The 277,181-nt window shown below is 42.8% G+C and overlaps 6 protein-coding genes, 1 non-coding gene and 1 pseudogene across 8 annotated transcripts; 5 read left to right on the top strand and 3 right to left on the bottom strand.

Moving 5' to 3' along the window:
• Positions 1–15,039: 15,039 nt before the first annotated feature.
• PGK1 (phosphoglycerate kinase 1) lies at positions 15,040–37,157 on the top strand. Its single transcript, XM_070951705.1, has 11 exons — positions 15,040–15,175; positions 18,798–18,848; positions 20,648–20,803; positions 20,886–21,030; positions 24,607–24,710; positions 25,834–25,953; positions 28,354–28,468; positions 31,737–31,916; positions 32,007–32,184; positions 32,523–32,621; positions 36,697–37,157. Exons 1-11 carry the CDS (start codon positions 15,111–15,113, stop codon positions 36,735–36,737), a joined length of 1,254 nt encoding a protein of 417 aa, XP_070807806.1. The 5' UTR covers positions 15,040–15,110; the 3' UTR covers positions 36,738–37,157.
• Positions 37,158–48,387: 11,230 nt separating this feature from the next.
• On the top strand, positions 48,388–96,051 carry AMOT (angiomotin). The gene is made up of 13 exons (XM_070951701.1): positions 48,388–48,470; positions 62,257–62,392; positions 63,740–64,622; positions 71,046–71,493; positions 72,747–72,891; positions 78,011–78,103; positions 81,484–81,629; positions 88,190–88,339; positions 90,419–90,612; positions 92,071–92,193; positions 93,796–94,028; positions 95,029–95,256; positions 95,870–96,051. The coding sequence occupies exons 3-13, from the start codon at positions 63,796–63,798 to the stop codon at positions 95,968–95,970; spliced, it is 2,688 nt and encodes an 895-aa protein (XP_070807802.1). The 5' UTR covers positions 48,388–48,470; positions 62,257–62,392; positions 63,740–63,795; the 3' UTR covers positions 95,971–96,051.
• A 6,728-nt stretch (positions 96,052–102,779) lies between these two features.
• ATP7A (ATPase copper transporting alpha) lies at positions 102,780–139,268 on the bottom strand. The gene is made up of 23 exons (XM_070952176.1): positions 139,218–139,268; positions 129,465–129,604; positions 126,594–127,083; positions 124,583–125,330; positions 122,992–123,206; positions 122,434–122,597; positions 121,019–121,180; positions 119,694–119,770; positions 119,311–119,536; positions 118,255–118,488; positions 117,157–117,248; positions 116,671–116,798; positions 116,143–116,297; positions 115,669–115,803; positions 114,054–114,248; positions 113,717–113,899; positions 111,085–111,298; positions 108,062–108,208; positions 106,614–106,756; positions 106,175–106,378; positions 105,737–105,854; positions 105,223–105,325; positions 102,780–104,630 (listed from the first exon to the last, which is right to left on the bottom strand). The coding sequence occupies exons 2-23, from the start codon at positions 129,600–129,602 to the stop codon at positions 104,354–104,356; spliced, it is 4,548 nt and encodes a 1,515-aa protein (XP_070808277.1). The 5' UTR covers positions 129,603–129,604; positions 139,218–139,268; the 3' UTR covers positions 102,780–104,353.
• A 7,945-nt stretch (positions 139,269–147,213) lies between these two features.
• Positions 147,214–149,908, bottom strand: COX7B (cytochrome c oxidase subunit 7B). The gene is made up of 3 exons (XM_070951723.1): positions 149,798–149,908; positions 147,626–147,750; positions 147,214–147,423 (listed from the first exon to the last, which is right to left on the bottom strand). Exons 1-3 carry the CDS (start codon positions 149,832–149,834, stop codon positions 147,346–147,348), a joined length of 240 nt encoding a protein of 79 aa, XP_070807824.1. The 5' UTR covers positions 149,835–149,908; the 3' UTR covers positions 147,214–147,345.
• A 268-nt stretch (positions 149,909–150,176) lies between these two features.
• On the top strand, positions 150,177–150,290 carry TRNAL-CAA (transfer RNA leucine (anticodon CAA)). Its single transcript has 2 exons — positions 150,177–150,214; positions 150,245–150,290. It is a non-coding gene; the product is annotated as a tRNA-Leu (tRNA).
• Positions 150,291–154,571: 4,281 nt separating this feature from the next.
• LOC139322830 (enoyl-CoA delta isomerase 1, mitochondrial pseudogene) lies at positions 154,572–155,377 on the bottom strand (annotated as a pseudogene).
• A 1,039-nt stretch (positions 155,378–156,416) lies between these two features.
• Positions 156,417–168,281, top strand: MAGT1 (magnesium transporter 1). Its single transcript, XM_070951675.1, has 10 exons — positions 156,417–156,527; positions 158,622–158,791; positions 160,781–160,898; positions 161,725–161,865; positions 163,122–163,262; positions 163,719–163,808; positions 164,057–164,120; positions 165,242–165,316; positions 166,143–166,233; positions 166,632–168,281. The coding sequence occupies exons 1-10, from the start codon at positions 156,423–156,425 to the stop codon at positions 166,645–166,647; spliced, it is 1,011 nt and encodes a 336-aa protein (XP_070807776.1). The 5' UTR covers positions 156,417–156,422; the 3' UTR covers positions 166,648–168,281.
• A 5,786-nt stretch (positions 168,282–174,067) lies between these two features.
• Positions 174,068–269,671, top strand: ATRX (ATRX chromatin remodeler). Of its 2 annotated transcripts, XM_070951934.1 has the most exons (36): positions 174,068–174,217; positions 183,414–183,526; positions 186,035–186,090; positions 188,786–188,838; positions 189,710–189,834; positions 192,074–192,193; positions 194,164–194,273; positions 199,155–199,222; positions 200,118–202,843; positions 211,953–212,028; positions 218,343–218,473; positions 219,150–219,329; positions 222,018–222,111; positions 225,711–225,816; positions 230,364–230,543; positions 231,435–231,573; positions 231,922–232,031; positions 234,549–234,695; positions 234,862–235,039; positions 237,812–237,949; positions 238,786–238,961; positions 240,015–240,132; positions 241,274–241,404; positions 241,574–241,662; positions 241,781–241,953; positions 245,145–245,295; positions 246,186–246,286; positions 250,068–250,176; positions 256,561–256,738; positions 258,155–258,349; positions 261,502–261,651; positions 263,076–263,201; positions 263,840–263,935; positions 264,730–264,858; positions 266,877–267,211; positions 267,677–269,671. In XM_070951934.1, exons 1-35 carry the CDS (start codon positions 174,198–174,200, stop codon positions 267,183–267,185), a joined length of 7,101 nt encoding a protein of 2,366 aa, XP_070808035.1. In that variant the 5' UTR covers positions 174,068–174,197; the 3' UTR covers positions 267,186–267,211; positions 267,677–269,671. The 2 variants fall into 2 exon arrangements, 1 of the variants encoding a protein (XP_070808035.1); XR_011600871.1 differs by lacking the exons at positions 256,561–256,738; positions 258,155–258,349; positions 261,502–261,651; ... (3 more) ...; positions 266,877–267,211; positions 267,677–269,671 and having other exon boundaries at positions 174,101–174,217; positions 246,191–246,286; positions 250,068–250,153.
• Positions 269,672–277,181: the final 7,510 nt, after the last annotated feature.

Genomic DNA, 277,181 nt, shown 5'->3' with positions numbered 1-277,181 from the left:
TTAAATTTAACCATTGCGTCCAGTTGCTCAAGTAAATATCAACCTCAAATATTTAGGCATTTCTGATAAAGTGCCTAAAGTGGATGAGATGCTGAGGATGGCTTTACATCTTTACATCTTTCTCTGCTTCAATTTCCCGGATTCTTTCTGCAGCGACCTTTTGAGCTTGTTCTCAAAGAATACAAGAGACAGGGAGACCCTACTTCCTAATGCAATTTGTCAGTTGTGTAGTCAAGACTATGGCTTTTCCAGTAGTGATGTGTGGCTGTGAGGATTGGACTGGACCATAAGGAAGGCTGAGCAAGGAAGTATTGATGCTTTCAAATTGTGGTGCTGGAAAAGGCTCTTGAGGGTCCTTTGAACTGCAAGGAGATCCAATCAGCCGATTTTCAAGGGAACCAGCCCTGACTGTCCTTTGGAAGGACAGATGCCAAGGCTGAAACTCAAATACTTTGGCCACCTAATGAGAAGAGAGGATTCATTGGAAAAGACCCTGATGTTGGGGAAAGACTGAAGGCAAAAGGAGAAGGGGACGGCAAAGGATGAGATGGTTAAATAGTGTCATCGACACAATGAACATGAATTTGGCCAAATCTGAAATTCCAAAAAGTCAGACATGACTTAGTGACTGAACAACAATATAAGCAAGATGGTCTTTAATTGAAAGTTTGTTCTAACAGAGCAAATGTTTGGATTCTCTCAATTTGCATGGTTTTCATTTTGGATCAATAATAATATGCCCCGGTTTTAGAGAGAAAATATATAAATCAGCTCCCAAATCAGCTCTGAGGCAGAAGTCCTTTTATCCATCTCCAAGATACTCCTCAGATGCTCTGATTGGGTTTCTTCTAGTAGTGATGCATTTTAACCACCAAACTTCAGTTTGACATGGAATCTTCAGTAAAATTATTCTCTTGGTAAAAAAAGGTCCCAGGAATTTATTTTGCTGACTAACCCAGTGGGACAGTTGACAGTTATAATTCAACAGAAATTAATTTTACAGACCTAAACATGCAAGAGTAAGGCACTACATGGTTTGCACTCTGTACATGTAGCCACTCAGTGAAATCTTGGTGCAAACTTTTTTTTTTAAAAAAATTATTTATTTATTTATTTTATTTTGCTGAGTACATATTAGATACTATGTATAAGTATAAGCATGAATTGAATACATAAGAGCCTTGGTGGCGCAGCAGACTAAAGCACTGTTAAGTAGCATCAGCTGCCTGCAATTACTGCAAGTTCAAATCTCACCAGCTCAAGGTTGACTCAGCCTTCCATCCTTTCGAGGTAGGTAAAATGAGGACCCGGTTTGTGGGGGCAATAAGCTGACTTTGTATAAAGAACAACACCGCTTAGTGGGGGGGGGCGAAAGCCCTACTAAGCAGGTATATACAAAAGTATGAAGGCTATTGCTTAATGCATTGTAAGCCGCCCTGAGTCTCCGGAGAAGGGCGGCATATAAATCAAACCACTAAATAAATAAATAAATAAATAAATAAATAAATAAATAAATAAATAAATAAATAAATAAATAAATAAAATACAATTAAAGGGAACATTAGGACAGGGACGGTAGGCACGCTGGTGCTCTTATGCTTACCCCTTATAGACCTCTTAGGAATGGGGTGAGGTCAACAGTAGACAGTCCAAGGTTAAAGTTTTGGGGATTTGGGGAAGAAACCACAGAGTCTGGCAGTGCATTCCAGGCATTAACAACTCTGTTACTGAAGTCGTATTTTCTGCAATCGAGTTTGGAGCGGTTTACCTTGAATTTGTATCTATTATTTGCTTGTTTATTGTTGTGGTTGAAACTGAGAGGATTGAATTTGATGTGTGTGAAAACATTGCAAAAATCCTGAAAAGAGGGGAGGAAAAAATGCTTTCTGTGGGAATCTTATATTGCTCCCCCTATTGTTGTTGTCTTTCTCTTCCTTCTGATTTTCAACCAATGGAAAGCAAATTTTACAGAGTCTGAAGGAGTGTGTGTGTTCAGCCTAGGTGATGGTAAGTTAAATAGGAAACACACTTCAAACAATGAAGAATAAATGGCAGACAATTGAAAGCTCTTAACCTTCTAATATGCACTCAATATGCAATATCACAAAATGAATACAAAACTCACACACCCCAGAATGAATGGTGGATATAAGCATGGTCATAGCCTGCATTCCCCACAGAAAGAAATTCAACTTTGAAGAGGACAGACATGATTTTAGAACGTCACAATTCTCTTCATTAGCAGTTAATATTGTTAATCTTGATTACAAGAAAAAGTTAAAATACAGTTAAAATTGACTTCTAGATTTCAGGGACAAATTTCATCTGAAAAGTTGTGCCCAGCAATATTTGTAGCCCATTTTTTAAACTTTATTCTTTTTGTCACTCCAAAAACATTTCCAAAACTTCCTACCCTCTTCCTGATGACCATACTGTTGCAATATTTTCAGGATCAGACTCAATAAATAATTTGAGAATTAAGAGTTCAAATATATCTCTCTTTATTTACATAAGGCATTCTATATTCACTGAATATTCACAGATAGAAGCAAGGAAGGGATGTATGCAGCTCCTTATATATACAATGGGTGGAGCTAGATATGGGAGTGGTGAAGTATGAATACATTAAGAAGTGAAGAATAAGTTAACCCCTGATACCCTGTTCATGTACTATTTACATAATGGAGAATAAGGCATTTACTTGTGACAAATCCCCCTCTAAATGCCAATTCGATATACTACACCAATTACATTCAGATTCAGAACAATATAAAACATATAACTTAGAAGTCAAGTATTTATGCTGCTTAGACGGCAAAGGCTTTGTTAATATGTCAGCTATTTGCTCTGATGTTTCGCAATGAACTGCTTTGATAAATCCATCCTGAGATAACTGTCTCACATGTTTAAATTTTATATCTATATGTCTGGACCTTTGTCCAATAGCATCAGATCTAGATATTTCAATAGCAGCTTTGTTATCTTCATGCATGATAAATGGCAAAGTGGGTTTTTTCCAAATGTCAGAAAGTAAATCATTAAACCATACAAGGTTATTTGCTGCTTTAGATAGACAAACATATTCTGCCTCTGTTGTTGAAGTGGCCACTAAATCTTGTTTGCCAGTGTACCAGTAAACTGGACAACCGTTAAGAAGGAATATGTAACCAGATGTACTTTTTCTACATGAAGTATCGCCAGCCCAATCCGCATCGGCGTAACATGTGAGGATGGGCTCCTTTACATTATTAGGTTCCAATAACAAACAAAAGTCTAAACTATTCTTTAAATATCTTAATATCCTTTTGACAGCTTCCCAATGGTATAGTGTTGGTTTGCTGACATGTCTGGATAATAAGTTGAGAGGCAAAGCAATATCAGGTCTAGTCCAATTGGAAATGTAAAGAAGGGAACCTATGATTGACCTATAAAATGTATTATCTTTGAATTCAGGGGATGATTCGTCTGCGTTCTTTAGAAAATCAGTTTGCATGGGAGTGTCACAGGGCTTAGCATCACTTAAATTACATTTATTCAAGAGTTCTATGATCTTATCTCTTTGGGAAAGTTTGAATCCCCTTCTGGTTTTACTGATTTGAACACCAAGATACTTATTTACTTTGCCCAAAGATTTCAGTGAGAAATGTTCATTTAGTTTTGTTACAAATGTTTCTCTCCTCTCTTTATGTTTACCTATGTACAAAATATCGTCCACATAGATCAATACAAATTCTATGGAATCATCATCCTTTTTTACAAAGAAACAGTTATCAGCAGTAGTGGCACTGAAATCCATAGTTTTAAGTACTTTTACTAAACAATCATACCATCGTTTACCAGATTGTTTCAACCCGTATAAACTTTTGTTTAATAACCAAGTCTCATTTTTGTTTGTGTATTGACTGTGAGGTGCTCTTACATATATTTCCTTATCTAATTTTGCGTGTAAATACGCAGTTTGTATGTCATATTGGAACACATCGAGATTGAGTGCTGATGCTATAACTAGAGCTGTTTTGACACTCTCAGTTCTTACTGTGGGAGAGTATGTGTCTGTATAATCCTCAGGATATTTCTGTGCATAACCTTGTGCAACTAATCTAGCTTTGTATAGGGCATTGCCTCCCTCTAAATTTTTAATTTTATATATCCACCTAGTGCCAATAATGGTTTTGTCTTTTGGTGCAATTGCAGGTGTAAATACATTTAGCCCTCGTAAACTATCCATCTCTTTAGTCATTGCTGATTCCCATTTTTCCTTTTCTTTAGGAGGAAGTTTTAACACTTCCTCATATGTATTAGGTGTTGTTGATTCTCCATCCATATGCATTACATAATCCTTGTATTTGTTTGGTATTCGATTTCTGGTACTTCTGATTGTTTTTTCAGGCTTACTATCATTGTCATGTAAGTACCTTGCTTCCTTTTTTGTTAATGAATCTGTCTTTATTTTGTGTTGACTGTTTGTCCATGTTTTGGTTTTGTTTCTATGCATGTTGTTACTGTGTTCTTCTATGGTCTTTCTTCCTTGGAATTTGGTATCTGTGTTGGTGTTTGGGAATATTTCATTAAGATGTATTTTAGACCAGTTGGCCTGTTCATGGAACACAGCCGTTCTGGAAACTATAAATTTGTTATTATTATCTATGAATCTGTATCCTTTTGTACCTGTCTCGTATCCCATAAATCTAAGTCTTCTGGATACGTTTTCTCCTTTTCGCCTCAATTGTTTAGATATGTGTACGTCTGCAGTGACTCCAAATATGTGCATGTGTGCTAATTTTGGTTTCCTATTATACATTACTTCATATGGTGTCTTATTTACAATGCTGGACCAAGTTCTATTTTGTGTGTAATTGGAATATTGTAGGGCCTCTGACCAGAATTGTTTGCCTAAGCCAGCATCCTCTAATGTGCATCTAATCATGGTTTGTAATGTTGAGTTCTTTCTCTCTACCACTCCGTTCTGGAATGCGGAAAATGGGCTAGATGTGTAGTGTAACATTCCTTTGTCCTTTAGCCATTGGGAGAATTCCTTAGACATGAATTCACATCCCCTATCTGTCATGATTTGCTTTATTTTAATATTGTGCTGTGTTTCTATACGTTTGTAAAACTCTTTAAATTTCTGAAATGTTTCATCTTTATGTTTTAATGTGTAAATAAATCCATAACGACTATAATCATCCACAATGGTTAGAAAGTAACGTTTTTTATAAGTAATTGATGGTGTTAGTGGACCAACTAGGTCCATGTGTACCAAATCAAAAATTTTGTTGGTTGACCTTGTTGATTTTCTAGGTCTGGGACTAGTTTTAAGCTTTGTAGACTTACATACTGAGCATTCCAAATAGTTTTCACAATTTTTTATTTTAACACCTTCTGCGTGTTCAGCCATCTTTTGTACTACAGGAAAACTGGCATGTCCTAACTTCCTATGCAAAACATGAGCACACTCATCGTGAATTGGCTTACCTATTTTAGGTTTTTTTTCATTATGTGTATCTTTGTGATTATGAGTTACTTTACATTCATCATTGTCACTGTTACTATTGTTTCCATTATCTATTTCAATGCTATCATCCATATTTGAATCAATGTTGTGTAACCATTTCTCCTTTGTTATTAAATAAGGTAGGCCTCCTTTGATTATTACTGTACCTATATCTATTCCATTTTTCTCTAATGTTGCTTTTCCCTTTGAGAACACAATGTTAATATCAGAATCTCTGCTTAGTTTTATGGCACTAAGTATGTTATGAGGTATTTCAGGTATTAGTAATACCCCCTCTATTTTTCCTAGGCCAGGTAAGGTTACATTCCCTCTACCTATTACTTGGACTTTTTCTTGGTTAGCTACTTTTATCACAAATTTATCCTCTACAAATGAAGACAATATATTTCTATTATTTGTAGTGTGATTAGTTGCTCCAGAATCAATAAGCCAATTATTGTTCTCTGGTTGTTGTATGTTAGTGTTGTCTTGTTTGTTTAGTCCATTCAGTGAACCAGATTTTCTATCCTTTGAATTATCTCTGCCCCCTCTATTTTCTTTATAATTGGGTGGACTCCTATACCTATGTCTATCAATGGAAGACTGTCTGTTGTTGTACTTATTTCTATATTCTGACCTATGTCTTTCTTTTGGAATTTTAGGGCAATCCCTCTTATTATGTTCTTTAGATCCACAATTGTGGCATCTAAATGTTTCATGATATCTTTCTTGAAATGCTACCTTTCTATATAGTTTGTGTTCTATGTGGTTGTTAGAGCGACTCCTCCTTGAATTGTCTTCAGCTATTAACTTATTGGATAGACTTTCTATGGATAAGTATCCTAGATTGATTGTGTCTAAATGTGACATATAATTATCCCATGATGGGTCAAGTGAGTTGATGATAACACTTTTCATCGTTTGATCTGAAATCACCTCCCCCCTTAAATGCAGTTCTGCTCTAATTTTGTTTAAGGATATTAAATGTTCACTTATAGTAACCCCTGGTTTTATCCTAGAAGAGAAGAAATCTTTAGACATTCTTGTGGTGGTAGCTACACTATCACTGTGAAACAAATTGAACATGCATTGAATAATTTCTGAGACAGTCAGATTTTGCTTAATGCTGTGATACATTGCAGGAGATACACTGGAAATTAATAAGAAAAATGCTCTATGGTGTAAGCAATCTAACTTTAGAGTCCAAGGTCTTTTTGGGGGATTAGTGATAAAAAACAGTAAGTTTTCTTTCATAAAGACAACCTGGAGCTGCTGATACCATTCTTGCAAATTAATGCCATCTATTCTCAGCTTTGGGAAGTCACTGGGTAAATTTCCAACATTGTTGGGTCCATTACTTACAACCGGGGGTAGTCCGTGGTCTCGTAAATGCTGGAAGTTACAAAACGGCGTGGGAATGCTCGCAACGAGTCTGCATGATTCTCTCCGCGTCTCATGTCTTCCTGGGCCGTCCGCGTAGTCTTGCGCATGCGCGTTGCTCATTTCGTTCCTGGAGTCGTCGTGAGAGGTTCTCGTCGCTGCGGCTCGTTCGCTTTGTTCTTCTTCCAATGAATCGGTCTCCGGCTCGATCTTGGGAGTCCTGGTGATAGCGGGTGCTCGTTCTCTTCTGTTGAAAGCGCTGGTCCTTGGATCGGTCTGCGGCGTGGGGTGGTATCTGCAGGGCTCTCTGGGTTCAGGTGTCGGTGCTCTCGTCGTCTGGATAGGAGCGGGTAGATTTTGAGGCGTTGGCTTGCTTGCTCGTTTTTTGGTTGATTTTTTGGTAATCTTCAGTTTCGGTCCAAATGCAGCAAAAAGCGTTTTCATTGCTGACTTTATTTGCATGTCTGTTGAATCTTCTTCGTTCTCTGATTCTGATTCTTCTGAGGTATATATTTTTTCTTTTTCATTTTCTTTATCGAGTAATGCCTTTCGCGCCAGAAATTTTGAATCAAGCTTTCTGATTGGCTCTGCTTCGCTCACCTTGGAGGTCTGTTGAAACCAAAATGGCTGCCATTCAAAATTTTGCGCGGGATCGTTGTTTTTCTTCTTCACTGCATTTTTGTCTGTAAGCGTATCACTCACTATTTTTGAATCTTTTGGCTTTTCAGTAGCGATGTGCTTCTCTCTCGCTGCTCCGTTGTTTTTTAGCATATCTTGGAGGTTCGCAATGAGGCTTTCATCGCTCTTTTGGCTTTTTAAAAGTTTTAGGATCTCTGACCTGAGTTCGTTGTTTTCTATTTCTTTTTCTTCTTGGTCATCATTTTCATTTATTATTTCTTCGTCTTCTGTGGTGTATTCTTCAGATTCTCTTGAAATTGCGTTCGTGGACTCATCGATTATTTCTTTATCCATTTCCATTTCTTTGCTGTATGCCCTGGTGTTGGGCCTATCTCTTTTAGACATATTTAAGTTTTTATTGAGTCAATTCAACCATCCTCTGCTACCAGATTGTTGCAATATTTTCAGGATCAGACTCAATAAATAATTTGAGAATTAAGAGTTCAAATATATCTCTCTTTATTTACATAAGGCATTCTATATTCACTGAATATTCACAGATAGAAGCAAGGAAGGGATGTATGCAGCTCCTTATATATACAATGGGTGGAGCTAGATATGGGAGTGGTGAAGTATGAATACATTAAGAAGTTAAGAATAAGTTAACCCCTGATACCCTGTTCATGTACTATTTACATAATGGAGAATAAGGCATTTACTTGTGACACATACTTTCCAAGCTCTGCTGCCTTTTTGCCCTCTGGAAAGCAGCCCTGCCCCACTGGGAATCCAGACTACATTCCCCCACAAACCAGAAGCCCAGGCCTCTTCCGTCAATGACAAGGGAAGAGTGCCAAAGCCCCACACCAATACTGAACAGCAGGTCCATGTTCCCCAATGCAGCCCATCTCCTGCCTGCCAACAAATCTTCTGTTACCAAATTGATGTTCCTCTCTGTCTTCAAGCCTCCTTCCCCTCCTTACCTTACCTGTATCCATCGAATTGGTATAATGTGTCTGCAAAACAACTTAGTTTACGTAGGTAAAACCTGGCTAGAAAGAATATGCACATAAAAGCCTACGAAAAAGAAAAAGACACATTATACCTTTACAGGGGGAATATCTGAGAAGTGGGTGTGGCTCACCGACGAAGCCTTATAAGGCAGAAATAGCTATCTGAGTCTCCCAGAGAGCAACACAGAGTTGCAGTTTGTCAACAGAAAAAAAGCCCTGAAGCTTGTGAATGAGATTTCACACAACCAGAGCTGCAAAACAACTTAGTTTACATAGGTAAAACCTGGCTAGAAAGAATATGTAAAACCTGAGAAAACAAATATATATATATATATATATATATATATATATATATATATATATATATATATATATATATATATGTTTTCTCAGGTTTTCGCGGGTGTTTGTATGTAGGTCTTTGGTTTGCTCCTGGAAGCACAAAGCCGAGAACACCAGCCTGAAGATGACGAATGAGACTTCGTCGAAACGTCGCCAAGACACTTCCAATTTTACGTGGGAGAAGACCCGAATAACCAAAGACCTACATATATATCACCCCTCTCACCTGTCATTGCCAACCTCTATATGGAATACTTTGAAACCCAAGCTCTAGAAAAATCCGATCACAAACCCAAACTCTGGCTCAGATATGTGGACGACACCTTCATAATCTGGCCACATGGGAAAGAAAAACTGGACAACTTCCTCACACACCTCAACAGCCTACACCCCAAAATACAGTTCACCATGGAAACAGAAGTGAACAACCAACTTCCCTTCCTGGATGTCTTAGTCTACAGAAAATCCAATGGCTCCCTAGGACACACTATATACCAGAAGAAAACACACACAAACCGCTATCTGCACGCACTCTCACACCACCACCCTGCCCAGATCAACTCTGTAGCCAAGACACTCATTTCCAGAACAAAACGCTTAGCTGACGAACAACACCTAAAAACCGAACTACACACCCTCACTAACGTACTCACATCCAATGGATTCCAAAGAAATAAGATCACCAACCTAATCCAAAAAGAAACCCCCACTAAAATCCAAGACAGAGAACAAGAAAACGGCAAGGCCCTCCTCCCATACATAAAAGGCACCACAGACAGAATAAGCAAAATCCTCCACAAACATAACATCAAGACAGCATTCTGCACAAACCGAAAAATATCCACCATCCTAAGGAACCCCAAAGACAAAATTGAGTTAGAAAATCAAGGAGTATATGAAATCCCATGCACCGCCTGCCCCACCACATACATCGGACAAACCAACAGACGAATAAGTGCACGCATAGAAGAACACAAGAACTCAGTCAGAAAAGAGGAACCAACTTCTTCCCTGGTCCAACACCTTAAAGCCACAGGACATGATATTGACTTTAAAAAGACCAGAACTATCGCCAAAACTGAACACTTTAACAACAGAATAATCAGAGAAGCCATTGAGATAGAAAAACGCCCACACAGCATGAACAAACGAGACGATACCTCCCGCCTACCAGCCATTTGGAAACCCGCCCTTATTGACAAACGAGTCCCTAACACGACGAATGACACCAGACCCACACTCACGAGTGCCACACCTGATGTCACCACCACACATCCACGCAGAAAGCAGACTCAAACCCACACTGATAATGAGCCACGACCAAGGACCAGAAGCCAGATCGCAGCTGCATCATTAGCCACTTTAAACCCCTCCAATCCATACATGAAGCAGACTGACACCCACCATGAAGAGCTCGCACGGCCACAAACACGAAGCCAAACAACAACAACGCAGCTCACCAGCTCAAATCCCCCTGCAACTCAGACTAAGCTGAGCACAACCAAGCCCCCACCCAAACAGAACACAACCCCAGCCAATCAGAGCACAGCCAAGCCCCTAACCAATCAGAACACACCTCCACCCAATCAGAACACAGCCAAGTTCCCACCCAATCAGCTCACACCTCCACTAGCAGTTAAAAGGAAGAGACAGCTGCGATCTCACATTGCTCCTGGAAGCACGAAGCCGAGAACACCAGCCTGAAGATGACGAATGAGACTTCGTCGAAACGTCGCCAAGACACTTCCAATTTTACGTGGGAGAAGACCCGAATAACCAAAGACCTACATATATATATATATATATATACTATCAGATTTTGCCCGTATTCTCTTTCCAATCCCCCCCAAAATTCCAAGATTTTAATAATCTTTTCTCCAATATCTTCACCAGAAATCTCTGGGATTGCTTTAAGTCTTAAACAAAATTCCTTTTCTCTCAATTCCAAAGAGCCAGATTTTCTAGTTCTTTCCAACTCTGTCTATATTATGCTCTAAAATGTCCAGTTTATTATCGGTTTTACAACTTCAAACACTTGTTTTACACAGCTTATCATCTTCTTTCATCTCCATTTCCACTTTTATGAGTCTCTCCATTCTTTTTTCAAAACCTGTCAATTCAGTTAGAAGTGTTTCTAGCATACTGCCCATTTGCTCAAATAACAGTGAAGAAAATCTGGCATGATTTCTCTTTCTGTGAGTCTTTTCTCCCCTCCATTCTTTTTCTGGTTGCCATTATACAGTCACTAGTATCAAACGTATTCCGGCAATAAACTAACAAGTATATTGAGTTTGTCATCAAATATGTAATCTACTTCACATTTCCAAATAAATACATTGTTTAGGTATGCATTATGATACTCCTTTTATGTAACTAATTTTTCATGTGATGGTTGCTGTAGACATTATTTCCTGACTATTTCCATGTATGGAATCTTTTAAACATTTGATTGTAAGCAGTATGTATATCTACAAATATTACTATCTAAAAATCAAATGACATTCTAGACATTTACATTCTAGAAATGTCAAGATGTGAAAACTGGAAATATCTCAATTTTAATCAATATTTTTCTGGCAACTAGAGTGCAGTGTAAATTTTCTCCAACAGATGAACCAGGAACATTTCTGGTCTACTGTCTGCACCCTACACTCACCTAAAACAGCAATAATCATTGCCACAAATCGAGACTCGTAAGGCTAGTACATGACATCCCATGACAGGGATGGGACTATGTTCCTCTCTTTACAGGTGAATGTTTATTTATTAAATTTATCTGCCGCCCATCTTACTGTCAAGGAAACATAACCAAAGCAGCATCTTAGCAAAGCCCAAACACGTGGCTCCATAAAACAAGCTGATGCAGGACAATCTAGAAACCGCTGCTAATGGAACTCAGGTTGCTAAAAGCAGGGGTCCCCGACCCTCTGGGCTGCAGCCCACTACCAGGCTGTCAACTGTTTGGAACTGGGCTGCAGAAATGGTGGCTGAGCGCACATACACACATCTCCAGTTGTGCGAGCAACATGCACGTGCCTGCTGCTTGCAGAAATGGAGCTGGGCGTGTGGGCACACTTGCCTACCGCTCGCACCGAACCATCCCCTCCGCCCCCGCCCCCAACCGGTCCACAAAGCCAGAAAGATTGGGGAACTCTGGCTTAAAGACTTGGCTGTGCTTATTTTATTATGTGTGAAATTGAAGAGGGTATTTAAAAAGTGTGCTAAGAAATGCAGGCTATTTTAAAGGACGCTATGGCATATTGCTGTGTGAAAAGCTTTATCTATTCACAAAACAGGTTCCATCGATTTATGGGAATGCACAGTTCTTGCAAGTTCCTTTAACCCGTTTTTATGAGTTGCTTGTACTATTTCTTTTTCTCTCACAATCACTTTTGCATTCAAACATCATTTTTTATTTCCCAAAAAGACTTGGGCAGCCTCAAAGTATTCTAAAAATGAAGCTAATGTTAAATGTTGCAATTTTCCTTGCAGAATACCACTTTTATTTAAATTTTACTTAGTAGTAAACAGTAACAATAAATCTTATTTATAAATGCACAGGTTAGGAAGGTCAACTCACCTGGCCACCAAGGAAAATAGTGTTTAGAGAAGGTTGAAATTAGTGATGCTGTTACCTCCAAACTCTGGCACTAGAGTTTGGTGTGGAGCTGGAGCTGATAAGAAAACTGTGAGAAGTTTTATATCAACATATATTTTATTCTTCATACTGTTTACATCTTCAATTAGAACATGAACAGAATCCACAACAATCTGAGAATCAGCATCTCCACTAGATACAGTAAAACCTCCATGGTTGACCACCTAAGTTGACCTAATTTTCGTAGATCAGATGAGGACCCTATGTACACAATAGAAAGCCAACCACTATCTATGTCCCAAAGGTGCTTTTTCAAGAGGAAACTGGACTTTCTGGTTTTTCTTTGAAGATGTTTTATTTCTCATCCAAGAAGCTTCTTCAGCTCTGACTGGCTGGAGGGGAATGGGAGGATTTACTGTATAGTCCTTGCAGACAGATGGTCATCTGCATTCTTTTAGCGGGTTGTTATGGTCTCCTGGAGGTTTGCCTGTGCCCTCGGGGTCACCTGAGTGGTGCAAATGGGTGTGGAGCCTTCTTGGAACTGCTGAAAGGACTGTGTTGAAGATTGGAGATAGATGATGTCGTATTCCCTCCCCCTCTGTTGAGGGAGGGCTGTTCAATTTTGACATAGATGGCCTCTTGGACCCTCTTTCAAACCAGCCATCCTCTCTGTCCAAAATGTGTATCTGCAAGGAGTATAAATCCTTCCATTCCCCACCATCCAGTCAGAGCTGAAGAAGCTTCTTGGCTGAGAAGCGAAATGTCTTCAAAGGAAAACCAGAAAGTTCTGTTGCCTCCTGAAAAAGCACCTTTGGGACAACCATGACTTGGAGAAGCTCCATGGACATTTAACCTCTCTCTCTATTGACCACCTGTGTAAGTTGTATCTTGACCACCTATATCTTGACCCAAGGTATTAATTTACTCTCTATAATTTGACCAGTCGAGTCCAGTCTGCACCAAGGGCAAGAAAAGTGAAATGCAGACTTGGTAGCAATGAATTTGTTTCAAGAAGAATATCAAGGAATGCAATATTTTTGACTTTGATTCAGTAGTTTTAACAACAATTATGGATTCATTTCATAATACAAATTGCACGAAGAGTTAATTTTTTTCCGTTTTCCAGGATGGATAAAAAAGTAGCCAACAGCACAATGAATCAATTACATATGCAACCACAGACTTTTGCGAGCTTTTTTACTCATTTTATCTTGAAAAAAAAAAGAGAGAGAGAGAGAGAGAGAGAGGAAGAAAGAAAGAAAAAGGAGGGAAGAAGGGAGAGAGAGAGAAAGAAGGAAAGAAAGAAAGAGGGAGGGAGGGAGGGAGGAAGGAAGGAAGGAAAAGAAAGGAAGGGAGGGAGCGAGAGGGAGCGAGAGGGGAGGGAGGGGAGAGAGAGAAAGAAAGAAAAAGGAGGGAGGAAGGGAGAGAGAGAGAAAGAAAGAAGGAAAGAAAGAAAGAGAGAGAGGAAGAAAGAAAGAAAGAAGGAAAGAAAGAGAAAGAAAGAAAGAAAGAGGGAGGGAGGGAGGGAGGAAGGAAGGAAAAGAAAGGAAGGAAGGAAGGGAGAGGGAGCAAGGGACCGAGAGGGGAGGGAGAGAGAGAGAGAGAAAGAGGAAGAAAGAAAGAAAAAGGTGGAAGGGAGAGAGAGAGAGAAAAAGAAAGAAAGGAAAAAGCAAGAGGAAGAAAGAAAGAAAAAGGAGAGAGAGAGAGAAAGGGAGGGAATGAGGAAGGAAGGAAGGAAGGAAGGAAGGAAAAGAAAGGAAGGAAGAGAGAGAGGGAGGGAGAGGGGAGGGAGAAAGAAAGAAAAGAAAGAAGGAAGGAAGGAAGGAAAGAAAGAAAGAAAAAGGAGGGAGAGAGAGAGAAAGGGAGGGAATGAGGGAGAAAGGAAGGAAGGAAGGAAGGAAAAAGAGAGAAAAGGAAGGAAGGAAGGAAGGAAAGAGGAAAGAAAGAAAGAAAGAAAGAAAGAAAGAAAGAAAGAAAGAAAGAAAGAAAGAAAGAAAGAAAGAAAGAAAGAAAGAACAGGCAATTTGTGTAGGTGCCAGGAGGAAGGGACCCAGGTTTTACTTTTTGGTCTTTTTCTCTACTCAAGTTGAGTTTTGGGGTCAGCGAGAGTTAAGGATAGGAGGGGGAGTGGGGGGCGGGGAGCTTTACAAGGGAAAAGGGGGGAAAACCTCCATGGATGGATGAAGCCTTTGGCTCCTTTATAAGGCAAAACTGCGCATGCTCTTCAAAGGGACGCCCCCCCTCCCGTCCCCTCCACAACAGACGCAGAACTTTCCCACCGCTGACCTCCGAAAGCAACCCAATTGGACGAGAAAACCGTCCAACCTGAACACACAGCGCCGTGAGCGACGCCGACGGCGACCAATCCGGACTCGGCAAAAAGGAAGGCGCTGGGGGGGTGGGGGTAACGGAGCTTTCCGACCAGGCCAAACGCGACTTTCCGAATCGGCCAAAGCAGCCCCCCCCCACCCCTGCCCGAGATTGACGGCCAGGCTCGGCTAATCGCGCGAAACCCGGGAGGCGGGTCAGCCTATCCAGAGGAGGCGGAGGCGGGGCGTGGCCTCCCCCGACCTTGCCGAAGAGCCCCGCGGCCTCCCGCGCTCTTTCCCTGCCTCGCTCGCTCGCCGGTCAGCCGCAGGTCGCTTGCTTCGCCGGAGCCGCCGAGATGTCGCTCTCCCACAAGCTCACCCTCGATAAAGTCGACGTGAAGGGCAAGCGCGTCGTCATGAGGTGAGGCTCGAGCGGGGGCTGCCCTGCCGAAGGGGAGGGGGGGCTCCGGGGAGGGGGGGGCGCCGAACCTCAAGAGACCCCCCCCCCCGGCGAGGAAAGGGGGGGGAGGGGGAGAAAGGGGCCCTTCGCCAATCCACGCGTGGAAAGAACTCTTTTTAAAAAAAAAAAAAAAGTTTTATTGGTTCCCCCCCCCCCCACATTCACCCATCTATCTTTTTTGAACAGAGCATTGGCCCTATTTTATCTTATACAATTGATCAAATTAATTGGGGGGTTTTATAATTGAGCCAATTATTTAATAATTTTAATTATTTTTAAATTTTGTTTGTCTTTGTGCTTTTAATTAGGCTGTATGTTAGTCCTTCGGGAGAAGGGCGGTATAGAAATAAAATAATAATAATAATTATTATTATTATTATTATTATTACTATTACTATTACTATTACTATTATTATTATATTCAAATACATTTTACTCAATTACAGTTTTTGCCAAAATCTTTCTTCCCCTTTTTTTAAAATCATGTCTCAGTATTTCTAGGCTTGCTTACATAAACAGCATCTTCATTTGCCCTTAAATTCTAATTATTGCTATTTATTCATATTTTTTCTCTCTCATTCTTTAAACAATTCATTCTTTATCTTCATATCTTTATATTTGTTTGGGGTTGCCTTTCTTCCATTTCATCCTGGGAGTCCCTTGGGAGTTGGGCGGCATAGAAATATGATTAATTAAATTAAATTAAATTAAATCTTTTTTATTGTACAGCAGTCTTTCTCCTCAAACCTACCACCTCTCTCTTTTCTTTCCTTCTTACTTTCTCTTCCCCCCCCTCTTCTTCTCCTCCTTATTTCCTCTTCCTTTCTCCTCCTCTCTTCTTCCCTCTCTTACCCTCACTCCTACTCTAATTTCCCTTCTCTCTCTCTCCTTCCTTCTCTCTTCCTTCTCTCTTCTCCTTCCTTCATCCCTTTTTTGTTGCTGTAATTCATTTTCAATTTTATATTTTCGTGGAAAGAACTCTTAAGGCGGGGTCTCCACCTTGGACTCCAACTCCCAGAATTCCTCTGGGAGCAAAGCTGGCTGGGGAATTCTGGGAGTTGAAGTCCACAAGGCTTAACGTGGCCAAGGTTGGAGACCCCTGCGCTAAGGAATAAAATAAAACCATAAACCCGCTTCCTACAATACAGCGGATTAACGGCAAGAGTTTTGTAATCGGCGCCTCCGGAATAAAAGAGGCTGGTATATAGTGTAGCCAGGGTGTAGGTACCTTCCCTCATAAGTAAGCCCGCATAAGGGCGGTCAAAGAAGGAACCAGGCTTTCCATGCGGGGGGGGGGAGGAGTAGGGGCTTGGCTGGCGAGGGAGGCTCCCTTCCTTCCTTCATTCAGGGCTTGATTGACCTGCAAGCGTCTCAGTGCCAGAACTGGGGAGGGAGGGTCTGTGCAAATGGGAAAGGGTCATCCTCTCTTGCCCTAGACTTGATTTAATCGATATATAGATAATGGTATATAGATAATCTAAGAGCTTGGTTTGGACAAAACTCAGCAGCACTTTTTTGTGCAGCTGTTGCTAAAAATAGGACCGCCAATGTCCGATGACAGATATGGCACAAGAAGAAGATAGATAGATAGATAGATAAGGGTCCATCTGCCATTGAAAATTGAGAGTCTCGTTAGCAAAATAATACTGAGACAAAGAACTAACTGCTTAAATCTGTGCCTGAAAAGGAAACCAACAACTACTATGACAACTGTGCAGTTTTGTGTGGAATGGAGATGATGCTTTAAATAGTTTTAAGACTAAGACCTTAAAATAAATGAAACATTTGCTCAAGGTCATCAAGGACTAGCTCGGATTTTGCATTCTACCATTATTCTCTTGAAGCCATTTCCCTATTCAGGATGTTTTTTCTTTTAGGTAAAGAGAGAAAGGCTCTCTGAATTTACATCCACATCAGTATTTTTCCTTGCCTTGAGGGCTGGCTGTTTTTCCTGTTGCTTGCTACATATAAAATGGATATGCTGCCAGATTTTGCAGTATCACTGCCAACATCCCTCAGTATTGAACATGCAAGTGCTGCCTGCTAGGAGCTGCAGTTTAACCACATCCGAGTGACAACCCCTTCTAATGCATTGCTGAAAGTGGGTTGGATGGCGGGAGTTTTGTCATAAAATATGCAAGCTTGATTCTGGAACCCTCAGTACAGATCATAAATTAACCTCCTATGATTCATTTCTTGTCTTTCAAAAACATTTTGTCCCAGGGACAATGTGCATTGGCGTAATTCATTCATTCATTTTTTTCTTTCTCAAAATGATTTGTGCTAATACCCAGTGTTTGGCAACTTGCAATCTGGATCAAAGTCCTTCCACTTTAAAAAAAAAAGGGGGGGTGTACTTCCCCTTCTGTTCTGACAGAGTCTGAGAATCTGATTCACAAAGCTCTGGGTTTCCCATTTCCCATTTCTGATCCTATGGAGTAATGGAGTCTTGATTCAGATGGCAGAGATCAACCTCTTCTCTTTGTTTAGCATCTTCTCCATCTCACACCTACGTTTATAGCCTAAATTGCTGTCCAATTAATATTTAAGTTTATTTGAATTATTGGCTGCTTCTACATATTTAAGTTGTCCCCATCAAATAATTATTTTTGTTTCAGTTATGGTTTCCAATTTTTATTTAACTACTATATTAAATAGTGTTTACATGCTAGAGTTAATTAAGTGAAAAAAGGTGTGATCTGTTGCTTCGCTTGTCTCTTTGAAAATATGGGGATTGTTATTTTGAGATCATACATTCAGAGCCAAGACATCTCCTGAAATTGCTTTTTTCAATTGCTCATGACAAAATTCAACTTTACAACCTGTGTCTTCGAGCTTATACTGTTTAACATAATTTCCCTTTGAGGCAGAAAGCATGGCTTTGTAAAAATGGACTGTGAAGCACCTTCGAGCTGTGTAGAGCAGGGACGATCCTCAGTTCTAGCTGAGACTGGCGTAATTAATGGCCTTTAAAAGCTGGCCAGTAGGTCTGATCCACATATCTACCCCCTGCTTTATGTTTCAAAAGACTGGTGGTGTGGACATTTGGGGGAAGGCACAGCAAATAGAAGTTTAAGCACTTAGCCAAGAAAACTAGAGTTTGCAACAGAAATGCAGATATAATGGTACATTAAACTTTGACCATAACAATTTACCTGAAGTCCAAAACCTGTCTTTTATTTTAAAACGTTTTTACTCTACTGATAGTCCCAAAGGTGCTTTTTCAAGAGGCAACTGGACTTTCTGGTTTCTCTTCTCTGAAGAGCTGAAGAAGCTTCTTGGATGACAAGAGAAACATCTTCAAAGAAAACCCAGAAAGTCCGGTTGCCTCTTGAAAAAGCACCTTTGGGACAACCATGACCTGGAGGACTGAGAATCTCCATAGACATTTACTGATAGTTTTCTTAATTAGCTTATTAGGTATCTAGGAATGGCACTGTTAGCATGATGCAATATCTGGTCATTTTGTACCCAAATATAATCTGATGTAGGCCCTTTTAAAAAATCTTGTAAGATTTTATTATTGTCAATGCAATGCTTTAATCTGCTTATAACAGTAACATTTTATCTTATTCTTTTTAAGGGTTGATTTCAATGTACCAATGAAGGATAACAAAATAACCAACAATCAAAGGTAAGTGGTTATTTTTTTTAACTCCTAAGAGTTCTGGGTAGTTCTGTTTATTCCAGTGGATTGCAAGTCAATATGAGACCATAGAATTTTTTTATTTTAGTTTCAAGAAGAGATTGGACTGCCATCTGTCAACAATGATTTAGACTCTTCTGCTTCAGTGGGGGGTTGGACTAGATGACCTACAAGGTCCTTTCCATCTCTGTTAATCTGTTAAAAACATCAATCAGTATTATCTCCAAATCAGGCTTTTAAATATTTTGCTGGTTCATTTGTTCTGTCAAGGTTTGTCAGACTTGACAACAATTGATCTGGCTTCATATGAGACTTCTCCTTGTTTCTGGCTAACCTTTAAGCATAAAGATGCATTCTGATCCACCGATTGTTAAACTCTTCTTCCAGAAGAAGTCACTTTCCTTTCCTTGTGCGTTTTTCTGTTAGGCTGACAAAAGAAGACGAGGCAAAGTGGCTCTAAATATGTGCACAGAATTTCTCCCGAGAGACCATCTTTCTCTTGGCTTAATGAGCTGAATCCTGCTTGTGCTGCAGGACCGAAATTTAGAGTGGTTGGATGCAAAATAAAGTTTTGCTTTTAAGTGATATGAAATCTTTTATTTATTGAGAGTTATCTTTTTAAGCAATCGTTTGAAAATGTCTTTTTGTAGAGTTAACAGTCATAAGAATTAATATATAGTCAACTTGCCCAAGAGCTCCTCTTGTGCACCAAATAGTTATGATAATGTTTATAGGGTCAAAATGGTTTACGTGTGGCAGGATTACTGAAACTTCTGAATTAGATAGTAGTCATCAAACTCCTTCCAGCAGTTCAAGATGTACAAATTAGTGTGCAGAAGAAGATTCGGTAGGTAGGATTTTGATGGCAAGGGACCATGTGATGGTATAATGTATAGCATAAATTGGTGACCTTAGATGTTTTGATTTATACAGGTAGTCCTCGGCTTACAACCATTCATTTAGTGACCATTCAAAATTACAACGGCACTAAAAAAAAGTGACATGACCGTTTTTCACACTTAGCGACCATTGCATTATTCCTATGGTCACGTGATCAAAAATCTGATGCTTGGCAGCTGGCTCGTATTGGTGACGCTTGCTGTGTCCTGGGGTCACATGATCACCTTTTCTGACCTGATGAGCAAAGTCAGTACGAAAGCCGGATTCACTTAACAACCCTGTTACTAACTTAGCAACTGCAGTGATTCACAATAACAGTGGAAAGAAAGTTGTAAAATTCACTTTACAACTATCTTGCTTAGCAGTGGAAATTTTAGGCTCAATTGTGGTTGTAAATTGAGGGTTGCCTCTAATTTGGTTACTAACAGGTAGGTATGCTGGCTGTTACCTCTGGAACTACAGTCCTAAGTGATTGTAAGCTTCATTGTCCATTCATGACCACAACAATAGCACTTAACTTATATATTGCTTCACAGGGCTTTACGGCCCTCTTTAAGCAGTTTACATAGTCAGCATCTTCTTGCCCTCCAACAATTTGAGTCCTCATTTTACCCACCTCAGAAGGATGGAAGGCTGAGTCAACCTTGAGCCTGGTGAGATTTGAACTGCTAAATTCCAGTCAGCCGGCAGTCAGCAGAAGTAGCCTGCAGTACTGCACTCTAACCACTGCGCCACCACGGCTCACGGCCACAGACTCTTATTGCAGGCAGAGCCCATAGATCATTCTGTATTAAATATTTACCTACACAGCATGAGAGTTTTCCTTCCTAGGTGCTTCTAATGAAGATCGTAAATTAAACTTTCCAGTTTTTCTTCTGATTTCATAGAATCAAGGCAGCAATCCCGAGCATCAAGCATTGTCTGGACAATGGCGCCAAATCTGTAGTATTGATGAGTCATCTGGGCCGGCCTGACGGAGTTGCAATGCCTGATAAATTCTCTCTGGAGCCGGTAGCAGCTGAACTCAAATCACTGCTTGGCAGGTAAGATATCAAGGCTGTAATAGAAATGCTATAAAATATTTTCAGTTTCAAAAACTGAGTCTAAATCTTGGCTCACCTCTAGAGACGTCAAATTCCTGAAGGACTGTGTGGGTTCAGAGGTAGAGTCAACTTGTGCCAATCCTGCAGATGGCTCCGTTATTCTCTTGGAAAACCTCCGATTCCATGTAGAAGAAGAAGGAAAAGGGAAGGATGCTTCAGGCAATAAGGTGAGATTGACAGACGCAAGTGTCATATTGTGTGCCTCTCAAAGAAATTAGGTAATTAAGCCATGTTTGATAATCTGTTAATGATACTTCATGCTTTCTGATGTTAATGTAACAGGAAGAATAACTAATTTCTCTGCAGCACAGTTCTAAGATAGCTTTCTCGTTCAGTTGTGTCCTTAGGACTTTGAGAAGAATGAGGAGAGGGTCGTTGCACTGTTAGATTTCCCCTTATAGACTTGTTTTGTGCAGAATTGTAGGGCCCTATTTCCACATGGCAGTGACGTAAAATACTCACATTCCTGGGTAAGGACCATGGGGTGGGCATGCACTGTGGGACAACCCAATTTGAAAGCATCAATACACTTTCAGGAGAGGGTCCTATCACTGTTTATCTTTTCCAGAAAGGAAGCCATCCATGGCTGCTGTTTGGCATTATAACTTAAGGGGACATAGGGCTCTCCAAGCAATGTGTCCGCACATCCACCAGAGTTTTTAAGTTGGAAATATCAGGGCCAGTATAAAGGGTGTTGGTTCATTCATTTCCTTGTTCCTTTACCATGGGAAAAAACCAAGCAATCCCCCATCTTCTATCCCACTTGAAGCCTGATATGCTGGGAAAAAATTAATGTTAAGATTGCATTGCATAGAGTTAATATTATCTGGCTCGGGGGTCCAGGAGGAGGGCCTTCTCTGCTGTTCCTCCTGCCCTCTGGAACATCTCCTCCTCCTCCTCCTCCCCCCCCCCCACACACACATGAGGTTGACGACAACCTTCTTCCTATCTTTTAATAAGGGTCTAAAGGCCTGGCTCTGCCAGTTGACTTGGAGCCCCAGTGGGGGAACAATGGACGCAGTGGAGGTGTTGGTTGAGTAATAATAGATCCCACCTATCCCCCCACTCCGCCCCTGCCCTCCCCATGTGTCCTTGGTTTTAAAGTTTGATTTTAACATTTTATGTTTTAACCGTATATGTAACTAAGCCGGCCAGAGTTACCCTATGGGTAGCAAATAAATTTTACAAATTAAATAAATAAGTTTATTTGGATGAAAATATATTTTTGGGCCTTTAAAAGAGATGGAATTTGCATTAAAGCAAAGAAAGGAGGAGGAGTCTAAATTCAAAGTAACTGCAAGAAAAGTTTGACAAAATGCTCTATTATCTGATGAAGTTTTCTTATATACTGTGCGAAGAGAAATCTTTGACTGGGATCCACATATTTTTCAGACAGCCATCTGGTGTCCCTGCTATCTTGCACCTCTGACATTTTCTTGAAGGTCATTGAGAGAACTTGGTCCCAGTCAGTTTCTTTTCTTAGCATCTCTGACCCCATTAAGCCTCAGGTTCGCCTCCGTCTTGTACTATTTTGAGTTTACAATACTGTTATACAGTATGATGCCCTTTTGCAGGTTGGTGGAGACTACCCATATAGTGCTGTAAAAACGTGTGCAAATGAACTTCTGAAGGCCACCTTGATTCCCACTTGAACCTCTTCCTATATCCTGTTGCTTGTCGTTTCATAGGAAGTGGTTCTTTCACCTGACATTTGATCCTGTGCTGCGGTCCTTTCTCCTTCAGTTTTGGTTTGAAAGCTCTGTTAGGCATCAGCTTCAGAGGTGATGCTGTCTAACGCACTATGCACATCGAGGAGCCCAAGTAATAACCTTAAAACATATTTTAATTAGTTGATCCTTAGCAACATCTAGGTTGATCCCATTGGAATGTTGAAACCTCCTGCCATGTAAAATGTAAATCTATCCAAATATAAATAAATGAAGTATGGAAGGCTGGAGTAACCTTTAAAGGATTTTTCCCCCTCACCATTCCTCTTCAAGACCCTCTAATGATTTGAGAGCAGATCCTATCAGGAGAATGTTGTTGTTCTACTGCTTATTACAAAGGTGGGAAGAGCCCACATCAGTTTCAGTGCAATTCTCAGTAGAGGCTGCAGTTTATCTCAAAATTCTTTGTCCTTAGTAAGTAGAACGGAATAGAGCTGGAAGGGACCTTGGAGATCTTCTAATCCAGCCCCTGCTCAAGCAGGAGAAACTATATAAGAGACTATCATTCTAGACTCCTCTTAAAAACCTCCAGCCCATGACCTCTGAAGGCAAGTTGCACTGGTTAATTGTCCTCAATGTTAGGAAGTTTCTCCTTCATTCCAGGTTGCTTCTCTCCTTGATAAGTTTCCATCCATCGTTTCTTGTCTTGCCTTCTGCTGCTTTGGAGAATAATTTGACCCCCTCTTCTTTGTGCAGCCCCTCAAATACTGGAAGACTGCTATCATGTCACCCCTAATTCTTCTATTCTTTAGACTAGCCAAACCTAAATCCTGCAGCTGTTTTTCATATGTCTTTGTCTCCAGGCCTTTGATCATCTTAGTTGCTCTTCTCTGAATTTTTTCTAAAGTCTCAACAACTTTTTTGTAACGCGGTGACCAAAATTGGTTGCAGTATTCCAGGTGTAGTCTTACTAGGGTTTTATAAAGCAGCACTAATACTTCATGTGATCTTGATTCTATGCCTCTGTTTATACAGCCAAGGATTTAGGAGAGGGAGCACCTTAAAAGTTTCTTTAATCTGTTGTTTGTTTGTTTTTTTTTACTTACTTACTTCACTTTATAGTCATTGCAACTCGTACAACGAAATTAAATGCCATCTTCAGTGTATATTATAATTCTAAAAATAAAACACAAACACACATCCTTCACATTCTATACAATTGAATTGAAAACCTGATATTGCATTAATATTGCACTATATAGTAGAATGCAATATAGTTACTGCCCTGGGATAGAAGCTGTTTTACAGCCTATTTGTCTTTCTTTTTATTACCATCTGCCAGATGGTAATAGTTCAAAAAAAGGGTGCGATCCAGGATGAGATGGATCTTTAAGAATGTTTTGAACTTTCTTAAGGCAGCGGGAGCTATCAAGCTCTTCCAAAGAGGGGAGGGGGCAACCAATGATCCTCTGGGCAATGACGTTGACCGTCTGGAGTGCTGTCCTATCTGCCACTGTGCAACTGGCAAACCATACACAGGTGCAGTAAGTTAAAATACCCTCTATGGTGCAGTGGTAGAAGGTCACCAGCAGTTTTCCATTCAGTTGTTGTTTCCTGAGAAGTCTCAGGTAGTATCATCTCTGCTGGGCCCTTTTGACCAGTGCTGCAATGTGTGCCCCCCAGGTCAGGTCCTCTTTTATGATAACACCCAGAAACTTAAAACTGGCCACTTGCTCCACTCAGTCTCCATTGATAAGCAAGGGCTGGATATCTGATCTATTCCTTCTACAGTCCACTATAAGCTCCTTGGTCTTACTGGTGTTAAGGATCAGGTTATTGTCTCCACACCACGAAAGCAAAGGGCATGATGGGTGGCTAGGTCAAAAAGCCCAAAGTGAACAGGTAACATACCTGCTATGAACTTTTTACTTCATCATCCTCTTCCTGGTGAAAGTTTCCCTTTTGCCACCGTTTGCATAGCAGTGTTTTATTTAGGGAGCTTTTTTGTAAATCTTGATGGGGGGTGGGCTTGAGGAATGAATGTCAATTGACTTGCACTTTTTTATTTTCTTCCAGATCAAGGCTGATTCTGCAAAAGTGGATGCTTTCAGAGCATCACTTTCTAAATTAGGAGATGTTTACATTAATGATGCCTTTGGAACTGCACATAGAGCTCACAGGTGAGTCTTCGTTGTCACGCTGGTTCCTGAATTAAAGTCCCCTTGTGATATTAACCGTTCTTCTAGGACAGGGGTATCAAACTGGCAGACCGGATGCGTCACGCACAGGCCACGCCCACCCCAGCTCTGCATATATTATATTATAGCTCACTATAATAAACTGTTTTTTATTTTGAATGCTTTACATTTGAGAAAATATATGTCAACTGTCCCACTTGATTCATATAGTAAATAAAGTAAGGACATTACTTTTCTCAACGAGTATAATTTACTAGACCAACATAGTTACAGAAATAGCAAAGCCAATTCTGATATTTTCTCACACAAATAGCATGGTTGACTTTCCCTTTTCCCTTGGCCTTCCCACCGTTATTAATTATTGTCCAATGAGCTGCATTCATTTTGTTTGGAAAACGGACTCTCTGTTTCGCAGACACTCCCAGCAAGTGATCTCAGGAGGCTGCCATTGTCTCAGGCTCCAAGCCTTCGTTTGCCCATCATGACCTCCCTGCCTTCTAACCCATTGCCTCTCACCATTGCTGTTGTCAGGCTGTGAATGGGGATTGCGAAGCCAGCTGAATGGCAGCCATGACAATATCATTTAATCTTTTCAAAACTTTGATTCCCACAAGAGTATGTATTAGGTTGAGTTCTCCTTAACCTATCATTTGTATTAGCGATGAGGTTCAACTCAATAAAAAATGTTGACTGCTGTAAGTGTTGGGTACGTTGCTCTTGATATTAAAAAAGCTACTGGAAGAACCATAGTAAGCAAGTGCCTAACTGTCTACCATACATATTGTAAATGTTCTCTTTGTCAAACGATATTTTTAGTATGAATTTTAGATTTGTGGAGGAAATGGTAAGCAACATTTTTAAAAAATTATTTCACAAAAAAGGTTCTTGAAAATCTATTTTCTTATATTTTAATCCATGCAAAATCTGCAAATCAAAAATATCAGTAAGGCTTTGGGTGGTTCGGCTGATATTTTAACTGAATACTTTCCCACTTGTCGACTTGAATAGATTTGATTTAATTGAACTACCTTTGTAGAATCAAACCAACGGACACAGGTGCTTATCTGTATTGCAAATTACTGAATTTTCCCCCCTTTTGCAACAGCTCCATGGTTGGGGTCAATCTGTCTCACAAAGCTGCTGGCTTTCTAATGAAGAAAGAGCTGGATTATTTTGCGAAAGCTCTAGAGAACCCAGAACATCCCTTTTTGGCAATCCTTGGAGGGTAAGAACGAAATTGTTTGGGTTTTTTAACTGTTTGTTTTTCTTCCCTTAAACTTGTGGGGTGGGGGGGGAACCCCTCTAATTATTAGTTTGTTGAGGTTTATGATGTGGGCAAAATTTTTTAATTAATATTTATGGCCATGTTGTCTTTTGGTGACTTTTCAAAAAAGAAAAACTGCCCCAGGCTTAGTATATGCTATTATGGGTTGGATCAATTAAAATAGTTCTGTATGTGTTTGGCCTTTCAAGCAGAGTTAGCGCATATCCTGCCTGATCAGCAGTTCTCTGTGTAAATTGAAACTTTTGCCATTATGCCAGGATGGTACTATAACTGGACACACAACTCCTACAGCGTTCAAGAGAAACATGTTGGGATTTTTTTTACAAGGGAACGAATCAAATAGCAGATTAATATTTTTAACTCAAAGACATGTATCTAGTGGAAATATGCTGAATTGCAGTATAAATTTAGTTTTATTTGATGTTTCAGTGGACGGGAGAATATCAAACCAATGTTGCTAAGCAGGGCCAGATTTTGAGATTAGTTGCACAAAACTGACGAGAAGGGAATTCAGTGCCAGAACAACCTGCACTACAGCTACAAAGGGGGAGTGTATGCTGGACGGTCCGGTCCCGTCCCCCCTCCTGCACCTGGCCCAGTGTTTTGTTTTCCCCAGCTGACTTCCACAGCAAGGAGCTCTCCTAGGGGACGTCTCCAACACAGTTTTCTACTTCAAAAATGCTCGCTTGGAATCAAAGGGTTTCTGATGTATAACTTCAGCATGAAGTTGAGCTCTAAAGCCCTGCTATCCTCAGAGCCCAGCTTCTCCTGCAGTTCAGTCTAGAAGTTTTTAAAAAAAAAAAAAAAAAAAAACCAAGAGCAGAATCTGGCTCAGCTTGGTTCTCACTTCAGGGTTTGGCTCCAGGAACACCTGAAGTGCAGGAACCATTTGGGTCTCTTCCCAAGGCTGAGAAGATCCATGGCCAAGTGTCTTTTCTGTCTCAGGCATCAGTTGAGCAAGGGACTCCACTGGATGGGCACATGGGGATGGAGGTCAACATGCCCCAGGCTTCTCTAGCAGAAATCACCCGTGCTCTTACTGTCTTGGTCTAACAGCACTGGTGGCAATCTTAGTACCGTCCGGAAAGGGTCTGTGACAACTCGCCACAGGGCAACTCACTGCGGGACGAGAGTTACATTAATATCAAAGAAATGGTGGAATAGAATCATTAAAGAAAGGATGCAAAGGAGGGACAGAATGAAATGTGAATGGCAAAAATTAAAATAATTTTTATTTATTTTAAATGATTAAATAGAATTGTTAAATTGTCCCACAACTAATTGTCTCGCGGTGAGTTGGCCATGGCGAGTTCTCCTGCACCAAGTTGCCCGTAGTGAGTTGGCTGCAGCGAGTTATCTGTGGCAAGTTGTCCCATTCCCCCTGGAAAGATCTTGTGCTGGCATTTTCTAGATAAAAGGCAACCTGAACAATCAGTGTCGGTTTCTGAGCAAGCCACCGTTTTGCAAATAAGAGGAAATAAAAGAACTCACAGTAGTTAGAAATCAATGGTACTATAGTATAGAGTCCTTGGGTTGTGCTTAAACCATTTGCCCACAGAGGTACTAAGAATTGCTGTTAGGAAACAATGTGGCTTTCCTGGTTATATTTTATTTTGGAGAAACACAAATCCATAATTCTGGCTATCTGGAGTAGATTTCCAGAAATGCTTTATTACAGGCAGCTTACTTGTGAGTAACGGGTTGGAGATCTGCTTGGTCCAGATTTGACCCTTGTAGCTGAAGAATCGTGTGCAGCTTCAGCTGCTGGTTACCAGAGTGAGACATTTGGGCAGGAGAGGGCAGCCTAGCACAGCTAACAGCTTTCGGAGAGGAGATGTCGGAGTCTTCCTTTTTATTTTGTTTGTTTTCTTTTTTAAAAGTCCAACCGTTAATGCATTTCTTTATCCAAAGAACCACAGTAATAACCCATTCTGTAAAAGGGATTGGAACAACAGGGTTAGGGTCTACCTGTCTCAATACATTTTGGATAATTATAAATTATTTGTATTGATAATTCATAATTTTTGATTTTTCAAACCAGAGTGGAGAACAGATGCGTCAAATCAATTTAGAGCTTCAATCCTTTTGACTTGAAAGAGAGCCAGATCTATGGATGTGTCCCTCTGTAATGCCTTTCTCTCTATTTTAAGCTTTGCTTATATAAGTCAAAAAAGTAAATGAGTTTATGTGTTTCTCCCATTTAACAATAAAACATGAAATCTTTATTTTCATACTTGTTTCTACAGTCTAATTAGCTGTTTTCTTTGTCAAGCATTTTTATTTCAAATATTCCACAGAAATATTTAACAACTTGGATCTCTTTTTCTCCCTGCTCGTTAGAGCTAAGGTTCAGGATAAGATTCAGCTAATCAATAACATGTTGGATAAGGTCAATGAGATGATTATTGGTGGTGGAATGGCCTTCACCTTCCTCAAAGTACTCAACAACATGGAGGTATTTATTTATTTAATTTCTACAGGTGTCCCATCTCAGACAAGTTGGTCTGTGTGCTACAATGTTGTATTTAGTTGAAAGAAAGTAAATACCGTATTTTTCGGAGTATAAGACGCACCTTAGTTTTTGGGGAGGAAAATAAGAAAAAAGCTGATTGGCAGGTGGATCAGCCTCCCGGAATATCCCCAATCAGCTGTTCCCAGAGGTGAATTTTAGCAACAGGTTCCTTGGTTATGAGCTCTGTGCCTTGCTTTTTTTTTTTCCCCTGCCTCTGAAACTTCTGAAACTCTGCTTCAGAAAAAACTTCTTTTCCTGCCTCTGAAAGCCTCCAAAACAGAGCTTCAGAAAAAAAGCCTCTGAAGCTCTTTGGGGGCTTCTTTTCTGAAGCTTCATTTCTGATGCTTTTTTCAGCCTCTGAAACCTCCATTTGAGAAGCTGGGCGGGGCTACATTCGGTGTATAAGACGCACCCAGATTTTCAACCTCTTTTTGGGGGCCGGGGGAAAGGTGCATCTTATACTCCGAAAAATACGATATATAGGAACAATTCTTTGTATTAATCAGTGTTAAATGTTTAGTAAGTTGTTGGTCATATACAAGGCAATTTTCCCTGATCTACTTTTTCATATAAGTTCATATTTCATTAATATTGCTCCTTTGACTAAGCTACTGTAACACTTCTAATTTAGACCTGAACTTTCAGAAGTCGCACTGCAAATGATTTTCTTCAGCCTCTTGCTTCCCATCTGCCACCAGTCACTTCATAGGAACAAAGAAAATTGATGGCAGAAAATGTATTAAAATGGTTTTTATTTTGAAAAGGCAACTTGACTTATTTTTGAGGAAAAACTAAATGTTTCGCTTCCTATCCTGGAAGCTTCATCAGTTGTATTGGATGTTGGGGAAGATGGAAGGACAGTGACTGACAGTTGAGATTAGTTGGTGGGACAGAATGGGGAGGGGGGAGAAATAGGGGAAAGGTGTTTTTTTTTTTTTTTTTTTTTGCAGTCAGCTGGTCTTAACATTCTCTGAAAGCCATTGTGGTTACTTGGGGTTTTATCTGTGATTCAGGGTCACCTAAATCAGAGGTGTGGAATCTGCTTGGAAGAGCCAAAAGGACTGCATTGTAAATTGGGGTAGGTGGTGTCTTATCCCTCCCCCTCTGTTGAGAGAGGGCTGCTCAGTGTTAACTTAAATGGCCTCTCTTACCCCTCTTTCAAATCAGTGGTCCTCTCTATCCACAATGTGGACTTTGCTATCTTCAAAAGGGTGACCCTTATCTTTCAAATGCAGATAGACTACTGAATCGTGTCCTGGTGGATTAAATTTCTCATGTTGTGCCATGTGCTTCTGGAGTGGTTGTTTTGTTTCACCAATGTACACATCTGCACACGTCTCACTGCATTGTACACGCATCATAAACGTTTTATCCTTCGGGTGGACAAGTTTCTGCCTTATTGCACTCTTGGGCTTAAAATGTACAAGTTTGTAATGTTGGTTGAAAATCCTCCTGAGTTTTTCAGATATTCCAGCAATATGTGGAATGACAATGTTGCTTCGTTTGTTACTCTCTTCCTTGTGTAGAGGAGGTCATGCTCCTCTACACAATTTGATGAAGGCCCAGTTAGGGTAGCAACTCTGAGGGATTCCTTGTTGTGTTCTAATTCTTTTTCTTTTCCCTCTTTACTGGTAGCCAAACTTTTAGCCCGATGGCATAGGGTTCTGATCACTCCCAATTTGTGTTCTAGTGGGTAGTGAGAATTAAAATGCAAATACTGATCAGTGTGCGTTGGTTTTTTTGTAAGATTCAATATTAAGGCTTCCATCTTCCTTAATGTGTACAACACAGTCCAGGAAAGCCAGACAGTTTTCCTTAACATCTTCCCGTTGGTATCCGTCCACAGAGTTGATGTGTTTGGTGAAGGATTCCACTTCCTGTGTTTTAATCTTGATCCAAGTATCATCCACAGACCTCTACCAGTCAGTTGGTGAAATTCCTGGGAATGAGTTTAGGGCTTTGGTTTCTACCTCTTCCATGTACAGATTTGCCACAATGGGGGACACAGGTGAAGCCATGGCGCAACTGTGTTTTCATTTGTAGAAACCCTCATTGTATTTAAAATGGGTAGTGGTCAGACAGAGGCCCAACGTGGCACATATGTGGTCTGGGCTGAGGTTGGTTCTGCTACCTCTTGTAGCAGACATTTCTTCATTACCGTGACAGCTTCAGTTGTTGGAATGCAGGTGAAGAGTGAGGTCACATCATAAGAAACCATAGTTTCATCTGGATCCAATTTTAGTTTCCAAGCGGTGCTGACAAAGTCCTGTGAATTGTTGATGTGATGAATGGTGTTGCCAATCAAAGGAGCTAATAAAATGATTAGATGTTTTGCAGTGCTAGGTGACAAGAGTTGATGCTGCTGACAATTGGTCTGGATTTTCCCCTCTGGATTTGGGGGAGTCATATATGCATGAGTGGCTTCCCCAGGGTAAAAGCGGGAGTATTGTGGCTTGTCAGTTGCATTGTCCTTAAGTAGCTTTTGCAGGAAGTTGATGACCATTTTCTTATAAAATATACGGACTGCCCAAAATCTACAAAAAGGGAATACTTTCCTTTTCCATTTCTCTCCCACCCACCCCAATCCTGTCAGAACCTATTAATCTCAACTGTCAATAACTGTCCTTCCATCTCCCACAGCATCCAACACAACTGATGAAGCTTCTGGGATAGGAAGCAAAATGTCTTGTTTTTCCTCAAAAATCAGTCCAGTTGCCTTTTCAAAAGAAAAACCACTTTTGATCACCAGGATAACTGAGAATCTTCATAGACATTCTATGTCAGAAAAAGACCTAGTGGTCCATCAAATCTGCCTTTTGAGTTTAATTTTATTTTTTTAACTTTTGTTGGACGATGGATATGTGTTTATCCCAAGCATGTTTAAACTCAGTTACTGATGATTGACCCATCAGCTCCATTAGAAGTTTGTTCCAATCTTCCACTACTCTTTCTGTGATGTAATGCTTTCTAGCATTACTTTTGAACTTCTCTCCTGTCAGTTTGAGGTTATGCTCCAGTGTTCTTGATGTTTGCTTATTATTGAAAATACTGCCTTCTAGAACCTTAATTTATTTAAAGGTTTTGATCATAGTCCTCCCTTTTCTTTCTTCTTTAAAGATACATATTTGCAGGTGTCTTTTGTGGCACTCATTGATTTCATTGCAGCTGTCACCACCATTATATGCTACTGAACTGTCTTTGTTTCTTCCAGATTGGCAACTCTTTGTTTGATGAAGAAGGATCAAAAATCGTCAAAGATCTGATGGCCAAAGCTGAGAAGAATGGTGTCCGGATCACTTTGCCTGTCGACTTTATCACTGCAGACAAATTTGATGAGAACGCTAACACTGGGGTAGCTACATTGGCCTCTGGCATCCCTGCAGGCTGGATGGTGAGTGGAAGAAATCATTGCTAGACGTTTTTCTTCTCTGCACTTTCCAGAGAAAGGGCTGAATGGTCTCATTTGCTCCCTTGGCCTTAGGGACTGGATTGTGGCCCTGAAAGCACTAAGCTCTTTGTGGAAGCTGTGGGCAGAGCCAAGCAAATTGTGTGGAACGGTCCGGTCGGTGTCTTTGAGTGGGAGAAGTTTGCCAAAGGAACCAAAGCCGTGATGGATAAAGTAGTGGAAGTTACCAGCAAAGGCTGCATCACCATTATCGGTACAAATCTTTCTGTTCTTCTTCTGGGTGTCAGTTTTTGATTATCACCTTTTTGATCAGTTTGAACAATGTCTTTCACAGAAGGAACAGAGGGCATTGCCTTACATTGGCAAATTCGGTAATATCGATGCCACCTATCTCTGTTGCCCTTATTTTGTATTTGGATTGTACTTTGGATTGTCCAACATATCCAACTGGCAAAGAACTGGTACCTGGAGAGAACCTCTGGCTGGAAGTGGGTTGCTCTGACCCTTCTTTTAAACGGTTTTTAACAACAAACAACACATTTTGGTATCAGCCCAGTTGTGTGTCCTCACACAGTCCAAACTATTTTACAGGTGGAGGAGACACTGCTACCTGCTGTGCAAAGTGGGATACGGAAGATAAAGTTAGCCACGTTAGTACAGGAGGTGGAGCCAGTCTGGAACTTCTAGAAGGTAATGGGTTTCTTTCTTTCTTTTTTTTAAATTACCTGATGAGTTAATAGCTTGCTTTAAGCACTGCTCCTGCCACAGGCTTTTTTGTTGTTCAGTCACTAAGCCGTGTCTGATTCCCGTGACTCTATCAACCCGTCCTCCAATAATCCTGGGAGTTTGCCCAAATTCATGCTCATTGCATCACGATCTAACCCTCTCAGCCTCTGCCGCCCCCTTCTCCTTTTGCCTTTCCCAACATCAGGGTCTTTTCCAACAAGTCCTCCCTTCTCATGGTGGCCAAAGTATTTGAGTTTCAGCTTCGGCATCTGTCCTTCCAAAGGACAGTCAGGGTTGATTTCCTTTAGGGTTGACTGATTTGATCTCTTTGCAGCACAAGGGACTCTCCACCACCACAATTACCACGCTTCCGAAGCATCAATTCTTCAGTGGTCAGCCTTCTTTATGGTCCAGTTCTCACAGCCATACATTACTACTGGGAAAACCATAGCTTTGAGTATACGGACCTTTGTCACCAAGGTGATGCCTCTGCTTTTTAATAGGCTTAGGTTTGCCATAGCTTTCCCCACAAAGAGCAAGCGTCTTTTAATTTCATGGCTGCAGTCACTGTCTGCAGTGATCTTGGAGCGCAAGGAAATAAAATCTCATTGCTAAAGGTTGGCTGGTAGGATTTTGAGCGTGAACTTGCTAGCGTGTGAAATGAGAACAATTGTTTGGTAGTTGGAACATTCTTTGGCATTGCCCTTCTTTGGGATTGGAATGTAAACTGACCTTTTCCAATCCTGTGGCCATTCTTAAGAGTTTTCCAAATTTGCTGGCATGCTGAATCCAGCACTTTAACAGCATTATCTTTTAGGATTTTAAATAACTCAACTGGAATACTGTCACCTCTGCTAGATTTGTTGTTGGTAATACTTCCTAAGGCCCATTTGATTTCACACTCCAGAATGTTTGGCTCAAGGTCAGCGATTACATCATCATGGTTATCAGAGACAGTTTAGTTCTATGGATTCTTGCCACCTCTTCTTAATCGCTTCTGTTAGGTTTCTAAAGATGGGCGCCCATCTTTGCATGAAACATTCCCTTGATAGCTCCAATTTTCTTGAAGTCTTTCTCTAATCTTTCCCATTCTGATGTTTTCCTCTATTTCCCTGCTTTGTTCATTTAAGAGGGCCTTCTTATCTCTCCTTGCTTTTCTCTGGAAATGTACATTCGATTGGGTATATCTTTTCCTTTCTCCCTTGTCTTTTGCTTTCCTTCTTTCCTCAGCCATTTGTAAGGCCTTATCAGCCACTTCACTTTTTGCATTTCTTTTTTTGGGGGATGGTTTTAGTTGCTGCCTCCTATACAATGTTTCAAACCTCCATTCATAGTTCTTCAGGCATGCAGTCTACCAGATCAAATCCCTTAAATCTATTAATCACCTCCTTTGTATATTCATAAGGGATATGATTTAGGTCAGGCTTGAGCAGCCTAGTGGTGTTCCCTAACTTCCTTCAATTTAAGCGTGAATTTTGCAGTAAGAAGCCACAGTCATCTCCAGGTCTTGTTTTTATTGACCGTACAGAGCTTCTCCATCTTTGGCTGCAAAGTGCATAATCTGATTTTGGTACTGATCATCTGGTGATGTCCATGTGTAAAGTCACCTTTTGGGGTGTTGGAAAAGAATGTTTGCTGTGGTCGGCGTATTCTCTTGACCGAATTCTGTTAGCCTTTGCCCTGCTTCATTTTGTACTCCAAACATGCCTGTAATTCCAGTTGCCTCTTGACTTCCTACTTTAGCATTCCAATCCCCTATGATAAAAAGGACATCTTTTTTTGGTATTAGTTCTACAAGATGTTGTAGGTCTTCATAGTATCAGTCAGTGTCAACCTCTTCAGCATTGGTGGTTGGATTACTGCGATGTTGGATTTGAAACTGAGACCATTTTGTCATTTTTGTGATTGTACCCCAGTACTGCTGTCCCTACTCTTTTATTGACAATGAGGACTGTTCCATTTCTTCTAAGGGGTTCTTGCCCACATTAGTAGATACAAGGGCCACCTGAGTTAAATTCACCCATTCCTGTCCACTTTAGTTCACTGATTCCCAAGATGTCAATGTTCAATCTTGCCATGTTTGACCACATCTAGTTTACCTTGATTCGTACATCTTATATTCCAGGTTCCTATGCAATATATTTCTTTACGGCATCAGACTTTCCTTTCCCCACCAGACACATCAACAGCTGAGCATCCTTTTGGCTTTGGCCCAGCCGCTTCACTCTTTCTGATCTACTTGTAATTGCCCCCCACTCTTCCCCAGTAGCATATTGGGCACCTTCTGACCTGAGGGGCACATCTTCTAGCATCCTATCTTTTTGCTTTTGGTACTGTCCATGGGGTTTTCTTGGATACTGGATTCCTTCTCCAGTGGGCCACATTTTGTCAGAACTCTACTATCATCTGTCCGTCTTGGGTGGCCCTACATGGCTTAGCTCATAACTTCTTTGAGCTGTGCAAGCCCCTTCGCCATGACAAGGAAAGCAGTGATCCACGAAGGGACTGAAGGCTGCTAGTGCTCTTGTGGTCTAGACAGTTGATAGGAAGAACATATAGCCGCAACAACTTTGTGCAGAAAATATTAAGCTATTGATTTTCTTATAAGTGCTTAATTTAGGCATATGTGCTTTGCCTGAGCAAGATGATAAAACTGGCTTCTTATAAGCATACAGAACTTTTTTGTGCAGTCACTGGGCCCATTAATACAGCCCAGTTTAAAACACATGAGCCTGGATTACCATTCACTATCACTACTGTGAAAGTCTACCAATTAGTTGTGTATCATCCCAAACTGCATTTTAAAGCGAAAAGAATTTATAACAAAAAATATCCTTGTAGAACCTTAAACGGGAACAGATTTATTATGCAGTGAGTTTTCATTGGTGTAGTGCATTTGCATCTGATTAATTGTATCCATGAAAATTTATGACAGAATTAAATATATGACTTTTAAAGTGCTACGGGATTCCTAGTTTGTTGGCAAAGACTAATGCTGTCACCTCTTGGGGAAAAAAATATAGTTATGTCTTTGTGGGCTGCATTGTTCTGCGAATGATTTGATTTCCTCTAGTAATTAAGCTGTTTCCCAATACATACACATTTTGTCTTTCTGTTGCCTTTACTTACTGTCTGAAAAATAAGCCAAACTAAAGTCTTCTGCAACTATTATTACCAGAAATGCCATGCTGGACAGGCTCTTTGTCTCTGTTGCCTAGGAATTAACAATGAAGGGGAAAGAATGTGCACTTGTAGAGAGAGCCCATGAAAGTGAAATGTCCTCTTTAGTTTAGACTGTTAGCATTCAAAATGTAGGTTTTCCTCAGTGGTTCTAAACATTGGTGGTAAAATTTCCTCAGGATATAATGCATGCTTAGTAAAGCTGTAGCTAAACTCCTTAAAATACATTATTAAAGAATATGAGAATTAGGGTGTGACTTTTTAGAACAGATAAAGATAGATTTCTGTTATTTTAAAGTACATTTGGTGCAGCATGTAATTTGCTCAATTTGGGTTAAAATTTCTGATTTCTTACCTGGTGCCCTTGAACTGCTACTTCAGTGATAGGCGGTCTTTTCCTTGTTGAAAGCCACCTTCTCTGTGCGTTGCTACACCGTACATACTAGACAGTGGGCAACTCAACTCAAACCAAAAATAGATGACCATTGAAATGAATACGTGGGCTGCCTCTGCACTGCTCCACATGCATGAAGAGAACATACTTGCCGATAGTTCTCCATGCAGGCATCGTCAGTTGGAGCGACTAATTCAAATTCTTGAGTTAATGTGTCCTGGGTAATATAACACATATGAATGAAAACCTATCATTGAAATTTACTTTTGATTGTCTTAGTTGTGCAGAAATCCCTGAAATTTTTTGTAATGGCCCCTATTCCTTCAGCATTCTAAACACTCCAGCAGGAGATAGCAAAGACCTCTGGGAGGTGAGGGCTTGAGGGAGGACCTTTGACTCTGAGATGATGAAATGAGCTGTGCTGAAGTTAGTTATTCATGCTTGTGTCTTTTCAACCATGTGCAGGTAAAGTTCTTCCAGGTGTCGATGCTCTGAGCAGCGTGTAATGCGTAGGACGTGGGATAAATGAACACCACTTCTCTGACTGTTCCTCTGCGCCAGCTTTTAAAGTAGATACTGCACCACCTTCATAACTGTTCAAGCAGCAGAGCACAGGGTGTACACTGGAAGCAAGCGGAATCAGGCTCTGTTCTGCAAAGGCGACGGTTTACATAACGCTGATTTGCCTGTTGCTATCTCATCTGAACTACTGTATTGCGAAAACAGCTTCTGTTATTTTCAGTGTACATACCCATATTTTAGCCTTTTAAAATAGGCAGAGTTCCCTGATGTCAGATTTTCAAAACCATCAGTTTGCTTCCGTGGTACTTTAGCTGCTTCATACAATCCACAAGCAAGCGAAGAACATACATTTCAGGATATGAATGTAAGCTTTCAAATAAATGTTAAGTGTGAGTAGAAATATTTCCTTTTGAGTGTATTTTTTTCAAATTTCGCTACATAGTACAAAGTTTATACAATTAGAACATCTCCCAGGAATAGTTTTAAGGACTGACCAAGATACTCTACCCTTAGCATGTCTAGGAAAAACTTTTGAATCATGTCCAATTACTGAGGGACTGTAGTAATATTCAGATTATTCTCTTTGCTTTTCTCTGATGATTGCAATTTTAAGTATTGACACTACAGTTTAAGATGTCGAGAAAGTAGATATGTCTGTACAGAATTTTTTAACTTCTTTTTTTTTGGATGGTGGGACAATCTTTATGGGAAGTATGTGCAACCTATATACAAGTTGTCTCCCAAGTCTACTGATGACTGCCACTGTTATTTTAAATATGAACTACTGTTGCTTTATTTTCTTCACAGCAGATAAATTGTTGTGAAATCTAAAATGTCCAGTCAGAAGCTTTTTTGCAACATTTGGTTTTATTGCTTACACAATGGGTAAAATTGCTTCAGTAGTTCAGTGTTCCCACAAAAGTAAGTTTTTCTGTAAATTGGGAGTGTTGTAACAGCCTTTATTCAATTTCATAACTTATTTGGAGGGTGAATAAAACTCCCAACTATCAATTTCAAAAGTATGGGGAGTAGATTTGCCCTTTTAAATTATGGAACTTAAGTGACTGAAAATAGGTTTCCCATTAAGTATACATTGGCCAAAAGAAAATGATTATCTCTGGAGGAAATAGTTGGGGTGCTGAGACAGTTTGGGACGTTGGCGTATGAAAGCTTTGTGGGAGTATGAAAGGACGTGTATAACAAAGTTGTTAAGTCAAAAATGGCCAAATAGGAGTAGCCACTCCAGGCCTCTCCAGAAATAAAAAGCAAAAACACTCAGAATTTTCAGTTCAGTAGACGAGAAAGATCCCGGTGGCTTCGTTTACATGAAGCATTTTTTACTGCGATATTTTTTACAGCTGGCAAAAATGGTTCCCATCCGCTTTCATTTGACACGGTGCCTTTGTAAAAGAACAGCATTTAAATCTGGCTCTAAAAACCTTTTTGCCTTGGTTCAAACAAGCCCTCAAGCTGAGGAAAAATACCTTGGAATACAGTCAATTAAAAAAAAAATCAGATTAATAGCACTGCTGGAATACTGTTTAAAAAAAAAAAAACCCAAACGAGGCTCCGTCCTAAAAAGAGAAGAGAAAAACGCCTTCAAGCGAGCTGCGGGAGGCAGGAAGGGCCGCAGAGCCGCCGGGGGCTCAAGTTTGCCCAAGCCCCTGGCTGAATCGGCCTACCGCTCGGCCTTGCAAAGGCCTCGGGAGGGGGGGGGGAGAGCGGGAAACTCCATTTCCCGAAGGCCTTTGCGGGCACACCTGGCCTTGGCAAGGCATGCCGGGAAGTCTCATTGAAAGCGGGGCGGAGGAAAGCCAAGACGCCCCTCCGCCTCTTTTCCGGGAGAGCGGCGCCGGAGCCCGGGAGGAGCCGAGCGGGAGGCGCGCGGTAAGAAGGCCCGGAAGGAGCGGGGCTGGGGGGGGGGGGGTTGCAGCTGTGGAAGGCCGCGGAGTGGCTTGCCCCGCGGGAGGGGGAGGGGGAGGGGGAAAGTGGGGGGTGGGGTGGGGGGGCCGCCTAGGCATCTTCGCCGCGAAAAAGGAAAAGGCTCCTAAGGCGGGGGGGGGGGGGCAATCGGGCTCTTTTACAACCTGTGGACTTCAACTCCCAGAATTCCTGAGCCAGCTTTGCTGGCTCAGGAATTCTGGGAGTTGAAGTCCACAGGTTGTAAAAGAGCCCGATTGCGGCCCCCCCCCCCCCCGTCCTAAGGGAATTCGCACCTGGAGGCTGGAAAGACACGCACGCATGCACGCAAGCCTTTCTGCACCTGCCAGGTGAGGCGTGGGCGGGGCAGCGCAGCCAGGACGTCCCTGCCTTCTGGGCAAGGCCAAGCCTGGGCATTGGAGGCTCGAAGGGGCATCCCGAGGTGGTCATGCCGTGCCTGGCAGCGAAGGGCGCCGTTCAGAGCAGAAGGCCGGGGCAGCAACGGCGCAGTTGCCCTCCGCTGGGCCAGGGCTGACTGGGCTGAGGCTTCCAGCTTTTCTGCTCTGGGATTGATTGATTTATTACATATATTTATATGCCACCATTCTCCCGAAGGACTCAGGGCGGCGAACACAAGTTAAGGAACAAACACAATAAAATCATAATTTAATCCAAATAATTAATTAATAGTAACTAATAAAACCCGGGATCAGAGTCAGCCTATTTGTTTGAAAAGCCAAGTCTTCAAGTCCCAACGGAAGGAACGGAGATCAGGAACCGTCCGGAGCCCAGTAGGTAGTTCATTCCAGAGGGTGGGAATGAGAACGCCCTACCCCTGGGCACAGCAAGGTGACATTGGCTCGCCGTCGGAACCCTGAGGAGAGCGGCCCTATGTGAGCGAACAGGACTTGAATGGATGGAGAAGCTTCCCTCCCGCACTAAAAACAGGGCAAGCCTATTTTCTGCGCTTCACCGCACACTTTTCTCTGCCGGCAGTTTGGGTTCTTTCGCTACCTGTCCACTTACTTATTACCTCCCCTTCCTCCTCATGCAACACTCCAGCAACTTATAGCCAGAAGAGATAGAAAGGATCAAACAGAAGGGTAAAAACAATTCAATCACTACCAAGGCCAAATGAAAAATGGACACTAGGAGTGGTGGTGAATGAGATTTAGCGAAATTCTGGGAGAGTGCATGGGAAAATGCTGAAATGATTCTTGCACACGAGAAAGGGCCCCAAGATGACTTAAAGAACTATCGCCCGATAAGCCGCCTCTCCGTCGTCTACAAGGTTTTTACCAAGATAATAGCAAAAAGAATATGGAGAACATTAAATGATGTGCAGCCAAAGGAGCAGGCCGGCTTCAGAAGTGGCTACAGCACGATGGGTCATATCCAGGTGTCCAGCAAGTCACTGAAAGGCACAACAATACCATGCCTCTGTGCGTGGCTTTCATTGACCACGAAAAGGCATTTGACTCCGTATTCCAGCAAGCAGTAATTAAGGCATTGTTCAACCAAGGCATAGACACGGCTTACCTAAATTTACTACAATCAATCTATGAAAAAACAATGGCGATAGTTTGCTTTAATGACCTTAAAGTGGAAATCGACATAGAACGAGGTGTACGACAAGGCGATACAATATCACCTATCCTTTTCTCAGCCTGCCTTGAAGAAGTATTTCACAAACTGGATTGGGCAAAAGATGGAATAAAAATCAATGGAGCCTATTTCAGTCGCTTAAGATTTGCAGATGATGATGTTCTCTTCTCACAAGATCCAGAAGAGCTACAAAGGTGAGCTGCACGAAGCAGGAGAACCATTCAGCTTAAAAATAAACCTGAAAGAGAGCCAGGTTATGTTCAATAAATTCACTAAAGAAAGAAAGAAAATTAATATCCGGAGAAGAACTAGATCAGAGGTCTTCAAACCTGGCAACTTTAAGACTTGTGGACTCCAACTCCCAGAATTCTCCAGCCAGCTATGCTCCAACTCTGGGAGTTGGAGTCCACAAGTCTTAAAGCTGCCAGGTTTGAAGACCTCTGAACTAGATGTAGCAGACCACTACGTAGGCCTTGGCCAATGGATCTCAATGGAAGGCAATACAATAAAGGAAATTGAACAGAATGTGGTTGGCAGGCATTCGGCAAGCTAAGCATAATTTTCAAGGACAACCTCCCCCTATGCCTGAAGAGAAAAGTTTTCGATCCCTGGGTGCTACCTGCTCTAACATCTGCCAGTGGATATGGACACTAACCTCACAATCCATACAAAAGCTACGAGTATCGCAAAGAGCCATGGAAAGAGACATGCTCAAGACGAGAGAGAAAGACCTTTGGAGAAGGTTGACTCAGCCTTCCATCCTTTCTAAGGTAGGTGAAATGAGGACCCAGTTTGTGGGGGCAATAAGCTGACTTTGTATAAATATACAAAAGGATGAAGGCTATTGCTGAGCACATTGTAAGCCGCCCTGAGTCTTCGGAGAAGGGCGGCATATAAATCAAATTAAAAAAAAAAAAAAAAGACCTGCACATGGATTAGAGAACAAACAGAAGTAGACGATGCCATCAAGAGAATCAAAGAATTGAAATGGAAATGGGCAGGTCACAGAGCAAGAAGAACTGAGGGCAGGTGGACCAAGGTGGTCATAGAATGGATCCCACTGGATCAAAAGTGTCCACAAAAGAGACCTAAAACAAGTTGGATGGACGACATCAGCAGGCATCGTGGGCCCAATTGGCAAAAGAAAGCTCAGGACCGTCTGGGTTGGAAGCATGCGGGAGAGGCCTTCATCCTGCATTGGATAGACAATGGGTAGAACGATGATGATGATGATGACTGGGAACATGCAGACAGAATGCACCTCCTTGAGCAAAGTTTTCCCTATCCTAGGGGCCACATGGGAAAAGACCCTCTCCAGGATGCTAAATAGGGAAACTTCAAGCAAATCCAAGGAGTCTCTTCTGAGGTCTGTGAACCTAAGTAATTGGACTGGTTTATAGTTCATAGGAGAATTGATCCCTCAGATGTTTTTCCCAACCTCTCTTCTCTGTCTCTATACTTAAAAAGTAATCACTTCTCTCTGGACTTTCCTATGATAGGGTGAGATCCACAAAAGACAGTACGTCTATGTAGTACTAAAATTCTCTTTCCTCTAACTTTTAAGGGAGTGAAACAGTTGGAGTTCTCTTTGGTTGATGAGGTGAACTCAACGGCCTCCACTCCACTCCCTCCAGGGCCATCTCTCTGGCCCTTGGCACTGGCTTTGTTGGCTTCTTGACAGGCCCTGCAGGTACTTTTTGGGCTGGATGCGCGGCTCGGCAGTCGGCAGCTTGGTACCCTTCCTTCCCACAGTTAAAGCAGCCAGTGGAGCATCTGTGTGGGCTTTGCTAAAGTTACAGACTTTTCCCCTTCATCCCTCCCCCTTGACCAGTCCGTCTTTGACCAATGATGTGCCATCTAGGTGTTTTGGGAGCCGCTTGGATGTTTGGTGCAATTCGTATTCCATTCCCAAGCTTCATTGGCCGTGAAGACTGGTTTCTCACACCTCTGGCTTCTGTCAAACCTGTCATCCCCCCTCCCTATTTCTCAGCTCTACTCCCAATACACGTTTAGTGCCCATTTCCTGTCCTCCCCCCCCTTCCAATAGTTGATGGCAGATTGCAAGCAAGGTCCTAAGCCGAAGATGGCAGATCTGGCAGGATCAAAGCAAATTGGCACCAGCTAAAAGTTGATGGATTTGGGGGATGGGGGTTGATCTTCGGTCTCTTCCAGGGATGTAGGGACTCCAGACTGATAGGTTTAACCCAACCCTCAGGCTGGTCATCTACATGCCCCTGTTCCATGCAGGACCCTAAATTAAAGCATCCCAGACAGAGGGATGTCCTTTTTCTTCTTGAATGGATCTAATGAAACTGTTGAACTATTTTTACTGACGTTCTACTGGTATCTCTTTTCCTGTAACTTCGATCCATTATTTTCCATCTGGAACTTGAGGATAGGTCGTGGCTATGTCCTCTGTAATTTCTCAAGAGGTTTATGGAGCAGGTTCTCATCTTCTCACCATCAGGGTCAAAACAGTGCTTTCATTCTCTGCCGAGCTCTTTTCCCTTATTAGTCTTATTGCTCTTCTTTTCCCATGGATAAGCTCATCTGAATCCTTTGCCATGACTTTAGAGTTCAGATTGTCTTAGGTCGGTCAACTGTCTAGCCTAGACAGTACAAAAGGAAAACCCAACCAATTAATTAGATTGTTTTAGAGAGGTAGAATGTTACGAGTGTGAAGGAGGGTGGACTTGATGATCTTTTAGGTCTCTTCCAATGCTGTGATTCAATGAGAATCTCCTATCTGGATTCAGTTGAAGACCCTTCATCTCAATCATCTGGTCTCCAGCAGTGGCCAGATATTTTAAGGAAGTTCCTGAGCTTGGAATAGTGCAAGATTGGAAAATGGGGAGAGATCAGGCCCATAAATCAAGAATCAGACTTGACTGAAGAATTCTCCCCCGTGGGTTGCTCACTGTTTCCGATCCTAAATGGGTTCCATTTAGGCTTTGTGGCTCTAAAACAGTGTTTCTCAACCTTGGTAGCTTGAAGTTGGGTGGACTTCAACTCCCAGAATACCCCAGCCAGCGCTGCTGGCTGGGGGATTCTGGGAGTTAGTTAGTTAGATAGATAGTTAGTTAGTTAGTTAGTTAGTTAGTTAGTTAGTTAGTTAGTTAGTTAGTTTGATTTGTATACCGCCCTACTCCCGAAGGACTCAGGGCGGTGAACAGCCAAAAAATAAAATACATAGATACAAAAAATTTAAAAAACCAGATAAAATCAAATTAAATCATTTTGGCCCAGACAGATTAAAACACCCCAATAATTTAAAAACAGATTAAAATTTACATATTTAAAAAAGGGAAGAGATTAGGCCAAGCCCGCCTGATGGGATAAAAAGGTCTTCACAGCGCGGCGGAAGGTGCGCAGATCCGGGATCCTCCGTATCTCTGGGGGGAGCTCATTCCAGACGGTAGGTGCCCCCACAGAGAAGGCTCTCCCCCTAGGGGCCGCCAGTCGACACTGTTTGGCTGACGGCACCCGGAGGAGTCCCTCTATGAGAGCGTACTGGCCGGTGGGAGGCTATTGGTGGTAGTAGGCGGTCCACCCATCTTCAAGCTTCCAAGGTTGAGAAACACTGCTCTAAAAGCTGTCCTTTGATCCTGCCTTCCATGCATTTGTCTACAGCCACTTGAGCAATTCGGCTGGTCTTAACGTTTGTGGCAATACTCTTATTTCTGGTTGCTGATGCCTAGATAGCCGAGTTGAAGGCCAATCCAGTGATAAATCTTGGGCTGGTTTGTGGTGGATTAGCAGGAGTTTCTCCCCATTTTAATAATATTAACAATTCACTGCTATCTTATTAGACCGTTGAAATTAACAAAAAAGTTAATGGTGATTTTATTCAACTATTGATTTATTTTTATGCAGCTTTTATCCAAAACCACGATTTGACTGATTTGGAACTCAAAGGCATTCTAATCCTTATTTCTGTGAATGTCTACTATCAAGCTTCCTTTATTTTGAAGTGGTTCTTGGATTTTGAGATGTGAACCTGGAGGTTTTTAACAGAAAAGCCATCCTACAGACCCAAGAAGCCTATTGTTTTCTTGCTGTTGCTACAGCGTAAGACATGGACTGAGGGCCATTTTAGGCCTTGATTTACAATTACACTTGGCACTAGAGTTTCTTTTGGTAAGCCAGATGGTTATTCAGTAACACCTGATGTTATAACATTTTTGCCATGGTGGTTAAGTGAGTCACTGCACTTGTTACATGAATCATACATTTGTTAGGCAAGTTGGGCTTCCCCCATTGGCTTTACTTGTTGGAAGACAATTGGGGAGGTTGCAAATTGTGATCACATGATTCCAGGTGTGTTGTGGGCATCTGTTGTAAATATATTTATTTATTATTTATTTATTTAATATAATTTGTATGCCGCCCTATCTCCGTAGGACTCAGGGCGGCTCACAACAAATAAAACAAACCCAATAAAACATAAAATACACAAATATGCATACATAAAATACATAAACGTATAAATATATAATTTAAACATATATTAAAACCCATTAATATATGCATTTGCATATGCTGATGGCCGAGCACCGTTTGCCTGATTCTACCAAATGTGTTAGGAGATTTTGCAACTCTGTATTTAAATGCTGCGTGTTTTGTAACTGAGACAAGTAAATATCTGTTACATACAGACACTGGTTCATTAGGAACAAAGAAATGTCATCGATCAGTGATGGCTAACCTTTTTGCCATCACGTGCCAAAAGTGGGGGGAGAGCGGAGGGGTTGTGTGCGCGTGTACCCACACCCATAATTCAATGCATCCCGCATGCGTGACCCCTCCTCACTCCCCCCGTTTTTGGCATGCAATGGCCCGGTGGGCCCGGTAGGCCTGTTTTTTTGCCCTCCCCAGGCGCCAGAGGCTTTCTAGGATTCTGGGGAGGGTGAAAACAGCCTTCCCCATCCCCCCGGAGACCCTCTGGAGGCCGGAAAAGCCCGTTTCCCAACTTCTGGTTGGCCCCGAAGACCCAAAAATTAGCTGGCCAATGCATGCATGTGCGCTGGAGTTGAGCTAGGGCAATGCTCGTGTGCCCACAGATATGGCTCCACGTGTTCGCCATCACGGTCATAGATCATGGTTGCGTGACCACGGGAGTACTGTAAATAGCTGCCTGGTTTCTGAGTGCCCGCAATGTGATCACCTGAGAAGGCATGGGAGAAGGTGGCCACCTGAAGATTGAATCCAGGTCATAAGTAGCCCTGGAGAGGTCTGTGGTAACTTTTAATGGTCGCTGAGTGAATGGTCATAAATGGAGGACTACCTCTATTGGAGGATTCCCTTGAAACGGGGTGCAACTTCTTAGCCCTCCTGGTTCTTCAGTGTACGAAATGCGTGCCCTGTTGCTTTGTGCCTGACCTTAGAGGAGTTTGGTTGCCTCCCATCTTTTCCACTCTCCCCACTGCTCAGTTGGACTCTTGCCTGTGGGACTGACCCCCCCCAAAACATTTACATAACACGTCATACGTTCATCTTTAAGGTGCTGCAAGAGTCAGTCGATTTGGCTGCCAAAAACAGTAACATTTGCCCCTCTGGAAAATGCTGGAGGTGGTGAACCTGGGGGGCCGTGTGGCGCTTTCCTTTGGGGTGCTTTTGTCCAGCCCCACCCCTCTTGGCCGGCCTCTCCCCGCCTAACCAGAGGTGTTTCTCTTCCAGCTGCATTCCTCTGGACGGTGGCATCAGAAACAAAAGGCCTTTGGCGCCTTCTTGATTGATGGTTTCCAAAGTCATCCTTCTGCTCTGTGTTCTTTTCTTTGGGTCCGAAGTAACCTTTTGCTTCATTGTGCAACTTGAAAAGCTGGCTGGAACGGAGTGGTTTTTCAGCGCTCTTCCTGTGGCGTTTCCTGCATTCTGACATTGTAGCATGATCTATTCATGGAAAAATTGCAGACTTCCTTTCTCTAGCCAGCCCTTGGAGTATATGCCATGGCTTGGGAAGGCTGGAGGGGCGGGGGTGGGGGTGGGGGGGACTTGGCAAAAGAGGCCTGGGATGTCCTGCTTTCTTTCTTTGCTCTTTTCCTGCTTGGCTCAAGTCCTCAGACCAGGCTTTCTCCAGCAAAACCTTCAGCACGCTCTTGTTTCCTTCCATTGAAAGGAAGATGGTTGCCAAACCCCCTCAACAATGGCTGAGACTGGCACTTATTCTGTGCTTTATGAAACACAGCCTGGTGGAACCTTTTCTGATTCCCTCCTTAGGATCAGCCAGTCACATAAAAAAGCATCAAAAGGAATAGTGGCCATTTTGTGCTGGTTGAAAAAAAACATACAAGATTCATAGAAATAAACACTATGAGAATTACGGCTTTACAAAATAGTTGCAAGTTTTGTTTTGTTTTTGATTTGATTTATATGCTGCCCTTCTCCGGAGACTCAGGGCGGCTTACAATGTGTTAAGCAATAGCCTTCATACTTTTATATATTTATACAAAGTCAGCTTATTGCCCCCACAAACTGGGTCCTCAATTTACCTACCTTAGAAAGGATGGAAGGCTGAGTCAACCTTGAGCCTGGTGAGATTCGAACTTGCAGTAATTGCAGACAGCTGATGTTAATCACAATGCTTTTAGTCTGCTGAGCCACCAGGCCCAGTTTTTGATTTTAACTCTGGCCAAGGGAACTGTGCATTGTGATAGGATGGGAAATGTTTCCAATTTTGGAAGCTGGAATGTCATAAATCTCTGAATCATTCCAGACCAATGACTATCCAATCTTCTTTGAACACCCCCTCTCCTCAGTGATGGACACCCCCCTCCACTCCAGGAGGTAGGCTCTCCTAACCCGAAAACTCCTCCTAAGGTGGACTCTAGATGTCTCTCTCGCTGCTGCTCCATTTCTATCTACCGAGATGTAATTCACCCCCTGCCCTGTGATGGCCCTTCAGGAGGCCACTTGCACATCTCAGGCCTCCTCGCTGTCTTTCTGTCCAAAAATGTGGTCAAGGCTCAGCCGAAACACAGCCTGTGTTTTTCCTCTCCCTTTTTCAGCTTCTCCCTGTCCGCCCTGATGCAGAGAGGTTGGAAATTTGAAAGTATGCGACTATTTTGGAAACCGTTTTGATCTAAAATCGGGTTGAGAAGATGTATCCAGGTTGCCCTGACTCTGTATTGCCCTTATCCTGGCCACTCCAATTCATCTCCCACGGTTATTGTGCAATAGTCCACTCGTCCCGGTTTTAAAAACCACCGTCCGGTAAGAGGCTCAGCCATTTTTGTTGCTTGAACCCAGGGGCCTGCATGTATGTTCTGGGATCAAAATGTCCGGAAGGGATGATGTTTGAAGAAGGAAACCTCTTTCTGGGGGAAACGTTCCCATTGTGGCTGGGGGGGTCCGGCCGCTTCCCACCCTTGGCTTTGTGGTGGTAGGCCGGGGGACGGTGAGGAGGGGCGAGAAGGAGCAGGGCAGAGTTGTGCGTCCTGCTTGCCTTGCAAGTCCTTCTTGGGCTCTTGGTGCAAAGCAAGGGGGGGTCCCAACCGGGGTGAGGATGGGGGCTCTTGGGGGATGGCGAAGGCCGCTGAGCAGGGCAGGGACTGGGGGCTCCTGCAGGTATGTGGGGCAGAGGCTTCTCCCTCCCCCTCCTTCCCTGGCAGGCAAGCGGGGCGGGGGTCCCATTCAGAGCGGGGCTTGTAACCAGGGCGACCGGGCAGCCGAGCTTTCTCGGGTCCTGGCACTTGGCAGGCGCCCCCTCCGGGCCTTTGGGCTGCCTTTCGGCCCCGCGGGAGGGATGCGGGCGCCTTTTCCTCCTGCTTGGCCTGCGGGGGGCGCCCGGGGCTCCTTCCCGGCGGGGACAATGGGGCCTTGTTTGGCGCCCCCCCCCGCTTTCTCCAGGGGCGGGAGTGGCAGGCCGGGCGGCCAACCGGCGGCGGCGTCGGGGCGGGCGCGGCCAGTGAAGGGGCGTCGGGGGGCTCCGGGCATCCGCTGGCGTCGCGAGCGGGGAGAGCTGCAGCGCGGGCCGACGGGCTCGCCAACCTCGCTGCTGCCCGCCCAGCCATGGCGCCCCGGGCGCGGCGCTGAAGACGTCGGGTGGCCGCCCTGCCTGCCTCTCCTCCTCCTCCTCCTCCGGCCGGCCTTCCTGCGGACGCGGCGGGGATGGGCTGCTGGCCGGGGCCGTTGCCGGAGCCTTCGGGGCTGCGCGCCCGCTTTTCCCCCGTCCGCAAGAGCGCTGCGTCCTCCCGGTAAGGCGATGCCCCGAAGAAGGGGGCGGGGGTCGGTTCGGAAGCGGAGCCCCCTCCCCAAAAGAAGCGCCTCGCCACGGGGCTCCGACGCCCTTTTACGCGGCTGACCGACGGCGGCCTTCGCTGGCCGGGCAGCTGCGGGGTTTCTGGCCAGGCGGCTTTGTCTTTGCGCCAAGCGAGCCAGGCGTGGAGGCGGCTTTCTGCTCCGTTGCGCCGGGACGGGGAGGGTGGCGTCGGTCCGGGGACGGCGACCTTGGCCTCTGGCCGCCGCAGCAGGCAGGCGTCTTGGGTGCCTGGAGCGGAGAAGTGAACGGGAGCGTCGGATGCCCCCCGGCCCTCTTGGGAAGGGAGGCCAGCTGGAATCTGGGTCGGCGGCACCAACCAAGCATCTCCTGGAGCACTGCTTCTCAACCTTGGAAGCTTGAAGATGGGTGGACTTCCACTCCCAGAATTCCCCCAGCCAGCAGCGCTGGCTGGGGGATTCTGGGAGTGGAAGTCCACCCATCTTCAAGCTTCCAGGGTTGAGAAGCAGTGCTCTAAAAGGATGCAAATGACCAGCTGTCTGCAAGGAGTATAAATCCTTCCATTCCCATTATCCTGTCAAGAGAAGCTTCTTGGGTGAGAAGTGAAACTATTCCTTGCAGACAGCTGGTCATTTGCATCCTTTTAGAGCAGTGTTTCTCAACCTTGGTAGCTTGAAGATGGGTGGACTTCAACTCCCAGAATCCCCCAGCCAGCAGCGCTGGCTGGGGGATTCTGGGAATTGAAGTCCACCCATCTTCAAGCTTCCAAGGTTGAGAAACACTGTCCTAAAGCAGGACTCTCCGCCCTTGGCAACTTTAGGCCTGGAAGACTTCAACTCCCAGAATTCCCCCAGCCAGCAAAGCAAAGCTGGCTGGGGAATTCTGGGAGTGGAAGTCCGGCAGGCTTGGTGTTGCCAAGGTTGCAGACCCCCTGTCATAGACTTCTTCCCGTAGATATCGGGAAGCTCCATCTTATTCCCAGGCTGGGAGGCAGGGCAGGGAGAAGAGGAATGCTGTGGGGCAGGTGCTCCACCCCACAAGTGGCTTCTGAGTTCTCACATTAGGGTGTGACGCCGGCCAGGCTCTTTCCTTGAATTTGGGATAGACAGGCCTGGAAAGGGTTGGTCCAGTGGGCAAGGCCCGGCCCTTGCTCTGCGTGGCCTGCAAGAGCGGCTCCGATGGGGAATCTTAAGCCGTTGGGCTTTTGCTACACCGACACATCACTTCCACCACAAACCTTTGTTGCCGTTGCAGTGGGAAAGCCATTGTTTGGAGAAGTTTATTGGCGGAATGCTAGCTTGTTATTATAAATGATTAAAAATGAGCCACCAAGTTCATTGAGCAGCAGCTTTTTGGTAAAAATAATTAGTTTTTAACAAAAGCACTTCTTAAGAAAGACGGATGACGGGTACCATTTTAGCTGGCTTTCTTTAGGATGATGTCTTGGACATTTGTACTGTTGGATTTGAATTCCCATAATCTCCCTTAGCTCATGTTGCAGAGCTCCCCCCCCCCCCTCACATCTCATGGGTGCTCGTTGAGTCATGCTGTAGAAAGTTTTGACTGTACTCAATATGCAATTTTTTGATTTTGTGAAGTACACCTCTGATACTAGGCGTCTAAGGATAATGGGTGTAAGTTCTTCCTTGGAATGGACACAGTTCTGTTTAAAATAGATTGGATATTTGAAGGTTCAAGTACAGGTAGTCCTTGTCTTACGACAGTTCACTTAGTGACAGGTTACAACGGCACTGTAAAAAGTGACTTACGACCATTTTTCACACAAAGAACCGTTGCAGCATCCCCCATGGTCACATGATTTACATTCATATGCTTGACTCACATTTATGACGGTTGCAGTGTGCCGGGGTCAGGTGATCTCCTTTTGCGACCTGCCGAGTGAATGGGGAAGCCAGATTCACTTAACAACCGGATTACTAATTTCACAACTGCAGTGATTCACTTAACAACTATGGCGGGAAAAGTTGTAAAAAGTCACTTAACAAATTTCTCATTTAGCAACATAAATTTTGGGCTCCATTGTGGTCATAAGTTGAGGACTGCCTTCATAAGTAAACAAGTGGGTAGTATATAATACTGCCTAAAATTGGGAAGACATTTTATTCCAGGTTTGCAATCAGATTTAAAAAAGGTTTGCAATCTGCATATCTGCGATCTGTTGCTTATTCGGTATGATCACTTAGTTGCATTTTTTTTGTTCCCAGCTAGAAAATGAGGAACTACTTATTCCCAGGATGCAATTTGTTCTGTTTAAGCTCAACAACAGCTACTCTTTATTTTTTTCTATCTGGCAAGTGGCTCCTTGAGTGAAGCTGGGTTAAATGTTATTTCCTTTCTACCCTCAAAGCTGCCCTGGGGCCATTCCAGAGCCACCCAGATGGCTTAGAGAATTGGGTAGCTTTCTCCTACCTTGAACTACCTTTTCCAGCTCCAGGTGGTTGATGGAGATCCAGGCTGAAACCAGCTGCTGATCAATGGCAAGCAGTAGGCGCCAGGAATTTAGCCTTACCTGAATGCTGTTCAAGGATTGTGTCTCCTCATTTGGGAGAAATCCACAGGAGGCTCTCTCTTTTTGGTGCTGTTGTTGCAAAAACAGAAAATTACTTGCCTCTAGTACAGTTCTGTGTTTCTTCTGAAGATTCTGGTGCGAGTTAAATGCACGTCCTCAATAATGGAAGACCTGGATGTTGCACCTGCTGAATCTTTTCCAGGCCTCTCCACTTCCCCTGTAGAAATTTGGGCATCCTGTGGTCGCACAAGTGCTCTCTCAATTCTTTTTGGCCACCCTTTCCCAGAAGTTAGGCCATTGATGTCAGAGGGCATTGCATAAGAGGCGATCGCATCTGTTGTCCCTCTACAGTAAATGTTAACCTGATTTAGCCCCATCAAAAACTAAAGCAAAAACAATCCCTTTTTCAAAAGGCATTCCTGTGACATCATGTGTTCCTCTTTGCCTGTTAAAAATTATAGCAATAGCACTTAGACTTCTATACCGCTTCGTAGTGCTTTTACAGCCCTCTCTAAGCGGTTTACAAGGTCAGCATCTTCTTGCCCCCAACAATCTGGGTCCTCATTTTTACCCATCTCGGAACGGTGGAAGGCTGAGTCAACCTTGAGCCTGGTGAGCTTTGAACTTTAAATGTCAATTTTCATAAAGGTGATCTTCCTCGGCACTAAGAGGTGCCATTTAGTTAGGGCGCAGCTGCTGGCTTTAGAGCCAGACTAGGTTTTTTGAGTCACCTTCAAAAAGTAAAAGATAGGCCAGGAAAGAATTACCATTATTTCTTTGATATTTATCCTTTATTAAATTAAACTTGGCAAAGGGGATTACGTCCCCATCATAGATTCCCCCCTTGTGTCACATTATTTTATTTTATTTTATTTTATTTTATTTTATTTTATTTTATTTTATTTTATTTTATTTTATTTTATTTTATTTTATTTTATTTTATTTTACTTTATTTTATTATTTTATTTTATTTTATTTTATTTTATTTTATTTTTATTATTTTATTTCTATATCGCTCTTCTCCCGAAGGACTCAGGGCGGTGTACAGCCTGATTAAAAGCACAAAGACAGACAAAATTTAAAAATAATTAAAATTATTAAATGATAGGCTCAATTTAAAACCCCAAGTTTAAAATCCCATTTTTAAAAACCATTTTTACCTTGATAGCCCAGCCTGGCGGAACAACAAGGTTTTGAGGGCACAGCGAAATACATGGAGGTCGGAGATCTTACGCATTTCCGGGGGCAGTTCATTCCACAGGGCAGGGGCTCCCACAGAGAAGGCCCTCCCCCTGGGTGTCGCCAGCCGACATAATTTGGCCGATGGCACCCTGAGGAGACCCTCTCTGTGGGAGCGGACTGGCCGGTGGGAGGCTACTGGTGGCAGAAGTCTGTCTCAAAGGTATCCAGGTCCAATGCCATGGAGTGCTTTAAAGGTGGTAACCAACATCTTGAATCATTAACAAAGATGGTTTGTTTAAAACCTGAGGAGGCCTTTGGGCGGCCCAGTCACTTTGGCAGGTGGAAGCTTTGCTTCCTGTCCCAATGGTGCCCTGCGGCACAAGGAAGGTCCTCCCAGCTTCTGTTGAAATGACTGTCACGGAGCACAAGAGGAGAGGGTGGAAGTCGCCTTGGGCAGCTCCTGCTGTGAGTGTCTGCATGCCTTAATCTATCTCTGGTTATCTCCAGAGTCTCACCTTCCCAGGTGAGAAAGAGGCTGAGGGCTTAGCAGAAAAAGGATAATCAGGGCATACGCTGAGCAGGTTGAACTTGATGCGCAGTTGAGAGAGAGGCCCTGGAAGAGCCCTGGGGCTCTGGGCTAAACTGAAAAGCCACAAAATATCCCAGGGAGCAGCAAACCATTTCGCTTTTCTCACCAAGAAAAATACCATAGATGTGTCTTCATAATCAGCAAAAGCCAAGTTTGATTCCAGGCTGTTTTTTTGCACTTAATAACCTACTTTTTAAAAAGCCAGTTTTCCAAGTCGTCATACTGCACAGATTTTCCTTAAGGGAAAATTGAACTCTTAATAAAAAAAAAGCTTGCTATCATTATCCATTGTACATTATGAAGCAGCAGAACAGAAAACTGCTTCCACGGATGGATGCAGCAATTGTAGCACCCCCCTCCCTCTCCCCCTCTCCCCCTCCCTTTTCTGAGTTTTGCTGGCCCACGAATCAGTCTTCCGGCCATTGCTGCTGGTATGCTTGTGTCCATCCAACTTCTGTTCAAGGCAGTTAACAATACAAGTAACATTCAGATAAGGCGGTAAGATTGCTTTAAAACATTAAAATTGGCTACATGAATGCTCATAATTTTTTTTTAAAAACCCATTAAGAAACAAGTAAGAATACTTGCCATACTAAGCCTAATTCAGAAAAAAAAAAAATTGCCTTCATCAGACAGGGCTGTGTGAATGGTAGAAGTTAAGTTTAAGACATAACATGGTTTATTGCTTTTAGCTAGCTTTAGCTGTATGGACCCAACTTTACTGATTGCTGTTCCATTTTAGTCTGAACTTCATGGTCAAGGAAAGCTAAGTTATAGTTTAAATTCATAGCTTAGGACAGGGGTCTCCAACCTTGACCACTGTAAGACTTGTGGACTTCAACTCCCAGAATTCCTCAGCAAAGGAGATGAAGTCCACAAGCAAAGCTGGCTGGGGGATTCTGGGAGTTGAAGTCCACAAGTCTTACAGTGGTCAAGGTTGGAGACCCCTGGCTTAGGATGAAGCATAAAGCCAGGCTATTTCTCTGATCGCTGATGGTCAAGCTACAAGGTGATGTCATCCTGGCCTGCCTTATCATCGATTCCAGACCAACCACCAAAACCAGGAAGGTCCTCTGCTGTTACTTTTTTCCCAAATGCATGTCCAGCAGAAGCAAGTCAAGGCCAAAACCTTTCAGCTGAAGGAGGCTCTAGAGCAGTGTTTCTCAATCTTGGTAGCTTGAAGATGGGTGGACTTCAACTCCCAGAATCCCCCAGCCAGCAGCGCTGGCTGGGGGATTCTGGGAGTTGAAGTCCACCCATCTTCAAGCTACCAAGATTGAGAAACACTGCTCTAGAGAGAGGATGTGTCCCTGGCTTTTAAAAAACTACTTGGTTGTGTTTTCACCCAAATTACTACGTGGGGTATTTTTAAGCTGCTCAGAGTTGTTATGATTAGAGTGAATGGAAGCCCAAGCATTAAATAAGTGCACGTTGTGTGTCTGAGACTAAAACTTATATTGATATCAACATCTTCCCCAAATTGATCGAGTCCTCTTTTAAAGCTATCCAAAAGTTAGTAGTGTTTGTCACCCTATCTTGTAACGCTTCGAGGGAAACGTGGCTTCTTCCGTCTTAGCCAATGGTTCTATTTAGAACAGGGTGGATAAAAATCAATGATTTTTTTTAAAAAAAATCAAAAAAAATCACATTTTTTTTATTTAAATTGGATTTTTTTGATTTAAATCAGATTTTTTTAATTTTTATTGAATTTATTTTAATAAAAAACTTTTGGGGTAAAAATCTATCGTAAGATAGTTTTCTATTTAAGATATATAAATAATTTAGTTTATTCAGCATGAAATGGAGCTTAGTTCTGTAGCATGAGGCTGTATATTCTGCAACACTGGGACTATCGGTGAGTCAACAGTGGGTCAAAGGAGTAGCAGAGATGGCAGTTGCTCTTTAAAAATTATGATTTAAATCGAGTTGATTTAAATCAAGCCTTTTTACTAGTGATTTAAATCATGATTTAAATTGTGATTTAAATCAACTCGATTTAAATCAAATCCACCCTGGCCAGCAGTAATCGCTCAGGGTTGGGGGCCCGTGGGCCAGAGGGTCCCCAAACTTGTTTCTTGCCCCATTCAAATAGAAACTGGAGCCAGTGGTACCAAAAACAGGTGCTTTATCCCAGCACAGGCAGGAGCTCTCAAGCTTTTTCCATGTTGGAAGTCATACCCAAACATTTCATACACCCTGCCGTATACATGGCAGGGATTGGCTGCAGACTGTTGGACCAAAGAGCAGAGTTGGGGTTGTTGACAACGAGTCTACTCTTCAAAATGATGAGAGTGTTTGGGAGTTTTCTCTTTAGTGCTCCAAGGGTAACTTCCTCTATTTATTTACATTGAGGTTATGTCAGTCTTCCTCTGTTTTACTACAACTCCTGGCCGGGTGTGTGTGTGTGTGTGTGTGTGTGTGTGTGTGTGTGTGTGTGTGCAAAACCTTCTTCAGCTGGCAAGATTTCTTCCTTGCTGGAGGGCACATGGCCATTCTGCCTCCAACAAAATCAAAAAATGATTTTAGTTGGATATTTTAAATTTGGCCGAATGATTGAATTATTTAATTTAATTTTTGTTGTATATTGTTTTGACCATGGCTGTTCACCGCCCTGAGTCCCTCGGGAGAAGGGCGGTATATAAATATAATAAACTAACTAAACTAACTAACTAACAGGAGCTTTCTGCAAGATGGTTTCTGTTTCAGAAAATGAGCACGTCTCCTTTATTTTATTTTTATTTTTTAATCTTTCTGGACTCAGGAAAAACAGAGGGAGATTGGGAATGGGCTGAATGGGTAGGGGGCAATAGCCCCCCTCATCAAAAGCCAGTTGCAGAATGACAACTTTTGGCACTCTGAATCATTTTACTTTAAAAATATTTTAAAAATGACAACATTTCAAATACTCACACCACATCTGTAGTAGATGAAGCCTACGTATTTTGACAAAAAACACAGAAGGGGCAGCTGGGTCACCAGGTCAGAATAATGTGCTTTAGAACCCTAAAGTCACATCAATTGCAGCCCTTGAGTCTAGGCCCAGTTGCTTCTCAGTGCTCTGTTCAGCGATCCCAGGCCAGACCTTGTTTCAGCATCATTCTATCCCCGGGTTTCTTACAGGATTAAAAGGGGGGGGGAGTGTTTTTCAACCTCAGCAAGTGGACTTCATCTCCCAGAATTCTTGGGCCTTATCAGAGTTGCTGAAGTTGGGAAAAAAGAAAGAAAAACCATTGAACTTAGAAGCTGCCTTGAACTTCTAGATGAAGGGTGGGATATAACTGTTATTGATTGAATTAACGAATAAAAGTCCCACCAACTTCACCAGTGGGATTTCTTGGGGGCAGAAATCTGGGTTTTTTTCTTGAAACAAAGTCATCCAAGCCGGGATTTGTATTGAATGAGATGCAGTTGGTTGGATGGGTCCTCATGTCCAAGAATTTCCATTACAGCTTTTGTGTGGATCCAGTGATGACGAGGGCCCCTGCGCCGGAGCAGCTACAAATACGTAGTCCTTGACTTACAACAATTCATTTAGTGACTATTCGACAGTGGCGCTGAAAAAAAGTGACTTTGGAGCGTTTTTCACACTTACAACTGTTGCAGCCTCCCCAGGGCCACAGAATCAAAATTTGGGTGCTTGGTAACTGACAGGTTGTTATGACGGTCGTAGTGTCCTGGGGTCATGTGACCATCTTCTGTGACCTTCTGACAAGCAGAGTCAATGGGGAAGTTAGATTCACTCAACAGCCGTGTTACTAACTTAACTACTTCAGTGATTTACTTAAGAACCCAGGCGAGAAAGGATGTAAAATGGGACAAAACTCACTTAACAATGTCTCACTTAGCAATGGAAACTTTGGGCTCAATTGTGGTTCTCAGTCAAGGACTACCTGTATGCAGATTGTTTCATTAAATTGTATTTATTTATTGTGGTATTTGTGTACAGGCTCAGTCCCAACTGACTCCTAAATACTTGGGTCAGAAATTCTGACATCTGTAAAGCAGTCGTTTAATGGTAATCCTAGGAACCATGTCAACAGCTGAGCTTCATATAGGGAAGGCTAAACCCACAGTAAACAAATGCCTGGCTAGAATATGTGTTATTTGATCTCCCCATGCAGCTTAGCACTTTTTAAATACTTTTTATGCCAATGAGAAAGCTCAGAGTTTTTGTTGAAAGCATTTCTGTTTTTCTTGATGAATTTGGAGGAGAGCTTGGAGTGCTTGAAGGTTAGAGTATGATCTCATATGGTTTTCATTAATGGTCAGCCCAGCACATAGGTCTGGTCTAAATTAGCAAAGGAATGGCCAAACCACTGGAAGAAAGGAGAATGACGCCAATGCATTCTTGGGATGCTTGTGGGATGCTAACAAGCAAAGAAGAACAGGGCCTAAAATGTTGAAGAACAAAATAAAAGAACGGAGTCTAAACAATAAATGGCAATGCCCTACTACTCCTTTTTGGGAGGCTTTGGGTCAGAGTGGGGCAAGACCTTGTTCTGTTGAAGTGTTTTGCCCCTAGATTTCTGTCTGGGATTTCCAGAAAAAGCATTTCTTTTATCAACTGTTTTGTTTCAGGTGGCAAATCAAGTGCCGACTTTCTTGTGAACAAATTACTTTAATCCCAGGTCTTCGTACATTAGGATTGGATTCTACGTGGGGAAGAATGCCTGTATTCCCAGCGCACCACTTGTTGGAAGTTGGGCTAAAATGTGGCACATTATAACAGCATCCAGTAATGTTATAGAAGTGTTCAAGCAGGATCAGGCCAACTGAAAGCATTTGGGGTATTCAAGCTCTCACATCCATTCTGATGGCTTAGAAAACACTTGGGTAACATTCTAGTCATCAAGGCAGTGCCGAGTTTGACCCTTAACAACAAGGAACTCTTCCGTTACGGATGAAATATCTCCAAATGATCACCTGGCTTTGGAATGATACGTCCTTAACGGTTGGAAGTCCAGATCCCACAGAGTGCAGAAGGCATCCTCTTATTGCCAGTCGTTGTGCTGCTGGTTTCAAGTTAATGAGAGAAATCAGCCAAAGGAGAAGGAATGGAATGAGGATGTAAAATCTGGCCTCCCTCCCTGCACCTGCTGGTGCCGCACCTGTATTTTCACCTGAATCATAGTTGGCAGAGAGACAGAGGAACTGGGGAAGAAAGAGGAAGCCACGTGTAAGATGAGAAGCCTAAGAGTGCTGAGGCCACCTGGCACAACCCTTGGCCCTTCCCATTAACACTTTTTGCTTAATTGAAGATAATTGCGTGATTGGCCTTTTCTCTTTCCAAAAGCATTCACTAGCATTTCATTGGGGTCATTTGTCCAGCTCAAAATATAAGTTCTCAAAATAGCTTCTTGTTTATCACGAAGTCTTTTGCTTCAGTTTTGTGGAAAGCTGGAAGCAATTATAGAAACAATTATCTGCATTTGCTTATGTCCCAGTTTCTCAGTCTGCCCAACTTTTGTGATTTTGTCACCTCTTGCTGTTCACCTACCTAGTTCTCTTACCTTCCTCAACTTTTGATGACTTTAAAATGTAATTGTAGTTTGGAATGGCAGTAAGAGCTCCAGATGTACCAGGGAGTCCTGTATGTAGCACAGTATCACCAAGGCTCATAATGGAGCATTATCAAAGCATTACGTGAGAGCCTTAATTGATCGTAAAGACATGGTGAAGGCCAATATATAATGGGTCCATCTGATGCTGAGCATGGGACATGGATGGTTGCAACCCGGAATGTAATGGGATGGATTGTAAGAAGCAAAATGAAATAAAAACAGTTGTTGAGAGTCTCTAAAGCTAAAAGAAATAAGGAAGTAATAGATTTGATTGAAAAGGGTTTGTTCTGAGGGAGCGGAGATGGTGAATCCCTGAAGAGGGAATTTTAATTCTGAATAAAAGAGCTAAAACATATTGAGAAACTGAATTGATGTCATCTAGAGTGCTGTGTGTGTATGAATGTAGAAGTTCATAGGTTGGCGATAGTTGCATCTTAACATTTCAATAAATAATGATATCAAAAGGAAAAAAAACATGCGTCTGGGAGAACTGTGCAACATTTCAAAATAATATCATCTAGAGGGGAAATATTTTTCTGAGTGAAATGAATAGATGAGTGGCAATGAAACAAGAAAATACAACTGGGCCATTTGAAGACCCTAGAGTGGAGGAGAATAGTGATTGACGTTTGAGTAACCCTTTAGAAAAGATGTTTGTTTCAAATAATGAGGTTTAAGCATAAACATTCATATGGCGAGGTAATGAATATAAAATTAAAAGAGTGGTTGAGTGGGCTATTTATAATGAAAGAGCTACAAGGAATGATAATCTGAATATAGGAGATAATTTTGATAGAATTGAGAGTGAATCTTGGGGGATACACATAAAAAAAGGAAAGAAGTGAAAGAAAGTAGAGAGTACTATTTAAGTTTAAGTTTAATGCAATTTATATGCCGCCCTATCTCCAATGGACTCAGGGCGGCTCACAACAATAAAATGCACAATTGCACATTAAAACAGTATGAAAAGTTCAAGTTAAAACAGTTTAAAATCGATTTAAAAACTATTAAGAACCCCCCCCCCATCATTGCATGAAAAGAAAGTATAAGTCCTGTATGAAGAAGTATTAGAAGATAGGATAAATGGAAAGAAGACAGAAGGAAAGACGTGGAAGATGCTTGAAACAGAGTGGAACAAATTCAGTCTTAAAATTATATGTATGCAATCTGTTCTATAAAATCAGTTTCAAGATTACTTTGGTATGACAATTTATTTCCCTTTCCAGGAAGATTCTTCTCCATTAATTTATAGTGTGCATTTTCAAAGTAGAATTATTCTATATGATTTTCATTACAGAAGTATTTTGAAATCTTTCTTCACTAAGAACGATTCAGTTTGTTTGCCAATGGATAATAGAAGAGCAGACTGTAGATACTATTACATTTGTGTTGGAAGCACCTACCAAGGTGCCAGATGCTACAGATATATGAGAGGAAATTCTGTGGGATCTTCAGCAGATCCAGAATGCTGCAGATAGTTATGTGGAGTATGGCCTGTCTTGTTGGAACAACTGCAATCTCAAGATACTGCTGGATCTAGGGCATGGAATCCACATTAGTTGTGGATCAGGATGGAACAAGGCTGACTCCACTGGAGCCTGATCACTCCTTTACAGGTTCTGAATAAGTACTTTGCAAGCCACCAATGTTATTTTGGACATGTGATGTGACACCCAGAAAAATACGGCATCCTTCACTTAATCCTCCAGGGAAAGATTGAAGGCAAACAAGTCCAGGCAGAAGAAGAACATCATGGATTCAAAATCTAAGGGCCTGGTTTGGACAAAACTCAGCAGCACTTTTCCGTGCGGTTGTTGATAAAAATAAGATCGCCAACATGATGGCCAATGTCCGATGACGGATATGGCAGAAGAAGAAGAAGAAGCCACCAATATCTGGGCTTTCATTTCAGGTGTTCTGAAGGCAGCTTGCTTTCAGTCACGGAGCTTCCTTTGTGAAGACCTGCCTTGGCCCTTTCCTAAGATGATCCTGTGGCAGTCTTAAATATTTCTAGCTTTCTTACAAGCATTTGATCTTCTGATACCTTAAGCTTTTTATCCTCATGTTTCAGTTGGAATCTTTTTTTCTCTTTTTTCATTCTTTTCATTCATTTTGCTATTGTTTTGGTGTTATTGATTAAGACACGTCCTAGGGATCATTTTCAAGAATTGTAGAGTATTGAGGGGGGTGGGGGGGGTGGAGACTTGGCTTAGATTCTACTTTGCTGTATTTTTAAAGACATTTTTCTCAACTTACTGATGACGCTACCATTCCTGTCCTCTCCTAGCCCTTTGAGGTGTGTGTGTGTATGAGTATGTGTATGTCCTTTAGTAGCTCTCTTAGGAACCAGTCAGAAGAAGATATGAGTTATCTCTCATTGTCTTCCTATGTTTGGTCACATGAATTCTACAGTCATTTGTATATAGTTGTAATCATAGTTAAGCTCTCTAATCTAGATAAAATGCCCATTGTTATCACTACATCTCTTTGCTGCTTTCTAAAAGCATTCCATAACTTTACTCACTATTGTCCTAATCCACCCAACCCAACCAACAGCTATAATTTTGCTTAAATACAGAGTTTTAGGTCTTCAGTCCATTTAAATCTACTTTCTCTACTTTACAGTAAACCATTAAGAATCCCAAGCCATAAACATGGCTGTTTGTATGGTCTTAGCTCCTAATTCAAATCAGTCTGTGCATATTTTAAACATTGCAATGGCTTGATTTTAAATTTATTCCATTCCTTTTCCAAGGAATGAAGGAGACATGTTTTTTTTCCTCTTACCTCATTTCTCCAGTTTTGCATATCCATTAACTCTTCAAAATATATTTATTGGAGAAGGAATGAGCTAGCCTCAAGTGACTCTGGAGACATCAGCCATGCAGTACATGGATCTTAACCTGGGCCTTCATGTCCTGGCACTCTTCTTGTTGTCATTACCTCATACAGTATTGACTCTTTGAATATTAGAAATATTGTGAATATTTCCCTTTCATCCCCAAATGTCTAGAGGTTGATATTATTCCTTACAATTTGGTTCAAAGTAGAATAAAGAAAATTTGATTGATTAGGAAACTTCATGCCCTTCCTCAATTTTTTACCCAAATCCAACCATATTTGATACCAGGTTCAAGCAGTGGTGTATATCCTCTCCCCTCACCCTTTTTTTTAATTTCCATGTCTTATCCTTTATCAACACACCAAAATATTGTCATCTTCACCCGTTTGATGCCTTTCCCTTGGGGCCACAAATGGCAAATTCAATCTTCTGTTGCCTGAAATGTGTCTTTGCTGGGCAAAGGGCCTGCCGAGCTCAGTGGGACGACGTCTCAGTTGCCCTAAAAGCCCATCCCCATAAGTATGGGGAGTCGGTTCCCTTTGTCCTGTGAAGAGTTGGTCCTCAGATCAGGAGGTCCTTTTATTTGAGGGAGACTGGCTGGGAGAACCCAGGGAACGACGCCCCAAAAGCCTGGAAGTTTCTCTCAGGACATTGTGCTCCCTAGTCTCACCTGCGTTGTTGCCTGTGGCTAGAATTCTTTCTCATCTGGACATCTCAGCTTCTTAAGAGGTAGTTCCAGGTCTGAAAACTTTTGCAGAGGTAGGCAATAAAAATATGATAAAAATTGGCCTCAGTTTCACCTCTAAGTCGTTTGATGCTTTAGTAGATACTTCAAGTTCTCAGGCAAGAACACAAAAACCTTGGAAGATTCCATAAGTGAGTGTGAGTGTGTTGAAATAAAAGGACATTCCTCAGGTATTAAGGATTTAACAGATGTTGCGGTGTCCCAAGGCCAGCTTTTGTGCTCAAAATTAAGAAAAGAAACTTGTTGGGGATACACAAGTACACACACACACATTTATATATAGAATTTTAATTTTCACCTTTTCCTGTTTTCAGATCTTTCTAAAGAGTGAAGAATTAATTGAGTAACTCCAATCAAAACAAGATCGTGAAAAGCCTATTCCTGCTTTGCCAAAAAGAGCCAGCTTCTCCTCATGTTTCAGGACGGCTTCTTCTAACTCCACCAATAAAAGTAAGTAATGCTTGCCTTCAGAGATTGCTTCTCCTTTTCCACCCATGGCAACTGCCCACCATACTCTACATGTGTCCTATTTTGGGACGAGAAAGTGTGAATGAAAGCCTTCATTATGGAGCAACTACAAAAAATTCCTTCCACAAATGGTGACTTGAGAAACTTTCTTCTCGTACATCTGGGGAATTCTGGGAGTTGAAGTCTGCCAGGCTTAAAGGTGCCAAGGTTGGAGACCCCTGATGTAGACCAGGCCTGGTTGATGTGGAGGACGGAGTGGGCATCCCAAATGGTTTGTCCAACCGTCTGCTTCTTTTTGAAGCCCACAGATCACCCCTGGATGGAGAGCACCAACCTTTTCAGCCGGATACTTTCCGTCTTGGACTGAAAGGCAGGGCAAAATGAGGCCCTTAAGCTTAGGGAAGCCATTTGACCTTCGACCTCTTCTCCCAAATGAGGTGTATATCTCGGACCTTTCTATTGTAGTGATGTGTCGTCACCTATTGTATCCCTGCATCCCTCAAAGAGAAATTTATTTATTTATTTTATTTTATTTTATTAAATTTGTATACCGCCCTTCTCCTACTGGACTCAGGGCGGTGCACAGCCAAAATAAAAACATCCCAATACAAAATTTAAAATTTGTTAAAAGAATTACACAACTTTGGCCCAAAATTTAAAACATTCAAACTAAAACCCATTGACAATTTAAAAACCTAAAAAAAAAAGGGGGGGGGTTCACGCCAGCCTTGCTTGATGGAAAAGAAAAGTTTTTAGGGCACGGCGAAAGGCCCAGAGATCCGATATCCTTCGTATCTCCGGGGGCAAACTGTTCCAGAGGGTAGCAGCTGCCACAGAGAAGGCCCTCCCCCTGAGGGTCGCCAACTGACACTGCCTGGCTGACGGCACCCTGAGGAGTCCCTCTCTGTGGGAGCGAACTGGCCAGTGGGAGGCTATCGGCGGCAGAAGGCGGTCCCGCAAATACCCAGGCCCAATGCCATGGAGCGCTTTAAAGGTGGTAACCAATACCTTGAAGCGCACCCGGAAGACCACCGGGAGCCAGTGTAGCTCACGCAGGAGAGGCGTCGCATGGGAGCGCCCCCTCGCTCCCATAATCCCCCGCGCGGCCGCATTCTGCACCAGTTGGAGCCTCCATGGTTCTTTCCTCGAGAAATTTCTCCATAGAAGTTGGGGACTTTACAAAAGTCCATGGAAACTCATCTTTCATGAGAGGGTCCTCCTATTTTTATTTATCTCTCCCAACTTTAAAGTTTTCTCCCCGCTATTCTTCCCCCCCCCCGCCCTTCCTCATTAGCTCCTCCAGTAAGCCTCCTTTCTCTCCCCCTCCAGGCCCAGGGCAGCCACGGCTCCCTTTTGCGTTCCACCCAGGGGGCATCACAGTGGAGATGAGGAATTCAGAAGAGCAAACCACAACGACAGTTTTACAGCGTTTGCTGCAGGAGCAGCTCCGATATGGGAATCCCAACGAGAGCCGCACCCTCCTTGCTTTGCACCAGCAGGCCACCCTGCCTTTTGCCAGCAGCGGGAGCCCCGGGGCTCCCAATGAAGGGCTGAGCAACCAGGACCACACCATTGGGACCCATGTTGCTCGCCAAGAGCCCCAGGGCCAGGAGATTCCAATGGACAACTGTATCATGGAGAAGCAGCTCTCGCCAAGGCTCCAAACAGGTGAGGACCTCCCAACCTACGAAGAAGCCAAAGTCCAGTCTCAGTATTTCCGGGGTCAGCCGCACGCCAGCGTTGGAGCGGCGTTTTATGTAACCGGTGTCTCCAACCAGAAGATGAGGACCGAAGGGCGCCCCACCGTACAGCGGCTGAGCCCAGGGAAGGTCCACCAGGATGAAGGACTGAGGGACCTCAAGCAGGGACACGTCCGCTCCCTGAGTGAGCGGCTGATGCAGCTGTCTCTGGCCACCAGTGGTGTGAAGGCCCACGCCCCCGTCACCAGCGCCCCACTGTCCCCTCTCTCCTCCCAGCAGACCAATGACTTCTACAAGACTTCTGGGGCAGGCCCTCCGCAGCCCGGGGTAAAAGGCTTGGAGCACAGGGGGCCTCCTCCCGAATACCCATACAAGAACATGTCCAGCCCGTCCATGGGCTGTAAGCCACTGGATCCTGGGCATTTCTATAGTGACCACCGTTTGCCCCAACAAGGACGCTCTGACGGGCCCACCATGAGGTACCAGCATCCCCCTGAATACGGCTCATTCCGGTAAGCAGTTCAGCCTCCTTGCGGTCCTAAGCGCCGAGGTTTAGGAAGCTGCCACTTGGGTGCTGTTTTGTCCTTTCTCTTGTCAGGTGTTCTTGGGTGGCCCTTCTCAGAGGTGGTGGGATTTGGGCTTGTCACAATTGGGCACCAGGATGGTAGCATTGGATCTGGGGATTGGAGACTCATCTTCTCTCAAAGGGGGGGGGAGGGCTTTTGCTGCGTGTCAGTTGCACTGTACCACATCCCAACTTTTCACCTTTTCCCTGACCCCCCACAGCGGAAAATATGCCACGGCTGAAGTTCAGCCACAAAGTGCCAGAGGCCAGCTCTGAAACCAGGGCTATTAGGGATTCAGGAGAGGCAAAGTTTGGAGAAACTTGAGTCCCTTCCTGTTTCCCGATCTTCTCCACATCTGCCCTCAGAGACCATAATTTTGTTTTTAAAAAAATACTAGAGTGCCCCCAACATCCTGCTTGAAATGAACTTGGGGGACCAGCAGTGGGTCCTCTTCAGAAGGTTCAAGGTGAGTTGTGGAGGGTGGTTTGCTCCTAGGTTGCACCGATCTGTTTTCCTGTTCCAGAGGGTGAGACATCAGGCTAATTCGGCCTTTTTCCCTAAACAATTTGATGATCCAGCAAGGAGTGGCTGCCTTTCCTTCACGTGACAGGAAATGTATGTCAGTTGCACCAAATGCCAAAGGTTTTGGTTTTGCAGGGATGCTTTGTTTTATTTTTTTAATCCCCTGGCAAGAAAATTGTGTGAATTAGCAGTTGAGCCGCTGCCTGTTCAGTGCTTGGCAGAACGGTGCCCCAATATTTGGGGAATGGATGCTTTGCTTCTCCGCATCAGTGCCCGACTGGTGTTTAGATGCTCGGTTTGTATGCATGAAAGGTCCTGAAAAAGGTCTTTGATCTCCCTGAATAACTAGGGAAGAAGGCCAGAACAGGCAGGTTACAGTGCCTTGCGAAAGGCTTTGGCAGATGCCTTCAGAAGAAGTCTTTGCGGGCAATTGGGAACCTCTGGCCAGGTTAACACTGGAGCTGCCATTCTCAAAGTTTCCACTCAGAACCGAATTTTATTCTCTGGGCCTCTCTCGGTGGACTGGATTGTGCTGGGCTCAGCAGTCAAACCTTTTGCCCGTTAGAGTTTGAAACAGGGTGGATTTGATTTAAATCGAGTTGATTTAAATCACAATTTAAATCGTGATTTAAATCAACTCGATTTAAATCATAATTTTTAAAGAGCAACTCTCATCTCTGCTACTCCTTTGACCCACTGTTGACTCACCGATAGTTCCAGCATTGCAGAATATACAGCCTCATGCTACAGAACTAAGCTCCATTTCATGCTGAATAAACTAAATTATTTATGTATCTTAAATAGAAAACTATCTTACCATAGATTTTTACCCCAAAAGTTTTTTATTAAAATAAATTCGATAAAAATCAAAAAAATCCGATTTAAATAAAAAAAATCTGATTTTTTTGATTTTTTTAAAAAAATCATTGATTTTTATCCACCCTGGTTTGAAACAGCCCAGTAAGCAAAGTTTACAAAAGTCAAGGGACGGGATGGATGGACCTGAGCAGAGTAAAGGTCCTAGCACATCAAGATCACGTGAAGTATTGATACCACTTTATAATGCTTTGGTAAGGATACCCTTGGAATAGTGCATCCATTTTTTATCAAAAAAGTTGTTGAGACTCTGGAAAGAGTGCAGAGAAGAGCAACAAAGATGATTAGGGGGCTGGAGGCTCAAAGATACGATGAACGAGTGCAGGAATTGGGAATGTCTAGTTCAATCAAAAGAAGAACTAAGGGTGATATGATAGCAATCTTCCAATATTTGAGGGGCTGCCACAAAGAAGAGGGAGTCAACCTACCCTGTTTCCCCCAAAATAAGACATCCCCTGATAATAAGCCCAATCGGGCTTTTGAGCGCATGGCAATAAGGCCAAGCGCTTATTTCAAGGTTCAAAAAAATATAAGACGGGGTCTTATTTTCGGGAAAACATTGTGTTCTCCAAAGCACCCGAAGGCAGGTCAAGAAGCAATGAATGGAAACTAATTAAGGAGAGAAGCAACCTAGAACTAAGGGGAAATTACTTGACAGAACAATTAATGAGTGGCATGACTTGCCACCAGAAATTGTGGCTGCTCCATCGCTGGACGTTTCTAATGGTTGATTAGACCAGGGGTCTCCAACCTTGGCAACTTTAAGCCTGGCGGACTTCAACTCCCAGAATTCAAAGCAAAGCTGGCTGGGGAATTCTGAGAGTTGAAGTCCGCCAGGCTTAAAGTTGCCAAGGTTGGAGACCCCTGGATTAGACCAGGGGTCACTGACGGTCCGTGAGAAAGTTTTGTTGGTCTGCAGAAAAATTATTTGCATTTGTATATTGTACTAAATACTATTTATCTTTTTAAAAAATCCATATTAGTGGTCCGTGGGATTTAAAATTATGAATTTAGTGGTTCCTGAGGTTCCAAAAGGTTGGTGACCCCTGGATTAGACAACCATTTGTCTGAAATTTATTTATTTATTTTATTAAACTTGTATGCCGCCCTCTCTCCCAAAGGGCTCAGGGCGGCTCACAATGATAAAAAAACACATAAAATTCAGTATTCAAATATAAAAACCAATACAATCCCCTTTAAAAACCCCTTCAGTCCAATCCGGCCAAGCCAAATAGCCCTGTTTTGAGGTCATGGCAGAAAGAGCAAAGGTCAGGGGCCATCTGGAGCTCCAGGGGGTGCTGATTCCACGGAGTAGGCGCGCCCACAGAGAAGGCCCGCTCCCTGGGAGTCGCCAGCCGACACTGTCTGGCCGACGGGACCCCAAGGAGGCCCTCCCTGTGAGAGCACACCGGGCAATGGGGAGCTGTCGCTGGCCGCAGATGGTCAGCCAGGTACCCTGGGCCTAAACCATGTAGGGCTTTATAGGTAATTACCAGCACCTTGAATTTCACCCGGAGGGCAACCGGTAGCCAATGCAGGTCCTGCAGGAGGGGTGTAACATGAGAGTGTCGGGTCCCTCCCGCAACAACCCGTGCAGCCGCATTCTGTACCAGCTGAAGCCTCCGGGTGGTCTTCAAGGGCAGCCCCATGTAGAGAGCATTGCAGTAGTCGATCCGGGAGGTGACGAGCGCATGACTGACTGTGTGCAGGTCATCACGGTCCAGGTAGGGGCGCAACTGGCGCACCAGACGAATCTGAGCAAATGCCCCCCTGGTCACGGTCACAACATGGTTGTCCAGAGTCAACCGTGAGTCCAGGAGGACGCCTAGATTGTGCGCCCTTTCTACAGGGGGCAACACCTCACCCCCTATAGCCAACGATGGAATATTCTCCTAGAACCGCGATGCCAGTATCCACAGCCACTCCGTCTTGGCAGGGTTGAGCTGAAGCCTGTTCCTCCCCATCCAGAGCCACACCGCTTCCAGGCACCGGGACATCACGTCGAGAGCATCACTGGTGGAAATGATCTAGGGTTTCCTGTTTGAGCAGGGGGTTGGACGAGAAGACCTCCAAGGTCCCTTCCAATTCTGTTATTCATAATAAAACCTAATCTTACTTACAAGTTTAAATTTTCATCTTCCAAAATATTTTTCCAAAATAGCATAATTGTAAATATTGTAAAAATTTTACAAAAAAATACTGTAAATATTTTTACAATACTTACAGTTATAAGACACTACACAGATCTAACAATATTAAACGTTGAAAATACAGACGTTTTCATTGTTATTAAAAAGAGTTCAGTCAAAGCTCCACGAAAACTTGTGTCTTACAAGGCGTAGGATAATCATGAACCTGCCCTTACTCTTACAGGGCCTGACAGGCGGCTTTGGTAAGGTAACTTGCAATAAAACAGGTTTAAATAAACCTGAGAATCCAGGTTTATTGTCTAGCTGTGGAGACTGTTGAAGCTGCAATAGAAATATTTGGTTTAGGCACAAAAAAATTGTAATTTTAGGCTAGGAAAAAGAATTAAAATACTCTTGATTCATGTTAAATGTATTCATTCAAGAAAAAACTCAGGATCATCCAACTTAAGATAAGTTAATGAAATAATATTGACATGATAGTCCCAAAGGTGCTTTTTCAAGAGGCAGCTGGACTTCCTTGTGGTTTTTTTTTAAGACGTTTCGCTTCTCATCCAAGAAGCTTCTTCAGCTCTTGACAAGATCGTGGGGAATGGAAGGATTGATATTCCTTGCAGACAGCTGGTCATTTGCATCCTTTTAGAGCAGTGTTTCTCAACCTTGGAAGCTTGAAGATGGGTGGACTTCAACTCCCAGAATCCCCCAGCCAGCAGCGCTGGCTGGGGGATTCTGGGAGTTGAAGTCCACCCATCTTCAAGCTTCCAAGGTTGAGAAACACTGTTTTAGAGGGTGGTTGAAGCACTTGGAGGTTTATCTGTGTCCTCAGGATCACCTGAGTTCCTGTGAAAGTCCAGTTGCCTCCTGAAAAAACAACTGAGAAACTCTACAGACTTTTATTGACACGATAGCTTAATTATGGTCCTATGTCTGTCATGTCAGAAATTATAGTTTAGCTGCAGCTGGCTTTAGAGGTACTTTGAGGGCCCCACCTGCAACTGCAGACCGGTCTCCTTGCCAGGAAGTGGGTTAGCAAAGCACTCGTCACCTCCGTCACTTTCAGCTGAAACTGAAGGTGCTGGTTTGTTCTCTCCTTTAAAAGGTCCTTGAAGAACTAGATCAGACAAGTATCTCTGGAGATCCTCAGTCATCCAGGTCATAGTTGGCTCAAAGGTGCTTTTTCAAAAGGGCAGCTGGACTGGGATTGTGATGGTGGGGGGGATGGAAGGATACAGAAGGTACCAGGTACCTGAAAATGCACCTTTGAGTAAGCTCGGATGAGCTGATGACCACAATTGTCATGGTGGGACCAGGTGATGAATCAACAAGTGGTCCAAACTTATCCAAAATTGAGGCTTGTTGTGTTTTAATACCTAGCTCAGAGGTCTTCAAACTTGGCAGCTTTAGACACTTGTGGACTTCAACTCCCAGAATTCTCCAGCCAGCATAGGAGAATTCTGGGAGTTGAAGTCCACAAGTCTTAAAGCTGCCAAGTTTGAAGACCTCTGACCTAGCTTATTGTTCTGGCCAAAATGGCTGCTTCATTGGGATTGCGTTATCAACGTTTCCAGTTCTTTCTTCGTTTTTATAGCCCTTACTGATCCTTGGCTAGCTACTATAGCTCAGATTCATAAAACAGCCACACTTCAGGCAAAATGATTGTTCAGATTTATAGTGCATCTCGGCGTATGCCTGAGTCTGCGTTCACGGAGTTAGGGAAGTATTAGATGACAATTGTTTTTGCAGCTGCAGAAGCATTAGAAGTCTTGGAAGGGGCTCTGCTGCATACACACCCGCCTCACTTTTTGGGGGCCCTGACATTCAGGGTGCATTAAATGATTATGTAAAAATGATAAATGGAATGAAAGCTTACGGGTATACATGAATAATGTAGAAAAGCAGCCATTTACTTGGGGAGGGTGGGGGTGGGGCTGGGATGTTTCCTAGTGGTCAAACTCCATTTCCCAGCAACCCCAACTACGTGGGTGATGGAGGCTGGGAGAGCTTTGTGCTTTTTCAGCCAGGTCTGGAAATACCCAGAGTCTCCATGCTTGAATTAACTAAGAAAGCATCTCTAGAAATCTTTTATGGAATGAAACCAGGCATTCAGTTAAATGGACTACCACAAAGCCTAAATGAGCAGCAGAGAGCAACAAGGAGGTCTGGAGTAACCAAATTGTAAGGTTTTGACATAAGCACAAGAAGGATTTTTCTACGGGAGACACCTAACTTCTGCAGACAAAGGTGTGTCAACACGGTCAGCTGTCCACCCAGTTGGAGTAAGAACAGGAAGCCCTTCAGATACCAGCCAGATCTCAGACTAGACAGAACTTCAGTGTTTTTGAATTGCGCCTATGGATGACATCCATGGATGTCAATGAAGCCTCCTTATATTAAGGTGAAGTCTGCTCAGACTTATCATCAACTTGGCTACGATTCTCTGACCCTGTTGAGATTTTTCGGACAAAATTGGAAACTGTCTTGTATGTAAGTCTGGAGCTTCATCACATCTGTTAAGTTGTTCATATTATCACTGAAGTTGGAAGATCCTGTGTGAAGCTCTGTAGGTAGTCCCTTCAGCGTCGAAAGCTAGGACTAGCACCCTCTTCTCCCAACAGCCTTTAGCATCGTAACCCAACCGACATGAGCTCTGCTGCTTCAGAAAGGTCTAAGGAGGATTGGAGCCCAAAGCTCAAAGGGTGATGGAATAGAAGTCTATAAAGTGTCCGGGGGGGAGGGGGGGCAGGAAGAGGGGGGGCCAAGTTAGGGAAGCTGCAGGCACAAATGCGGTGTCCTTTTTAAATGAAGTATTGGTTGTCCTTGACAGGCAAAACCCGGAGATTCAACTGCCATTCCAGCAACGACCTCCCCACCACCACAGCCCGACCTCTTCCCTGACCTCTTTGGGGTCCCTGACGCTGTTGCAGTCGCTGCCCCCTTCCAGGCTGTCTCCGTCTCAGCATCAGCCACCTCTGACCCCTAGCCAAGGAGACCCCTTCTCTCTGCCCCGGACGCAGCCGCTCTTTTTGCCCAACCAGATTCACCAGGGTGACCTGTACCGATTCTGCCAGCCTCTCACTGGACAGCAGCAAGCGGACTCTTACTCGGCCCTGCCCAGGCCCCCCCCGGCCCCTTCTCCCTACCAGCAAATGCCGGTGGACCCCTACGTCATTGTCTCCAGGGCCCAGCAAATGGTGGAGATCCTCTCCGAGGAGAACAAGTCTCTGCGGCAAGAGCTGGACGGATGCTACGAGAAAGTGGCAAGGTTGCAAAAGGTAGGAAAAAGCCGCTTTTCTTCCCTCTCCTCCTTCCCTTTGGACAGTCGCAAGGATGGTCGGTGGGAGAAGCCAGCGCTGTTGCAAATCAGCCCTCTGCACAGCATTCCCCCCATCCTCACGTCCCGATTTAATCTGCATACAGGTAGTCCTCAATTTAAGACAGTTCATTTAGTGACGGTTCAAAGTTATGACCATTTTTCATACTTGGGACCATTGCATCATCCTCATGGTCATGTGATCAAAATTCAGATGCTTGGGAACTATTTCGTATTTATGACGGTTGCCGTGTCCTTCTGACAAGCAACGTCAAGGGGGAAGCCAGATTCATTTAACAACCATGTTCACTAACTTAACAACTGTGGCAAGAAAGGTGGCAAAATGAGGCAAAATTCACTTAACAGACGTCTCCCTTAGCCGCATAAATGTTGGGCTCAATTGTGGACGTAACCTGAGGACTACCTGTGCTGTGTCTAATTTTGGGCCGCTTGAAGAGAAGGGGGCGCTCAGTGCCAGAAGGCCGGCCTTGGTGTCCAGAAATCCTGGGGCTGAGGGGAGACCCCTGGCTCCTCGGCTGCAGGCGGGGCTTTCCCAACCCTCCCTTAACTTTTGACTCCCATCCTTTCGATCCAGGCTGCTGGCAGATGTTCTCTGGGAATCGCAGGGGATGAAAATGGGGCCTCGGCTGAGGGGAAACTACACCAGCCCATTCAGAGATAGTGAGCCTCTGGTTTGGGGCAAGGGCTGAGTTCGTATACTATGCCAAGCCATAATGCAGTCGGTCTGGTTCTTACTTAGCACGATATGTCATTGTGCTTGTTCAGCATGTTTGAAGTGAATAATACCTTAGCGCAAAGCATAAACTTCCTACGTTCAAACCTTCCAGTCAAGGTTTTGTCAAGGTGTTGAAATGTCTCTCAGGTCGATTCGCAATTCCTTGGAAGATTGCAAGGGAGGCGCAGTCCAGGGTGTGTTGATGCACGTCGTGTGACTTTTGTGCGTTGGCTCCCAGCTGGCTTCCCCTGCAGACATCCTGGAGTTTGGCTGCCCACGTCAGGGCCAACCTGGCATCGGGTGCCAGATGAAAGGGACTCTCTCTGCTGCTCAGCTGCCAGGCTTCAGGGCTTCCTCTTCCCACTCTCCAAACCACCCACCCTTCTCGGAGTTTTGCACAGAGCTGTTGGGATTCAGAGTTGAATATTGGAACACCCTGCTGAATATTTTTTTTATTCTCGTTTAATTATTTGTTATAGCTAGAAACAGAAATCCAACAAGTTTCAGAGGCCTATAAAAATCTGGAGAAGTCTTCTTCCAAGAGGGAGTCTCTGGAAAAGACCATGAGAAACAAGCTGGAATGTGAAATCCGTAGACTTCATGATTTTAATCGGGATCTCAGAGGTAAAACTAATTTAAAGTTCTCCTTATTGCTGCCGAGTGATTTTAAGATCAGGGTTATAATTCTGTGGCTCCTAAAAGAAAAACCCAGAAAACAGTATGCACCTCACTTTTTCTCCCTTTGTAAAATCCCTGTATATCTTCACATTGTGAACATGCAGTCTCATAATTTGGGTTGGGGGGGGAGGGGAGGGAATAGTTTCCTGCCCAGTTACAAAGTTCAATCTGTGTTGCTGGGTTCAGTCTCGGTTGACTGAGTTTGTAGCCCCAAAATTGTCCCCAAAGAATTTAAAAGTTCAAAACCATTTTTATTAATGTGGCACAGGGGAAGAGGATAGCAATCATTTGTTTTTAGAATTACTATCACTTATAGTTATTCTGCTCTGCAAAGGGTCAAGACAACCTGCCTGAGTTTAACAAGGAAAGGGGCAGTATGAACATTTAGAAAAGAGAAGTCTCAACCTCCCATGAAAGGACCCCCAAGACAGACCTTAAGCTATGAGCAAGCTATTCACATGGGCCGATGCGGGTTTTCAGCTATCATGATCCCAAACCATTTAGGCCTTTATAAGTAAGTCCCAAAGCTCCGTATAAAAACCTGAAAACAAATCAGCCGGGTCGATGAAAGACGTGTGGAACAACTGAATTGGGATGCTGCGTTTTGCACTGGTTTTAATTCCTAACTCCTGCCCGTTTGTGGGCCGCCCAGAGTTACACCCCATTAATTTAGAGAGGTGCTTAAAACCTGTGGCTAGCTTCGTCTTCTCCAGCCAGAGCTGCCAGACCCCTCCGGAGTAGGCCCTGTTTCCAGACCCACCTCCAAGCTGCAAAGAAAAAGGATACCGAGGAAACTTCACCTGGTTCTATCCAGATCTGGGTTGTGCCCTCCATTCTGACTGAGTTCTCCCGGGGATCAACATTACTGGCCCCTTGTCTGGACGGAGCCTACATCCAGTCAGCCAGGGCATCCAGACTCCATTGCCTCCCTTGACAAAGAGGGCCGTCCATCCTCCAAACTTCAGGGAAGGTCCCTGAGCATCTTCACCAGCACTGCTTCCTGAGTGTGCTTGACCAAATCCTACACTGGCTACCCATTTGTGCGAGTACATTGCTAATAAGCTATCTGAAAAGGTTAAAGCATGGCAACTGGGCCAAGGTTTATTAAAACTGAGACGTTTTCGTTACTCATCCAAGTAACTTCTTCAGTCAAAATGAAAATTTGGGTAGGCGGAGAATCAGATAGTCGTTGGAAAGAACCACCTCTTGCCATAAGGATTGCAGGAGATTTCTCCCAAAATGAAAAGCAACATATAAATGGAAATTCAATCATCCGGACCAGTGGTGGGTTTCCAATTTTTTTATTATCAGTTCTGTGGGCGTGGCTTGGTGGGCGTGGAAGGGGAAGGATACTGTAAAATCTCCATTCCCTCCCCAAGAGCCTTAGTGGCGCAGCAGACTAAAGTGCTGTTAAGTAGCACCAGCTGCCTGCAATTACTGCAAGTTCAAATCTCACCAGGCTCTAGGTTGACTCAGCCTTCCATCCTTTCGAGGTAGGTAAAATGAGAACCCGGTTTGTGGGGGCAATAAACTGACTTTGTGTAAAAAAGAACACCGCTTGGGGGGGGGGGTGAAAGCAGGTATATACAAAAGTATGGAGGCTATTGCTTAACGCATTGTAAGCCGCCCTGAGTCTCCGGAAAAGGGCGGCATATAAATCGAACCAATAAATAAATCCAGGGGAAGGTTACTGCAAAATCCCCATTTCCTCCCAATCAACTGGGACTGGAATAATATATGAGAATAGATGGGGGCAGGGCCAGTCAGAATTTTTACTACGGGTTCTCCAAACTACTCAAAATTTCCACTACCGGTTTTCCAGAACTGGTCAGAACCTGCTGAAACCCACCTCTGATCCAGACCAAAAGTATCTTAAAAGATTAAATCAAGCACCGAAGTTTATTAAAACTGAAATGTTTCATTACTCATCCAAGTAACTTCTTTGATCAAAATGAAAATTTGTATGGCAAGAATTGGTTCTTTCCAATGACTATCTGACTCTCTTCCTACCCAAATTTTCATGTTGACTGAAGACACTACTTGGATGAGTAACGAAACGTCTCAGTTTTAATAAACTTCGGTCCAGTTGCCATGATTTAACCTTTTAAGAAGCTTTTGGCCTGGATGATTGCATCTCTATTCACATGTTGCTAAAGAGCTAGATAGAGTTCTCAGTTGGGAAGGGGGTCTGCCTGGCTCTTCTGGAAAGAGGTGTGTTTAGCCTCCTCCTCTCCCCCCTTCCTGGTTTTATAATGCAGCTGTAAGCACCTGAGGGCAGGACAAGAAGTAATAGGTGGAAGCTCATTAAAGAGAAACCCAACCTGGAACTAAGGAGCAAATTCCTGACAGTGAGAACGATTAATCAGTGCTTGCCTCCCAGACTTGTGGATGCTCCATCACTGGAGGTTTTCAGAAATAAATTGGACAACTGGTTGACCTGGATGGTATAAGGTCTCTTGCCTTGAGTAGGGAGTTGGGCTACAAAACCTCCAAGGTTCCATCCAACTCTTATTATTCTATGTTCTAAATTTCAAGGGAAAGAGGGGTGCAAGTCCATTCCAGGATTTTGTGCCCAGTGTGGTGGGTATATAACAGGAGTCAGCAACCTGCAGCTCTGGAGCCACATGTGGCTCTCTCATCCCTCTGCTGCGGCTCCTTGTTGCTGGGCAGCTGCACAATTGATAGGGCTTTCGGTTAGGACAAGTAGAGGAAAAAAGATGCCGTGCTAGGAGGAGAGTACGATGGGGAAACTTCACTTCCGGTCGGCTCCAGAATTGAATGGCGGTTTCTGGTTAGGACCTTTGTGGCTCTTTGAGTGTTTAAGGTTGCCAACCCCTGGTATCTAAGATGCAGGTCTGATGCAGAATTAGCTCTGATGCGGCGGAGGGAATGGGGTGATGCCTCTTGCACAGAGGATGCCAGCTATGACGTTTGGTGTCTCGTTGGGCAGCAAAGGTCAAAGACTCACTGAAAGCGGGTGGGAAGGATTCATGGGAGAAGCGAAGTCTGCCAGAAGCCATTTGCCAAGATGGCTGCCTTCTCTACCAGAGAGAAGGAAGGACTTGCTGATTTTTTTTGCCCTTCCATCCCCTTCAGGGACTGCCCAGAGAATTTGGGTCACCATCATGGGAGCAAAGTAAAGCAGGGGTCTCCAACCTTGGCAACTTTAAGACTTGTGGACTTCAACTCCCAGAATTCCTCAGCCAGCAAAGCTGGCTGAGGAATTCTGGGAGTTGAAGTCCACAAGTCTTAAAGTTGCCAAGGTTGGAGACCCCTGCCTTAAAGGATTCGGAGATGGGTCACCCTGTGTGCTGACACCATGGGTCTTGGGTGAGAGCCAGCCGGGGTGACATCGTTAGTAAAGATTCTGGACTAGGACCAGCGTTGTGTCCCCGGAGCATTTGCAGCTCTGGCCAAAACAGGGTTACGTTCTCTCCACTACAGCTGCATTCAAGGCACTCTGCCTTTGAGACAGTAATGGGTTTTGCAATTAGGTAAAGTTTAGCAACACTGACCCCTGCTAGCCAAAATAGGTGCAGCATGTTCCCTTCACAAGGAAGTCTTCGGGGATTATTACATACTTTCTCTTTCCTGTCTCGGCACTTCTTGCTACAAAGCACTGGTAGCAAAGAGAAGGGAAGTGAGGCCATTCCAGCCTCCATTTTCCATGCAGACAAGCCACACACAAGTCCTCAACTGCAAATTCGACCCATCTGGAGGTGGGCAAGGGATTCCTTCCTACCTTTAGGCAGCTTAGGCTCCGTAGGGTGCAGTGTAGCTTAGACAGTAGGTAGGCCACACTGCAGCTAGGAGCACACGGCCTCTTTTATGGAACATGGCTGCTAGTTATTGTGTACATTCAGAAAGTATTCAGTCCCTCTTCACTTTTGTCAATTTTGTTGTGCTGCAGCCTGATTCTACAGTTGTTGAAATTCGGTTTTTTTCTCATTGTTCTACATTCAGTACCCCACAATGACAAAGTGAAAGCAGAATTTTAGAAATGTCTGTAAATTATTAAAAAGAAAAAACTGAAATATCACATTGGCATAAGTATTTAGAAACTCTGATGCCTCCCATTTCTCTTGATCATTGCTGAGATGTTTCTACACCTTAATTGGAGGCCACCTGTGGTAAATTAAACCTCTTCAGAAGGCCTCACAGCTGACAGTGCAGTGCGTACTGTAGCAGAGCAAAAGCCATAAGGTCAAAGAAACTGCCTGCAGGATCATTGCAAGGCACAGATCTGGGGAAGGAAGGCTACAATAAAATTTCTGCTGCTGAAAGTTCCTAAGAGCACAGTGGCCTCCATAATTCTCAAATGGAAGAAGTTTTGTTGCAACCAGGACTCTTCCAAGGGCTGGTCACCCGGTCAAACTGATTGATCAGGGGAGAAGGGCCTTAGTAAGAGAAATGACCAAGAACCCGAAGGTCACTGTGACTGAGCTCCAGAGATCTTGTGTGGAGATGGGACAGAGTTCCAGAAGGACAACCATCACTGCAGCCTCCACCCGTCTGGGCTTTCTGGAAGAGTGGCTAGACAGAAACCTCTCAGTGCAAAACACAGGAAAGCCCGCCTGGAGTTTGCAAAAAAGCCCCTGAAGGACTCTCAGATTGTGAGGAACAAACGCTAAGCGATTACTGATTAATTTCTGAATGCCCTGTATCCTCAGACGTACAGTAGGTGTGCCTATTCAGGTGCCATGGCTTATTTTTTACAGCTTTGCCTGAACTTGCAGCTTTTAATAAAGGTGAGATGGTGAAATAGTGTCTCCTCTGTTGAATGGCAAGAAAGGTTAACTGCTGGGATAGCTTTCCATAGAGCCACTGAGTTATGGATCAGCAAGATCCAGGGCAACCAGGAACGCCCATGTTCCAACTCATCTTCAGCCATGGAAGTTCACTGGGTGCCTTGGGCTGCAGTAATTTTCTTTCTCTCAGTCCAGCTGCCTCACTAGACAGTCGTGCAAGGTGGCAGGAGGAATGATCCATGTGGGATAGACTCTTTAACAGTTAACTATTCAGCCCTAACAGTCCCATGACCTCTGCATTTCTTCTTCCTCTGCAGATCGTATGGATACGGCCAATAAGCAACTTGCAGAGAAAGAATTTGAAGGCACTGAGGATAACAGGAAAACCATCTCCCAGCTCTTTGCACAAAGTGAGTCCATCACATTTCCTGTACCAAGAACGGTGGTTAATTGTTTTGCAAAGTGCCTAAAGCAGAAGAAAGTAGGCTTGAGAAATTCCCAGGAGACGTTGGAGAGAGCCAGGAACAACCACTCTCGGTCTCTTGCGAGGAAAAGAGCTCCTCCTCGTATTCCCTTAGACATTTCAGCTGCCATTTCTGCTCTGCTGTGTGGTTGCTTATTTTCAGCTGCCTGGAGGGGAAGGCCAGGCATGTGGGGGAAACACCGGGTGTTCAGACCCAATTTGTTTTCCCCCTGCCTCATGCTGAGGCTCACCTGTTGGGCCAGACCATTGTTTTGGAACGGTCCATATTCAGCTGAAACCCCTGTGTCTGTTAACCTTTAACCGGGCAAAACATTTTCAACCTCAAAATGACATCAAATGTCATAAAACGCTTCCTTTGCTGATGCTAGATGTAGTTCAGCAGGGGCGACTTTCAAGGCAGAGACATCTCTGAATATCTCCCTGGATTTTGAAGAACTTTTTCCAGTACTTTAGAAGTTCTGCCCTTGTTGAAGGCGTTGGGGAATCTGGGGAGGAAACCTCTCTCAAAGGATGGCCCATCACAGGTCACAGGTTGGTCAGTGGTTCATTGAATGTGAAGGATGGCTTTGATTCGTCCAGAAGTCTTCATCCAGAGATGTACAACCAGGGGCCGGGGCTGCCACTCAATATTGACTACAAAACAGTAACTTTTAACTTGCAGAAGCAGGGAGTCTCTAAATTGTGGGGAGCAACACTGAGTACATTTAATTAAATGTTTAATTAATCTGTGTCCGGGGACGCAGATTGATGACAGTGGAAACCAGAATTCTATGAATGGAAGGACTCCAGTCTCCTGAATGAATGCTGTGGGATTTGGCGAGCTAAGCCACCATCCCGGCAGCTCCACCCTGCAGAGTACATGGAAAGAGTTGCTAATGGGTCAGCATCTTACCAAAACCGAGCCTTGGTAGTACAGTGGTCTAAAGCACCCTGTTATTAAGACCAGCTGCCTGCAATTACTGCAGGTTCGAATCTCGCCAGGCTCAAGGTTGACTCAGCCTTCCATTCTTTCTAAGGTAGGTAAATTGAGGACCCAGTTGTGGGGGCAATAAGCTGACTTTGTATAAATATACAAAAAGGATGAAGGCTATTGCTTAGTGCACTGTAAGCCACCCTGAGTCTCCAGAGAAGGGCGGCATATAAATCAAATTAAAAAAAAAAAAAAACTAAGAAAGGGACTTACCTTGTTTTTTGGAGGGACCTTCGCTGCTCCCCGACCATGCTAGCACGAGGGATCTGCCCACGAGAAAGCCTCTGTGTGTGTCCCGACGACCCTCTGCTTCCCTTACCTGGTAGTTCTGCTGTCCCACCATCTCTGCCTGCCTGGCTAAAAGGGCATAACTCTGAAGGGTGCTGCACAATGACTCTTGAGGCCATTGTGCAAGCAAATCCCACGTTACTTCTCAGTGCTTCTCTCTGATGACCCAGTGGACTGGCAGACAACAATGGGAACGGCAAGCCGTTCCCCAAAGTGGCCTACCTTACTACCACGATAACTGGGAAACAGCAGGAATCCCCCTTCTATTGCCTGAAGCAGCAATTTCATCCCTTGGGATGGTGGGATGGTTCTGGCGGGACAGATGTTCCAGCTGCATGATGTCTTCATAATGAAGGCCAAAGATAGCTCCATGAATTCTGGGGACACAAACAGCATGAACCATTTCGTCTTTTAGCAGTTATCTCTGTCTGGTATTAGGACAAAGGCTCTCCCAACAGCCTTTGCTTTGCTCTTCCCTATAATGTTGAAATAATGTTGAAAAGCTGTTAATTTATGCCAGATGTTGGAAGCAGAATTGAACGAACTTGTCTAGAACTAAACCAGGTAATCTTCCATTTCTGCCAAGATGCAACCAGAGACTCTTACCGGCAGTTTTGTGGTTCTCAGGTCTTGGTGACAAAGTTAGCAATGGCAGCGTGAAGTTTCCGAAAGATGCCCTAATTAATTCATGAGCCATGAGCCAAACTTCAAAAGAAATACAGTCATTTATTAGGAGCACCATTTTGGCAATATTCGGATGCAGTTAGTACTAATCCCACGTAGATTTACGTTCCCCTATGACCATGTCTCTCCCCTCCTCCCTGGCCACATTCTCCAATTAAATCACATTCTCCAATTAACCACATTGGCTGGCTGTGAAACCCAACATACTCCTACTGATTGTGATAAGAAAGAATCTATGGAATGCAGCTTCAGTTAGGGAAATCAATCAGCTCTATCAGTTCTCCCCTCCTGCTCATGGCAACTTGAAAGCTTTGCAAGTTGACAGGCAGCTATGAGAGTTTCATGGAAAATAGAGCATCAGGGACACTCTACCATCAGCTGCTGGATAGCATCAGAAGGAAAGAATTCTGGTTTTTGTATCCTCCTTGCAGATTCTGGCAAACAGGATTTCCTGAAATAAGAGATTTCCCAAATCATACATATGTGCAGTGTGCAAGCATACACAACTGTTCTGACCCAGCCTTAGCAGGACCAAGAAACAGACTCCTTGTCCCGAAAACCCTCTCTTTATTTAACTACTGTGAATTCATGGCATTCCCACACAGAAAAGTGCAGGCAATAATCCTTCCAAGGCTTAATTGCAATAACAGACCTTATCAGTCCTTGGATAATTGCTAGCTTCCAGTCACAAAGCTGTAAATTAATTCCCGGCAAGAAGTCTCTGAGGAACCAACCACGATAAGCAAATCTTCCGAAAGAAAGATGAACGGTTCTCTCCTGCAACCACCACTCCCCGTTTGCTTCTATCTATTCCCCAGCCAGGGAGGGGCCATTCAGCATCCACGTGTGCCTTTCTTCCCGAGTCGGCCCCTGTTCCTCGGTTGTTCTCCTCTCCTGACAGCTCTGCGCATACGTGCATCTGGAACAGGCCCCAGCTGTTCTTCTTCCCCACTTATCTCTGACTCTGAAGGCAGTTGGGAACTATTGGGCAGCCCTGGCTCTATCTCTGCTTCCGACGCAGAGCATCCATCAGAAACTTCTCCAGACTCCAGGACTGGCCCAAGTTCCTCCCCAACCCCCTCATCCTCTGAGTCTGCCACCAGTTCCACTGATGGCTGGCAAGCCACAACAACAATCACACACACACACCTTCTTTGTTTACTACTGCTTAACTTCCGAAACATAATTGGAGAAAATAGAATTCATGCCATCCTGTGACAATAGGAGTGTCCTCGTAATTCTTTGAAAAATGTGCTTGAAACACGTTTCCCTTCATCCGCAAAGCTAATAGCTCACCCTTTGATCTCTGCCCCCCAGCAACTCTCAAAGCCATGTCCCCCCCCCTTTCTACTTTACCTGCCCAGATAAAGAAACCCAGAGGGAAAAGGAGAAACTGGAAGTGGAGCTAGCAGGGGTTCGCTCAACTAATGAGGAGCAACGGAGGCACATTGAGATCCGGGACCAGGCCTTGAACAATGCACAGGCCAAGGTGGTGAAGCTGGAGGAAGAAGTAAGTCTTTCCATTTTGCTCTTGGACATCATTTGAGTATGTTGTGTTTTGACTGAATCCTTAAGACAGTGTTTCTAAAAGCAAATGATAGTGGAGCATACCTGAAACCCAGTTCAGTAAGGAAGAAAAAAAATTTGTAGGAAGTGCTTTGCTTTCCCCAAAACCATAAAATAATTTAGTACTGTTTTTCCATTTTAAGAATGGGAACATTTTCCAGATTCTTGGCTGCAGAAAGTGCAGGGCTGATGAACCTAGAAAGATCCAATTTTCAGGTGATAGGGACTATATTGTCGTCTCCTAGTAATGATCTGTTGCAAGTCTTCTATGCCTGTTTTCTTGGCGTTCTGTGATTTCTCTTGCTCCTCCTTGGCAGTCCCATAAAGGTCTTTCTGGCACAAAAGAACAATTTTCATTAGAGAAAAGGTTTAGCTGAAAGTATTGGCTTACTCCTCTGAAATCTTGCATGAGAATCCTCATGGGTTTTCTTTGCTGAAGAGAGACCCACTTGGTGCAGAAATCTATGTCTGTAATTTGAAGTACCATTACTAATAGAGAGACGCTGGTGATCTAATATCTGGTGGAGTCCCAGGACTGACTTTGAAGCAGATTGGAGAGGAATAAATTGCAAACATCAGGTTCTAGTAAGATCCTGTAAGAGTTTAGTTCCCCCGCAAACATGTATGTATCCTGCAGTCCTAGATATTTCTATTTTACTGCCATGAAGGCTACAAACTTCATTTGCCAGACCTCCAGACATTTGAGAGGTCTGTGGATAGCAGCGAAGCTCTCTTAAGGCAGTAACAGGTTGGACTTTTGCTAGTACATGATACTTACCCCTACTACAAAGGAGTCTTGTTATACTATCGGTAACTCAGAATTTCCAAATGCTATTTCTGTACTGTTTCTCTGCCTTTCATTCAGCTTTCGTTCCCTTGTAGTGTTTCTAACCTTTGGATTGTCCTGCACTTCTCATTCCTGGTTAATGTCTTCTGTACTCTTGTTTTGCAAGATCACCGTACTTGTGTGGGTGATTTAAGAAAAAGGAGTACAAAAGCCTTCCGTTAACTAAAGCTCCCACTTCTTTAAACAGTGAAAAATGCTGCTTGTTCCTTTCTGCCTGCCTCATCTATAAGATACTTAAAATGTTTAGTTTGCTGACTCTTCCTCCCCTCTAAGGTTACAAAAATTTATCTTTTCATAAAGCATCATCTTTGCAGTCCTGGTACCAACAGACAGTCCAAAAAGAATAGCCCAAAATAACATATTTTATTTTATCTTGATCACATAAACCAACTTGGTATTCCTTGCTTTCACTTCTACCAATCTTAACCTTTAATTCATTCAAATATTGTTGTGGGATTTAATTTCTCCTCAATTCTTCTTTATCCCATTGCACGGATTTCTTCAACAAAGTCTCTGTTGTACATCTAATAAGAACACATTTTGCAGGTCATTCTCTTGGCTTAACATTTGTATTTTCCGTTTACTTTTAAAACTTCAGTCAGTTTCTTTTGTATATCTAGTAGAAGGTCTTTGACTTCCAACCATTATTTAATGACTGTTTAGTGTTACAGTGGCACTGAAAAAAGTGACTTATGACTATTTTTCTTACTTATGAACCTTGTAGCCTCCCCATGGTCATGTGATCAAAATTCGGACACTTGTCAGTTGGCATGTTTCTATGACAGTTGCCGTGTCCCAGGGTCATGTGATCATCAGCTTTTGCAACCTTCCGACAAGACAGTGGGGGACACCAGACTCACTTAAGAACCTTATTATTAATTTAATAGCCGCAGTGATTCACTTAACATCTAGGGCAAGAAAAGACTTAAATAGGGCAAAACTCACTCAACTGCCTTGCTTTGCAATAGAAATGTTGGGCTCAATTGTGCTCGTAAGTCATGGTCTACCTATAAAGCACCCTTCTCTTGGCCTTTCATTTATAGCTTTGGAACTTTCTCGGTCTGTCTTGCCAGATAAAATTCCTTCCACGTCGGTCGTTCCTCCGTTAATGTATTTTAGATCTAGTTTGTTGATAGAAGCAGACATCATTACTGACAGTGTTGATATTATAAGTTACCAATTTCTGGCCCCATTATTCAAAGTTTGTATTTAAAAGATTGTTTTTGATGTTACGACATTTTGTCGTTTTATAAGTCCAAATATTGACTGGCATCAAACGCAGGCTTGTATTTTTTTTTTCTTCTGCTTAAAATGTTTAGTCCCTTCTAGTGTCCTGTTCTAAAATCATCACTTATTTTTGTTATGACTTGCAGTAGTCAGGCTAGCCAAAATAAGTCTGTTCCCCACAGGAAACTCTTTATTTTTTATAGTTAATTCCAAAATCTTATAGTAGCTGTCAATATTCCCAATTATTTGGACTCTGAATCCATTTATAACTTTCCTAGATCAAAATCTCATTCAGCTTTTTGCTGTTTATTCCAAATTCTTTATGTTCCTTAATATATAATTGATCTTTTTTCTGTTCAGAGTAGAAGATAAATTCCCCTGATGAAGACCTGTCATTCTGAAGAACTCTTTAGTAGCTTTAAGATGCTTAAAAGGCAATTCTCGAAAGTGATTAGAAAGCGAGATTGCTGAGTCTGATGCCTTTAAAGAGTTCTGCCATGGCTGTAAGCGAGATGGCTGAAGCCGTCATTCCTGTCATTCAAACTGGTGGGAAAACCACTGTCTCCTCATAAGAAGCAGCCCTCCGGAGCCCATGTAGGGCATCTCTTGTCCTCTCTTCGTTCAGAGATGTTCCTAGTCGCTGGTTCCTTGATCTTCGCAACATGAATCAGTTCGCCATTCTTCTCCCAGAATTTGTTAGCTTGCATCTGTAAAAGAAAAGTAGGCAACGCGCTTAGCTTCCTTGTTTTATGGCCCACAGCCTCCCAGAATTTTCTGCTGGCTAAGCAGGTTCTGTTCTGTACTGAGCTTCCCTTAAAGAGCGGAGTCCTCAGATTGGAGGCCAGGCCACTGCAATACCAAGAGCAGGGCTGGCAGCTGGTGAGGATTCTCTTCGAGTGACCTGTCTGCTCTTCCCTTACATGTGATTGTTCTTTATTGAGAATCTCGGACATAGAAGAGCCCAGATTTGAGTGGCTGTTTCCATCACTCAGCTGTATCCATGACGATTTTGGCAAAGTGCATCCCATATTTCAGTGTAGTTGTAGAATATGCCAGGTTTCCCGTGGGAGAGAGATCCTGCAGGGCTCGACTGCTGTAGCCATTAACAGCTCACTTTACTTTGGGAGAAAAGACGGGGCTGTTCACAGCTTCTTAGAGAAGGAGAAGGCTTGGAAGGGAGACAACTGCCCTGCTTTCATCTCGGGCCGATGAGATGCCATCCCGCACGGAAGAGCTGTTTGCATGGAAACTCTGCCAGAGGGGAAGGCACCAGTTTCCCTTCTTCCTGGCAACCAATGTGAAAGCTTCTCTGTGAATGAGAACCAACCTCCATCGTACTGTGCCCCGAGAAGGGGAAGAGAAAAGGTTCAGCAGCCGGACTCAGTCCGACCAAATGTTAAAACCATCATCCCTGTGTTGGATTTGCCGTGTAAACAAATTGAAAACAAAAAATGAACTTTTGAAGATCTCTGGTTAAACTCATAGCAGGTATTAAGCTGTGATAGAAAGTTTGGTCAAAGCTTGTTTATTTATTTTAATTTTTCTGAGTTGGTAACTGTTGAGAATGTTTGACTCCATTTGGCGAGGAAGATGTGCTTAGCTAAGCTGTTTTTCGGCAGAGAGGCCAGCGGGAGGCCTCGGGCTTCCTTCGATCCTGTAACTTGGGCTTTCCTTTCTTTCTTGGCTCTCCTCAGCTTCCCTAACCTTTTCCAGGCCCCTTTTAAAAGCAAACCGGGCTCTTGTATTGATTAACTTTGGATGTCAACATCTCAGAGCGGAACTCAGCCATCTTGTGCTCAGGGGTGTCTCCTCCCTTATCATTTCATGGGCCTCCCTGGCTCCCAACTGATTTGGAAGACATGCGGTGGGACTCAGGCAAGCAGCTGCCCTTTCGGCAGCACCTCAAAGCAGCCCAGCTTCTTTGGAGCCTGGAAAAAGATGTCATAGCTGTGCTAATTTCAATGAGGGGATTCCTTCCCCAACCCTAACCCTAACTGTTTGGGCCAGAAATCTGGTGTGAGGTTCAATAGCTGTCTTCTAAAATCTCACAAGATCTCAAATTAAAAGCCTGAAGTTAAATGTGAGAGGCCAGTCTCACATTTGGCACAAGCTGGCACAAATCTAGGTCATTTTGCAGAAATGTACTTTGATTTCAGGCATCGTGAGTGCCTGAGGTGATTTGGCACCCACAAGGAATATGGGTAGATGACCTACGGCCACAGTTGGGAGCAGAATATCCATTGCTAAGCAAGGCAGTTGTTGAGTGGATCACATCCCATTTTATGACCTTTTTTCCCATGGTTGTTAAGTGAATCACTAAAGTTGTTAAACAAAGCCAGTTTCTCCCGTTGACGTTTTTGTCAGAAGCCGACCAGTTGCAAATGACAACCAGTTGTCCATCTGTCATAAGTACAGGCCTGTTGCCAAGCTTCCATATTTTGATCACGTTACTGTGGGGACGAGGCGACAGTCGTAAGTACGAGGACCAGTCTCAAGTCACTTTTTTTCAACCCTGTTGTATCTGTGAACAGTCACCAAACAAATGGTTGTAAGTTGAGGACTACCTATAGTTTGCCGCCTCCTTTACTAGGTTGGGATGGATTGGAGCTTCCAATTCTGGGTAGCTGAATTGCTTAGAGTGGTTGGAAGTGACCCCAAGATGGTAAGAGCATAACTCTGCCCTGGACAGGCGGTTCTTGGTCAAGGCATGTGACGCTTCGGGACTTGTTTTGTGTCCCTGTGTCTGCCACCCAGAGATGAGCCCCAGCCCTCCCCCTCTCCCCCCTTCCCCCCAGTGCATCAGGTGCAGATTGCATAATTCTAGGCAGCTTCCAGAAAACTTTCCATGGACCAATATGGAGGGGGGGCCCTCAGTTGAGAAAGGGTTGTGCATCCATAACGACAGAAATTGCTGGGTTATTTTTAAACTGCTTTCTCGAGCCCTGCATTTTGGTTAGGGAGTAATTTTCTAGGGTTTTAACGAGCAAACAGTCGTGCTCTCTCCTTGGAGGGTAACATTGTATGCAGGGGTGAAAGGCTACTGGTTCGGTTCGGTTCGGGCAAACCGGTAGTAAGAAAATGCTTTAAAAAAGTAAAAAAAAAAGGTTCCAACGATTCTGCAGCACAGCTGATTGTCAATCAGCTGAGCTGCGTAACCGTCAGAACCTCTTTTTTTACTTTTTTAAAGCATTTTCTTACTACTGGTTCAGGTGAATAAGTAGTAAAAAATGCTTTAAATTTTTTTTTTTAAAAAAAGGTTCTGATGATCATGTGGCACAGCTGTGATTGTGGAACTTTTTTTTTTTTACTTTTTTAAAGCAATTTTTTACTACCTATTCGCCCGAACCAGTAGTAAAAAAAGTTTTAAAAAGTTTTTTTAAAAAAAAAAAAAGGTTGGTCACGCCCACTGAGTCACATGAAGCCACACCCACCAAGCCACGTCCACAGAACCGGTAGCAACAAATTTTACATTTCACCACTGGTAATATGGCACAAATTGGTTTGGCCAGCATTTCTGAGCAGGCACATTGGCGCCTTACTCTATCCAAATCACCAGCTAGTTTTGGAAATCAGATTCTTCCCCATCCCTTGCCATTAAAGTTCATTAACCACATTTCCACAGTTGTGGAAAAATTAACATGCATATTAAGAACTGAGTAAAGCACAGCGCTTTCAAATATGTTCATGATGCATAATGTTCCTAATCTAAGTTTATTAAGGTCAATATTTCTTGGGATATAGTATGTTGTGCTCAAATATGCATTTTAATGATCTTGTTTGTTGAATAGCTCTCTTTTTTTAGTTGTCTCATTGGTGTCCGTCACTGTCTATTAAAATAAATTAGAAAGACTCTCAGAATACCCTTGGTGTTAGAATGTAGTCTGGAGGGAAGGGATGCATTCCGAAGGAGCAACAGACAGCAGCATTTAGATCAGTGTTTCTCAACCTTGGCAACTTTGAAGATGTGTGGACTTCAACTCCCAGAGCAATTGCTGGCTGGGGAATTCTGCTAGTTGAAGTCCACACATCTTCAAAGTTGCCAAGGTTGAGAAACACTGATTTAGATAGTCTGTGTCGGAGAAAGAGGCTGAAGGCAGTGCCTCCTCCCTGCGCTTCATGGTACCAGTAGTTTGCTTTAGAGTGGCACGATTCTGCCGGAAGGCGAGGAACAATTTTAAAAAGCCTGCTTGGAAGAATCCTGTGTCTCTCTCGGTTTTTGGAACCTGACGGATTGTTTTGTGATGTGTGATTGGCAACAAAAGTGGGCATCACTTGGAGCTCTTTTTTTGCAGGCTTAACTGGCGAGGCCAGGGATCAACATGGACCATCCAGATTCGATGCTCCAACTCCGTCCTCAGTCTGAGACAACCAGCCCAGTTGATGGGGCGACCGAAGTCTTACTCTTTGTTTGTCTCCCTCCTTCGCTACAGCTGAAGAAGAAGCAGGTGTACGTGGAGAAGGTGGAGAAGATGCAGCAGGCACTGGTTCAGTTACAGGCTGCTTGTGAGAAGCGGGAGCAGCTCGAGCACCGGCTCAGGACTCGGCTGGAAAGAGAACTCGAATCGCTCCGCGTGCAGCAGGTAAAGGCAGCTCCACAACTTCTGCTTTTCCCTCCGAAAAGGATATGCAGAAGTATTTGCTTATTAATCAAATGGATGGAGCCACCCATTTCACCCAGAGCGACTCTCGGTGGTCACACAATAGGATAAAACCGCAAATAGAAAAATATTTTTAAAATGTAACAATCTACATTAAGAAATAAATGATATAAACTAATCTGCAGGGTCCTAGTCAAAGACAGGACCGTAAGCGGCCACTTCCCCCAAACAGAGCCATCTGAGCATGTCTCCGGTTCACTAGGCAACCCCAGGCCTGATCACGTGGCCAGCTCCTGAGCTCCGTCCTTCCCTAATGTCAAAAGGGAGGGGAGGAATCTGATTTCAGGGGAAAGGATGTTCCATAAGGAAGACGCCACCCCAGAGAAGGCACGTCTCCTGGGACCCCCGATGCCATTCCCTGGCTGATCTCTCTCTGCCAGATCTGATAGAACTGGGGAGAGATGCTCCCTCAAATAAACTGACCCCATGCCTTGAAGGGCTTCCAGCACTTCAAACTGGACCCAGAAGCTGCTTGGCAACCCTGCGGCTTGTGGAGCAGAGGCGTCTCGTGCTCTGTTCTAGGGACACATCTAACCGCCTTCCCTGCTGCATTTTGCACCAACCAAAGCTTCTTCAAGGGCAACCCATCGGGGTGAAATTCGACCGGATCGGACCGGCTCAGGTGAACTGGTAGGGACGATTTGAATCAGTTTGCTGAACCGGTAAAAATTACCCCTGGTTGGCCTCGCCCCTGCTCGCCGCTCACCTCTTCCGGCCACTCGATATTCCACAGAATTCAACATTAAATGCAGCAGAGAGAATCCGAACTTCTCTCCCTCCATTCACAGCAGAGCTGCCTGTCCCTTTAAGGTGCTTTGACCCCTGGGAGGGAGGGGGCTCGGGGGGGACCATAAAGGAGCAGCAGCTCTGCTGTGAATGGAGGGAGAAAAGTTCAGCTTCTCTCTGCCACAGAATTCACTATGAGCCTTTCTCCTGCTCATACACACATTTTTTCCTACCAGGTTCTGTGGGTATGGCTTGGTGGGGGAGAGGGGTGTCATGTGACAATGGGTGTGGGCATGAGTGACATCAAGTTGGCCACACCCACTCAGTCACAGGACCCACCACCACCATCAAGCCACGCCCACAGAATCGGTAGGGAAAAAATGTGAATGTAGGGCATGTTACATTAGTCCAGGCTGGGGACCCCGAGGGCAGGAGTTGATGGGTCAGACAGAGGCTGTAGTTGAAAGTGCCAGGTCTGGAGATAATTGTGGCTTTCCCCAGAGAAGCTCAACGGGGCTGGACATGGATGGAAGAGCACAAGCAATGCTCTGGGTTCTAGACTGGAGTAGGACATTTAAGAAAAGACTTGACAGAGAAGGCAAAGGCAACCCACTTTTAAATGGTGCTAAGAAAACTTCATGATTCCACCAGGAAGCCAGTCTGGATGTTTTACTTTAATAGGAGGGGTTGCCAAATTCATGTGCCATGTGCAACCAAAGTTAAAATGTTTACAGTTTTAAAATAATTCTACCACTTGCAGGATAATCAAATCTTTCTGAACTTCCTGCGATCTCGTCTCCAAAATGCAAGAATGAAACGCTCCCATGATTTCAAAATCCCTTGCAACATTGAGGTCCCTTTTTCATTCATTTATTTCACTGTGATTGCTTCAGTTGGCTTTATCAGGGGTGTGACAGGTGCTGTGTGGCTGGTCCCTAAGTAGAAATATTGTTCCTGCCTTGACATGTGACATCCGATTAGGCTTTGTCACCAGGCAGGGGTTGGATTTGGACTGTTATGAGAGAGTTGCCACCTGGGACATCCTGTGGCCATCCCCACCTTGGAGAATGTAAGGGATTTAACTTTCTGGCCAAAGGGAGAGAGCAAACTGCTCACTCACTGCTCAAGGAAGTCTGGAAGGGACCTTGGAGGCCCCCCAGTCCAGCATCATTCGCGTGTCCCTCTCCCCACCTGGACTAGCTAAGGCGCCCCACCACATTTGTTGCCGTTCTGCACACTTCTCAGTGGACTTGTTCTGTTGCCTTTTCCTGCCAGCGCCAGGGAAACTCTCAGACGGCCAACGCCTCCTCCGAGTACAATGCTGGGGCCCTGATGGAGCTCTTGCGCGAAAAGGAGGAGCGGATTCTGGCTCTGGAGGCGGATATGACAAAGTGGGAGCAGAAGTATCTGGAAGAAAGTGTCATGCGTCAGTTCGCACTGGATGCGGCAGCCACCGTGGCTGCTCACCGGTAAGAGTGCACACACACACACAAACATTGAGACAACTTTGCAAAAGAATCATATAAAATCTGACAGGAAAAAATGTGCAGCTTGCTCACAAATATGCTCACATAACCAACAACTCTTCCAATTTCATCCTGGCAGGTCAAACCCAAAGAGAAGTAAGGAATATTGGTAGTTGGGGAAAATCCAGTTTCCAATTAATACGATATATTTTGACCATGTAATAGCAAAAGTATTTACCGTATTTTTCGGAGTATAAGACGCACCTTAGTTTTTGGGGAGGAAAATAAGAAAAAAGCTGATTGGCAGGTGGATCAAATACCCCCACTCAGCTGTTCCCAGAGGTGAATTTTAGCAACAGGTTCGTTGGTTGTGAGCTCTGTGCCTTGCTTTTTTTTTTGCTTTTTTTCCTGCCTCTGAAACTTCTGAAACTCCACTTCAGAAAAAAACTTTTTTTCCTGCCTCTGAAAGCCTCCGAAACAGAGCTTCAGAAAAAAAGCCTCTGAAGCTCTTCTTTGGGGGCTTTTTTTCTGAAGCTTTTTTCAGCCTCTGAAACCTCCTTTGAGAAACTGGGCAGGGCTACATTCGGAGTATAAGACACACCCAGATTTTCACCCTCTTTTTTGGGGGGGAAAGGTGCGTCTTATATTCCGAAAAATACGGTACCAAAGTTCTTCCTTCCCACTTCTATAACTTATTATGCTGACTCCAATTTATATCCCCTTTCAAACATATATATCCCCATTCATTTTTTTTCAAAAAAAGGCATCATCTATAGAGCAGTTCTTCCAATCGGCAAACTGTAAGGCAGAGCTCTTCAAACTTGGCAGCTTTAAGACTTGTGGACTTCAACTCCCAGAGTTCTGGGAGCATAGCTGGCTGGAGAATTCTGGGAGTTGAAGTCCACAAGTCTTAAAGCTGCCAAGTTTGAAGAGCTCTGCTGTAAGGAGTCAAATGTAGAGGGAAGGCATAGTCCTTTACCAATCTCTCAATGGAAGTGAGTGCAACTGGATGGTAATCATTAAGGCATATGAATATAGTTTTTTGGGGCACTAGTACAATGATTGCAGTCTCAAAACATGATGTTGTTTAGAAAATCTGTGTCACCCTTACATGTTGGGGAAGCTCCCTTATAATAATCACCCGATTATTATCACTTATAATAATCACCCAAATACCTTGCCACATACATCATCTTTAAACTAAAGACATATATTTTCTTGCATCTCAGAATCTAACGAACTATTTTGGTTCTGTATATGGGGATTTCTTTTGCAGGGGAAATTGGATTATCTTATTTCCCCCTGCTCTCCAATGTGAAATGGCCTAATTCAGCCAGCTGCATTTTGCCTATTTTCTGATGATGGAACAAGTTGGGTTCCTTCTTGCCTGGTAAATGGGAAGCTTCTGTGTCTAAAAGGCAAGCAGGGATCCCTTGACTCCCCATCCAATACTGTTTGCAGGGACACCACTGTAATCAGCCCTTCGCCCAACACCAGCTATGACACTTCCCTGGAAGCTCGCATCCAGAAGGAAGAGGAGGAGATCCTTCTGGCTAACCGGAGGTGCCTGGACATGGAGGGCAGGTAAGGGCAGCTGCTTCGTTTTTCTGCTCTGCGTGGGGTGCGACTCCGAAATCCAGAACTCTTGAATTACCCAGAAATCCATGAAGGTCTTGACTGCTCAGGGAGTCTCAGGCTCCCAAAACCAAGAAAGATACAGAGAGTTTCTTTTACTGTTCCTCACCCAGAGACAGAAGTCGTGCCTCATTAAAGTAACTACTTGCCTCATTAAAGATGTGCTCTGTGAACTTTGGGGGGGGGGGGGGCGGCTGTGTTGACCCTCTTCCTCCCAACCGAACTAAACCAGTGATGGCTAACCTTTTCCGGACTGGCTGCCCAAAGCACACACGCAAACCCCCAAAATGTAATGCACGCATAGCCCCCGTGCATGCACCCTGCCCCCCTACTCAGGCGCAGCAGAGACCTGAAGACCAGCCGAGATGCGCAGCGGAGCTGAACTGGAGCAACAGCTTGTGTGCCATCAGAGAGGGTGCTGCGTGCCACCTCTGGCACGCATGCGATAGGTTCGCCATCATGGATCTAAACCGTCTCTTGGTCCTCTGGGATGTAGCCCCTCCCTCCCCCCTGGGAATCCAGACTACATTCCACAGGATGTTCTGCATGGGCTACTCTTGAAAAGTGGCCAAGTTGGAGTTGACACAAAGTAAAGTAACTAACTAGCGTAAGGTAGAAAGAGCATAGGATTCCAGGACTGAAAGATCTACATCAGTGGCCAGTTGCTTATCAAGTGCAGTTAAGATGATTGCATTGACCTGGGAAGTCCTTCGTGGTTTAGGGCAGCCCCAGGCTTGCAATGACCCTGTCCAGCTGTTGAGCCCCGTGAAGAGGCTCTTTGGAGGTGCCCTGTTTTCAGAGGGCATTCAAAAGGGGGAGCTTGTCCTGCATTCCTCTCTATGGTACCCCTTCATCACATACATGAATGATCAAGAACTCTTGTTCTCCTGCCTGTTTTTAATACTCAGACGGTGAAAGGCAGAATTCCTGTGCCAGGAAAATATGTTGGCAACCCACATTCTAGCATTCCACCTCCCCCCCCCAAAGATAAAGCAAAGCAATGAAGTAATCAGGAAGAGGAGGAAGGAGATCTTGGACATTTCTGCTCCTTAACTACTACATTACCAGTGTCGGTTCTCCATTCTGACAGGGATCTTTCAGCCTTTCAGTTTGCAAATAGGAGGTTGTGGGAGGAGGGGGACAATCAATCTCTGGCTTTTGTAGGTGGAATCCATGTTTAGTTTCGGTATTCCCCCTTTTTGATGTTTTTCCTAGAGTGATTTAAATTCCTCTCTTGGGACTGTTGGGTTGAGGCTAATGTGGCCTGGCAGGGCTTCTTTGGAAGGTCCCGTTGCTTACACACCAGTGCAGCATATTCAGGGCCTTCCACATCGTCTTTCCACTCTTTGGATGTTGACGTCTGAATCTGCAGCTTTCCTGATCGAGAGAAGCAGGCCTGGAGGTCTAGAGTACCGCAGGGAGGCAGGGCGGCAGGCGTCTGGCCAGCTAGCTGATAGATCCAAAATTTTCTGAATCCTTGGGAGAGCTTGTATAGCCCGAAAAACAGGGGGGTGACTGAAATGAGGAGATTGTTCTTTTCTCCCGCCTCAGAATCAAGACTCTTCACGCTCAGATCATTGAGAAGGACGCCATGATCAAGGTCCTTCAGCAGCGGTCCCGGAAGGAGGCCAGCAAGACCGACCAGCTGTCTTCCATGCGGCCAGCCAAGTCCCTCATCTCCATCTCCAACGCTGGCTCTGGCTTGCTCTCCCACTCCTCCACACTCAGCAGCACCCCCATCCTGGAAGACAAGCGGGAGGAGAAGAGCTGGAAAGGCAGCTTAGGTGACTCTTTCCTCCCCTTTGAATAGAGAAGCCAAAGGGAAGAAGGTCATCAATAAGTCGAAATTGCAAGAGTTACACAGGGAGTGCTCTGCATTTTATTGAGGAAAGGTTAACCGGAGAAGCAGAAGAGTTATTTTTAACAAAAAAGGAAATGATTTTTACAGGCCTTTTAACTGTCGCAGCTGAATGCCAGTACCTTCACTGCTTTATTATTTAAAGATCAATCTCCTAATAGGTTTGATCTTGGAGCATAAGTAATATTTGATTAAAATCACCAAACACACAAAAAAATGTGCTGAAAACATTAAGGAAATTTTTAGTTTCTAACTTCCATTATCATGATTTGCTATGAAATGTTGCACTGCCCTCACAGGGGCTCCGATCTGTCATTTGGGACATGGGGACCTCTGGCAGCCGAAGGGAAGATCTACCTGCTTTTATTGGCCACAAATTACAAAATTTTGTTCCTTGTAGATTGAGTAAATTGTTCCAAATTTACACATACTTAATTTTTTCCAATAAACATCTATTTTTTGTTAATCAAGTAAAAAAGCCTAAAAGGAGAAGGAATCTATGTATATAATTACATGGAGAGTGGTGTAATCTGTAACTTAACCTGTATTGCTACTGATCTTTTTCCTATTCCCCATAATGTTTTTAATGATGCTATTTGCAAGATTTACATTTTGAAAGTGGCTTCTGGCAGTGGCATCTGGAAAGTTAAGGATAAGTTGACAGGCTATGAGGATAAAAATGAGGCTTAAAGCTCGATTGATGGCTGCCTGACTTCTTATAGGTTGCCGATGTGGAATTCAGCTCTGCTTGCAGGTTGCAATTTACACAACCGGCAGGTGCAAATCCTTCTTCCTTTCTCAATCCTGCATACACTTGCTTGGTAAAGTGGCTTCCCTGGAGGGTTGAATGGGCAGAGTTAGCAGCCAGGCCCCGGCCCATGGCAGAGCCAACCTCCAAGTAACCACCTGCCCCTCTTCCCTGCCAGGTGTTCTGCTGGGAACAGAATGCCGCTCGGAGTCCATCCCTTCCACCCCTTCACCGGTTCTTCCCTCCACGCCGCTGCTCTCGGTGCACTCCAAAACGGGCAGCCGGGACTGCAGTACTCAGACGGACCGGGGCAGTGAGCAGAGCAAGGCCCCTGCCTCCTCCCCTGCGCCCCCCACGCCAGGGAGACTCCCAATGGTGAATCTGGCCTATGGGGCAGACAAATCAGGTACGGAGGGGTGTTACTCTCAGTTGGGTCTCCAGCACTGGACACGGCCAGTGTCTCCTCCTCCTCTGCTGGGTCCTGCAGCCCAAAACTGCCTGAAGTCAGGCCCAAACACAGAGAGAGGCACACAAAGTTTCTTCTAAGCACTTTCCTTTATTGTTCCTCGCCTGTAGACGGAAATCTTGCCAAACTAATGCAAACGACTTCCATCGTTAAAGGCAGACTCTGAGAACTCATGGGGGGTGGGGAGCCGTCTCAAACCTCTTCCGACCAAACTCTCTGCCCTTCCCACACGGGTTTGTTAAAAACAGATCAGGCCAAACCAATCTTACTTCATTCTTTGACAAAGTGACTAAATTAGACAACCAGCGAAATGCTGTGGACCAGTGGTGGGTTCTAACCAGTTTCACCACCGGTTCGCATCGCGCAGGCGCTTTGCATGCGATCAAGTAAAGCCACACCCATTTTGACCATCTCTTCCCAACAATTGGCGTTCATGTTAAAAGGGTCAAATGACGAATGTTTTGCCGGTTGATTTCAAGAGTATTTTTCTCACCATCCGTTTTACGTTTAATCATGGTGACACTTTGCCTTCTTCTTCTCCCCTTACCTGCAGATGGCTCCATTTTCCATTCCAGCACCCTAGAAAGGAAAAACCCACCTCAGAATTTGGGGCAGGACCTCAAAGATGCCGAAATGGTGGAGTATCTTATCTGAAAAGAACATGCTGAAGACATAGCAAGAAAAATTTCTTCAGATACTTTTTTAAGATAGAAATTACAGTTAACTGTCTCATAAAGGAACCTTTTTTTTGTTATTTGTGTATATAATTTACTCTCAAAGTTATGAATAGCTTAACTTATAATTTGTTCCAAAATTATTAAACTAGATTAAGAATTGTTTTCCTTACCTTTTTTTTTTTTTTTTTTTTAATTACTGGATCTGGTAGCAGCTGGATGAAAGTAAACCAAGGTCTTAAATGCACTACATTTTTAAAATTACAATATTTTTCAAAAAGTTTGTATTTAAGAGAAATTTGTTAGCTCTCTGGATACCCATAATGCCTTTCCAAGCCCAGGTCCACCATTTTGGCAGGAGACGGGCAATGGTGCTGCCGTGTTTTGAGTATTAAATTTCCCAAAGTTTCTGGTTTCCTCAAAACCTTTGAGCCTCCAAGAGGTGGAAGGAAACTTTCTCTCCCATGTTTTCCTTCTAAGATGAATGTCCCATTTTTGTGAAACATTCCAGAACTGGAGAAAAAAATCCAGACAAAAAGACTTTCACAATGTGCCTGCACTTAGATTTTTTTTTTTCTTTAATGTTCCTGTCTTGTCTGATGAGTTTTAGGGGGTGTCATTTTCATGTATCATAATAAGGAATAATATCCAGTGTCCAGTTTCGGATGAGGAAGCCTGAGAGGAGCCTCTTCTGCACGGATCCTGTTCAGTCCGGAGGAAGCCACGTCATTCCACCAGACGGGCTCGATGGAGGGTTTGAGGCCCTCTCTGGACACGGAAGAGGGGATTCTTTATGAAACCCGGCCTCTCTCTTTTTTTCTTTTTTGTGCTCCATTTTCCACTTTTTCATTCCCAAATGGTTTGACTGTATCTCTGAATCCTTGTATATTATGATTTAGTGCCTTACTCGAGGCAATATTTACAGCAGGGACAGTATTTTCAGAAATAATAAAAGGTGGTTCAAAAACAGTTGTCATTTTCTGAAATGCTCCTTTCTGCACAATAAAATAAAATAATAGATATTAAAATTCAGGGTTTTCTGTTCCCCAGCCCATACTTCCAGCTACACAATTTAGTAAATTTTGTACATTGGGGTAATCAACACTGCAGAAGTACATTGTAGTGATTACATTTAGTTTCTAGTAGAAGAACATTTATTTACATGATAATCACTGTCCAGATAGATCCCAGATCGATGTATATTAAGTTGGGGGACTTCACTATAAAGCGAAGAGCAAGTTTTGTAATCTTTGTACATCTGGATTAAGCCAAATGTCCTTTGACTCTTCTTGAGAAGGATCCTTTTAAGAGCCAGCCTGTTGCATTAGGTGCTTTTCTTGGCATCCCCTCAAGGAGTCAGAAAGGGGGAAGGGGGTCATGTCCTGCTAAATACCCCACATTTCTACATTTACATTAGAGTGGAATGGGTGAGGGGAGGTAATTCTCCTTAAATTAGCAGACGTCTTTTTTTGCAGTACTCGCAGAATATTAAATTGGAGAAGGCCAAAGCACATGACAGCTTGCACAACTCTGTTAGCATTTGAAACACACCCTCTTCCTCCTGAGAAGTGCCTTAAGCATCCAACATTTGCTGTGTTTTAAGAAAACTGAGCTTTTGCTTTGCTCGTACAAGCGGCAATCTTTTCCTTGCAATCAGGGAGCCTAGAGGTCATATAGCTGTGCCTTTTCTTCTGGAGACTTCTTGCTTTACCTGGTAGGAGAATCCAGATGGTGGATCATACAGGATCCTTGAAGGAGTTGGGGTGTACCCATCATTTCTGGTGGAAATGAGCCAACTCCCCTTGGGTTTGGGCAGCAACCAAACTTTAGACTAAGAGTTTAACATGAACTCGGGTAATAGAAACAAGGATATACAAAGTTGTGTAATGGAAAGCTATGTAGTTTTTCCCCCTGCAGTTTTTATCCAACGAGAAACAGTCCTGTGAGCCTGGAGGTGCCAGAATGCAGAGCTGTTTGGGAAATGCCAATTTCTTTGCTCATGAACATGTGGAGATGTGGCTGTTGAATGTCTTTTATTTTGGTTTTGTTTTTTGTTTTTGCTTGGTGCAACTATATATTTCCTCTGTACCTGTGTAGGAATCTGTGTCAATGTCTAGAATGTAGTTCTCATGATAATTGTAACTCTACTGTATTTACAGTATGAAGAAAATTCTCTCTTTCAGAAAATGCTTGGAGTGGGTTGTTGTTTTTTTTCCTTCCTAGCAGTTAAGTAGCCAAACAAAAACACCCTCTGGTGTTCTGGGTAGTTTCGCCTATTCCCTGCCTTTCAGATGCATTGGGAGCAAGAGCTGGACATGGCAAGAGCTGGCGTCCCAACCATACTAGGGCAACATCGAGTTAGGAACGGTGCCAATCTGTATGATCCAGGCTAAGCCCCCCCCCCCTCCACGCCCCTGCCATGGTTGGTTGGCATGCTCCATGTGTGTTGCCCTCTCTTGTGAGTCTGCCTTTAGGCAAAGCACAAAGGACGACATTCTAGCAGTTTACTCTTAGCGAGCAGTGCATGCCTGTAGCAGGGAGGCTCTCCCTTGCTAAGCTCCAGGGGGCTGCTTGACAGCAAAGGAGGAGAATCTGATTAAGGTCCTTCCAATCTTAGTATCAGCTACACATGTCCCCTCACCCCTATTTGGACCAAGGCCGTGGAGAATGGCACAATTTTCTGGCAGTGGATAGTTGAATTCACCCCCTTGGATCCAGGTGAAGTGGTAATATCTGTTCTCTGCCAAAGTTCTGATTGAGGAGACAACCCCCCTTCTCTCAACTGGAAAAACACCACCCAATACTAATCTTGCATCAAAGATTCAGAAGTGGCTGAATTGTTGCACTTTGCAAGTTATGTTAAATTTTGGTTTGGGTAATAATGATCTATTGGGGGAAAAATTCACCATTAGATAGGCTTGCACAGTATACTGTTCATCAACCATAGTTAACAATCCACAATGATTTGGGTACACACACAAAATATGACTCAAGATGATGTGCAAACTTGGTCATTTGTAGAATTAAACAGATTTAACAGGAAAGAGCGCTTCATTCCCAAGAGTAAAGTAACTGCTGCTAAATTGAATAGTTACTAGACAATCCTGTTTCCAAAAGAGGCATTCAGAAGGCCAGCCACCATCACTGATCCCTCCCTCCCTCCCTCCTTTAAATTGAGTCTGCTCTTCCAGAGATGATAGCTGTCATCAATTCTCAAATGCAGGCAGACCCTAGCAGTCCAGATCCTATCAAGTTCAATAGAATTCATGCCCATGGAGGCTATTTTAGTTCCTTTGGTGCCACCACACTGCAGGAGGCCGGAAGTTTGGCCTTAATGAGCCTCACGTATTCTTAAACCACCGAAACACTTCTTTCAGTCTTCTCCCTTCCCTGTTTGTGTACTGGGAAGCCTGGATGGACTGGACCATTAAGTGGTGTTGACTACACCAGCAAGAGCCTTACTTGCCACCTGTGGAATAAAGTGAGTCGGTCCTACTCTCAGTCTTGCAAGTATCCTGTGACCTAAATGTGAGACTATCTTCAAGCAGAGAAGAAACCACTTCAGAGGGACTGACTGCGTTGAAATCGCGATTGCCCCTTTATCAGTATACAGTATATTAACTTGGAATGTATCGGTTAGAAGGGAAAACTTAAGAGCTTTCCAAATAATATTTTCTTCATTAAGCCACAGTTGGCTGGACTTGTACTTTTTTATGGCTCAGTGCAATTGTTTAAAAAGCATAATAGCTGAGCTCACAAGACACAGTATGGAAACTAAACCATACTATAATTTCATGATGCATTAACCTGGTCTCTGACAAACTGTGTTCTGCTCCTTTAAGAAATTCAGCTCTGTGAATAGTAAGTGTTTAATAACATTGGATAAATTGTTATGTGCAAGCGATACAAGACGGAATGGCTTTCCTCAAACAGCAAACTTTCTGGTGCATGGAGACGTCAGTTCCCAGAACATCCAGTTCTTGCTTGCAAGGAAACTCCAGGTTGCACTTCCTATACCTTTGAGTGGAAAAGTATTAGCAATATTGGTGCTATTCTGAGAAAAAAAACTAAATAGATAAGGTGGAACACTCTTCAGATCGCATCACTTAACAATGGAGTTCCCGTACCAATTACTATTGTTCACCAAGGGCCATCTATAGGTATGAGCTGATTTTGATAAAGATGGCCAGAAACCTGAAATATTGATGTTTCTTTTCTTGAGCAATATTTCTGCATTGTTGGGTCTCTTTACAAGAGATAAGAAGCCTATTAGGACATTTGGGGGGGGGTGTCTTTCTGGTGGAGAATTTGTGGCCCTCCACAAGTCGGAGGCATTGGACATGCTCAACCTTTTCTCAATACTTTGGGGAGACATGATAGCACTTAGACTTATATACCACTTCACGGTACTTTTACAGCCCCCTCTAAGCGGTTTACAGAGTCAGCCTCTTTTCCCCAACAATCCGGGTGCTCATTTTACCCACCTCGGAAGGATGGAAGGCTGAGTCAACCTTGAGCCTGGTGAGATTCAAACTGCCAAATTGCAGGCAGCCAGCAGAAGTAGCCTGCAGTACTGCATTCTAACCACTGTGCCACCCTGGCTCCTGATAACCTGAAGGGCTGAAATGGAGAAGAGGCAGAATTGTTCAGAGCTGCTCGAGATATAACCAGAAAGAAGGGGGTTAAAATGAATATGGAAGCCTATTTCATCCAATTGCTCCAGGTGAGATTTCCTTACTATCTAACCGTGAGCCATTCCGCCTTGGCAGTGCCCGAAGTACTTCAACCAGGAGCTTGGGTGGGCAGATCACTGGACACTCTGATTTTCAATCCTCCTTTATTTTATGAAAGGAGACGATGTTCAAGAATGCAATAAATAATTCTGACGGAAGAGAATATTTAGCTACAATATATTTTTCTAAGCAGAAAGTATCATTAAAAGAAAAATTTAACACATCATTTAATGTTCCAGCATAATAACATTTATAGAAGTGAAGGCACATTCTTGAGAAGACCATGACATATGCTCCACATAAACTAATATTGCACACGATTGCTTAAAGTTCTTTTTAGCTTTCTTTCAACGACCTTGGACTGGTTCCTGAAAATGGAATCAGCAGATCTGGGACTTCAGCTTTTGACTGCAGGAAGCAAAGAGGCAAAAACAGTTCTAGCTTTTTTAGAAAACAACCCCACGCAGTTAATTTTTCAAAGTGGAGAAAAAGGGAAAGGCATTTGCCTTCATTTGTGAAGGATAATTCTGATCACCACAAGGGCTCTGAAGAACGACTCTTGGCTGTTTTCTCAATTTACCCAAAACGTTTGGCCAACGGTGTCTGTCTCCGATGGGCCTCCTTAACAAGACTGGGAGGAGCAGCAGCAGGTAAAATGTCTGCCACCATGGAATATGCAGAACAGACATAAAAATCTTCAGAAATCCCCATCATAAATGCAATAAAACCAATTCTGCATTATTTTAATTTTGGATGCACTGAAGTATGTTTGCATAAGATATACAGGTAATCCTTGGCTTGTGACCAGTAAGACTTACAACTGTAAAGCACTACCAGCTGTCATAAAATGTCAGACACCCCACCCACCCACCCACCGTCAAATGACTTCATTTTGGGTGCTTGGCAACCAACTGGCTGAAGTGTCCGATGGTCATGTGACTGCAATTTGCAATGTTTTTTGGGAAAATGTCCATTCAGGAGAATGGATTCATTTAACAACCATGTGACTCCCTCAATCACTGCTTTAAAAACAATTGAAAAAGTGGGTTAGGTCATATGGGTGCCTCAATTTATGACTGTCATTACTTATGACCAAAATTTTGGTCTGAATGATGGCTGGAGCGAGAAGTCTGCTCTGGAAGCATCCCCCCTTTTGTGATTTGGGGAGCCTGCAAAAATGCTTGGACTGCAGCTTGCATTATAACCAGCCATGCTGCTGGATGAGGCCAGATGACGATGTCAGGAACCAGGAACGATGGGAAGCAAATCCGGTGCATTTTAAGAGGCTGGAGGCTGCCTTGGAAGATCTAAGAGGCTAAAGGACATTAAAAGCGCCATCGCTAACCCCGGCCTCCCTGAAGCACCTTCTTCAGCATTAAATTTTTTTTTAAAAAAAGGTCCTGCCTGAAATGCCTACAGGTGGAGACCAAAGGGAGATACGGATGCGCAGTATTTTAAAAGAAGTGGACACCAGCTGGGAAGGGAAAGAGAAGGGACTTTTTAAAAGCCAGATTAAAAAACGGGAAGGAAATCCTGACTTGCATATATGGCTGCATATACACTTTGTCTAATAATTTAAATAAATCAGAAAAACATGTTTCAAATACATGGAGCTAGCAGAAGCAAATAACCAAAATAAATACATATAAAGGAAATGCAAAGCTTGTTCTAAAATCTGCTTTTGAAGCTGTTTGGCTGACATCTGATCATTTAAGAATCCTGATAAACAGGTGTGCTTGAGGCAGGAAAGGGACTTTACATTTTGGGATGAGCATTGCACATTCAAAGCAAAGAAGCAACTTTTGGTTCTTTGAAACAAAGTCAAGTATAAAACCTTATTCACAAACAGGAATAACCAATAACCACCTTACCAAGGCATGCCAAGACGGCAGAGAACTGGAGGAGAAGAGAGATTGAGGAAAAAAAAGGGATGAAACGACGGAATTCAATTCACCAGGTGAATTTGCAGTTTTCATACTATGTCATACTATTCACCTGACTACGTTGAGGCATATTACTACTTACATTAATATATAATAACATGCCCCGCTCCGTGAACAGGATTTTTGATATACATTTAAAAAGCCCAAACTTTGTTCCGTCCCAAAAGCATCCATGCTGCTCTTCCCCCACAGCCTGGGCCAGCTGAGGGCTGCTCCTGTCATGGGCCCCTCTCGCTCTGAGGGTTTGGCCAGCAAGGAGGAGGAGAAAAGCTGTGGATATCGGGAGCCACAATCCACAGCCATCCGGAAAGGGCCCTCTTGGGCAGGGGTACGCCAGGCAGGAGCCCCGTTTCCTAACAACCTGATCAGCTAAGAGCAGAAGCAGGGCCTGGATAGTGAAAACTCGCTTCCAGCAGGCTCGGGAAGGGAGGAAATGTCTAATTCTCCCTGGACACAATCTTCCTTCCCACCCTCTCTTGGAGTCCTTAGTGGATGCAACGGGGCACGGAGGATGGTTTTTGTGTGCAACTCCCAGGAAAGATAAATAAATAGTGCAAGGCAGCCCTGGAAGTGGATTTTCACTAAGCTATGAAGAAGTTTGCAGTTCTTTCTTTGTGTATTGTCAGCACAATCCCTGCCATTTTCTGAGCCCCCCACCCCCTTTTTTTCCAGAGGCCACTCCCAGAGGGCTAAAAGAGGAGGAAGGATTTTGAAAAGCTGTGGCTTGGGCGCTGTTTCTCCAGCTGGGTATTCCAAAGGGGTATTAAAATGCCTAAATTGGGTGACTTAAACCGAACTGAAAATTAAGTAAACCGTTTTTTTCATGAACTTTGATCCTGATAGGTGTATCTCACCACTTTAAATGAAGACAAGTCCATGATCAAGTAAAAAGCCCTGATCTTTCAGGGCTAATTCTTGCAATTCTCACTAATTCAAAATTAGGAAAGCAACAAGGCATCTGCAAGGCCCATTTTGTTCTCCAGGCAGCTGTTCGCAATCAAGCCAAATCTTGTCCTTTGAAGGCAGCTGTTGGAGGGAGGAGGGTGCAAGAGCCCCCTGCCTCTGGACCCTCTCAGCTAACATGATAGAAACCCATGAGCACAACAGGGAGGCAAGTGGCAATCTCAGGTCTTTAGGGGTCTGGACGATGTTCAGAGGAAAAAGGAAGAGCTGGTTTTGCTGGACTCCCACACAAAACAAGAAGGGGAGAAACTTGAGGAGTGTAAAGGGGTGGCACAGCTTTGATTCCTGCTGACCAACAGAGTCTGTTCCGGCATTCTTCACAAGCTACAAGTGAGAGCGGGACAGATGAGATGGAGGACCAGGGCCCTCAGGAGGAGGAGGGTCCGGTCCAGGGTTGGCCAAGAAGGACCGCTCTGCTTTTTCTTTCCCAGCTCCAGACGTGGCCTTTCCTGAGAATGCCTCTGCTTGGGTGGAGTAGAAGTAAGGCACGCTTCTTTGGCAAATGGGGAAATAACATCAAGACCTGCTGGTAGCAGCCAGAAGATACCCTTATTTTGACTTCTTCCCCAAGAAATCAACTTGAAAAGCAACTCAGTATTGTAGCTCCGGGTTCTGCTCCATTCTGGAATCTTTTGTCCCGTTCTGGCTGCTAAGAGGGGCAAAACAGTGTAGAACACGCTGATCTCCCTGGGGGGAGTCGACCCCTTGGCCCTGCTCCACCTCTTCAGACGGTCGTGTCGTCTTCCTCCCGGGAATCCCCAACCAGAAGCGAATGCTTGTCGGGCTCGCTCAGGGCAATGTTGCTGAGGGAGTGCTTGTCGGAGAAGAGGGAGCTGATGGAGGCTTGGCTGTAGTGGATAATTCGGTCCATGAGGCTCAGTTTCGGAGACCCTGGTCCAACATCGTCGATCCCAATATGGACACTGATTTCTGACGCGCTCTTGCACCTCACCTGGGTGCGGGCATGGCGCTCGTACTTCTCGCAGGTGGGCTTCTTATAACTAAAGGGGAACACAGGCCAGATTGGTGGGTGGTTTCATGAAAACTCGAGCCAGGGACTGCCGAGCCAGACCTTACAGCCCCGGGAGCCCCATGTGTGAGGCTGACCTTTCTGGCACTTTCTCTGGCTATGGCTTTGTAGCCTCAAAACATTTTCCTACCTGCTTTAAGCATATCGTTTACTAAACCTTTTGTTTAATATGACATTATTACAAGCTTTCCTTGCCCAGAGCACTGTGAAGGGAGCATGGTTCCCTCCCCCCCCCCCCAGGAGAAGGCCTCTTCTGATCCCAGCCTGCTTTGTGTGGTCTTGCATTCAGCTCCTCCTAAAGCTCCACTTTCATCCACCCACCAGCGCCCATCCAGAGAGCAACTTCCCCATCCTCCACATCCAGCCCTCTCACGACAGGATGTGGCCCACGAGGAAGGCCAGCAACTACAAAGATCCTGGCTTCTCCTCCTCATTTAGCGAAAGGCCAGGCCCTGGGTGGCCTTTCGCTCACAGAGATCCCCCCAAAAGGAGCCCCTCACCCTCTCTCTCCTGCACAAGGCACCCGGTGGGGCTCCTCCCCTCCTGCCTGCAGAGCTACTCACAGTTTTAGCAGCAGAGAAGACAACACAACGGACACAGAGGAGGCCGCCATCGCTGCAGAGCCCATCCAAGGCTGCAGAACCAAACCAATCGGCAGGAAGACACCTAGGGCCAAGCACGCCAGAGTTCAAAGGAGCGCCGAAACTCAAAGACACGGAGCGGGAAGCATTTTCACAACTACTTCCTGTCACTGGGGGGGGGGGGGGAGGAGAGGTAGGGGAGAAACTAGAACCCAAATTGAAAAGAGGGGATTTAGGAAGCCACTTGCACAGAAGAAATTTCTTACCCCAAATTTATTATGTCTGACTAAACTCAAGAATTCCTCCTTTCTCTCCCTAAACTAACTGAAGCAAAATGGGAGGAAACTCTGGAATTTGATGTCCCTCTTAATGCTTCTTTTCTCAGGTATCATTTCCTGCAGCTTTTTGCTTTACCGATTAGCTCTGTGCACATACATTTAGAGACCTTTTGTGGAGGACACCACGCAGCAGTTCAACACCCAGAAATGCTACATACCTGCAGCGACAGGAATACCAATAAGATTGTATATGAGAGCAAAGACAAAGTTGATCCGTATCCTTCTAACAGTTTTCCGTGATAAATCTATGCTTGCCACCACATCCAGCAAATCATTCTGCAAAATATGTTGTTTCAGAAATTACTTAACAGGATTAATTCTATCAATCAACGCTTCAGATTCCTGGTAACTTAATGAAGCTGCATCCCTTTCTGGACCTCAGCTAACTCAACACCACTGGACCATTTTAGAAAGTGCACATATGACCAAAGAACGTAGGGGGCAGGCTGGACAACCCGTAAGGCCCCTTCCCTGAAGGAGTCCTCCTGGGCCCCTTCCACCAAGCCCCTCGGATTCCCCCGTAGCTTTTCCTCTCAATTCCAGAAAGGAAATGCACAAATCCATGGCAGAGTCTTCCCCTCCACCGCACAACTTACCCTGATCAAAACCACATCAGCTGCTTCTATAGCCACGTCTGTGCCTGTGCCGATGGCAATGCCAACATTAGCCATGGCCAGGGCTGGGGAATCATTGATGCCATCGCCCACCATAGCCACCCGTTTCCCTTCTTCCTGCAGTTGCCTCACTTTGGCAACTTTGTGGGAGGGGAGCACCTCGGCAAATACTTTTGTGATGCCAACCTAAAAGCAAAAGAGAGAAGGCTGAAAAACCCCAAAGGACGCACACCGGGGCAGCACCGGGCTCCAGAATCAGGTTGAGCCAAGGTCCCCTTTCAAGAGGCTCTGGTCTTCCCAAGGCCTATCTCCAGTCACCAGTGAGGGCACCAAGATACGTTAAATGAAAATATGCCATAAACCGACTGCATGGTGAAGCCTTGGAGGCGTCCAGGAAACCCTCAGGAATCCAGGAGCTTACCTGAGAAGCAATCGACCTGGCGGTTTTGCCATTGTCCCCCGTCATCAGAACCACCTCCAAACCCATCCCCTTCAGAGTCCGCACAGCAAGATCCGCTTCGGGCTTCACGGTGTCAGCAATGGCTACTAGGCCACACAACTCCCCTAGGAGACAAACGTGTTCCCGTGATGCCTCCAGAAAAGACCTACTTTTCCCTTATGTTCCTGCCTAAACTGACTTAGTCGTGTTTTTATCTTATATTGGTAAATTACAGTAAAACAATCAGTGTGTTGATTGCTGTGATCTAACCACAATTTTTGAGTCAGGCAGCCTATAAGCTTAAAGAGTACAAAAATTGTCCACTTGGTTAGTTGCTACAAGATCACACAGGCTGACTACAAACAACAGCCTGACAAAGTAGCAACAAAGGTGCATTGGAAGATCATAAATTTTAAAAATATATCTTGTTGCATTTATATGAATGATTTGCACTTATATGAAGGATATGAAGGATTTCCAGGAACCAAAATTACTTAAAGTCAAATATGTGGTTAGTATTAAGAGAGAAAAAAGTCTTGCTTAGCCTTGCTTCAGGCCCCAGAACCAGTCAAGATGCCAATGGAGGCTCAAGGGCTACTTCACTCTTTTTGCAATTGTAAATACTGAAACAAGGTACAGATCCACAAATGGGCTGAGACAGGGGCAGCAGTGAAGAATCAAGAGGGGGCAAGATTTCTCATTTTTAGGCAAAATAAATGTGTCAAACTTAATAATTATTTCAGCTTTTTATTGCAGGAAAAATGTGAAAAAATCACACATCCATAAAATCAGTCTTTAGAAATATACATTCACGGGAAATGATAGTGTATATGTCTAGGGAGGGCGCAATTTGCACATCATGACACACCTTCACAGAGAATAAACCGACATTTGTTTAAGCAAATGGAAGCAAGAATCCAAGCTAAGCTTAACCCTGGTTCATTGTGGCATTCAATTTAGGCCAACATATGATTGAAATTCCAATGAAACAAACAGAATATTTTATTATTTCTAAAAGAGTTTAGTAAGAATAAATTTACTTATTTATTTATTAAATTTATTTGCTGACCATCTGGTATTGAAACAACTTTGTTGAATATTTGAAGGCAAGACTATTGGATAGTATATATATTTGCAGTAATTAAGAGAGAAATAGTCAATGACAATGGTTAACTAAGTTTAGACTGCCAAATGATTGTGCATTTATGTTTATTGTAAATGCAATAAACACACCTAAATAGACATTCAGAAATTCTCTGGAGTTTTATTCATTATTTAGAATTGTTATGAGGTGCATCTCTGGCAATAATAATTTTGGCAATAAAATCAATGAACATTTCTATCCTGCCCAACTGTTTCAACACATCCGGTTACATGTCCTTTCGGCCTTTTCCAACTAAAATACTGAATAGCCCGATCCTCAAACTTACCATCCACAGCTATAAGAACTGCTGTGCGGCCTCGGCGTTCGTGCTCCGTCATGGCTTCGTCAATATCACTTCTGAGAAGAAGGCCGTTCCTAGACATCCACTCTCGGTTTCCAATGAGGACAGAATATTTGTGCGACGTCCATGTGTCTGGAAGGAGAACTTCCATTATCCAAAAAAGAGGATCAATTTAACACTAAGAACAGTGTTCGTGAAGGGCAGCCAAAAATCTGAAGTATGTTGCACCCTTTCAGGCTAATGAACGTTATTCAAAGATATGGGATTTAGAATCAGTCCTTTTTCCATCCTGGACTAACGGTTGTCCAATATTGGCGCTCCTGCAAGCCTGGGAGGCAATCGGTTCCATTGACTAGCGGTCCTCCCTGTTAGGGAGATTCCCCTCAGTTCCAGGTTGGATCCCTCCCTGAGTAGCTTCCACCGCAGCTTTTTGTTGTGTCCTCAGATGCTTTGGAGGATAAATCATCAGGCAAAACATACCTAGTCCCCTTAGCTACCCATGGTACAGTGTAGCCTCCAGGCCCCTAATCCTCTTTGTTGCTCTTCTCTGCACTCTTTCTCGGGTCTCAGAATCTTTTTTGCATTGTGGTGGCCAGAACTGGCTGCAATGTGCCAGGTGTGGCCTTACTAGCGCAGTATGCAGAAGTACTCTCACTTCTTGTGATCTTGATGCTGTCCTTCTGTTAATGCAATCTAAGACTGCATTGGCTCTTTTGGAAAACTGTAGCACACCCCCGGCTCCCATGCAGGGGTGGACCATGAGGACCCCTAGATCTGTCTCACAGGTACTACTGATGTTCATAAGGTATACCTCACAACAGATGCACAAAAGGAATAATAGTCATCAAAACAAGGTTTCAAAACAAGGACAAAGTAGCATCGGGCCATTTCAATCTCTCAGGACACCCCATAGCAGAGCTCAAAGATCCCATTATTGGGGGGGGGGGAAGAAGCATTAATAATTGAGGGAGAGGTTGCTGAACTCACGTACACTGCGCTATCTTAGGAAATCTCTTTATACAATAGTTAATTGATAAAGTCTCACATGCATCCTGAATCTTCATCACTGAACCATTTTCTTCCTTTCTACTCCCTATCTCATCATCATTTAACCCGTACATCAGTCTAATTATTCTATCTAATCAAGGAAGCTGCAGCTCACAAAAGTTTCTGCTTTTTAAATAATATGTTAATTGGAAAAGATGCTACCAAACTCTTACTGATATTTATTAAATAATAAATGGCCCTGCTCACGAATGGCAAGTTTTTAAGAATCTTTATTCCTTTCTCGCTAAGGAATGAATGAGACCAGAACTACCTGAGCACATGATTGTCCATAAATATGCTTAGAGCCAGTGAATAAAAACAAAAATCAATGTGTCTCTGGTTGGACTGATGCCATCTTATGCCTAATTACGTTTCCATGTATGTGAACTTCCTTGTCTTCCAAAAAAATCAGCTGCCCCTCCCATCTGCAGAATGAAAGGAAAGCCCCTGGAAGCTACTGAACATCCCATTCTGCAAAGCCAACCGCATTTGCTTCAACAGTCACAGAATAAACTAGTCTTAGAAAGGTGGTAAGGAAGACAATAGCCTGGATCAGCGGTCACCAACTGGTGGTCCATGAGAAAATTTTGGTGGTCCGTAGAAAAATGATTTGCATTTTTATTATTGCACTAAATCAGGGGTCCTCAAACTACGGCCCCTGGGCCGGATACGTGCAATGAATGTTTGTGTTGCTGCAGAGAGTCTCCCCCTTCAGGGTCTTTTTGTGTGGGTCGGAGGGGGGCAGAAATTCCGACTTGGAGGTCTGCTTTGGCCTCCTGGTGGGGGGTTTTGGGCGAAGGCTGGAGGGAAATGCCACTGGTGGCAAAGAGCCGGAGAGCCTTGTTCCAGTAGGACTGCATCATGGCCTGGAACTGGCTGACCATCTCAGCCTGCTGAGCCTCCAGGCGCCGGTACCTGGTCTTGCACTCCCGCAGGTCTTCCCTCTGCTTGGAAAGCCTATGCTCCTAGTCCTCAGTGAGGTGCTTCTGCTGAGCCTCCTTCTCGGCCAGATCCAATTTGAACTGAGCCAGCTGTTTTGCCAACTCTTTCTCATGGTGGCTGCTTAGCTCCAGCAACTGCTTCCAGTTGGGGCCCTAAGGAGCCCTGGTGGGGAGGCGAGGAGTGGCTGGCAGGAGAGGGGTGAGTAGAGGCTGGCGAGGCGCCCCTCAACATGAGTGACACTGAATTAGCCACATCCACCCAGTCACATGACCACCTAGCCATGCCCACCCAGCCGGTCATTAGGCAGATCATATTAGTGGTCTGCAGGATTTAAAATTATGAATTTAATGGTCCCTGAGGTCCGAAAGGTTGGTGACCCCTGGCCTGGATCATCATTTAAAATTTGAAAAAAGAGCCCCCATGGGCCTGGGGATTGTGCATTTCTCCCCTTTGCCACAGGGCTGAACACACCTTACTTTCAGTTCTGCCTAGGAGTAATCTTCTTCTACATGAGAATTGGAAAATGAAGCCCAAAGTAAATCCCATTCTCAGAACATGTGGGCCAGTAAAGCCCAGGAAAAGCTACAAGATAATCCTGCCCAACTGTCCTTTGCTTTCTGGGTCTTCAAATTGGACTGTCAACCCCCCCCCCACACACACACACAAAAGGATCCCTTCAACTCTTGTACTCCAATTACATAAAGCAGGCTATTTCATGGGCATCGCAATGTACTGTCCGTGTGCCAACTGGAAAGCAGAATCTCTGAAGCAGTGTAAATCCCTGCCCACTAGGCAGCTTCCAGTTGGGGCAACAAAGGAACATTTTATTCACATGGTTGGGTTTGGCTGTGAATTAACACAGAATGAATGAGGAAGCGTTACCACACAGCTGTCTTACAAGGCCAGTCCAGAAAACGGAACTTGTTGGTTTTGGGGCCCCCTCCTCTCTCCAGAAGCCAAATCCTTGCCAGGAACACAAGCTCCCATTTACCAGACATGCATGTCACACGTGGACTCACCTGGCACCTGCTCATTGATGATCAAAGCTGGCTGCATGAGGGGCTCAGCCTTCTCCTCCATGCTCACTAGGGCAGCGTTCCTGACATTGGTCTCTTCCACAGTTTCACTCTTGCTGCGGAGTAAGGCTTCAATATTGGTAACTTTACAGCTAATACCACAGCCGGGCACCACCTGGAAATCAGTGCACGTCCCAAGGATATCTGCATCCAATTCCTAGAGACACGAAAGGACCACATAACAATAAGCTCACCTGGGCAAAACCAGGACCATCATCTGAAACAAGAGTTCCACATCCAGATCCCAATAGCACTAGCAATAGCACTTAAGACTTATATACCGCTTCACAGGTGGTTTACAGAGTCAGCCTCTTGCCCCCCAAAATCTGGGCCCTCATTTTACCCACCTCAGAAGGATGGAAGGCTGAGTCAACCTTGAGCTGGTGAGGCTCAAACTGCCGACAGTTGGCAGTCAGCAGAATTAGCCCGCAATACTGCATTCTAACCACTGCACCACCACGGCTCCAATGTAAAATGTGGGAATAAAATATAGGGGTGCTTGAAGCAATAATAAGTCTTCCCAAATCTGGAGGACATGAGGAATGAAGACCTCCAAGAGGGACATCTGCAGGCAATTTTGAATTATATGCCCCAAGTATCTGAATACTTTAGTAGCAAACTCGTTGGATTGCTAAAGGAGATAGTGGAAGGTTTAGAGAAAGGGTCCCCAACCCCCAGGCCGAATTAGGCCATGCAAATGGCTGGCTGGAGCGTGCACAGCTCAACTTGTGTGAGTGCAGACTGGTAGGCACCCCCACGCGTGCACGCCAGCCCGTTGCTCGTGTGGCCTAGTTCTCCTCTCTACCACCACCACCACCCCAGCCAGACTGCCAAGCCACAAAGTTTGGGGACCACCGATTTAAAAGGCATGTCTAGCCACTCTTAGTTTCATCTGTGAGATTGAGGAATTATTCGGAAACTCTGTATTCAAACTAAATGCAGCAAAGAAGAAACAACTACAAGGAAAAATGAAACCCTAAAGGAAGACCAATGGCATCATGTCACTCAGAGGACAAAAAAAAAAAAAAAAAAAACCTCAAGAAGACTGTCGAACAATTTCATTGACTGGAAATGAAAAATTTCATATCCTCCCCTGGAAGAAAGACACAGACAGCTGCAGTCAGCTCTTCATCAAGTGCTCCGTAATAGGAAGAAAAGTGGCTCAGACGGTCACAAAGAGGAAGAGTCCACCGAGTTCCCCAAAGAGAAAAAAGCACGTGGGGCTGATTGGTGACTCACTTCTCAGAGGAAGAGAATCAGCAATCTGTAGACCGGACAATCTACATCAAGGGTTGCCTCCCGGGTGCAAATATGTAACAGAAAGGCTTACGCAATTCATCAACCCCACTGATTATTATCCCTTTCTCATCTTCCATGTTGGGAAGAGAGATACCAGTAAGGGCCTGAAATCCGTATCAAAGGGTTATGAAGAATTAGTGTAAGCCAAAACAAACAATTGTGCCTGGCCAAGACTAACTCCCCACGGCTTCTCCTTAAGTCCCTCCTTGTGAGAAGGCTTGGGGCGACCTCCTTCCCAGCAGTCTTGCAGCCCTTCTCTGGGCTTGCCTACGCTCTGCTCTCTGTGCCTCCTCAGAGGGGATCTGCTGCCTCTCAGCAGCACTGCCAGTCAGCAGCCGATCCTCCCGTGTCTTTGAGGGCAGGTAGCTCCCCATTCAGTCGACCACCTCCCCCAATGCCTAAGGGGCCTGGGACAGCATCATCCTCACTCCCCGGCCTCTCTAGATATGCCAAGGGATTCGGGCCATCCCCGGCAGATGCCTCTTAGTTCCAACTGCCCCTCCTTCTCCTCTGAACTGGGCTCCGATGGGGCCATGACTCTCATCCCTGCAGAGATTAGACTGCTCCCAACTTTGACACTCTTCTGAAGCCCTGATTTTGCCAATGGGCTTGAGGAACCCAGAGTGGGATGGAGCCCATCAAGGGGTTTGTTTGATTGACTGATTATTGTTGTCAGATTTTTTTTGGGGGGGGGGAGGATTGCTTTTTATTGTTTTTTATATTGGGCTTTTATCTCTGTATGCTACCCATGTCGCTGAAAGTGAGTTGGGTGGCCATGGAAAATTTCTTATAAATAAATAATCAATTTTCAAAAGAAACAGACCCGACAAAAGAGATAAAGGATCTGAAGGCTAAATCATATGACAAATGCTTGAGGACCTAGATAGGTATCTCTAGCGGCAAAGAGAAGGATTAGATGGGACGTGATAACTGTCTTCCAGGACTTGAGGGGCTTCTGACAGAGACGAAAGGGGTGACCTGTTCTCCAAAGGACCGGAGGGCAGGACAAGAAGGAATGGGTGGAAATCCATTAAAGAGAGATTCAACCTAGAACTAAGGAAACATTTTCTGACAGTGAGAACAATGAATGAATAGAAGACTTGACTCCCAGAGTTGTGAAGGTTCCATCACTGGAGGTTTTCAAAAACAGACTGGGCAACCATTCGACCGAGATGGCATCAGGTCTCCTGCCTTAAGCAGGGGGTTGGCCCAGAGACCCCCCCCCCGAGTTCCCCTCCAGCCCTAGGATTCTACGTTCTGCGATCTGCTCTTCTACCTGTTTGCAGTATTTTGTGATTGCTGCTCCTAAAGGGTGCTCACTGTGGCTCTCCGCTGTTCCCACCAGGGCCAAGACTTTCTTGCGTGGTATCCGGTTACTCTCCACTAGCATCTTCATCTGCATCACCACTGGAGTTCCATGGGTGATGGTTCCTGTTTTATCAAACATCACAACTTTTACCTGCAAAACACCCACAGAATATCCACAGAACTTTAGAGTTGTAAACAGCAGCAAATAGTCTGTGGGGAGGATTCATAACGTTCTTGGACAAAGGTAAGAGGTGAGACCTTTTTGCCTCTGCCACTCAACCAAAAAGGACATTCCATTTTCTCACCTTGTGTGCCATCTCCAGCGGTTCTCCGCCTTTGATCAAGATGCCATTTTGGGCTCCTACGCCAGTTCCCACCATCACAGCAGTTGGAGTTGCTAATCCCAAGGAACAAGGGCAGGCAATACACAGCACGGTGATGGAGGCTTGAAAAGCAAAGCGGATCACGACCTCTGCTTTGGAAATGCTCTTATTATAGCCCTGTTGGCACACAGAGAGACGACTGGATGGGCACTTATTTTAAAGAAAGTCACAGTTTGATGAGGTCACGTGCTGCCTTAAATGTGGTTTCTTTGGCTTCAAAGTAATATAATATGGGAACTCATCAGTTGTGGCATATAAATAGGGTGTATAGTTTAGCATTTTGCATTAACCCAGCCAACTGTAATTTATTCAATTGACCACAGATTTGTGTGAAGTGTGAATCTAATGTCTTGATTTTACATATCATCTGTGTATGTGTGAAAGAATGCAGTTCTTGTCATGGGGAGGGGGTAGAAGGTTATGAAACAGTAAAGGGAGAAGTAACAGCAACACAGAAAGAGGAAAGTGTGGGAAACAAACTCAAAATAACTCTGCCTTGATGTGGCAGAGGAAAATTCTGATAAGACTTTCAGGACTCTGCTACCTCCCCTACAGCAAAGGCCTACAAGGACCAATGTGGCCTCATAGGCCAATGTGGCCACTAAATTATCAGACTAGTGTCAGACACCGAATGTCAGCAAAGAGAAACATTCAAGGAATACATTTCAACCTCCTGCTGCAACTTCCAAAGGCTGCATAAAGGAAGGTACAATAGTAAGCATATCAATAATCACCATGAATACAACTAAACATTGTGATCCAGCATTAAAATATATCACAGAAAGTGTGAGTTTGCATTGCCTCTGTATACAATTTATTCTTCATTAAGCAGGTGATCAACTGATGGTCAAAAGGGCCCTTTCCCGCTCTGAGACCTATAAAATAAGAGTTCCTTTGTGCAAGCACAGATCATTTTCTTCTTGACTCCTTTTAAGCGTGGTGTTTTCCAGCCACATCTTCAGGGAACTTTATTAGCGATTATCAGCATTTAGAAGATAATCAGAGCCTTGATGGTACAGTGGTTAATGTACCCTGTTATTAACACAGCTGCCTGCAATTTCTGCTGGTTCGAATCTCTCCAAGGCTCAAGGTTGACTCAGCCTTCCATCCTTTCTAAGGTAGGTGAAATGAGGACCCAGTTTGTGGGGGCAATAAGCTGACTTTGTATAAAAATATATACAAAAGAATGAAGGCTATTGCTTAACGCATTGTAAGCCGCCCTGAGTCTCCGGAGAAGGGCGGCATATAAATCAAATTAAAAAAAAAAAAAAAATCATAAATCACATTTAAATATTGGGCAAAAATCAGCAAAAATGTAAATGCAAGTAATGCAGGCAAAGCAACATTTTAAAAACACCACTCTATGAAGCAATGCATCTGAATCGTATTTCCTTTTTTTTTGCTATTTAAATTCAAATTAATCTATCATACATAATATAGAGAATATGAACAATAGCAAAAAAGGAAATCTTTCGGTTAATTAGATTTTGCGGGTCATTGCTTTACAAAAATTAAAAACGAAAGGAAAGAAACTTACAAGAAAATAGGTTTCTACCACTTGAAAATTGACAAAGCCAATCACAATCCAAGCAAGAAGTGTAATCACAGAAACACCAACAATGAAAGGAACAAAATAGCCACTCAGTTTGTCAGCGAACTGCTGAATTGGTGCCTAAAGCAAGGGAAAGAGAGAAAAAGAAGCAACATTAATTCTAGAAGTCTTTTTTGAGGCTGAGCTGGTTTGGGTTTTAGCCTGCAGATTTGTAATAAATAACATACACGATTTTTAGTGAGAAAGGGTATTTAACTCATACTTTGCTGATGCTATAATTATTGGCAGGGCCAAAAAAAAAAAAAAAAGGAGACACAGAATTTTGCTGAAATCTCACTGCATAGACCAGTTTGGCATGTTACATAGCCATATACTGCAAATAACTTTAAGCTACCCACTTGCTGTCTAGAATCACGGCCGTCAGACAGGAGAGAAACCTAAAGGTGTTCATCTGAATACCTTTGATGTCTGAGCTTCTTCCACAAGCTTTACGATCTGGCAGAGGGTAGTGTCAGACCCAACATGGGTTGCCGAGATCAACAGGGATCCATTCTGATTAATCGAACCTGCTATGACTGAACTTCCAGGTTTTTTCATCACCGGCATCGCTTCACCTATATAGATCAGAAACAAAACAAAATAGAGGCCGCTCTTTGACAATTTGACAAGAGCCTTGGTAGTACAGTGGTTTAATGCACCCTGTAATTAACACAGCTGCCTGCAATTTCTGCAGGTTCGAATCTTACCAGGCTCAAGGTTGACTCAGCCTTCCATCCTTTCTAAGGTAGGTGAAATGAGGACCCAGTTTGTGGGGGCAATAAGCTGACTTTGTATAAAATATACAAAAGAATGAAGGCTATTGCTTAACGCATCGTAAGCCGCCCTGAGTCTCCAGAGAAGGGCGGCATATAAATCAAATTAAAAAAAAAAAAAAATCTCTCTCCCCAGCCCGGAGTCTAGGGCCCATGAAAACCCATTCCGGCTTGCCTGTGATAAGTGATTCGTCTACCATCGAGTGTCCTTCAACCACTCGGCCATCCACGGGAAACTTGCCGCCTGGGACCACCTTCACGATGTCACCCCGCTGAACTAGCTCAACATCCACTTGCTCTTCGCTGCAGAGAAATCAGAACAGTCAAGACTCAGCGATGGAATCCATGTAGCAGTTCAGATTGTTAAATCCTGAACAACAGAACTCCCTTTTCTTTTAAATTCCTGTCCAAAGTCTTCTTCATCTGCAGGAGGCTAGAGTAATGTAAAGAAATCCCCAGCTGAAATTATGTTTTGGGGAGTTTATATGAAATTCAAGTCAGGTTGCTACTCTTCTCTCATTTACAAATATTTATAATTTACACTGAACAGCATGCATGCAGTGGTGCAGTACAAATGTAAAGACTACAAGGAAATTACAGGGGATGAAGCACTGCAGCATATAAATATTTCATTAAAAAGCCACCACAGAACTGGAAATACCTCATGAGGATATTATCTGCACCCAAAGTAACAATAGTTGCTTCTGTTGCTTGTAGTGAAATTAGCTTCGCAAGGGCCTCCGATGTTTTACCCTAAAAAAGATTAAAAAGTGTTTTACGTTCAAAGCACCATAGAAATGCATTGCAAGCATCAAAATCATCGGTTAAGCACAAAGTCTTTAACCACAAGAGTTTCCTCACAAACTAGCAAGGAAAGAGAAAATCTAAGTTCCACGGAAAGCATAATCTCTCCTTTCATCAGCATTTATTTTTAGGAGTGTGACATTTGTTTGAAATAAGATGCTGAGCTTGTCGATTGAAAAGTCCACAGTTCGGCGGTTTGAATCCCTACTGCCGCATAACGGGCTGAGCTTCTGTTACTTGTCCCAGCTTCTGCCAACCTAGCAGTTCGAAAGCACGTAAAAAATGCAAGTAGAAAAATAGGAACCACCTTTGGTGGGAAGGGAACAGCGTTCCGTGCGCCTTTGGCGTTGAGTCATGCCAGCCACATGACCACGGAGACATCTTCAGACAGCGCTGGCTCTTTGGCTTTGAAATGGAGATGAGCACCGGCCCCTGGAGTTGGGAATGACTAGCACGTATATGCGAGGGGAACCTTTACCTGTACCTTTAATGCCAGCCACTAGTAGATAAAAAAAAACTTTCATTAAGCTGCAGGCCTCCAGTTTGAGCAAATTTGAGGGCTGAAGTTCCTAGAAGGTGGCACCCAGGGAGATGGCCTGATCCTTCACCTCCCTTGTTTTCCTTCACTTCCTGCTTGATGGAAGCCCAATTGGGAGTCATTTGAATGCACACAAAAGCCACTGAGCTCCTTCCAGGCCTTCTTCAAGGCAGAAAGGGTGCAGGAGAGGGAGGCAGCCAGCTTTGTGAGCTTTAGTATTTTGTGTGTGTGTGTGTGTGTGTGTAATACTATATTATTGTTACATATATTCCCTTCAATTGAAACACATGTTTGTAATAACACCCAAATTTTAAGAATACCCAAAGCACAGGTAAGCACCGAACATGGCAGGTAATTTGAAAGCATTGTTTCCCTCCACCACCACCTGAACCAGAGGAAGAGCTCTTTTGCCCTGACCTTAGCCACGTGCTCCAACCAGCGCCCCAACGCAATGAAGACAAAGAGCATTGGAGGTGTGTCAAAGAAAGTCACAGGATTGGCCACTGCCTGCTCGGCCATTGCAACCAGAAGAACTACAAAGGAGTAGACGAAGGCGATGGTCGTGGCCAGAACAATCAGCACGTCCATATTGGCTGTTTTATGCTTCAGTGCTTTGTAGGCTTGAATGTAGAAGTGCCAGCCTCCGAAGAACTGTAAGAAGAGCAAATGTCAGTAGCACATTTACACTGAAACACAGGTAACAGGGAGCAAAACTGCTCACTCATTGCTAAATTTCGGGAGAAAATGCCCAGGTGCTTCCTTCTTGGCATGGGCATCTCAAGAAGACACCTCCCATCTACCCTGGACTTGGCAGGCAGGCAGCAGGTTCCCAAGAGCCACACGACAGAGCAACTAGGGAGTTCTAAGGGAACCTTTTCTTGTGCGGCTGCTCTGCCTCACTGGCAAAATTTAACAGAGCCACCCTTATTTTCCATCTTCTCCTTGCTTCTTCCATCCTTTCCTTTACCTGCCCCCCAACAAATGTTCGGTTTCAGAAGAAAATTCAGAACAATTGTGGCGTTTTGTTTAGTGGTGCTAGAGGTTTTTCACCAGGAAGCAAAATCTCCCACTGTATGTCAAGGGAAAATGATACTGACAGTAACAAAAACGTAGACAGAGATGCTCGAAATGTCAAGATAAAAACATTACTCTTGACTTTTTTCCCAAAAGAATAGAAAAGGAAAACTATTTTAACAAATGAAGTTTGCCTCTAGGTTAGTCTTTTGGAGGGAGCAATGAAAGAGTAGAGTCAAATGTTAACTTTAAAGGACGATGCCTATTGGACACTTGGCACTTTCCGATGACAATCCACACAATCACATGCTCTACCTAAGCACTAAAGAGTAATCTGAATTTTCCTCTCCCAAAGAGACTTGGTCAGTGTTTCAAGATTAAGGACTGCAATTAATCCTTAACCCTAACCCTAAAAGGAGTTGGGGCATGACATGAAGACTGCCATCTCTTTCTACTTGCCTGAACAGGAACACACAATAAAAAGGAGAGCAAATTCATAATTGACAGCCCAGGAAGAATCTGCTGCTCCAGAAACATTGATGGGTGGTGTGCTTCTATTTCTTCTTGAGTCAAGTTAGAAGACTTGTACATGGCCGACATGTGGCTGTCCATCACCATCATGTAAATCATGAGCCCCATTACAGGGATGCAGAAAATGAGGCTTACAAGGAAGGACCGTTTCCACCTAAGTAATAAGCGGACAAGGTAATATTGAATAAACCATCATAACTTAAGAAGTTAGGTACAACTTCAAAGACAGTATATAGTTATGGGGGGGGGGGGGGGAACCATGTTCCAGGAAACATGTGCAAAGCTACAAATAAACACAAAAAAGGACTTACTGCCTTATTTCCTGCTTGTGGTCTAAGTGGCTAGCAGATCGGTCTTTCTTTACCAATGTAGCGTTAAATCCTAGATTCTGGAAAGAGACATAATGTGAATATATACATTTCCACACAGATCATAGCTAAAAATCAGTAACATATACTACCAGCAAAGGGAAACCGACTCTTTGCCAGAATTGTTTTACAAGTTTAGACATTTCTGTATATTATTTAACAACCACCATTGCCCAAAAACAAGTCACTTTAGAATGAAGGATATAAATTAACGACGATAGCTTGGGAAGAAATATCCCTCTGGTTCAGTTCCAAGGTGGGAGAAAGACACTGAAAACACAGAGGCTGATTGGAAAGATGGTTTATGGGTGAAGCAGAACCAGATGGGTTTGTGGTTCTGGGCAGCTGACCACAGGGAGTTGGGGGGGGGGGGTGTTATACCTTCTTTGAGCTTTGCACTGTGCAAGAACATGTATTCTACTGGCTCCTGCCAGATTCCTATGGGGTCATGTAGGGGTCATAGCTGGCTCTATAGGCAAAGCGGAAAGACAAATCCCAGGTGGTGTTTGTGTCTGAGCTCCCAAGTTTTGGTTGAAGTTTGGACTGCTCTGAAATGATGCAATGAAGGGGCTTGTGCTCCAAAAGGGTGTTGGGGTTGGACAACTCCTATTGTGGCTTAATGGCTGTTGTCCTGTTTTGGATCTTGAGTGAGGGCTAATCCTATCATTCAGGCTTTGCTGCAGGGAGTTTCAAAATATTCTGTCTTGAATGGATTTCTGCCTGCAGTATTTGCTTTGCCTATGAATAGAGCTATCTAGTTTTCAATAAGCTCTTTATCTCTTAAGTACTGACATCAGCTATGGGCTATTAAGGAAAGTGGGGGTTGCTTTCTGCCTCTAAAAAACCACGTTTCTCCATTTCTCCCTTTGGGAAATGTAATAATTGCCTTTTTAAAATATTCCTCAAAATATTTCATTCTTCTAGGAGAGGGTGATAACTTTCTACAACAGAACACTGGCAACAGCTTAGAGCCTAAACAAACAAATAAGAAATAAGAAAATATAAGGGTGGGGGTGGGAGAATAAGAGCATAAACTAAACTGAGAGAATCTAAGTTTCAGTCTTAAACCTAGCATTTTGTTATATCTGCATAGTGGGATCAGAAAATGCCAACTTCAAACCAGCTTCCATATTCAGCCTCTTCTTTCACAGAGTTTCCTCTACTTAGTTACAATGACTTTTATGGAAAAAATAATCTAAAAAACAAAATGAAATAAAATGAAATAGCAAGCTAACAAAAAGAGAAACCATATTGGCAAAAAACCTTACCTGTATAATCTGTATAATATCTCGAGGGCCAATGATCTCCAGATCGTACTTAACGTGGGCTTTGTTGGTTGCAAGAGCCACTGAGCTGTACAAAACCCCTTTTGTTTTCATAAGGGTAGATTCTATTTTATGAACACACGAGGCACAAGTCATCCCTCTTACCTGTGAGGGGGAAAAAAAACTTTGTTTGCAGAATATTGTTTCTTAAAGAATAATTCTGCCTGCATAACACGGTGAAAGGTGGTAGAATCCCCTAAATAAACCTCTAATCCTAGCTCAAGATTTGTGCTAGCTTATCATTGCTTTTGTTATGCTTCTGTAATTGTTCAAACGGGTAAATAGAGCCAGTTGGTTTAGCACAGGGGTCGGCAACCTTAAACACTCAAGGAGCCCCTAACCAGAAGCCCACCATTCAATTCTGGAGCCGACCGGAAGTCTGGTTCCCCCACCATAGAGTCTCCTCCTAGTGCGGCATCCTTTTTCCTCTACTTGTCCTAACCGAAAGCCCTTTCAATTGTGGAGCCGACCGGCACCAGGAAGCCGCACCAGAGGGATGAAAGAGCCACATGCGGCTCCAGCGACGGGTTGCTGACCCCTGGTTTAACAGTTTAGGCACCAGGTTAGGAACCAGGAGACTGTGGGTTCTAGTCCTGCCTTAGCCATGAAAGACATCTGGGTGACTTGGGCCAGCCACACTCTCTCAGTCTAATTCACTTCCCAGGGTGGTTGTTGCGAGGACAATAGGAGGAGGAAAGTATGTGGGATATGTTCGCTGCCTTGAATTGTTTGTAAAATAATAAAGGCGGGAAACAAACAAACAAACCATTCCTTCTACTCCTGCAGAATGGAAACAAGGCACAGATAGATAAATAGATATGATTAAGGTTTTTAACTGTCCATCAAAGAGCAAAACTCTAGGGGAGTTGGGAAAATCTGCTGTTTGCTCCGTATTTCAACATCCACCCATTCTGTCAGTTAGCAGTTGTGTTTCCCAGCCTGCATACAGCCCTATCCTGCGAAGTGTGCACTCTTTGCCTTCCTGACCAATGGGGGAAAAACTGATATGGACACTGAGAAAAAAGCAAACAAATGAAAATATACAGAAGCAAACTTTTTGGTACACGGGCAAAAATAGATATGACAGCAAAATGAAATGGTTTTTAGTTATAATCTTAAGGGGAATGATCGCTATATTCAAGGACATGTCCTCCTAAACATGAGGAGCAAGAAGTGAAGGTGGAGTTGGAGGGCTCGTTCTGCCACCTCAGTGTGGTCTCTTAGTAACAACAGCAGGAGTTCCACGTTTTCCAGAAGGCCTGATACACTGCAGTTACCCAAGGGCTTCCATCCTTTTCATATGTGGTATAAAAAAACTGCCAGATGCATAAGTGTTGATAGTGAAACAATCTGCTTACAACCAGTTCCAAGATGCCATCTCCTTCATCATAATCCTCCAGCACCAGAGCACCAAACCCCAGTTCTCTAATCCTCTCGGCTACCGTTGGGGGCTGGATGACGGAAGGGTCGTATCTCACTTCAGCCTTCCCAGCCATCAGGGCAACGAGCACAGAGCATATTCCTAGAAAGAGGGAATCATACTTAGTAACATTTAGGCGAAAACATAACCGGTATGCTGTATGATCAAGTGTCCTGAATAAACACATCACACTGCTATTTTCATCAGTGTAAAACTGACTGATTTTCTTAGGACATCTCATGGCCCAGGTCCAGAGGTGTTGTGAGGCTACTCAGGTAAGATCCACCACCCAAAGACCAAATGTCAAAACCTGAATCGGGGGGGGGGGGGGACGACGACACTCCCTCTCCTTGAACCACATGGGCCCCTGCCTCATCCTTGAGCAGGCGCTCAAATCAGAATAGCTCTCCTTCTGCCTTTACCTGAGATCTGGTCAACATCAGTCATAAATTCTGTGACCACAAACGTTAATCAGCCTCACGGGAGGGTTTCTTACCATCTTCTCTCTTCAGGTTCCTCTCAATGTTTGCCACGCAGGAAGCGCAGGTCATGCCAGTGATCTGAATGTAGCATTTGGATGGTGCCTTCAAACCCGATCTGTTCGGAACTGGCGACAGGTTGGGAAGAGCGACTGTTTTGGGCAGCTTGCTGTCTTGCGTTCTAGCCAGCCTCTCCTGGGAAGGCTGAGTGATTAGCACCACGGGCTCTGGGCTTGGTGGCACTGGCAGCAGAAAAATATCATCAGAAAACAAGGTTCCAGCTCTTCCACCATCTGCTTTCTCATGACAGCAGTAGATATGCTGATCTTTCTGGGTGCTTAATCTCCCTGCCCCACCTGCCTTTAGTTTGAAAGGAATTTTTCTTTTTATTAAAAAGTAAAACTAATACTGTAGATAAAGGTTTCCCTTGTCCAGTCGTGTCCAACTCTAGCAGTGGTGCTCACCTCCATTTCCTAGCCCAGGGAGCCAGCATTGTCCAAAAATATTGCCACGGTCATGTGGCCAGCATGACTATAAGCCAAGGCACTTGGAACGTTGTTACCTTCCCACCAAAGTGGTACCTATTAATCTACTCGCATTTGCATGCTTTCAAACTGCTAGGTGGGGAGCTGGGGCAAGTAATGGGAGCTCATTCCATCGTGCAGAGCTCGGGTCTCGAACCTGGGCTGTCAGTTTTCCAGCTGACAACCTCAGTATCTTTGACCACTGAGCTATCGTGCCCCTTGCAATACAGTACAGGTACATGTTTTCCTGTCAGTCGTGTCTGACTCTAGGGCTCGGTACTCATCTCCATTTCTTGGCTGAGGGAGCCAACGCTGTCCGAAGACAACATTTCTGTGGTCATGTGGCCAGGATGGCTGTACGCCAAGACTCCCAGAATGCTGTTATCTTCCCACCAAAGTGGTATCTATTAATCTACTCTGCCTGACCCTGCACCTTTCCCATCCGGCCTCCCTTAACAGCACCAAGAGTGATTTCCCTACAGTGGACTAAGATAACAAATTGGCTGCTCAAAAGGAAAAGAAACAGCCACTTGATGCTCAGAAATTGTAATACGTAAGGTTGATCTTTAAATCCGTTTTAAGGAAAATGCCGGTTACATGAATTGGGCGCAGTCAGTGCAACACTATGCTGTAGGACCTTCTCTAGCAGTGCAGGATTACTCCCGCAGGGGGATCGTTACAAAAGTTGTGAAAACAATCTGGAATCCCCCATTCTCCACAAAACAAAACAAAAAAAGTAAAAAGCAAAGCACTAACGTATTTACAGTAGGCACCAATCCTTCCTGGAATGATTCTGCCATTGGCTAGATGAGCTTCAGGATGGACTGACTGGCCTAGAAACCCAGGATTGGAGGGGAGCAGCCATCGCCTCTCCCCTTGCTCGCCCACCAACCCCCTTCGGTCTATTGCTCGCCCTGAAGCAGAACTCATGTGCTTTCACTGCAACAACCCCCCCCCCCCCAAACCAGTCCCGTTAAGGAAATTAGCACATTATCCCGCGTAATACACCCCCTCCAAGAAATCTTTCTCCAAAACAAAAGGCTATGGTTGTCCTCTCAAGTCTGCCTGGAGTCTAAGGAATAACTTACCAGCTATGGATGCGTCAAAGCCCATGTCTTCAATTGAGTTTTTTAAATCGGCTGGAGAGGTCAGCGTTGGGTCATATTCAATAGTCCCACTACGGTCCCGCAACGACACAGAGACTGACTTCACACCGGGTTTTTGTGAAATCAGCCCCTCAATTGACTGCACGCACGAGTGGCAAGTCATTCCTTCGATGCGGATGACGGTCACCAGCATCAGGGGATGAGGCCCGATGCTGTGAACAGCTGCTGGAAGAGAAGACTTCGATGGAGATCTGGAGTTGTCCAGGCGCTCGGCCTTTTCGTGTGCGTCCAAAACGCAAACCTTGAAAGTCCCCGGGGAGACGGCTTCAATCGCCCTTCTGAGCGCACTGAGGCTGATGAGGCTGGGGTTGTACTGGACGACGGCTGACTTCTCTTGCAGAGACACCGTCACGCTGGTCACCGAAGGAAGTGCCAAGAGGCTGCTCTGGATATTGAACACGCATGAATTGCAGTGCATGCCATCCACGCGGAAGGTGGTGGTCTTCCCATCCAGCTTGCCTTCTGAACTTTCCTGCGGGGTCCTTTCCGAGTGTTTGGTTTGGCTGCTTTTGAGCCGCTCTATGTCAATAGAACCGAGCTGGAGTGGTTTAGGCATTTTCTTTATGGAGGCGCTGAATCCTGCCGCTTCTATTTGCTTCTTTATTTCTTCTGATGTAATGATGTGAGGCTGGTAAGCGACCATGGCTTCCTGATTATCCAGGGAAACTGCAAGATAAATGGGAAAGGATTGGCATGATTTTCTCTTGGTATTCCGCAAAATATTTATCCATTTAAAGCCTTCCTGTAGGTTAATGTTCTAGTTAACTTGAGGAGCTGGAAATCAGGGGACTCAAAACCTAGCCCAGAGGCTGCTGTTTTCTGGGAGTGGGTGGCTCCGAGTAGAAGCATGAAGTGACGCCTGTTCCTCCCCCCCCCACTTTCCTCCCCTCAGCAGCTCTCAGCACGTCACCTCCCACCAACCAGCCAGCCAGCCAGCCAGCCCTTTTCTGCTCCTCCTCTGCTCCTCTCTCTCCATAGCCATCACCGATATCCTTGGGCAGTGCTTCTTAACCGTGGCCCCTTTAAGGCGGGGGTGAGGGGGGAATTTCAATTCACAGAATTTCCCAGCCAGAATGGCGAGCTGGGGATTCTGGAGTTGAAGTCCTCACATCTTAAAGTTGCAAGAGTTGAGAATGAATCTCTTTGGGGCTTTTGCTACCCTTGTTCATTCCATGCCTGGAAAAAAGCACAACAGCTGTTTCATTCTGAACACGGTTGAAAAAGCTTGGTTGCAGTTTAGGCATGGACCACCTAAGGCCAGCTGGAACAGTTTGAATGCTGATATTTCCAAGCAGTCCAGAAATATGTGTGAGTGTTCTGAAAGGCCTTTCAAATAGGTAACTTCCAGAGTACGTGACACAGGCAATTTTGCGGTTAGACTATTCAGTCATGGAGCATTTTGCACAGCTTTACCTGGAAAGCATCCTTTTGTTCAGCTAGAAGAGTCTGGAGGAACTTGCAGACTATATCACTGCTGTGACAGCAGGCAACAGAAATGAATCACAGAGCAAAGAGGTGAAATTTAGCTTTTGGAGTGGAAGTGCCAGGATCTGGAGCAGTTACATCAGGCCATGAAGGCTGGATGAGTCTCTGCCTACTTCTTCCAGTTTTGAAAGAACCCCCATCCCCTCTGGTCTTGCTAGTCCTGGTGACTCACTAGAATGAGAGGGAAAATTATTTCAAATCTGTATGGTCTCAGCGTAGGTTCTGTTTGAGAATACAAAAGGTTGGATGTTACCTTTTAGAAATACTATAGCTTTCTGAATGGTGGCTTTACAAAGGACGTACAGGTGGATTTCTCCACGAACAGAATTGTCATCCATATTTTGTACCTCTTGGAAGTTAACTTGCCTGTTCAGGTTATACTGGAGAATTGATGAAAGCGGTTTAAAAGGACAAAAGCTCCCAAAGTGCTCTATTTTTAATTACCTTTAATTCGCTTGACCCCTTGCAATTTGCCAATTTTTCCTTCAATGGTGCTCGTACAGGAATGGCAGGTCATCCCTTCTATTTTCATTCTTAGCACCACGTCATTTATTTGGTTTAAACTTACATCTTCACATGTTCCTTGATTTTTATCTTGCATTGCATTGTCCAAATTTAAACCCGGTACTATTTGATTAATCTGTTTGCTATTTAGAATAGAAGAGATAAAGGTTACAACTAGAGTTGTTTTATCAGAAGAGATTTTCACATCCAGAATGCCTTTGATCTTTAGGAGGTCGGTACGAATCTGTTCGGAGGTCAGAGTTGCCTGGGTGGGAATTGTAAGAAAAGTGGTGTCATGTGGAACGGACTGAGGGTTGGTATCGCCAAGAACAGCATCAAACCCCATGTCTTCAATGGCTTCCTGGAGTGACTCTGGGATTTGCTCTTTGGGGTTGTAAACAATGGTTGCGTTCTTCTCATCCAGAGAAACCTTGCAGAGAAAGAGAAAAGGCAACTGAGCCAAGCAAGATTAAGATGGTCTTAAACTGGCATTAACATGTCAAGGAGCTTTGGCTTATTACTCTGACATACTGAATGGCAATTTCACTCACCTGAGAAGGAAGTGTAAGGCGGGTACCTATGAAACCATAAATTAACTCGGATTTATTTGTAAGACAAGACGGCTAGCTACAGGGTGAGCCACAATAAAAGCGGCAAAACGATTTCAGAAATCTCTCACACAATAATACAGGATACATTTCTCACATGAACCTTCTACAGCGCCTTAAGTATACATTACAATCTATATACAGTACAGTAATGACAGATAAAGATTAGCCTAATCTTCAACTGTCATGCCCAGAAAGTTAAATAGCTGGCTGATGTGGAACATGACGTTACAGTTAATGCTACACTGACTTGTGGTGGGCTGTGTATAGGGCTATAGGCTGGGATGAACAGAGCAAACCCCCGCTCCTCAATTTTTAAAAGTATTCTGTGGCATATAACTGGTGGGTATTTAACTAGGAAAACGGACTTTGAAATTTCACACACAAAAAAGGAAAGTGAATTTTAAGGGAAGGAGTGGCAGAATCTGAGGATGGAATTAAAGAGAGATAGCCAGGAATCTCGATGTAGCCACAAATGGATTAAGTCCAAACTCTCTCCCCCCCCACTTGAATTCTGTTGACCCTTATCTACTCCAAACAGGGGCTAACTTAGTTGAGAATATCCCTGGGCATCAGTTTAATTGGACTTTCATGTGTGGACCTGATTTTTCATGCCTGACACAAACTGCCATGTAGTTTAATGTTAGTATGTTAATGATAAGTTTAATGTTAAGCATGTTCATATTTTAATAAAAAGTTACAAACACACCAAAATTAAAGAACTAAACACTGTCAGGATGGAATGGCAAGTCAGAAATATACTGTACGTGCAAAAACAGAAAAGGGAAATGATCAAGCCCACAGGAGAAACTAAAGGAGCTACCCTAAATAGCTTGACTTATTATTCTGGAATCTGGGGCAGCTGAGTGAAGGATTCCCCTCAGGTGGAAAGCTCAGGATGGGTCCCACGCCAAGTGTCCAAAGGCAAAAGAAACTGGGCCAGGGAGTGGGCTAATCAAAGCCCTGCGTAGCTTCTCTTGCAGGACTCCTCCCAAAACAACCTTATTATTACTCTGTTTTTCTCCCATTAAGCCATAGCAAGAGAGGCTTTGACGGTTTGAATCTTAAGCAGAGAACCACAGTTCCCAACCTGTAGTCTGGAGACCACAGGGGTACCAGGATGGTGCGGCAGGCGGTCTGGATACCAAAATCAAAACGTTGTTCAAAGGACCTCAATCTCTTGACAAATCTCAGAACACGTTGGCATTCTCACCCAAACTCTTGCCTCTTGCGACATTTGGTAATTTCAGAATATTTTAGAAACTTAAATGTTATTTTTTTTTGCCATAGATACTGCAAGGAAATAACACACGCCAAGGCACACATACAAGTTCTAGGCTAGGTTCCATGAGGGAAGTTCAACAGGATACAGGCTTTCCCAAGCTAAGTTTAGACTCTAATTGCTGGATTGCTGGGCTATAAATCCCAACAGACCAAAAATTTCCATTTAACACCTCAAGGTTCCTGTCACACCAGTGATTTCTCCATCCCAGCCATAGTAAAAGCCTCTCCCTCTTCCTCTCCTGGGTGGAATGCCTGGCTGGGATTAAAACTGATATGCTCTTCCTGAGAGCCTCTTCTAGCGGAACAAGCACCTCTATTCCTCTCAGCCTCTTTACTTTTGTAAAATACGCAGCACAGATAAGTAGGAACTTGGCCCCCGGTTCTTTGGCAAAACAGTCAGGATTCTGCTGAGATACCAAGATTACAACAAGTAGAAGGAACTTCTTCTCTGAACTTTTACCCCTCACAGATTTACTAATGTCAGGAACTTTCTCATAATACCTAAAATCTGATTTGTTTTTCAGCAGACATTCAACATATCCTGCTGCTTCAATTTCTAAAAGGGCAAATGGACATTACTGAAAAGCCCATTGAATTAACAGCAAATTTTCCATTTGCCATAGGCAAAACAAAAGCTAGAAGCCCCCATGTAATCTAATTACACAAATGTAATCATTTTAAAATATTGCAGTTTCTTTCTTCTGCCTTTGGCTATAGTATCATGGATTGATTTACTGCCAATTATATGGAAGATAACCAAATTCAGGCTCTCTGAATTGCACGTCCTCCCCCAGCCCCCTCTTAAGAATCCTGAATCTAAAACCTGTCAAGATTATTCTGCTAAGCTGCGTGGGAAAGCAGTCCTCCACTACTGGGCCCCATCTAGCCTCTGATCTGTAATAAAGGCAAAATCACTTACTTTAATGACGTGAACTCCATTTAGTTTCCCAATATGCTGCTCAATTGTCTGCACGCAAGAACTGCATGTCATTCCCTCCACCTGAACAACAATTGATCTGGCCCCTGATGGTGGATCCATTCTTTTATCCTTTTGCATTCCTGAAAATTAAAAAGAAAAAGATAATGGCACAAATCAAATAGGGGCACAAATCAAATGCCCCATTTATACGGAAATGACAGAACACCTACAAGAAAACCTCCAGATATTAGGCCAGGCATCAATTCTTTCCCTGGCTTGATTCACGGGGCAATTGGAAAAGGAAAAGGAAAAGGAAAAGGAAAGGGGGCGTTGGTTGCCTTGATCTGCTTGGAGCACAAAAAGAGGCAGAGCAGAGCAGAGCAGAAATGAATATATAAATGAGCAAAGGAAAGGGTGTGGCGAGCGGAGGGTGAACCACACCATCTATTTCCAAAAGCAAAGCATTACAAATGCTAATGAGAAGTAACCCGGGTTGCTCCAAAGAAGCAACAGGAAGAGATACAAGGCTGACAAGTTTATTTTCCCTGGTATGTGGAAACCCTTCAGAGGAGTGACCCAAATAACAAAAGTGGAATATGCAATTACTCCATATGACTAAATCCTTCTTTACATTCATGCTCAAAGTGACAGTACTCGATCATCCAGAATGCGCACAGATTTTTATCTATCTTTTGCTTAGTAGAGTTCCCTGTAATCTGCAGAACTGAAGGCAGACCTACTCCGTGCTTATTGATCAACCAAACAATGAAGGATCCTAGATAACATAGGGTGCGCTTGAGGTGCATATCTGTCTGGGTGTGTCTGGGTATAATTCACTGCAAACCACCTTAGGAACCAACTCATTGGAAGTCACAATCTGGATTGAATAAAAGCAGAGCCATAGCTGAATGTGAATGTGGTATTAGGGCACGTTTTCATACCTCTCCATCAGGAAGCAGATAAAGATACCCCAACTTTCCTTTTGCTACCACAAAAAGTAGGCAGGAGCATCAAGAGGTGTTCTCTCCAAACCCCCAAATAGGGCTCTGATTCAGTAAATAAGGAATGGAAATTACCTTGATATTTAATAGTACGGGGTACGTTATAAAATTACTGGAATCAAGTTTCCTACTAATCTATGGCTGGTTTCTAAAATTAGCTTGGGTGTTAGTACTATACCCCAAACTCTCCCACAGAACACAGAAATTATAGCAGAAGAGAAGTGATTCCTATTCTGGATTAGCCATCTCAATAATGGTCTAAATAATTGTCTGTGTCTTTCAATGTTAATTTTTCAGTTAACCACAAAGACAAGTTTTCTTAAGCGTTTCCCCTTCACCTGCTGTTTACAGTTTACGGAGTACAAAAGCATCTGTTATTGCATAACAGTGACTCTAAAAGTTTTAAACGCATTTTTAAAGCAATTAAAGATTTAGAATTTTACACGGCAATTAAGTAGCAGGTGCAAGTGAAGCTTTAACAAAGGAAGTTTCCATGTAAATAAACCTAAGTGGGGGGAAAAGTCCAGGTAAAATGCACCATGGCTGGATGTGGCTTGCCCATGTTCTATTCCAGTGTTTCTCAACCTTGGCCGCTGGACGATGTGTGGACTTCAACTCCCAGAATTCCCCAGCCAGCTGTGCTGGCTGGGGAATTCTGGGAGTTGAAGTCCACACATCGTCCAGCGGCCAAGGTTGAGAAACACTGTTCTATTCAAAAGAAGGAGAGTGAGGTGTTAGGGCTGACATGCTGGACTGGCTCTGCTCAGAACCCTCTTTTGGCCAAGGAGGATTCTTCAAGAAGCAGAGGGAGGGATGAAATGAAAAGTGGATATAAATCTAATGCAGCCAGTAGCTCTCGCTTAAATGAAACTAATTGGGCAGGCATTACGTGATGTGGTCATAAAGACTGATGTCCTATGACCACGCCACTGAGCGATAGCAGTCGCTGTTGCCATTGTGAAGTGAGGACCGTACAGGTCATTAAGCAAAGACCTCGGCTGACTTCCGACTCCCTCCCTGATGATGCTTGTGGGAGGCTGGCAGGGAAGCCTGTTAATCACGATCACGTCACTGTGAGATGCTGTGACAGTTGGATATCTGGGCTGATTGCCAAACGATCACGAAGACAGTGGTGCTGCAACAGCTGGAACTTCAGGGATTGGTTGCAACTACCTCTCATTAAGCATTATCTCAGATCTGGTCCCTAAAATGCTCGGCTAAATGAGGACCGCCCTGTAAATAAACTGCTTTCAGGAGATGGTTGGAAGAAACACCATTGGGACAGGTTCTTCTGCCCGTCTGAAGTGGGAAATGGAAGTCGTATACATCAGGGGTCACCAACCTTTCGGACCTCAGGGACCACTAAACTCATAATTTTAAATCCCGTGGACCACTAATATGATCTGCCTAATGACCGACTGGGTGGGTGTGGCCAACTTGATGTCACTCACGTCGAGGGCGCCTCGCTGGGCTCTATTCACCCCTCCCCTCCCAGCCACTCTTCACCTGCCCGCCTGGGCTCCTTAGGGCCCCAAGAGGAAGCAGTTGTTGGAGCTAAGCAGCCACCATGAGAAAGAGTTGGCAAAACAGCTGGCTCAGTTCAAATAGGATCTGGCCGAGAAGGAGGCTCAGCAGAAGCACCTCACTGAGGAGTAGGAACATAGGCTTTCCAAGCAGAGGGAAGACCTGCGGGAATGCAAGGCGCCTGGAGGCTCAGCGAGCTGAGATGGTCAGCCAGTTCCAGGCCATGATGCACTCCCAGTGGAACAAGGCCCTCCGGCTCTTAGCCATCAGCGGTGCTTCCCTCCAGCCTTCGCCCAAAGCCCAGCACCAAGAGGCTGAAGCAGACCCCAAGTTGGAATTTCTGACCCCCTCCGACCCACACAAAAAGACCCTGAAGGGGGAGACTCTCTGCAGCAACACAAGCATTCATTGCATGTATCCGGCCAAGGGACCGTAGTTTGAGGACCCCTGATTTAGTGCAATATTAAAAATACAAATAATTTTTCTGCGGACCACCAAAATTTTCTCGTGGACCTCCAGTGGTCCACGGACCACCAGTTGGTGACTGCTGCTCTAGACAGTCTTTGACTTACAACCATTCGTTTAGTGATTGCTCGAGTTATAACGGCACTGAAAAAAGTGACCGATGACGGGTTTTCATACTTACAACCATTGCCACATCCCTGTGGTCACACGATCAAAATTTGGAGGCTTTTGCTAACTGGCGTGTATTTATAACGGGCGCAGTGTCCTGGGGTCACGTGATCGCCTTTTGTGACCTTCTGACAAGCAAAGTCAATGGAGAAGCCAGGTTCACTTTACAACCATGTTACTAACTTAGCAACTGCAGTGACTCACTTAACAACTTTGGCAAGAAAGGTCATAAAATAGGGCAAAACTCACTTTACAGCCATCTCGCTTTACACTGGAAATTTTGGGCTCAATTGCCGTCATATGTGGAGGATTACTTGTACATTTTCTCCAACTGGCAACGCAGCACCAGATCTTTTGTTTTCAGCTGCACTGGAGAGAAACTCCTTGGCAGCTTTAATATGGGTGGACTTCAAGAATTCCCCTTCCCGTTGGCTTAAGACGTTGGCCTTTGACTCCCAGAATCCCCCAGCCAGGTTCCTGGGAGCTAAAGACAGCACACCGTAAAGTTGTCAAGGTTTAGAGACATCGCTCTAGACAGAGCCAGGCTCCTTTTCAAAAAGTTTAAAAGGACTGGGGAGCTGATAAAAACAAAGGCAGGCTAGAGATAAAATTATAAGAATGGTTCAAGTATTTCCATGACTTGAGAAAGGTTAGGCACAATGTAATTATACATAATTCACTAAACTTAACTAGGGACTGTGCACATATTTTCAGAACGCTCTGGAGTAAAGAGATTACAATTTTCACCAGAGTCAAATCTAATCAAATAACACAGGGAATAAATCAGAATTTCTTCAATTTAGACCTGGTCAAATAATATTCCAGTGATGACCCCCTGCTTTATTTCCTGTTTTGCTGTCATCCTAGAATCATATTCAACTTACTTTATAACAAAACCTCATCTTCTGCAGATTTTACTGTTGTTTGTTATTGGTTTTATTGTTATATACTGCCCAGAATTGCCTAAAATGGGTGACCATGTAAATTTTTTAAAGAAATAAAAATAAACAATTAGGACCCCTTAATTCCAGGCCTGGGAATAAAGCCAGGTTTCCTGCCTGATATCAGGCAAAAGTTGTCCGGGTCTCTGGGGGCCTGCAGTACCAAAGGACAAGTCTGGAAATGGAGAAAGCCGAATTCTTAGGTCCCAAAAGATTAGATCATTTGAATGGACCTCCTGGTCCATTCAGGCTCATTCTACCTAATTCTACTGGGCCGGCAGAAACCATAGGAAATAAACGGCCTCTTGAATAACCAGGCCCTGTGCTGCGAAGGGCTTCATAGGTGGTAACTAATATCTTGAATTGTGCCCAGAAGCCAACTGGTAACCAATGCAGGTTGCAGAGCAGTGGTGGCACATGAGGGTATCGTGGTGTGCCCCCCCCCCATGCCACTGGGGCATGAATAATTTTTTTGAATGACTTCCCAATCTAGCAGTGGGCACAACCGTATTGTGCAAAAGCCCTCCTGACATCAGCTGCCATCTACTCTTTGCGCACTTGGCTGTGTGTTTGCTATTGTTGCACCAACAGAATTAGACAAAACACTTTTTCAGAGCAAGAGGTTTGGTGAATGTATAACCACAGAAAATGAGCTTTCGTGGCTTCACAAGTATGGGAGAAATAACATTTACAACTTTTATTTTTTCTACAAGTCAGATACGAGCCATACTGATGATTCAGGACGCCTGTTAATATAAAGTTCAACATTACACTCATTTGTGGTTGTAGCAAGAAAGATGTGCAGGTGGAAGCAAGGAGGGGAAAGCATTAGAGAACACGGGGTTGAGCAGATCACACCCTTTTTAGCTACACTTTCTAAGGTTTTGAGTGAACGAGAGGCGGGGTGGGGGGGAAATGCTCATTTCTTTCATACTGGGGCCAGCAGTACTTTTGCCATGGGCAGCTGCAGCGACAGATGGAAGATAGACATTTGTCCCTGCTAATATGGAGGAGAGGAAGAAATATTAACAAAAGTCAATGATCTATTATGCCAACATTCGATATTCCTTAAGGGCTTCCCAAAATTAATATGTCAAAATCACCCCATGCTTGCTACCATGCATGAATACTAAGGAAGGACATACAGAAAAAGAAGATCCAGAAAAGAAAAAAACAAACAAGTGAGACACTAGCCATGAATATGGTGGAGAGCCCCCCCCCCCCCGCCCTGCCAATCTTGGATTAGAAAAACATGGAGGGGGAATTGATGCTTTGATTTAGGAGGTAGTTAATGCTGCCTTACTTGAGGGCAAGAGGCCATTGCACTCTCCTTGGTTGAAGGCACCTCTTGAAATGTGGCTGCCTTGGGGGTCCTCTTGGATTAACAGCTCCTCCTAGAACAGGAGTCTTTGCCCACTTTACGGCAGCTATTTTATTTATTTCTCATAGGTCTTTGCAGATGCAATTTCAAGACTCTCAGCAGCTAACCAAGTATAAAGAGACAATAATTATAAAACGACAAAATGCAACTCAGGTGCCAGGTGTGGCCCCAGATGGACTAGGAAGCCCCAAGGACAGTGACTGACTCGCATCCTCATCACCACAACCTTCGCTACCTGGAACACCCTCTGCCTCTGAAGCCGCCTTCGCAGACAACCTGGAAGCTGCAGTGGTACAAAAGCTGCAGCAGTCGCAATGAGAGAACGATTATGCCCATTCTGGGGCCATGGCCCTAGCTACCAATAGGTTTCTGAGTCGGCTCCAAGGGCCTGGGCTACCATCTCTAAAGCCCTGCAGAGCTTGGCTGCAGGAGACCGACTCTCCGGAGGGGAATCCGTCCAACTTCTTTGCAGACCCACCCCTTCTCTCTGTTGGTCTCCCACACTACAAAATGAATGTATGTGAATGTACTCTCTTTTCTGATTTTCAACAAGATTGTGAAAACAGGCCTTTGAAGCTTGATTTAATAACCTCGGAAGGATGAGTCCAACTTGAGCTGGTCAGGCTCAATAAATATATGTATTTAGTAACATAAGTATACGTACAAAGATTTTCTCTTCAAACACAAACCACTTAGAGCAAGTGTAAAGGAGTTAAATGATGCCAGTATCAATTAGATTTACAGCTTGCTTTGTTATGAATAGATTGAGTTCAAAGCCGAAAGGATATGCATATATGAAAGAAATATATATAGATGACAGTCAGTCCACTAAAGAGAGAAGATGGCAAGGAAGAAGCAGGTGGCAGAGAGAAAGCAGAGCTGCTGCTTAATTCATTCTTTGCATCACTCTTCACGCAAAAAGAGCCCAACTTACTAAAAACCTAATTGTGGAAGACAGACTAGAAATAAAAATAAAAATAAGCAAGAAAATTTAAGAGAACACCTGTCTGATCTTGATGAATATAAATCACTGGGACCTGACAGATTACATCCCAGAGTTCTGAAAGAGCTGGCAGATGTCATCTCAGAACCATTGTACCATATCTTTCAAAAATCCTGGAGCACCAGGAACCACTAGAGCAGGGGTATCAAACTCGATTTCATTCAGGGCCGCATCAGGGTTGGGTTTGACCTTGAGGGGCTGGGGTGGGTGTGGCCAGCTCGATGTCACTTGTGTCGGGACACCTATGGTGACCTGAGCACTTCTGCCAGCGAAATCACGCTCCCGAGCTCTGTTTTCAGCTGCGACAGCCTCCTGCAATCCTCTGCCAGGGAAAACGGAGCTCTGAAGGGCCGCCCACGGCCCTCCCGAGTCCCATTTGCACTGGCAGAGGCACCATGGGCTGGTCCTTCGCTGTTTCCAGGGCAGCCTGGCAGGCCAGATCTAAGCACCCTGCAGGCCAGATCCGGCCCCCGGGCCTTGAGTTGGACACCCCTGCACTAGAGGATCAGAAGAGCCGATGTGGTTCCCAACTTCAAAAAAGAGAAAAACACAGACCCAGGAAACTACAGATTAATCATCAATACCTGAGAAGGCACTGAAAGAAATAATCAAAAAACAGATCTGTGAATATCTAGAAACAAAGTTATAACTAGCAGTCAGCACAGGTTTGTTAAAAACAGATCATGCCAAACCAATCTTACTTCATTCTTTGACAAAGTGACTAAATTAGTAGACTAGCAAAATGCTGTGGACATAGTATACTTAAGACTTCAGCAAGGCATTTGACAAAGTAGATCACAATTCACTTTTGGTGAACTAGAAAAATGTGGGATACACAGCAACACCACCAGATGGATTTGTAACTGGCTGACAAACCACACTCAACAAGTAGTCCTTAATCATCCACATGGAAGGAAGGAAACAGTGGGGTACCCCAAGGTTCCATCTTAGGCCCAATACTCCTCAATATCTTCATAAATGACTTAAATGAGGGATTAGAAGGGGAACTCATCAAATCTGCAGATGATACAAAGCTGGCAGTAGCACCCAACATCCCAGAAGAGCTCAACTTATATGAGCAGCAGGTTAGGAGGCACTTGCACGTATGTGCACCAGCTTGCCACTTGCACATCCCAGTTTTTCTCTCCCCCCCCCCCAGCCGGGCCACCAAGCCTCAAAGATTGGGGATTACTGAACTAGAAGACCTCCAAGATCCCTTCCATCTCTATTCTGATTGATTGAGACATGAGTCTATAGCTGAAACAGGCTGTATTTCTCCTTGCAATATTGCATAGATGAAAATCAAGTAAAACATTCAACAGCAGCAACTTTCAAGGACTCTGAATTCCAAATAAGTGCATTTGCATTTCAACTTTTTGCTAAGATTTTGTAAAAATGCATTACACATTACACTGCAAATCCCATTACTTGTTTATGATTCACACAAGAAATACCCTACAAACAACAGGTGCACGTAGAAAAACATAGGTAAGTCTTATTTCCAGCTAAATCAACAACTGATTCCCTTTCCCCATAAATGTAAAGAAAACCAGGTATTTAACCTAATTTCCAACTGTACCACACTATTTGCAGCTTTTATAATCCAATTTATAATTTAAGATGATTTAAGAAAAGGAGAAAGGAAAGCCTTTAAAATAAAACCATAAAAGCACAATAAACCAAATCACGGAAGTAAAACTATTTTAAAACAAGTAAAGATTGAAAAGGTTGGATTTTTTAATACAAAAGTATTTTTCTGGCAGGGAAACGATAATAAGCAGAGAGGACATTCTGCCTCCGCCTCCTGCCCTTCGCTTGGCAAGGCCATTTAGCCATTTTAGACCTCTACCTGGATTCTACCATCTGGGAGGGGGGTCCTTGAGATTCCCAGCCCCAGCATAACCTCAGGGCCAAAGGCAGGCAGCAGTCTCCCAGTCTGAATTGATCTGACATGGATTCAGAGGTGGCATTCAACGTAAACAGGCCCCAGGAGCACCCGTCCAAGAGCTGGAATCAAAGGAAGAATTACAGTAATTGCTTTCTCCATGGAGTGGGGCTATTGGAGGAGACAACCAAGCTCAGGGTCTCTCAACTTTAGCAACTTTAAGATGTGTAGGCCTACCTACCTAATTGTTTTGCGACAGACAATAAATTTAGAAATGCCCTTAAAATAAAAAAGATTATCCTCTAATTAACTTTAATAACCTCCGACGCTCTGTTTTTGCAGAGCAGGATTCAGCCTCAAATATGATGCAATATTTCATCCCAAAAAAGAAGAAGAAGTAAAAAGCTCCTTCAGAGTTTCTCTTCATGCCAGCATAAAGAAAGAAAGAAAGATGTTTCCTCTGTCTTCCATTGCACACGAATGCAGATCGGCTTCCTAAATTAAACGTGTGTTTCTTTTAGTTCAAAGCACTTTCCTTACATATTGCTGCATCCACAGAGTCTGAAAAAGGAAACGTGGAAGGAAGGAAGGAAGGAAGGAAGGAAGGAAGGAAGGAAGGAAGGAAGGAAGGGACATGTCAAGCAAAGCAAGGAAGATGTTTGGGAAAGGGAAGGAAGGTGAAGGGGCATGAGGGGAGCCGCAAAAGGAGCTCAGGGCAGGACTGGGAAAGCAACCCCAGGCAAGGCGGGAGGAATCCCCTTTCTTCCCATCTCAGGCTCCTGTTGAAAAGACCCTCCACAATTTGCCCCTTGGAAGAAGAAGGCCGAAAGCAGAGACGCAGAGCCCCAAGAGAGAAAAAACGTCGCTCTCCAACCTTGGCCACTTTAAGACTTGTGGACTTCAACTCCCAGAATTCCTCAGCCAACAAAGCAAAGCAAAGCTGGCTGAGGAATTCTGGGAGTTGAAGTCCACAAGTCTTAAAAGTGGCCAAGGTTGGAGAGCCCCGTGTCCCAGACAACGTGGAGGCGGGTGGACTGCAAGTCCCAGGCTCCGCAGCCCGCGTGGGGAATTCTGGGAGTTGCAGTCCCCTCATCTGAAAGAGAAAGAGAGGGAGGGAGGGAGGGAGGAGGGGCGCGCTTCTCTCTTCCATCACCGGGACCCCCGAGCCCCCCCTAAATCCGGCTCCTTCTGCTAAGGGGGGGGTGGGGTGGGGGTCTTCGAGAGAAGCCCTCCCTCCCCCTCCTCCCCCTTAAAAGCCCCCGCGAGAGGCTCCTTTGCCCCCCCCCACTCCTCCCTCTCAGCTTCCCGCCGATCTCGGGGCCAAGGGGGCCCGGAGGGAAGAGCCTTGGGAGGCGGGGGGGGTCTCGCTCCCTCAGGCGCCGTACCTCAGCCGCGGCCCATCCCGCGCGCGCCGCCGCCGCCGCCGGACCTCTCCCTCCTGCCCTGCCCCGCCCCGCGCCGCCCCGCCCCGCGCCTCAGCCGCCGGCTCGGCCACGCCCTCCCGCGCGGCCACGCCCTCCCGCGCGACGGTTGCTACGCTCTACACGCCGCCCTGCAAGGCCAGCGGAAGGGAGCGGCGTCACGTGGACGGGGGGAAAGCAGTCGGGTGGCCTGGATCACGTGACACAAGATGTAGGCGGGGCGGGGCTACTTTAATTTCCCGGGCTTTGGCTGCCCGGGAAAGGCTGGTGCAAGGCTGGTGGGCGTGTCTGTGTGTCACCCACCCGCTCCATCGTGGTCGTCGTGGCGTTGAGCTGACATCACGTGATACACCAAGTTGGCCCCACCTTCTGGGCTCAAGGCCAGCCAATGACGTAAAGGAGCCCTCCCCCCCCATGCGATCTGTTGCAACCTCGCTGGAGGTTTTGGCGGGAAGCCAAATCGTGAGGGGGAAAAAAGGCCCAGAGGGGCTAATTCAAACTTGAACAATGGGCCCCATCCGACAAAATGGATTTCCATGTGGAGAAAAGCAAAGCTTTGCGTTTAGGCAGGGGGGAAAAAAAACCAAAGGCAGAAGAAATACCGATTAGGCGAGACCTGCCTCAAAAACAGGAACTGTGAGGGGGGCTTGAGAGGCCTAGTGGGCGATCGCTGGAAGAGGAGCCAGCAGAGGCGCAGGGGGCTTGCAGGGAAGCCGGGCACCGTCTTTACGAGACGGCAGCGTCCAGGAGGACTGAAGCGCTGCCTTGCTGCCTACGGCTATGGGTGGGAAGGCTCTTCTTCCCCCATGAAAACCATCCCTCACCCACTCCGGTTAAATGCGCGTAGAGTGACAGAGTTTGTTTTAAAGCAGTGTTTCTCAACCTTGGCTGCTGGAGGATGTGTGGACTTCAACTCCACTTCTGGGAGTTGAAGTCCACACATCCTCCAGCAGCCAAGGTTGAGAAACACTGCTTTAAAGGGATAAAGAGGCCTGTGCTGCTCCTTATCAAAACCCGCATGGAAGTGAGGACGCCGCTGGTCCTGATGCTGATAGTCAGAGGCAGAATTCTCCTTTTCCTCCCCAAAAATTAAGGTGCATCTTATAGTCCGAAAAATACGGCATCTTAAAGGCCCCGAGTGTGAGAAACGCTGCTTTAGCACTCCAGGATGCAAAACGGAATGAGGGAATCCAGCATTTCCGTATGCTCACAGAGCCTCCCTCGGGCCCTTGAGGGAAACATCTGCCATACTCGCCATCTGATATCAAAAGCACCTGGGCCCTCATCAAGATCGCTTTCATCACGACTTTGCTGAGGAGTTTTGGGAGATGAAACAATGGAAACCAAGGAAGACAAGAATCAAAACTGTCCAGGAAAAGGACAATTGGCAATCGATCCGGAGCCCAGGAAGGTGCATACTTTTCAAGCCTGCCTTATCTACGTTTTATGGGAAAATACGTGGGAAAATCCCATTGGCAGAAAATCCATTTAGAATTAATGGACTAATGAATCCCCCAGCGCTGGCTGGGGTATTCTGGGAGTTGAAGTCCACCCATCTTCAAGCTTCCAAGGTTGAGAAACACTGAATTAAGAGTTAGGTCATTGTGAATTCGGACAGCAAAATGGACATTGCCCATGCATCCGGAGCCCTTGGGTATGGTTAGGAGCGTGCATATGTTTAGAGCAGTGGTTCCCAATGTGGGGCCCATTTGATTTTTAATGGGGGCAATTTGGAACCTTGTTTAAACGAAAGTTCACTTTTTGAATAGTAAGAATTATATGTCAGCGGGGGTGGGGAGCATCAGGATTTTAGAAATGCTTAGGTGGGGCATGGCCAAAAAAAGATTGGGAACCGCTGTTTTAGAGCCTGCCTTATCTATGTGTCCTACTAAAATACATGGGAAAATCCCATTGGGGTAAACTCCACATAGGGTTAGGTCTCCATGAATTCGGAAAGCAAAACTGACATCGCCAATGGATTCGGAGTATGACTAGGAGGGTCCATACTTTTTGAGCCTGCCCTCAATGGAAAATCCATTGCTGGAAAATCGGTTTAGGATTAGGTTTTCATTAACTCAGAGAGCAAAATGGACGCTGCCAATGCATTCAGAGGCAAAGGGATGGTTAGGAGGCTGCATATTTTTCGAGCCTACCTTATCTACACTTCATGGGAAAATAAGTGGGAAAATCCTATTGGGAGTAAACTCCACTTAGGTTAGGATTAGGTCTCCATGAATTTGGAGAGCAAAATGGACATCGCCAATGGATTCAGACCAGTGGTGAAATCTGAACCGGTTTACTACCAGTTCGCTGGCTGCGCAGTGCGCACTACGCACCTAATGTGAGTGCACACCACAGTGCACGCCAAAAGGAGGCATGCGATAAGTAGAACAGCGCGAGGGGGGTGGTCAGCTGTGGCACAAAATCTTTTTTTACTTTTAAAACCATTGCTTTTAATGCTTTTAGAGTAAAAAAAAAAAAGCCTCTGATGATCGCGCGGCTCAGCTGGGCATGGGCGGGAGGAGGGATTTTTGCTACCGGTTCTCCAAACCACCCACCGTCATTGCTACCGGATAAGGCAATCTGGTCCAAACCGGGAGCATTTCACCCGATTCAGACTCCATGGACCCTAATCCTGTGGATTTTCCACCAAGAGGATTTTCCCATGTATTTTACCAGGAAATATAGATAAGGCTCAAAAAGTATGCACCATCCTAAACACATCCATGAGCTTTGAATCCATTGGCAATGTCCATTTTGCTCTCCAAATTCATGGAAACCTAACCTTAATTTTCCCATGAAACATAGATCAGGCAGGCTCGAAAAGTTCAAAAACAAAAATGTAACAAAATTTATATCACACACAATGGGAACACATTAAAACCAATAATAGTTTCCATTGGGTCTGTGATTATCAAACTATTTAAAAAACAATCTGCATGAGTGAAATCCAACATGCTAATAATGTAGCTGGGTCAGGATGGCACTGCCAAGCCTTCGGGCCCTTTTGAAAGGTGAGGAGGGAGGGACCAATCTTAGTTCCAGCAGAATGATGCTCCAAATTGCTCAGATTCCCCAGGGTCGACTCCTGAGCCCATGTAGGCAGAGCTCATGGGGGCAATCAGGGCAGCATTTTTCACAAATCTTATTAAAAGACACGAACCTTACCATTAAAAGCTAAGGTCTGTTTTCTTAGAAAAAGTGGTACCAGACTCCCAATTTTATGGAACATGCTATTTCTTATCAGTCAAAATCTGTATAAAAATCTGTATAAATATCTTCTGCTTGGTAAGGAAAGAAAAATTGTTTTGTGGGGCTGCTTTTCAAGACCATTTGAAAAGTCAAATTGTTTATTTTATCCCACTTTTATTATTTTTTATAAATAATTCAGGGTTGTGAACGTAATACTCCTTCCTCCTATTTTTCCCACAACAACCCTGAGTAGGTGATAGGTGTGATAGAGTGGATTACCCTGCCTCAGCTGTTCTGAAATTCAATGTGCTTGTGAGAAGCGCAAGTTCACAAAGTGTGTGCACGAAGCGAACCGTTGGTAACCCCGTTGAAACCCACCACTGCTAAGGCAGGACTAGAACTCACTGTCTCCTGGTGTCTAGTTGCTTTGCTTCAGCCCTGCTTCGCTTCGATGGCATCCTGACATAAAGGGAGGGGGGAGGAGAGAGTAAGAGGATATGGGGGATGACAGGGACTAGAGTTGCCAGCCCAGAACAGAGCCTGGCAGATCCAAGGACCCAAGCGTGAGAACGGAATGCAAATGCCCACAGTTCTTTCCTCACTACACAGTTACTCTGTGGGCAGCTTGGCATGCAGCTAAAGCCCCCTCTCCTCTAATAAAGCAGACCATGTTATTTATTTATTTATTTATTTATTTTATTAAATTTATATACCGCCCTACTCCCGAAGGACTCAGGGCGGTGAACAGCCATAAAAATAAAACATGGAAATACAAAATTTAAAATAGAGATAAAACAAATTAAATAAATTTGGCTGAACCATATTTAAAACCCCAATAATTTAAAACCAAATTTAAAATTCCCATTTAAAAGCGGAGAAGTTTAGGTCAGGCCGGCTTGCTGGAATAGGAACGTCTTAAGCGTGCGACGGAAGGTACGCAGATCCGGAATCCTCCGTATCTCGGGGGGGAGCTCGTTCCAGATAGTAGGTGCCCCCACAGAGAAGGCTCTCCCCCTGGGGGCCGCCAGTCGACATTGTTTGGCCGACGGCACCCGGAGGAGCCCCTCTCTATGGGAGCGTACTGGTCGGTGGGAGGCTATTGGTGGTAGCAGGCGGTCCCGTAGATAACCAGGTCCTAAGCCATGGAGCGCTCTAAAGGTGATAACCAAAACCTTGAAGCGCACTCGGAAGACCACCGGGAGCCAGTGCAGCTCGCGCAGGAGGGGCGTTACATGGGAGCGCCACGTCGCTCCCATCACCACCCGCGCAGCTGCACTCTGCGCCAGTTGGAGCCTCCGAGTGCTCCTCAAGGGGAGCCCCATGTAGAGAGCGTTACAGTAGTCCAGACGGGAGGTGACGAGGGCATGAGTGACCGTGCGTAACGAGTCCCGATCCAGAAAGGGACGCAACTGGCGGATCAGGCGAACCTGATGAAAAATCCTCCCGGTCACGGCCGTCAAATGCTCTTCTAAAGACAGCCGTGAATCCAGGAGGACACCCAAGTTGCGAGCCCTCTCCGTGGGGGCCAATGCTTCGCCCCCAATAGTCAGCGATGGCACCAGCTGACTATATCGGGACGTCGGAAACCACAGCCACTCGGTCTTGGATGGGTTGAGTCTGAGCCTGTTTCTCCCCATCCAGATCCGTACGGCCTCCAGGCACCGGGACATTACTTCAAGGGCATCGTTGGGGTGGTCTGGGGTGGAGATGTACAGCTGGGTGTCGTCAGCGTACTGATGGTACTCCACCCCGAAACCACGGATGATCTCGCCCAGCGGCTTCACATAAATGTTGAACAAAAGGGGCGAGAGGACCGATCCTTGTGGCACCCCACATATAAGGGGCCTCGGGGTCGACCTCTGCCCCCCTGTCAACACAGACTGCGACCGGTCAGAGAGAAAGGAGGAGAACCACCGCAGTACGGTGCCTCCCACCCCCAACCCTTCCAACCGGTGCAGCATGATACCATGGTCGATGGTATCAAAAGCCGCTGAGAGATCTAATAGGACCAGGACAGAGGAACAACCTCTGTCCCGAGCCCTCCAGAGATCATCCACCAACGCGACCAATGCCGTTTCCGTGCTGTACCCAGGCCTGAAGCCCGACTGGAACGGATCTAGATACGTCGTTTCATCCAGGTACCGGGGAAACTGTCGTGCCACCACACTCTCGACAACCTTCGCAACAAAGCGAAGGTTGGAGACTGGACGATAATTAGCCAATATTGCCGGATCCAGGGAAGGCTTCTTGAGGAGAGGTCTCACCACCGCCTCTTTCAAGGCGGCGGGAAAGACACCCTCACTCAATGAAGCATTTATAATCCCCTGGAGCCAGCCTCGCGTCACCTCCCGGGAAGCCAGCACTAACCAGGAGGGGCACGGGTCCAACAAACATGTGGTCGCATTCAGTCTACCCAGAATCCTGTCCACGTCCTCAGGGGTCACAGAGTCAAACTCATCCCAGATAACATTCTCAGGACCTGCCTCCGTCACCCCCACTGGATCTACCCAGTCGGAGTCCAGATCTTCCCGAATCTGAGTGATTTTGTCATACAGATACTGAACAAAGTCCTCGGCTCTTCCCTCCAAGGGGTCCTCCCTCGCTTCCTGGTGGAGCAGGGAGCGGGTCACCCTAAACAGGGCGGCCGGGCGGTTATCTGATGACGCAATAAGAGCAGCAAGATGAGTACGTTTTGCTGCTTTTATCGCCACTAGGTAATTCTTAATATGAGATCTTACCAGTGTCCGGTCAGATTCAGTGCGACTGGCCCTCCAACTACTCTCTAGGCGTCTTTTCCGGCGCTTCATCTCCCTCAGCTCCTCGGTAAACCAAGGAGCCAGGTGAGATCGGCGCCGGGTCAGAGGCCGCAAAGGCACGACTCGATCCAGAGCTCCAGCGGCCGCCCTATCCCAGGCGGCCACTAAGTCTCCAGTCGAGGCGTGAGCCAGGACCTCAGGCATTGGCCCAAGCTCCGTCTGGAACCTATCAGGTTGTGCGTAGATCTGGATGCTTTATTAAAGGAACAGGATGGGTGAAACTGGGAAAAATAGAAATACGTTCAATAAGAACCCAAATACAAAATAAACAGTGTTGAGCTGCTGGTGAGAATAACAATGAACAAATACAGATAAATCTAAATCTCATCAGTGGTCCTGTGTGTATGGAATGTGGATTTTTGTGCCACAGATTAGGCTGAATTCTTCCTGGGGCTTCTGTTTCCTTCCAAATGCTAAAGGAAATAGAGTCTGGCTTCCCAGGATGCACTTGTTTTGGGACTGAGGGTTTATGGGTAGATGACCCTTAAACCGCCAGGTCAGTTTACAAACAATACAGATTAGTATTCGACCCCAGCCACTAGATGGGGCCAGAGAACAGCAGTATATACACAAATTATATCTGGGGGCATGACAGTCCCTGCCTGCTATCAACCAATACTACTATTTGAGTTTTGAGATAGTAGCATTAGGTGAGCTACCATTGCCTTTTCACTGATATGGCCGTCTAGTGATGTGACTGCAGTTTCCGATGAGGCTTCTGGGAACTTGGCAGTGATCTAAGTTCGGAATATAACATCCCATTGCTAGCCTCTCCCTTAGAATTGCTGAGGTCATCTGATATATATATGTACAGCACCATTTTGTAGCAATGGAACACAAGTCAAATCTGAAGGTATTTGGAGGATTGGGTAAGCTCCAAACAATACAGATTGGTATTTGGCCCTGGCCACTCAATGGGGCCAGAGAACAGTAGTATATACAAAAATTGTATCTGGGGGCATGATACCCATCAAAGATGCCAAATGTTAGGACTGTTACCAAAACATCTAGTTTGAACCCCATTGGACATTTACAAAAGTACCAGGGGGAGGGGAGAAGGGTTTACGCAGGTATATTCAGATCTGGCTTTGCTACGCCGTAACCTCTTGGCTTCAGTAGAAGTTATACCTTTCACTACAAATGGAGTCGAGGGTCTTTCTTTCCTGAACATCCAATCTGGGAGAGGCCTGAGGCTGGGTGCCTTAACCACTAGAACAAACTGCCTCTAATGGTCCAAAATGCTGTGTTGAATCAAAATTCAGTTAGTGCAAGGCTGGCAACATGGGCAGTTGAGACAAAACACCTGCAGTTGTTTGTGCAAACAGTTCCAGGTGAGGAAGGCTCAGCAAAGACAAGGCTCCTTTTGAGAAAACGGGAAAACAGATATGCTTTGGATATGGGTTTATCCTCTTTTACGGTAATAGTGTGTTTTGTTAAAATAAAAATATATGGTTAAAAGTTTTAATTGTCTATTTCCATCAAGCTGACACTATTACCTTATTTTCCATAGAAATATTACTTCAAATAGTGCAAATCCAAATAGCGTGAATCTTTTGTGGAATTAATCGCACTAATCAAAACGCATTTGTAATCTTTTCTTAGGTCGGCTTTCCATTCAGTCTTTTGGGAAATGTCGTCAGGTTCTAAAAACCAAAAAGACACATTCTGATTCTTCCAAACAGATTTTTTTTTATTGTTCTTACCTCAAAAATCTTGCAAACTAAAGCATGCTACCTCCTCATAAAGCACTTCCTCTCAGAACTATTGGCGGTCTTCTCCCTTTCTTTCACACAAGCCATCTGAACTGAGTTGTTTCTTGCTCCCCTCCCTCCTGGGAATCTGAACTACATTCCATCACAGATGTCTGGATAATGCACGCACGTCTTGTAACATCCTGACAAAAACCCAACTTACTTGACTACCAGTTCTGCGTTACAAGAGTTTATACGACGTTATGATCCCATATTATTTATTTTTAATACTTTTATTATATCACAAGTAGCACAGAAGAGTGCCAGATAAGGGTGTGGCACAAATACAACTCAGATTACTTCCCCATTCCCAGAGGGGGCACAAAGTCACATCTAGTCTTCTCTCCATTCTTTTGGAGTAAGTCGGCCAACTGGAGAGAAATTCCATACAAGTGGAAGCTGAAGGCAAGCCTGCAAGAGTGATCAGAAATAAAACCATAATCATTGCAGCAATTCTCTTCACACAACACATTTACCCACGGTTGGTAAGGCAGCCCAAGTGCCCGGACTGACCCCAGAAAGCCCACTTTAACAGGCAAACCCAGCAACTGAAGGAAGAAGGGTAGAGTTCTGACTGCTGCCCTGGCCGCAGGGCAGTCTGCCAAATACTTACATAGGTCCAAGTGCCAATACCAAACGCCACCCCAGAAAGGAGAACGAGGTTGCCATACTTGTCATGGAAATCAGGTTCAAGTTTGCGGTGAGCCTGTCTCGTCACTGTATGTTGAATGCCACGGGCTGGAATATAAAGCCCTCTCGGTTGAAACACCAGTTTACCGATCAACCAGGCAAACTGACATAAAGCATGCATTATTGTTATCCTGCTTTTGCTGCAGAATATACTAAGCTCTGAATTTCCATTAATGGCAATCATGCCGGGACTGGGCCACCGTCCTCCTTCTCTGGCACTTTTTAACTGAGGCCGGTTGCTTTTTATATTTTCTAATTTTGAAGCGGAGTTCAACGTTTATAATCAGACCTAAGGTTAAGCTGAGTTCCTACTGTCACAGGCACCTTCACAACATTTGTGCATGAACCCTTAACATGCATAATTATGCAAACCTATTTTTATTAAACATTTCAGTGGAAAATCCCTGTGCTGTCTTGAAGAAAAGAAACGCTTGATTTTTGTGGTTAGCAATTCCAGGAGGAAAGACCAACAGTCCAGCTTCTCAGCCTCGGCCTGGCATCCATTTGGGGCATGGACTGCTTCCTAAGCAGCAGGTGCCAGGGAAGGGAGAGGGGGTGCCCACGTCTTCTTGAATTGAAAGCTCTGTGCCCTTTTGTGCCGTGCAATGGGCTGAGCTGTGGTGAGAAGGGGTTTAGGAGTATCTGCAGGCTGAAGCACCACAGTGACCTGAAGGTCAAGATCTGGGGATATTCCACATGGGGTAATACTTCTCCTTTCAAAGTTGGTTTGTAACCTGGGGGATGGGGATGGGTGTAGCTTCCTGGACTGGCAGCTCCTACTTGAAAAACAGATGAAGACCTTTGCCCAACTCCATCTGGAGCACCGGTTGCATCTTCTCCTAGATAGGGGAGGGGGTGTCTTCAGCCACTCGCTCATGGCCTAGTCACCTTGCAGCTTGACTACTGCAACGGGTCCCACGTGGGGTGTATGTATGTATTGATTGATTGGTTCGATTTATATGCCACCCTTCTCCGGAGACTCAGGGCGGCTTACAATGTATTAAGCAATAGCCTTCATACTTTTGTATATACCTGCTTAGTAGGGCTTTTTTGGCCTCCCTGAGCGGTGTTCTATTTTATACAAAGCTTATTGCCCCCACAAACCGGGTCCTCATTTTACCCACCTTGGAAGGATGGAAGGCTGAGTCAACCTTGAGCCTGGTGAGATTTGAACTTGAAGTAATTGCAGGCAGCTGGTGCTACTTAACAGCACTTTAGTCTGCTGTGCCACCAAGGTTGTCCTTAAAGGCCATTCAGATGTTTCAGGTGGGCCAGAATCTGGTGGCCTGGGCAGGCGTTGATGTTGCCTCTGCCAACTGTAAAGGGCCCGGCTAGCGGAGGGGCTGCCCATCTCCCACAGCGTCTCAGGGCTGCTGTGATCTTGCAGGATCGGTGCCTGCTAGGCCCCTTGGGGGCGACGGTGCCCTGAAGCGGCCCTGCCCTGCCCTGCCCTGCCCCCTGCGGAAGCAGCTCCCCAGGGCCCAGCCGGAGCCCCTCGGCGGGGCAGGGAAGCGGGCTGGGTCCTCCCTCGCCCATCTTCCCCCATGGCGCTGGGCCTCTCCTGCTGCTCCCCTTCGGGCGGCAGGAAAGGCGAACGGCGGAGGGCGGGCGGGAGGGCCGGCAGGTCGACGGGGAAGGTCAAAGCGCCCTCCGCTTTCCCTGCAGGAGGCCCCGCCCGGCAGTCCCCGAGTTACGACCACGCTCTGGCCCAGCGTTCACGTCGCTAAGCGAGGCATTAAAGAGGGCGTCCCATTTTAATATCTTTCCTGCCACGGTTGTTAAGTGAATCGCTGCAGCTGATCAGTTAGCAACCCGGCTGTTAAGCGAATCGGCCTCCCCTCGGACTCTGCTCCTCAGGTGGTTGCCAAAAGGGGGGGTTACGTGACCCCCCCCGGGACGCTCGCCCAGCGTCTGAGCGCGGATCACGTGACCCTGGAGGGTGCCGCAACGGCCGTTAAGGGCGGAGGAGGGTCCCGGGTCGCTTCTCTCAGCGTTGTAAGCCGAGGGCTGCCTGTAGTCCTCACTGAGGAGCACCCCCTTCCCCCCCTTCCACCTCCACCAGGCCTGCCGGGGGGCTCCGGGGCAGCAGACTCACCCGAAAGGCCCAGAGCTGTCCGCGCCAGAGGGAACATCGCGCTGCGTCTCCCCGCTTCTCCTGTCACCTCGCCGGGCAAGAGGGGAACAAAATGGCCGCTGGCTTGGGCGTCACACTCCTGCGCCCGCCGAGAAGCGCTGCACCCTGGGAGATGTAGTTTGGGGAGGGGGGAAAGAGAAAAGCGGGGACTGGGGCGCCGCAATCGTAAAGGGGAGCGAGCGCGCCGAGTGAGGAGGCTCCGACCGGGGCACGTTTCGGTCCCGGCCGTCCGTCTCGCCTCACGATAGCCGTATGACTCGCTCGCTGGTGCGGTGTCCCTCCGCCGCGCAGCTCCGGCAGAGCCTTGAAGGGCCTCCGCGAGCGCTTTTTTTCCCGTGCTGTCAGGATGGCCGAGTGGTCTAAGGCGCCAGACTCAAGGCGAAGAGCCTTCCCGGAGAGGGCGGGGCTTTCTGGTCTCCGAATGGAGGCGTGGGTTCGAATCCCACTTCTGACAGGCTTCGTTTTTTTTGGGGGGGGGGGGGGGGGTCGCCTTTGCAAACGTTTAGCTGCGGCAAATGGCAAGAAAGCCTCGGGAGGGCGGAGGCTCTGCCCCTCCCGCACCGGGACCTCCCCCCCGCCCCCCGGGGGCAGGAAGAGCAAGAGCCTCTCTTGCAGCCGGAAAGACAGGCAGGCGCCCCAGAGACCGCGGGGGCTTCTCTCCTGAGCCCCTCGGTTGCTGTAGCCCTCATTTAGCCGGCAAAGGGATGCAGTTGCAGCCCTGAGCCCTTCCCACCGAATGCCAGCCCTGCATTGCAAAGAGATATAAAACCAACTTTGTTTCCATCCTGTCTCCCACCCTCCTTTTTTTTTTTTTAATATATTTTTTATTTTTAAACAAACATACATAAAACCATCTTCAATTGCAAACAGCGTGTCGGTTGGTTACAAGTCTTTTGTGCATCATTCCCCGAATTCATAGCTTACAATTTACCTGGATTCTCATATCATTGACCTAATATCTATCTATCTATTGTTATCCTCATTAATCATATATTTAACTATGACTTTTTCTTCCCTCATTATCATTCAAAGTATTCTAAGATTTGAGTTAATTTTTATTATAACATTCCTTTCATCCTCCTGAATCTATCCAATAGTAATACACCTATATGTTATATTTCACATAGTTCTACAATTCTTGTTTTGTGAAAGTCTCTACCATATTTCATTTCCATATTTTTTTTTATCTAACCATTGATAAAATAGGTCTGTAATGTGAATGATGTAGGAATAGTACAGGGTCAGCTATATGAACACTGAAGGGCCCTCTTTATTCACATTATTATAAGAAAGAAATGTGCTTGTTTAGAAATTACACTAAGTCAGCTAAATTCCATTCTTGGTAATATATATCTTCTGAGGGGCCTATGTCAAGGATGCAAAGACATCCATCAAAAAGTTACTCATTATCCAAAAGCAGCCATGAATCTATGCATCAGCAATCACAAAATTAATAAAGGATGTTTAGCTAAGATGATCTCATGTATTAGAAATTAATATATGAATTTAGTAATATAGAAAACTGATGAAAGTATCAATCATCACCTAACAAATATATGTTAACCATATTTGGAAAGCTGCTGTGCTCACAAAATTCTTTGTCTTGGAGATGTATAAAAGCAGTTGTATCAGAGCTCTTCTTTGTTCAGAATTGCAGATACAAATCTGGTTCTGAAACTGCGCAATAAACTGTCTTTGGCTGACCCAGGAATGTTTTTTGGTCCCATCATTCCATAACATCTGAGCCTCCTTTTGATCACTAACAGGAATAACAAATAACCGAAAGTAGCAAAGTACCATGTTGCAAAGATCAGGAATCCACTTCTTCCCATGGTAAGTTAACAACCAGGCTAAATAAATAGGTGAACCTGCACAAAGAACAAAGGCCGAGTTCTTTACACAAATTTCCTTGAACCCACAAAATGAGTTGTCCCAGCTTGACTCATACAACGAAGAAAGAGATCTGCAAATGTAAGAAAAGTTAATTAAAATATTTTCCCCGCTGGAGTTACACATTCACCAAATTAAACATCAGGGGCACACTCAGACCCCACACCCCCAGAGACTCCCTGCCCTATATTTATTTCTAGCCTCTGTATCCCCATTTGCACCTTCTTTATGCTCCCAAATAATTTTGTTCCCTTGCAAACAGCCTGCTATGGAAAATAAGTCGACCCCCTCTTCTTTGTGGCAATTCCTCAAATACTGGAATACCGCTATCATGTCCCCCCCTAATTCTTCTTCTCTTTAGACTAGCCAAACCTAAATCCTGCAACCGTTTTTCCTACGTTTTAGTCTCCAGGCCTTTGATCGTCTTAGTTGCTCTTCTCTGAACTTTTTCCAAAGTCTCAACACCTTTTTTGTAATGTGGAGGCCAAAACTGGATGCAGTATTCCAGATGTGGTCTTTACCAAGGCTTTATAAAGCGGCACTCATACTTCATGTGATTTTGATTCTACGCCTCTGTTTATACAACTCAGGATTATATTAGATTTTTTGGCAGTGGCTGCACACGGCTGGCTCATATTCAAGTGATCATCCCCTGGGACTCCCAGGTCCCTCTCACAATTACTTGTTTGTTCAAAGTTCTTATTGTTCAAAGTTATGACCTACCTGAAAAAGCATAGGATCCAAAGTTCTGATAGTGGAGTCCACTTAGAGCACATTTATGGCTGTTTGCAGAATTCCATGGTCATCCGACTGCATTTTGACGGTTTTGCCAAAAACAGGCACTTCTGGATTTCAGTAAAATTGTGCCATAGTGAATAATGAACTTGTTTAAGGACCATGGTGCTTGCTTAATGACCGCAGTGTTTGTACTTAAGATTGCAGCATTTGCTTGACCACTGTCACAAAAAATGCTTTAAAATTGGGTGAGTCACATGACAGACCCAATATATCACCGTTATGACTTACAATTGTAATGGGCAGGCTCCGTTACAGTTGTAAGTCAAAGACTGCCTATATAATGATGCTTAAAACACACACAAAACAAACCCTATAATCTAGAGCTGTGGTGGCACAGTGGTTAGAATGCAATACTGCAGATCTAATAATTCACTGCTCACTGCAGGAATTAGATTCTGAGCGGCTCATGGTTGTCTCAGCCTTCCAGCGTTGGTAAAATGAGGATCCAGATTGTTGGGGGCAATACGCTGATTCTCTAAACCGCTTAGAGAGGGCTGTAAAGCGGTATATAACTTTAAGTGCAAGGGCTACCCATGGGATCCACAAGTTTCCAGGGCTTTCAGGAAGGTTAACTGGGATGGGGCCAGTCTCACCTGGGGCGGGGTGGGGGTGGGAATGATGTTCTGTGGGGTTACAGCAGAAAAGGCAGGTCTTCTAGGTCTCATCTGAGCTATCTTTGGCTGATTTGCAAGCTACTCTCCAGCATAATGGGAATGGAAAAGAGTTCAAAAGTTGGATAAATGTCTTAGTTCGGTAAGCCATGGTTCAGATCATAAAGGTTCATGTAGTTGTTAACATCCAGCCACACTGTGTCTCCTTCATCTCAGTTGGACAGCTTTTGACTGGAATCCAGTGGACCATGTTCTCATGTAATTCTTTATGGTTTATTATTTTGCATCCATTATTCACTTATATGGGATTGGGCTATGGCTCTTTAAACACAGAAGAATATCCTGATGATATATAAGATCACTTTGTTAAAATTCAGCGATGGAATGATGCTATTCCCAATGGTTATTTATTTGACTGGATTTACACAAAATTGTAATTTTAGTAGCAAAGGCATTTTAAAAAGAACTTCCAAAGCACGTTAAAAAGTTTTAATATTTATGGAGTTTATTTTCACCTCATCATTTGAAATATACAATTAGACAACACATGATCTGGTGGATTACCCTTTCGGAGATATTTTCTGAATAGATTCCTCAGTCTCTTCAACCATAGCAGAACTTCTAATGTTATTATAATTTTTATGTCATAAAGCATTTTATAAAATTTGTCAAATTTCACTCCTTTGCGATTCATGGATCCCGGACTTTAGACACATTGCGTAAGTTAGCCCATCTGAGTTACATTGGTTCAAAAATTATTGCATTGCTATATTGTACTATTCACCCAAATAAAAATTATGGGAACGAGAGTTTTAGTAATAGATAGATTGTTCATATTTCATTGTATTTTTGTTGTTAGCAAACCCAGTTTAGCCTGGTGCAAATGCCAATCAGAACCAGACAGGAGAGGCAGTTGAAGGAACATTTATTCTTCAGCAAAAGGGTCTCAGCAGCTACAGGAACCAACAATACACAAATACAATTTTTATAGTGTTATGATTAAGGGAGTAAACTTTCTGCCTCGGCAATTCCTTTAAACAAATTTCCCTAATTCCAACCTGAGACCTTCATTTTGGAAAATGATCAAGGCTGATGGAAAGTTTTATTCTTAACTCTATTTTATTTTTATTTTATTTATTTATTTATTTTTCTTGTTTATTTTTCTCTCTACTGTAAGGATTTATTGACAACTGGCATTCCGCCTGTTTCTTAGGAAGACCAAAAGCTAAGCTTAGCTGCCTCCCCGCAACCATTTCTAACCTGTCTAGCTACCAGCTGAGCCCTGCAGTCCAAACTCCAACGACAAACTAGGCAAAGGCCATTAAAGTCCCACACGTTCAGTCTACTGAGGACAGACGGGGCAACTGCGAGGCTGCCAGGAGAGCCCTGAAGCTCTGACAAGGGGAAACGTTCACCCCGTACCCCACCCCACCCCCTCAGGCCTTCTTCTGTTTCAACATCTCCATGTACTTCTGGAGAGACTTCTGAATAGCATCCCTGGAAATAAAGTGCACAAAGTCCTGGATGTCAGCCTCATGATGCCTCAGCAGGTGGTCGAGAGCTTGCTTCCGTAGCGTGATCTGGAATGGCCAGCCACTGGGCCATGGTTTCTGCAGCTCTAGCTGGGATCTTCTCTTCCACCAGGCCAATTTTGAGGATTTCTTGTGGAGAATAGAGGAGTCCCAGCTGGAGAGAGCGCTTGGTGGCCCTGTGGCCAACAGTGTTCAGCAAAGAGTCCTTCAGCCAGATGGACAAGCCACTATGTCCAGTCTTGTCTCATTCAGACCAATGTAGTACTTCGGATTGTCAGCCATGATCCGGTAGTCACATGACAAGGCCGTGAGGCAGCCTCCCGCGCGGCTGGAACCGTTGACGGCGGCCACGCTGACCAGGTGGCTGCTGTAGAGGAGGATCCAGAGCTGCTGCAGAGCCCTCCAGAACTTGCCCAGATGCTCTCCGCGACGTCCAGCCCAGCCAAGAAGATCCCGGGCCCGGCCGAGGTGAGGACGAGACAGGCCCTGTGGTCCTCCAGCTTCTGCAGTGCCGGGCTGAGCCCATTTACCGGTGGCTGCTGCAGCCGTACCACCACTATGCCTGTGTGCTCATCCAACTCCCCCAGCCCCGGGCAGGCCCTGCTCTTCCGGTGCCTATGCCCCCCCCCCGCAGGGAAGGCCAGGGGAGTCAGCGGGCACAGAAGGGCCCCGCCAGGCCCGGCTGCCTGTCCTGCCAGCCACCCCACCATCTTGCTCGGGAGGAGCAATTTGCCCCCACGGACAGCCCCGCGAAAGGACTGACCGCCCATTCTTCCCTCCATTTTAATAGAGCCCTTTGGCACAACGGTCACCCTTGTCCATGGCAGCCATCTCCAACCTTGGCAACTTTAAAACTTGTGGACTTCAACTCCCAGAATTCCTCCGTCAGCGAAGTCCACAAGTCTTAAAGTTGCCAAGGTTGGAGATGGCTGTCTATGGAGGTTCTCTACGGCAACCGTTCCGATCAAGCCTCTGAATGGACTCTTGGACGCCTCAAAGCAGGACCCATCTTCCTCAGCCAGGACAGGGAGTCCTCGACGTACAACAGTTCGTTTAGTGACCGTTCAAAGTTACAACGGCACTGAAAAAAGGGACTTAGGACCATTTTCATACTTACGTCTGTCACAATCACGTGATCAAAATTCGGAAAACTTGGCAACTGACTCATATTTACGACGGTCGCAGTGTCCCTTGGGGTCACGTGATCCCCTTTTGCAATCTTCTGACAAGGAAAGACAATGGGGAAGCCAGATTCACTTAACAACCATGTTCCTAAGACAATAACTGCAGTGACTCACTTAACAACTGCGCCAAGAAAGGTCGTGAAATAGGGCAAAGCTCAGTCAGCGAATGTTGCGCTTAGCGAGAGAAACGGTGGTAAGTCGAGGACTACATGCACTTGCATTCTTCCTCCTACCCCTCCCCCCCCCCCCCCCGCAAGAGCTGTAGGCGGGGCCAGATCGATTTGGACGGCAGCTCCGCCTCCGCCCTCCAATCACATCGTACCAGATCGCCCCCTTCTCATTGGTCGGAGAGCGCTTCCTTTCACCCTAAAGGCGGAAGGTCGGGGCTTAAACGGAACCGGAAGCGCCACGGACCAATGGCGGACGGCGGAGTGGCAGCTCGACCAATGAGAAGCTGGCCCGGCTGCCCGTCTGACCAATGGGGGGCCGGGCTGCCGGCGTCGGCCGCCTCTCTCTCTCTCTCTCTCTCTCTCTCTCTCTCTCTCTCTCTCTCTCCTCAGTTCTGGCGGCCATGGCGGCGCCGCGGCTGCTGCTCCTGCGGGCCTTGATGCTGGGCGGGCTGGGGCTGCTGGTCGGCTGGGGCGGCTCCGGAGTGGAGGGGCAGAAGAAAAAGGAGGTGAGCGGCAAGGCAGCCGCGGGCTCGGGGGTAACCCGAGGTCATCCAGCCGAGCAGCAGGACCGTCCCTGGGCAGGGAGCATGCGCAAAGGAGTCGGGGGGGGAGGGGGAGGCCGGCGGCTGTGGCGTCTCTCCGCGGGAAGAAGCGCGTTGGCGGCCTGGGCTGAGGCCTCGCAGGGCAGCCCGGTCTCCGTCAGCAGCCTCGTCCGTCTCCCAGGCGGAGTTGGGCCCTTTCTTGGCCGGGGCCCCGCAGAGGCTGCACCAGGGCCTCAGCGGTGGGCCAATGGGGCTCTTTTACCACCTGTGGACTTCAACTCCCAGAATTCCTGAGACAGCGAAGCTGTCTGAGGAATTCTGGGAGTTGAAGTCCACAGGTGGTAAAAGAGCCCCATTGCCCCCCCCCCCGCCCCCCCTGCACCAGGGAGCCCTTCTGGCTCCCACCCAGGCTTAGAACGGCTTTGGGGCCGCCTTGAATGCGCCCCCATCGGGATGCGACACGTTCAAGGGAAAATCCTCCAAGGGCCTCCGTCTCCTGGGAGGGAAGAGGTGGCTGCAGGTCTATGGCGATGGTCAGTCCTCCAGCCTCCCAAAGAGGCTTTTCCAAGAGGCCCTTCTGGACTTTCTGCTTTTTTCTTTTGGAGACCTTTCGCCTCTCATCCAAGAAGCTTCTTCAGCTCTTGACTGGATGGTGGGGGGGCGGGGGGGGGGAAGGGAAGGGTTTATATTCCTTGCAGCCTTCAAAGAAAAAAACGAGGAAAGTCCAGAAGGGCCTCCTGAAAAAAAAGCACCTTTGGGACAACCATCACCTGGACGACTTGAGAATCTCTACAGACTTTTGGATCTCTACAGTTTGGGATGAAGACCTTTGGAATGGTGGGGGAACAGGAATGGATTTCCAGAGGAAAAAATTGCAGACTACAGGAACCATTTGCAGCATTCAGGTGACCCTGAGGACACAGATAAACCTCCCAAGTGCTTCAACCACCCTCTAAAACAGTGTTTCTCAACCTTGGTAGCTTGAAGATGGGTGGACTTCAACTCCCAGAATCCCCCAGCCAGCAGCGCTGCTGGCTGGGGGATTCTGGGAGTTGAAGTCCACCCATCTTCAAGCTTCCAAGGTTGAGAAACACTGCTGTAAAAGGATGCAAATGACCAGCTGTCTGCAAGAAACATAAATCCTTCCATTCCCCACTATCCTGTCAAGAGCTGAAGAAGCTTCTTGGATGAGAAGCGAAACGTCTTCAAAAGAAAAAACAATAAAGTCCAGTTGCCTCCTGAAAAAGCACCTTTGGGACAAGAAGTGGCTGTCTTTGCACAATGCGTATCTGGCATCCTTCGCAGAGTTAACACATGGCAACCTTGGTGTTGATCTCGGCCAAATCCACTTTGGAGGGTGGTTGCTGAGGGGGGAAAAAAAGGAAGATGGATGGTATGCCAGGGTAGGAAAAGCGATGCATAAATGCAACAGCATGGTTAGACTATGTTTTCTTTTTAAATTCTGCCTTTTTTATTGTTATAAACAACTCAATGTGAGGAACATAGCTAATACTTTATTATTTTTATAAACAACTCAATGCTATGAATGTACCTAATACTCCTTCCACCTATTTTCTCCACAATCACAATTCCGCAAGGTGGGTCGGGCTGAGAGAGAACCTGTTCCAAAGTCACCCAGCTGGTTTTACCTAAGGCAGGTCTAGAACTTGCAGCCCTCCCCCCTTCCAATCCCAGTTTCTTGCCTGGGTTTATTCTTTTTAATTTGCAGGCCTTCGGTTTCATGTAGGTGTAGTGTGCAAAAATAATTAATGTGAACATTCGTGTGGTGTTGGGCTTCTTTCAATCTTTCAACTTGACAATGAAAGGTGAAAGAGGAAAAAGAGGGTGGAAATTGTGGCATTTCATGTGAAGAGAGAGAATCATGTAATCCTGTAGTATTTATGGATTTACCACATGGTAAATTAGTGGTAGCCGGCACTGCTCACGATAAGCCCTGATGTGTATTTAAGTGCAATGAATTAACATTTAAGCTGTTGACCATTTAGGTGCCTGAAAGATGGCATGCATTTAACGTTGCAGAATTTATTTCTAACCTAGATGGTGCTTTCCGAAAAAGTAAGCCAGTTGATTGAATGGACTAGCAAAAGATCAGTTATTCGACTGAATGGGGACAAATTTCGACGTTTGATAAAGGCACCACCAAGAAATTACTCTGTGATAGTAATGTTCACCGCTCTTCAGCCTCACAGACAATGCGTTGTGTGCAAGTAAGAATATCAGTTATTTAGAAATTCACCATATTGCCAGAAGAGTATACTCATTAGTGCATTTTAAGAATGTTTGTGCTGGGATTACGCTTGTTAGAAGTTGATAAAATAGCCATTTGTGAAGTGGTAATTTGGAAATATTCCTCTAAAAAGGGCTCATGTATGGGGATGAATATTATGCTGAACCTGCTATAATTGCAGGTTATGAACTGCATTTCTTTGAACAAGTTGTATAAGTTCCTAAAGTTCCCAAAAGCAAAAGTGATTTTAGAAACTAATGTTTAGTTCAGGGGTCTCCAACCTTGGCAACTTGAAGACTTGTGGACTTCAACTCCCAGAGTTCCTTAGCCAGCAAAGCTGGCTGAGGAATTCTAGGAGTTGAACTCCACAAGTCTTCAAGTTGCCAAGATTGGCGACCTCTAGTTTAGTTCATGTTTAACTGATCAGTTGGGGAAAACTGACACTTCAACTACTTGGAGAGGATCCAACGATTGTTTTGTTGAAAGTAGCAAGTTAGAATGAGTCACTGGTCTGCTGTTAAGAACACAAAGTATCAGAGATGGTCAACCAAACTTTTAAATAGCACAACAGAGATTGGAGGTAACTACAGGCAGTCCTTGGCTTACAATCACCTATGGGACCAGAACTCATTGCCGTTGTTAGTCAAATCACCACATGACCAGTCTCAGGTTTACAATCATTTATGCAATAGTCATTAAGTGACTCAACCTGGTTGTTAAGCAAAGCACTTGGCTGTAAGTACTAGCCTATTTTATTCAATGGGCATTTCCCCCCAGAAAACAAAACAAAAAAAAACTGTTGCAAAACGCAATCACATGACTGAGGGACACTGTCAGTGGTCCTAAATGTGATCTAGTTGCTAAGCCTAAAGTGCAATCCCACAGCTGTGAGAATGAAGTGACCGTCATAACTTTGAGGACTGATAGTAAGTCATCTTCAAGTCCCAAGTTTGAATGGTCATTAAGTGACCATGGTTTGTAATGTTACACTGGTTGTAAGTCGAGGGCCACCTGCACATCTGATCACTGACAAAGAATAGGAATACAGATTGGGGCTCACAGTATGTCTTTGTTCGGAAAGACACAGGGTACTTAGACTTTGTTGGTGTGAATGCCAATCAAGCAGACTATTACTCTTCCATTATCCCACTTTTAAAGGAAAGAATTTTAAACACATCCATTATTGCAGCTTATAGCCTGTAAATTGATGTAGCGGCTCTGGGTGGAATTATGTCATGAGGGAATAGTTGTAGCATGTATAAGGTGGTTTAGCAGTCAAGATTACTATGACTGGATGTGTTGTTTTTACAGGGAAGTGAAGGCACAGATATTCAGGAGCCATCACTGACCTTGATACGAACATATAGAAGGCAGTAACAATTCTTTCCACGCCATCCTGAAATTAAATTCTAGCTTCTCAGGCCTGAGGCACATTTGTTTTCCTGTGTGCATGAGTGCAAGCATATTCACAGATGTGGCACGGGTTTGAGGAACCCAACATAAGGAGGTGCAAGAGCTTCAGTTTGTTTGAGTGAAATCTAAATGGTGCCTAATTTTGAGTTTCACCAAACAGCAAAGTACCACCTTTATAGAATCTAAAATCACATCTGGCCTTGAGTATTTTGGCAGTCACATTTTAAACTGCAATCAGGTCCAGGATAGAGATAGTGGTGGGGAAAAAAGCTAAATTTGATTAAATTCAGTTTTAAATTAAATATAAATATGAACTAAATAAGTACAGTTAGGTGGATTTCTATACATTTCCTTACATATATTTGTTGGCAAATTTTGGAAGGGCTCTTGGTGCTAATCTAAAGTTTTGGGGGATCCAAATGAGGCAAGCAACACACTTGCTGACAATGGCTAATGCTGGTGCAGGGCTTGTGGCCCTGATACCAATGTCCGTTACTGGGCTTACTTTCTTCAAATCTGATCTTTCTTCACTAATACTTCCTTTCATTTCTGACAGACAAGCTGATGAGGAGTACCAGATTCTGGCAAACTCCTGGCGATTCTCAAGTGCATTTACCAACAGGATCTTTTTTGCCATGGTGGATTTCGATGAAGGTGCTGATGTATTTCAGATGGTGAGGAGTTTCTGGTGATTTTAAAGCAGTGAGCTTATAGGAATTGCTTATAGGGGTTTTTGTATGACAAAGGATAGCAAAAGATAATATTACTTTTATTTTGAAAAAAAATCTCAAGATATTTAGAAAACAATCTGAATTATATTTATTCAAAAAATAAGTCCTTAAATATTCTTTATCTTCATTAAACATATTTTATTTATTTTATCTCAGTGCTTTTCCACCTTAGCAACTTTAAGATGTGTGAACTGCAATTCCCAGACTTTCCCAGGCAGCATCTGAAAAGTTGCCAAGGTGGAGAAGGTTTCTCTGGAAGAGGTGAAGCGAAGGGTTCTGCAGCACCCACGTTGTGCCCAGGTTGAGAATCACTGGTCTAGAGTAGCTGCAGGTTCTCCTGTGGACAAAAGGCTTTCCCCATCCTTGTACAGGCATTCCTTCACTCACAACCCCAGTTGAGACCAGAATTTCGGCTGCTAAGCAAGGCAAGTGTTAAGTGAGCCAGGCCCAATTTTTAAACCTTTTTTTGCCACAGTTGTTAAGTGAATCTAACTTCCCCGGTTGACTTTGCTTGTCTGAGGCCTGCTGGGAAGGTCTCAAAAATCACCCAGTCCCAAGACGCTGCAGCTATCGCAAAAACCGAAGCGAATGGTTTAAATGGACAACCTGTATAGCCTAACGGCAGAGGAGCTAATATTATCAGTTATAAACTAAATATTGCTCCCATAAGCTGAGAATCGGGTTTTTTTTGACAGCAGGGATTTAAAGTTTGGCATTAGAGACTAAGTTTTCAATGACATATTTTTGTATATTTTGCTGAAAAATAAAGCTCAACATGAATTCTGCTCCAACCTTCATTAATTTCCCACCAAAAGGGAAGCCAAAAAGAGGAGACACTTATGAGCTGCAAGTACGAGGTTTTGCCGCTGAACAGCTTGCCCGCTGGGTGGCTGATCGAACAGATGTGAACGTAAGTAAACACCAGACTTTGCCTCTGATGTGATGCTTTTAGCTCTGACTGCCCAAAGAGACGGTTTCTTATCCCATTGTTGCTTTGAGGGACCACTGCTGAACTCTTGGGCATCTCCTTCAGCTTCAGAGAGTATACAGACTCCTATAGAAAGAGGCTGCTCTAATGTGGGTTCTGACAATTAGTTGGTCGAAAGTGGAATCAACTTCCATCTTATCTGCTGGATTCAGTACAATACCACAAGCCAAAACTAAGCAACACATTATGTCTTAGAATATTGGGACCACAATTTGTCCTCACTTGTTGGGCAAACTCAATCATTGTAGCTTATTCAATAAAACTTGTTTAATAAAACCATCTAACTGGATACATGAATGAACCCATATAGTTTGCATGAACCAATTGAAAACAATTATTTTTTTAATTCCCAAAGTGGAAATGTAGAGTGGTTGAGGGAACAGATACTTAAAAAACAACAACATTTCTGGAGTTTCTAGTTTTCAGATGTGCTCAGCTACTGCCAAAACTATCATGGCAATGTTTGGCTTACAACTCAGGACTGTGCTAGCATGTGCAGTGATGCAATTCAATACTCATCCCACTGATTAATAATTGAACCTCCTTAGAATATTTGCTTTTTGAATGAACATTTTTTTGTAAAATTGCTTGGATATATTTTAAGAATCAAGTTACTTATTGTAGTAGTAATTAAAAGTGGCTTGAATATCTAACTTTAGAAGTTAATCAGCATTTTTCTCTGTGGATCATTTCTAATACTTTAAAAAATTTATTAGCTTCCTTAGTATAACTTTTTCTTTGGGGGAAAATTGATCTGAAGACACTGCTGGAAACCTGCTTTGTGCAGATTCTCCTCCATCATCACATTAGGAGAGCAGTAACATAAGCGGCAGCTATTTTCATTGTTGGAATTATACTATTTATTACTCTTTTTAATTAATTCTGCCCTGTCCCTCAAAAGGTACAAAGACATATATTAATAAACAAGGCACAACATAATCTTTGTTTTAAAATGTTCTTTATATTGTGGATCAGTCATCCAATGTCATACCTGGCCGAGGCCCCCCCCCATGTCCAAGAATTCGATGTGCTCCCTTTCAATAAATCATTTCAGAAGCCGTGTGGGAGACCTCCAAGTCAGGTAGCATTTTAGTGACCCCCGTGCTGAAAAGTCCCATCCCATTGATGGCAGTGAAATAATGACTGGAGATGACAATTGCAGCCTGCCTTTCTCACAGATCCGAGTGATAAGACCACCAAACTATGCTGGACCTTTGATGTTGGGGCTGCTGCTGGCTGTCATTGGTGGCCTCGTCTATTTAAGAAGAAGCAACCTAGATTTTCTCTATAACAAGACAGGCTGGGCCTTTGCTGCTTTGGTAAGCAATCTGACCTTCTGCCCCCTTGCTCTACTCAGGCACACAGGCACGCAGCAGCATGAACTGTCCTGAAGAAGCTGCAGCGGGCATTCTTTCCCCCCCTTTTTTAAAAAGGGACAACTGGGGGAAAGAAGGTTTCTGTGTTCCTGCTTGGGAATTATTTTTGCAGGAAACGGGCAGATCTGAAATCAGCATTTTAGACCTCTCTGGTTCCTTTGAGAATAAATTTATTATTGATAAGATATAAATTATACCTGATTAAATCATATTATTGTGTAAATAATGTCTGAAGAGTTTATAAATGCCAATTTTAAGGTTTATCGTAAGAATAAACATTTGAAATAACTGAAAGTGTGAAAAAAGCCCTTTTTGAGGTTAGTTAATATATAGGCCACATTCCTTTAGTAGGTTTGTTGGTGGCACACGCATGGTAGCTGATTCACTCTTGTTTTTTAGTGCTTTGTTCTGGCTATGACATCAGGCCAGATGTGGAATCACATCAGAGGGCCACCATACGCTCATAAGAATCCTCACACAGGTCAAATGGTGAGTTATTTTTCCCTTGGAACCGGAGATCCTTTTCCTTGGCTCCAAGCCCTCATCTGCTGGGAAATTTCCAAGTTCAGTGGGAGGTAGTGGGGGAGGGGTCGTAGAGCATTAATTGCCATCAGATTGTTCTGAGCTGAGCTTCGCTTTCTAAAGAACTGATGGGGGTTTCTGCTCACATGCAAATGCAGGTTCTGAGCTTTGTCCCACCGAAGTAATTTCATGTGTTTGATCTCTTTATTTTCCAGAACTACATCCATGGGAGCAGCCAAGCACAATTTGTTGCTGAAACACATATTGTTTTACTGTTTAGTATCCTTGAGGATAAGTAGGATATGCGAAAGTACAATCAGAAATATTGTTTGTCCAGCCTTCTGCTGCTGTGTGATGGTTTTACAATTCAGGAAATGGCCTGTGTTGGGCTGGGGGAGGACGTGCTGCAAATTTACGCCTACCAATCCTGGCAGGAGATCACTAGGACGAATCTACAGACCTCTCACATCCTGGACACTGTTTCAGGGTAATTCAGGCCAAAACAATTAGGCACAGGGACAGTTTCTTTCGTCCCACAGCACTGTCTTATGTCTAAAGATACTTACACATATCGTAGAGTTGTAGTAGTATTATCCTTATCTTATCCCCCTCTTATTGGTATTATTATTATAATTATTATTATTACTCTGTCACTTTGTGTGTACGCTGAGAGCTCCTGTACTGGAGACAAATTCCTAGTGTTTCTAATCCCACTTGGCCCAATAAAATATTCTATCTGTAGGAGCAGGTAAGAGGTAAACACATTTGTCTGAAGGTGGCTTATTCTGTTCTAGTGGCAACTGGTCTCAATGTTGTAAATGTAACATTGCTACCTGGATTTACTTCAAGTAGGCCTTGCTTATTGACTGCCTCGTTTATACCATCCAATTGAAGTTATAGTGGTGTAAAAAACATATTTGCAAGTAGGCCTTGCGTTTACAACCATTGTAGTATCATAAGATCGCCTTTTGCACACTTCCTAGCCAGCTTCTGACACTCGAAGTTAATGGAGAAGGCAAATTTGCAAATTGCAATAATGTGATGCCTTACTTAATAATTGTGATTCACTTAACACCCAAAGAGGAAACCAGGTTATAAGCCCATTGCAGCCACATGATTTTCCACTTAACAACTGTGGTGTTTAGTGATTGAGTAGCCAGTCCCAGTTGTGGTCGCTAAGTGAGGAATATCTGTAAACCTAACCCTGCACCCTAGTTGGAATTCTCATTCTATGTTATGTTCAAATGACACACTAAGCTTTGGGCAGATGTTTTGTCAACCGTGCCTGTAAAAGTGTAGAAATCTGAATGTTTGCCATAATTATGTAAGATAGGATTCTCTCTCAAAGCTGAAAGGCTTCTTTCTGTCCATGGCTGTGGCCTTAACCTGCCTTCTCACAGATGCAGGTGTCACTCTGGGGATTGTGCTTCTTTACGAAGCCGCTACGTCTGACTTGGAAGTGGGGAAGAGAAAAGGTAAGTATCAGAACGGATAGCAAAATGCTTTCGTTGGATGACATTGTCAGAGGTAATTAGCCCCGTTACCTTCCTGGGGTAATTGCTTGGATCGTGGCATTTTCCTTGTGTATATCTTTGAAAAATAAGACCGGAATACATCTTCTAATAAACTCATATTTATTGTAAAGAAAATAAAACATCTAACTATCTAAAAATTAATTGTTACATTTTTGCAAAGTTTCTACCGGCTATTTCTCAGCCAGACCTTTCTGGCAAGAGCACAAAGAAAAAGTGTGAAGTGGAAAAGAAAGGAATGTGGATACACGTAGTTAGCTTACTGATAACAAAAGTTGGCAAGCTACGGAAAGTCTATCAGTCCAGAAATAATGAGCTCTGCTGTTAAATACAAAAACGCAGTGACATACATGGCTAGGCGCAGGTGGGGAAGAGAGGGAGTGTTTAAACAGCTGCTCAGCATTTCTTGGGATGAGTCCATTGCCAGCATAAAGCATGTCCGCCATCCCTTTCGATTAGAGGATTGAGAGGCCCTTTTGTAGTGTTCCTGATGTTTTTCTCACAGACTTGCCTTCCCAGAGCACTGCTGAACCAAGTGGTGTCGGTCGTTAGAAGGGTAGGGTAGCTTTGGGGTACCTTTCCTCCTGCTGCTGGAGCTGCTGCCTCCTGTAGGGCCCGCAGGAAGTTGTTTGTTAGGTAAATGCATTGAGGCAGTGGCGGCTTCCACATTTTGCGAAATGCCCCTCCCCCTTTGCTGGCCCCTGCTCTTTACGGCTCAGTCTGATGATAGTTTCCGGGTGACGTGAAGGGCTTCTTTTCTCTTCCGTAGTAATGTGCGTGGCTGGCGTTGGCCTTGTGGTGGTGTTCTTCAGCTGGCTCCTCTCAGTATTTAGATCCAAATATCATGGCTACCCATACAGGTAAGTGTGTCTCCTATCTTACAAATTGCTCTGCTCCAAGGAATAGATTCTTAATAGAATTATGAAACGCAGCCGCCAACTCCAAGTTTATGGCACATCCAGTATGGGCACAGTTTGGATTACCCGAAGTTCTTAATACAGTTAGAGAACCCCACTCACTGAACAGCCATGTCGTACTTCTTGCTCCCTGCTCTCTCTTGTTCAGCATCTTTTCATTTGGTGTGTTTTTATCCTCCTTTCAAGTGATGCTTGAAAGGATGAATGCTGCAAAATACATTGGTTTTCGCTTGGTGTCATTAGGATTAGGAAGGAATCACTTTTTAAAATGGGATAATGATCCAGGTGCATCCAGACAGATATATAGATATAGATATATATGTATATGTATTTCCTTTCAGCTTTCTGATGAATTAAGAACGTGCTGTGTTGCAATTCGCCAAAGTGGAGCCCTGGCGTCCAAGATCCAGATGGTGCTACCTCTCTCTGAAGTGAATGAAATCCTTGCACACCTAACCAAAGATCCCTGGTGCCTTGGCAAGACAAACCCTTTAACGTCAGGATGCCTATTACAGCACGTGACTCTTTCCCATTTACCTGAGGCCAAGGGGTCGCTTCTTGTCTTAAAAACAAGGGAGCCTTAAAAAGGCCACAGTTCCAAAAGCTTAACTCGGCGCATCTCTTTAGGCCTTGCATGTGTACAGGCGTTTTCTGTTCGCAGTTCTGCACGCTGCAAGATCTTCAGAAGTGGCTAATCTGGGTTGATGGGCTTTTTCAGACAAGGATGGTCCTTTAATAGGTAAGCTCCCATCGTGGCTGTTTTTCCAGCACCTGCAGGGATTTTATTTCTCGGCAAGATTTCTTACTCTTGCAAGACCTAGGCATGTTATCTCTTGATAGGGGAAGAGAGTCCAATTTTGGTGTTTTGGTTCTGTGCAATAGGTGATTTGCTTTCGCCTAAAGAGTAGAATCAACAGATAAAACATGAAGGGAGAAATAACGGTTGAACCTCCTAAGCATTTAATAAAGTGGCCTCCTTGGCTCTTTTCTTTGAAGAGAAATGAATGATGTTGCCATGTGTGAGACCATTTCCATTTACTTGGTCTCCTGCTGCTGCTGAACTGAACTGAACTTCCTAGAATTATATGCTGCCCTTCCCATCAAACGTGGACAGTGTTGAGATCTACATCCCCATGTAGATTGAGCTCTGCAGTCAAGTTCTATTCTTGTGCTGATCTTTACCAAACACGGCCCCCTGCTCAGCTTTGGTAATGGACATTGTCTGTGGTGGGTTGGACTAAATATCTAGTCCTCCACTATGTTCCCAAAAGAGATCACTGGCGTTCTTAAAATTATTTTCATAATTGAGCAATTGGGAGGAAGAAGCCCAAAAGCAGAATCTCCTCTTTATCTCTTGTGTAGGTGCTATGTATATAATCCTGGCATTTGTACCAAAATCGAAGGATGGCCTCATTGGAAAAGTAGCTGATGGGGGGATAACCTACTTAAATTGAAATATTTCTCATTCGGAATCATGACTAGATATTAAACGTGCCACCTTGTCTATGGTAATGGAGACATACTATCCAATGGACTTCTTTTTTACTTTCAAGACCTTTTGGAAAGGAAAGGAAAGGAAAGGATCACAAAAGAAGCAGAGTCTGTAATCGCTGGGTGCCATTTGAATAGTTCTCCCTTCTTCTCTGTGTCCTGCTTGGTTTTTGTGCTAAGGCCCAGATTCTCCATAGGAAGAAGACCCCATCCTGGGTTTGGTAGCATCGGTTTCTTTTGGGCAGGGGGTAATAAGGGCTGTGGAAGATCAAGAAAAAGTAGCTACTACTCAGCTGTTCAGTTTTCTCTTACACAGGTTTCCTGTATTCAATTACTTTCCAAGTGCCTTAACACCATTATACTATTTTTCAGTATTTGAGTCCAACAATGTTTGAAAAATGCATTTTTATATGATTGAGAGCATCTAAGTTGTAGCATGGATATTGAAATGACTATTATGGATATTTGTCAGCTTTCAATAAAAAATTTCTTAGCCTGAATCAGCATTTTTTGGGGGGAACTTGACTGCATCTGGAAAACCTCACTACACTGTCTTAAAAATATCCCAATAAAAGAAACAGAAGACAGCAGTACAATAAACAATTCTTACTTTAAGATTCAGAGGTTTATTCCATGAGCAATTTGGAACATGAACAGCCATCATAACCCAACTTACAATGAGGTCCAGAGACAATAGCTAGGTCCAACAAGGAGTAGCTTTGGCCAGTGGCCCTGAACTCATCCCAAGACCTTCTTTTTATGCTTTTCTGCACTCAATTCAGAACTTACTTTCTTGCTCTTTCTTACTGACAGTCTCCACAAATACCTGTGTTCATCTCAAACTTCTATCCATCGGCTACTTTCAGTTCCTTATTTCTCGTAGTTTCATCCTTCTACGTCCAAATATATTTCAAAACTACGTACTTTGCAAAATCACAGCAACGGCTCAGCAGGATTACAATTAGTTCTGAAACACTTTGAAATCTTTCTGTCTAAAACTTTGGTTCATGTAGCTCTTTAGGGCCTGCTTTTCCCACTTAGGCCTTATTGATTCTAATAGATTAATAGGCATTTCCCACAACACAGAGATGTTCTCCTGCACAGCTTTTCCCCCTCCATTGTGGGGGGGGGGGGGGGGTAGCTGAGCACCTGCCTTTCAGTCAGTTGATGTGAAGGTGCCCTCAAATCACCTTCAATATTGGCACCATTGAGATTCCATTCATTTAAATCAGGGGTCCCCAACCTGTGGGCTGTGAGGGGATTGCAACCGGGCCATGGAAACGGCTGGCAAGTGTGTGTCCGTGCATCCTTGTGCGAGCAGTGGCTGAGTGTGCTTCATTTGTGGGACTGGCAGGCACATAGGCACACCTCTCGTGCAAGTGGGGCTGCGTGTGTGTGCGTGCGTGCTTGCCAGCAGCTCGTGTAACACCATCCCCTCTCCCCCCCCCAATCTGCAAAGCTTGGTAGTACAGGGGTTTAAGGCACCCTGTTATTAAGCTGGTTATTAAGACCAGCTGCCTGCAATTACTGCAGGGTTCGAATCTCGCCAAGGCTCAAGGTTGACTCAGCCTTCCATCCTTTCTAAGGTAGGTGAAATGAGGACCCAGTTTGTGGGGGCAATAAGCTGACTTTGTATAAAATATACAAAAGTATGAAGGCTATTGCTTAATGCATTGTAAGCCGCCCTGAGTCTTCGGAGAAGGGCGGCATATAAATCAAATTAAAAAAAAAAAAAAAAAGCTGGAAACATTGGGGAACTCTGATTTAGATGGTTTTAATTACAAAATCGGTGCATTGTGTCAAGCCTTATTTCCAAGAATATTTACAGATTCCCCATATATTTGGGAAGGTCTTCTTCAGAAAGATAATAAAAACACAATAGATTGTCAGTTGATACAAGGTTTTTTTAAAATATAGATTGGCCTATCTGTTGAATTGTTGAAATTAATAAATTTCATTTTCTGCATACTGTTGTAGTTTCAGTTTCAGTTTATTTAGATTTATATACCGCCCTACTCCCGAAGGACTCAGGGCGGTGAACAGCCAAGATAAAACAAATATAATATAAAATTTAAAAAACAATTTAAAACGTATTAAATAAATTTGGCCCATACTAATTAAAATACCCCTGTTTTTAAAAACAAAATTAAACAATTAAAAAGAGTTAAGCCAGCCCAGCTTGTTGAAATAAAAAAGTCTTGAGGGTGCAGCAGAAGGTGCATAAATCCGGGATCCTCCGTATCTCCGGGGGGAGCTCATTCCAAAGGGCAGGTGGCTCTCCCCCTGGGGGCCGCCAGTTGACACTTTGACCGATGGCACCCCTCTCTGTGGGAACGTACTGGCTGGTGAGAGGCTACCGGTGGCAGAAGGCGGTCTCGTAGATATCCAGGTCCTGAGCCATGGAGCGCTGTAAAGGTGGTAACCAATACCTTGAAGTGCACCCGGAAGACCACCGGGAGCCAGTGCAGCTTGCGCAGGAGAGGTGTTACATGGGAACGCCATGTCGCTCCCATAACCACCCGCGCGGCCGCATTCAGGACCAGCTGGAGCCTCCGGGTGCTCCTCAAGGGGAGCCCCATGTAGAGAGCATTGCAGTAGTCCAGGCGGGAAGTGACGATGGCGTGAGTAACCGTGCATAAGGAATTCCGATCCAGAAAGGGACACAACTGGCGAATCAGGCGAACCTGATAGAAGGTCCTCCTGGCCACAGCCATCAGATGTTCTTCTAAAGACAGCCGTGTATCCAGGAGGACACCCAAGTTGCGAGCTGTCTCCGTGTGGGCCAACGACTCGCCCCCAATAGTCAGCGATGGCACCAGCTGACTATATCGGGACGCCGGAAACCACAGCCACTCGGTCTTGGACGGGTTGAGCCTGAGTCTGTTTCTCCCCATCCAGATCCGCACGGCCTCCAGGCACCGGGACATCACTTCAAGGGCATCATTGGGGTGGCCCGTTGCAGATGGAGTACAACAATATTTAAAACAACACAGCAACAAAAACAGTACTAAAATGTGGAATTGTCCCTTTGAAGTCCCATTCAAAACGAAAGGATGCTTTTCAATTTGGTTTCTTTGGAGAGCGGTTCTGCAATTAGGTTCCACAACTACTGTTGGAAAAACAAGGCCTCTGAATTCTAGTTGGTTTTCTTACTATATTTTTTAATTTAGATTTTATTTTATTACTTTATAAATAACTCAAAGCAGTGGACACTTCCTCCTATTTTCCCCACAACTCTGAAGTAGGCTGGGCTGGGCTGAGTTGAGAGAGGAAGTGACCGGCCAAGGTCACCCAGCAAGCTTTCATGCCTCAGGCCAGACTTGAAATCCTTTTCTGGTGATTGGTCCAAAGTCAGCCAGCTTTTGTGCCTAAAAAGGTGGGACTAGAACTCCGTCTCCCCTTCATCACTGCACCCAACCACCTTTCTTGTTCCTTTAAATCCACCTGGAGCCATTTTGGAGTCAGATGGCCTCAACATTTACTTATATTTAATTAACTAAATAATTAATTTCCCCTCTGTTCAAAACCTGTTGTAGAAAATCAAATCCTGAACCCAACAGTGCTTTTTGAGGAGGCAACTGGACTTTCTTGTTTTTCTTTGAAGACATTTTGCTTCTCATCCAAGAAGCTTCTTCAGCTCTGACTAGAGGTTGGGGAATGGAAGGATTTATATTCCTTGCAGACAGCTGGTCCTTTGCATCCTTTCAGAGAGTTGTTGAGGCCACTTGGAGGGTCACCTGAGTGGTGCAGATGGTTCCTGTAGGTTTTCTGGAAATCCGTTCATAATCCCACACCAGATTTCCAGAAAAACTGCAGACTACAGAAACCATTAGCAGTACTCACTAAAACAGTGTTTCTCAACCTTGGAAGCTTGAAGATGGGTGGACTTCAATTCCCAGAATCCCCCAGCCAGCAGCGCTGCTGGCTGGGGGATTCTGGGAGTTGAAGTCCACCCATCTTCAAGCTTCCAAGGTTGAGAAACACTGCGCTAAAAGGATGCAAATGACCAGCTGTCTGCAAGGAGTTCCATTCCCCACCATCCAGTCAGAACTGAAGAAGCTTCTTGGATGAGAAGCGAAACGCCTTCAAAGAAAAACAAAAGTCCAGCTGCCTCTTGAAAAAGCACCTTTGGGACACCTGTGACCTGGATGACTGAGAATCTCTGACAAATCCTGAACACTAATTTATCAGTAACACCTACTCCAATGAAACAATTCGTTAGAATAATATTGCAATTGACTGTTTCTAAGAAAAAGCTATTGTTGCCAAGGAAACGTTAATGATTTGTCTAAGAAAATGACCAGGAATTGGTTAGATGTGAGGGTGCCAATGGATATATTCCCTTTAAAATACCTTCATCATCTTGATGTAAGTATTTTGAATATCATTCATTTTAGTTTTACTTTGACTTATTGTTACATATCTTTTGGCTCTTGAACATGTTGCACTAAACTATAAACTATGATTGTCAGATTACAATAGTTATAATTATTAACTATGGTGACACAGAAATAAAGGCTATTATGATTCTGTTGACTATGTTGACCATTCAGCTTTATAAACCACAATTTAGAGATTAATGACAGAATTCAGCCAATTTTGGTTTTGTTAAGTTATTATTTCGCATATGATGAGAACACGACAGAGGAGAAGTCAGCACATATACCCAGTCCACGTAATTACAAGTTAAAACTTGTATGAGAATACGGCAGAGGCCATATGTCTGGATGTGCAATTCAGCCATCCGGGCACTGGCCTCTGGCGTTGCTTCATGCAGATCTAGGGAACCAGAGAACAGACGCGCTGGGCAATCTTGCACAGTACGTTTAATAGTTTGCCTATCAGCATCCCAATCGCAACCAGGGGAAATTTTCCATCCCCACTGATACAGGGCAGAGGCACTTCTTCCAGTACCAGACCTAATTCTGTTCAATTTCGTCCAGATATAGCCAGGCAGGTCAAAACCAGGTGATTTGGTAGAGGGATCATTAATGTCACAAGAAGATATCTTGAAGTTGGAAGGGACCTTGTAGGTCATCTAGTCCAACCCGCCGCCCTAGCAGGAGACCCATGATGGCGAGCCTATGGCACGAGTGCCACAGGTGGCATGTGGAGCCATATTGGTGGGCAGGTGAGCATCAGCTCCGGCGCACATGCCAGAAAGCCAGAGACTTTCTAGGAGCCTGGGAGGGTGAAAACGGCCTTCCCCACACCCTGGAGTCCCTCTGGAGGATGTAAATGGCCCATTTGCTGACTTTGGTGGGACTGGAAGGCCTGTTTTTCGCTCTCCCCAGGCTCCAGAGCCTTTCTAGGGGCTTGGGGAAGGCAAAAACGGCCTTCCCCACCCGAGGCCCTCTGGAGTCAAGAAACGGTCCCACTGGAAGTTGGGACATGGGCCGTTTCTGGCCTCCAGAGGGCCTCTGGGGTGGTGGGGAAGGCCATTTTTGCCCTCCCCAGGCTCCAAGAAAGCCTCTGGAGCCTGGGGAGGGCGAAAAAACGGACCTACCATGCCCACCATGCCATCGTGTGCCAAAAGCAGGGGAAGTGCAGGGGGTCACGCGCACATGTGTGTGGGGGGGCACACATTGAATTATAGATGTGGGCATGCCCGTGTGCCCCCTTCCCCTGCGCTCCCTGCACTTTTGGCACGTGACGGCAAAAAGGTAGTCATGACTGCCCTACACCATTTCTGACAGATGGCAATCCAGTCTCTTCTTGAAAGCCTCCGGTGATGAAGTTCCCACAACTTCCCAAGTGGAGACAGTGGAGGTAGAATGTTTTCTCAACTGTAAAAATGTTAAATGTAAAAAGTTTTCATAAAGTCATACAATGTGTTTTGAAATAAGTGAGAAAAACTGATGCATTAAGCTCTGTCAAACTAGGTGTGCAACACATTTATTTATTTATTATTTAGCATATGGTTGGTGACACACAGTCAACACAATTTTAATTTAATTTAATTAAAATTAAATTAAACAATGATTGCAACGCAATCAGATTGTTGCAGGTGTGACGTCAAAACTGAACGAGGCACAAAGAAGGCCGGAGAGCGCTCGGGAGCCCCTGCAAGCCCACCTCCGTTTCAGTGACGTCATGCGGCGTGACGACAGCCAACGACAGCCGCCCTAGCAGCCAATCGGAAGCGGTAGAGAGGAGCGATGACGCCAACCGCCCTAGTAACAGCGCCGACGTGACCCGCCCAATGGAAAAAAAGATGCCAGTTCCCGAGAGCCAATGGCGGGACGCGGAGTGAAAAAGGGAAGGCGGGGGAGAGGCGGGGCCTTCCCTCCTCTTTTCGCCGACAAGATGGCGGCGGTGGCGACGGTGGCGGGGTGGGTGACGCCAACGGCTTTGTTTCCTCTCAGCGCTTGAAGCTGGCCGCCCCCGGCCCGGCCGCGAGGGACAGCGACGGAGACATGACCGCAGAGCCCGCGAGGTAGGCGGTGGGAACGGCAGCCGGCTCCGCGTGCTTTTCCCTACGAGGCCGATCAGCCGGGTGAGGGGCGGAGAAAGGCGGCGGCGGCGGCGGCGGCGGGAAAAAACCCCCGACGCTGCTACTCTCGCCGCTCGCCTTCCTAAGCGCCGCAGCCTCCTCTGGCGGGAACGCCGCGCGGCGGGTTATCGGGGGTGCTGAAGACGATAAGGTTGGGGGAACGGGCCCTCGCCCCCGCCTCCCGCGAGCTTCCCGCCTCTGCGCATGCCCAGTGGGGGCGGGACGGGCCTGCCTGGGCTCGTGGGCGCCCCCCGGCGGTTGCCCTCCCCGCTTGGGGGCGGGGTCTCTGCCGCCTCCCCCCCCCCCATGCCTCCCTCCGGGGCTTCGGTGGCGGCATCCCGCGGTGACCGGGAAGGATGGAGGGCTGCACAGGTGCGCTCCTTTGGGCAGAGGGAAGGAGCTTTCCGCGCTCCGGTGCCTGGTGCGTTTGCGGCGACTTCTGAGCAGAATCCCGGCATTTCGTGTCTCCTATGCACAGAGGCTTCTAGAGAGAGATGGGGATTGCAAGGTAGCTTTATTGATTAGCCTGGTATTAGGCCACCTCGAAGCAGAAGGTTAGGGTTGGGGAATGGGGAGTGCGGGGATGGAATCGGCCCCAACGCCTTGGTGGTCGCGCCAGTTTATTATTCATTTATTTATTTATTAGTTTCATTTATATGCCGCCCTTCTCCAGAGGCTCAGGGCGGCTTGCAATGCCTTAAGCAATAGCCTTCATACTTTTGTATATACCTGCTTAGTAGGGCTTTTTGGCCTCTCCTAAGCGGTGTTCTTTTTTTATATACAAAGTCAGCTTATTGCCCCCACAATCCGGGTCCTCATTTTACCTACCTCGGAAGGATGGAAGGCTGAGTCAACCTTGAGCCTGGTGAGATTTGAACTCGCAGTAATTGCAGGAAGCTGGCAGCTAAATACTACTTTAACAGTAGTTTAGTCCACTGTGCCACCAGGCTGTTTGTGGGGTTCGTCCTTTGGGTAAAGACAGTCAGCTTTAGTTGTGGCTTAGTCTGTTCTGTAGATCAGGGGTGGGCAAATGTGGCCGGTTTACAACCTGTGGACTTCAGCTCCCAGAATTCCCGAGACAGCTTTGCTGTCTCAGGAATTCTGGGAGCTGAAGTCCACAGGTTGTAAACCGGCCACATTTGCCCACCCCTGCTGTAGATCCATCACGGGGAGGGGGGGTGTCAAAATTCAGAAAATTGTGGTTTGATTGACTGCAAACGAGACCAGTGTTTGTCAACCTTGGCAGCTTCCAGATGTGTGAACCGCAACTCCCAGAATTCTGGGGATTGAACTCCACCCATCTTCAAGCCTCCTAATCTGATAAACGCTGGATTAGACTGTTGTGTGAATATAGTCAAGTGCTTATGACAGGGGGTTAAATTGTCTTTCTTAAGAGCAGGGATTATTTGTGCTTCTTCAAGGACAGGATTCACACTTGGTTAATTCATATATATTGTTGACTCGGGATGTATGAAATCTCCAGTTGTGGTTGGTAGATCATAGTTTATGACTTCCATGAACCATTTGTGTTTACACAAGTAACCATGGTTAAGCAGAGCATGGATAAAAATGACTGCTCCTCCTTAATTGTTTTAGCTCTTGGTCCAAATTTGAATATTATACTGGTCCTCTAATCATATTTTAATTTGCATTTTTCTGCGAACCAAGTTGGTGAGTTCTTATTTGATACTATCAACAGTTTTCCTTGTTCTACTATCCTTTTCGTACAAACTTATCTTCCACTTTGATGACACAATAGAATATTTCTTCAAATGTTTTATTCAGTAAATGAGTATAGGTATAGTATATACCTATATATAATATCTCATGGTAATGAGCAGAACCACCGATTTAAAATTTATGAAGGAAAAACTTTCAAGAGACTTGCCATTTGTGTATGAATCATGAATAATCACAATCCTTCACTCATTTATTTCAATCAGTGAAATATCTACAGTCTATTGACTGTAGTCTTACTCTCTTGGAGGAACAAGACTCTTGCCTTGTCTCCATTTTTATTTGTGAAACAGCTCAGTAGTGCTTTCTTATTACTACATACTCTGAAAAAGTTTAAAGAAAATGCAAATGATTTCTAGCTTTTTACACTTTTGTATTCTTGCATTGATTTTTCCATGCCCTTTAATGGTCAAACATACAGATTACCAAATGGTTTAATAATTGCCCTTCCAAGTTTCTAGTTGTCTTTCATCAGCAGGACTTTAGGTGATTAAAAAGAAAAGGAGTAAGCATTGTGCAAAAGAAGGAATATCATACAAATTGCCTAAGTGATTAAGGAACTGTGAAAGGTCCTTTGTTCCTGAACGTTTTGGTTAACAATAAGACATTTTTAAAAGACCATAAAGTTGGAAGCTAATATTTTGTACATGTAACCTAATCTTTTACTTAGTTCAGGAATACTAATTAGAGCATCCTTAACGGATGCCTATCCACCTTCATCTGAAAACATCCAGCAAAGGAAGCTTGCTACTTCACTGCTCAATTCTTTTTAGAAAGCTTCCCCTAAAATTCAGATATCTTCCTCCATCCTGACTTGCGGAAGATGTCACTTCTTCTGGCTGATATCACTTTAGGTACTTGAAAACTGGTGAGTTGTGTGCATTCAGAATTTTCCCCACAAGGATAAACAGAATTTATTCAATCATTTCTCATGGCAGATTTCAATCCCTGATAAATTTGATTACTTTTCTTTGGAACTCATTAGTTCTACTGAATATTTTTAAAATTGTAGTTCCCAAAACTGGACATTGTATTTCTGACAGGATCTGATCAAGATGGAATATAATAGAACATTTTTCTTTTGACCTGAAAGCTATAATTACGTTAATGCAACCTAAGCTTGCATTTACCCTTTTAGTATCCATGTTGCATTGCTGATTCATGTTTAGTTTGGACAACCTCAGGATTTTTTTCAGATATACTATCACCAAGCTTTGTTTTTTCCACTTTATATCACTGTATTTTGTCTGTTGGTAAGAACTTTGCATTTGTGTCTCAAAATTCATTTTGTTTTCTGTCTTTCTATGTTATTAAAACAATTTTGAATATTGCTTCTGTCTTGTAAAGTGCTGTTTCACCCAGTTTTGTATCATGTAAAAATTTGGTAAAACATTCCATCCATTTGGATCATTATTGAAAATTTTGTAGAGTGCTGGACGTTGTGAACTTTGTGGCATCTGACTTAATACCTCCCTCAATTTTGATGAGGAGCCATTGATGAGGATTCTTTTAATATAGTCTTTTGAAGTTCTATGTAAATTCCTCTAACAGATACATCTTATTTAGAGGAATTTCATAAGAGTAATTTTAAAAGATTTATTGAGATATTATGTTTACATCATTTTTACTGAGAAAGTTGACTAATCAAAAAGACTTGTTCTTGACCAATACATGCTGATTTCTAATAATCATTTGTGTTTTCGAGATGCCTACAAATCACTATATCATTTGCTCTAAATTTTTCAAAGTATCAACATTAAACTGCATAGTTTGCTATTCCCTAAAAATTCAGAACTTTTCTGACAGATTGTTATCATCTTATATGAATATGGACTTGTTTGCAAATTACTGAAATGGCTCCTTATTTATAAAATTAGTATAAAGTTTTAGAAGTAATATGTTCGGGTGACATGTTTAGAAGTTTTTCTCCTAATTTATGTAGTTATTTAAATAAGGAATCAAGCTTGTTAAAGGTTACGTCTGTCTGAGACCAGAGCTGCCATTGTTCAATTTAATCATATAATATGTAGAAGTATACACTACTATACAATACACTAGGACACAGGTAGTCCTCAACTTAAAACCACAGTTGAGTCCAAAATTTCATCTCGATTTTACAACCGTTTTTATGATGGTCACTAAAAACCTCTATTTTATCCATGGGTATTTTTCGTTGCATTCAGTTCTCAAAAGTTAACCATTATGCATACACACACACACACACACACACACACACACACAACACAGAGAAACAACAGTTTAGATGTACATGTGCATGACGAGAAAAACGAATCCTGTGAGTTTACTAGACGGATGGCACAAGGAACAAAACTGTTCCAGAATCTGGTAGTCCTGCTAGAAATACTTTGAAACCTCCTCCCAGAGCGGAGCAACAGAAACAGACCATGAAATGGGTGTGTGGGCTCTCTAACAATGCTTCGAGCTCTAAGCACATAGTGCTTATAAGCAGTATCCTGAATGACCTATAATCTTCTTGGTTGCCCTTACCACTCTCTGTGTGGACTTTCTATCTGAGGCACTGCAGCCACCAAACCAAACAGTGATGCAGTTTGTTAAACGCTCTCAATCGTGCCTCTGTAAAAAGTGGCCAGGACAGAAGGAGAGAGATATGCTGTCCTCATCCAACGCATGAAATGCAGACACTGTTTTGCACCCTTCAGTAAAGATAACAAAGATAGTCGGATTGTTAGTTATTTGCACCCCCAGATACTTAATACTGTTGACCACCTCCACAGCTGCAGCCTTCATGCAAACTGCAGTAGCAAGCACAGTCTTTGGGGCCCTAGAGTCATCCATATTAGATCCCTGCTCTGCGAACTGTCCTGGCTACTGGTGGTCTTCTGAGTGTAGTTGAATGTGTTGGTTTGTGACCTTTATAGCCCTTAACGGCATAGGTCCAGGCTACCTGATGAATTTTCTCGTCCCGTTAGGATGAGCCTGTCAGAGAAGTCTCTTCTTCTAGATTCCTATAGTCAGAGCTCTTTGACAGGCAATAGGCCTTCTCTGCCGCAGCTTTGCCCTCCTACCTAGGGTAAAATCTATCCCGACCCTCCTGTAGGATCCTAAAGATCTGGCTCTGCTAGGTGGCTGGGAACCTAATGGGGGAGTTCAATGCTAGAAGTCGCTGCTGGATTGACGGCAGATTTCACCTCGCTCTCTGCTCTCCACCTGTCCAGCTTTTGTTATGATATTGATGTACTGTATTCTTGTTTTACCTTTAAATGTTTATTTTTTTGTTCTATTATTTTTTACTTCTGTTTTATTTACATTTCTTTTCATTTCTTTCTTTTTGTAGATGTAAGCCACCTAAAATAGCCGAATAAATTTAACAAATAAGTGCAACCAATGTACTTATTGCACTTCCCAAGAATTAGAAACTGGATGAAAATTGTCCAGGCACTGGGATCAAGATTTTTTTTTTTAGGGGAGAATTAACCAAGGCCTCCTTCATCCCCTTTGCAGTGAGGAATTTCACCAACCAGAAGGGACCAGGGGCTAATTGACAGGTGGTTGCACTGGCAGCATTGAATCCAAAGGGATCAAACTGTTCCCAGATGACTGGGTAAAACCTTTCCCCAAGCATCTCATATGGACTAGCACCATGCAAGAGTTCCAGCTTGGAACAAATTTGAGTAACTTTGTCCATCCTGTGTTTCTCTGAAACTTTCTCTGAAGCAAATTTTCTGAATGATCTTGACAATGATCGTCTGAGCTCCCCGGTCCCAGAGGGGACCGGGTGATCCTGAACAGAGCCACCACCAGCAACTTCCTGCAGATGCAATAAGGACAGAAAAGGATTCCGTGTTCCTGTCTTACTGCCATGAGATAGGCCTTAATGGCAGCTCTAAATCATGTCTGATTAGAGTCATCCCTCATCTTCCTTTAGTGGTGCTCTAGACGTCTCTTAACCCTTTTCAAAACCCTCAGCAACTCTGAACCACACGAAGGGGCAGGGAAGGGTTGTAAGGTTGCATAGGCTCAATTGTGTCAAAAGTCTTGTGATATCCTGATACCCTATTTTATGTTCTTCTGAACCTTAAAACCCATTTTAGTCATCATTTATTCTGTTTGATCTTTTTTATATTTGTAACATCTTTGATTCTGTTTATTAATTTTGGAACCTGCTTGCTACTACACCAAATTATTTTAATTTGACCATTAATATTTCAATTCCTTTTAAAGGCTCTTTCAGAACCAATACCAAGTCAACTGCAAAAGCCCTTCACTTGTAAGTTTCTTTTGTAATCTTTACTTTCACTATCTTCTTATTTTGTCTTACACCTCTATTCAGTAATTCAGTAACCAAAATAAATGCAAGACTTGGCATCCCTATCTTGTTCCCTTTTTATAGCTCAACGGGATTTTCTTAGATCTCCATTAACAATAATTTCTGCTTTCTGTGTAGTATAAATTGGTCTTACCCATTTTATAAAGTTCTCTCCAAAATCCATACCTTCTAAAACCTTGAATAAAAAGAAGTCCTGTTCAAATTGTCGAAGAAAGATCAATGTATTCAATGAGATTTGTTTTTTTTATATTGCTCCAAATATTCCAACATGTGTAAAGTATTTCTAACATTGTCTTTTAACTGCCTTTTAGTTAAAAATCCATATGAACTACATCAATAAATTCTTGCAAAAATTGTCAGTCTATCATTTAAAACCATTGTGAACAACTTCTAATGATTGTTTAATAATGATTTTGGCCTACAATTTCTTGTTAAAGTCAACTCGTGTTCCTCTATTAATGCTATATTGGCCTTCCAACTCTTTGATATCTTTCTTCCTGAGGATAGAGTTTATTGTAAAGTTTCTAAAAGTTCATCCTCAACACATAATAAGAACCAGATAATCCATCTAGTTCAAACATCTTTCCTGTTTAATCTTTCTTTTATGTAGCTTCAGAAACTTACCTTATTGTTATAGGTTTGTTCATAATTTGTCTCTATTCCTTGGTAATCGTTGGTAAATTTCATTTCTTTAGATATTCGTCTCAGGGAGTTGGGTGGGTCAAAAAGGTGAAATGAATGAATGAATACACAAATATTTTCTCTAGAGAATTGTCATTTCCTTTAAACAAGTTGGAATAATGTTGATGAAAAGCTTTTTTATGAGTGCATTGTCGGTTAATATTAGATCTCCTTATAATTTCAGTTTTATTTTAATTTTCATAATCTATATGCTAGCCACTTCCCTGCTTTGTTTGCAAAGTCATGAAGGATTTATGTCTTTTCGAAAAATAGGTAAACTAAATTGTACAACAAATTAAAAAAAAATCTTTTGGTAATTTGTCTTCAATGATATAATATTTTTCTCAGACATTCTATCCAATTGTGGGGAACCAATTGTTTCTGAGAGTCACTGGATGTGGATGAAGTCATCTAGCAGTTAGTACTGTATTGATTAATGTTGTTAGTATTGTTAATAAATTTAGCATCTAGCAGCATGTTAAATTTTTAAGTCAGCTAACAGATGTAAATATTTCTGGTTATTTATCAAATTTAAGTTGATGTTGAGTCTGACGCAAGTTTTCTTAGTTGTTGATAAAATTGCTTGCTTCAGTATAAAAGTTCCAAAAAAAGTAAATGTAACATGACTTAATCTTAACCAGATGGAGTGGCTTTCTAGTAACTTGATTAATTTACATTTGGTACATACGTAGTTTGAGTATTCTATGGGCATAAGTATATAAATGGAACATGTTCTGCAGATCCCAATAGTATCAGTTTCTTCTTCCATGAGTGGATTTTAAAAAAAATGGAGAGTGGAAGTGTAGAGGGTTTTACCACAGATATACGTGGAGCTTTATGCTCTTTAGTTCTGGATGGGGTGGCCCTACCCCAGGGGTTCTCCTAGATTCACAATTCTTGCTCAAAGAGCAGGTGGCAGTTGTGACTAAAAGAGCCTTTGCACAATTTTGGACTGTGCATCAACTGTGCCGTTTTCTAGATTGTGGGACTCTGCACTCAGTCTCTCATGCCTTGGTCATCTCCCGTTTGGATTATTGTAACATGCTCTACATAGGGCTACCCTGGAAGAGTATTTGGAAGTTGGCATAAGTCCAACTCTGTTCTTCTGTATTCTGAGATGCCAGATTTTTGGTTTTATGGCTCTTATTATTGTTGCTAACTGTTCAGTATTGTGTTCAAGATGGGCGACCATTCAACTTGTTTACATAAGTAATTATTTAAACAAAGTGTTTAAATAAAACCAATATGTAAATGAAGTATTAAGTGCCTGATCAAATATGTAGGTGCATAAATTATCATTTCTACTAGGAAAATAGAAAACATTGTCAGCTTGGAAACCTTGAGGGTTCTGAATTTGAAATAAAACTGTCAGCTTTGGAAGCCATATTAGGCCAGAAGCTTCCCTGCAGGCACCTTCTCCTGTGTGGGAAAGTAGGAGGGGGGATTTAGCAGAGGGGTTGTCTGTAGACATAATAGCATTCTTCCTGTCGGTCAAGGTCAGGCCGATCCTGCCTCTGGAGAAGGAGTGGTCGGAGTGAGGTCTCGAGATGGGACAGATGGGGATTGGAGCATGTGATCGATTGAGGAGTGAGGGGATGGTTTGGGGGGTTTTGATTTACTGAGGGAAAACCCGGACCTCTCAGATTCGGGTTTTCCCAGATGTGCCAGTTTACCTATTCTAGTAAAGAGAACTTTGGAAAATGCTTGCTTCCGCATCTTTACTTGGAGCTGGGGGTTTTTCTGGAACGCTGACAAAAACATTCCTTAGATAAGGACAACCTGGAACATTTTACTTTGCATCTTCTACCATAGGGAATGGTATAACATGCAAGCCCTAATTTCTTATTTTGCATACGAAGAAGTATGTAAAATAAGTGGTGTGATAATTCATGCTAAATGTTATTTATTGATTGTTGTATAAAAATATGTGCTAATAGAGTAACACTGCAACCTAATTGCAAGCAATGGAAGTGATAGTTAAATAGAAACAAGCATATTTTTGCAGTTTGGAAGTTGTTTAACATTTATTTTAAAAAGTCATTACCTTGGCTAAAGTTAAATGTAACAAATAACTATTTTGTAGATTCAGTAACAGGTAAAATTTAATGTCATCTATCACCTCATTGATTGTATTTCTGGGGTCATGGACTGAATAATATGGGAACAAAAGCTTAAGTTTCCATTGTTCCTTGGTAGAACAATAGAAACATTTTGAGTTTTGTTTTGCCATAACATGGAATATTCTAAATTTCCAAAAGAACATTCTGAATGGGACCATTTTTTTTCATTCTCAGAACAGCCCATTTCCCCCTATTTTATGCATATCAGATTAGTTTGTTTGAGATATAGAGCTCTTGCTTCATTCTATAATGCCAAAAGGGATATATTCAATGGTGCGTCTTTTTTTAACAGTGAAAGCAAATTGAATACATTGGTGCAGAAGCTTCATGACTTCTTGGCTCACTCATCAGAAGAATCGGAGGATGCAAATTCTCCTCCAAGATTATCGATGAGCAAAAATATAGGTAAAACTCATCATGCTAAAGCTGTTAAGATTTACAATTTTTTAAAAAATGTATTCTCTGATATCACACAGAATTGTATAGCTAGGAAATGCTGTTACAGCATGACAGAGTTATTGCTGTCTTGTTTTAATAAGCATAATACATTTATGACTGAAAAAACAATATATAATATTATTTGGGAAAAAGGAATTTTTTTGACTAATTTTACTGGTATTTCCATTGTTTCTTATATTTGAATTTCATAATGTGCTGCATTGTTTTTCTACCAATTTTATTTTCAACTATTGCTTATGTCAATTTCTTCTTTCTTTTTTGTTTACTTTCTTATTACTTTTATTTCTATGCAGCATAAATCTAAAGGTTTGGCACCTTATATAGAAAAATACAAGCATCCATAGTAAAAAAAAAAAAGATACACACATACGCATTTCACACTCTAGCAGTGGGGTTTTTTAAATCTCAAAAACTTGGTTGGTATGGACCTAAATATGGATTACTTCCATGTGGGAATTGGTTTCTCAAGGCCATGCTGAATATGCAATGTATTTAATTTTCTTTTTAAAAATATAGCAGCTAGTTTAAAACTCATATAATATCAAAAAGATGACACAGAAGGTGAAATATTTTTGTTTCATACTAATAAGAAATTTATTGTGGCACGTAGATGAGTCAAAATTTTGGATCACATTGTAACAAAATGTAATCATTTTGGTTGTGCTTGGTGAATTTCTTGCAGACATTTCATTACCAAACTAGGTACCATAATCAGTACTAGAAGGGAGTAGGGTTATAGTTTTTACAGTCTTTACACTGTATGTTGTAGATGACTCCTGTTTTTTCTGGGGCTGTTGGTTTATTTAGGCTGTTTTGGAGAGCTTTATTTGGTTTGTGTGCTACGGTTGATGCCATGTAATAGAGTAAATAGAGTAAATGGTATATCTGAAAAAGCGAGGACAGCCCGTAGCTTAGAGGTTAATACACCTACCTAATATGTAGGTAGCCCAGGTTCGAATCTCAGAAAGGGTATGGCTAGCTGACAAGAGCTAAATAGCTTGAAATAGATCTATACTAGTCTCCCTTTATTTCTTTGTCGGTAAAATATAAATTTAACATGTATTAGAGCAGTGATGGTAAACCTTTTCAGCACCAAGTCCCCAAACCGGAAGGCATGTGCATGCGCACGCTGGAGTGCCGGCCATCTGGTCTTCGTGCATGCCAGAGCACCGGAAATCCGAAGACCAGCTGGCTGGCGTGCACATGCCTGCTTTTTGGTCCCATTCTGGGCTGTTTTCAGGCCATTTTTGCCCTGAAAAATGGCCTGGTTTTTTTTGGCCGTTTTTAGGCCACTAGAAGACTGGTGGAGTGCATCCATGAACACCAACTATCAGGCAGAAGACATAAAACTTCTTAATTTCACAACACATAGACAGCCTTGACCATAGTTTCAATTAGGAAACTGTGAGCATCCTAGATCAGTGGCCCCCAACCTTTTGGGCACCAGGGATCGGTTCCCGGGAAAGGTTTTTCCACAGACCAGAGGGGGCACGGGTTCGCGTGCTGCCTGTAACTTGCAGATGGGGATTCGCTTGTTGGTGCGGACCGGTTGCTGGCATTCTGTGGACCGCTGCCGGTCCAGAGACTGGAGGTTGGAAACCCCTGTCCTAGATCAAGCCAAGTCCGAAAACTCCAGAAAATTCCTGGAGAATTGGCACTGAGGCAGATCTACCATCAACAGGTACATTGTGATAAACATCATCTATACCACGGGTGTCAAACTCGATTGCATCACATGACATATCACCACGTTTTTAGTCTTTGCAGAGCTGGGGTGGGTGTGGCCTACGCGTTGCCAGTTTGACACCCCTGATCTATATCATTCAAAAGAGACAATCAAAAAGCCCAAAGGGAACCCAAAAGACCAAAACACCTCATTAGCAATCAACACCTGTATGACTAGAGATTAACACCAAGGTTAACACTCCCCCAACAATCTTAAGAAGTAAACAAAACCACAACCAAGGAACTACCAACGCAGACAAACATGCTAACAGTAAGTAAACAACAGCCTAATCAAGAAACTACCAAGAACACATCCAGAAGCCATTAGCAGATAATAATAAGAGCAAACCCCACTCCTTTCTAGCACTGATGATGTTACTTAGTTTGGTAATGAAATGTCTGCAAGAAAGCTCAGAGATCAAGAACCCTACAGTTCAACCCCAAGTTACAAATATTCTCTTCTATTGGTAATCATGTTAGTTGTTCTACATTTTGATTCCCTGCTCTACCCCCGCCCCAAACCACCTAGTGGGGTGTTAGGTGATGAATAGCGCAAGTCTGGTGTTCCTTACCCCTACCTCTTCTGCAAGGCTTTATCGATTGACCCCGCTCCCCCCTCAACATGGTGTAATAGTGAATAGCTTCATAAATATAAGGTCACTTGAATATTTTGAACAATTATTATAATTTTTAAAATGTTGCTATGACATGTTTGTATATTTCTTGTAGATAGTGAAAGTATGCCTGGAAATATTCCAGCCCCAGTGGAAAACAACAAGGAAGAGGTAAGAATAGAAAATAGTAATTGTATTGATATAACAATACATGGGAAATTATTTGATAGTTCAGCTTTCATCTTACTTTTATTAGATATGTGCAAATTTCTCTGAATTTGAGTTGTTTTGAATCCCAAATATTTCTTTTAAGTTTTAAACACTCCATTCCAAGTACCAAACACCTCACCTTAAATGCAAAACCGACTTTTTGTCCATTTTTGTTTTAGGCATGAAAGACTTCTGAATGATCAAAGTGGGACATTTCAAATTTAAACATTGTGTATCCCTATTTATCACTATTGAAATATGAAAAGTTGCACCTTCAGTTTTCAGGTTCACTTGGTAGCCTTGAAAAGTTTAGTGAGGGATTGTTATCGTAACGTGTCCAAAGCAATTCTTCTGTACTTTGAAGTACTCTAACATTATGTATACCAGAGTCTCTTTCCAATCAAGCTGTTTTTGAACTGTTGACTTTGTGGACACAATCATGTAGCTTGTTTGGCACCATTATGGACGTGGTTTGCCATATTTTTGTTCAGAGTTGTTTTTTCAACTTCCCAGTCTAGTCTAGTTGCCCTCACATATTAACTAGGCTTGATCCTGTTTAGCTTCCAACTCCAGAAAAAGAAGTGCCCCTTTGTTTGTGTGCTTGCATTTCTTTTTCTCTCTCTGTAAGGTCTTGCCTCTCCCAATCTTCGCAAGAAAGCAGGACTCTTGAAACTAAAGTTGTTCCAAAAGGAGCTTTTCTTGAAAGTCTTGTGATAGCAAGAGATCTAGGCAGGAACTAAATCTTCCCACTTAAAAATCAGCAATTTAAAGCAGTGCAAACCAAACCCCTCCCACAGCACAGCGATGCAGGAAACAGAAACTTCATATAGAGATCCCTCCAATCCTCCCCCCTCCCACTGGAATGCCAGCCTCCCAATAGAAATATAAGGGACCTGACTCTATTTCTACATATTTATATATCTATCTCTCTATATATTTAAATACAACTACGTGAATAAACTTGCAAGGATAGCAAAGCTTATTTTTCCTGTTTTTCCTAGTATTTTTGTTTTCCAGAGGAGCAATTCAGAGCCAGTCCATTTGTGACAAAGGCAGTAAATAAGAAGCTACTTTCAAATAAGAGACAGTCTAGGGAGGACTGACTGGATTACACAACGCAAGATATTAACTTCAGTTATTAACAGATTTTCTTAGCCCACACAGTCCAAGTGACTAATGAAACAGGTTAGGTTTGTGTAACACATTGAGCCGCAAAAAATCCTCTTAACTGGGCTAAGCATGTTGTGGGCAAGCATTTTCCGTATATTTCAACTGATTTGGCTAAACTGTGACTATGGCGGGGTCAGATTCATTATTGAGCATTCTCTAGGTGTGATGGATACAAATTCTTTTACCCCACTCCACTATTATCTGGGGATGAAGCCAGCTTTGTATTGTATTTATTTTAAAATTTCTATTCCACCTTTAAATCAGGAGTTCAAGGAGGTATATGTAATGTTCCTTCCTCCTATTTTATTGCTACCACAAAAAGTCTGTGAGGTAGGTTGAGTTGAGAGAGAGTGAAGCGAGCGAGTGAGTGGCCCTTTAGCTGAGGATGGACCGCAACCTCAGCCTTCCACTTGGATTCCAATACCATAACTATACTATACTGCTATATCATGTTCAGGAAGACTGTCTCTTTGAGATCTGCCCCACCTATGCTGGCAGAGCAAAATTGTTACCTTCTAGTTTTATACTTCATGTACACGCAGTACATATTTCCAATTTCCAAGGACTTGAGTATCCTAAGAATGGGTCTGTGTCTTGAACATCCTGTCTTGATAGGCATCGTGTGCAGACACATTCAAGGGAGTCATAACTGCCATGAGGCACTCTCCTTCCATACACCAAACATACATTTCTTGTGGGTTCACAGCATGGCAGGCTTTTCAGCCACTTGATGTGCGAAACTATTCTAGCTGAATATGGGTATAAGTGCTCCGTGTACTCCTTGTGTAATGTTGACGCTTTCAGTAACCATTTGAAATTATGATGGTGCTGAATGAGGGGTACTTACAACTCTCAGTTGTGTCTGTGGCAGCACCTTGCAGGCAGGCCCATGACCCCCATTGGTGGCTTTCACTGCCAGCTTCTGATAAGCAGAATCAGCGGTGATGCCTGGGATTTGCCTAAAGACAACCACAGGGACTGCTGCACCTGCCTTCCTAAGTTGGTTTGATCACATGACGTTGCACTTAGTGACCAAGATCCCCATCCAGTCGGGGACTGCTAACATTTGGCTTCTTGATATATTCTTGTGAGAGAGATTTATTTTGACACAGAATTCTTTTTCTTTGTAACTGAAAGCAGCTCGATTGTTTTCAGTAATTTCACCCACGGTTTTTGCTTATTTTATACAATGATTCTATAGTAACATCCAGCATACAAATTAGACACATTTCTTTATTATATTAAATATTAGGCAAATATTTACTTACATATATTTTTTGCCTTTCCAATTTATTTTAACGCATCCAGTAATTGAAGCATACCTTTATGTAGTAATGAATATTTGTAGCTGAACTTTTTATGGTGTCTTAAGGGTTGAAATACAGAAGTAATTTGCATTCAAAGTAATATCTGAGATGATATGCACAGACAGAGGAATAATGATATTTTCATTTTGTATAAGAGGTTTGCATTTTTTCATATATAGGGTAGTAGCTCTTCTGAAAGATCCAAATCATTAGGATCATCGCGCTCCAAAAGGTTAGTTGGCGTGTTTTTAAATTTTTAATTTTCCTGCTTCTCTGAATCAGGAGATTGACTATAAGAATTGATAATTATGCTCAAGAGGTGATTTAACAGAAATATTATGGTGCACTTTTAAAAATAATTCATAATATTAATTTACCCATTGAATACAAATATTCTCAGATCTAAAATCCAGTTGCACAGATTTGACCTCATCCAGTTTTGGTCATCAGATTACAAAAAAGATGTTGAGACTTTGGAAAAAGTGCAAAGAAGAGCAACTAAGATGATTAAAGACCTGGAGACTAAAATATATGAAGAACGGTTGCAGGAACTGAATATGGCTAGTCTAGAGAAAAGAAGGACTAGGGGGGACATGATAGAAGCATTCCAGTATTTGAGGGGCTGCCACAAAGAAGAGGGGGTCAACTTATTTTCCAAAGCACCAGAAGTCAGAAGCAATGGATGGAAACCAATCAAGGAGAGAAGAAACCTGGAAATGAGGAGGAATTTTCTGACAGTGAGAACAATTAACCAGTGGAACAGGAGTTGCCTTCAGGAGCTTCATCCCTGGAGGCTTTCAAGGAGAGACTGGACAGTCACTTGTCTGAAATAGTATAGGGTCTCCTACTTGAGCAGAGGGCTGGACTAGAAGTCCTCCAAGGTCCCTCTATTCTGATTGATTGACTATGTGGAATTATATATTATTATCAATTATAATTCTTTTAGTTGATTTTTTTAATTCTTCATAAACTGTTAGATTTCTTGCATAAAAATATAATTTCAGGCTGTAATGTTGTGCAAATTTGGAGTTTTTTAAAGTTCTGTAATTTTATTAAATATGCACACGTGATATAATGAATATTTGTCTTTGCTGCTCATTCAGAAAACCCATAGTTGTAACGAAATATGTTGGCTCAGATGAAGAACAAACTTTAGACGAAACCATTATTCAAGATGTTTCAAATGAAAACTCGGAAAATGAAGTTGATATGAAAAGTTTGCCAAAAGGTAATTAATCTGTTAGTTTAGAAGTACTGTCAATATTAGAATATTTTCTTAGTCACTGAATAAACTTCTCTGTTCTTTCTTGTCTCTTCCATTTTGAAACTGCTGGCTGCTACTGATAAAAAGAATGGATTCTTGTTCAAGTAGCAGCAGTTCATTAATTTAAATGTATATTACAACAAATTGTATACAAATATAATATAGGCAACCAATTGTAAGTTGAAGTCTACCTATACCAGAGGTCTCCAACCTTTCCAGCTTTGTAGACAGGTGGGGGAGGGGAGAGGGGATGGTTCCATGCGAGCCGCTTGTGCAAGTGGGGATATGCACGCTCTCCTGCTGCTTCTGTGGCCTGGTTCCCCACAGCTCACAGCCTGGTAGTGGGCCATATCCCGGGGGTTGGGGACCCCTGACCTATACTCCTGCCACTTATTTTTCCCTGTGAGGGGGGTTGGCCTGAGGGAAAGGCACTGGCCAGAGATGATCAGAATAGCAAACAAATTGAAGGCACATAATTGATAAATTGAAAGAGAATCTGCTATTTGGGAAGCTAAGGCTAAAGAACTTTAATTAGATAAATCATCAAGTACCTCTATTAGGGAGATAATGCATAGATAATCCATATGTAGAAATCATTAAATGGTATGTAAAAGAAAAAACAGTTTAGTGGGAGAGTTTAATAGAGGGAACATGTAGCGTACATTCAGTTAGATAATTGAATACTATTGAAAAAGGAATTTAAAATACCTTTAAAAAAGTGATTGGTATGATTTCTTTAGTATAATCTATCATGTAAGCATCCTTTTAAAGTGCCCACTGTACTCGCATTGGTAATCATCTGAAATTTCAGCCTCTGAAATCTCCGTTTGCAGGGCTACATTCGGAGTATAAGATGCACCCAGATTTTCACCTTTTTTTGCGGGAAAAGGTGCGTCTTATACTCCGAAAAATACGGTATATCTCTTGACTCTGATCACTCCACTCCACTCCTGGTGGGGGATTGATGTATTCTTATTAAATAGGGTATGTTATTTGGAACCCTGATACAATATCCAGGTGTTTTGAAGGTAGTAGCAAAAGTTTTCTTTACAGCCTTAGCTTACAGAAACTGGTGTATTGTGTGTATGTGTAGGGTTATGTCTATAGGTAACTATAAGGTTTCTTTTATATATGTACTGTTAATGCATGTATTAATGGTGTGCTGTATTTTTAAATTCTGTCACTTGGTCTGTGGACCATATATGAATAAATGATATTATAACTGTAATGTTGCTATACTGAAGTATAGGAACATTGTATGTTGCAGTTAATGTATAAATGTATATTGCACTATATTTGAGTACCTCTCTGTGCTAATCATGTATTATCACATTTATTAGTGAACTATATAATCCATATATTAATGTAAGAATTTTGTCACAAATATATAACACTAATCATTATCTAATACCATGATACGATGATACTATTTGTACCCTGCATTGGTGTGAATGTACATGTATGAAAGATGAAGTAAGTGAAACTCATTAAAAGCAGGACAAAAAGGCAGAAAGGTTTACCCAGGAATATTTATTTATTTATTTATTATTTATTAGTTCGATTTATATGCTGCCCTTCTCTGGAGACTCAGGGCGGCTTACAATGCTTTAAGCAGTAGCCTTCATACTTTTATATATACCTGCTTAGTAGGGCTTTTTGCCGCCGCCCCCCCCCCCCCCCCCCCCCCGCCCCCAGCAGTGTTCTATTTTATACAAAGTCAGCTTATTGCCCCCACAAACCGGGTCCTCATTTTACCTACCTCGGAAGGATAGAAGGCTGAGTCAACCTTGAGCCTGGTGAGAATTGAACTCACAGTAATTGCAGACAGCTGGCAGCTAAGTGCTACTTTAACAGCAGTTTAGTCCGCTGCACCACCAAGGCTCTTTTTTTTCCACCTTATGCTATCATATTATCATATACAGTTAATAATTAGATATTATTCCCAGATAGTAGATGAGACATTGGCACCCCATAAAAATACCAGGAGAATTGAAAAAGTCTGCCAAAATAGGATTGACAAAGCCTTCTTTTGAAGATTTTTTAAAAAACCCTTTGGAATTATAGTGTTTTGGAGTAATCACAAAGGTTAGATAAAATGGCTAATCCTCAGGGCCCAATAACTGTATGAATACATGATTAAATTTGAACGTAGGAGTTCTGATTTCATAAATTTTATTGTACTTTTTAACTATAATTTTCTTAGGAACTATTGTTGTACAACCAGAGCCAGTACTTAATGAAGACAAAGATGACTTTAAAGGACCTGAATTTAGGAACAGAAATACTACTAAACTAAAACCAGAAGCTCAGAAGAAGCGAGGAGGTAATGCATTATGAATTACGTTAAATTCTATCTTTAAAATATTCCACATTGGTTATTACTTTGTGCGTATTGTATGTTGGTTTTCAGCAGGGTGGATTTGATTTAAATCGAGTTGATTAAATCACAATTTAAATCATGATTTAAATCACTAGTAAAAAGGCTTGATTTAAATCAACTCGATTTAAATCATAATTTTTAAAGAGCAACTGCCATCTCTGCTACTCCTTTGAACCACTGTTGACTCACCGATAGTCCCAGTGTTGCAGAATATACAGCCTCATGCTACATAACTAAGCTCCATTTCATGCTGAATAAACTAAATTATTTATGTATCTTAAATAGAAAACTATCTTACGATAGATTTTTACCCCAAAAGTTTATTAAAATAAATTCAATAAAAATCAAAAAAATCTGATTTAAATAAAAAAAAATCTGTTTTTTTTTTTTTTAAAAAAAAAATCATTGATTTTTATCCACCCTGGTTTTCAGTGCCTTCTGAACCTAAGATAGGTTAATAAGAATTACAGTAGTTGTGTTGCTGACTGGCACTTGGGAGTTAGGGCAGCGCTGATAGCCCAGCGATATATGAAGACTACAAACTCTTTTCCTGTGGCCCTGGCTGCCCTGCCATTCACAACTGCTAGAAATCAGCATCATACTTCCTTTACATTTTGAGGTGAGAGGAACACAAAAAAGGTAAAGTAATCTAAAATAATCTAAAAAGAAAAATTGTTCAGTTCTCCTCCAAACTAATTCAAGTTAAAAAAAATCTGTCCCTGTCCATCTTTGTGATACATCGTCTCCCATTTTGCATCCTTTTAAACCACAAAAGAAATCTCAGTGTGCAGAAACTTAGGGTATCAGGTGTTGGTTAAGAAAAAGCTATCAAGAAAAGAGAAATATTTTATCAGCTGCTTAATGAACTTTAGGGATCTAATTGCTGTTAGGAAGTGTGTATTGGATGATGTAGTTTCTTATTCATGCCATATAGAAGATTTTAATGGTGTGCAAAATGTTTCTTGGAGAAGCAGTTCCTGTATTTTATTTATTTATTTGTTGAATTTGTATACTGCCCTTCTCCCAAAAGGGACTCAGGGCAGTGGACAGCCAAAATTAAACTACATACAATACAAAAGTTAAGATAGCTAAAATAAATTAAATCATATACAAATGTATATGATATACAAAACAAATTGAGCATAGTTGCTCACTAATTGTTCGCTCTTGCCACTTAAAGGAAAAACCAGTGGCCACAAATCTTTGTTATTGTCCTATAATGTAGCTCAGTGTGTGTGTAGAATCTGCAACCTGAGAAAGTTGTGTATGGACTTGATGAATTAGAAATGTTTTGTGAATTACAAAACTAATTGTGAGACTGATGCACAAATCCCATGCAAATGGAAATCAGGCAAATCAGAACTGTATGTAGGCTTGAAAATTTGATAAATAAATATTAATTATTTTGAAAATGTGAAATACACTTTTACTTAGAAGTTGAAACTTATTTTTGTTCAGTTTGAGATCTTCCTTAAAAGCTTGTTAATCCTGTTGTCTTTATATAGCATTTATATGTAAATTTTTATAACAATTATCCTTTATTATTTATATTAATTATAAATTATAATTTAAAAGATACATACTTGATATCTTAGAAATGCTTATTCATATTATGATACTGAATTACAACTATAAAAGCTTAAGTGTAGGAAAATGTCTTAAAATGGAAGCTAATAATTGTATTCTTTATTTGTTCAATAGTATTTTTCTACATGCCTTGTAATAACCCCCATTCAGTGTCTTCCACATGTGCTTGATAATATGACAAAATTGTGTCATTAACGTGAAGAATCTCTTTTCAAATTATACTGGATAAAATGTGTTAAAATAATGCTTTACGAAAAAAATGAAGAGCTTCTAACACATTCTCTCTCTCTCCCCCCCTCTCCCCCCCCCTTCTGTCTCTCTGGTAGAGGAAGGGCTTCATGGAATTGTTAGCTGTACAGCTTGTGGTCAGCAGGTGAATCATTTTCAAAAAGATTCTATCTACAGACATCCAACATTGAAAGTTCTTATATGTAAGGTATATATATTTATATATTCTCTTTCTATCTATCTCTATGCACCAATATTCTCATGAATGTACCAATAGACTGAAGATAAATTTATTGAAAATCCACTTTTTTGTCTTCTGCGGTCTATAAAAAAGTATTGTCTCCTTAAACTTTTGGAATAAGACAAAAATACTTTGGAAACAAGAAAATTTCAATAGTTATTGCAATATCTAGGCAGTTACTGAAGTTCTTTCCATCTCTGGTCAAAAGAGACCTGATGCATCCAGAAAGGGAGAACGCATTTTCCATTGTTTTCAAAATGTTTTAGTAATGTTTCTGCTACAGAAATCAGGAACATTACTTTTATGGGGGTGGGGGGGGCGGGGGGAGGCGGAGGCCCAGGGCATTATGGTTCCAGATAAATTGGTGGTAAAAAAAAAGAAGCCTTTACTTCCAAATAAGTCTTTTCAGAAACTTCTTAGGTAATGGCTTCCTAGTTTCCCTGCAGTATCCCTACTTTTTAAAAAGCTACTTGGGCAGGACTCAACATTGTAATTCAAGATTCAATATTGTAGTTCAAGAACTACTGACTTGCAAAAGGTTTATTAGATACTGTCCACTGCCTCCTATATTTAAGAGAAACTCATCTCAAGACTCTTCTGGAAAACAATGGGGTAAGCAGCCTAAGATACCGCTTACTGGATCACAAGGAACCTTCACAAAAAGCGTTAATGCTGGCTCCTCTGCAGTCCCTAGTGCACTAGTGTCGTTTTACACTGGAATGGGCAGCAGCCACACACTGAACCACCAGCCCCAATACTGTTGTGTCCCACCTCTATTGAGGAGCTGCCTTGGTTGCCATTGTGTTTGCAAGTGCCATTTGAGTTTTTGGTCCATCATTAATACCTTTCATGGCTGCTTTTCGCAGATAATTGTGGCTCCCTTCCATCTTCCCACAAAGCTTGGTGGATAGGAGCCCAAGAGTGGGTATTTTCAGCAAGGGTCCCATCCTGCAGCCCCCAAGCAGAGAAACATCCCCAATTTTATGGTCTTCCTTTCAGGAATCCTTGTGGAATCATCAACACCAGACTACTTTATAGAAATTGGATTACATTTCTTCAATATTGAATTATGTTTCTATTTATCCTTATACAAACATACACAGGCATACACAAACATACATATATGCTCTTACATTTTTTGTAATGCACACAAACATATACACACAGACCAGTGATGGGATTCAGCCGGTCCTGGCCGGTTCGGGCGAACCGGTAGTAAAAATTCTGTGTTGCGCACCATACCCTGCCCAGTCACCCCTCATCTCTGCTTGCCCGGCATAGCTGCTGCTGCTCTCCGTCTGGCTCCCTCGACCACATGGTCTCTGAGTGCCAGCCAGCTTGTCTACCTTTCAGCTGCATCCCACATGGCGCTCTCCCTCTCTGGCACACAATGGGAGAAGCACGATGGAAAAATGCCACGGAGGGAAAATCAGTAGGCAAAGAAATGATCTGTCCCCGTCCACACACACACACAAACACAGCCAGCCGAGGGTTAAGGAAGCACTTGGCACACACCCAGGTCTTTATCTCCAACTTGGCAGCGATATACACACCGTCTGCCAAGTGCTTTTATTTCCACAGAAACAGAAAGATAATATACTCAGCGTACAAGAGTCCGACTGAAATAATATTCCTCTCAGCAGTTTCGGACGATGCTCTAGTGACTATCCAAGGTTTATTTTTGTTCGTCACAGGGATCACTGGCCACCACCCTCTATTATATAGTCTCTGGGGTGTGGTCCAGTGACTCAGTTCTAATCCCTAGCACGCCTCCTGAGCTGCTGCAATCGTTTATCACGCCTTCGGTGGCGTGCGTCCAGGAATGACGTCTCTCCTTCACTCTCATCCGAGACACCTGTTTCCCGGCTAATCTCCTCTCCCTCGGCCGGCTCCTGAGACAGTGCCAGAGGGGAGGGGCCTGGAGAGGGAGGCCTGGCTGACTCCTCTTCCTCATGCTCGGAGCTTTCTTCCTCCGATGGGATAGGCTCAGAGGGCGGGGCCACAACAAGAAATGCTTGGGGGAAGCTGGGGCCTGGGCGGTGGTGGATGGGGCATGCTACTGCTGCAGTGGCAAAGCTGCAATGGCGAAACAACTGGAGCCAACAGAGCAACCAGCGTGGGGGAAGGAAGCCCCTTTTTTTCTTTGCCTTTCCTTCATGCCGGCAGCTTCCTTTCTCATTTCCCCATTGAGTGCAATGCCCAGGATCCTCTTTGGTAGCAGACACCTAAGATTTCCCCCCTTGCAGGCCCGCGCTGTGATGAAGGAGAGAAAAACTTGGGATTTGGGCTTGGGACTGAGAAAAACAAGCACTGAAAAAAAAAAAGTTTTCGTTAGTTTGCACTTTGCAGCTTACCATCACAGACACGTGTGTGTGTGTGTGTGTGTGTGTGTGTGTGTGTGTGTGTGTGTCTGACTGTCTGTCTGTTTGTCTGTCTTCGGTTGAATAAGCTGGATGGCAATGGCCGGTTTCATCCAAAGGAGTTTTTGTTTCGGGTGGGTCTCCTAGCCTTAGAAGGAGAGAAGGAAGGAGGAAGGGAAGAGAGAGAGAGAAAGAAAGAGGAAGAACAAAAAGGGTGGGAGGGAGGGAGGGGAAAGTGAATGACATATAGTTGCATGGATGGATGGATAGATAGATAAATGGAGGGAGGAAGGGAGAGCGAGAGAAAAAAGAGGAGGAAGGAAGGACCACAAACCCTGGCACTAGACGTGGCTTCAGAAGACACTTTGAAACAGCACAGCAATCTAGGGCTGGAAGGTATCTCAGAGGTCATCTAGTCCAACCCCTGCTCCAGCAGGAGATCCTTACAGAATCATAGAATAGCAGGGTTAGAAGGGACCTTGTTGGAGGCCATTTAGTCCAACTCCAGCAGGAAACCTTATATCATCTGGATTATTTTGGTCCCTCTAACAGAGAGGAAAATTGCCAGAAAGGAGAAGGAGTTTACTAGGACAAGGCTGCCATGCAGAGGAAGGCAGAGATAGTCCTTGACTTATGACCACAATTGAGCCCAAAATTTTGGTTGCCAAGCAAGAGCGTTGTTAAGTAAATTTCACCACATTTTACTCAATCCATGACCACTCCTGGCTCTAACAGTCATGTATGTGCAGACTAGGGAAGAACATCTGAAGGCGTGTGTAATGTTCTAATGTACAGACGTTATAGTTAAATGTGTGGCAGAAAGTGGACTCCGGGTATGTTTTTCCAAATGCAGTAAGTGAGGTTGAATGTGTATAGTTTTAGAAGAGCTGTGTGTGTGTGTGTGTGTGTGTGTACATACACATACTGTATATATAGTAGATAATGTATTTTTTTGTGTGCTTATATACACACTATACTATGTAATATGTACATACAGCATATATACATAGGATTAGTGTATTTTGGATGTTCAGTAGTAGTAAATAAATAGGCAGGGAAATTGTATCTCGTTGAGGCCTTTGAGGAGAGGCCAGGCAAGGTGCCCCTTGACGTGAGTAACATCAAGTTGGCCACACCCACCCAGTCACATGCCCACCAAGCCACGCCCACAGAACCGGTAGTAAAAAAAATTTGAATCCCACCACTGACGCAGACCCAGTACTCTATTAAATATACAGAGTGTACCAAAACTCAAGGCCTACAGGCCAATCATAATATGCTTTATTAATTTTAATATTTTTCAGAGATAAAGTTACTATACAGGTAATATTTATCAACCATAATTGGGACCAGTAAGTTGGTCACTAAGTGACACAGTCACTAAGTGGAAAATCACATGACTGTGATTGTGCTTACAGTTTTACTTCAGCTTTCCTTTGGTTTACAGCGTCAGAAGGATATGATGCCAAAGAGCTAATGACTCCCAACGATGGGATGTCGATGTTTCTGGAGCTCAGTTCACAAAGAAGCCAGATTAAAGGACAAACTTTAGAGCTTTCCCCTCATTCCCCTGACTTTTGAATGTATGGCAGTGAGATAATTAGCAAGAAGGGAATTAATGTTTGTATTTACAATCATTGGAGAGGAAGAGATTACAAGAGATTAAGCAGGGACACAATGGGGAGCAAACATTGAAAGCAATGCGGTGTTGCTGGCTATTTGCACAGTGTGCTCGGGGCTCAAACCTCAAGCTGTTTAGGAAGGAACAAAGACTTACCAGTTACAGGCAGCAGCTGGCTAATGAAGGTCACAGAGCTGAGCTTCTTAACTTGTGTTGCACTTTTTGGGGAAATGCTGCACTGCAGAGAAAAGCAGCCCACAGAGAGATGGGGGGGGGGGGAGAAAGAAAAAATGGAACAGGCATAGGACAATTTGATACTGTACTAACTGACTATAATGGCAGATGTGTGACTGAGAGACACAGAGATGCTATGAAAGTCATAAATGTGGGCATTGGTCACAAAGTTAACTTTCCAAACAGCTGTTGCTCGAAGCTGTCACTAAGCAAGGTCTTCTGTATTTAGGAATGTTCAAAGGTCATGCATCAAATGAGTAAAGAAATGTTTAGAAGAAAATGATAATTCAAACATTTAATGTAATTTTAAATAATAAATTGTCTATGGAATATAACTTTGGTACATACTATGTATAGTATGGCAGGATGGGGATGTAAACTATCTAGTGGCCAATTTGACGCATTGTATACATTTCATAAAAAAAAACTTGACTCAGTTTCAGCTAAGTTCTGCTTAGTTTACTGTCTAAATTACTTGGAAGCAAAATTTGTGTTTTATATTTGATTGCAACGATGAAATAAATAAAAAAAAGACCTCAGTGTTCTAAAAAATGCATAAGCAAGAATGCTGTTAAGCAATATAACCCAGCAATTTAATTAAGCTTTCTGAAAAAAAATGCTTTTTCTTGATAGACTTGTTTCAAATATTATATGAGTGATGACATCAGCCGTGATGCAGATGGAATGGATGAACAGTGTAGGTAAGTGTATAAAATTGCCATCATTTAATTAAACCTGATAAACTGAATAGAAGTTACCTCACATTGTTTAATATGTTCAGAAAGTAGATTGCTTCATTTTCTTTTGGAAAGAAAATGCCCCTCCCCCCTCCCCCTCCCCCAGGATTTTGACAATATTAAAGGTTTGTTAATAATGCCTATATGGATTTGATGTATTAGAGTTAGCAAATACATGTTCCTACAAAAGTTGTTAATTGATCTTTAAATAGGAGAAATAGTTCACCTCATTTGCCTTGCTTTTTATTTCTATAATTTGTATGATTTTACTTGCATTTAATCCAAAAAAAATAAATAAATACAGAAGTAACTGGAGAACAATTGAGGGGAAGTTAATGAGTTTTTATAGTGTGAAAGAAAGTGCACCAGTCCCATTGAACTCATGGTTTGAGAACAGCTCTGAATTTCCAGTCTCATGAATTACTGGCTATCCCTAGGGCAGAGGTCAGCAACCCACGGCTCTAGAGCCACATGTGGCTCTTTCATCCCTCTGCTGCGGCTCCCTTTTGCTGGTCGGCTCCCCAATTGATAGGGCTTTCGGTTAGGATAGGTAGAGGAAAAAGGACGCCGTGCTAGGAGGAGACTGTATGATGGGGGAACCGGACTTCCGGTCACCTCCAACGGGGGCTTCCAGTTAGGACCTTTGTGGCTCTTTGAGTGTTTAAGGTTGCCAACCCCTGCCTAGGTTATCTGGATTAATGCTAATTTGGCTTGTTTTCCTGTGATAGAAAATGGAGATAGTCTTATCTTTTGAAAATAATCTAGCTCCTTATATCTCAGTCCTGTTGTATATTAATGAAAAACTTCTGTCATTTGTTTATGGGAACGTATTTTAAAAATGTTAAAACTTTAATTTCAGATGGTGTGCTGAAGGTGGAAACTTAATTTGCTGTGACTTTTGCCATAACGCATTCTGCAAAAAATGTATATTGCGCAATTTAGGCCGAAAGGAGCTGTCAACTATAATGGATGAAAATAATAAATGGCATTGCTATATTTGTCAGCCAGAACCTTTGCTGGACTTGGTCACTGCTTGTGATAGTGTATTTGAAAATTTGGAACAATTATTACAGCAAAATAAGAAGAGAATCAGAGTCGACAGTGATAAAAGTAAAATGTATGATAATTCCCTTAAATATTCTTCAAAGAAAAATAGTTCAAATTGTAATGGAGAAGAAAAGAAATTAGATCATCCATATTCTGGTGCTCTAACTTATTCCTATAAAGCATTAATGGTGCCAAAAGCACTGCTGAAAAAAACAAAAAAGCTTGCTGAAACCACAACTAACATGAATGCTAGTTTTATAAAGTTTCTCAAGGAGGCAGCTGAAAATTCTGAAATAAACAGAACAGTACATATACGTCAGCTGAAGGCGTTTAAGTCTGTGTTAAATGACATTAAAAAGGCTCATGCAGCATTGGAGGAAGGTCTGAACCTGGAGATTCAAACTCTGGGTGCTAAATTCAAACAGAAACCTACCAAAGAGAAAGAAACGGAAATTAAAATGAGTAACAGTGAAATGAAAAGAACTGAAGGAAAAGAATGCAAAGAAACTAAAATTGTATCAGAAGTCAGTGAGCCTTCCAGTGATCAGAGTGTGCCAGTAACAGAGCGGACGGGAAACAAAAAATTGAACTGTAAAGATAAAAAGACTGGCAAAAGTGAAGAGCTTCAATATAAACCTAATAACATTGAAGCAACAGATATGGACATTCTTTCTGTTCCCTCATCTGTTCCTGAGGATATTTTTGAATCCTGTATGGATGTGCAGAAAGCAGGTGGACAGAGTACTGTAAACAGAACAGAACATGGGTCAGGAAATACAAATAAATCTAAAGATAGTAAAGGTGGGACTAAGTTGATAAATTCTCCCAAAGTTAAGAAGGAATTGGTTGTAAAATTGACACCAGTTTCTTTCTCCTCTTCTCCTGTGAAACCTGAGGATCAAGATGAAAAACTGGAAAAGGGAGAGGACAAAGAAGATGGAAAAGAAAATTGTAGTTCTGAATGCATGCCAGAAAAAGATTTCCTTTCACAGGTAGAAGATCTCAGAAGGTCTCCACGAGTTAAAACTACACCTTTAAGGCGTCCAACAGACATAAATACCTTAACTTCTAATTCTGAGGAAGATAGCAATGAACCGTATGGTGAAAAGTATGGCAGAAAAACCACACCGTCCAAAAGGAAAAAAGACAAGGAGAGTTCTCCGAGCAGCACCGTTTGCAGTCCTCCGTCAAACAAAGAGCTTGCTGGAGACCCCAGTTCGGATTCCGATGAAATGCCCGCGGTGCTCCAAGAGGTGGCCATGATGAGCCAGAATTCTTCAGATCCTGATAGCAGCAATGAAATACCCAAAGAGGCGCTAAATACATTAAAGAGAATGGTGAAGGAGGATAACGGAAAACGAAAAAGGAAAAGTTCTAGTTCTGGTTCAGATTTTGATGCTAAGAAAGATAATTCAAATAAAGATTTAGGTGCTGCTAAAAAGAAACGCCAGAACTGCTCAGATTCTTCTCATAATGATTCTGAATTGGAAAGAGAAAATACAACAAAAACAGAGCAAACAAAGAGAACTACAAAAGAAACGCCAAAGAAAGAGAATTACATTTCTGTGGAAGAGAAATTACCTAAAAAAGAAACGAGAGAATCAAACCAAAAGCAGCAAAATGAATTGCCCAGTGAAGTTGATGAATTTTTAATTTCAGACAAGGAGAAGGCGGGCAGCTCTTTGGAAGACACATCTGGTAAAGAGGCCTCTGTGAAAGAAAAGCAGGGGCAAAATGTCAAAGAGAGCGCATTGAAAGGAAGACAGAATGTTTCCTCTAGAAAAGACAACAGCAGCACTTCAGGCAAACAAAGCAAACCATGGGGGAAACTACGGGATTTATCTTCTGATGATGCAGGACGGTCCCCAAAGCAAGAACAAAGTGGTGAGTCCTCAGATGAGATCAAGAAAGCCAAAAAAGAAAAAGAAAAAAGCACAAATGAGAGAAAGGCCTCTGAAAGGAGGCAAAGTGATTCCTCTTCTGAAATTGATAAGCCTTCTCCGGAAAAAGAAAGCTGCAGTGCTTCTGGAAGCAGCAGTAAAAACCAAAAAACACTTGAAGGAAAAACAGGAAGGAATTTAAGAGGGAGAACTTCTAAGAAACTCCAAGATAATGTTTCAGATGCTGAGAAATCTCCCCCAAACGAAGCGGTCTGTGACCCTTTGGAAGACCATTTAAATAAAAAGGGAGAGAAAGCTAAAGAGAAAAAGAAAAACCCTAAAAGGAGGAATTCAAAAAAACAGAGAGGCGAGTTCCTTTCTTCTTCTGATGAAGACTTCTATGAGGAGAAAAAGAACAAAAAGAGAGGGACAGCCAAGAAGGGAAACGGCAAAGGTGGCTCTAAAGAGACAGGGAAACGCGAGTTAAAAAAAACCAAGGACACATCTGTCAGTGCTGCTGCCACGTCATCCTCATCAGACGAAGCTGAAAATGAAAATTTGAATTCAGCGGGTGAGGAAAGCAGCGATGAGCAGAAAATAAAGCCAGTAACAGAAAGTTTGTTGGTGGACAGAAAACTGGGATTTTTTCAGTCTTCAGGTGTGCAAATGATTTACATCTAAACTTTTATTTATTATTTCTTTTGAGCCTAATCCATACATTTTACTAATTTATTGAAGATGTTCATTTTTAGGGTGCTTTGCATTTAGGTTTCAAGAATGTTATTTGGATTATGCTAAATTGCTTATATGACTGGTAAAAAGAAGAAATTCAGTACAATGGATAAACAGGTGCCTCCTGGAGGCCCTTTTTTCCTTAGGAGGATGAACTGTTCAAAATAAAATTTGATTTAAATCTAAAGTTTCCAGCATTTTCAGTCAGCCACTAACATTGCTGACTAGAAACTCTGAAAGCTGTAATTTAGGTACACGGATAGGTACATTTAGATGCATGGAAGAATACCAGGGTGAGAAAATTCACTTGGAACGTTTTGGCTTTTTTCTGTCAATATTTCTGGTTTCTGCTAAACTTTGCCTTGATGTATATCTACCATTATGAAAAAGGAGAAAGAAAAATGAAAAATACTCATAGGTCATTGGCTTAAGCAAAGTCTAATAATAGCTGTGTTGCTTAGTGTAGACTGTTTATAATCCATGAAAATGAAATAACTATTTATGAGAAATGTTCAACCTATTTGTTCATATATATAGAGAGAAGCTTTTTGATTCAGTTTATTGGTAGAAGCATTGATTCAGATTTTTTAATGCCTTTGTTCCCAAAATTGGTCAAGGCTACAATGAAAATATAAAATTATTATTCAATAGTTGCAACACAGAACAGTTAAAACAACCAGATATAAACTTATAGTTATATATATATATATTTTTAATTTGATTTATATGCCGCCCTTCTCCGAAGACTCAGGGCGGCTTACAATGTGCTCAGCAATAGCCTTCATCCTTTTGTATATTTATACAAAGTCAGCTTATTGCCCCCACAAACTGGGTCCTCATTTCACCTACCTTAGAAAGGATGGAAGGCTGAGTCAACCTTGAGCCTTGGCGAGATTCGAACCCTGCAGTAATTGCAGGCAGCTGGTCTTAAGCAGCTTAATGACAGGGTGCCTTAAACCCTTGTACTACCAAGGCTCTTATATCACAATTTAAGATTACCTGTCATGAAAAGTTGGCTAGATTTTCTATAAGTGAAGCACATAACAACATGCACATGGAGACAAGTACATTTAGGGCAAAATTTCAGAACCAGTTGACAATGAAATGCCACAGCATAGGGCTACCTGTTAGGGCATGTCAAAATGTCCAACTTTTAATTTCCAAACTTTAGGGGTGCTCAAACATGGTGACATGCTTGGGGACTGTAAAGATATTTTGGTTACTTTAATATAATTTAGATATGCTTGGTAAGTAAGTACATAAATATCATAACTTCTTAACATTTTTGTTTCGTTTCTAGGGCGTGTCAAATTTTTCAACTTTCAATTTCCAAACATTAGGGATGCTCAAACGTGACATGCCTTGGGGAATCGTAAAGATAGTTTGGTTACTTTAATATAATTTAGATGTGCTTGGTAAGTAACTGTATAAATATAACTTTTAAATATTTTGTTCGTTTCACAGGTCAGCCATGTTTCTCTTTGTGTTAAATGTTATTTTATCTGAGAGTATTAATACTGCTGACCTCATTTCCTTATCATCAGTATGATAACTGATCTGCAATGGCATTTAAACAAACATTCACGCATATCAGTAACCTAATTGGGACTGACAGAGACTTGTTGCTGTCTGATAATGCGAGACATTCTCAGATACGGCCTACTGTTAAGAGAACAAAGTAGCAATGATGCTAGAAACTACCCAGCAGCCAATCTTGCAAGACATATATATCCAAAAGTGCTTGAAAAGTAGAAACGAGCGAACAGTTCTTTTGGGACCCCAGTTGTAAATTCACGAGTGACAATCTTAAACAAGTCAAAAACATATATCTTGGTAGAGGAAAGCTAGATGCCAAAAAGACTTTCACTGTGAAACTTGACAAACTGTTTGACATCCTCAACTGCAAGTGTCAAATTGTTCTGTGTGCCGAATTCGGCTGCCCTGCTGGCTGCAAAAAAGGAGCTCACATTAACTGTACCTGCCCTAAGGAGACGAAGATACCATTGAAGGAACTTGCTTTCGTTAAAGGTCAGCGAGACAAGGTTGGTTCTTTTGGATCGCACCAGATTGGTTTGCCAGATGTGCCCGAGCAGAAACGACTAGGCAAAAGGCAAAAACAGCAAGACGATGAGAGAGAAAGGCTCACTGAATATAAGCAGAGAAGTATTCCAGACATTTCGATAAGTGACAAATGAAGTAATTATCTCTTATGAAAATGAAGGACAGACGACTAATGATGAAGATAAAGAGGAATGTGATGGAAGTTATGAAGAGGCCTTTGACCAGGGGTGTCAAATCTGCGGCCTGAGGGCTGGGTGCGTCACACTCTGCCATGCCCACCCCCATTTTAGTGAAGGGGAGGAAAAGTGATATGTCACGGGACAAGTTCATTGACGAACCAATGCAAGTACCACAGTGGCCCCTGCCATGCGCAATCAACAGAGAGATGTGGGAAAGAGGTCACAGAGGCAGCAAGCAGAGTGTAGACACAGGACAAACGTGAGGGTTCTATCAGAGGCCAAGAAGCAAGTCGGCAGCTGATGTCAAAGAACGAATCAAAACAAGGCTCGATGAAACTTATTTAAACATTTGTGTAACTCAGATAATTGCTTTCTGGTTAGCTTGTGATTGCATGGATTACTTTTTGCTAAGATTCATGCAGAAAAAAATAGCACATGTAATTTGGGAAGATAAAGTTAATATTATTTGAGATACAAGAGCCTTTTCTGGGGTATATGATCAGACGTAGAATTACCATACCAAGCTAAACATTATGCAATTGGAAAAATAACGGCAGATTTGAATTCTGGTGAAAAATGCATTTTTAGAACCACTCACTGAAAAAAAATTCCAAAATTAATTTTCACCCCATTATATGACCCGCCCTACTACCTATTCCTCTGGAAGGAAGGTGGATATACACGAAACACTTTTACCTTCCCTCCAAAGTGGTACCTATTAATCTACTTGCATTTGCATGTTTTTGAACTTTTGTGTGTCACTTGGGTCTTGAACCCAGGCTGTCGGCTCCCCAGCTGACAAGCTCAGTGTCTTTAATCATTGAAGCATTGTGCCTCCTGTGTGCATTTAAAATGCTTGTATTTTACTAGGCATTTTAAAGAAGATATATAAGTAAGCAAGAAAAATTAATAAAGTAATAATTGAAGAAAAATGGACTTAAAATATGCAGATTTGTTTTCCAATATATCATTGGTTAATTATGAATGACTAAATATATTACATCATTTTAAGTTTTTGAAAGTGCTGTTAAATTCTAAATTAAACATGAATATCAAAAACTAGGTCAGCAGGATATAAATCACTGAGTAAGATTATATGCTACAGTAAATTTAGTTCAAGCAAATTTTGTTCTAATGTAGAGGTCCTGTAAAATCGAAATATGGACTATAGAGAAATCTAGATTTCAAATTCATTTATTAAGTTGTAACGAGAAGAAATTTCTTAATTGCACAGCTCTCAGTGGGTAAATCTCTCTTAAAACTTTGTTTTAGACCCTTCCCACTGTTTAGAATATATGCTTGGCTTCAGGCAGAATTAATATTCTAACATTAATGTGTATATCCTGATTATTTAATATAAGGGCTAGTCATTTGTTATGGTGTGAATAATAATAATAATTTTGTTCATCCTGCCAGAAACTGATAACTAGAGATTATTATACACTGCTCAAAAAAATAAAGGGAACACAAGCAGAAGACATCCGAGATCTGAATGAATGAAATAGCCTTATTAAATACTTTGTTACATACAGTAGTTTTGTGTTCCCTTTAGTTGTTTGAGCAGTGTATAAACTACTGTATGGAAAGAACAAAGTATTTAATAAGGCTATTTCATTCATTCAGATCTCGGATGTCTTCTGCTTGTGTTCCCTTTATTTTTTTGAGCAGTATATTTTAAATTGGCATTTAAATTGCTGGTCATCCAGACAGCTTCTGGAAGCGCATTCTGTAAGTTAGTTGGGTGCTGAATGGATCAAAACATGGGTTGGAGGTCTGGAAGCTGGAGGACCAGCCCTGGAAGTCTTGAAGTAACTCCTACACAATCTTGAAAGGCTGTCACCATATTACGGTTTTGAACTTAGAAAAAGGGAAGATTAGTAAATATGATTGTAGACAATCATGTTACCTTTATTCTATTTAAATGTAATTATAAACCAAAAAAAGGTATAAATTTAGCTTTTCCCTCAGCTCTCCATCCAGTTTCTGGAGGGTGCTTGTCCAGTGGCTAATTACAGCCTTCTTCCTAGCCCATGTTAAATTGGATTGCATTTATTTAATAAAAACTAGGATTGTATAGTAGGAAACTGAAGGATTTAATATGACAAAAAGGGGAAAATGCAGTTGCATATGTATTGCATTGCGAAACAGTTACAGAATGGTGATATAAAGCTCACTCTCCAGATAGAATAGAATATTCTTTATTGGTCAAAAGTGATTGGACACACAAAGAGTCTGTCTGCCGTGCATAAGCTCAGTCATAATTTGTATAGCCAAAGAAGTGGCACTCTTATAATGACATGCCCATTTTAATTATAACATTTTAAATTATATTTAATGTATTGGGGCTAATAAACAGCTATGCTGAACTTCTCAAATAACAGAAACTGTTATAAGATGGGCATATTTTTTTCATCTAATTTTATTTGATAGTATTTCAAATGAAAAGTTACAATTAATGGGAATAGCAGCACATTTGATCCTAAATAATGATTGGGGATCAAATCAAAAACTGCTTTTAAATCAGTGAAATCTTACTTTTTATATTTCAGTATCAAACGTCCATTAGATTCTAATCAGTTAGAATCAGCTGTTGCCCATTAGATTAACCTTATTTAACTCCAGCAAGACAACTATTATGTCATTTGCTTCAATCTATCTTAATAGTTTGTTTAACCAAAATAAAGCATAATTTTCACTGGTCATATTGAGATTTACATTACATTAAAGGATGATCATTCCCAGCATTGCATTTTTTTTTAAAAAAAATGATTTGCTCTCCTAATTTATATATAAGATCAGTACTGCTAAAGGAAGAATGTACCAACAACATACAACTTACATATTAGTTAAAAATGCTACAAATCGATTTACCCATATTTTATGACATATGTGACAAGTAAAATCTCTGTTAAATTCCAAATAACTGTTTTAACAGTATTTAGGAAAAAGTGATATAATCTGATATAATGTTTTTTATTTGCCATATGCTTTTTAAAAATGCTTTTAATATTTTATAATTAGTGTAATTATATCCTTATGCTTTCCAATTGCTTTTGGTATACTTTGTGATTAGCTTGAAACAGTGTAGGGACTATGCCATGCTAAAAAATTCCTTGTTTCTGTTCTAAATATCTAGATAAATCTAAATATTAGATTTCTTGGTCTTGTCTCCACTAATTCTTTTGGCAAATGGAGCTAGGTTGTTCTTTGGCTTAAAAAAGATCAACATGTTCACTTGATTTAAAATTTTGAATTCCTTTTGAATAAAGAAGTAGTGTGGTTGAAACAAAGAAAAAGATGCCCACAAAAATACTGAGCCTGTAGGATTTCCTTTATGAGTGTTTTTCCATAACACAGTTCTAAGACAGTAGAATTCAGTTAGTGATGCTCTCAAATGTTATTGTTGGAAAAGTTAAGCTTGTCCCACAGCTGGAAGGAACTCTGTTGCTCAGAAATGGCCTGGCCTAACTGGAGCAAGATGGCTTTTATAAGGGGGAAATGACAGAAGCTCTGGATCCTCTCTCTAGAGGAGAAATGAAAGTATTCATGTCCCTTGTGCTTTTTCTAAAAAACATTGAAAGGGAGAGACAGGTTTATTATTCAACTAAGAAGTGCCTGGTACTTTTTTTCACATTTTATGGGCTGCAGCATTTTTTTTTTTTTTTTTTTTTTTTTGAAACTCTTAGTGATTTGTGATCTAAAATTTAACTTCAATTTGGGATTTTTGATTCTGGGGTAGACTCTTCAGAAGACCCTCTAAAACCTGTCGTGAGCTTGTGAGTAGCAAGATACTCCAGGAGACCCCAATAAAGGACGGGACCCTAAAACCCTTAAAAGAAAGCTCTGTTTGTCCCTCTTCTTATGTGGAATTGGGACTAGGAAGCATAGGTATTTCTACTGAGAAATAGAACACCTAGCTATGGATTAGCCCCCTTGGACACAAAAATATAACCACTGAGCTTTGGGCAGGGTTTGGAGAAGACTTTTAAAGCCCTTGCTTTCAAGAGACCAGCTGTGTGTTACTTGGCCTTGTTGCTTTTTCTTTGACAGACTTTGTATATTTGAATCTTTTGGCTGTTATGTTGCAGATGTCCTCACCATAGTTGTTACACAAGTAAGCCTTTAGTAGAACCACTAGAATTTTCAATATGTTTTCAATTCATTAAATGTTTCCTATACCCATGAAATTGAGAAGTTACCCAGATAACAAGGTGAAGAAACATAATATTGATCCCAATCAATCCCTTTGACCACCTCTAAATATTGTATCGCTTCCTGACAAATTGCTTATCAACTAGCCACCCAACACTTAAGTGGTGTCTTGGTACTAATTTCCTTCAAATTTCACCCTGCAAACAACTTTTGCCCTGTGTACAAACGGAAACTATGAGTTCTCCAAGCTAAATCCAAGGGGTGGCTTGTAGAATGAGAATTTGACTTTAATAGTTCTTACATTGCTTCTACATTAAATTTGCCAAAAATCAGAATAGCACTGATATAGTAGTGTTCCAATTAAATTTTTATTAAAAGGCCTAAGTTTTCATGAGCCGCGGTTCACTTCATCAGATGGATAGTGCAAGAAAGCTAAGGCTTTTTAACGAAACCCATTTGTTGGAAAAGGTGCTTCCAGACTCATCCTGAGTTTTGCCTACCACAGACTAACCTGGCTTTCTTTCTACAAAGCCTTTGAGTTCATAAGCAAATCATGGGCCAGTTATCTAGGATAACTGAGGAATGGCCTAACAATATCCCTTCACTACGTTTTGAAAACCATGATCATTGATGGTATTGATCTATTGTTTAAATGAAGTTGTAGGAGAGGGATTCATCCCAGAGAAAGGTGATTTAGCATTTACAAACGAGAACGCTTTGTAATGTAGCATCTGCATCGATGTTGTTGGAATAAGTGCAGTATTATGGCCATAGTAAATTGCACTCCTAATTTTATGGAGGTCTATTTTTGATAGAATTTATTAGGAATTCTTTGTCAAATTGTATACTAAGAACAATAATTGAATGATATTCATTACATTTGCTCATGGAATTTACTCGTAACCAAGGAAACTAGGTCTGTCATTTGAGTTCTTGGCATTGTCTTGAATAGATCTGTAGCTCTAGCCGGATAATTCATTACATTTGTAGTGTGCTCTTTTTGCAAAGTGGAATACGTGGTGTTAATTCCATTTATATTTGCTTTAATCTATAGAATAGACTGAGATTGACCTTGGGCAGTCACTCAGTTGAGCCCACTTCACAGGGTTGTTGTGAGGAAAATATGAGGAGAAAAGCATGTTGGATATGTTCGCTGGGTTGAGTTATTTTGAAAATAAGGCGGGATATAAATACACGAATAAATAAATAAATGAATTAAGTAAATAAATTACTACAGTATGACACTCCCCTGCCATATGTTTGTTTGGACCAAGTGCCAAAATGTAAGATCTACAGATACTAATCCTCAATGTTAGGGTATGTCATTTAATGGGGTGAAAATTAAGTTTTGCCATTTTTTTTCAGTGAGGGGTTCTAAAAATATGTGTTTTTACACCAAGAATTCAAATGTGCTATTAGTTTTGCAATTGCACAACGTTTAGCTTGGTATTTTAAATCCATGTCTGATCATATACCCCACAAAAGTCCCTTGTAACCCAAATAAATTTTATCTTCTCAAAATTACAACTTGTGCTACAAAAATTAAATTTTTTTTTCTGCATGAATCTTATCTAACTAAATGTCTGTGGAGATTCTCAGTCATCCAAATCATGGTTATTCCAAAGGTGCTTTTTCAAGAGGCAACTAGACTTTTGGCTTTTCTTTGAAGTCATTTTGCTTCTCACCCAAGAAACTTATTGGATGAAGCAGGTACAGTTAATGTGAGCTCCTTTTTTGCAGCCAGCAGGGCAGCCGAATTCGGCACACAGAACAATTTGACACTTGCAGTTGAGGATGTCAAACGGTTTGTCAAGTTTCACAGTGAAAGTCTTTTTGGCATCTAGCTTTCCTCTACCAAGATATCTGTTTTTGACTTGTTTAAGATTGTCACTTGTGAATTTACAACGGGGGTCCCAAAAGAACTGTTCGCTCGTTCCTACTTTTCAAGCACTTCTGCATATATGTCTCTTTCAAGACTGGCTGCTGGGTAGTTTCTAGCATCATTGCTACTTTGTTCTCTTAACAGTAGGCCGTATCTGAGAATGTCTCGCATTATCAGACAGCAACAAGTCTCTGTCAGTCCCAATTAGATTGCTGATATGTTTCCGGTCTTGTTCTTTTTTTAGAAGCCATTAGAGATCAGTTATCATACTCACAGGAAACGAGGCCAGCAGTATTAACACACTCAGACAAAATAACATTTAACAAAAAGAGAAAGACAGCTGAACTTGTGAAATGAAAGAAAACAAAATGTTAAAAAGTTATGATATTTATGTAATTATTTATCAAGCACATCTAAATTACATTAAAGTAACCAAACTATCTTTACAATCCCCAAGGCGTGTCACAACTTTTTAGCACTCCTAATGTTTGGAAATTGAAAGTTGAAAAATTTTACAAACCCTAAAAATTTCCCTTTTGTCTTTCTGATTTTAGAAAAATAGTTGTAGGGTGTATTAATTCTTCCTTTTCACAAGGTTGAGTCATGCAGAATTTCTTCTATAGCGCATAGGATTTGGGTGGCTTTACACATCTGGAAAGAAGTGGCATTTTCCCAAATAGTGGCGATGGTATCTCATAGCAGTGATAGAAGAAGTTTTTCTCTTTTGGGCCAAATAAGTTTCCGCCTTTTTTCTTCTAAAGGAGATGAAGGAGAGCATCAATCTGCAGCTGTGCCAATGGAAGAAGAGGAAGATGACGACGATGATCCCGAGAATAGGTATGATTCCACCCGTAAGGACTTTAAACAGATTATAACACACCCTAGGCGTGGGCTCAAGCGAGAGCAACGGAGCAGCAAGCAGGTTGTAAAAACCAGAAGTGCCTGCCTTGTACAGACTCGCTCACAGGCTTCCCGCCAGCTTGAACGAGAGGCCAGAAAACAAACCCCCCAATCCAGAAATGAAAAGAAAATACGATTTAAGTGTTAAGACACACACCTTGCATAGGGTGTGTTATAAATGCAGCACTGTCCATTTTAAGTTTCCATGTATAATGTGGATTTTGTGTAAATTGTACAACTCTTTAAACAAAAAGCAATTTGATAATTACAACTCTCCACGGGAATGGGAGATGAGCAGTTATTCCATATGGATAGCATTTCGATGGCACTTGAATTCCTTTTCAACCGGAGTATAAATTAGCTCTTATAAACACTTGGTCAAAACTAGCCAGAAGTAGAACATGCTTTTGGAAAAATCCATTTCCTAGTATCCTGAATTACAAATTCTTATAATTTCAAAACTCAACTCTTGGTAGTAGTAATATGATAACTTGAATTTCCGCCTGCTTCAATCATTTGAAATTTTATTGGCTTTGTTTAGCCTACAGTCGCATGTTACATTGAACATGTGCATACATGTATATTCGTTAACATTTAATGTTAAAATATGACTGTAATTAAGGATTCCGTTTTGCAGGCCTTATAAACGTCATAACACACGAATTCTGTAACTGATATAAACCAGGAAAGAATAGAATAAAATGGATTTTTTAATTAATAGAACAGGTTGCAATCTTTAGTGACTTATCAGGGCATGAAGCCTCAATGAACACAGGGGAACTTGAACTAAGAAGATATGCAGAGGATTGCACTGTTACAGAATTGACAAGATGCTTTTGTTAAGGCACCTATGCCTAATGTTGGTTATCAAGCAGTTTCTCTGCAAGAACTGTTTCAGCAAACTCCATAGAATATTTTGGGAGTGATAGAGATGCATTTGGCTTTGCGGGCTTAGAATTGTTTGTTACTAAGTAAACTGGTTTTTACCTAGAGAAAACAAAACATATTTTTTTGTACCTGAAATGAATTTTAACACTTAACTTGTTCTCCAGTGTGGACCTGGGTACAGATAAAATGCTGCTATTCTAGGTTATTACTTGCTTTTCATATACAATGTTTAAAAAATGTTTGAAAATGGACTTTAATATTTGTTTAGGGATTGCTAGAGAAACAGTGGTGAGGAAATTGTTCAAAAATTCTGTAAAGACTTTCAAAGAGTCAAAGTAGAAGAGTTCATTATTTCATTGTTAAGTTTTAAAAATTAATTTCTAGTAGAAAAATTATATATAAAAAATCAAAAGTTGGATTTTTCAAAACATTCGCAGTGCTTAGTAAATCAATCATATTTTTAATAAAAAATTTTAATTTTACTCATAAAATTCTTGGAATTGCTTTAATGTGGGAAAAACCCAGAATACTGTATTATCCAGGAATAAAATTGATCTACCTCTCTTACATGGAGTTGGTGTTCATAGACAAGTACCGGTAATCTTAACCAATATGTATGTTGGTTAACATATATTGAAATGCACCATTTTTGCTTCAGAATCAAGGAACTGCAATTATGTCGTTGTTTCACTATTAGAAGGGTCCCAAGAGCTGTGTGCAAAAAGCCCCCCATCCATGGAGACGCTTCTGCTTCTCCTCCCTGAAGAGCAGCTCATGCAGCCCAAAAATGCAGCCGGGGTTACCATCCCTGCTCTCGTTTGCAAGCTGAACTAATTTTGCCTGCGCTTGAGATCTGCCATTGGGAGTTGCACTGTGATCCCCAAACTTTCAAGTAAATGTGCTGAGGCTTGCAATTTGACTGTTGCTTGCTTTTGCTTTTTTAATGGATGAAACAGTTCTGCCAGGCCAAAGAAAGATGTTAAGAGATCTTAGTATTGTTACAACTTAGACAGTTGTATTTAAAACTTTCTTTTTCTGAAGAAACTATTTTAACATGTCTCTTGTTAAAAATGTTAAAATCAAGTTTGCCAATTTGCAATATTTTAGTGAGTCTTAATATAACAGACAGTGCTGTATTTCATTGTGGTGTGTATTTGTTTATGATTGGTTTGTCTGAATTTTTAAATAGTGCTGTTTTAATATGTTTGGAGTTATTTTGTTCATTAAGAGATTCATAGTGTATTCATGCACAATGCCTTTGAAGTATTTGATGGATGCAATAAATTTTTGTAAAACATGTTTCTCGTCCAAGCATTTAATTTAAGAAACACATTTTTTTCCTACTAAGTTATAATAGGAAACAATTTATTTAGCTATTGTCATTCATATTGTCCTCATAATATTCAGCTTACCATTCTTGGAAGTTTCAAATTTTAACACTATTTAGTCATGTTATACCAACTAAACTGAATTAAAGTATGTAATGTTTTTAATTTACTCTCATACTCAGAGTATGTCAAATATGTAATTGCAGACATACTTGGTATGGCAGTTGGTAAGACATCTTAGAAAACATGTACATGGATTTGGGGCCCTTACCTCTGACCCTCTGCATAATGGACTTCCAATTTGCTTAACACTCACCTCCCCTTGCTGTAAACAATGTTGATTCATGCAGTTGTGGATACAGGAGACCCTGTACAGGAGACCCAGAGCTGATATCAAAAATTGCCTGTGGTGCGGAAAAGTAGAAACTACACATGTGACTGTGCAAATATATATGCATTTAGTTTTGCAGTTGAAACTGCAGTAGATCAGGATACAGTAGAATTGGAAAGGAGTAAAAGCCATTCTCACCTCAGTACTACAAATTGAATAAACATTTGACGAAGTCACCCAACAATCTTGTTGAAGACAAATAAGGCAGTATTCGCTTCTGGTAATGGGGTCTGCAGATAACTGCCATCTTGGCTATTAGAACAACGATTTAAAGATGGCCGAATCCAGAAAACATCAGAGATTTAGAGATTGACAATCCAATGTATTAGTTGTGATTAATGGACTTTGGATCTAATTCATAATGTTGCTTTTTAAAGGCAATTTAAAGTAGTTTATATTGTGAGCATATTCTTTCTATCACAGTAGGGGAAGGCTGGATGATAAACCCGAGTAATACACTAGGATTTGTCAATCGTATTTGTGTTTACTTAATAAAGATTTAATGAATAGAGGGTTCAACTTCTCTGAAGTTCATTCCCATGGCTGCATCTCCTTTCCTAGCTAATTAGCATTTTATGTCTTTACAACAGTCAAAATTGACTTTATTTGAAACAGCAAATCATTTTACTATCAGTTATGACTTCAACAGATTAACAGAGTTGAAAAGGACCTTGTAGGTCATCTACTCCAACCCCCCACTTAGAATATGTGTCTCCTTTTGGAAGTCCAACTATCTGATATGACATGTTTTGAAACCCAAGCGTAATTTGAGATGGTTTGCTTCTTTGTTCCTTGGGTAAAAGCTAGGTATGGAAACACTAAATACAACAATTTGATCAGAAATTGTCACATTTAGTTAAAATTGTTACAGAAAACAATTCAGCTTTTGTCAACAGTTCTGTTTTTCTTTGGCTTTGCTTTCCATAGAAACCAAGGTCAAAATCTGTTGTAGGATTCCAGAAATGTGGAATCAGGTCTACAAAAAATAAAAATAAAAATCTGTAAATGAATGCTTATGGACAGTTCTAAATTTAGGGGGGGGGAGGGGAAAACAATATTCAGAGATAACCTACTTAATACCAAGTAATCATTTCTAACCATTATCGTGTTGTTCATCATAAAATTTAACATGCTGATTAATATACTTGTACATCTTGTGATCTAACTGAGGAAAATGTATGAGTTATTCATGGTAGGCCGGCAGGCTCAAACCTGTTGATTTGGACAGCAAAAATACACCATGAGAAAAAGCATGTCAGGCAGAGGTCCTTGGTGCTCTCTGAGCTTGGTGGTTTTCTGGCAGATGGGTAACTTGACCAGCATTGATGATGTTGCCTAGTTTGGGTCATGCAAGAAAACAACCAAGCTAGAGAGCACCAAGGTCCCCTTATTTCAACCCTGAGCTACAAATATTCTCCTTTATCAGTAAAAGCATATTTTTTTAGGGCATGGTGACTTTTAAATCCCAAAGTTGATGTAAGTTAGCCTTCCCCTTTGAAGCCCTTCTCCTTGTCGCAACACCTTTGGTTTCTTGCTAGCAGAGTTTCTCCAGAGATGCCCTGCTGCTGTTCTACTTTGCTGACAAGTTTAATCCATTGCTTTGGAGAAATCCAAATATTTTTGATACAGCATTGGAGAAAAGGATGGCTATGGTTAAAGAGTTAAACTTTCTTTTGTGTTAAATTTCTCCTTCCCATTCAATTTCATTGAAGAAAAGAGCTCCCTGAAGATTTATATTAGATTAGTATTTTCCTTGTTTTTGATTTTATTAAGGGGAATCAATACAGTGGTACATATCAATCTTGCTCTTTGGATTTGTTTTAGTCCAAAAATACCTGTGCATCAGACTGAAAAAGTGTGATGAAACTTGAGGAAAGCCCAAGGGAATTTTTGAAAGCAGTCTGAGATTCTTAGAAAACTAGGGACAAACCCTCTCGGTTTGCTCTAATTTCTTTTCTGTCACTGAGAACTAGTTCTTGTGCTGAATGTGGGCCAAGAATCTGAAAAACATTGATGATGATGATCTCTTTTATTCATTAAACATGAAACTCAGTCAACTGGACATTTAAAATGTATCACAAATACCATTGACTGGTGCTAATGGTTGACATGGGTTGCTGCCAGCATCCTAGGTATCAACCAAATAATAATAATAATAATAATAATAATAATAATAATAATAATAATAATAATAATAATAATAATTAATCTTCAATTTGATTCACAGTCTGGGACTAGTAAAAACTTAACAGTTCAAGTCCCAACCAAGAACCTAAGAGCTGTTAAGGTAACGTCTGAGTATATAGGCATTTCCAAGGAAGGTGGGGTTTTTTTTTATAAAGTCAGGATATTCAGGTTTGATGGGTTCAAAATTTCCATGTATTTAGGCAACCATTATTACTATTATTACTATTATTAATCGTTATTATCATCATCCTCAGAATGAGATGACCTGCTTCTATTTTAAATTGCACCAGTTAGACCCATCAGCACAGTTTTAGGTTCTGGTATTCAAGGCTTTTGCAGTTGATCTTTTCTGTATCCTGTGGTATCTGCCCACCAGAAGGAGAGGACAAAGTTTGCCTTTATCATTATTGGGTTACTGCTGTCTGTTTTGAACTGCCTGGCTTGCCTTGGTATGAAGGGGAAAGTGAGATTCCTTTGCAGAGGTGCCACTGGTATTCGTGCGTTCGTTACTATGATTAAAACAAAAAGAGTTTGTCAGTCAACAAGAACCCTTAAGCCAGGAAAGCCGGTCTAATGGGCTTCCTTTGGGCAGTGTTGATGGACCACTAATTGTCTATCCATTATAAAGTGTATCACAAGATATGACTGTGCTTAATCTGCCTTCAAGTTCCTAGCCAGGGCTTTTAAGGTTTGTTATCTTGCACAGTTCTAAAAAATAGCACTCAAAAACTGGCTTTTAAACTTTCTCTTTAAAATGATATTTCATTATTGAAATATGACTGATCCTGATATTCAGCTAAAATTGCTGTACTATATAGACCGATCGTATGATACTGTAGAAAATGGAAGTTAGCACTAAGGTGGTATAAACAACAGCTGCAGAAACTATAGATGGTCCTTGACTTATGACCACAATTGAGCCCAAATTTTCTGTTGTAAAGCAAGACAGTTGTTCAGTGAATTTTGCCCCACTTTATGATCTTCCTTGCCACAGCTGTTAAAGGAACCACTGCATTTGTTAAGACGATTGTTAAATGAATCTACCTTCCCCATTTATTTTGGTTGTTAGAAGTGATCACGTGACCTTGGGACTTTGCAACTGTCAGGAATACATGCTAGTTGGACCAGCGTCTGAATTTTGATCATGTGACCATGGGGGTGCTGCAGTGGTCATAACTGGGAAAAACGGCCATAAGTCACTTTTTGCAGTGCCTTGTAACTTTGAACAGTCACTAAACAAACAGTTGTAAGTCAAGGACTACTTGTACAGCAAACTCATCAGTTGATAGACTTTGAAAATGTTTAACAACTCCTGCTTCCACAAGCAGATTGATACTCTAGGCCAAATTCCATGGCTGATGGCCATCTGTTGCTCAATTTGTTTAATAATGCTTGATCTGCTTATTGGTTGTTCTTGGTGAACCAATGGAATACACCTTTTTTGTTTTGCTTCAAAGAATTGCCAAGAAAATGCTTTTAGAAGAAATCAAAGCCAATCTTTCCTCAGAGGAGGATGCTTCTTCTGATGAAGAATCCAATGATGGGAAGAAAAAGAAAGGAAGGCGAGCCAAAAACAAAAACAACAGTGGTAAGCACCTGACAGAAAATATATATATATATTTGAACGCATTTTCATATCAAAGTGCATTATAACAGTTCCTCAATAGCGTACTATTTGCTACCACCAGGCAATCATTAAATGTTAAATGATGGGGAAATCCATTGTTAGGTTAATTCCAAGATGCACGGGTGGTTACTAGCTTGGCTGGCTTCATAAAAGGCTTGGAGGACTTCATAAAAATCCTGGGAGTCAGTGGGGGAACTGCCTCTGAAGCCCCTCTGCCTGGAAATGAGCGGGCTTCCTTGTGCCGTTGCTTGGCCAGACTACTGGACTAGATAGAGCAGCATTCTTAGGTTCTGAATATGCCACTTAAACTTTGCCCCGAGGATTTTTATTTGTCTGCAAAATTAAGTCTTTGGGTTCCATGTTGCCTCTTCTCCTTAGCACCATTTTTCTAGTTCTTAAGAGCATCCCTCCCCGAATGGATGGACCCCAAATATTCCACTGGGTGGAGAGGTGCTTGGCGAAGGGTAACCAAAAAGCTATTTTACCACTTAAATGTAACTTGCTTGTTTAACAACACTAGTAAAAATAATGATTTGTTCAGTGCTTGTTCCAGATATAAATCTGATACTGATACAAACTAGGAAAAATTGTCCGTGTAAGTCTTTTTTTTAAATGTTTTTTTGTTTTCCTGCAACAGGAGAGAATGAACAAGAAGATGAGTTTGACTCGGATTCAGATGCCGAAGAGGCCAAGAAACCTAGATACAGGCACCGTTTGTTAAGACACAAATTAACAATGAGTGATGGAGAGTCCGAGGAAGAGAAAAAGGGAAAATCTAAAGAGGCAAAAGAAGTTAAACGCAGAAATAGGAGGAAGGGTATTAAATCTCTTTATATTGATGTCTGTGCAGACTAACAAGAGCTCTGTTGGCTTAATTATTTTAGTACACATTTACTGTTAATGATGCATCATGAAATCCCCCTCACTTCTTCACAGCTGCTTTAAATATGGCCCAAGGATTTGGATATGTCTAGAACAATTTCTTTGATCACTAAATCTTATCCTTGTTTTCCTATTTCATTAAAAAAAACCACTCTTATGGGAAGTGGATAGTTTACAGGTGCTCTTCGCTTAGTGACTATTCATTCAATGACCATTTGAAGATACAATGGAACAGATCAAATGGTAGTTACGGTAGACAGTCCTCAAAGTTATGGCCATTGCAGCGCCCCTATAGTCCTGTGTCGCCATTTGGGTTCTGGGCAGCCTGCCCAGATTTACAAGTGCAGCCCCCCCCCCCCACACCATCTCTTCCCTTTTTAAAAAAAAAAAAAAAAAATATGCTGCCCTTCTCAGGAGACTCAGGGCGGCTTACAGTGCGTTAAGCAATAGCCTTCATACTTCTGTATATTTTATACAAAGTCAGCTTATTGCCCCCACAAACTGGGTCCTCATTTCACCTACCTTAGAAAGGATGGAAGGCTGAGTCAACCTTGAGCCTGGTGAGATTCGAATTTGCAGTAATTGCAGGCAGCTGGAAGCTAAATGCTACCTTTAACAGTAGCATTAGTCTGCTGTGCCACTCAGGCTCCCTTATGGCTTCCCTGCCCTCCAGCCCTACTGCTTCTCCCTGCCTCCCCCAACCAGTTTTTGCCCTCTTCTTTCTTCTCTTGCTGATGAGAGCCTGAGGGAATTCTGATCAGCAAGATTGCAACAGACAGGTCTTGTGACAATTCCATTTTGGCTGCTCCAACTTGCACACTGTCTAATGGTTTAGACAGAATAGTCATATTTATAACTAGGCTCAGGGAGCCTTTTTTTTCCTCAAGTGAATCTGGATCAAACTCCTCATGAAGCCTAGGTAAACATGATCATCTCTGTAAGAAGGATATTAAAAGTATCAGTCCTTTCACTCAGCGATTCTCTCTTTTATGTACCTGTGAGCAGAATATTCTGAAGAAATGTTCAGTTTCTCCTAAAGACCATGCCAATTTGGCTATTCTGGAGGTGGGCTAATAGTTTTATGGAAGTTCATCTTTGAAAGCAGAAGGAATCTTTCAAGCTAAGGCTAGAATGTGGAAACTGCCAGAGTAAGTGGGTTGGGGACAGAGAAGGGGAATATTGCAGAATCTGAGGTTTTCTCCACACCTGATCAAATAATTCTTTCCTCTTTATCTATAAGGTTAATTATTCTTTTCAATAGAATAAAAAGTTATATTTTTTTTCTTCTGTAGCCCTCTTAATGGATCAAGATAGTAGAGAGCACATTATAAGTTGTTTTTAAATGCCTCTGAGAAGGCATTTGGAAGAAATGTATTACTGCAGATTTTTCTTGCCAATTGGGAATCAGGCTAATTATTTCCATCCATTCAGTCTGATTCATTGGGTGCCTCTCTACAATACCAAAAAGATTTGTTATTCTTGTCTTTTCAGATTAACAGACAAGATTTCATGCCCTACAACTCACATCTGATGCAACTCACAAAAGCTAATGCTTTGTTGTAAAATTGGCCAGTCTGCAAAGATAGTACCAGGCTTTCTCTGATTGTTGGCTCCCATGTCTCTCCACCTACATTGTTATCCTTGTGTGAATAAGGCATCCAAGAGCACATCCCAAGGACGAGTTTCTTTTGTCTTGAGAAAGTAGATCTCTTTTACTCGTGGTTAGGTGGTCACTTTTCTCTCTTTCTCTTGGGATCCTCAGTTTCAGATTACCTTAGCTCTTGGGACAGAATTGGAGGGAGGCGCTACTAGGACTTTAATAAGGGAAAAGAGATTTAAAATGTTGGGACCTTTCACTTCGGAAGAGTTGGAAGATAGACTCCATGGTTGGATGGCTAAAATGAAAACAAATCTTCATTAAAAAATTCCAATCTTTCATTTTATTTGTATATTTTTTAAAGTATTAATATTAGCACTTATTACTAATAGTTCCCAGGCAACATTGTATATCAAAACTGCAGGACATTTCAGAGGCAAGCATTTCGGTGTCAAACTTGAAATGAGCTGTCTCACTTTACCAGAAGTTTCGCATTGCTTTTCTAAGAAGTCTAGAAGTGTTTAAACGAGAAAAATTGGATTCAGAATGCTTCTGGGATTAAAGAAGCAGTTGCAACACTGATCTGGATTGGAGTAATTTTCAAACCTATAAATTTTACATTCAAATCATCATGCAGATCACAATTGTATATTAATTTTTGCCTAGTTTTTCACTTAAATTGTTTTACTTACATGTTTATTCCTCATCACTGTTGGAAGACCTGAGAGACCAAGTTAGGGACAGATCATTATGAAGAAAAACTGTGTGGTTGGCTAAGAGTCAACAACAAATTGATGGCACATAATTAATTATTGCAAATCAAATTTACAAATAATATAATTATATAAATAGCATTTGCTTTATTAGGCAGCTTTTTATGACAGGTTTGCATTTTTTACATGATAGGATATAGTTTTCATTGTTTTTTGCTGTATTGCTGTTACTTTGGGCTTCTGTAACTAATTGGGCTAACGTTTATGAAAATGTATTGTTTCTTGATACTTTTTTACTTGTTTTATCTTAAAGTGAGCAGTGAGGATTCGGATAATTCAGAAGCCAATGAATCTGGAATTAGTGAAGAAGTGAGTGAATCTGAAGATGATCAACGTCCTAGAACGAGGTAGCATATTTTTTTGATGGCCGGTCCTAGGTCATATTTTGTTAGTCTGTATACATAAAAGCGAAATACCACTCATGCATCATGACAAAATCTCCAGAACTGTAAAGCCTACCAGCTTGAAATTTGCCACGTATGTTCCTCTTGACTTCTAGGTGCTCACTAAGAAAGGATTTTTCGAAATGACCATCAGAGCATTAGTATTTCCTATATTATTATTAACACGCTCTGATGCTAAGGAGTTCTACTCCCCCTCCCCACCTGAAAATAAATATGTTCCAAATGCAAAACACAAGCAGAGGAGAAGAGTTTCAGTTTCAGTTTTACTTTCACAGCAGCAAGCAGGGGATAGGATAGGGGAGCCTTCTGTGGGGCAAGGCTGAGGGAGAGAAGGGGAGAGGGGAGGCCGAACATAACTACTCATTAATTTTCAAGCTCCAACTGTAGATTCATCAAGCCCAATCACATAGTTTCGTAGCGGAGCACAGCTAGTGTTTAATAATTTTGCAGAAAGATCTCTGGAGAAATCTGTAGAGATAAAAGCTACAAAGCACTTCCCAACCTAGAAATTTTATTTCATGTTTTTAAAATCTTGCTTTAGCCGTTAAAACCTGAACGCCAAATTCAGATTTATAATGCTGCTTTTTAAAAAAAATGTTTTATTATACATTTTCCTCTAATACATCACATTTTTAGTTTTAAAATGACAGTCCATCTCTTTCCGTCTCTTTCCTTCTTCCCTCCCTTCCCTTCCCTTCTCCTCTCCCCTCTCCTCTTCTCCACTTCCCTCTCCTCCCTTTTCCTCTCCTCCTCTCCCATCCACTTCCCTCTCTCCTTTCCCCTCTCTCCTTCCCTCTTCTTCTGTCTCCTTCCTTCTCCTCTTCCCTCGGCCTTTCTCCCCTCCTCTCTTCTTCTCCACCCCACTCCACTCCCCTCTCTCCCTTCATCTCTCCACTTTTCTTCCATCTTTTTCTTTTCCTTGTAGTATATAAAATTCCATTTCCCTACAAAGTACAGTGTGTATTTTCCAGGTACCGTCTCTTTCAAATATAACTTTACATTTTCTTGAAATTACATCAGATTAGAAGAAAACAAACTTAATATCTACATGAACAGTGTGCTGATAGCAGTAATAATCATAATTATAGTAACATTGATAATATTCTTCATATTAATATTTTTCATTATTTGGTTTTATTCTCTTAACCTTTTAATTTCTATCTTTGCTTCTATTATCTAACTATTGATAGACACATATGGTCACCTTTCAGTTTCTAATCTACTTAATACTTGAATGTTGTTATATAGAGAGATACGTAGTGATATTTTCCCCATTTCTCAGTTCTACCTCTGTCTTAGTTCTCATGCACACAACTCCTGGCTTAAAAGGTATTCTACATTTGTCCCTCAACTCCTGCCCGTTTGTCGTCCCCCCCCCCCCAAACCTCTTATTAAGTTCTTGGCACATCTCCTTCGCTTCTTCCCTGGGACCTTGTATCTTCTTGCCTCATTTGCATTTAATCTAGGTATTTCATCTATCTCTATCGCTTCTTCACACTTTTGAGTCTTAAAAAAGCCTTTCCCTGATTCTTTCCTCACTTCATGAGAGTCTTTCTGTATAACCTCTTTTACATTTTGGTCTCTTGAAGTATGAAAGATATCTAGAGTATAATTTTCTTTGTCTTTTTCATATGTTTTTACTATCTCCTCTTTTTTATCTTTTTGTATCATTTGTCGTGTTTTTCTCCCCTGTCTTTTCTTTTTCTTTTTTTTTGTTCTGTTTTCTTCTCTATTTCCTGGGATTTCTGTTCTTTATTCAATGCTGTTTGTTCATAGCTCTCTGGTCTCTCCATTATATCTCGAATCAATTGTTTTCTCTCCCTGTGGTTCCTTGTCATCTCTTCCTGCATGTTTTGGGACATCAATAATACTCCTTTTAATAATAAATTTATTTCTCTTTGTGACATTTTGTCTTATTTTAGTAATTTAAAATTTTACTTTACTTTACTTTAAAGCTTTACCCAATAGTCTTTCAAAATCCCAATTTCTTAATTGTCTATCGTACCAAGAAAAAAGCCATTATTCTAGCAGTTCACAGTTCACTCTGTTGAATAGTCTATTAGCCGTCTCTTCTTCGTTTCAAAGCAAGTCCAAACTGTTTCACACTCGCACACTGTCCACCAGATTTGTAAATTTGTAATCCTCAAGGTTCTAGCAGTTAAATGTTCTCACAGTCTGTCTCCAAACAGCAAGTATAATCAGTTACAGATGTCTCCAGCTTCTCTTTTAGACATAACAGATTTTCACTTATCGCTTACTCATTTCTGTAATGTCTTCCCCGGCCAGTAGGTGTCGCTCTTAGTCTTTTTTCTCTGGTTCAGCTGCAAATATGACCCCGGCGCTATTTTCTTTTTATTTTCTTGCTTTAATCATTTTTCCAAAATCCCTCACTTCAAGATGACAAGCAAGGTTTAGTACAATATTTTAAAACAGTTTAGTTTGCTGAAAAACTAAACTGAAAACCAATCCAGTCTATCTCTTACCTTTAAGGTTTTTAACATTTTCTGTTCATTCTTTCTTTTCCGGGTCTGACATTCGCTCCCAGTTTTTAGTTGCTGCTTTTCTTTGGGGTTTGGGAAAGACCCTATCACCACTTCAGTTGAGTCCCGCTTTCCTTAGGGGGAAGTGGGGGTTAGGGAAAATTTCACAGGAAAAATTAGAGATTTCTCACCCACATCGTACACACTGTTGCAAGATCTTCCTTCTCTTCCGTTTCAGTTGTCACGGCTTCGGTTCAGCCATAATGGCCGTCCTCTCTTCCACCGGATAAAGGGGTTTTCTTTGAGTGAAACAAGGAGGCTGCGCTCTCCTTGCTACTTCCAAAGCATCCCCTCTTTCTTCGTCACCCCTCCAAGGTGACTTGGCCCCATAGGGCTTCTCCAAGCGAAAGAAATAGATGGGACTTGGTAGAGCTCCGCTCGTCTGTGTCTCTTCGTTGCGACCCTCAGCTGCCCCCGCCCCTATAATGCTGCTTTTTAAAGAGACAGAAACAAAACTCTATTTACTATCTGGAATGCTTTGGAATTATCATGTTTTATTTTTTTATTTTTATTTTTTACAAATCCAGTTTCCTAAAATCCAGGCATTTTTGCCTTTTTCTTTTATTAAAAAAGATAAGCATCCAGTATACTTCTGTAGTTTTTGCCTGGTTTCACACATTACAGAAAGCATGGAACCAGTATGGTATGTTTCATTTCTGGCTTGGGATGTTATAATATGGTTTGTACATCATACTTTATTCTAGTTACACAAACCAGCCAATAAAGCACTATTCAGTAAACCACTATTAAAGTATAACTTAATGCAGTGTGAAAATCTCCTAACTGCACTCCTTCATTCTAAAACATTAATGCAGATGAAACATTACCTGGATCATAAATAAAGAGGGGAAAACTGCAGCCATATTTTCTTAAATAGTTTAGATTGACTTGATTAGGAATAATGTATATATAATCTTGGAGGAAAGTAAGAAAAAAAAACAGTGGTCAGTACATTTTGCCAAGAATAATCCTTTTTAGAACAGTACTCCTTCAATGTTTTAGATCCGCCAAGAAAGCAGAATTAGAAGAAAATCAGAGGAGTTACAAACAGAAGAAGAAAAGGAGACGCATAAAAGTCCAGGAAGATTCATCTAGTGAAAACAACAAGGTAATATTGCCTGGTTAGACCAGCATTTTGTTTTTGTTTTATTTTTGTCTTTAAATCTCCATGATTTTAAAAATCTTTTACAAATACCTTCCCAACTACAATGAGATGTTTTTGAAAGTAACGAAACTTTCCAAACAAGTTTGATATGGCAACTGTCAGCCTTGCAAAGATAGTGCAGACAGGAAGCATGCCTGGATGAACTAAATATACTTTTGTTCTGACCCAGCTCCCCAAACACGATAAACCCTCTGACCTGAACTCAAAAGATTCCTTTATTAGGAATGCCAGCAGCTCCAGCAAAAAGTTTATCTCGCAGGCTAACAAGTCCGTCCGTCCGTCCAGAAGATGAATAGTTGTCTGCCACACCTATTCATCTCCGCCCCCTGCCTTTTATATCCCCAGAGCTAGGGTGGGGCCTCGTTAGCAGCGGTGGCTCTTCCGTCCCAAGAACCGGCCCATAGATTTCCACTGCTCTCCTCTCCTCTGCCTTCTGTGCATCCGCCCGTCAGGCACTGAACCCAGCTGTTCCTCCTCTTCCTCCTCAGCCACCTCCAGACCTGGGGGCTATTGACTCTCCATCTGAGGGCTGACGGATGGCCCAGGCTCCGCCTCTGTCTCTCTCTCTCTCTCCGCCAGCTCCATTCCCTCCTCCCCCTCGGAACTCCCAGGTTGCCCTGATGCTGACCCTGACTACCACGCCTCCTCCTCCTCCTCCTCCTCTGATTCGGCTGCTGGAGGGGCCAGCGGCCGACAGGCCACAACAACTTTATTGTAAGCTTATATTAATAGAATCTTGAAAATCTGAAAATAATATTTCTCCCCATCACTTTTACTGCTCAAGGAATGGGTAGGGGTCTCTTCTGAGATGTTTCCCATATCCCTATTCCTTCTATGGGCCAGGTTGCCAGAGGGTTCCTCTGACTGTGGGACTTCCACTGTTCCCCAAGGTCATTCCCACATACCATTCCATCATAATATCGTATAGATGTTCTAGTTCAATTCCAACTCAAGTATTGTGGCCAATTCTGGTTTTGAAAAGATCCATAAAACTGGAAACGGGCTTAGAGAAGAGTAACAAGGTTGATCAGGGACGTATAAATTAAGACGCCTGAGAAAGAGCAGCAAGCAGCTTAGTTTGGAGAAAAGGTGAGTGATGGGGAGATAATTGCATTCTTGAAAAAGAGACCAAAACCTCACCTTTGTCAGGCCAGGGTGCATGTAATAGAATAAAGGGATTTAGTTTTTAAGAAGGTTATCGAAGACAGACTTCCGGGTTGGGACAGACTTCCGGGTTGGCTCCGCAGCACCATTGACGGTCTTTTTAGACCGCCGCCCCCGTGATTCCGTTGAGCCGTTCTGACAGCGTTAATCAGCTGTCAAACGGCTTGAAAATCTCCCCTTCGGGAAAAGAAGGGGAGGAGAGCAGGTGGGTGAGGGTAGAGCTCCCTGAAAACCCCTGGATTAATTCCAGGGGTTAGGAGGGTGAGAGCTCCCCGTTCAGCCCACTGAAGCTCCGGATCCGGGGGGGACTCTGTTTTTTTTACAGAGCTAGGTGTTGCGTCCAATTTCTGCTGTCAAACAGAAGATTAAATGATTTCAAAAAAGCAGGCGGAACAGAAGCAGGAGGACAAGCTTTTTGCAAGTATAACACTTAACTCCGGGGATACAATGTTTCTAATTGGATTTTCTGAGCTGGAAGTTAAGATGGCGTTTCTTTGTTGCGATTTTAAAAGGGAAAGTTAGAAAAAGTTTTTGCTAATAGACTCGTGCTCAGAGACTGGCTTTAAGTTGCTGGAATAGATTTTGAAGAGCTGTTTGGGAAAAGATTGTTTATAAAGAAATTGCTGAATGCTGCTCAAAAGGATGGCTCTGACTTTATGATTTTATGGTTGTGGGAAGAAAGAAAATTTCTTTAAAATAAAATGGCTTCTAAGAAAGGAGATCTTGAAAGTGCTGGATGCTATTTGGAGGTGTCAGAAACGAAACAGTTGTCTGATTTACAGAGTTGTAAGGATTTTGATGCAGAACTTACAGAATTTATAAAAGAAGCCATGAATAATCATACTGCAGCTATAAGTAACCAAATAGCAATTCTTAAAGGGATAACAACAGAAATGACTGAGGAAATCAAAACAACTACGGAGCATGATGACAACTCAGGAGATATTGCAGCAGAGAGGGTGGAAGAATTTTCTCAAGAATTTTTGAGCTTACTCTCTGCTCTTTTCGGAAAAATTGATAGAATCCTTCAAAATTATGACTTGGTTTGGAAAAAAGTAGTAAATGACCAGACTTTCGAAGTTTCAGAAGATGAAGGAGACTTGTCAGTGGCATCTATACATTTAATAGAAAAGAAACAATTGAACTTTTCTTCACAAACTCTTGACAAACTTTGGTTTTACAGACGAAGGAATGAACTGATTTATATAAGCATGAAGAGGCGATTTGGGGGCTCTAAATCAGAGGAAACTTTTTTAAAAAGGGGACAATTTTTGCAGTTATATCAACCTCAAATTAAAATGAAAAACCTCCTCAAAATAGAAGTAGGAGGGATGCAGAAAGATTGGAAAAAATATAAAAAGAAAGCAAGAATGGAAGATTAACCTTTTCTTTTGGCTTTGTAGTTGTTCTACTCATGGTTAAAAATGATTATGTTGTAGGTATTATAACTACTGAGGGGGGAAAAAGTATAAAGTTAAATATTGATTTTTAAATATGATGTACTAATGGTTGATTAATCCTTTTTGGTTTTTTAGTTTATGTATTAATGGTTAATTATGTTGTTGATTATCTTTTAAATTTTAAAAATTGGAGGGAGGAATAATGAAGGGGGGAAATTTAGAAACTTAAAAAATGTAGAAATTTAATTAGTGAATATCTAAGGTTTATTTTTTGTTATGAGATTTCAAAATAAGAAACCAAGAATGGAAGATTATTTTTTTTTTTTTTTGGCTTTGCAGTTGTTCTATTCATGGTTTAAATTGATTATGTTTTAGGTGTTATAACTACTGAGGGGGAAAAAGTATAAAGTTGAATATTGATTTTTAAATATGATGTATTAATGGTTGATTAATCTTTTTTGGTTTTCTAGTTAATGTACTAATGGTTAATTATAAAAATGTAGAAATTTAATTAGTGAATATCTAAGGTTTATTTTTTGTTATGAGATTTCAAAATATCTGAACTTTGAGAAAAATAGGAGGGGGAAAAATGTTTTTAGGTTTGAATGTTTAAGATTTGTTAATGGTTTTAAAATTTTTAGAGTTATTGGATTACATGTTACTTTGTGTTTATATAAAGGGAGGTTGATGAAATTGTAAAAGGGGAGTTAAGGGGTCTTGGGAGTTATTAAATCTTGCAGTTAGCTAGTTTATTTTAGCGAATGTTTGGTGAAATCTATGCCCTGTTTTTGTTCTGGGAAGTCGGGGGTGGGGGGTGGTAAGGAGGGGTTGAAGATTGAGTTTACCAAATTGATTTTTTTTTCTTTTTTTCTGATGATAGTATGAATGATTGTTTATATTGTATACTTGTTTGATCAGAAAATAAAAACTTTTTTATTAAAAAAAAAAAAAAAGAAGGTTATCGAAGAGAAAAACGCCCTGATTGTGTTTTTCTAAGTGAGGATGGACTTCCTTTCACTAGATATACTCAAGGGGCAACCGAATAATTATCAGTCAGAAATCCCAAATGTGCTTCCTCCCCCCCCCCCCCCCCCCCCCCCGAGGCAACTGGACTTTCTGGTATTTCCTTGAAGACATTTCGCTTCTCATCCCAGAAGCTTCTTCAGCTCTGAGTGAATGGTGGAGAATGGTGGGCCATTTAGTCAGAACTGAAGAATCTTCTTGAATGAGGAGTGAAACATTTTCAAGCAAAAAGAAAGATAGTCCAGTTGCCTCTTGAAAAAGCACCTTTGGGACAACCATGACCTGGATGACTGAGAATCTCCATAGACATCAGCCAGGAATGCTTAAATTTGGACACAGTGGCTAAAGGGACCCTTCCAGTTCTGAGGTTCTGTGTCCTAAACTCAGAGTAAGCTTTTATATCATACAAATGTTACATCCTATCCTCTGATATTAGCATTCTCATCCTCCATAGCTTTACTTTGGATTGGACGGATTATTCCAAATTACACCAAATCCCACTTCATTGTGTGACAGTCATGGCATTTTTAAAATTAAATTTAAAAATTGGCACCTATTGTTCTTTTATTTTGTTCCTGTGTGATTTATAATACAGTAAAGGGCTTTGGAAATATAGGAAATCCCAAATCCAGTTGAGATATAATGGAAAGGAAATAGAAATTAGTCCTTGAGATCTCAATTTATACACACGGGAAATGCTTACTGTCAAGCAAGTGATACCCTCTGCACTCCGTCTGCCGTAAATACAAAAGTTCCATTATGCAGTTTAGTTAGCCAGTATTAGTATTTGGAATCATTAAACAATGAAAGGCAATAACAGTATATTGTTAATCTTGTTGAAAGAGTGTTTTGTGTTTTATTTGAAATCATGATTAAGAATATATCTTTCTGGAACTTTTACAGAGTAATAGTGAAGATGACGATAATGATGATTCTAAGTCTCCCGGAAAAGGCAGGAAAAAAATAAGAAGGATTATTAAAGATGATAAACTCAGAACAGAAACGCAAAACGCGTTGAAAGAAGAAGAGGAGAGAAGAAAACGGATTGCAGAAAGGGAGCGTGAGAGGGAGAAGCTCAGAGAAGTATTTATATTTTTTTAATTGGGATATTACCAGGATTTTTAAACAAGTGTTGAGGAAAGCCAAAACTTGCTAAAACTTGCTAAAAGAGAACTCTAATAGAAATATGTCTGATAGTCAGTGCTTTGTTTTATGTAATTTTGCTGTTGAAAGCCTTTTTCTTGAACATGATGAAGTGGTTTGATTGGAGAAGTACTTAGCAAGGTGTCTGGAAATAGGACAGCTTTTCTTAAAACGACATATATGCAGAACCCGGATTTTCTCTTATCAGATGTATTCATTTGAGACGCTTGCCCTGCTGTCATATTTTAGTGTTTATATTTTGCTTTTATTGGAACGTAGTTTTAACAGCACTGAATTGCCTTGACTGTTGTGGTTGGAATGAAAGGCAAGGTCCCCATTTCGAAAAGCTCTGGCTGGATTTAGCTGAAAGCATGTGGATAATTACTGAGTTTAAAAGCTTTTTAAGGCTTTTCATACCATTGGATTACATGAGGATTACATTATATTACTCTTTTTTTATCTTTTATTTTTAATTTTCTTTCTGAGCGTTTGCCCTTAGTAGAATTTTATAATTCCACATGCTACCTCCAGAACAGTCCCTTGAGAACTTCTGGAACATGAGGCTTTGTTTACCTTATAGCTTTGAATAAGTTTTTTCCTCCTGGCCATGGCACGCCCTGTGTCAAACCAGGACTCTGTGCTAGGCATTGGGCATGATGCTGCCTGCTGTTTGGGTTCAGCATGTTCTCAGAGTTGTATCTGCAATATTCTATAGCACTTAGAGTTTGAAGCTAGTAAAAACAAAAATAATTGAAAAATAGATTTCTGAACTTCCAATAAGGACAGATAATATCTTGAATTAAATGCATGCATCCCAAAAAATCTTTCCAGGTAATAGAAGTAGAAGATACACCTTTGAAATGTCCCATTACAACTAAGCTGGTTTTAGATGAAGATGAAGAAACCAAAGAACCGTTAGTGCAAGTTCATCAAAGCATAGTGACAAAACTTAAACCTCATCAAGTAGATGGTAAGATGGCATGACGATTTTTATTTTAAAATGCTGGATTTAGGAGATGTATGTTTGGAATCGGTCGGGTTAGAGCCACACTAGAGCGTTCTGTGGGGTCCTTGGTGCTCTCGGAGCTTGGTGACTTTCCTGCAGGCATTTCATAACTAAACTAGGCAACATCATCAGTGCAGGGATTATGTTACCTAGTTTGGCAATGAAACGTCTGCAAGAAAAGCACCAAGGTCCCCAACCCTATGAATATTGTCTTCTATTGATTACAGTGTTCTATTACAGCTGTTGCACTTCAGAGCAAAAATAAGTCCACGGTTAAATTTTAAAGGCTCTTTTAAAAAACATTGTTTCTAGGTGTTCAGTTTATGTGGGATTGCTGTTGTGAATCTCTGAAAAAAACCAAGAAATCTGCAGGCTCGGGATGCATTCTGGCTCACTGTATGGGTCTGGGAAAGACCTTGCAGGTATGTTTAAGGATCTGTTGGCTAGGACGGGCCTTGCTCCCTCCAGCTTCTTCCCGTAAAAGAGAATCACGTCTTGTGAAAACTGGTGAAACATGTCCAAGTTACCTAATGCGTGTTCCTACTGCTGTTAGATAGAATTCCTGGAGAGAAGAATGAATAGCTTAGGTACCTTTACTGCACTTTCTTCAGGAATTCAGCTATTTCATCTGTAGGACTGGAATTCAGTTCTCAAAAGAACCCTGTGGCATCAGTTGAAAGAGTGACCTGTCAGGTTGCTCAGTTAAATTCTGCTTGGGCTTGAATTTGAACATTTGACTCCGCAGCGCTGGTCAGAACATCTTTCGGTTACATCCAAAGAGCTTACTTCAACTCCCTTTGAAAGTCCTTTCCGATTTGAAAACATGGGGGAAGGAGGTCTTTGGGATCACAGAAGAAGGAGAGAAAGAGCAGATAATAGACACACAACAAAGATCCGGTTTCATGTCGTGATTAAGGCTTGAGGCTAGGAGCCTGTAAACTCTACTCCTGCTTTAGTCCCAAAGCTGGCTGGGTGGCCATTGGCCAGTCACCCTGTTTCAGCCCTACGTAGCGGTCAGTGGCAAACCACTTCAGAACAATTTTGCCAAGAAAACTGCAGGGTCTTGTCTAGGCAGTCGCCTGATATTGATTGATTGATTGATTGATTGATTGGATTTGTATGCTGCCCCTCTCCCGAAGGACTCAGGGCGGCTCACAACAATAAGAAACAGAAAATACAAAAGTTAAAAGACAAATTAAAGCAGAATATCCAATAAATAAGGTTAAACATGGGAATACAAATTCAAATTTAAGATTTAAGAATTTAAAAAGCTACAAAATCAGTTTAGAGTCAACCCAGGCCCACCCGTTGGAAGAGCGAGGTCTTCAAGGCCCGGCGGAAGGTTCAAAGGTCGGAAATTATCCGGAGCTCCAGGGGGAACGTATTCCAGAGGGTAGGGGCTCCCACAGAGAAGGCTCTCCCCCTAGGGGTCACCAGTCGACATTGTCTAGCCGAAGGTACCCTGAGGAGGCCAACTCTGTGGGAGTGAACCAGGCGATGGAAGGCTACCAGTGGCAGGAGGTGGTCTCGCAAGTACTCTGGTCCTAGGCCACAAAGGGCTTTAAATGTGATCACCAGCACCTTGAATTGCACTCGGAAGACAACCGGGAGCCAATGCAGACGGCGAAGGAGTGGTGTAACATGGGAGTACCGAGGCACCCCCATGACAACCCACGCAGCCGCATTCTGCACCAGTTGAAGTCTCCAAGTGCTCCTCAAGGGCAGCCCCATATAAAGTGCATTGCAGTAGTCCAAACGAGAGGTGATGAGGGCATGAGCAACTGTGAGTAAGGCATCTCGGTCCAGAAAGGGGCGCAATTGGCAAACCAGGTGCACCTGGACAAAGGTCCCCCTGGCTACGGCAGTCAAATGATCTTCCAAGCTAAGCCGTGGGTCTAGGAGGACTCCCAAATTGCGTACCTTCTCTGAGGGGGTCAACACCTCCCCCCCTAGAGATAGCGATGGAACATAGTGGACAAAACAGGGTGCCGGTAACCACAGCCACTCGGTCTTGTCGGGGTTGAGTCTAAGTCTGTTCGTCCCCATCCAGACCCGTATGGCCTCCAAGCACTGGGACATCACATCAAAGGCATCGTTGGGGTGATGCGGAGTGGAGATGAAAAGTTGGGTATCATCAGCATATTGATGATACCGCAGCCCGAATCCCCGGATGATCTCACCCAGTGGCTTCATGTATATGTTGAACAGGAGAGGCGAGAGAACCGACCCCTGCGGCACCCCACAAGGTAGGGGCCTAGGGGTCGACCTCTGCCCCCCTGCCAGCACAAACTGCGTACGACCCAAAAGGTAGGAGGAGAACCACTGAAAAACAGTGCCTCCCACTCCTAACCCCCTTAGCCATCGCAGTAAGATACCATGGTCGATGGTATCAAAAGCCGCTGAGAGGTCAAGTAAGACCAGGACAGATGAGTAGCCCCTATCCCGGGCACGCCAGAGATCATCTATCAACGCGACCAATGCCATTTCCGTGCTGTGACCGGGCCTGAAGCCGGACTGAAACGGGTCCAGGTAATCCGCTTCATCCAGGAATTGTGGGAGCTGACGCACTACCGCGCTGTCAACTCCCTTCACCATAAGGCGAAGGTTAGAAACTGGACGATAGTTCTTGAAGAGAGCCGGATCCAAGGCAGGCTTCCTGAGGAGGCTCTCACCACCGCCTCCTTCAAGGCAGAGGGGAAGATTCCCTCTCTCAACGAAGCATTAATTACTGCCTGGAGCCAGCCTCGGGAGGTTTATTAATTATTATTAAATTAATGTAAGAAGAAAGTGGTTAACTGATGCTAAGTATATCAAAATATTCTTAAAAAAATAATTTATGTTCTGTCTCCCATTTTTTGTTTGTTTAAAAAAAAAAGAACAACCCCCCCCCCCCGCTGCAGTTTTGTTCTAATGCTGATTTTCTTGCCTTCCTTTTGAAGGTAGTTGGTTTCCTTCATACCATTTTGCTTTGCGACAAACTGGATTTCAGAACTGCCCTTGTTGTGTGTCCATTGAATACCGCCCTCAACTGGATGAATGAATTTGAAAAATGGCAAGAAGGCCTAGAAGACGATGAGAAACTTGAGGTATTTAATGTGTAATATGGATAGGTGGAGTGTATCTCTGCCTTCAGGAACAGTAAATTAATGTTTAGAAGTATGAACTTTTTGACTTTGAGTATTTGATCCACATTTACAAATTACATGTTGACTTAAAAAAAATAAAACTCATTTATTTGCTTGCTTTCCCAAGGTCTCTGAACTAGCAACAGTGAAACGCCCCCAAGAGAGGGGCTATATGCTGCAAAGGTGGCAGGATGAAGGAGGCGTCATGATCATAGGCTATGAAATGTATCGAAACCTTGCACAAGGGAGGAATGTGAAGAGCAGAAAACTGAAGGAAATATTTAACAAATCATTGGTTGATCCTGGTAAGGCAAAACACTGCAGATCATTCCTTCTGTGACAAGTCATGTAAAGGAGGAGATGTTCTTGAGTAGAAATAGATACCCCATTCTATATGCAAAGCAATGTGCGGAAGAATGTGGGTTACGGCACAATCACTCTTCAAACTAGAGAAAGTAACAGCAGTAACCAGAAGGACTGATCAGATGATTGGTGAATGGTGAATGGTGAAACTGGGTATGCTTTGGAATTCTGTTGGATTTCTTAAGGCATAAGATCCAGATTTACATTTTTAAAAATCCAGATGATTAAATGTGTGGTGGTATATGCTATCTACCCCCGAAAAAAAGAAAGGAAGGAAGGAAGGAAGGAAGGAAGGAAGGAAGGAAGGAAGGAAGGAAGGAAGGAAAGAAAGAAAGAAAGAAAGAAAGAAAGAAAGAAAGAAAGAAAGAAAGAAAGAAAGAAAGAAAGAGAAAGAAAGAGGAAGGAAGGAAGGAAGGAAGGAAGGAAGGAAGGAAGGAAGGTGGTGTCTGGTAGTTGTTGTAAGTCAGAAGCTCTAGTTAATTGTTTTAGTAAAGTTCAGAAGAGAAATTCTGAAAGCCAGCCTGAAAACAGAACATATTTGGAGCTCCCAAACTATCTCAGTCTAAAGATTTCTCCAAATTTCTATTTTTATTTTTGGTAAACTTTCGGGTATCTGAAAGCATTGATACACCACAAGAGAAATATGAATCCAGTTAAATTTAATAAATCTTGCAGAAAATAGTTTGCATTCTCTGTTTTTGTAACATTGGCTTAATGAAATGGCATGTCCTTTGTACTGTTTTTTTATTTGTCTTATTTAAAGAATTTACACGGCCTTTTATCTCACACACTGATTCTAAGTGGCTCAGAGCAGCCAGTAAAAACAACAGAAGAACACATTATAGCCTTCCTATCAGCCATTGGAACCACCTACATTCCTGGCCCCCGAATCAACCCCCTCCCAGCTCAGTATTTGGGGGAACAGTCAGATATCCCCAGCTTTCAAGAAGGCTAAAAAAGTGGGGCTTCTTTAGTTCTCACATAGAGGGGAGAGGGGGCTATTCCAAAGGGCCAGGGGTGCTAACTGAGAAAGCACATCTCTGAGGTCCCACTCTTTGACAACATTTGATGGAACCTAGTGGGTTGGGCAGATACCCTCAGGGAGCGGTGGTCCCGCAGATACCTTGTGCCAGGTAGTGCTTTAAAGATAACTGAAAGCTAGTGCCGCTCATGAGGCAAGAGTATAGCACAGGTGAACTGCAGAGGGCCCAGAACTTCCCTCCCTGCTGCATTGGGGACCAGTTGCTGCTCCCAAGGTGGCTCCTCGTAGAGCATGTTGCATCATCTAATCAGGAAATGACTGAGTGGCTGTAAGCAAGGGCTCCAGTCCAGATATGGGCAGAAAAGCCCCCAACCACTCCATCTTTCTCAGGTTGAGTAGCAGCCAGTTCCTTCCTGTCCGGGTCCTTACAGTCTCCAGGCACTGGGTAAGCACTGAACAGCACCCTCTGCCTGGCACTGGATAGAGATGCACATTGAATATCATTAGCGTACCTTTGATACTGGACTCCATGCCACTAAATGACTTGACCCAACAGTTTCATGGAGATGTTAGATAGGAGAGGTGAGAGATCCAAGTCCTGAGGCACCACCTTTTATATCTCTCACCTCTCCTGTTTAAGGGGCATGCAGCTGGGTCTCTGTCCCCCAGCACTGATTGATACTGGCCATAAAGGCAGGAGGGAAACCACTGCAAAATGGCCCCCTGTTTTCAATGCCCAAAGCTGGCCTGGAAGAATAGTATAGTTAATGGTATTAAATGCCATAGAGCAGTGTTTCTCAACCTTGGAAGCTTGAAGACGGGTGGACTTCAACTCCCAGAATCCCCCAGCCAGCGCTGCTGGCTTTTAATCAGCCAAAAGGGAGAAAAGCTCATTGCAAGGTTGGCCAGCTGATGGTGATTGTTGCCATCTTGCTAACTTCCTTTTGTCAATATTGCTGTGAATCAGTCATAGCCTCTCACCGACCAGTTCGCTCCCATAGAGAGGGGCTCGCCAGGGTGCCGTCGGCCAAACAATGTCGACTGGCAGCCCCCAGGGGGAGAGCCTTCTCTGTGGGGGCACCTGCCATCTGGAAGGAGCTCCCCCCGGAGATACGGAGGATTCAAGACCTACGCATCTTCCGCTGCGCCCTAAAAACGTTTTTATTCCAATAGGCTGGTCTGGCCTAACTCTCCCTTTTAAATTGGGTTTTAAATGTTTTATATTAATTGGATGTCTTAAATTTGTTTTTTTGAGCCCAAATTATTTAATTTATTTTTAATAGTTTTTAACTTTTGTATGTCCTTTGTATTTTTATCTTGGCTGTTCACCGCCCTGAGTCCTCCGGGAGTAGGGCGGTATACAAATATGATAAAATAAATAAAATAAATAAATAAATTATGTCATACTCAACTCCTTGACTTTATTTCCAGTTAACAGCAGAGGGTGCTGTGATCTAGTTTTATACAAAATGTTGAAAAACATTACTTCCGAAAACCTGTGCGTGTATTTTCTTGGTGAGACATTTTCGTAAGAATGAACAGAGAATATTTTATCATGTATCAAATAAATATATTGTATGGAGGGCTGTGAATACCAGTTTAAATTGTCGGGTAAACCAAAGGGTAAACCCTTTGGAGTTAAATGAATACCCTTCTCTCCTCCATGACTCGGCATTTAATTCGTGTCCCATACTTCACAGATATCTCTGAGATGCTACTTCTGTAATTTCAGGCCCAGATTTTGTTATCTGTGATGAAGGACATATCCTAAAAAATGAAGCTTCTGCTGTTTCTAAAGCTATGAATTCTATCAGATCCAGGCGAAGGATAATTCTTACAGGGACCCCTTTGCAAAACAATCTCATAGAATGTAAGTACATTTTAAGAGGGAGCCAAACATATGTTTTATATCTGTCTGCAGTTTCAGTGGAAATAAAATAGTTCTGCTAACATGGAATAATATATTCCGTGCATCCTTGGTTTTCTCCTCACCGCTGATCTTAAATATATTCAGTTTGATTATTCAACAAACATCTGCATTTATTATTGTAAATCTAGGCACACTCTTTCCACGCTTACTAAATATATTTTTGCCGGTGCTGCCCTTGAATTTCTTCCCTCCCTGTTATTTCTGTAATGTGGGGTGACAATTTTAATACGATTGTGTTAAAAAAGAAACGCCATACAAGTATAGGACTGGAATCCTGGGTCTTCAGGGATGGCAGCAGTCCTGTCTTGCATCGTGTGTGTTTTTTAAAACCGTCAGAAACCTGGCTCAGTTGTTCACCAATTCGCTGCTGCTCCTAGAAAAGAATATCTTGTATGTCCAAACGCAGCATCCATGTTACTTGACAGCGAGACTTCAGGAGGCTGAAGTCCCTGGCTGACTGTGGCAGACTGAATTGCAGGGTGCTGGGACGGGCTCTGCATCAGCCACTCGGTACATGATTGCACAGATTGGGTGCAAAGCTCTAGCCCGATCCCCAGTTTGAACTAACAGTCCCTTTCTTTTAAAACACAGAACAGCCTGAATCTGCTTCCAAACATTTCTTTATTTTATTTAAATATTTATAAGTTACCTTTCTGGACTAAGACCACCCAACTAGAGAAGGCCTCAGTGAATATATACTTGTCCATCTTTATTAAAGACTTGCAACAAGATTACTCTGCTGAAAGGAACTAAAAGTTACATTTTCCCTCCCTCAGATCACTGCATGGTTAATTTCATCAAGGAGAATTTACTTGGATCAGTTAAGGAGTTCCGAAATCGATTTATAAACCCCATCCAGAACGGCCAGTGTGCTGACTCCACTCTAGTAGATGTGAGAGTAATGAAAAAGCGGGCACATATCTTGTATGAGATGCTAGCTGGATGTGTTCAGGTGTGTGGATTTTGATTTGTGTTACTTTGCTCCATTGTGAAAGTTTAAAAATTCCTTACGTCTGAAACTGAAACTTAGAGAGTTTTGACACTCTCCTGTCAACTGAAGTTGTACCTTTCTCTTAACAAGCAATCCATTACTCCTGATTAACAAGAAAGGAAATATTTTAAAAGCTTTGATTTGCCCACAGCCATTTGATTATTTTTCTTTTATTTTAAAATGTAAACCCCACCAGGCACGGGCACTCAGGGTGGCCTGCAATTACTGGATAATATCTATGGAAGATAATTTGGGGCAGAACTTTTAATCTTTTTAGACTTGTGACCCTCATTTCACCCAAGCCGTGACGTGGGAGTCTCTTAACCTTTTAATTTTTTTTCTCCTTGTTTATTTGTGTTTCTACTTTCTCCTTCCCTCCCCTTTTAAAAATCTTTTGCAAAAAATGGTGATAACTTAATTGTGTATGTCAGTTGTAGACAGGCAGTGTAAGGCACATTACTATAGTTGCATATTAGCACAATGCTGAAGTGTGGCTGTGAGCTTTTCCTTTCCTTCTCCAGAGCAGGAGAGTGCATAGTTATGGGTCCTCACCTGAATAAACTGTTATTACTCTTACTTTCAAATGTTCATTTAAAACAGACTATGGTTATATTATAAAGTTGGCTTGTGTCATAAAGCTATATTTAAAATAACCACTGACACGATGAAGTTAATTAAACAAAAAAAAAAAAAGGTGAACATTTTGAAACTTTTCCCTATGGAAAGCCAAAGCCTCCGTCTCCGGTACTTCCGCTTAGCACTAGGTCTGACTCAAGCCAGTGCATCTCCCTGACTTCTGTCACAGGGTCATTCCACTGGATAGAGAGGTTCCTGTGCAAGGAAGGAGAATGTTAAACAATCTCAGCACTTAGAATCCTAATTTTTTTTCTTTCTAAGCATCTTAGTTGTTCCCTGTATTTTAAGTTACAAAGTTTATTGACTCAGAGTTGGTACTTTGGTGCTCGAATGATACCATAGTGCTATTTAGCTTCTCTTTTTCTAATCTAATTGTAGAGGAAAGATTATACAGCGTTGACAAAGTTCCTGCCACCAAAACACGAATATGTCCTGGCTGTTAGGATGACTCCCCTTCAGTGTAAGCTGTACCAGTACTACCTGGATCACTTAACAGGTAAGGATAATTCACTGCTTAATTGTTGTAAAAGGTGGGGGGGAGAGAACCAGAGGATACGTGGATACGGAGTAGGCAAAGTTGAACTGCAGTGGGGGGTTATTTATTTATTTTTTTTACCTTGATGAAGATGATTAAGGGGATGGTTCAGGTAATCTTGTTGACTTGGTATTCAGGGAGAATGAGAATCTCCTTATACAGCTTGGTAGTACATTTGCAACTAGAGTGTTGGTTGCTGCAAAGTCTGTAGCAGAACTGGAAAAAGTCTAGAAGAGAGAACAGCCTGAACATTTCCTTCCCTACAAGAAAAGGCTGGGGCACGTCTTGAGAGGAGGCAGGTGTCAATTGTGCCTGGTGCAGAGAAAGGACAGTTTTCTCCCTTTCTCCAAACCTACTGGGCTCATCCATCGAAGCTGATTGGGAGGAGACATTGGAACAGACCAAAAGGAGCAGTTCACACAGCAACACATAATTGATTTATACAATTCATTACCAGAAGACATGGGGATGGACCCTGGCTTCCGTGACTTTAAAAGGGGATTGGACAAATTCCTGTGTGACAGATATAGTGCCAAGTATAAGTATTAGCTAAAACTTTATCAAATGTACTTACCGGTAAATTTTGGAAAATTTAATGGGTTTTGAATTTCCTCGACTATTTTAATTTTATGGGACATTGAAGTTGAATGATAGAACTTTACTCTTAAAAAGTTAACATTCGACAGTTGTCTGTCATTAACATCGCATATAAAAAGTTATTGAAATATGATTTGCAATAGACATGAAGGCCATATGAGGGAAAATATTGTGAATTTGTTTTTTAAAATGGGATTTCTAACATATAAATAAAAATGCAGTTTGCATGTGCAAATGACATATGCCTATAAATAATATAGATTGTCAAACCTGTAAAATAGGATGAATAATGAATTTTTAGCAATTTTAAGAAAGGAAAAAATATTAATTCAGTTGCTGGAATCATCTGATTTCTGGTAGCAGTGTTGCACTGGGAGAACCCTCTCTTACAAGTGACTAGAAAAAGAGAGTGAATTCCTGATGCATTGCATAAAAGTGAGTTGATTTTGCTAAACTTACAGTTCGGTTAATCTGTTTCAAGTATGTAACTGAACTCCATTGTCAGGTGTCAGCAACAGCAGTGAAGGTGGAAGAGGCAAAGCTGGAGCTAAACTCTTCCAAGATTTCCAGATGTTAAGCAGAATTTGGACTCATCCTTGGTGTTTGCAGCTGGATTATATTAGCAAGGAAAACAAGGTAATCTACTTCTCTCTGCCTTTGCTGTGCCTGCAGTGAGACAATTCTAGGGAGTTCCATTTTTTGGCAACTGGTTCCATACTTCTTTCTATTTCTGTGTGTTTTAATTTGTGTTCTGAAAGTTAGAAACAAGGATGGCTGTGCTTAATAAGAACGCCTGATTTTTCAGGGTTATTTTGATGAAGACAGTCTTGATGACTTCATAGTTTCTGATTCTGAAGAAACGTCAATGAGCTTAAGCTCTGAAGAAGATACTAAGTAAGTTGAGTTGTTCCTCTGAAACGGTAATTCCATTTATTGTTGGAATTGCATGTGAAACAGTTGGGAATAAAATGAGTGTGACTGAAGAGTTTTCATGTTGAAATATATATTTTAGAAAGAAGAAAACAAAGGGCAAGAAATCTAAGAAAGACAGTAGTTCCAGCGGGAGTGGGAGTGACAATGACGTGGAAGTGATTAAAGTCTGGAATTCAAGATCTCGGGGAGGTGGAGAAGGAACGGTAGAAGAGCCAATCAGCAACCCTCCCATCATTTTAAAGGCAGAGGAAGGTAAGTAAGATTTTTAATGGATGTGGAGGGCTTTTTGTAGTGGGCACTCAAGGGCAACAAAGCCCACCACTCCAGCTGCCCTGCGCTTATCATGGTTTTGTGCCCAGTAGTGCTGCTTCTGCTCCTTTTTCTGGCCCTGAAAGTATTAGCGGAGGTGCTTAACCTGGGGACTGCAGATCCTTGAGAGCTGGGGTTAAGATTTCAGGGGCTCTGTGGATGGGGGAGGGGGGAATTACAAATTTATCTTCACTAATCTCTAACAGAGATTTAGTTTATTTTGTTTTTGCTTTAATGGATTAATAAAGAAACCCATATATTACTGTAGGCAGTACAGCCATCTTGTCTGCAAGCAAACAAGCATCAAGAACTAACTAACTAACTAATTATATGCAATATATATCTATATATCTACCGTGTTTTTCAGTGTATAAGATGCACCGGAGTATAAGACACAGCTTAGTTTTTGGGGAGGAAAATAGTGGGGGGGGGAATCTGCCTACCAGGTATTCATCTGGCTAGCATCCTTAGTCTGGTCAGCTTCAGCACATAAATTTGCTGGTTTTGAGCGCGCGTGAGTGCTTTTTATCCCCTGTTTGGGGATAAAAAACAGCTTCTAAAATTGCTGAGAAAGAGCAGCAACGAGAAAAGCAGGCAAAGCTCGGATCTTTCGCTAGTGTCTCGCTAGGGCTGAAAAAAAGCTTCTACAGCACAGCTGAGAGTCGGAGGGAGCAGGCAAAGCATTGCCTCTCTCGGGCTGAAAAAAAGCTTAGAAAAAGCTACATTCGGAGTATAACACACACTCAAATTTTCAGCCTCTTTTGGGGGGGGAAGTGCGTCTTATACTCTGAAAATTACGGTATATCTATATCACACACACACAATGTACAATACACACACACACATAATTAATAATGCTTTACGTGAATGTTTAAACATATCTTTCTGGGAAAGAATGGAGAGGCTTCACCATACATGAAAAAGAGACCATGGCACAAAAAGGTTAAAAATCCCTGCTTTAAAGAGTCAAGAATGAACTGCGTGTAATATATTCGATACGAAAATGTGGCTTTTATTTTTAATTTTTTTCATATTCTCAACCCCAATGGATCTCAAAGGTAGTTTTCAATAAAAAAAAAATCAAAACAGTGAATTTGTAAAACATAACTTTTAATCAGCCCAATATAATGTTTCTTAGAAGGAAGTCACAAAATTGGGATAAATAACAGGAGAAGTAGTGGAAGTGGACTGCTCCTATTCTGAAACTCAGAATTTCTTATCCCAAAGTTAATGTGGTGCCAGACTTTAAAGGCATGAAGATAGCGAGAGAAAAATCAGGGTAAATGACAGGAAGGGTAGTGAAAGTGCACCGTTATTTGTCAACAAGCTCAGGATTGAGGTGCCACCCGATTTTAAAGGACTGGAGGCATGAAGATAGTGAGAAGCTGCATTTGAACATGAGTCCTTTTGGCATCAAAAGTTTGCATGGGAGAACTGTTGCCAGGGGTGCTTGAATGAGGCAACCTGCTCCTTTTATGGGGCACAAAGAAGAAACCCTTGAAAGCACCTTGGAAACCGCAATTGGTAAATTGCCTGAGTTGAAACAGTTTTTCTTGATGCGGCTTTTTGAACACAATTTTAGATGGAGAGTTGAAAGCAGCATTGTCAATTTTCTCCGCTGGTGCTAGCAAAATGCAAATGTGACCTCGCCTCTCTTTAACTTTTTCCTCTCTGAAGCAGTAACCAAAAGATGTAAATGCGTATTTTCTTGTTCTGAAGTATATTATTGTAAGATGATGGGTCATTCGTTCCACTTCCTCAATGGATACGGCACTCAGCAAATTTGTTCTGTGTGTGGTAACACCTGCAAAATAGTACAAGGAGAAATCCCCATGGAAATAAACGCTGTAATAGTAAAATGGATGTTCCAGAAGGAGGAAAGTTTGTTCTGTATTTAAAATAAATCGTTCTCTATATAATACACTAAAGAAATGATGATTAAAGCCACAGACCTGTTCTGTCTAAAGAATGGGAGTGACATAAATGAAGACAACGTTGGAATCCAACAGGACGTTGTAAGACTGTAGATGCTCTTACGTATGCCAGCCTTCTCCAGCCATGGGCCGTCTTCTTCCTGTTCAGTGGCCTTGGCTTTTAGGGAAGAAAGCCTTCAGGGAGGGCCTGAAGCATCTGTAGAGCTCTTGCATGCTACCACTCTAGCATCCTGTAAGCATTTTCCAGTACTAGAAATGCCATGCGGGCTCCTGCAGGACAAGGAATACATTGGTAGTTTGCCTGTATCTAGCAGAATGTCTTCATACACCCGGATTGGTAATTCTTTGTCCATTTAACCTGATGGTAAATATATTGCACAAATGGCATACATATATGTAGAGTCTTACAAAGTAATACTTAAATATATACAACTCTGTGGGTTCTTATATTTAATGAACTGCTATAGTGCAGTAGATGATGTGGTGATGCTTAAATGCCACCAGTATAGACAGAATACACACACACACGTTACAAAGGAATAGAGCATTTTGCAATTCAAGGTATTTCCTGGGAATGTGAATTTCAGATAATATACCTTTTGTTGAAATCCAGCTGAGCCAAGGTAGATATTATATTAACTGTGGTATAAAAGCTTACTATTTATAGCTATTTGATAGTCTTTAGTACCAGGATTCTAGCTAAGAACTTTTTGTTTTTATTTCCCAAACAAATGTCTTAATAATTGGCTGCAGATTTATTTGCTTAGCCTGGTTAGCTCATTAAAGTCACATTGTATCCCAGCCACAGCCACAGAAAGAGCTGTGGGTAAAAAGAAAAAAGAAAAGAAAAAATTAGCCCCCACAGCAGGAGCTTCAGGAAGACAAGAAAAGGGCCAGATTGTCAGTCCTGAGGTCAGACCGATGTAGTGAAAGGTAACACAGTGGAAAGATTACAGAGAGAAATTGTGCAAATATATGTTGTAGCTGTTTAGCTGCCCCTTCCCTGGTGAGGAAGCAGTGTTTTCCCCTTCTCTCCCTAAACCTAAGGATCAGCGCTCCTGGGATATAATGCCATGATACTATAATCAGAGTATAAATTTGGCTAAGAAAGTGTATTTTTATGGTTGGTTTGGCTGCTGGGAGAAGAGCCGGGGCTTTGCCTTTTTAAGTGACACTTTCCCCCCCTTTCACTTCTCTAAGGTAAAAGTACTTCCTCCAACCCTGGCAGCCCCGCCCCTGATTGGTATAAGGACTTTGTGGTTGATGCTGATGCGGAAGTGCTGGAGCATTCGGGGAAGATGATGCTCCTCTTTGAAATCCTGCGCATGGCCGAAGAACTTGGAGATAAAGTGTAAGCGATTCTTGGTGATTAGAAAAAAAAAAACCTTCTGTTTTCAGGTTGCAATACAGGTAGTCCTTGACTTATGACTATGATTGAGCCCAAACTTACGGTCATAAGTTGTGCTGGTTGTTAAGCATACGAAGGACCATGAGGTCATGCCCAATTTTACAATTTTTTAATGATGGTCATTAAGTGAAGATGGTGGCTCTTATTAAGCAAACCCATTGTCAGCAATGGGTGTCTTTTGCCAGAAACTGGAAGGCCAAAATCTAGCCAAAAATATTATAAATCATGTTCATGTGACCACAGGATGCTGCAAGCAGCCATAAATTTGGACTGGTTGCTGAGCGACCCAAATGCCATCATGTGACCCCAAGGGAAAGGCTGTCAGAACTTGGGACAGCCAAGTTCTGGCTGTCCCGGGTTTTTTTGTTGTAACTTTGAACTCTTGCTAGATGACTGGTTGCAAGTCAAGAAGGATCCGTATTTGTGTGCTTTCCATGTCTGTATTCTTTTTTGCAGTGGAAGCAAATAAGTGCAACTCAGGGTGGGCATGTTTTGTGGTTGGAGTCGTGAGGGTTTGGTTTTGTGTTGCAGATGTTTCATTGCTCTACTAGGTAACATGAGTGCAACAGTTAGCCTGCAGTTCCTGAACTCACGAAATTCCCCTCTTAGGTGATGGAACATCTGCAGTCCAGAACCCCAAAGTAGAAAAATTTCAACAGTGCCAGGGGCTTTTCTCCTTAAAATTGCCATCATATTCTGCTCTGACCAGCAAAACAAGCTTTTTAATATCCCCTTCCATTTGTAAACTGAATTGATGGCACCAAGCACAAGACATCAGAATGCTAATTACAGGTGTGGAAACTGACAACCCTTTTGCCAATTCCCATTTTCAGCTTAGTGTTCAGCCAATCTCTGATATCCCTTGACTTGATAGAAGATTTTCTGGAGTTAGCAAACCGGGACAAAGAAGAAGAAAAGCCAGTAATATATAAAGGTAAGTAACAACTACCCACTCTGAGATCTGGGAATGTTCCACACTCACATTCCCCATTTTTATATATTCCTTTCACAATGCAGTGTAACACAGAGTCTTTTAGACCTCGTACTTTGTCCCTTTATCTGTCAGTTCTGAGATTGATTTTTTTTCCTTTCCTATGTGGGTAACGTTACTCTTGCTTTGTGAAAGTGCCTTTCTGTGCAAGAAGGCAGAGGCAGACAGTATTTCGTGGTCCTTTGGGACTAAGGCGAGATCTACAGGGGCAGCTGCTGCTGCTGAAACCGTTCAGCCAGAAGTCTTCCTCTTTGATGCAGACTCTGCTAATCTCACCACTGTGGTCTCAGGCTTAATATTTGGACTTTTGAGGGTTTTTTTCTGCTATCCTTGCCTTTCTGCAGCTTTTAGAATTCTGGAGAGCACTTGTGCATGGATTTGTGGCATTTGAGTTCTTTTTGCCCAACTGCATAGATGGCTCCTTTTACCTGCCTGATGAGTTTGTGATGAACAAAAGGCCAAAAAACACACACACACCAGCTAGCAGAAATGTGGAAGAGCATCTCCCTTTGAAGTTAAAAAAAGTGGAGATGCGGGTGGGGGGAAGGGGAAAAAATCCTGTCTCTGAGCTGGCATGTTAAATAAGAGAGCGTTATGAGCAGTGGTGTCTTCGAGGCCCTTATCTTCTGGTTGAAACCGGTTTTCTCTGGCTCTTTCGCCGGTCACGAGCTGGGAGAAAAGCATTGTGAGGCTCTTGTTATCTTCCTTTTTCTTCATTTATATCTTCCGTTTTTCCTTCAGTTATTATTTGTCCTTTCATCAAGTCCATTCATTCTTCTTTTTCAGAGGCAGAGATAAGGAATTGCCTATCCTACTGTGTTCAGAGCAGGAAGTGCTTTTTCGAAAGTCCCTCCCTATATCCATATTCTTCACAGATCAGTAGTGATTTTCTTATTTGGGAGAAGAATGTGAGGTTTCTCTAAAGCCATAGCTTAAATCTCTGAATTCAGGAAGAATCTAATTCATTGTCTCTCAACGGTGTCCGATATAAGATGGGGGGACTCCCAGAATTCCCCAGCCAATTGAGAAGGTTGAGAAACACTGATCTAATCTAACCGTGGAATTAATTTGTTTGATTAATAGCTCTGGTTTAAGTGGCTCTCTATCCTGTGGGGTGGGGAGGCCTTTTGTTTTCTTGAAAACTTATAGCATTCAGGACTCCCTGAAATAACAATACACATCCTCTACTTCTAGGGATAGCTACATTGCTTTAGTTTGAAAGCAAAGTTGTTAAAAATAGATTTTGCCTCATCATCCATATTTTAAAATCTTTCTTGCCACTTACAGAGACTATATTACTAGCAAGATTTTTAAAAAGTAGAGCAACTAGCCGTTATAAATATCGTCTACAGTGATTAAGCATCAAATTTTAAAATTTATTTAGAAAAAGTAATTTCCAGGGGACAGATCAATCAGTACAAAAACCAGAAAACAATTTCCTGGAATAAAAATTGCAGTGATAAAATCCATCTCTCCCTCCACCCACCCACCCCACTTTTAAAGATATTTAGTTTATTCTGCAAAATTTATACTTAACTAGTATTTTATTTGAAATCCTCCAAAACTAAGTTGCTTAAATTGTAATGTTTAAATTAAACATATAAAACATACTTAATTGTGTCAGAATTGAAGTTGAGTACATCACATTCTGTAAGTTACATTTCAATTCAATAGTTTTACTCTATGGCAAAAGCTATGTTAACCCTAACTTTAGGTTCTAAATTATTGTTAGATAATGAAAAATAGAATTTATTATAAGAACAATAAAACATGCTTTTGAACCTTAAATAATAACTAGTGCCTCTTCTCTTTCTGTATTTCATAGGGGTTTGGAGTTAAGGGGGCAGAAAAAAAGTAATACTATTTTAAAGCAAGAATATATTATATTTATATTTATTAAATTTTTAAACCTCCCCCTCTCCCAAAGGACTCGGGGCGGTGAACAGCCAAGATTAAAAAACATACAATATAAACATTAAAATACATTTAAAACAAAATTAAATCCAAAATGGCTCCCCAATTTAAAACGCCTTACCCATAACCCTATAATTAAAACAAATTTAAAATTTCCACATTAAAAGAGGAGATGATTTAGGCCAGGCCAGCTTGATGAAATAGAAAAGTCTTAAGCGCGCGGCGGAAGGTGCGCAGATCCGGGATCCTCCGTATCTCTGGGGAGCTCGTTCCAGATCGTAGGTGCCCCCACAGAGAAGGCTCTGTGGGGGCACAGCCGACATTGTTTGGCCAACGGCACCTGGAGGAGCCCCTCTCTATGGGAGCGTACTGGCCGGTGGGAGGCTATTGGTGGTAGCAGGCGGTCCCGTAAATAACCAGGTCCTAAGCCATGGAGCGCTTTAAAGGTGATAACCAAAACCTTGAAGCGCACCCGGAAGACCACCGGGAGCCAGTGCAGCTCGCGCAGGAGAGGTGTTACATGGGAACTCCACGTCGCTCCCATAACCACCCGCACGGCCGCACTCTGCACCAGTTGGAGCCTCCGAGTGCACCTCAAGGGGAGCCCCATGTAGAGAGCGTTGCAATAGTCCAGATGAGAGGTGACGAGGGCATGAGTGACTGTGTGTAGGGAGTCCCGATCCAGAAAGGGACGCAACTGGCGGATCAGGCGAACCTGATGAAAAATCCTCCCGGGCACGGCCGTCAAGTGCTCTTCTAAAGACAGCCGTGAATCCAGGAGGATGCCCAAGTTGCGAGCCCTCTCCGTGGGGGCCAATGATTCACCCCCAATAGTCAGCGATGGCACCAGCTGACTATATCGGGAGGTCAGAAACCACAGCCACTCGGTCTTGGATGGGTTGAGCCTGAGCCTGTTCCTCCCCATCCAGATCCGTACGGCCTCCAGGCACCGGGACATCACTTCAAGGGCATCGTTGGGGTGGTCCGGGGTGGAGATGTACAGCTGGGTGTCGTCAGCGTACTGATGGTACTTCACCCCGAAACCACGGATGATCTCGCCCAGCGGCTTTACATAAATGTTGAACAAAAGGGGCAAGAGGACCGATCCCTGCGGCACCCCACATATAAGGGGCCTCGGGATCGACCTCTGCCCCCCTGTCAACACCGACTGCGACCGGTCAGAGAGAAAGGAGGAGAACCACCGTAGGACGGTGCCCCCCACCCCTAACTCCTCTAGCCGGTGCAGCATGATACCATGGTCGATGGTATCAAAAGCCGCTGAGAGATCTAACAGGACCAGGACAGAGGAGCAACCCCTGTCCCGAGCCCTCCAGAGATCATCAACCAACGCGACCAATGCCGTTTCCATGCTGTACCCAGGCCTGAAACCCGACTGGAACGGATCCAGATACGACGCTTCATCCAGGTTCTGGGGAAGCTGTCCCGCAACCACACTCTTAACAACCTTCGCTACAAAACGAAGGTTGGAGACTGGAATACAGTTTTTCACTGTAGTTTTTCACTCAGTTTTTCACTGAGAAAACAACATACCATTTATGTATTTCTTGAGTGCATGAAACAGAAATACCTGGGGAAAGTCTGCTATATGTCTCCATTGTGTCAAATCTAATAATAAGGAGGAGTCCAGTGGTATCCTTTCAGACAGATTCAGTTAAAAGTTAAGAGGCTTTCTTGAACTTTTATGAATTTCATAAGTAATATTTTAAAAAGAAATGGGAAACTGTCAGATGATGATGGACCCTTGCCTCCTTGTACAATGCACTTAACCCCGTGCTTTTTAAACGCCTAGGTGAAGGAAAATGGTTCAGAAATATTGATTATTATCGTTTGGATGGTTCTACGACTGCTCAGTCAAGAAAAAAGTGGGCTGAAGATTTTAACGATGTAACCAACATCAGGTAAGAATGAAAGTGTGTGGGAGGAAGCCTTGTCTGTAGGCCAGGAGCCTGTGATTTTGGGGCCAGTCTAATCAATTGCCTCTTTTTCCAATCATCGAAATGAGATTTATAAACAAATATGAAAGACTGTAGATATGAAAATCACAGAAGAAGTGCCATACCTATTACTATTAACAGAAGGTGTTAAAGCCTGTGCTTTAACATACAGTCAGGTCCAGAAATAATGGGACATTGACACAATTCTAACATCTTTGGCTCTATACACCACCACAATGGAGTTGGAATGAAACAAAAACAATGTACTTTAACTGCAGACTGTCAGCTTTAATTTAAGGGTATGTACATCCAACTCAGGTGAACGGTGTAGGACTTACAGCAGTTTGCATATGTGCCTCCCACTTGTTAAGGGACCAAAAGTAATGGGACAGAATAATAATCATAAATCAAACTTTCCCTTCTTAATACTTGGTTGCAAATCCTTTGCAGTCAATCACAGCCTGAAGTCTGGAATGCATAGACATCACCAGACGCTGGGTTTCATCCCTGGTGATGCTCTGCCAGGCGTCTACTGTAACTGTCTTCAGTTTCTGCTTGTTCTTGGGGCATTTTCCCTTCAGTTTTGTCTTCAGCAAGTGAAATGCATGCTCAATGGGATTCAAGTCAGGTGATTGACTTGGCCATTGCATAACATTCCACTTCTGTCCATTCAAAAACTCTTTGGTTGCTTTTGCAGTATGCTTTGGGTCATTGTCCATCTGCACTGTGAAGCACATTCCAATGAATTCTGCAGCATTTGGCTGAATGTGAGCAGATAGTTCAGCCAAATTTATTTAATTTGTTTTATCTCTATTTTAAATTTTGTACTTCCATGTTTTATTTTTATGGCTGTTCACCGCCCTGAGTCCTTCGGGAGTAGGGCGGTATACAAATTCAATAAATACAAATACAAATAATATTGCCCGAAACACTTCAGAATTCATCCTGCTACTTTTGTCAGCAGTCACATCATCAATAAATACAAGAGAACCAGTTCCATTGGCAGCCATACATGCCCACGCTATGACACTACCACCACCATGCTTCACTGATGAGGTGGTATGCTTAGGATCATGAGCAGTTCTTCCCATCACTCTGGTACAAGTTGATCTTGGTCTCATCTGTCCATAGGATCTTGTTCCAGAACTGTGAAGGCTTTGTTAGATATTGTTTGGCAAACTCTAATCTGGCCTTCCTGTTTTTGAGGCTCACCAATGGTTTACATCTTGTGGTGAACCCTCTGTATTCACTCTGGTGAAGTCTTCTCTTGATTGTTGATTTTGACACACATACACCTACCTCCTGGAGAGTGTTCTTGATCTGGCCAACTGTTGTGAAGGGTGTTTTCTTCACCAGGGAAAGAATTCTTCAGTCATCCACCACACTTGTTTTCCATGGTCTCCCGGGTTTTTTGGTGTTGCTGAGCTCACCGGTGCATTCCTTCTTTTTGAGAATGTTTCAAACAGTTGTTTTGGCCACGCCTAATGTTCTTGCTATCTCTCTGATGGGTTTGTTTTGTTTCTTTAGCCTAATGATGGCTTGCTTCACTGATAGTGACAGCTCTTTGGATCTCATCTTGAGAGTTGACAGCAACAGATTCTAAATGCAAATAGCACACTTGAAATGAACTCTGGGCCTTTTATCTGCACATTGTAATTGGGGTAATGAGGGAATATCACACACCTGGCCATGGAACAGCTGAGAAGCCAATTGTCCCATTACTTTTGGTCCCTTAACAAGTGGGAGGCACATATACAAACTGCTGTAAGTCCTACACTGTTCACCTGAGTTGGATGTACATACTCTCAAATTAAAGCTGACAGTCTGCAGTTAATGCACATTGTGTTTGTTTCATTCCAACTCCATTATGGTGGTGTATAGAGCCAAAGATGTTAGAATTGTGTCGATGTCCCAATATTTCTGGACCTGACTGTATACAGCCCAAATATGTTAGAATGATGCTAAATTGGACCACTGAATCAGAGCCATACATTCTGGAATATGAAATTAGAAAACATTGTTAATAGGAAGCTGCAGGACTTATCAGCAGAACTGTTTAAAAATCATATAAAATTGTGCTATTAAATGCTCCGTGTAACTTGAAATGCATATATGAAGAACACCGCAGTGGGCAAGAGATCGGAAAGTATCAATCTATAGCCCCAAAAAGAGCATTGCTAAATAATGTTTAAAATGTTAACCAACCGTCTTACCTCGTGTGCCAATAAGTTAATGCTAGATTCCAACAGTCTTTGCAACAAGAACTGCCAGATACACCGTACATGCTGGTTCAGAAGAAACGGGGCATTCAGTATCATATTCCTAACATCCAGTGGAGGTTGGAAACAGAAAGGGAATTGCGAAAAGCTACCTATTTTTACTTCACTGATTATATGACAATTTTTGATCATACACATCACAGTACATTGTGGATAGTCCATAATGTATAATAAGCTTAATGTACCTGCAGACTATGTCATGCTGGATTAGAAAACAGAGGAAATGGAGTTAAAATTGCTGCCTCAGAGATGCTGATGATATCTCTTTGATGGCTGAAAATGAGAAACGCTTAAGGGGTCACTTGTTAAAGGTGAAAGTAGACAGTGCAAGGCAGGTCTGCTGCTTAGTATCAAGGAACAAAACCTCGTAAGGCAGTGTTTCTCAACCTTGGAAGCTTGAAAATGGGTGGACTTCAACTCCCAGAAACCCCCAGCCAGCGCTGCTGGCTGGGGAATTCTGGGAATTGAAGTCCACCCATCTTCAAGCTTCCAAGGTTGAGAAACACTGTCCTAAGGGTATGTTAAAAGACAATGCCCACCCAATAGAACTAGGGAAGGCGTTGATGCAGAAACAGATGGTTTTCTTCTTGGGCTCACAATTCAGAGTGTGGTGAATTTCTAAGCCAGGATTTCCTAACCATGGCCATTTCCAGATGTGTGGCCTTCCAATCCCAGAATTCTCATCAGCGGTCGTGCTGGCTGTGGAATTCTGGGAATGGAAGTTCACATAGAGCAACATCTCCAAGGTTGGGAAAGTCTGCTTTAAGCGAACATTGTTGTCTGGCTTAGAAACTTAGATTCCTTTCTAGATGCATTATGGACTACTCTAAATGAAATTCCCATTTAGCTCAGCCAATACTTGTCTGTCCCTCCTCCACCCTTGCCTTGGGGCTGCTCTCACACCTAATGAGAAGAAAGGCATTTGCTGTTGGGCTTTTCTTTCAGAAAGGGATTCCAGAGCCATTTTCTGATAAGAGTTTGATTATTATAGAGTTTGACTTGCTATCTGTCCTCTTCTTTGACATGCATATTTCCAATTTCTGACACGTTATATAGCATTACACATTTTCTGAATTGAATAAATAAGAATATATCTATTTTCTGCTGCAGAAAACTTTTTATATGGTCTTTATTGACACATTTGGAGTGAACTTTTTCCCATCCAATTTTGGAATGTAATTCTTAAGGTGAAGAAATGCAGGGCAGGTTGCTTTAAACTTGTAGAACTGGGAAAGACCATACAAATTATCTGAGTGCTGTTTTGTGCTAGTGGAATTTATTATCTCCCAAATAACAATTATAATATTTAGCTAAAACATGCCTCTTATAGAAGCCCAGGTTTAGTTCATTTTATTTACATTTAAAGGTGATTGAAATTAAACAAAATTAGTAAGATTTTTCTCTTCCTAGTTATGTACTGCTTTTCCATCGCACTTTTAAAAAATGCAGTTTGGTAAATTGTGGGGACTGCCCAATAGTTTTTAAGAGACAGACGGTTACATACTTTTGGGATAATTGAATGTTTCTTTCTGCCTCTATTTAATATTAGGAGTGTGCAAATGTTTTAGTTCAAAGTATTGCAAGGGTGGAATTTTGCAAAGTGTCTTGATTTAAGTTCAAAACTGATGTTTTGTGTGCAAAATTGGCTATGCTGTGCATTTTGGAAGCATCTCCAACCTGATAGCAGCTATGATGCGAGCTCAGATGCGTAAATATCCTGTTTTACATTTGGCATACAATTTTACACTGAAAAAGGAACATAATATGGAATGTCATGCTCAAAATGTTTTATACTACTTCATATTCTCTTCTCAAGCTTAAATATGCCCAAATGGAATGTGGAGTTTAATTATTTATTTCTTAAACTTATATGCCGCCGTTCTCCCAAAGGACTCGGGGCGGCTCACAGAAATTAAAACAATGAAAACAATAAAAATAGCTACTAAAATAATAATTAATTAAAATCTCCCAATTAAAATCACCCATCAGATCAGCAAATTTGTTGGAAAAACCATGTCTTCAGGTCACGCCGGAAAGAGTGGAGGTTGGGGGCCATCTGGAGCCCCGTGGGTAACCCATTCCAGAGGGTCGGTGCGCCCACAGAGAACGCCCTCATCCTGGATGCCATCAGCCCACATTGTCTGGTCGATGGCACCCGGAGAAGGGCAGTCCTATGTGAGCGCACAGGGCGGTAGGAGTCAGGCAGAAGGTGGTCCTGCAGGTACCCCGGGCCCATGCCATGTAGGGCTTTATAGGTAAGTACCAGCACCTTGAAGCGGATCTGAAGGACCACCGGTAACCAGTGCAGCTCACGCAGGAGAGGTGTAACATGGGAGTAACGGGAAGCTCCCGTAACAACCCGCGCGGCTGCATTCTAGACCAGCTGGAGCCTCCGGGTACACCCCAAGGGCAGCCCCATGTAGAGGGCATTGCAGTAGTCCAAATGAGAGATAACGAGAGCTTCGGTGACTGTACGGAGGGCATCCCTGTCTAGGAAAGGGCGTAACTGGCACACCAGGCGAACCTATGCAAAAGCCCCCCTGGTCACGGCTGTCAGATGGTCCACTAAGGACAGCCGCGAATCCAGGAGGACGCCTAGATTGCGAGCCCTTTCAGAGGGGGTAAGCAACTCCCTTCCCATCAAGAGTGATGGGGCCACTAGACCATGAGATGCCGGCAACCACAGCCACTCTGTCTTGGAGGGGTTGAGTCTGAGCCTGTTCCTACCCATCCAGACCTGCACCACCTCCATGTACTTAGACATCACGGAAAGGGCATCTCTGGGTTGGTCCGGGGTGGAGATGTAGAGCTGGGTATCATCAGCATACTGATGATACCTCACCCCAAAACTGCGAATGATCTCACCCAGCGGCTTCATATAGATGTTAAAGAGCAAGGGAGAGAGAACCGACCCCTGAGGCACCCCACAAGTGAGGGGCTTCGGGGAGGATCTCTGTCCCCCCGCCCAGACAAACTGCGTACGACCCGAGAGGTAGGAGGAGAACCACTGCAAAACAGTGCCCCCCACCCCCAACCCCCGGAGACGTCGCAGTAGGATACCATGGTCGATGGTATCGAAAGCCGCTGAGAGGTCAAGTAGGACCAGGATGGAGGAATAACACCCATCCCGGGCCCGCCAGAGATCATTCACCAGAGCGACCAATGCTGTTTCCGTGCTGTGTCCGCACCTGAAGCCCGATTGGTACGGGTCTGGATAATCCATTTCCTCCAGGAATTGTGGAAGTTGGTGTGCCACCACGGACTCAACAACCTTCGCTATAAAGCGAAGGTTGGAGACGGGACGAAAGTTGTTCAAGGAGGTCGGATCCAGGGCAGGCTTCTTGAGAAGGGGTCGAACCACCGCCTCCTTAAGGGTGGCAGGGAAGATCCCATCCCTCAGCGAAGCATTGACAATCGCCTGGATCCAGTCTCTAGTCACCTCTTTGGTTGCTGCAACAAACCAGGAGGGACACGGGTCCAACAAACATGTGGAGGCCCCCAATCTACCAACAATCCTGTCCACTTCGTCTACGGATACAGGGTCAAAGTCAACCCAGATGTTACTTTCAAGGCTTGCTCCCGTCTCCTCGTCAGACCCTGCCCAGTCAGAGTCTAAGCCCATCCGGATCTGAGTGATTTGTCTTGTAGAAATTGAGCAAAATCCTCAGCACTGCTCTGCAAGGGGTCCTCCCTCGCTCCCTGATTAAGAAGAGAGCGGGTCACTCGGAACAAGGCTGCTGGGCGATTCTCTGCAGACGCAATGAGAGCGGTGAAATAGTCACATTTTGCCGCTTCGATCGCCACAAGATAAGACCTAATATAGGTTCTTAACTGTGTTCGATCAGACTCAGAATGGGAAGATCTCCAACAGCCGTAATTAGTACGTCCATCCTATGATTCTCAGAATTCTATTTTATACTGTTAAAAGCATTGTCCTTTCCTTTTTCACCAAATTTAAAGAATATTCAATATGCTTCTCTGGTTTTTGGCAGACTATATCTTTATTTGATTTGAGTACAAAGTGGAATAAATCTTATTTTACTTTTTTTTTTCTTTTTTTTTTTTGCAGAGGCCGTTTGTTTATTATTTCTACTAAAGCAGGATCCCTTGGGATAAACCTAGTAGCAGCAAATAGAGTTATTATTTTTGATGCTTCTTGGAACCCATCTTACGATATTCAGAGTATCTTCAGAGTGTATCGTTTTGGGCAAAATAAACCAGTTTATGTGTATCGATTTTTAGCTCAGGTAAGTCAGAATGGAATCTGTTCCACATAATTGAAGTCTGATTTTTCAAGTATATTTGGAATTCAAATTTTTGTTGTAGTTCAATTTTTTAACGTTCTACTGAATAGATGACACTTGCGTAATATATTGTTATATTTACTAATTTCATTGTCGGTTAATTAAAGTTATTTTTCAAAAGGCATAATCTTTATTTCAAATCTCATTCAAACTGTCTTAGATGCTATATATTTCTCTTTTGAATAGAATAGAAACATTATTTAGTCATCCAACCAAATCAGAAGTATAAAACTAATACGAACAGATAAATAGATAGAAAGAAAACAATAGGATATGTTCGCAGTAAGTTGTCACCCCCATATAGTTAACCCCAATCTGATCTAAGTATTCTGTCCTCTTTGAATTAAAGAGTGTGGTTCAAAAAGTAAGACAATTTCTCTTGAGTGCCCTGATACGTTTTAGTTTTTAAATAAGAATCTAAATAAGCCTCCTGGCTGGGGAATTTAGGGCGTGAAAGTCCACACATCGTAAAGTCGCTAAGGCTGAGAAACACTGGGATATACCACGAATCTTTAGGCCTGATCTAGTGGGAAAGATTTCAAATGGTATAAAGTACAATCATGTTGTACTCTGAAAGAGGGAATACTGTGACCGCCTCTTGTGGAATATGGCTGAGGAACTCTTCTGTAGGTTGGCAGTCCCCAATCTTTCCGGTTTTGCAGACCGGGGTGGTGGTGAGAGGGAATGGTCCCATGCAAGCTGCATGCGCTCGTGCTCATCTGCTGCTTCTGCTCCCTGGTTCTGAACCAGCCGCGGATTGGGGGCCTCTGCTGTGGGTGGTTTTCCTGTGGGAGGAAGAAAGGAAGCTCTCAGTTGCCCCTTCTTCTCTGTAGAAGGGTTTTGCATTGATGTTAGCATGCTTTCAGAGCCTGTCAAAGGTTAAAGAGAAGCATCTACAGTTTTGATATCATCATAAGGTCCGTTCCTTGGTAGCCAAATGATGTTCGCTAATGACATATCAGGGAATAGATTCTAGTTTGCCAGTTTGAGGGGCTGAGTTGATTCAAAGGGCATATGCAAGTCTTCGGGTACCCTCTAGATTTTGGCCATGTGCTGTTTCAAAGTAAATTTCTGCTTTTAGTTTTCTGGAAATGATAATATCATTTGCATAATTCTTGTTACTGCCACCATCCATGAAGTTGGCATCTTGAACGTGTAGTAACTTTCTACCTGCCTTTAAAAGCATGCTCTCCTGAAGAACAGACTAATCATCTAATCAGAACAACTACAATATTAGGTGAGTGAGTGAGATTAAATCTTCTTGAAGGAGGTTCACAATTTATGAGCCTGCTAGAACTAATAACAAACACAGCAAAACACTAATACTATGGCCAGCATTAATGTGTTTTTCTTTTAAAGGGAACCATGGAAGACAAGATCTATGATAGACAGGTAACAAAACAGTCACTGTCTTTCCGAGTGGTTGATCAGCAGCAGGTTGAACGCCATTTTACCATGAATGAACTCACAGAACTCTACACCTTTGAACCAGACTTACTGGATGATCCCAGTTCAGAAAAGAAGAAGAAAAGAGACACGCCTATGTTACCCAAAGTAAGCTCCACTATGCAGTCAGCATCTGTCCTTGCAAAAGATTTAAGCCTTCTGTCCTTGCTGGAAAAAGGGAACCAGAACAGCAGGAGGACTCTCTACTCATCTCGTTCATTTCTGACCACAGCCAGTTAGATCGGTGGCCAAATTTGCAAGCCCAAGAATAGTATCTTCTCTTTGTTGTCATCAAAGATCCTGTTGTCTTGGTCACTTGGTAAAGTTCTGGTTAATAACTTATCTTCCTTATATTGATGCAGAGGATTGGTTTTTTTTTTTTTTTTTGCTTTGTACAAACAGTTGGCTCCAATTTGAGAAGGATGTGAAAATATAATACTACTCTAGGCTTTCAACATGCTGCTATTTAGCTTTATTCCGAGGGTCTCTATTGAAAGGAGTGCTTGCTTAAGACAGTTTAGACCAGTGGTCCCCAACCCCCGGTCCGCGGACCGGTGCCGGGCCGTGGAGTACCTGGCACCGGGCCGCGCAGCGGCCGGGGGACATGAACGCTGCAGCGCAAAGGCTCCTGGGCCGTGCGCAATGGGCCATGCGCAAAAGCTCCTGGGCCGTGCCCCCACCCCTGCGCGCGCTCAGCGGGCCGCGGCGATAAAAAGGTTGGGGACCACTGGTTTAGACAGTCATTGCTTTTTGCCCAACCTTTAGAATCAGCTTTGTCAGCCAGCTGATCACTTGGTTGGCAAAAAGTCATCACCTGTTTCCAATTGCCATAAACTAAGCCTGCTGTAGGTGAGCCACCTGTTCAGCCAGAGAGAACAAAAGGAGACGTGGGGAATCCTGGGTTCTTTTTGGCCACATGAAGAGGGAAGCCATCTTTCCCTTGCAGGATCCTGCTTTCCTGCAGAATCCTCCCCGCTCCAAGGATGGCTGGGAATGGGAACCCTTGCACTGCTTCTCGCTCCCAGCAGCCCCTCGTGCAAAGGGGGGTTAATACCTATAAATGTTTACATTTCAGTCCTAATTTTTTTAAAAAAAATGTTTAAAAGTAAAGATAATGGCATGAGATACAGATGAATACAGGTAGTCCTCAACTTAGGATCACAAGTGAGCCGAAAATTGCTAAGTGAGACATTTAAATGAGTTTTGCCCCATTTGATGACTTTTCTTGCCATGGTTGTTAAGTGAATCACTTCATTTGTTAAGTTGGGAATACGGTTGTTAAGTGAATCTGGCTCCCCCATTGACATTGCTTCTCAGGAGGTTGCAAAAGGGGATCTCGTGACCCTGGGGCTCTGCGACCGTCATCAATATGTGCCAATTGACGAGCATCTGAATGTTGACTCTGTGACCATGGGATGATCCCTTCAGTGGTTGCATGCATCTCTGTGCAGAGGAAATATCTGGAAAGGAAAAGCAACTACCCAAAAACTATCAGCTGTTGTGCCCTAATTTGATTTTTACAAAACCTCACTTATTACTGTCGAAACATTCATTCTTTGTGGTTTTTCTACACAATTGGTGTCCATTGTCAAATTCTTTGGGACATAATATTATTAGAAAGATTATTTTAGGAGACAATTCATATGATCAGTTCCTGACATCTCTTTTTATCTATATTTTGTTCAAAATTGTTTTTGAAATACGCCTTCACGTCTCTAACCAGAAATATATACTTTTAACTGAATGAGAGTACTGGACAAAGATTTCATGAAAGTAGAAATTTTACCTTTCTGTCTATTCTGTATACTGAATAGAAATCGCATTTCAGACAAAGCAATACAGATCTACCAGTTAACTATAATCTAAACCACATTTTGATGACTACATTGGCATGGTGTGCATGGATTAAATTGCACTATGCTCAACAGAATTGTTTCCACAGGAACTAATGTACATGTGTATCTTAAGAATTCTGCAGTCAGTTAAATTTTATTGTACAAAGTATGAACAGGATCTTACTACCTATGTTAACTAAGCTTTTGGATCTGGCTGTTTTTTCAGTTGGCATATTCTCAAATTCAGTTTTACTAGCTGTCTCCCCCTCTTGGATATCCCAGTTTACCTTCTTATATTGCCTTCCCCTGAATTTGACAACCTGCAGGTGTATTGGTCTAGAATGCAGCCTCCACGATTCATAATCGGCATGGGCAGTTTTAAAAAATGTTTATTGATGGATTTGACTTGTATCCCACCTTATTTTATGAGTTTCTGGGAAATCTTGGGGCCTGGTAGGTTGGGGGAAGATGGTTTTCTACTTTTATTCCAAAGATTTCTGTAAATGCTTGTGCTACCCACATAAAGGTGTCGGGCAAAATATAGTCTCAGTTTAATATAAGTGAGCTTTGGATCTGTTACCTGTTTTCTGTCTCTCTGTGTTGATGTTTCTGGGCTTGTGCTTGAGGTTCTTTGGAAAGAGAGCTGTTTTTTTATTTGCTGCTCATCCCTCACATCATAAATTAGAATATTTTTTACACACATCCATCCATCCATTCACTGTTATCTTTGAAGCAATTGAAACTGAACATTGGTGAGAAATCCAAAGTCACTCCTGGAGCCATATTGCTGTGGGGACTTTCACCCAGATCTCTTATCCAAGATTGAATAAGCGATTAACTTTGCATAACAGAAAGAGCCTGCCTATCAGTAATGTTCTTCAGCAGAAAACAAAGAGTTCTAGACCGAAGGACACGTTCAGTTCCAAACTAGAGAAAGCCTTACTCCTATAGAGTGAATGTTTTTCCCCCAGTAGATATCCATCCTTCTATGACAGAGTGAAAACCTCTCCCAGAGTGTCTGCCTTGACACTCTGTCAGTCCACACTAACATAGTTCCCATTTGACCATTCCGATAGTTTCAAGCTGTGAGATGCATTAGATAGTCAAGGAGAAAAGGTAGAATTTTAAGGAGCAAAAGTACTTAGTACTACTTCGACATTTTAAAAAGTATTTCTATATGTAGAATGCTGTAGGTTCATTTGTGGAAGTGCAAATGACACCGTTTATCGCTTTTCAGCCTCAGAACTACATAATCATGAATTCTGATTTGAAATCAGTTTTGCAAACAGGATTAAATGAGCTACTAAATTTAAAACATTTTGTCAGTTATTACTATGCCCGCTTCAGGAACTTTGCTAAGGCGCAAACATTTTTACCAGGTGAGCTCTCCTAGGCACATAACTACGTTCTACTGTTTTCTACTAGGACACAATTCTAGCTGAACTGCTGCAGATTCAGAAAGAACATATAGTGGGTTATCATGAGCATGATTCCCTTCTGGACCACAAAGAGGAAGAAGAATTGACTGAAGAAGAAAGGAAGGCAGCTTGGGCTGAGTATGAAGCTGAAAAGAAGGTAGGTTGCACTAAACCATTACAAAAATACTAGGTAGTATATACTTCAGAACAACCACGCCTGTATTCTACATCAGAGATAGGAACCTGTCTAAACAATGGCTTAGGACAGCATCGCCCCCTCAGAGTCATGAAAATTTGTGAGCATTGCAGTTCTGCAACTTCTTGAAAGCCATAGATCCTTGTCTGCTCAGTTGTCTAAAGAGGGAAACATTGCTTCTAGCAGGAATAGTCTTCTGCTGTAGGATGTCTTTAACAAAGAAATTACAGTGGAATTCCATTCATCGTGAGGAACTTATACTTTGCTGTGGTTTTTATGATCCTAGAAACTTTCAAGATATCAGACAGAGACAGAGAGAGACACACAGACAGTCAATCAATCAATCAATCAATCATATACCAACTCAAGTCACTTATTCTGTCTTCACAGGCACAAAATAAAATTAAAGCATTTTTCTCATAGTCTACAAGATGCTAACAATCCCCCCAAGAGATTGGGTGAGGTTGTTCTGAAGTGGCTTAGGGTTTCCTGCGTGAGCAGGGGGTTGGGCTAGAATGCCTCCAGGGCCCCTTCCAAGGTGGCTCTTCTCTTCTTCTGAGATGGGTCTGGGTTGGGAGGAAGTCTTGCCTTGGCTTCCCCCCTCCCTTCCAGCTGTTGAGATAAGGACCTTCCGCTGCATTCCTGTGTTGCAGCAGCAGGTTCTGGTCTCTTCTATTCCCCCACCTGTTCTGGGGACCCCAGAATCCCCTCGGTTTTGCTTTAAGCTATTCAGCTGTGGATAACTGCATTCCTGGACTTGCGCGTAGGTCTTTTTAGGCCAACCGAGTTTCTCTACAGGTTGGAATTGGCCCCTGAACAGACTTTCCTATATTTTATTAATTCACACTGTTCTGTTGGCTTCTTTCTCAGGGCTGTGATGCTGCTAGGTATGGTTGCAGAACATCAGTGCTAGTTTATAGTTGCAATGGAAGCTTCAGGAAGTGGTCTTTAAAAACTGCAGGGTGACATTTAAACCAACTATATAGTTTGTGCCATTTGTTTTGTTTTGATGCTATTAGCATTTTTGTTTTGCAAATTAGGATAAAGATCTGTTTGTTGTATAATTCCTCCAGATCAAGAGCGATGGCGTTTTTCTTCATTTATGATGATCTAGGAGCTCCTTTCAGCTTGAGAAATCAGTTCTGTTTATTAATGAAATGTTGTTTATACTTTTTTAAAAATTCCAAGGTTTGGATAACTCGTACTAACTATATACCACTTCCATCAGCTGAATTTAGGCTAGGCACACATATTTTCAGGCAAAACAAGTTTACCAAAATCCACTCTCTTGTGCCAGTCCCTATTAACACTTTGACTGTTCCGATTATTTCTCAGTAGTCAAACTTTCAGCTTCAATAGTCAAAAGTGCCATTCTGGTTTTTTAGGGTCTGACAATGCGCATCAACATACCAGCGGGGCCAAACATGTTCCCCCCCAATTTCACATCTCAGACTCCATATATTCCTTTCAACTTGGCGGCCTTGTCTGCAATGAGCAACCAGCAGTTGGAGGTAGGTGGCAAGATCCGAGGCTGTATCGGATCTGTTTGTTTGCTTGTTACTTGTTAAGAGTTATATTCTGCCTTTCATTTTGAAGTTCAAGGTGGCCTACCTAGTCCTCTTCCTTTCACAACAGTCTTGTGAGGGGAGATGCTCTCATCACCAAGTTTCTACATTTTGCAATGAGCATGTTTTTTTTAATTTGGCCTTTGATGAAATGTAGGTAACAGCATTTTTTAAAGAATTCCATAGCTCATATCTTTTGTTCAGTCTTACTGTTGTTTCACACTGAAAGCATTACACTTTTGTACAGTGTGGATTTCTGAATTGCATTATTAAAGACCAAATCATGAGCACTTCATTGCTTTCAGGAAAATTAGTTTGAATATAAAAACTGCTGATTCCATGTGGATTGCTAAGTGAAGCAAAGCTGCTCCTAGGTGAAAATGTTTATGTTTTTACATGTCTCCAGGATGGGTAAATTGCTTTCCTGTCTGGAGCCCCATGGCCTGGTTTGCATGATTTAGACATATAAAAGCATGTGCACACATGCACGTGGGCAGTATGTGATACAAAAATTCATTATCTTTGAGAACACCTCAGTTTCTGACTGCTCAACCAGTTTTGATGACTTCCAAAATTCCTTCCAGGACCTCATTAATCAAGGCAGGGAAAAAGTTGTGGAAGCAACGAACAATGTTACTGGAGCAAGAATTCAACCTCTTGAAGACATTATTTCCTCTATAGTAAGTGTGGTAGAAAATGCGATCATCCATTTTTGTTCTGAAATTGTATATTTCTTTCAAATTGTTGTGTCATGTTCAAACTTTTGGTGATAAATTGCTACTTCTTTTGTCTGCTTTTATATTTGCAACTTTGATTTTTTTAACCAGTCTTTTAAAAACAAACATGTTTCTTTTGCAGTGTAATGTTATATAAAAACACTGGATAAAAATCTAATGAGGAGAAGGAGGAATTGTTTATACGGTGGGAAAGATTTAAATTTTGGCCCTGAGATCAATTGACAACTGTTTGGAATTGTCCAGATTAGATCATTGTTAATGAGGATAGACTGTTAGACGTTATTCAACAATGTCACTGATTCTCATTAATAATGACCAACCAGTTTATTTGGAATCTCCAGAATAAAGTCTGTGCTCAGGTACCTTCAACTGGGAGTTGCATCAATGATGAAAGCAGATGTGAAGCTATAACTTCTCCTGTGGTGCTGGAGTTCCTGACCAGATGATGCTCAGTTTGTGTGCGATCTCTTTGTGGATGGCATCGGGCTCTCTTGGTCCATTGATTGTCTGTGGAAGGAAGCCTCCTCTGGACATGGCTGGCTTCGTAGAAGAACAGGGGACAATGGATGCATGTTTCCTCAGTGAGCTTCAAGCCCAGCCTGAGCCAATTTCAGTAGCGTTGACCCTTTTGCAACTGGCTCTTCCTTGCTCTGTTCCTCACTCACGGCAACTCCTGTTCGAGGGGGGAAATGCCAGGGGACTCCCCTGAAAGCCTCTGTGATGCTTTTCTTTTGCAGTGGAAGGAGAATCTCACCCTCACAGAGACGCAGGTCCAGGCTTTGGCTCTGAACCGCCAGGCAGGTCAAGAGCTGGATGTGAAGCGCCGAGAGGCTATTTATAATGATGTCTTGACCAAGCAGCAAATGGTGAGGAAAAAACCCTCAGTCTTGGTGGTTTGTGCAGGGATGTCAGGAGTGACTTCTTTGGCCCCCTTTTCCTTCTCCCTTGGGGAATTGGATGGATTCCTGGTGACCTCCTCCTCCTTAGGGCTGAGAGAGAGGATGGTTTTCTGCCTAGGACAAGACTAGAACTCAGGCTCTCCCCGTTTCTAGCCCTTAGAGTTCTTAGCCTCTAAACTCGACGAGCTGTATTGATATCGGGGTAATAATATGATCAGGTTCCTGGAAGGATTTTTTCAGGAAGGCTCCTTAGAAACAGCCGCACGTAAACCTTGCATCACATTTTACTGCAGCCTGGAGTCGGTGCCATTTTTGGCCGTGGTCTTCTGTTTCAGAGGGATGTAAAGAGATCAGAATGCACATTTGCATTTCCCCCCTTACATGCCTCAAAGTCAATCTAATTTGTAAGTTTAAGTGGAGTGAAACTCGCATGCCTTTAGAAACCGCTTTGAAATGTAAAATGGAATAAGGCAGCAATGGAGCTGTGTGGGGTCAGACTTTTCTATGCTTCAGTGGGACTTTACCCCCTAGAAAGGGCCACCTCTCAAGGCAGTAATGCATCATCAAATGCAAAGTAGTTAAAGGATTGCAAGATTACAGGATAGCCCTTGAACATTTCTGATGAGACATTATGTGAAACTGTCAGACTGGCCACAATCTAAAACATAAATAAAAACCATCCTTGGCTCCATTTGTTGAGAAAGGTATAGTTGTATTAGAGGTCAGGTGTATTTGAGTATTACATGGCCAGAGCTGAGACTTGCGTGTCAAAATCCCTAAGTTCTACTCCCCCTCCAACTCTCCCTCGCTGCCCACCCCACTGAAACCAATCAAGTCCATGCAAGATGTTTTCATAACGGTCAGTTCAAGTGCAGTTTGTATACGGCTCCCTCCTCCTTCCAGCTGGGAGACTTTGGAGCAGTGTCTCAAGGAGGTACAGGGTCTACTTTCAATTCCCCAAGCATCCCTCTCCTCATCCCCCCCCCCCCACAGCTCATGGCAGCCGGTCACTGTGTAGCAGCAAAGCACAGCAATCATAAGGTGACAGCTGACAGAAACTTGAGAATGCCCATTCCTCCGGCAACTCAGATAAATGCCACTGGCAAGTCAAGAGAAAACCGTGGTCCGAAAAGGGATCGCCTAGCACCCACTTCAATCACCAGTTTGCAAATGCCGCCATGTTGGCAATGGTGAAGGCAGTGTGGCAAGTATCAGGTAGAGGGAGATATCCCTGGGTGTAACGTCATGTGACAATGACCTTGAGGGACGAGGGGAAGAAATGCTACTTAGGAAACAACCAGCGAAGAGAGGCGGGAGCCCCCAGTGGCTTAAGGGTTAGAGGAAGAAACTTCTCATCCTAGTTGATTTAGATCAGGGGTGTCAAACTCGATTTCATTGAGGGCCACATCAGGGTTGTGTTTGACTTCAGGGGTCCGGGGTGGGTGTGGCCAGAGTGGGCACGGCCCGCTCGATGTCGCTCATGTCAGGGTGCTTGTGGCATCCCAAGTGCTCTGTCAGTGAAAACGGGCCCCCTAGCTCTGTTTCTGGCTGCGACGGCCTCCTGCAGCCCTCTGCCAGGAAAAACGAGTTTGGGAGGGCTGCACGTGGCCCTCCGGAACTCCGTTTTTGCTGCCAGAGGATTGCAGGAGGCCATTGCAGCTGGAATCGGAGCTCGGGAGCCCGTTTTCACTGGCAGAGGCAAAGCGGGCCAGTCCGTCACTGTTTCCAGGGTGGCCCTGCGGGCCAGAGCTAAGCACCCCACGGGCTGGATTTAGCTCGCGGGCCTTGAGTTTGACGCCCCTGATTAGGATGGTTAAAAGTGGTGGTGAGAAGTTTGTACTTTCAGACGTGCAAGCTTCTGTTACTGTAGCTTTACACTAAAGTAGAATTAGCTCATCTGATGGGGCTCCCTGCCTGGTGGGAGGGGGGGCCCGGCCCAAAGAGAAGGTTGTCCCAGCCTGCTAATAGCCGCCTTCCCCCCACAGCTCATCAGCTGCGTCCAGAGGATCCTGATGAACCGGCGGCTGCAGCAGCAATTCAGCCAGCAGCAGCAGCAGCTCCCGCAGCAGCACCCGCAGCTCGCCTACCAGCAGGCTCAGCAGGCAGCCATGAGCCACCTGATGATGGCCAAGCCCCCCCCGGGCTTGATGATGAACCCCTCCAACTTCCAGCAGATCGACCTCCGAGGAATGTACCAGTCTGCTGCTGGGGCCCTGCACCCCCCACCCCTGCAGCGAGCGCCTCCCCCCATGAGTGGCAAAAACCCAGGACCCTCCCAAGGGAAACCGATGTGATTTTGCACTAGCCGCTTGGAGGATTGGTAAGATCAGAGAGAGAGAGAGAGAGAGAGAACTTTTTTTATTTTTTTAGGAATCAATGGCTTAACAGAACTCAACTGTATAAATAGTTCCCCTCCCCTTACTCACACCTTCTATTTTATTATTCCCCTCTTGTTTTGATACGATGTGCTATCCTGTCCCAATCTTTGTCGGTGACATTGGCTAGAATCTTCTTACGTGTGTCGAGTACAGGAGATGCTGAGTTGTTTTCAGTGAAAACAGCCTCTTCCGTAACCCGAGGGGGCTTTGCAGGCTTCCTCTCCCAACTGCCACGCTTGCTGTGAGTAGCCATAAAAACAGCCGTCGGAGGAGAAGAGCCCCGAGAACCTCACCCAGATCTGTATCTTTCGGTCCTCACGCCTCCATGTACACAGCTGAGTTCTTGGTTAAAGTTGATTCCTCAAATGATGGGACTCTTTTGTATTCCTTCCCACACGGCACACAAGGATGACCCAGAAGCCTGGTCTGTTCTCTACCATTCGTGATGGAAAAATAAAGCATAGGAACTGAAGAGGATCTAGAGACAGTGCAATATTTTTAAAAAACTACCGCTCTAAAGTGTCTGAATTAGAGTTTTCTGGAAACTGTCTGCAGCCTTAAGTTACGGCCCGAGAAAAGTCTGTCTTCTCTAGCCTTCTGCCACTTCCGTTTCCTCTTTGGGGCCGGTGGGAGAACATCCAGCTACCTTTTTGTCCTTCATCAATGTATTTTCCTCTTGCACTGATTTCTGATGCAAAGCACATTTCTATCGACGCCTTTATCCTGGTGCTGGTGCCTCGTCCTGTTGCCGGCAGTGGGATGAGCGAGGAAGCGTGCTGAATTCCTGGGACTTCGGTGGAGCTTAAAGCAGGGCGGCAGCCCTTGGGAGAGAGCCCAGCTCCAGCCTCGAGTTTGACCTGGTGGAGCATGAAGGAAGGGGCTTTCACAAACTGCAGCACTGCCAGAGTTGTGAAATAATTCCTCCTTTTATAGATACGTATCTCTGGTTATCTCACATTTCTTTCCTAGTTTTCATTCTTTTAAGAATATGAAGGTGAGGGAGAAAAAAACATTGTTTTTTTTTTAAATTTCAACCTTACAAAGGGAAAAAAGAATGTCTGATTAATTACACCACCAACAGCTACTTTTCAGCATAAAAATGGAATTCTCATCCATTTTCTGTCTTGACAACATAAAGCTTTTTTCATGCATTAATCCATCTGAGTTTTTCAAACAGAAGAACTTCTGGAATGCGGGCATGATAATAGAATGACAGGTGTGTTTGTGCTACTGGAGTCAGAAGAAGAAAATGTACAGATGGAAGAATTGACTGCAGACCATGAAAAGTGAGAACTGCTAATATTTTTGGAAGTCTAAATGTTTGGCTTTCTGTATGATTCTTGAGGAGCTACGCCTTTTTCTTCTCTTACCTGAATCTTAGAATCTGGACAGCATGGATTTTGGAGAACATTTTTATTTTTAACTAGACACTTTTTGATTGGTGATTGGAACATCTATTTCACAAGAAAAAAATAATTGTCAGTTAGTTTTAGTTCTCTTTTCCACAGTGACATTGTGGGGCGAATCTTCAGCCTAACTTCATCCAGTGGAGTTGATTTATTGCATTACTTTAAATTGGTAAGAAAGGAAATGCTCCAAAATGTATGCTTACTTCAGAAGAAACGAAATACAGACTTTCTGAGACAATTGTTTGAAAGCAAATATATCTGTCCAGAACATTCCTACATTTTCTGAGCTGGGAATTTCTAGAGACTTAATGTGAAATTTAGGCAACATTTTCAAATCCCATTATTTTTCCCACAAGAAGAAGATATCTGATGTGGATGAGGATGTCTTGGAGACTTGGACCACTTACATATTTCAACCAACATTATAGCTGCATAATAATGTGCTTTTGAGTATAACATCAAGCTTTAATCAATATTTAAAGACGGTAAACAAAAACTCATTTTTATATTTGTTTTAGATGTTTTCTCTAGTTGAAATGGCTTATATAAGATGATGAATAAAATGTTGCTTGTAATACAATTTTGCCTGCTAAATTCTCCACATTTTGTAACCTGTTTATTCCTTTGGATGTAAAGCGTTTTTGCTTAGTATTGTGATCCTGTACATGTTTTTGTCCCAGTTGTATAGTAATGTTTCAGTTCCTTGACCAGCTTTGGCTGCTGAATCATACAGCTGTGAAAACTTGGCCTTCATTTCTGTTTAGATGGCTTTTTTCAGTTATGTATTAAATATCATAAAAGTACTGTAGAAAAGATGTCACTTCTTCCTATAAGGCTGTTTTGTAAAATATATATTATGGACTGGAAATTGTTTTTAAAGAAAAGCATTCAAGTAAGACAGTATGCTATCTGTGTTTTCACCATTCAAAGTGCTGTTTGGTAGTTGAAACTTAAAATATTTAATATCTCATTTAATAAAGTGACCAAAATACATCCATGTTCACTGTACTGTTTTGGTACTGCTGATGCCCTGTCTGGCACAACAAATAGGAACTTCCTTGTTGAATTAGGACACCCCCCCCCAAAAAAAATCCCCCTGCTTCTGTAGTGACCCAGCTAGATGCCTTTGGCAGTCCCACAAAGGCTTCTCAGGTAAAGCAGCACCTTTCCCACTTGTCTCCCATTTTGGCCCCTGATGCTCATAAACTCAAAACACTGCTTTGGGATGTTAAACATTCTTTCTTAAATTAATATTGGTAAATATGGCCTCAAAGATTTTCAGTTTTAGCTAGAGATTAATTTATCCATTCTATTCCCCCAATCAGGATATTTAAAAAAAAAAAAAACAAGCATAATTTAGGTCAGAACTCTGAACAAGAATTTTGATATTGTAAAGCTCACTTTTGCCATTGATTTTCCCTGCCTTACCTAGAAATTTGTCTCAAATACCCTGGTGAATCTCCTGTGAAGATTAGGAAACAGCACATAAAACAATTTTCTGGCTTGAAACTCACTTTAAAACCAAAAACAATCACCCAGCACAATTTGAACTTCATTACAATCAAAAAATTTGAAGCTAAGACTTTCCCAACTTTTTATTCCCCAAAACAGATAATATTGTGTAAAATTAAAATGTTGAACCAGAGTTTAAGATGCACCACTGGATACATTAGCACTATAGTTTTATTGGGTCTGTGGCCCCTGGAGAGCAGGATGTTAGCATGCTTACTTTTTGGTTATTTTGAAGTCTGTTAAAGTTTTTTCTTTTCCAGGTGCCCCCTAAAAACACCTGTAGTGGATTTTCTCTGCCTGATGCTCTTAAGAGATATTGGGTTCCACCAGCGCTAGAGAAATGCACTTTAGGAGAGTGTTGCAGGATTTTAAAATTCGTATTAGGAGTCCCTGTGAATTTTACTCCGCTAGTCGTTGCCAAACTCAAAGGTGTGGTGCTCCTCTTTGTTCCAAGGCCATTGAGCCAGCGCTGTCCAAAGACATTTCTGTGGTCATGTGGCCAGCATGATGTCACGGAACACTTACCTTCCCACCAAAGTGGTGCCTATTTATCTACTCACATTTGCTTGTGTTTGAACTGCTAGGTTGGTAGGAGCCGGGGCAAATAATGGGAATTCAGCCCATCATGTGACGCTCAGGTCTCAAACTGGGCTGCCGACTTTCCAGATAAACCCAGTGTCTTAACCACTGAGCCACTGCATCGCTCCTTCTAAAAAAATTGTAATACGGTGTTGGGGAGGTGGATTGCTTGTAATGCCCTTGCATTATCCAATAGGCTTGATTGCATGATTCACACATGTGCGCACACACACCAATCCTGGGTGCAGGCAAAAGCCCAGTTAGTTGATGGTGCCTCTTCTGAATCTCTCACTGGCACAAGGTTAAGCATAGAAATGTTTCACCAAAGCCCATGTAACAGAAGGTGCATTTAACTTTGGCTAAGAAATATGGTTAATGTCCTGGCACATTGTCAAGGCTCCTGTAAATCACAGCGCATGTGCTTCCCTGATGTCTACAAGTAGTCCTCAACTTATATCCACAATTGAGCCCAAAGTTTATGTAAGTGAAATTTGTTAAGTGAGTTTTGCCCTATTTTACGACTTTTCTCACTACATTTGTTAAGTGTATCACTACGGTTCTTAAATTAGTAATGTTGGTTGTTAAGTGATTTTGGTCTCCACATTGATCTTGCACGTCAGAAGGTCGCAAAAGGGGATCCCATGATTCCAGGACTTTGCAACTGTCGGAAATGAGAGTCAGTTGTCAAGCATCCAAATACAAATCATGTGACTGTGGGGATGCTGCAACAGTCATAAGTGTGAAAAATAGTCATAAGTCACTTTTTTCAGTGCTATTGTAACTTTGAATGGTCACTAAATGAACTGTTGTAAATAGTCAACTACCTGTACTACAGAGAGCCACTCATACTAGCCTCCTCTCACCATTTCTGCATCCTTGCCCAGGAGCAGAGAGCAGGCATTTTCCATGCAAACAGCATTTAGTCCTCTATAATCCATGCATAGTCAAAGCATCCCATCCTTCTTTTCACAAAGGGGCTGCTATCTGTGGTCGGGCCGGTTGAATGATCCCACAGGCAAGATTTTTATCAATGAATACCAGCAATTCATTGAAATTCTCTTGGTGTCATTGAATACAGCTTCGGCTTGGGCAATTCAGTCCCAGCTAGGATCTCTATGGCACAGTCTGTTGACTGTGAAGGGATAGCTCATCTGACCCCTTTTCACTGAATACCTCTCTTAGATCCTGATACTCTTTGGGGGATAAGGGGAGGTCCTTTTCCCGTCCCTGCACTACTGCTCCTATTTCCCGCTGTGGGGAGGTTACCTTCCAGGTTCTCTCGTGTTCCCAGGGAGGGCAACTCGTTTGAATTTTTAGCAGTCCCCTTCTCCAGTTTACCTAAGGATTTCACTTCTTTAGCCAAGCCAGCCCTAACACCAGGGGCCGCTCCATCCCCAGGGGCACTATGAAGCTTCGAGTCCATCCGCATTTCTATGGGTTCGGTGATAAATGTTGCTGGGTTGCCCCCTGCTACCCATCCATCTAGCTGGCAGAATGTGATGGGGACTTTCAGCCACCTCAAGCGGATTCCTAACTTCTCAACCAGAGCTGGGTTAACCAGGCACCCGGTGCAGCCTGAGTCTAGCAGGCCCCGGATGCTGGGTTTTAAATTAATTTTTGCTAGTTTTTCCAGTGAGGGGTTCTAAAAATGTGTGTTTTTACACCAAGAATTCAAATATGTTATTTTTGCAATTGCACAACATGTAGCTTGGTATGGTAAATCCACGTCTGATCATTATACCCCACAAATACAGTTAACTTTATCTTCTCAAAATTGCACATAGTGCTACACAGATTTTTAAAAAATTCTGCATGAATCTTATCTAGCTAAGCAAAAAATAATTCATGCAATCACAAACTAACATCAGAAAGAAATTATCTGAGTTACAAAACTGCTTAAACGAGTTTCATCGAGCCTTGTTTTGATTCGTTCTTCAACATCAGCCGCTGACTTGCTTCTTGGCCTCTGATATAACCCTCATGTTTCTCCTGTGTCTACACCTCTGTGACCTGTTTCCCACATCTCTCTGTTGATTGGGCAAGACAGGGCCACTGTGGTACTTGCATTGGTTTGTCAATGAACTTCTTTATTTTCACTGTAGTCAGTTTGCATGTCAAAAGTGGCTCATGTACACCTTCAGACCAGTCAGTCAGCTCCAGCAGAGTGGATGATCCGGCTTGACCTCTACCCAGTGCATGGCACCACCTTCACAGCCAGTATTAACATTTGTAGAATCTCCTCCAATGGCCTTCAAGGTTTTGTCAATGCCTTTTTCACGAAATGCACCAGATTATCTGCAATCACTTGAGCAGGTTTTCCTGTTTTTGAGCCTTTCTCTGGAGTGAAATGATAAAGATATCTTCCACCTGGCTTACTTCACACAGAATAATGTTCTTTGATGGTACTGGAGAATTGCTGTTCTGAAAAGTTACGATATTTATGTAGTTACCAAGAACATCTAAATTATATTAAAGTAACCAAAATATCTTTCCAGTCCCCAAGACATGTCACAACTTTTGAGCACCCCTAATGTTTGGAAATTGAAAGTTGAAAAATTTGACACACCCTAATATATATATAATGTTAAATAAAGTAAAACTTGCATTATTTAACACATTTTAGCCTATTGTTCCAATGAAAAAGTCTTTCCAATTAAACCAAACACTTCCAATTATATGGGGAAGTAGTAATACAATGGTGAACTCAGTTGACCTCTCACCAAATTAGCATCTTCCAGATATTTTTATTATCATTATTGTTATTATTATAGGTTTAATCTTAAATTCGATTCACAGTCTGGGACTGATAAAAACAATAGTTCAAGTCCTAACATTATTGTTGTTGTTGATCATTGCACAGTCAGCCAGATGTTCAGACTGGGTTTGGCATTTTTACCTATCGAGTCCTTACCAAGGACCTGAGATAGGCACATCTGGATGTTTGATGGTGCTATAGATATTGTCGCAGGATAGAAGCTGTTTCGAGTAAAGCCAACTTTTGCAATTGACTGATGGCGAATTTGTCAATGTCGATCGTGTTCAAATGGTGCTCCATCAAATTGCCCAAAAAGGTGGGGGAACTCCAGGAGTTTATAGACAAGAACCTACTTAGGGGTTTTATTCAGCCAGCAAAGTCAAGGATGGTGGCTCCAGTACTGTTTAAAGAGAAGAGAAATGGGTCCCTTAGACTGTGTGCGGATTATAGAGGTCTGAACTGTATCAGCGTAGAGAATATGTAACCTCTCCCACCAATGAGAGACATGCTAGGATATCTAAAGGGGAGGATCTCCACCAAATCTGACCTCAGGGAGGCATACTACAGGGTGAGGATCAAGGAAGGAGACAAATGGAAGATGGCATTTAATTGCCCCTTGGACTGCTACCAGTTCAGGGTGATGCCATTTGGCCTGTAGGAGGCGCTGGCCATATCCATGCAGTTAATCATTTAAGTTCTGCAAGAGCACCTGTACAAAGAGGTCTTGATGTATTTGGATGATATATTGACTTACAGCAAAACTGCAGAGGAGCATATGAAGCTGGTCAGGGCTGTTCTCAAAAAATTGTGAAAGGCCCAGTTCTACGCAAAGCTATCCAAGTGTGACTTTCATAAAACCAGCTTAAGACTACTTGGGATACTGAATCTTGAAAGAAGGGGTGGAAATGGATCCTGGCAAGGCGAAGGCAATAGTGGAGTGGGAAGTCCCTCGAACCAGGTGGCAGCTGCAGTTTCCTTGGTTTTGTGAACCTCTACTGCCAATTCATTCCTACGTTCGCTCAGATAGCTCTGCCAGTCACCAACCTGCTTAAAACAGGGAAAGGGGAAAAATCTAAACCTGGGCAGCCTCTGGATTCGTCCTTCAAGTGCCGAGCAGCGTTCAAAAACTAAAGCATCTCTGTTGCGGAGCCGCTCCTGAAACACCCCAACCCAGATGAATCATTTGCAATACAGGCAGATGCCAGCCATGTGGCATTTTTCCAGAAAAATGCCAAGGGAGAACTGCAACCCTGTATCTTCATGTCCTGCAAATTGTCTGAGGCGCTGGGCTGTCTGGGAGAAGGAAGCCTATGTGGTCCGATGGGCTCTCCTAACCTTGAGACAGTTCTTGGAAGGCAGTAAAATCCCCTTCAAGGTGTGGTCAGATCACAAAAACCTAGAAGCTGTCCCCTAAACAGGTGCGGTGGGACCAATATTTCAATCGCTTTAACTTCGCCCTCCGATAGATGGCAGATCTTTTTGGCAGATGCTCTCTCCCATGCCACAGTACAACAGTGCCTGGAAGTCATCAACTCCATCATCCCATTCAACCAGTTTGCGGCACCGATAGTTACGAGGCAGCAGAGAGCACCTCTCCTACACCCAACCCCAGACCTTGTCCAACTGCTGCCCCCCTGAGATGTCAAGTCCTCTGCCCCCCGAGATATTGGCAAGTACAATCGATCAATATTGATGATGATGGTGATGATGGTTTGTTTACAGTCAGCCAGATGTTCAGACTGGATTTGGCATTTTTGTTCGCCAATTGAATCGTTCCCAAGAACCTGGGATAAACAAATGTAGATGTTAGATGGTGTTAACAGATATCATCACAGGATATAAGGTATTCCAAGTAAAGCTGTCTTTTGCAGTTGACTGATGGTGAATTTGTCAATGCCAGTGGAATTCAAGTGGTATCCAAGGGGCCTATTACTATTGGTACTGTTTGCTTTCTTTTGCCACAGTCGTTCTATTTCTATTTGCAGCTGTTAGTATTTTGTTATCTTCTCCAGGTCTTTCTCTTCTATTCCACTCTCTCTCTTTAGATACTGCTATGTCCACTATCCAGATTTTTTTGTCTTCTTGCCAGTTCCAAGTCTCGGATATAAGGTGGCTGATGTCTGTTGGTTTGAATTCTAAAGTCCCAGAGCATTTTTCTATTTTATGGTCCCACCAGTTCTTGTTTGTAGGCAAATGGTATTTCTTGCAGATCTTCCAATGCACCGTTGTTGCTACTTTATCATGCTGTTGTTTGTAGTCAGTCTCTGCAATCTTCTTGCCACAGCCAAGAGGTAATCCACTACTTTTATTAGCTTCTTTGCAGAAGCGGCACTTACGGTCTGTTGCTGTCTTCTCAATTCTGGCTTCGTATGCATCTGCAACAGCATCACTTGGATCACCAGGGGTGCAGCTCTATTGTAACCTCCATATAATTGGAGTGCCCAAGGTTGGAAAAAGCTGTCTGAATTACAGAACATCTCCCAAATGTCTATCCCAGCAGACAACTGCTAGGACAACTGAACTTTGATGGTCATACCTGGGTGGTGTTGGCTTTTTAAGGTTTGCTGGCATTTTTGGTGTCTGCTTCCTCTTCCTTTGGCACAAGGAGCTTCAGAGAGAAAGAAGATGTTCTTCCTTTCAGGACTTTTGATGCTAGTGGCCTCTTTGGGATTAAATAAAAGGACAGTCCAATAATCAAGCAACCGATCTGTGAACACCTAGAAACAAAGCTATTACTGGAAGCCAACATGGCTTTGTCAAAAAACAGATCATGCCAGACAAATCTTATTGCATTCTTTGACGAAGCGACTACATTAATGGACCAGCAAAATGCTGTGGACATTGTATACATGGACTTCAGCATTGACCAATTTTCCAGCAATGGCAAATCTTTTTCCATGTTACGAATACTCCCAGGAATGTCAACTCTATTACACCCCTTTGTGTCATCAGCAAAAAGACAAACCTTACCTTGCAATCTTTCTGTTACATCACTCACAAACACATTGAACAGAACAGCGTTAGGGACTGAGCCTTGTGGTACACCGCTTGTGGCTGGTCTCTGTTCAGACAGAGCCCCATTAACCGTCACACACTGGGACCCATCCCTGAGCCAACGTCCTACCCACTGAACCCCCCAGTGGTTAAGTCCTAGCCTGAACAACATTTTTATGAGCTCATTATGTGGAACTGTATCAAATGCTTTCCTAAAATCCAGATTATTTTTTTTTTTTTAAGAAATCAGATTGCCCTGGATGGACAGATCCAAATTTTCTCCACCAGATTTAACAAGGAAATTGAATGAAATTGTACACAGTTGGCAGAAACCCTAATAACTTTCACAATTGTGGTTATGTAAGCCTCACAAAGGAAGCTGGGAATATTTTATTCAAAAAAGCATGATTATATAAATCTCTAACAATATAGGCTAAAAAAAGATTCTATGCTATGCAAAAGAATAGCCATCAGGATTAAGGGATTTCCCATAATTTAATAGTATCTGTATCTCACCGATAGTAACTGCATCAGTGCACAGAAGGAATTAAATTCAACTTAGTAGACAGAAATGCTTTATTTACTTTTGAGATCGGTTGCCTGCATTTGTTCTCAGAAGTTCCTTATTTTCTTTCATGAAACAAGCATCCGTGAACATTTGTT

The sequence above is a fragment of the Pituophis catenifer genome, unplaced genomic scaffold (genome assembly GCF_029215685.1).
Source record: "Pituophis catenifer annectens isolate HBS135680 unplaced genomic scaffold, rPitCat1.0.hap2 SCAF_11, whole genome shotgun sequence".
NCBI classification, from domain to species: Eukaryota; Metazoa; Chordata; class Lepidosauria; order Squamata; family Colubridae; genus Pituophis; species Pituophis catenifer.
Note: the sequence above shows the minus strand (reverse complement) of the source record. Positions and strands in the feature narration are given on the sequence as shown.

Coding starts and splice junctions, on each gene's coding strand:
- PGK1 (XM_070951705.1), top strand. CDS start 15,111: ATGTCGCTCTCCCACAAGCTCACCCTCGATAAAGTCGACGTGAAGGGC. Junction 18,849..20,647: donor AAAATAACCAACAATCAAAG/GTAAGTGGTTAT, acceptor CTGATTTCATAG/AATCAAGGCAGCAATCCCGA. Junction 31,917..32,006: donor GCATCCCTGCAGGCTGGATG/GTGAGTGGAAGA, acceptor CCTTGGCCTTAG/GGACTGGATTGTGGCCCTGA.
- AMOT (XM_070951701.1), top strand. CDS start 63,796: ATGAGGAATTCAGAAGAGCAAACCACAACGACAGTTTTACAGCGTTTG. Junction 81,630..88,189: donor TGGTGAAGCTGGAGGAAGAA/GTAAGTCTTTCC, acceptor CCTTCGCTACAG/CTGAAGAAGAAGCAGGTGTA. Junction 94,029..95,028: donor GAGCTGGAAAGGCAGCTTAG/GTGACTCTTTCC, acceptor CTTCCCTGCCAG/GTGTTCTGCTGGGAACAGAA.
- ATP7A (XM_070952176.1), bottom strand. CDS start 129,602: ATGCAAAAGGATAAAAGAATGGATCCACCATCAGGGGCCAGATCAATT. Junction 125,331..126,593: donor AGGGGTCAAGCGAATTAAAG/GTAATTAAAAAT, acceptor TTTATCTTGCAG/TTTCCCTGGATAATCAGGAA. Junction 116,799..117,156: donor GCAGATAATATCCTCATGAG/GTATTTCCAGTT, acceptor ATTTCTCTGCAG/CGAAGAGCAAGTGGATGTTG.
- COX7B (XM_070951723.1), bottom strand. CDS start 149,834: ATGTTCCCTCTGGCGCGGACAGCTCTGGGCCTTTCGG. Junction 147,751..149,797: donor GACAGCTCTGGGCCTTTCGG/GTGAGTCTGCTG, acceptor TTTATATTCCAG/CCCGTGGCATTCAACATACA. Junction 147,424..147,625: donor GTATTGGCACTTGGACCTAT/GTAAGTATTTGG, acceptor TCACTCTTGCAG/GCTTGCCTTCAGCTTCCACT.
- MAGT1 (XM_070951675.1), top strand. CDS start 156,423: ATGGCGGCGCCGCGGCTGCTGCTCCTGCGGGCCTTGATGCTGGGCGGG. Junction 158,792..160,780: donor AGACAATGCGTTGTGTGCAA/GTAAGAATATCA, acceptor CATTTCTGACAG/ACAAGCTGATGAGGAGTACC. Junction 163,263..163,718: donor GCTGGGCCTTTGCTGCTTTG/GTAAGCAATCTG, acceptor CTTGTTTTTTAG/TGCTTTGTTCTGGCTATGAC.
- ATRX (XM_070951934.1), top strand. CDS start 174,198: ATGACCGCAGAGCCCGCGAG. Junction 231,574..231,921: donor TAAACCTCATCAAGTAGATG/GTAAGATGGCAT, acceptor CATTGTTTCTAG/GTGTTCAGTTTATGTGGGAT. Junction 235,040..237,811: donor CAAATCATTGGTTGATCCTG/GTAAGGCAAAAC, acceptor CTGTAATTTCAG/GCCCAGATTTTGTTATCTGT.